We start from the raw sequence: 288,358 nt of genomic DNA on the forward strand, positions 1-288,358 counted from the left end.
AATACCGTGGAGTTGTCAACCGTGATGGAGAGTTCTGGGAGTGGGCAGGCCTTTCCTGGGAGGAAGAGTAGTTCTGTTTTGTCGAAGTTGAGTTTGAGGTGGTGGGGATTTAATCTGGAGAGAGAGGGGAGAGAGATGTCAAGGCGTAGGGTAGTTCTGTGTGACTGGGAACAGTGGACTCAGTAGGCCGAGTGAAAGAGGAGCAGATGTCTTCAACCTTTTTTTCAAAGTGGTTGACAAAGTCATCTGCAGAGAGCGAGGAGGGAGGGGATGAGGATTAAGGATGAAGAAGAAAGAGTTTCCTAGGGTTGGAGGCAGAAGCTTGACATTTAGAGTGTGATAGAAGGCAGCTTTAGCAGTGGATACAGAGGAAGAAAAGGTAGATAAGAGGGCCAAGAGACCAGAAGTGGTGGATCGTGCTCGGGTTGGGATGTAGGGTTTGAGCATAGCCTGAAGGTAAGGAGGTGCAGTTCCTCTTGCTGCTCCGTAGGCAAGTCCCTGGATTAGGACCAGCGCCGCTTCCTGTGTGAGGACAGGTTGTACGCTACCAATGTTGCAGAACATGAATCTGCAGGATGATAGGTCCTCCAGAAGTTTAGTTTTCCTCCATTTCTGCTCAGCTGCTCGTAGCCCTGTTCTGTTAGCACGCAGTGAGTGACTCAGCCATGAAGCGGGAGAGAAAAGTAGGGCCGGCTGAGAGGAAAGGGGACAGTGAGTCAAATTATGCAGAAAGGGAGGGAGAGTAGGGTCGAAGATGCAGAGTCAGGTGACAGGAGGGAGAATGATTTAGCATAAGGAAGAGATAAGATGCGGCAGCGCATGACCATCTGGGTAGGGGCTGAGTCTGTGGGGTTGGAGGAGAGATGGAGAGAAAAGGAAACAAAGTAGTGATTAGAGACATGAAGGGGGGTTGCAGTGAGATTAGTAGGCGAACAGCCTCTAGTGGAGATGAGGTCATGCAGGGTAGCCTAGTGGTTAGAGCGTTGGACTAGTAACCGGAAGGTTGCAAGTTCAAACCCCCAAGCTGACAAGGTACAAATCTGTCGTTCTGGCCCTGAACAGGCAGTTAACCCACTGTTCCTAGGCCGTCATTGAAAATAAGAATTTGTTCTTAACTGACTTGCCTAGTTAAATAAAGGTTAAAAAAAATATATATATATATATATGCATATTGCCGGCCTTGTGAGTGGGACGTGACTGAGAAAGGGCGAGGTCAAAAGAGAAAAGGAGTGGAAAGAAATGTATTGAAGCTGAAGGTTAAAGTCGCCCAGTATGATGAGGGGTGAGCCATCCTCAGGACATGTACTTATCAAGGTGTCAAGCTCATTGAGGAACTCTCCAAGGGCACCTGTTGGGTGATAGATGACATCAATGTTAAGCTTGAGTGGAGCAGTGACAGCATGGAATTCAAATGAGGAGATCAACAGGTGAGAGAGGAGAGAAGAGAAAATCTCCACTTGGGAGAAATGAGTAGTGTGCCACCACTGCGACGACCAGATGTTCTCGGACTATGAGAGAACATATAGTCAGATGAAGTAGCTGGAGTAGCAGTGGTGTCTGGGGAAATCCATGTCTCTGTCAGGGCCAAAAAGTGTAGGGACTGAAGGGGAACATACACTACGGGTCAAAAGTTTTAGAACATCTACTCATTCAATTGTTTTTCTTTATTTGGACTATTTTCTACACTGTAGAATGATAGTGAAGACATCAAAACTATGAAATAACACATATGGAATCATGTAGTAACCAAAAAAGTGTTAACCTCCCTGGGATCGTTCAGGACGATAAGCGTCCCACCTCGCCAACAGCCTGTGAAATTGCAGGGCGCCAAATTCAAAACAACAGAAATCTCATAATTAAAATTCCTCAACCATACAAGTATTTTACACCATTTTAAAGAAACACTTCTCGTTAATCCAACCACAGTGTCCGATTTCAAAAAGGCTTTTCGGCAAAAGCAGAACATATCATTATGTTAGGTCAGCAACTAGTCACAGAAAGCATTCAGCCATTTTCCAACCAAAGAGAGTGTCACAAAAAGTAGAAATCTAGATAAAATGAATCACTAACCTTCAACGATCTTCATCAGATTACACTCACAGGACTCAATGTTATACAATACATGTATGTTTTGTTCGATCAAGTTCATATTTATATCCAAAAACCTCAGTTTACATTGGTGCCATGTTCTGAAATGCCTCCAAAACATCCGGAGAAATTGCAGAGAGCCACATCAAATAAGAGAAATACTCATCATAAACTTTGATGAAAGATACATGTTTTTCATAGAATTAAAGATAAACTTGTTCTTAATGCAACTGCTGTGTCAGATTTCAAAAAAGCTTTACGGCAAAAGCACAATAATCTGAGAACAGCGTTCAGCCACAAAAGCAAGCCATACAGTTACCCGCCAAGTTGTGGAGTCAACAAAAGTCATAAATAGCATTTAAATCTTCACTTACCTTTGCTGATCTTCGTCGGAATGCACTCCCAGGACTCCCACTTCTACAATGAATGTTCGTTTTGTTCGATTACATCCATATTTATGTCCAAATACCTTTTGTTCGTGCGTTTAGTTCACTATTCCAAAGGCACAATGCGCGAATGCAAAATCCAGACGAAAAGTCAAAAAAGTTCCATTACCGTTTGTATAAACATGTCAGACGATGTATACAATCAATCCTTAGGGTATTTTTATAATAAATCTTCAATAATATTCAAACCGGACAATAGCGTATTCATTACAGAGGAAAAAGAAGGAACTGCGCGTGACCGCGCAGTAAACAACTGGTTGGCCACAGCCTAGTCCACTGGTTGAAACAGCTCTTATTCGACCCCCTTCCACAATAGAATCCTCAAACATCGTTCTAAAGACTGTTGACATCTGCTGGAAGCCTCGGGAAGTGCAATCTGGCCCCATAGACACAGCATATTGGATAGGCAATCACTTAAATGAAACTACAAACCTCAGATTTCCCACTTCCTGGTTGGATTTGTCTCAGGTTTTCGCCTGCCATATGAGTTCTGTTATACTCACAGACATCATTCAAACAGTTTTAGAAACTTCAGAGTGTTTCCTATCCAGTACTACTAATAATATGCATCTGGGACAGAGCAGCAGGCAGTTTACTCTGGGTACTTTATTCATCCAAGCTACTCAATACTGACCCCCTGTCACCAAGAAGTTAATATTCTTTATCCCCTTACACTGTGTATAAGACAGTAGTTTTGGAATTGTTAGTTAGATTACTTGTTGGTTATTACTGCATTGTCGGAACTAGAAGCACAAGCATTTCGCTACACTCGCATTAACATCTGCTAACCATGTGTATGTGACAAATAAAATTTGATTTGATTTGAATTCTGTAACGTTAAAAATAAATGTAACACAGCGGTTGCATTAAGAAGAAGTGTATCTTTCTAACTATATGTAGAACATGTATATTTAGTCAACGTGTATGATGTGTATTGCTTGTTATCTGACGTTAGCTCCGGCAGATATCATCATTTCTCCGGACATCTGAGTAGCATTTTTTTGAACATGGCGTCATTGTAAACAGAGATTTATGGATATAAATGGCATATTATTGAAAAAAACATAAATGTACTGTGTAACATGTCCTATTACTGTCATCTGATGAAGATTTTCAAAAGGTTAGTGAATTATTTTTCTTTTAATCCTGCGGTTGTTGATTGCATATTTTGTTCAACGTGGCTAATTCAAATTAGCTGTGTCTTTGGTGGTGGTTTGACATAAATATGTGCTATGTTTTCGCCGTAAAACATTTTAGAAATCTGACTTGCTGGCTAGATGAACAAGGTGTTTATCTTTCATTTAAGCTATTGGACTTGTTAATGTGTGGAGGTTAAATATTTCTAAGAATATTTTTGCGTTCCATGCGCCACGTCCCAGTTTACGTTGGTTCCCAAATGGGTACCTGAATCTGTAACAGGATTTATGTACATAAGGATATATGAATGAGTGATGGTACAGAGCAGCATAGGCAAGATACAGTAGATGGTATTGAGTACAGTATATACATATGAGATGAGTATATAAACAAAGTGGCATAGTTAAAGTGGCTAGTGATACATGTATTACAAAAGGATGCAGTCGATGATATAGAGTACAGTATATACATATACATATGAGATGAATAGTGTAGGGTAAGTAACATTATATAGGGTAGCATTGTTTAAAGTGGCTAGTGATATATTTACATCATTTCCCATCAATTCCCATTATTAAAGTGGCTGGAGTTGAGTCAGTGTCAGTGTGTTGGCAGCAGCCACTCAATGTTAGTGGTGGCTGTTTAACAGTCTGATGGCCTTGAGATAGAAGCTGTTTTTCAGTCTCTCGGTCCCAGCTTTGATGCACCTGTACTGACCTCGCCTTCTGGATGATAGCGGGGTGAACAGGCAGTGGCTCGGGTGGTTGATGTCCTTGATGATCTTTATGGCCTTCCTGTAACATCGGGTGGTGTAGGTGTCCTGGAGGGCAGGTAGTTTGCCCCCGGTGATGCATTGTGCAGACCTCACTACCCTCTGGAGAGCCTTACGGTTGAGGGCGGAGCAGTTGCCGTACCAGGCGGTGATACAGCCCGCCAGGATGCTCTCGATTGTGCATCTGTAGAAGTTTGTGAGTGCTTTTGGTGACAAGCCGAATTTCTTCAGCCTCCTGAGGTTGAAGAGGCGCTGCTGCGCCTTCTTCACGATGCTGTCTGTGTGAGTGGACCAATTCAGTTTGTCTGTGATGTGTATGCCGAGGAACTTAAAACTTGCTACCCTCTCCACTACTGTTCCATCGATGTGGATAGGGGGGTGTTCCCTCTGCTGTTTCCTGAAGTCCACAATCATCTCCTTAGTTTTGTTGACGTTGAGTGTGAGGTTATTTTCCTGACACCACACTCCGAGGGCCCTCACCTCCTCCCTGTAGGCCGACTCGTCGTTGTTGGTAATCAAGCCTACCACTGTTGTGTCGTCCGCAAACTTGATGATTGAGTTGGAGGCGTGCGTGGCCACGCAGTCGTGGGTGAACAGGGAGTACAGGAGAGGGCTCAGAACGCACCCTTGTGGGGCCCCAGTGTTGAGGATCAGCGGGGAGGTGATGTTGTTGCCTACCCTCACCACCTGGGGGCGGCCCGTCAGGAAGTCCAGTACCCAGTTGCACAGGGCGGGGTCGAGACCCAGGGTCTCGAGCTTGATGACGAGCTTGGAGGGTACTATGGTGTTGAATGCCGAGCTGTAGTCGATGAACAGCATTCTCACATAGGTATTCCTCTTGTCCAGATGGGTTAGGGCAGTGTGCAGTGTGGTTGAGATTGCATAGTCTGTGGACCTATTTGGGCGGTAAGCAAATTGGAGTGGGTCTAGGGTGTCAGGTAGGGTGGAGGTGATATGGTCCTTGACTAGTCTCTCAAAGCACTTCATGATGACGGATGTGAGTGCTACGGGCGGTAGTTGTTTAGCTCAGTTACCTTAGCTTTCTTGGGAACAGGAACAATGGTGGCCCTCTTGAAGCATGTGGGAACAGCAGACTGGTATAGGGATTGATTGAATATGTCCGTAAACACACCGGCCAGCTGGTCTGCGCATGCTCTGAGGGCGCGGCTGGGGATGCCGTCTGGGCCTGCAGCCTTGCGAGGGTTAACACGTTTAAATGTCTTACTCACCTCGGCTGCAGTGAAGGAGAGACCGCATGTTTTCATTTCAGACCGTGTCATTGGCACTGTATTGTCCTCAAAGCGGGCAAAAAAGTTATTTAGTCTGCCTGGGAGCAAGACATCCTGGTCCGTGACTGGGCTGGATTTCTTCCTGTAGTCCGTGATTGACTGTAGACCCTGCCACATGCCTCTTGTGTCTGAGCCGTTGAATTGAGATTCTACTTTGTCTCTGTACTGACGCTTAGCTTGTTTAATAGCCTTGCGGAGGGAATAGCTGCACTGTTTGTATTCAGTCATGTCACCAGACACCTTGCCCTGATTAAAAGCAGTGGTTCGCGCTTTCAGTTTCACACGAATGCTGCCATCAATCCACGGTTTCTGGTTAGGGAATGTTTTAATCGTTGCTATGGGAACGACATCTTCAACGCACGTTCTAATGAACTCGCACACCGAATCAGCGTATTCGTCAATGTTGTTGTCTGACGCAATACGAAACATCTCCCAGTCCACGTGATGGAAGCAGTCTTCGAGTGTGGAGTCAGCTTGGTCGGACCAGCGTTGGACAGACGTCAGCGTGGGAGCTTCTTGTTTTAGTTTCTGTCTGTAGGCAGGGATCAACAAAATGGAGTCGTGGTCAGCTTTTCCGAAAGGGGGGCGGGGCAGGGCCTTATATGCGTCGCGGAAGTTAGAGTAACAATGATCCAAGGTCTTTCCACCCCTGGTTGCGCAATCGATATGCTGATAAAATTATTTGTTCACTATGTAATAATATGAGACGGCGCTCAGAAATTAGCATTATGTCTCCTCTATCTCAGAATCCACATAAACCCATAATTAACACATAAATATTCCCTTACCTTTGATGTTCTTCGATCAGAAGTCGTGGAAGAAGTTATACTTACCAAAAACTGCATTTGGTTTTCAAGTCTGTGTCTTTAGGTTATCAAACACGACAAATTCCGGTCGAAATGCAGGCAAAATTCTAGTGGATGCGCATCAAAACTTCAAAATTACATATTATATGTCGACTAAACTGGTCAAACTAAGTGCAGAATCGAGCTTTAGCATGTTTTTAACATAGAAAACAATCCTTAGCGTGAACAGACATCGTTTGGTGAATCTTGGAACAAAGGGAGCTCCTGACCCGACGTGCGCATGAAAGTGCATGTATTTTCGCGTGACCCGGAGGTTTCAGCCCGCCAAAACTCGAGGGAGCGCGCGATTCTCACAATGAGAGGCCCCACTGAAAGGGGACATTGCGCTGAAGAGATAGGAACTGTTCCCAGATCTGTAGCTGGTTGGGAAGGGTGGGGGCGATGACGTCAAAGTTGGCCCAACTTTTCTGTTGTCAAGAGAGAGTTTGGGAGAATGGATGCCCTGAGAGTTCTGCTTTACATAGAGACATAATTTGAACGGTTTTAGAAGCTTTAGAGTGTTTTCTATTCAATAATAATTATTATATGCATATATTAGCAATTTGACAGATTTTTTTTCTGTTTACTATGGGCACGCAATTCCTCCAAAGGGGCCAGTAGTCAGCCCTATCCTTAACAGGTTTTAATCACTAACCTTTGATGATCTTCATCAGATGGCACTCATTGGACTTCATGTTACACAATACATGTATGTTGTGTTCGATAAAGTTCATATTTATATCCAAAAATCTCATTGCCGCATTATGTTCAGAAATGCATTGTCTCAAACAAATATCCGGTGAAAGTGCAGAGAGCCACATCAAATTACAGAAATACTCATTATAAACATTGATAAAACAAGTGTTAAACATAGAAATAAAGATACACTTCACCTTAATGCAACCGCTGTGTCAGATTTCAAAAAGGCTTTACAGCAAAAGCACACTTTGCGATTATGTTAGCCACAGAAACCCATACTGCCATTTTCCAGCCAAGGAGAGTGTCACAAAAGTCAGAAATAGCATTAAAATTAATCACTTACCTTTGATGATCTTCATCTGGTGGCACCCCCAGGTCTCCATTTTAGACAATAAATGTTTGTTTTGTTTGATAATGTCCCTCTTTGACCAAAAACCTCCTTTTTGTTTGCGCGTTTTGTCCACTAATCCGAATGCTCAAGGCGCATGCACTACGTCCAGACAAAAAGTTTTTAAAAAGTACAATAAAGGTTAGTAGAAACATGCCAAACAATGTTTAAAATCAATCCTCCGGTTGTTTTTGTCATAAATAATCAATCATATTTAAACCGGACAAAAGCTTTGTCAATAGAAAAAGAAAAACACGAAAGGCATGTTCCCGATCAGGCGCATGGCTGATGTCTGGAAATTTCCGCTGGCCACTGATTGAAAGTGCTGTATCTCCCTCATTTTTCAGAGTAAAAGCCTGAAACAATGCCTAAAGACTGGCCACATGTAGAAGAAGCCACAGAGCTCGTGAACTGGGTCCTAAGTCTTTGTATGGTGGATAGGCTTTCAATGGAAAAACAGCCTTTCAAAATAATAGTACTTCCTGGTTGGATTTTCCTCAGATTTTCATCTGCCATATCAGCACTGTTATACTCACAGACATTATTTTAACAGTTTTGGAAACTTTAGAGTTTTTCTATCCAAATCTACTAATTACATGCATATCCTATCTTCTGGGCCTGAGTAGCAGGCAGTTTAATTTGGGCACGCTTTTCATCCAAATTTCCGAATGCTGCCCCCTACCCTAGTGAAGTTAACTAGGCTACTAGGTAAAAGACAGAAAAAATGTAATTGCCCTAGCAAGACAATACTAACAGCTTCTAATTTAATCAAAAAATATACTTGCTGCTCTTGTAAGAGTTGATCCCCTTCCAAACTGTAGATGACACACAGGTTGCCATAACATGTAGGACCTTTGTTCTCACTTGGCCGTCAGTTAAGATTCCAGTCATCTGCTTTGTCTCCACTGACATCTTGTGGCAGGATCTAAGCATCTCACCTGAGAACAATGGCATTTTAAACAGATACTTCTTCTCTCCTTCTTTCAAGCCTGGCATGCAGCAATTTTCTTCAAAGAGCTAAATCCCTCTTTGTTTCAAGTGATACCTTTGGTTCGACTGAATAGTATTAGCGATAAACTGGCATCAGAGAGTTTGGATGAGACCAATACAGATGGATGAGATAATGGATAAGTCAGAGGTTTTCAGAGGTTTTCATCAACCACTCCCCTGTGTACCTCTCTCAGCCAATGAGCTTACTGTTGGGAAGGTGTATGCAGCCCTGATGATCTTTGACTACTACAAGCAGAACCGAGCCAAGAGGCTCAAGGAGCAGCAACAGCAACAACAGCAACAGAATGCTGCCGGCTCCCAGGTATCACACACACACACACACCTCCAGGAGGCATACATTTCACCCCTGGATGAAAATGTTTCAAACATCTCCTAACAAAACCAATATGACTCACATTTCCAGAATTTTGATTGACTATATTCTGGAGGCAGAGACCTGGATCAATATTGTGCATGTTCAGTATGTTGAGCATCTTGCCATCTTTCATCCACAGGGTAAGGTGGGGGCTCTGTTTAAACCAATACTGCCCCTGACTTACAAGCAGGAGAAAGAGAAGGAGAAGGCCATCAACAACATGGAGCCTCCCTGTGAACTACTTCCTCAGCCCCAGCCTCAGGCCCTACCTAGACCCAGCTCCACCCTGCTCAACAACATGGAGCCTCCCTGTGAACTACTTCCTCAGCCTCAGGCCCTACCTAGACCCAGCTCCACCCTGCTCAACAACGGAGGCACACTGTGAGTTCACTAGCATGCGGGGAGTGTCTCAAACAATCCCAATGTTTTGGGGTTTTACATTTATGACAATTGTAACTGTGTTTTGCCTTTTACAAAGACTTGTGGCAAAGCTGTGACGTTAACATCAAAGATAATACAAAACCATTTTAATTTACAATCAGTTAGTCATTGTATGACGACTAACGTCTACATTTATTTATGATTAACAATTCAGGCCAAGCCATGATGGCACCATGAAAGGATCGTCCTCCTGGGTGTCAGAGAAGTCTAGAGAGGTCCACAGACCCAGGAATAAGACACCTGTCCAAAGGGGCCAGTCTGAAGATGTCCCAAACACAACCCTTCCCCAGGTACTGTAGCCATTCCAGACTGCCCTCTGCTGTATTACAGACACATGAACATCATGGCCTTCGCACACATGAACATCATGGCCTTCGCACACATGAACATCATGGCCTTCGCACACATGAACATCATGGCCTTCGCACACATGAACATTATGGCCTGCGACCTGCATTTTCTCTCCTGATGTATCTGTTCCTAGTACTTAACTTGACTGGATATACTTATCTGTATTCAAGCACGCATCTTTCTCTCTCTGTCTCTGTATGTGCGTGTGTGTGTGTGTGTGTGTGTGTGTGTGTGTGTGTGTGTGTGTGCGCATGCGTCGTGCTTATGTGTGTGTGTTATGCCCTCCAGGAGTCAGTGGAGATGAGGAAGATGGACACCAGTGACAGCACAGTGCCTGGTCCTGGGTCTGGACTGGAGAGCCAGGGGAGGGCTGTATCCATGCCCCGCCTCAACGCAGAGCTACAGGTAAAGACACCCTAAAACATACACATCATTTGTGAAGCATAGCAGATGCGGCATGCCATGACTAAACTATATTGGAGAAAGCATGGTTGCATTTTGTTCCACATCAGTGGCTATACTGTGGGCAGATTACTATGGTCAGGTGGCTATCTTTATGAGGGGTTCAATTTCAGCCAATATTACTGCAGTATAACTGCTGAAAAATAACAAAAATGAATCCTTCAATTCGTCCCAAGAAATATAATCAGCTCCTCATTTCCTGAGTGATATTTATGTTGATCGATTGTTGCATTTAAGTGCATTCCTTTCAGAGGCCAATTAGAATAGATGTGTGTTGATCCTACTTTTAGTGCACAGAAGAAGTCCTGAATAATTTGATTAGAGCCTGGAAGACCGCCAACTATTTGTCCTGTATCGTTTTTCCTCTGCTGCCAACAGAAGGAAATACAAAAATTATAGTGGCTCAAAATGGTTGTGGGTAGAAAATGAAAGGGGTGATCCCTCATGCATTCAGGGAGGAAGAGAGTAATCATGTTACTATAAGATAGAGAATGTAAAGAGGGGGATAAATTGGATGAGAGGAGAGGGAGATTGCTTCGTGACCTGCTGTCTACTTTTTCTCACTTTTTCTAACGAGGGCAGGAAATCCTTCAACAAAGACAATTAGAGTTGGCCTTTCTGAGATGGCTTGCTATCGTTAGAGTGAAATGGGGAGGCACGTAGTCTGAACTCTACCCTGAAACAGACTGATGGATTTCACTCTCTCTCCGGCTTGGTTTTCCATCGCTTAATTACATTTTTTCCCTTTTTGGGGTAATGCCTCATTTCCCACTCCCTGGCGATGCCAGACAGGATCAGGGCGTAAAATCTCCCAGCCAGCCTGCCTCCACCTCCTCTTTGTGCAGTATTGACATGTGACACCCAGGGCCGACATGAACCCTCACCTGAATCCCAGTGAGAAGCTAAGCCCAAATCTCTTTAAACTGGAGTGCCGGATGATAAGAGGCAATAGATGTTGATTTAGTGGTTTCAGCACCTCTTAATATGGATGAAACCTTTTTGATTCCCTAGGGGCAGCTCTACCCCATAGACTTGCCCTCTGCTAGATCAGAAGCTTGACTCACGAGAACAAAAGCTAAAGAGCCAGATATGTTTTCTAGGATATCATAGTATTCATGGTCTAGGAATCTAGGCTAGAGATGGGGGGCATTGAGTATCACAAGATATGAAGACCAGTTCTGTCTGATTGGAATGGGTAATTCTGTCTTATTACCAGGTGCTGAAACACAATGAGATATAACCGGTTTACCCTTTCTATAAAAAGGCGTGCTGAACGGCAAATGCCCTCAGTGGCCCTTCAATCATAATTATGTCATATTTACAAAAGGGATCATTACTTTTTAATAAGCATGTAATAACACCACTGTTATTTTCCTGCTACTTCTCCACTATTCTTTGTCTTAACTGTGCAATGTCACCCTCTCCGTCTGCACCTCGTTTTCTCTCCTGTCTCTTTGGCTTGATGCCTTCCGATGATCCTTGTTCTCCGCTGTGTGACAGAGGAGCCAGTCACGCCACTCCCCAGGGACCCTGCTGGCCGTATGTACCCCTTTCTCCGGTCCCTCAGAAAATCCCCCCTGCACCACATCTTCTTTGTTTGTTGATCCCAATGTACTAGTATGTGTAAAACTAAATTCTATTTTGTATTAACTAGCCGTGCAGGTGTGTAAAAATGCTCGGTCCCGCAAGCATATGCTTCTGCCGTATGGTCCGTGTTTGACACTTGGTCGTACATTAAGAACCCAGTCTACATGTTTTCTGTTCTGTCGTATACAATATGGGAGATATACCGAGTGATTTTAGGATAAGAGTTAAGCTCGGTGTAAAACTTGAAATCAAAGGCCTAGCCAGGTGAAGTGCATCTCATAGAGGAGGCTTTTCCTTTCATCATTCTACGGGGACTGAACAACACTCATTAAAACACATCTGCCCACTCCAACCTGCTCTTAGATACCAAGCCTATGGAATTGGTAAGTAGTAAACTAGTGATCAGATGGAGCTGTTTTGAAGAGAGAAAGGGTCTGCTGCTACAGGTGGAAACATTGCTTCTGTTTCCCCCTTTTATGCTCTTATCCTCAAGCACCAACTAAGACTTAGGGAAATTGGTAGCCGTGTCTATGGTTTTACCAACAGCAATCTATCTAGGTGACTATTTGTTGAGGACATTGACCACGTGAGTCGTATGTTTTGCAGCGAGGCTCTGTAGGACAGATGTGTCTCCACTAGGTGGAAATGGTGTTTCACAATGGAGTCGGTGAGGTGCATACGTCTCCTTTATCCCATATGCTCAGTTCTCATTTTCCGATCAGCATTCCAGTTTGATAATCACAATGATGATTACAATTTCCCGCTGGATTACGAGTTCACTTTGAAAACCGATCAGAGAAGAGATCAACATCTGTATAACAGGTCTCGTTTCACTCAGCTTGGCAGCGATGTAAGTTTCCACACACTAGTCAGTGATCCCTCTTCCTCATTGGTTCCACACAGCCTGTTCCTGACTGCAGCCCGATGAAGCGCTCTGCGTCCACCCATGCCCCACAGCGCCCCCAAGAGGCAAACCTGCGTGACTACACCCTGGAGACGCCCAGCATCCAGGAAAGGCCTCACCACCACCACCACCACCGCTGCCACCACCGTAGAGAGAGGGACAAGAAGCAGCGGTCACTCGACAGGACGCCAAGCACCGCTGGTTAGTGCACAAACACCACACACAGACACGCATACACTCATATATCTTTATGTACATATTCTTTTTCCCCTTACACTTGTGTGTATAAGACAGTAGTTTTGGAATTGTTAGTTAGATTAATTGTTGGTTATTACTGCATTGTCGGAACTAGAAGCACAAGCATTTCGCTACACTCGCATTAACATCTGCTAACCATGTGTATGTGACAAATAAAATTTGATTTGATTTGACAATGACACACACTACAAGTACACACACACACACACACACACACACACACACACACACACACACACACACACACACACACACACATCAAAGATTGTGCTCAATCGTATTCTTGAAACACAGGGTAATATTATTTTTGCCAGCAATGCCATTCGTGTTTTAAATGTGCAATGCTAGGGATCACTTTATCGGTGAGGTTAAAGGGGGTCTTGTTGTGTATGTTATATGAGTGCCCACCACCAATACCCTGATCACGAAATGTGGGTGTTTGGAACATGAGAGTGAGAAGCAGACCATAGCCCAGCCAGCTGGGGCTCGTCTATAGAGATCCGCTCTGGGCGCCATGGAGGCATCGTTCAGGCCTGGGTGTTAGAATGGAGCTCTGCAGCTGGCCTTTATCACAAAGATAAAAGGGACTGACAGACATGCACACCCAATGACCTGCTAATAATGGGCACCTCTTGTCTTAGCAGGGCAATGCTTTAGGGGAGAAAAGCCTTTGGTGTGGTAGTAGTCTGGCCTTTGTGAGTGTTTAAGAATCTTCTCTTTCGGAGTGAGGTATAGACTGGGTGCAATCAGCGGTTGAATGGGGCTTAAGAGGTGAATTGGGGGGGGGTTACAGTAGGTTGAGGCCCGGTATGAACATAAGGCTAGGGTTAGGGTTAGCTTTATGCCAAGATTATGGTTAGGGTTATGTCCTTACCCTCAACCCCAACCCTAAACCCTGGCCATAACCCTAACCCTGGTGTGTATTCCTAAGGTACACCAGGAGACCCGGCTGCAGAGCCCTCGTCTAGAGACAGGGTGCAGGACCGCGGCCGCTCCCATGAGAGAAAGAACCACTCGACGGCGGGGGAGAAGCAGCGGTACTACTCCTGCGATCGCTACGGCAGCAGGGAACACTGCCACACCACCAAGTCTGCCACCACCAGCTGTGCCACCTCCCCCAGCGAGGTGCAGGACCCCAGCATCAACAAGAAGGTGGGAGGGCATTGGTAGGGTAGGATATGGGCAGGGCAGGGCACAGTATGGGTACGGCAGGATATGTCAGGACAAAACATGGCAGGTTATACTGTAGGCTTGGTATGATATGAGCAGAGCATGGGAAGGAATCACGCAATGAGAATCTGAACAATACACACACTACACATTATCAGTAAGTATATGTCTGTCTGGTTTAGTACAGCACCATGTATTTTGTGTGCAACCCTCTTGATGAGGATCTGTCTGCTTTCTCTTTCTGCCTCGGCTGAAACTCAACTTTCTCTTCTTTCTGCCTTTAGTACAACCACTCATGGCCTTTCAATTCTCTTTCCACTCTTCTTCCTCTTATTCACCATTTTCTGTCCATTTTGTCTGTCTTCTTCTCCTTTCTTTTGCTGCCCTGTCCTCCTTGGTTGTGTCGTCTGTCCTCTCCCACTGTCCTCTCTCTCCTCTCCATCCAATGTTGGTGTCTTTCCCTTCCTTCTGGTGACCATGACCTCATCGTTTTTATTGTTTTAAATTGCTTTGTCCAATTTTCATCTAGGGTAGTGGTTCGGTTAAATGCAGCCCAGTGATGATGACCTCAGGGGCTAGCACACCCAGCCGTGGACGCAGGCAGCTACCCCAGACCCCCCTGACCCCCCGCCCCGGGGTGGCCTACAAGACTGCCAACTCCTCCCCTGTGCACTTTGTGTCTGCCCAGTGTAGCAGTGGCCTGCCCACCCTGAGTCCTGGCCGGCTGAGCCGCGGGCTGTCTGAGCACAACGCCCTGCTGCACAGTGGCTCCTCCCACATCCCCTCCCCTGTCACCCGCATCAGCTCTGAGCCCTTCCTGGGTTACAGTCACAGGGAAGCCCAGGGCCAGGGCAGTCTGTACTGCAGCCTCCGGGATGAGCTGCTGGGCCCCTATGCTGCCAGAGCACGCTCCCCTCGGACCGCACTGCCTCAGATGGGGCCGGGGCCCCTCCACCTGCCTCCGCCACCCCAGCAGAGCCATGCGGTGCCCAATGGATACCACTTCACCTTTGGTGGTATTGGCAATGCCAGCCCGGAGTCTGGCTCTGGCGTCAGGGCACCCAGGTACTACCACGAGGCAGATGAGGATGAATGGTGCTAGCATGGCTTTGAACAGATGTTTTTATTGCATTTTTTTAGGAATCGTGATGAGTTTTATCATCTTTTTTTGAAGGGTTTAGTTTACACTGTTGCTGTATGTAAAGCTAATGGGAGCCAAGGAAGGGTTGGGATTCATTTGAATGTGAACAAAGCAGCACCGTTTTTAGGAACTGGATGAAAATGAAATTGGATGTGGATTCGGTGAATTGTTGGTAATTGAGTTTGATCCGACTTCGTCTTATGCACTGAAGACAGTGGCATGTTTAATTGAGGGCACTTTTGCTTTGATTCTTTATCAAACTGAATTACTTTGAGAACATCCAACTTAAAAAATGCTTTACCTACTTAAAAAATACTTGTCTTGATAGTGACCCAAATAGTGACATAAGAAACTCTACTACAGTTACTCACAATAGAGATGGGCGAGCAGCAGGCCTCTTTGCTAACTCTGTGATGAGCAGGGGGACACCCATGTATTGTTTAGTATCTGTAACAACACGTGATAAGGAAGTAGTCCGAGAGATTTATTCAAACTTGAAAGGCACTTGAAAGTAAAACTGCACAACAGCTATTCTACTTTGCTTTGGGACTCTTACCATTCCATGATATAAAGGGATTTACAGTAGCCTAGCCCTTTATATGACATTCTCTTTCTGTCAGAAGATACAGCCTGATCGAATAGAGGGATCGATGTTGTCATTACAGACAGTGATTGTTGATTCGTTACTGTTTACCGTTGCAAATTTCACTACTACTACTTCAGAGAAATGAGGAGAGGAAATGAAATGTGATTGGTTTTATATACAACTATGGTATATGTTATCTTTTCATTGTGTGCATATTTTGTATCTTGTAAAAACAACTTTGTTCATGTAAATTGCTTCAAGTTTGCCATCATTTCAGGTTGAATGTTTCTTACAGACGGTCTGCTTCAGATGTTTAAAACAAAGTGCCTATCCTTTTAGACATGCTGTAGTAAAGATGCAAAGTCAAACCCATTTCTGTAAAGCATCAACACTTAAGTAGTTATTTGGTAGTTCTGCAGGAGAGCAAGATGTACAGAAAGCCTTATCTGAGAAACAACAACTTTTCTTCAAGAAAAAGAAATGCTTTTTAATGTACACTATCAATTAACCTATTGATTTGCTGATCATTTTCGCGTGTGATTTTCCTTTTGGTAAATATATTTCATCAATTTGAGTGGGGATGACGAAGGTTGGGGCAAAATCATCGTATGAACACTTAACAAACATGAAAACGGCATTAGTAGCATATACATCCAGTTAGGAAGACACAGAGTAACACTGCATGTTTAAAGCATAAACCTGGTCCACAACCGTTATGAAGATGTAGTGGTGTATAGTCACTTTCCTGGCGAGGTTAGTCAACTGCGAAAGCATCGCAAGCTACCATCTGTTTCAATGCTATAACTGGAGAGTTAGTATAGAACATAAGGAATCTGATGAGAAACAAACAGGGTGCACGTTTTGGATGGATGTGCTTGAGAAGCAGAGATAGATGCAGATCCCTAATGAGTGTATACTCTGAGTCGAGCCCCTGGCACCAGCACACTGTACCCCCCTGTGTCTCCCCATTGGCTCAGACCCCTCTATGTTAAGGTTTTAACCCGTCAGATATAGCATAAATATGGTTCACACTTTCTAGCGTTCTATCTACCCAGCCATGGTAACCGATAATGTTGGTGGTTCACATCTGCTTCAGAGAATATATACGGATATTAATACAATATCATTTTTTTAAAAATGTGTTTCCCTGGGATGGATGATCTAGTGCTTGGAAGAGTTTTGATTCTTTTCTATTCTACATTGGTGGTGGAATGTGGCACGGTGTGCTGTTTAAGGAATGCTCTACTCCAGCAAAAGTGTTGCTCAATTACTGATAGTATTGGAGATACAGTAGGCGGGGCCAGGTGTTGCAATGTCTGCACACTCGTCGGGGTTCTGTACTGCATATTTCCCAGAAGCAGGGTTTTGATGACAGAGAAAGTAGGGCTATGCAACAAGAGGACACTACGGTCATATACTTCATCCATATTGTAGCTTTACATGCGGAGATCTCCAGATTCATACTACAGCATGATTGTGACCAAATCTTTATAAAAAAAAAACGTTTTCAAATGTATAAAACATGTATTTTAAAATGCGTATGGCACAACGAGTTGAAGCAGAAATGAGGAGGATATTTAGAAATACAGCAACTTTATATATTTGCATGCATACAATTTACCCATGTTGACGATGTCAAAAGGAAAAACTTGTGTCTTAAAACGTAAGTAAACAATGTCATACTAATGGTTATCTGTTCCATGTTAGGTCACCTAAGAGGGGGGATCAGTCCAGAGGAGGGTGTTCATAAACATTGAATAAACTGTAATGGTAAAAATGATCCACATTCTTGTACAGGTACCTTCAATTCTTTCCCCTTGACATGTTGCCGTAGTGGGTAAAAACTTAAACTTATGCTATCAGTCTCTTCCTTCATCTCTACGGCCTCTGTACTATTTCAAAAGAAACATATCCACGCCAAAGTCTCTCACAGTTGGTTGCCAAACATTGAACTGTTCCTATTTCTCTCTCTGCATACCAACTGCAGTGTACATGTGGCTGTTTTCTGGAGAAAATCATGTTTGCATGTTCTGATAATGTATGTGCATGTAAAAACTGTAGTACTTTTTTTGATACCATGTATTAATTTCTTGTTCATTTTTATTGATCTTTGATATATATATATACATATACGGTATATATATATATAATCTGTGGGGTTTGTTGGAAAAAAATACTTTATATAAAAATAGTATTGAACAATGATGATAGTTCCAGCCATGCAACAGAGATGGAACATTCCTTATTTGGGTCTGAGTTTTTGTTGCCTGATTTATGTTTATTGGCCAGAATTTGAATTCTACAGTTGTTTCTACATTTACATTTTGTATGAAGCCAAGTTCCTTGAATAAAAAATAAAAAATGAAACACACAGGCCTCAATATGTATAATAGCTGTAAAATGATTTGTTTATTGAATAAGAGAACAGTTGATGTCCAGTGAAAGTATAAGAGAGGTGTTTGACTTATTAGGATGGGTGAAGGTGTCTGCTGTGCAATAAGTTGTCAATGGCGCAATGTTATTGGTGGGCAGCCTACAGTAGGCGGAGACATTCCCCAAAATACACAAGGTGGAACATCCCGGTGATGCTCAAGTTGCCGGAAACAGTTGAAGCTTCTACTGTCTTGAGACTGCCTAAAGCAAGACAGCAATTTACAGACAATGGTACATTTTTAATCATGTGATTTAAAGTAATGAAAGTAATTTGACAACCTAACATAGATATTCGAATGAATTTTGTTTTGTTATTGCTGTTGTGTATAAGACGAAACAAGAGCTATGTTACCTCCCATTAAAATTATTGAATTTATCGTAGGCTATTTACTATCATGGAGCCGCTATTAAAGATATTCAAAAGGATACGGGCTCGTACATCGTTAGGAAAGGTAAGGTCGAGGTCATCAATGTATCACACACCTTTCTTCGTGGATGTCATTTCTCTATAATTTTCCATTTGTCGTGACTCGTGAGACTTCAAACTTTTTACGTGAATTGGGTCTCAGCAAATGGTCTCAGCAGGTGTCTGAAGAAAGAATCTCTCCTACAATTTTCAATGATAGAATTAAACATTCTGTGGACAGTTATAAAATGGCCCCTATCTCTGTTCACCAGTTTTGACATTGATATTCACCATGCAGTAATACCATACCCAACCACTTGGAGCAGCTGTTGGTCAGTTTTATTCAACTACATTTTCACCACAATCAAGGGAAAGGGGGATACCTAGTCAGTTGTACAACTGAATGCATTCAACTGAAATGTGTCTTCCGAATTTAACCCAACCCCTCTGACAACCGAACGAGAGGTCTGCCTTAATCAACATCCACGCCTTCGGTGCCCAGGGAACAGTGGCTTAACTGCCTTGCTCAGGGGCAGAACAACATATGTTTTTACTTTGTCACCTCTTGTCACGTAGAGTAGGCCAGATGGCCAAACTGGACAACCCAACCTCTATAAAAATAAAAAGATGGCGGAACCGCAAAAGTTCTTCTGTGCAAAGGTGTTTATTTAAAAGTGATTCTGGAACAGAAAATAACAGTACTGCCATCAACGTCTACCTTATGGGACAGCTTAACAACAATGCTGCCCCATCCACAGCTCAATCCAAAAAATCCCCTTTAGAGACTGGAGAGAGGCTCCTTTTGTAGGGCTAGCCCCTCCCCTCAGAACAATTAACCCTAATTAATTAATCAATTAACAATACAAACCTACATTTTCCATGAACTAAACATACTAAAGGATATACATTGCAACACGGTTTTAAACAATATCACAACATAACATTTACAACATTACATCATTACTGACAATATCTTTCAATATGCCCATATGCATTAATGAGCCATTTGGGACAGGCACTATAAAGCCAACCCAATTCCCTTAGCTCGGGTCCTTTTCCAGCATACCCAGAAGCTACAGATATGGAGAGAGAGGAACAGAACAAACAATGCGCTCATCCACAACATTGATAAGTATAATAATTATTGTATCTCTCAAATATGAACATTGACAAGTGTGAAATGCATGCACCAAGACAGAAGTTAAATTGTGTGTCGACCCACATTGTTAACTTATGATATAATGGCGCAGGGAGGAGTGATGAATATGTGTGTGCGTTAAAGAACCAAATGCTGCCCGCGGCCAGTGACGGACTTCTACGTCACATTACCTTCCTCCTCTCCTGAAGCGACCATGTTCGGGAGCCTTGATAGGTAGTCCGCAGTAACATTCTCTTTTCCTGCCTTGTGACGGACACAGAACCTGAAGGGCTGGAGCTCCAGATACCACCTGGTCACATGAGAATTCCGGTCCTTCATGGTCTGGATCCAGGTCAGTGCTCTGTGGTCCGTGTGCAGGTCAAATTCCCTCCCAAGAAGGTAGTAACGGAGGCTATCTAGGGCCCACTTTATAGCCAGGCACTCCTTTTCAATTGCAGAATACCTGGTTTCCCTGGGCAACAGCTTCCGACTCAGGTACAGCACAGGAAGCTCTTCTCTTGGCTCCCCTTGGGCCAGTACAGCTCCAATTCCTACAGCCGAAGCGTCCACCTGCACGAGAAATCTCTTCTTAAAATCAGGGGTCTGGAGAACAGGGAATGAGCACAGTCGTTTTTTCAGTGTCATGAAGGCTTCCTCACACTCCTCAGTCCACTTCACAGGGTTGCTGGCCCCCTTCGAAGTGAGGTTGGTCAGAGGGACAGCGATGGTCGAAAACTGTGGAATGAATCTCCGGTACCACCCTGCCAGACCTAGGAAGGACTTCACCTGTGTCTTGGTTCTGGATTGAGGCTCCAGTCTCTGAGGCGGCGTGGGTTCAAATCCCACCACTGCCACCATATGTCACGTAGAGTAGGCCAGATGGCCAAACTGGACAACCCAACCTCTATAAAAATATGGCGGACCCGCAAAAGTTCTTCTGTGCAAAGGTGTTTATTTACAAGTGATTCCGGAACAGAAAATAACAGTACTGCCATCAACGTCTACCTTATGGGACAGCTTAACAACAATGCTGCCCCATCCACAGCTCAATCCCCAAAAAAATCCCCTTTAGAGACTGGAGAGAGGCTCCTTTTGTAGGGCTAGCCCCTCCCCTCAGAACAATTAACCCTAATTAATTAATCAATTAACAATACAAACCTACATTTTCCATGAACTAAACATACTAAAGGATATACATTGCAACACGGTTTTAAACAATATCACAAATATCACAACATAACATTTACAACATTACATCATTACTGACAATATCTTTCAATATGCCCATATGCATTAATGAGCCATTTGGGACAGGCACTATAAAGCCAACCCAATTCCCTTAGCTCAGGTCCTTTTCCAGCATACCCAGAAGCTACAGAGATGGAGAGAGAGGAACAGAACAAACAAACAATGCGCTCATCCACAACATTGATAAGTATAATAATTATTGTATCTCTCAAATATGAACATCGACAAGTGTGAAATGCATGCACCAAGACAGAAGTTAAATTGTGTGTCGACCCACATTGTTAACTTATGATATAATGGCGCAGGGAGGAGTGATGAATATGTGTGTGCGTTAAAGAACCAAATGCTGCCCGCGGCCAGTGACGGACTTCTACGTCACACCTCTGCGATTCAATCCAGCAACCTTTCAGTTACTGACCTAACACTCCTACCAAAGCATGTATTAATCAACATCCACATCTTCGGTGCCCGGGGAACAGTGGCTTAACTGCCATAACCCCAAAACTAATGACTCATTAGCCAGCCCTACTCTGTTGTTTATGATTTTGTTTTCATGGGGGACTGATTGGGCTCATTGATTCGAGTTGAAAAATAAATGCTGCGCTCATGGAATAGACCTACACTTTGATACCTTGATAATATGCAGCTGTTTGAAGGGCAAATCCACAGAGGAAATAATAACAAACCGTGGCCCCGCCTCTGTTTTGGTAAAAAGCTGAGGGATGGGCCTGGAGAAATATAACCACACTCAGTGTCACACCCTGATCTGTTTCACCTCTCTTTGTGCTTGTCTCCACCCCTCCAGGTGTCGCCCATCTTCCTCATTATCCCCAGTGTATTTATACCTGTGTTCTCTGTCTGTTGCCAGTTCGTTTTGTTTCGTCAAGCCTCTCGGCTGTTTTTCCCCGTGCGCCTTTCTGTTGGTAGTTCCTGTTTTCTAGCTTTCCTGGTATTTGACCATTCTGCCTGCCCTGAGCCTGCCTGTCGAAACTTGAAGCTGTTTACAAATAACAGCTATTCTGTCTTGCCAATGCACAGAAAAAACTGCGAACTGTATATTATCCATGTTGTCGTTCAGCCACGACTCGGTGAAACATAAGACATTACAGTTAATGTCCCATTGGTAAGATAGTCTTGAATAGAGCTCATCCAGTTTATTCTTCAATGTTTGCACGTCGGCCAATAGGACGGATGGTAGAGGCGGGTTACCCACTCGTCGACGAATTCTATCAAGACAACCGGACCTATGTCCCCTGTATTGGCATATTTTCTACATGCGAATTAAAGGGACTTGGCCCTGGTCCGGTATCTGGAGTAAATTCTTCGCGTCCGAGAAAAAAATCTTCATCCAGTTCGAGGTGAGTAATCGCTGTTCTGATATCCAGAAGCACTTTTCAGTCATAAGAGATGGTGACAGAAACATTATGTATAAAATAAGTTACAATCAACGTGAAAAACAAACAAAACAGCACATTTGGCTAAAATGGCAGCCATGTCCTCCAGCGCCATTACTAATCACTAATTACTGATATGTATTTATTTGATTTTTTTTACCCCCTTTTTCTCCCCAATTGTTTGTAGTTACTATCTTGTCTCATCGCCACAGCTCCCGTATAGGCTCAGGAGAGACAAAGGTTGAAAGTCATGTGTCCTCCGAAAACACACTCATGCCACACTGCTTCTTAACACAGTGCGCATCCAACCCAGGAGCCAGACACACCAATGTGTCAGAGGAAACACAGTGCACCTGGCGACCTAGTTAGCGTGCACTGTGCCCGGCCCGCCACAGGAGTCACTAGTGCACGATGAGACAAGGATATCCCTACCGGCCAAACCCTCCCTAACCTGGACAACGCTAGGCCAATTGTGCGTCGCCTCATGGACCTCCCGGTCGCGGCCGGCTGCAACAGAGCCTGGGCTCGAACCCAGAGTCTCTGGTGGCACTGCGATGCCACCAGAGACTCCCGCCACCCGGGAGGCCCTTGATATGTATTTCTAATCTCTTCTGTTATTAAAGGTTTGATCTGTGACAGTGTAAACAAAGTAGTTCCAATGATCAACTATGTGTAGTATGGTGTGTACGTGTATTAATAGTATAATCAACTGGCCTGGACAGGAACCTGATCTGTTTGCTCTCTGTTCCCATATCGAGTCATTATGTACAGATCAAAGGCTTTGTGCTGTCTGGGTCTGAGGGGCACCGTCCAAAGCCAGACTACTGAGGCCTGAATAAAGTAATGAATGTCATCCTGGTTTGATAACCATAACTATGTGTCCAGGAGAAAATAACGTCTGCCTGCTTATTGGATGTCGGGACAACATTATATAGGCCGGGCCAGGGGCACCTGGTGGAACTATGGCTGAGATTACTATAGAAACTGTATGTTCGGTGAAAACATGAAAGAGCTCAATTCTCTGAGGGATTGTCAGATTGAGTCAGAATAAATATAGAATCCGTGTGGCAGGGCTATCTGTGTTAGACATGCTGGACAAAACAATTTGATTTTTAGGTTACTCCATTTGGAAACCAGCAGTGGTGGCTGGAGTAAAAATGTCTTCACAGTTTTAGAATTTGCTGTAGGCCAGGCCTGTGTTGATTATGACACTGTTATGCTTGGCGAAGGAGTGTAATGGGAGTTGCACGTAAAACTTGACAGTATTTGGCTTTAGCCATCCAGCTGTCCCAATGTCATCCTCCTATCATGCCTGGCTGCTTAGGTGGCCTATTTGGCGAGCTGATTACTAAGTGTTTGAGTAGACAAGATAATTACAGTTCTGCTATTGTCAGAATTCTACAAAATGTCATATACTGTGGCTAAGAATGAATAAATGCTCACTATGTCCTTGGTCACCTGTGTGAATTTTAAGCATGTGTCAGAAACTCGAGACAGTGTTTAGAGTAATTAACCTTGCTCCTGTGGAAAGAGCATAAATATTCTGAAGCATTCCACTCTATTGTTTACAGTTGACTTGACTATTTTCTTACTTTACTTTCAACTGACCTCCATAGCTAGCCCCCTCCCCAGGGACACTGGTTTGTGTGGGTGTGTTAACTTAAACCCTCCCTAACCTGAATTATATTGCTGTCTCAGGGTCTCGATCCTGACGTCAGCGACCTGGCTTTTCAGAGACTAGTCAGAGAGCTGTGAAAAGCTCTACTAAGAGCTACAGTGTCTTTTTGATGACAGATTGAATGTCCGGGCCGAGGATATCCAAAAACAACAGTTGGCTGAGCTGAGGTGCTGAATGGATTTAGCCTGGCAGAGTCAGACAGGCTGGTATGTTGGAGATTAAGGGAGATCTGTTGCAGTTAACAATATTTCCTTGGCATCATTAACTAGCTCATTGGGAAACATGAAATTCCAAATAGCCTATTTCATATTCAACCTTGAATTCAGATGCAGCAATTTATAATTTTTTACGAATCGGTTTAGGCAGAAAGCAATGACATAAATTGTACTATTGTGACCTGGCTGCCTTGTTGCTCAACCTGATCTCAGAGCATTTCCTATTATTCTGTACAAAAATCTGAGACACTCTATATAGTATGTTACAAATGAAAATTCCTATTATATATGTTATGAATTGTAGCTAGATGGCAAATGTTAGCTAGCTTGCTAATGTTAGCTAGGCTAGGGGTTAGGGTTAAGGTTAGGGTTAAGTTTAGGAGTTAGGGTAAAGGGTTAAAGTTAGGGTTAGGGTAAGTGTTAGCTAAAAGGGTTAAGGTTAGGGGAAGGGGTAGCTAACATGCTAAGTAGTTGCAAAATAGCAAAAAAGTAGTAAGTAGTTGAAAAATGGCTAATTAGTTCAAATTGTCCATGATAAGATTGGAACTTGCAACCTTTCGGTTGCTAGAAATTCGTGTTATACGCTAATCCATCAACCCAGACCAAACATTTGCCTTTTGTTTGTGCCTTAAAAGTAACCATCTGCTTCCCGGGTGGCACAGTGGGCTAGGGCACTGCATCGCAGTGCTAGCTGTGCCACCAGAGACTTTGGGTTCACGCCCAGGCTCTGTTGCAGCCGGCCGTGACCGGGAGGTCTGTGGGGCGACGAACAATTGGCCTAGCGTTGTCTGGCTTAGGGAGGGTTTGGCCGGTAGGGATATCCTTGTCTCATCACGCACTAGCGACTCCTGTGGCGGGTCAGGTGCAGTGCACGCTAACCAGGTTGCCAGGACACTGTTAAGAAGCAGTGCGGCTTGGTTGGGTTGTGTTTCGGAGGATGCATGGCTTTCGCATGGCTTTCGACCTTCGTCTCTCCTGAGCCTGTACGGGAGTTGTAGCGATGAGACAAGATAGTAACCACTAGCAATTGGATACCACGAAATTGGGGAGAAAAGGGGGTAAAAAAAAAGCAACCGTCTGTCTTTTGTAACCATGCCAAACGTAACATATCATACTAAATGAGTAATGCGAAATGCTCTGAGACCAAGTTGAGTTGCTCTGAATATACCACATGACATTTCATATTGGTGACAACATTGAAATTAACATAAAACTTCAACTTAAATACAATGACTTAACCTGACTAACAGGTTTTTACATAAAACTAATTCAACAAAATCATCAGAACTATGAATATGTTGAAATTACGTTGACATTTCTACATAGAAATATTGGGTGGTTGAAATTATGTTGAATTTCATATTTGATAAGACATATTCAAATGGTATGTCTCAATCAACGTCATGCCATCAACCTGAATAAAGAGATATATTGAAATAAAATGTGAAGCCTGTGGTGGTTAATTTCTTTACTATCAAATGAGGAGAGACAAACGTCAATAATATGCCAGGTCAATACAACACACACATATAAAGTGAATCAATTCAGTGTTCTACGATAATGATGTCTGGTCGACGAATCACCCTCAGATGATTCGTTGAAAGCCACGACACAAAGGTACAAAGCTCTTTTATAGCCACAACAGATGTATGTAATGGGACACAAGGTTAAGATTTGTATGAAAGATACTTATAATTCACAGTAGACAGTATCTGCTGTAAAAACTGTTCTCATTGTATAGAGACCAGGGTCTGGCCCCAGAGTCATCTCTCCCTGGTACCTTATAGAACAGAAACATTAACTCATGCTATGGAATGCGGTCTCTTTAGGTTTATCACCCAAAGACATCATAAATCTTCTATCAGTGTTAAATCTCCCAGAGGTCCATCCTCAGTAGAACACACACAGTATTCTAATAACCCCTTATTCTGTTGCATAAAACAACCATTTGATGCAATAACAGTATAATAACATAATCTTGTCATTTCTCCCACGGGCCAACAATGTCTGTGTGAACAGTGACTCCTACTGGTCTATATGGGTTAATGCACTTCAGTGAGAACAAGTCTACCATCCAGGTTCCTATGTACCCTGCTTAGTATTGGAAACAAGTTGTCTTTGTTTCAGCTGAGCTATCATGTCAACACATTTAAACATTGATCAGCTTCCTACTAACTTGCGTAGACTACCTAAATAGCATTGAAAATGTAAAGTAACCCCTCAACTTGTGTTACACAAGATGGATTTGAAATAAATTCGGAGTGAGCTTGGGGTAATCTGATTTGCAGAAAAGACTCCATCATTTCAATGTGAAGCTCCAGTATGTGTACTATCATTCATTCAATGGCTGATTGGATCTTTGGAAGTCTAGAAGTAGTTACAGTTAGCCCTATAAATAGGATGCACAATTCATGATATTAATATTGTCATGTGCCAGTAGGCTACATATAAAACTGCTTCAGTAGAAATAAATTGTGTTGCTGAACAGACCAGGTTTTCTAGAGAACCAAGTTGTCAGGGTGAAATGTGGGAAAATGCATCACTAATTATTCTGACTGAAGAACAATTAGAGATGCATTGTCCTGTTCAAATGCACTTACATATTTTGTCTTGCCCATTCACCCTCTGAATGGCACACATACACAATCTACGTCTCAATTGTCTCAATGCTTAAAAATCCTTCTTTAATCCGTCTCCTCCCCTTGATCTCAACTGATTTAAAGTGGATTTAACAAGTGGCATCAATAAGGGATCATAGATTTCACCTGGATTCACATGGTCAGTCTATGTCATGGAAAGAGCAGGTGTTTGGAAAAAAAATGCAGTTTTAAGACGTGCAGTGTCTTATGGAAACATCTCCAAAACTGTTGAGGACTGTGGCTAGAATGATTGGGGAACAGTGAGTTTACATTTTGATCCTAGCATATTTGGATGTTGGGTCTGAGAGAGGCCTGACATCAGCTGACATCAGCATTTTTGTTACTGTCTAAAAATACTGTGTTATATGAGCTGTTAAGTAAACCAGGTCTCAGACATCACTGATCCAGACATGATATATGGCTTTCAGACTGTCACTGTCTGTCCCCCAAGTGTGACGACGTTTATGAAAATAATATGCCAGTTTGCATTTATTAATCTCAGAGCATTTATGCACAGCATGTCTTTGCTCCGTCTATTATCTGACATAGGATATATGTCCATTCCCAGCGAGTCTCTACACTTCCGGCGCCGACAGAGATGGCCGCCTCGCTTCGCGTTCCTAGGAAACTATGCAGTTTTTTGTTTTTTTACGTGTTATTTCTTACACTAGTACCCCAGGTCATCTTAGGTTTCATTACATACAGCCGAGAAGAACTACTGAATATAAGATCAGCGTCAACTCACCATCAGTACGACCAAGAATATGTTTTTCGCGATGCGGATCCTGTGTTCTGCCTTACAACCAGTGTAACCGAGTGGATCACATGCAGCGACCAAAAAAAAAACGACTCAGAAAAAGAGGGAAACGAAGCGGTCTTCTGGTCAGACTCCGGAGAAGGGCACATCGTGCACCACTCCCTAGCATTCTTCTTGCCAATGTCCAGTCTCTTGACAACAAGGTTGATGAAATCCGAGCAAGGGTAGCATTCCAGAGGGACATCAGAGACTGTAACGTTCTCTGCTTCACGGAAACATGGCTAACTGGAGAGACGCAATCCGAAGCGGTGCAGCCAGCGGGTTTCTCCACACATCGCGCCGACAGAAACAAACATCTTTCTGGTAAGAAGACGGGCGGGGGCGTATGCCTTATGGCCAACGTGACATGGTGTGATGAAAGAAACATACAGGAACTCAAATCCTTCTGTTCACCTGATTTAGAATTCCTCACAATCAAATGTAGACCGCATTATCTACCAAGAGAATTCTCTTCGATTATAATCACAGCCGTATATATCCCCCCCCAAGCAGACACATCGATGGCTCTGAACGAACTTTATTTAACTCTCTGCAAACTGGAAACGATTTATCCGGAGGCTGCATTCATTGTAGCTGGGGATGTTAACAAGGCTAATCTGAAAACAAGACTCCCTAAATTCTATCAGCATATCGATTGCGCAACCAGGGGTGGAAAGACCCTGGATCATTGTTACTCTAACTTCCGCGACGCATATAAGGCCCTGCCCCGCCCCCCTTTCGGAAAAGCTGACCACGACTCCATTTTGTTGATCCCTGCCTACAGACAGAAACTAAAACAAGAAGCTCCCACGCTGAGGTCTGTCCAACGCTGGTCCGACCAAGCTGACTCCACACTCCAAGACTGCTTCCATCACGTGGACTGGGAGATGTTTCGTATTGCGTCAGACAACAACATTGACGAATACGCTGATACGGTGTGCGAGTTCATTAGAACGTGCGTTGAAGATGTCGTTCCCATAGCAACGATTAAAACATTCCCTAACCAGAAACCGTGGATTGATGGCAGCATTCGTGTGAAACTGAAGGCACGAACCACTGCTTTTAATCAGGGCAAGGTGTCTGGTAACATGACTGAATACAAACAGTGCAGCTATTCCCTCCGCAAGGCTATCAAACAAGCTAAGCGCCAGTACAGAGACAAAGTAGAATCTCAATTCAACGGCTCAGACACAAGAGGCATGTGGCAGGGTCTACAGTCAATCACGGACTACAGGAAGAAACCCAGCCCAGTCACGGACCAGGATGTCTTGCTCCCAGGCAGACTAAATAACTTTTTGCCCGCTTTGAGGACAATACAGTGCCACTGACACGGCCTGCAACGGAAACATGCGGTCTCTCCTTCACTGCAGCCGAAGTGAGTAAGACATTTAAACGTGTTAACCCTCGCAAGGCTGCAGGCCCAGACGGCATCCCCAGCCGCGCCCTCAGAGCATGCGCAGACCAGCTGGCCGGTGTGTTTACGGACATATTCAATCAATCCCTATACCAGTCTGCTGTTCCCACATGCTTCAAGAGGGCCACCATTGTTCCTGTTCCCAAGAAAGCTAAGGTAACTGAGCTAAACGACTACCGCCCGTAGCACTCACATCCGTCATCATGAAGTGCTTTGAGAGACTAGTCAAGGACCATATCACCTCCACCCTACCTGACACCCTTGACCCACTCCAATTTGCTTACCGCCCAAATAGGTCCACAGACGATGCAATCTCAACCACACTGCACACTGCCCTAACCCATCTGGACAAGAGGAATACCTATGTGAGAATGCTGTTCATCGACTACAGCTCGGCATTCAACACCATAGTACCCTCCAAGCTCGTCATCAAGCTCGAGACCCTGGGTCTCGACCCCGCCCTGTGCAACTGGGTACTGGACTTCCTGACGGGCCGCCCCCAGGTGGTGAGGGTAGGCAACAACATCTCCTCCCCGCTGATCCTCAACACTGGGGCCCCACAAGGGTGCGTTCTGAGCCCTCTCCTGTACTCCCTGTTCACCCACGACTGCGTGGCCATGCACGCCTCCAACTCAATCATCAAGTTTGCGGACGACACAACAGTGGTAGGCTTGATTACCAACAACGACGAGACGGCCTACAGGGAGGAGGTGAGGGCCCTCGGAGTGTGGTGTCAGGAAAATAACCTCACACTCAACGTCAACAAAACTAAGGAGATGATTGTTGACTTCAGGAAACAGCAGAGGGAACACCCCCATCCACATCGATGGAACAGTAGTGGAGAGGGTAGCAAGTTTTAAGTTCCTCGGCATACACATCACAGACAAACTGAATTGGTCCACTCACACAGACAGCATCGTGAGGAAGGCGCAGCAGCGCCTCTTCAACCTCAGGAGGCTGAAGAAATTCGGCTTGTCACCAAAAGCACTCACAAACTTCTACAGATGCACAATCGAGAGCATCCTGGCGGGCTGTATCACCGCCTGGTATGGCAACTGCACCGCCCTCAACCGTAAGGCTCTCCAGAGGGTAGTGAGGTCTGCACAACGCATCACCGGGGGCAAACTACCTGCCCTCCAGGACACCTACACCACCCGATGCTACAGGAAGGCCATAAAGATCATCAAGGACATCAACCACCCGAGCCACTGCCTGTTCACCCCGCTGTCATCCAGAAGGCGAGGTCAGTACAGGTGCATCAAAGCTGGGACCGAGAGACTGAAAAACAGCTTCTATCTCAAGGCCATCAGACTGTTAAACAGCCACCACTAACATTGAGTGGCTACTGCCAACACACTGTCAATGACACTGACTCTACTCCAGCCACTTTAATCATGGGAATTGATGGGAAATGATGTAAATATATCACTAGCCACTTTAAACAATGCTACCTTATATACTGTTACTTACCCTACATTGTTCATCTCATATGCATACGTTGATACTGTACTCTATATCATCGACTGCATCCTTATGTAATACATGTATCACTAGCCACTTTAACTATGCCACTTGGTTTACATACTTATCTCATATGTATATACTGTACTCGATATCATCTACTGTATCTTGCCTATGCTGCTCTGTACCATCACTCATTCATATATCCTTATGTACATATTCTTTATCCCCTTACACTGTGTATAAGACAGTAGTTTTTTTGGAATTGTTAGTTAGATTACTTGCTCGTTATTACTGCATTGTCGGAACTAGAAGCACAAGCATTTCGCTACACTCGCATTAACATCTGCTAACCATGTGTATGTGACAAATAAAATTTGATTTGATTTGATTTGATTTGATTTAGGATTCAGCAGGGGATTCATTCTGGCTGACATAAATGAGAACAAATTCATGTTCAAAGTGACTAAAATAGAACATCACTGGAATTCAAAACATCCCCGTAATACACTCAGTGGACAGTTTATTAGGTACACCCATCTGGTACCAGGTCGGACCCCCCTGCCTCCAGAACAGCCTGAATTCTTTGGCGCCTGGAAATGTTGCTAAATTGGAAGCAAGGGACCTAATGTGTGCCAGGAAAACATTCCACACACCATTACACCACCAGCCTGTACTGCTGACACCAGGCAGGATAGGGCCATGGACTCATGCTGCTTACGCCAAAGCCTGACTCTGCCATCAGCATGACTCAACAGGAACAGGGATTCGTCAGATCAGGTAATGCTTTTCCACTCTTCAATTGTCCTGTGTTGGTGATCAAGTGCCCACTGGAGCCGTTGCTCCCTGTTTTTAGCTGATAGGAGTGGAACACGATGTGGTCGTGAAATAACAAATCCGTGACAAGCACCGAGTTGTGCGTTCCGAGATGGCATTCTGCACACCCTTGTTGCACTGCGCCATTATTTGCCTGTTTGTGGCCCGCCTGTTAGCTTGCACGATTCTTGCCATTTTCCTTCGGCCTCTCATCAACGAGCTGCCCATAGGACTGCCGCTGACTGGATGTTTGTTGTTTGCCACACCATTCTCAGTAAACCCTAGACACTGTTGTGTGTGAAAATCCCAAGTGGCCAGCCGTTTCTGAGATACTGGAACCGGCACGCCTGGCACCGACGATCATACCACGCTCAGAGTCGCTTAGGTCATTTGCTCATTCGAACGTTCAATCGAACAGTAACTGAATGCTGCGATGTTTGTCTGCCTGCTTTATATAGCAAGCCATGGCCATGTGACTCACTATATGTAGGAGTGAACCATTTTCGGGAACTTTAGTGGACTGAGTTCTTGAAAAGATGCCCCTCTTTAACCTCTACTGATTGGTTTTGGTTACTGGGCTGTATGTGTGTGCCCTACTTTATGTGACAGACTGGTCCGAGTCAGAATCAGTGAGAAGAATTAAAAGCTGTGGGAGCCCAGAGCAGACAGACAGACAGACAGCTGATGAATGGGCTGCAGAGCAAAGCCCTCCTTTAACCCAACGTGAACCCAGATCCAGGTAGCCTTGGAGCCCTAAACCCATCACCGCATGGCCTGTTCAGGGCTCTGCTCAGGTCCTATTAGGGCAAAGCTCAGTGCTATCCTTCATTCATTCCCCATTTGTCACAGATTGGTTGTTATTGCATGCTACTGATGACTGATGTAGTCAGCTGCAAGTCTAGTGATTATGTGGATTTACTAACAGTTTAGTAATGGGTCAGTTCTGGGAAATGAACAGTTTCTTGTCATAATTACTTTTCTAAGAAACCAGGCGTGGTCATTTCTAAACAGACAATGCCCAGAAGTGTTGGTTTACCTCGTGGGTACTTGGGTCACCCTTTCGTATTTCAATATTTTTCTTCAGGATAAGGTGAAATGGGAAACTATTTGAGGGGTCTACTTCATATAGGAAGAGGATTTTGTGAATCTGAAATAAGAATGGCCCTTTGTGCTGACAATGGGTGCAAAGTTATGGTCAAATCAGAGAGACGAGAGTTCATACAGTATTCGGGCAAATGCTCATAACAGTATAGCACATGCCATTCCAACAAGACATTGAGGAATTTGAAGATCTGATCATCTGCAAGGAGGTCAAAAGTGATGGGAGCCAAATTAGGACCATTCTACCCCCGTTGGGACCTCACCCCATTGTTGATCATATAAAATGTGAAGAGATACAAAATAGGTTTAACGTTAGTGTTGCATGACCATACATTTATATCACTGTCTACCTTATAGGCTGTTTGAGTTAAATGATACCATGTAACGCTGCAATCCCATAAGAAAGTGCCCTCGTCAGTCAGTGCACTTGATCCATCTTTGACTACCTTTTAAGAGCACACTTAAGGGAAAGAAACAGAGCTGAAGAAACAGACTTTTATTCCCCTTTATTCCCCAGACAAACATGTCTCCCACAAGACTGAACTTTAGTTAACCGTCCATCTAAATGAAACACACACCAGTGCAGGGGGAGCTAATTGTCCATTATTAAATGGCAATTGCAGCCAGACATTAGACCCAATGGCTTTCCTGAACTGTAACAGCTCAATGGACTAAGATTACTATTTGGCAGTCAACATCGAGGCCCTGTCTATGTATTTCTAACAATTTACTAGTAATTCAAGCTGAACCGGCCAGAGTATACATCCCCTGTTTTTGTTTGCCAGACAGACATGACAACTGAAGCATGTTCTGTACCCGTGTTGGAACAACATAGGGCACAAGGCGTTTTTCCAATAGCTTCAATCTCTGTCTGTCTACACGAGGATTGCGGTAAGATAAACTACTTAGATAATAGATACTATCCCCTTCCTCCACTACTAATGCAGCCTGCTCGCTCTCACTCTCTCTCGCTCTCTCCACTTGGCCCTGGGCCTGCCATTGGGCCTCTCAGTCAGCACTTTGAGATCAAGCCAAACATAACTCCAATAGTGGAAGAGTGGAGACAAGAGAGGGTTTGTTTGTCCTGCAGAAGCTGACATTTTTAATTAAACACATTGTTCAGCTGAGATTATGATATATAATCCATTTAGCATACATTTCTATCTAAACAAACATAAAGTCATGCATGCATTTTAAGCACAGGTGGTCCCAGGAATCAAGCCCACTACTCTGGCATTACAAGCACAATGCTCTACCAATTGAGCTACAGTTCTCCAGTTTCCCAGCCTAGATGTTTCACTTTGTACAAAGGCACTGTAAGGGTTTTCCTGTGGTGAAAGAGAGGCGGACCAAAATGCAGCATGGTGGTTATTCATGTTTAATTTAGAAAGACGACTATACATGAACAGACTAAACAAAACAAGAAACGTGAAAACCTAAACAGTCCTATCTGGTGCAAACACAGAGACAGGAACAATCACCCACAAAACCCAACACAAAACAGGCTACCTAAATATGGTTCCCAATCAGAGACAATGACTAACACCTGCCTCTGATTGAGAACCATATCAGGCCAAACATAGAAACAGACAAACCAGACACACAACATAGAATGCCCACCCAGCTCCCAGTTCCCAATCAGAGACAATGACTAACACCTGCCTCTGATTGAGAACCATATCAGGCCAAACATAGAAATAGACAAACCAGACACACAACATAGAATGCCCACCCAGCTCACGTCCTGACCAACACTAAAACAAGGAAAACACATACGAATGATGGTCAGAACGTGACAGGCACACTCCTCTCTAGTGTGGTTTTGTTAGTTTGTCAGGTCTTTTCTGCAGTACCTAAGGTGTAAGGATGTATTGTACGGTAGTGGTAGCACTGACAAGGACCTCTAATCTCCTCTCTACTTTGTTCCTCTCCTCCTGTCTCTCCACCTCTTCATCTCATTTCCTAGCTCCTCTCTCAGCACATGGGCTCAATATACTTTTTTCCCCGCTCCCAAATCAAATTTTATTGGTCACATACACATGTTTAGCAAATATTATTGCCGGTGTAGCGAAACGCTTGTGCTTCTAGCTCTGACAGTGCAGTAATATCTAACAGTTTCACAATATATACCCAAAATACACGTAAATCTAAGTAAGGAACGGATTCAGAATACAGTGCCTTGCGAAAGTATTCGGCCCCCTTGAACTTTGCGACCTTTTGCCACATTTCAGGCTTCAAACATAAAGATATAAAACTGTATTTTTTTGTGAAGAATCAACAAGTGGGACACAATCATGAAGTGGAACGACATTTATTGGATATTTCAAACTTTTTTAACAAATCAAAAACTGAAAAATTGGGTGTGCAAAATTATTCAGCCCCTTTACTTTCAGTGCAGCAAACTCTCTCCAGAAGTTCAGTGAGGATCTCTGAATGATCCAATGTTGACCTAAATAACTAATGATGATAAATACAATCCACCTGTGTGTAATCAAGTCTCCGTATAAATGCACCTGCACTGTGATAGTCTCAGAGGTCCGTTAAAAGCGCAGAGAGCATCATGAAGAACAAGGAACACACCAGGCAGGTCCGAGATACTGTTGTGAAGAAGTTTAAAGCGGGATTTGGATACAAAAAGATTTCCCAAGCTTTAAACATCCCAAGGAGCACTGTGCAAGCGATAATATTGAAATGGAAGGAGTATCAGACCACTGCAAATCTACCAAGACCTGGCCGTCCCTCTAAACTTTCAGCTCATACAAGGAGAAGACTGATCAGAGATGCAGCCAAGAGGCCCATGATCACTCTGGATGAACTGCAGAGATCTACAGCTGAGGTGGGAGACTCTGTCCATAGGACAACAATCAGTCGTATATTGCACAAATCTGGCCTTTATGGAAGAGTGGCAAGAAGAAAGCCATTTCTTAAAGATATCCATAAAAAGTGTCGTTTAAAGTTTGCCACAAGCCACCTGGGAGACACAGCAAACATGTGGAAGAAGGTCCTCTGGTCAGATGAAACCAAAATTGAACTTTTTGGCAACAATGCAAAACGTTATGTTTGGCGTAAAAGCAACACAGCCCATCACCCTGAACACACCATCCCCACTGTCAAACATGGTGGTGGCAGCATCATGGTTTGGGCCTGCTTTTCTTCAGCAGGGACAGGGAAGATGGTTAAAATTGATGGGAAGATGGATGGAGCCAAATACAGGACCATTCTGGAAGAAAACCTGATGGAGTCTGCAAAAGACCTGAGACTGGGACGGAGATTTGTCTTCCAACAAGACAATGATCCAAAACATAAAGCAAAATCTACAATGGAATGGTTCAAAAATAAACATATCCAGGTGTTAGAATGGCCAAGTCAAAGTCCAGACCTGAATCCAATCGAGAATCTGTGGAAAGAACTGAAAACTGCTGTTCACAAATGCTCTCCATCCAACCTCACTGAGCTCGAGCTGTTTTGCAAGGAGGAATGGGAAAAAATTTCAGTCTCTCGATGTGCAAAACTAATAGAGACATACCCCAAGCGACTTACAGCTGTAATCGCAGCAAAAGGTGGCACTACAAAGTATTAACTTAAGGGGGCTGAATAATTTTGCACGCCCAATTTTTCAGTTTTTGATTTGTTAAAAAAGTTTGAAATAGCCAATAAATGTCGTTCCACTTCATGATTGTGTCCCACTTGTTGTTGATTCTTCACAAAAAAATGCAGTTTTATATCTTTATGTTTGAAGCCTGAAATGTGGCAAAAGGTCGCAAAGTTCAAGGGGGGCGAATACTTTCGCAAGGCACTGTATATACACATATGTCAAAGCGGCATTGGACTAAGATACAGTGGTATAGTATAGAGTACAGTATATACATATGAGATGGGTGATGCAATATTTACAAACAATTAAAGTGACTAAGATACTGTAGAATAGTATAGAGTACAGTTTACACATATGAGATGAGTAATGCAAGATACGGAGACATTATTAAAGTGGCCAGTGATTACTAATCTATGCCTGTAGGCAGCAGCTGCTGATGTGCTGGAGATGCCTGTTTAACAGTCAGTGGTGTAGTATAGAATGCAATAGAGTATATACATATGAAATGGTTGATGCAATATGTTAACACAATTTAAAATCAAATCAAATAAAAAAAAATGTCACAAACACATGGTTAGCAGATGTTAATGCGAGTGTAGCGAAATGCTTGTGCTTCTAGTTCCGACAATGCAGTAATAACGAACAAGTAATCTAACTAACAATTCCAAAAAACTACTGTCTTATACACAGTGTAAGGGGATAAAGAATATGTACATAAGGATATATGAATGAGTGATGGTACAGAGCAGCATAGGCAAGATACAGTAGATGTATATGAGATGAGTATGTAAACCAAGTGGCATAGTTAAAGTGGCTAGTGATACATGTATTACATAAGGATGCAGTCGATGATATAGAGTACAGTATATACGTATGCATATGAGATGAATAATGTAGGGTAAGTAACATTATATAAGGTAGCATTGTTTAAAGTGGCTAGTGATATATTTACATCATTTCCCATCAATTCCCATTATTAAAGTGGCTGGAGTTGAGTCAGTGTCATTGACAGTGTGTTGGCAGCAGCCACTCAATGTTATTGGTGGCTGTTTAACAGTCTGATGGCCTTGAGATAGAAGCTGTTTTTCAGTCTCTCGGTCCCAGCTTTGATGCACCTGTACTGACCTCGCCTTCTGGATGACAGCGGGGTGAACAGGCAGTGGCTCGGGTGGTTGATGTCCTTGATGATCTTTATGGCCTTCCTGTAGCATCGGGTGGTGTAGGTGTCCTGGAGGGCAGGTAGTTTGCCCCCGGTGATGCGTTGTGCAGACCTCACTACCCTCTGGAGAGCCTTACGGTTGAGGGCGGTGCAGTTGCCATACCAGGCGGTGATACAGCCCGCCAGGATGCTCTCGATTGTGCATCTGTAGAAGTTTGTGAGTGCTTTTGGTGACAAGCCGAATTTCTTCAGCCTCCTGAGGTTGAAGAGGCGCTGCTGCGCCTTCTTCACGATGCTGTCTGTGTGAGTGGACCAATTCAGTTTGTCTGTGATGTGTATGCCGAGGAACTTAAAACTTGCTACCCTCTCCACTACTGTTCCATCGATGTGGATGGGTGGGGTGTTCCCTCTGCTGTTTCCTGAAGTCCACAATCATCTCCTTAGTTTTGTTGACGTTGAGTGTGAGGTTATTTTCCTGACACCACACTCCGAGGGCCCTCACCTCCTCCCTGTAGGCCGTCTCGTCGTTGTTGGTAATCAAGCCTACCACTGTTGTGTCGTCCGCAAACTTGATGATTGAGTTGGAGGCGTGCGTGGCCACGCAGTCGTGGGTGAACAGGGAGTACAGGAGAGGGCTCAGAACGCACCCTTGTGGGGCCCCAGTGTTGAGGATCAGCGGGGAGGAGATGTTGTTGCCTACCCTCACCACCTGGGGGCGGCCCGTCAGGAAGTCCAGTACCCAGTTGCACAGGGCGGGGTCGAGACCCAGGGTCTCGAGCTTGATGACGAGCTTGGAGGGTACTATGGTGTTGAATGCCGAGCTGTAGTCGATGAACAGCATTCTCACATAGGTATTCCTCTTGTCCAGATGGGTTAGGGCAGTGTGCAGTGTGGTTGAGATTGCATCGTCTGTGGACCTATTTGGGCGGTAAGCAATTTGGAGTGGGTCTAGGGTGTCAGGTAGGGTGGAGGTGATATGGTCCTTGACTAGTCTCTCAAAGCACTTCATGATGACGGATGTGAGTGCTACGGGGCGGTAGTCGTTTAGCTCAGTTACCTTAGCTTACTTGGGAACAGGAACAATGGTGGCCCTCTTGAAGCATGTGGGAACAGCAGACTGGTATAGGGATTGATTGAATATGTCCGTAAACACACAGGCCAGCTGGTCTGCGCATGCTCTGAGGGCGCGGCTGGGGATTCCGTCTGGGCCTGCAGCCTTGCGAGGGTTAACACGTTTAAATGTCTTACTCACCTCGGCTGCAGTGAAGGAGAGACCGCATGTTTTCGTTGCAGGCCGTGTCAGTGGCACTGTATTGTCCTCAAAGCGGGCAAAAAAGTTACTTAGTCTGCCTGGGAGCAAGACATCCTGGTCCGTGACTGGGCTGGATTTCTTCCTGTAGTCCGTGATTGACTGTAGACCCTGCCACATGCCTCTTGTGTCTGAGCCGTTGAATTGAGATTCTACTTTGTCTCTGTACTGGCGCTTAGCTTGTTTGATAGCCTTGCGGAGGGAATAGCTGCACTGTTTGTATTCAGTCATGTTACCAGACACCTTGCCCTGATTAAAAGCAGTGGTTTGCGCTTTCAGTTTCACACGAATGCTGCCATCAATCCACGGTTTCTGGTTAGGGAATGTTTTAATCGTTGCTATGGGAACGACATCTTCAACGCACGTTCTAATGAACTCGCACACCGAATCAGCGTATTCGTCAATATTGTTATCTGACGCAATACGAAACATCTCCCAGTCCACGTGATGGAAGCAGTCTTGGAGTGTGGAGTCAGCTTGGTCGGACCAGCGTTGGACAGACCTCAGCGTGGGAGCCTCTTGTTTTAGTTTCTGTCTGTAGGCAGGGATCAACAAAATGGAGTCGTGGTCATCTTTTCCGAAAGGGGGGCGGGGCAGGGCCTTATATGCGTCGCGGAAGTTAGAGTAACAATGATCCAGGGTCTTTCCACCCCTGGTTGCGCAATCGATATGCTGATAAAATTTAGGGAGTCTTGTTTTCAGATTAGCCTTGTTAAAATCCCCAGCTACAATGAATGCAGCCTCCGGATAAATCGTTTCCAGTTTACAGAGAGTTACATAAAGTTCGTTCAGAGCCATCGATGTGTCTGCTTGGGGGGGGATATATACGGCTGTGATTATAATCGAAGAGAATTCTCTTGGTAGATAATGCGGTCTACATTTGATTGTGAGGAATTCTAAATCAGGTGAACAGAAGGATTTGAGTTCCTGTATGTTTCTTTCATCACACCATGTCACGTTGGCCATAAGGCATACGCCCCCGCCCCGCTTCTTACCAGAAAGATGTTTGTTTCTGTTGGCGCGATGCGTGGAGAAACCCGCTGGCTGCACCGCTTCGGATAGCGTCTCTCCAGTGAGCCATGTTTCCGTGAAGCAGAGAACGTTACAGTCTCTGATGTCCCTCTGGAATGCTACCCTTGCTCGGATTTCATCAACCTTGTTGTCAAGAGACTGGACATTGGCAAGAAGAATGCTAGGGAGTGGTGCACGGTGTGCCCGTCTCCGGAGTCTGACCAGAAGACCGCTTCGTTTCCCTCTCTTTCGGAGTCGTTTTTTTGGGGTCGCTGCATAGGATCCACTCCGTTGTCCTGTTTGTAAGGCAGAACACAGGATCCGCGTCGCGAAAAACATATTCTTGGTCGTACTGATGGTGAGTTGACGCTGATCTTATATTCAGTAGTTCTTCTCGACTGTATGTAATGAAACCTAAGATGACCTGGGGTACTAATGTAAGAAATAACACGTAAAAAAACAAAAAACTGCATAGTTTCCTAGGAACGCGAAGCGAGGCGGCCATCTCTGTCGGCGCCGGAAGTACATGTGACTAAGATACCGTAGCATAGTGTGGAGTGCAGTTTATACACATGAGATGAGTAATGCTGGATACGGAACATTATTAAAGTGGGTAGTGATTCATTTCTAAAAGTGGCCAGTGATTCCTAATCTATGTCTATAGGCAGCCGCCTCTGATGTGCTAGTGATGGCTGTTTAGCAGTCTGATGACTTTGGGAGAGAAGCTGTTTTTCAGTCTTTCAGTCCCAGCTTTGATGCACCTGTACGGACCTCGCCTTCTGGATGGTAGTGGGGTGAACAGGCAGTGGCTCTGGTGGTTATTGTCCTTGATTATCTGTTTGACCTTCCTGTGACATCGGGTGTTGTAGGTGTCCTGGAGGGCAGGTAGTTTGCCCCTGGTAATACATTGGGCAGACCGCACCACCCTCTGGAGAGCTTTGCGGTTGTGGGCGGTGCAGTTGCCGTACCAGGATGTGATACAGCCAGACAGGATGCTCTCAGTTGTGCATCTGAAAATGTTTGTGGGTTTTAGGTGTTAAGCCACATTTCTTCAGCCTTCTGAAGGCAGCACAGAGGCGCTGTTTTGCGCTTACTTCACCACGCTGTCTGTGTGGGTGGACCATTTCAGTTTGTCAGTGGTGTGTACTTCGAAGAACTTGAAGCGTTCCACCTTCTCCAATGCGTTCCCATCGATGTGGATAGAGGGGTGCTCCCTCTGCTGTTTATTGAAGTCCACGATCATTTCCTTTGTTTGTTGACATTGAGTGAGAGGTTATTTTCCTGGCATCACACTCCCACAGCCCTCACCTCCTCCCTGTAGGCTGTCTCACCATTGTTGGTAATCAAGCCTACTATTGTTGTGTCGTCTGCAAACTTGATGATTGAGTTGGAGGCGTACTTGGCCATGCAGTCATGGGTGAACAAGGAGTACAGGAGGGGGCTGAGCACGCACCCTTGTGGGGTCCCAGTGTTGAGGATCAGCGAAGAGGAGCTGTTGTTTCCTACCTTCACCACCTGGGGGCGACTCGTCAGGAAGTCCAGGAATCAGTTGCACGGGGCGGGATTCAGACCCAGGGCCTCGAGCTTGATGATGAGCTTGGATTGTACTAGGGTGTTAAATGCTGAGCTATAGTCAATGAACAGCATTCTTACATAGTTATGCCTCTTGTCCAGATGGAACAGGGCAGTATGCAGTGTGGTGGTGATTGCATCATCTGTGGATCTATTGGAGCGTTAAGCAAATTGAAGTGGGTTTAGGGTGGCAGATAAGGAGGAGGTGATATGATCCTTGACTACTCTCTCAAAGCACTTAATGATGACAGAGTTGAGTGCTATGGGGCGATAGTCATTTAGTAATTTAGTTCAATTGCCTTTGCTATCTTAGTTACAGGGACAATTGTGTCCATCTTGAAGCATGTGGGGACAACAGACTGGGATAGGGAGCGATTGAAGATCGCAGCTGGTCTGCGCATGCTCTGAGGACGCGGCTAGGGATACCATCTGGGCCGGCAGCCTTGCGAGGGTTAACTTCTTTGGGATAGGGGGCAGTATTTATCACGTCTGGATGAAAAGCGTGCTCAGAGTAAACTCCCTGCTACTCAGGCCCAGAAGGTAGGATATGCATAATATTGTTGCTAATATATGCATATTATTAGTATATTTGGATAGAAAACACTCTGAAGTTCTAAAACGGTTTGAATGATGTCTGTGAGTATAACAGAACAGGAAGGCAAAAACCTGAGAAAAATCACACCAGGAAGTGAGAAATCTGAATTGCCTATCCAATATACAGTGTAAATTGGGTCATATTGCACTTCCTAAGGCTTCCACTAGATGTCAACAGTCTTTAGAACGTTGTTTCAGGCCTCTACTGTGAAAGGGGAGCGAATAAGAGCTGTTTGAACCAGGGGTCTGGCTGAAAGCCATGAGTTGTTGATCGCGCGCGGCCGTGAGCACGAGCTCCGTTCCCTTTCTGTCAGGATTTGGCCAGGGTTGTTCCGGTTTTGGTCACTAGATGCCCCCATTCTGTTTTTTGACCCTTTTGTTTTCCCTTGTTCACAGTTATTATTTGCACCTGTGCCTCGTTTTCCTTGATTGTATTTAAACCCTTAGTTTTCCTCAGTTCTTTGCTCTGTGTTTGAATGTTAGCACCCAGCCCCAGTGATGCTGTGAACATTTGTTGCTCCAGTTGGACTCTACAGTTGAAGTCGGAAGTTTACATACACCTTAGCCAAATACATTTAAACTCAGTTTTTCACAATTCCTGACATTTAATCTGAGTAACAATTCCCTGTCTTAGGTCAATTAGGATCACCATTTTATTTTAAGAATGTGAAATGCCAGAATAACTGTAGAGTGATTTATTTCAGCTTTTATATCTCCCATCACATTCCCAGTGGGTCAGAAGTTTACATACACTCAATTAGTATTTGGTAGCATTGCCTTTAAATTGTTTAACTTGGGTCAAACGTTTTGGGTAGCCTTCCACAAGCTCCCCACAATAAGTTGGGTGAATTTTGTCCCATTCCTCCTGACAGAGCTGGTGTAACTCAGTCAGGTTTGTAGGCCTCCTTGCTCGCACATGCTTTCTCAGATCTGCCCACACATTTTCTATAGGATTGAGGTCAGGGCTTTGTGATGGCCACTCCAATACCTTTACTTTGTTGTCTTTAATTTTGCGCACATTTTTCGCACATTTTGCCACAACTTTGGAAGTATGCTTGGGGTCATTGTCCATTTGGAAGACCCTTTTGTGACCAAGCTTTAACTTCCTGACTGATGTCTTGAGATGTTACTTCAATATATCCACCTAATTGTCATTCTCATGATGCCATCTATTTTGTGAAGTGCACCAGTCCCTCCTGCAGCAAAGCACCCCCACAACATGATGCTGCCACTCCCGTGCTTCACAGTTGGGATGATGTTCTTCGGCTTGCAAACCTCCCCCTTTATCCTCCAAACATTACGATGGTCATTATTGCCAAACAGTTCTATTTTTGTTTCATCAGACCAGAGGACATTTCTCCAAAAAGTACGATCTTTGTCCCCATGTGCAGTTGCAAACCGTAGTCTGGCTTTTTTATGGCAGTTTTGGAGGAGTGGCTTCTTCCTTGCTGAGCGGCTTTTCAGGTTATGTTGATATGGGACTGTGGATATAGGTACTTTTATACCTGTTTCCTCCAGCATCTTCACAAGGTCCTTTGCTGTTGTTCTGGGATTGATAGCGCTTTTCGCACTGAAGTACATTAATCTCTAGGAGACAGGCCTCCCGGGTGGTGCAGTGGTCTAGGGCACTGCATCGCAGCACTAGCTGTGCCACCGGAGACTCTGGGCTCGCGCCCAGGCTCTGTCGCAGCGGGCGCGACTGGGAGGGACGTGGGGCGATGCATGTGGCGGGCCGGGCACAGTGCACGCTAACCAAGGTAGCCAAGTGTACGGTGTTTCCTCTGACACATTGGTGCAGCTGGCTTCCTGTGTTAAGAAGCAGTGCGGCTTGGTTGGGTTGTGTTTTGAAGGACGCATGGCTTTCGACCTTCGTCTCTCCTGAGCCTGTACGGGAGTTGTAGCGATGAGACAAGATAGTAATTACTAACAATTGGATATCATGAAATTGGAGAGAAAAGGGGATAAAAAATAAAAAAATCTATACACAAGGAGACAGAACACGTCTCCTTCCTGAGAGGTATGGTGGCTGCGTGGTCCCATGGTGTTTATACTTGCATACTATTGTTGGTACAGATGAACGTGGTACCTTCAGACATTTAGAAATTGCTCCCAAGGATCAACCGGAATTTTTGTTTCTGAGGTCTTGGCTGATTTCTTTTGATTTTCCCATGATGTCAAGCAAAGAGGAACTGAGTTTGACAGTAGGCCTTGAAATCCATCCACAGGTACACCTCCAAGTGACTCAAATTATGTCAATTAGCCCATCAGAAGCTTCTAAAGCCATGACATAATTTTCTGGAATTTTCCAAGCTGTTTAAAGGCACAGTCAACTTAGTATATGTAAACTTCTGAGCCACTGGAATTGTGATACAGTGAATTTTAAGTGAAATAATGTCTGTAAAAAATTGTTGGAAAAATTACTTGTGTCATGCACAAAGTAGATGTCCTAACCGACTTGCCAAAACTATAGTTTGATAACAAGAAATTTGTGGACCGGTTGAAAAACGAGTTTTAATGACTCCAACCTAAGTGTTTGTAAACCTCTGACTTCAACTGTGTATCAAATAGCTTTCATTTGAACCTTCTAGTGGGAGGGACATGTTTTCAGGTATATTGCATTTTCTTGTCATCTCAGATTCAGGATTTACCTACATACATTCATTAGATGATTTGTATAGTATAATACTTATCTATAACAAAAATACATAGGCCACATCAGAACAGTAATGGAACATAACAATATAGTTATCCGTGGATTAGGCTTAATACAGGCATGCAGGAATGTTCAGCCATGAGCACCTTGTTTTCAGCACCTTGCTCTGTTCCGTAGACTTTACGACCTGGTGAGTTATGGAATGCTGAATGTGGATCACAGCAGGCTTTTCATCACGTTATCAGATAGTAGTCATGTGTGACTGGAGTCCCCCAGGTCTGGAGGGAGATTGCTATGCTGCGGGCTGGCAGTGTGAGAGACATGGGACTGAAAGATGAATATGATCGGAAGATTTCATGTGATTGTTTTCATCACACATACACAGACACACACACACAAACACGTGCGCGTGTGCACACACACACACTTGTTTTACTATCCTTGTGGGGACCAAACAATTGATTTTCATTCAAAATCCTGTTTTACCTAACCCCAACCCTTATTGTAACCTAAACCTAACCCTAACCCCCTAACCCTAATTCAAACCCAAACCCTAACCCTAAACCTAAAATAGCCATTCACCTTGTGGGGACCAGCGAAATGTCCCCAGGACATTTATACATCACCAAGCCCCTGATTGGTGAACCACTGATCCAGTCACAGCACTTTGTCATTTGGCAACACTCGGGACGCCCACACACATTGCTTTTAACATAGTGTTTTCAACATACATGCACTACATAACCAAAAGTATGTGGATACCAGCTCATCGAACATCTCATTTCAAAATCATGGCAATTAATATGGAGTTTTCCCCCCTTTGATGCTATAACAGACTCCACTCTTCGGGGAAGACTTTCCACTAGATGTTGGATATTATATTGCTGCAGGGACTTGCTTCCATTCAGCCACAAGACCATTAGTGATGTCAATGCACTGATGTTGGCAGATTAGACCTGGCTCTCAGTTGGCATTCCAATTGGCTCTGTGCAGGCCAGTCAAATTTTTCCACACCAATCTCGACAAACAATTTCTGTATGGACCTCGCTTTGTGCACGGGGGCATTGTCATGTTGAAACAGGAAAGGGCCTTCCCCAAACTGTTGCCTAAAAAGTTGGAAGCACAGAATCGTCTAGAATGTCATTGTATGCTGTAGCGTCAAGATTTCTCTTCACTGGAACTAAGAGGCCTAGCCCAAACCATGACAAACAGCCCCAGACTATTATTCGTACACCAAAATGTACACCAAAATGTACAGCTGGCACTATGCATTGGGGCAGGGAGCGTTCTCCTGGCATCCGGCAAACAGAGATTAGTCCGTCAAACTGCCAGATGGTGAAGCGTGATTCATCACTCCAAAGAATGCGTTTCCACTGCTCCAGAGTCCAATGGCGGCAAGCTTTACACTACTCCTGCCGACGCTTGGCATTGAGCATGGGGATCTTAGGCTTGTGTGCTGCTGCTTGGCCATGGAAACCCATTTCATGAAGCTCCCAACGAACAGCTATTGTGCTGACGTTGCTTCTAGAGTCAGTTTGGAACTCGGTAGTGAGATCTAGAACCAAGAACAGATGATTTTTACGCTCTACGCGCTTCAGCAGTCCCGTTCTGTGATCTTGTGTGGCCTACCACTTCACGGCTGAGCCGTTGCTGTTCCTAGACGTTTCCACTTCACAATAACAGCACTTACCCTTGACCGAGGCAGCTCTAGCAGGGCCAAAATTTTACAAATTGGCTTGTTGGAAAGGTGGCATCCTATGACAGTACCACGTCAAAAGTCACTGAGCACTTCAGTAAGGCCATTCTACTGCCAATGTTTGTCTATGGAGATTGCATGGCTGTTTTCTCTATTATATACACCTGTCAGCAACAGGTGTGGCTGAAATAGCCAAATCCAATCATTTTCAGGGGTGTCCACATACGTTTGTATATATAGTGTATTTGACACACTGAGTATGTTTATTTATACAGTGATTTTTATTTAACATGTCCTCCCCTGGGATTTGAACTCACAACTTCTTGGTTTACAGCATTCTGATCATCCTGCTACACCACTATGTCTGTATCAATGACTGATTTCACCTGTAGGCCTATTCCTACACTTTGCACTTCAAAGCAATTTCACCTCTGTTAAAAATACACTGGAGAAAAACTAATATATTTATCTTAGTGATTCAGAAGTAACATTAAAACAGAATAATTCTGGTTCAGAGGGGTTGGGTTAAATGCGGAAGACACATTTCAGTTGAATGCATTCAGTTGTGCATTGACTAGGTATCCCTTTTCCTTTTATAGGTAATGAATGCGAATGGGACGTCAGAAATTCTACAGACTTCCTGGTGCAGCAGAAATATAAGCATACCCCAAATCCAGATTTTCTGAGGTCCACTCCCAGGTGGGATCATATTGAAAAGCCGGTACTAAGTGATCATGCCAAATGTAATCATATTGTGATTAATTAAAGATTTTCACTCTATTTTAGCTGAACAGCATCTCACTTACCTTAAAACCCCCGCACAATTGAATTATTTTACTTACAATGGTTTGGAACACCTGGGACCATCACGTGACACAAACCTCCAAGGGAACATGACACAACATCCTAATAACATCTTGTCTTGTCATGTCATGCCTACTCCTGCTCCCTCCCTCTGGTGCTCAACACCACTGGTCCACTAACCACCGGTCCACTAACCACCAGTCGTGGCAACCCACATTACGCACACCTGGCAACCATCATTGCGCACACCTGCTCCCCATCGTTATGCACACCTGCACTTTATCATCACCCTGATTACTCTCCCTTTATTTAGCCTTCAGTAGTATCAGTCATAAGTTATATTGTTTTTCTTATGTTCTGTATGCTGCTCATGTTTGTGCATCTGGATCAGTTCATTGCTATACTCACCTTCTGCACCTGCGTCCTGACTCCCGGCATATACATTACAGAACATCCTCAGGGATGTCCTCGGGACAAACCGGAAACTAGACAAAACAACCCGGGAACCATGAAGCAACAACCTAAAAACGACAAACCAGGAACTATATAAAGGTCCCCCAGAGAACATTCCCTTGGGATCATCATGCGACGGCCAGAGGACTAGTAAAATTAGGGTCCTGAGAACTTCTTAAAAAGTTCCTGACATGGTCCTCAGTGAGGTCCTGGGAACTTACAGGGAACTATAAAAAGGTCCCCCAGAGAACATTCCCTTGGGACCATCACACAACATTCTTAGAACTATATCAGAACGTTAGTGGGATAACATTGTGCCGAATCCCTTAACTCAAGGGATCTAGTGAGAATATCGCTGAATGTCCTCAGAACATCCCCTATTTGCTGGGTAGTGGTTAAGGATATTATCTGGGCGAAGAGACAGAATCCCAGAACAGTATATGCCACTTCCCAGCACCATTTTGTCTGTGATCCATTACTAGTAACTTGCCAGAGGTCCTCACTCCTCAGTGGTGATGAAGTGTCTATTTGTTCATCATAGTTCATTCAAGAATGTTGCTGTCCTGTGCTGCTGAATTAGCACCATTAGGGCATAATTTGTCACCCACTGTGTGCTCTGAGATAAAATACTCCTCTCTGTGCCCCTCTGTGGCTACATGTGGAGAAGTGCAGGCTTCAGGTGAGATGTCAATGGAGCAGAACTGAGAATGGGACCGGTTGGAAACTCTGTTCAATCTGTCATGTTAGCCAGGGGAGTACTCCGTACTGTAAGAGGTGTAGAGAGTGGCTACTGCCGTGTCCTTCCTACAGAGAAGGTGAACGTGTTACAGTACAGTACCTGTCCCAGCTGGCCGTCAACACCACTAATATATGGGGACCCTGTGGGGACTCAGAGGTGTCCAACTCTTCACATTGGCCTGTACGCCACACTGAGAATGCCCACACACCAGGCATTTGGACCAAGGTACTATTTTATATAACATACTATCATCTTATATTGACATAATTGATCATTTTGTTTGAGTTGTTTGTATTGTGTTACTTCACATACAGTCATGACCGAAATGATTGGCAGCCTTGATAAAGATGAGCAAAAAAGATTGGATAAAATAATACAAATACGGTGCCTTCGGAGAGTACTCAGACCCCTTGACTTTTTCCACATTTTGTTAGGTTATAGCCTTCCTCTAGAATTGAATAAATTGTTTTTTTCCCTCACCAATCTACACACAATACCCCATCATTTAAAAAAAGTAGGCTAATTCATAAAAAATAAAAAATGATATCACATTTACATAAGTATTCAGACCCTTTACTCAGTGCTTTGAAGCACCTTTGGCAGCGATTATAGCCTGGAGTCTTCTTGGGTATGACCCTATAAGCTTGGCACACCTGAATTTGGGGAGTTACCCCAATCTTCTCTGCAGATGCTTTCAAACTCTGTCAGATTGGATGGGGAGCTTTGCTGAACAGCTATTTTCACCTCTCTCCAGAGATGTTCGATCGGGTTCAAGTCCGGGCTCTGGCTGGGCCGCTCAATGACATTCAGAGACTTGTCCTGACTCCACTCCTGCATTGTCTTGGCTGTGTGCTTAGAGTCATTGTCCTGTTGGAAGGTGAAATGTTGCCCTAGTCTGAGTTCCTGAGCACTGGAGCAGGTTTTTTTTTATCAAGGATCTCTCTGTACTTTGCTCTGTTCATCTTTGCCTTGACCCTGACTAGTCTCCCAGTCCCTGCTGCTGAAAAACATCCCCACAGCAACATGCTGCCACCACCATGCATCACCGTAGGGATGGTGCCAAGTTTCCTCCAGACATGATGCTTGGCTTTCAGGCCAAAGAGTTCAATCTTACCAGAGAATGTTGTTTCTCATGGTCTGAGTGTCTTTAGGTGACTTTTGGCAATCTCCAAGCGTGCTGTCATGTGCGTTTTACTGAGGGGTGGCTTCCGCCTGGCCACTCTACCATAAAGGCCTGATTGGTGGAGTGCTGCAGAGATGGTTGTCCTTCTGGAAGGTTCTCCCATCTCCACAGAGGAACTCTAGAGCTCTGTCAGAGTGACCATCGGGTTCTTGGTCACCTCCCTGAGCAAGGTCCTTCTCACCCGATTACTCTAGGAAGAGTCTTGGTGGTTTCAAACTTCTTCCATTTAAGAGTGATGGGGGCCACTGTGTTCTTGGGGACCTTCAGTGCTGCAGAAATGTTTGGGTACCCTTCCTCAGATCTGTGCCTCAACACAATCCTGTCTCAGAGTTCTACGGACAATTCCTTCAACCTCATGGCTTGGTTTTTGCTCTGACATGCACTGTTAACTGGGGGACCTTATATAGACAGGTGTATGCCTTTCCAAATCATGCCAAATCAATTGAATTTACCACAGGTGAACTCTAGTGAAGTTGTAGAAACATCTCAAGGATCAATGGAAAAAGGATGCACCTGAGCTCAAGTTTGAGTCACATAGCAAAGGGTCGGAATACTTATGTAAATAAGGTATTTCTGTTATTTATTTTTAAGAAATTTGCATTAAACAAAAAACAGCTTTTGCTTTGTCGTTGTGGTGGTATTGTGTGTAGATTGCTGAGGATTCTTTTAAAGGCTGTAACGTAACAAAATGGGGAAAAAGTGAAGGGGTCTGAATACTTTCTGAAGGTACTGTATATTGAATGCAAAAAATATATATATATAATGTCATTATATACTAATCCAATTTCTCAGAGAAGATATTTTGTTGAACAATAAAACGTTTTTTCTCTCAAAAAGATAGAAGTCAAAATTATTGGCACCCCTGTTTTTAATTCTCCGGTACCCTCCCCTTGCAAGGATAACGGCACTGAGACTTTCTCTAAAATGTTTTATGAGACTGGAGAACACATTGGGAGGGATCTTTGACCATATCTCCATACAGAATCTTTCAAGATCCTTGATATCCTTTGTCTGCGCTTATGGATGGCCCTCTTCAATTCAAAACAAAAGTTTTCAAAGGGGTTCAAGTCTGGAGACTGAGATGGCCATAGCAAAATCTTTATTTTGTGCTCAATTAACCATTTCTTTGTGGAATTTAATGTGTGCTTGGGGTTATTGGCTTGCTGGAAGATCCACTTGCGGCCAAAGATTACTTGTTAGACAAGATTTATTTTTTGAGCAATTGTAATAGTGTAAAATAATATCATAAAAATTCAATTAAATAGCATACAACATATCTCAGTATTTGTATTATTTTCCACAATCTTTATCAAGGGAGCCAATCATTTTGACCGTTGCTGTTTATTGTGTTCCCTCCCAGGTTTGCCAATGAGTTCAGTGTGCTGATGGAGCTGCATAGTGTTCAGCAGGAGGAGAGTAGCCTGGTCACCGCACTCAGCCCTTACAGTCACATCCAGCTGTATTCTGTCTCGGCCCACATGCTCTCCCCTTCGTCTCCACTCACCACAGACACTATGAGTATGTTGTTTGGTCCAGGTCCTAGCTCATTTTTTTGTAGAGTATATCTTGTAAATGAAGCTGAGATCCTTTGCTCGGAGAGCTAAAAAAATAGTAAGTCACGCAATATAAGTCAACTAATAGACATTTGTGAGTCCAGTAACCACCCCTCCCCCTCGTGTCTCTCTAGGTTCGCCGTATTGTAGGTATGCTGCCTGGTGGCCAGTGGCACCATGTCTCTGTAAGTGTGTCCTCCAGCTGGCTGGCTCTTTATGTGAACTATGAGCTGGTGGAGAGGGTAAACTGGACTTTCCCTGGACAGGACATTACCACTGATGGTCTGCTGATGCTGGGAGGCATCATTGAGGGCTTTGAGACACCATTCAAATTGAGGGCTTATCGGATGCTCAAATGTTACTCTCACTTTTATCTACAGTGTTTCCTAGTACAGTCACAGTATATCAAATCATCCAAACGTTTTATCTGTTCCTCATTAGGATTTGAGAGAAGTTGTCTGCCACTCGATGGCAGTAGAGAGCAGTTAATATCCCATTTGACCAATTTCTAGGCTGTTGTCAGCTTGATTTAGGTATTGAGAAGGATTTCACCTCGTTTGTTTGCTGTTTTTCTGCAGTTGTACAGTATATGTCTACATTCTGGATTTAGCTTTAAAATTCAATCATGCAATTACTTTATCTTGAGCGACGACACAAAATGAAACAGACCACATAGTTATGGGAATCTGGTCAATCTCTCTGCCTGCTCATTAATCCTCCCAGAGGGTTAACTGATTCTTCTAAAAGAAACAGCTCCTCTTCACTTTAATTCAATCCAGAGCTGTTGCTCTTGGTGCAAATTCATCACAGGACGGACACAGGCAGGGCCTGGTTGTCATATCATATTTGCTCTAGTCAGTAATATAGGAACTATCACTGTACTGCCCAAGTAAGTATCTGGATGATCTCAGCCTACTATATTGTAAAGACTCAAGGTTAGGGTCAGAACAGCTGGGCTGGTTGGAAGGCATGGGAATGTCATGGTCAGAGTAGGAGTTTCCAAGTGTATTTACTACTTATACCTGACTGCCTCTCCAATGGCTCTGTCCTAAAGAAACCTCACATTGATCAGTGAGATAGTCCAGTATTTTAGACTCTGACTGTGGTAAGTAATGAGGCTGGGTGGAAGGTTCCTTGGTTGCCATGGCACGGTGAGGTAGCCTAGGCAGAGAACTCTGTAAATATTGTATACGTATTTATTGTTTCTAAGGGTGCGTTCGTAAATGTCCTCTGGCTGTCTACTCCGATTTCAGAGCACTCTCGTCTGAGTGTGCCAGAGCGCAGAATAACTGATGAATTTACGAACGGCCAGAGCACACTCTGAGCTCACTCTGGCACTCCTAGATTGAATTTACGAACACGATTGAATTTTTTTGTTGCATTTCTTAATTTATTATGGGGGGTTTTGACTAATCTAGGGTTTGGTTACTATATCCTGTGGTCTTGACTCTGAGTGCAAGATAGCCTTTTGACTTGATAGGTAGCTAGGTGACTGGTGAAGCTTTTTGTTTAATCAGTTTGGAAGTATTCCACCAAGGACTGCACGCTGTGTCCAGAGGTAGCAGAGGAAGTTCAGGGACTGTTCAGGTAATGCTCTTAACCACGTGGTGGCTTAGGTAGTCGTGGCATCACCCTGGTGGGTGCTACATTCCTGGCAATGGAGGACCAGTAGCAGAGGAGCGGCTCCAATGGGGTGAGTGACCATTCAGAGAAGCGTGGTGTGCTATTGAAGAGCTCCGGGCCTGTTTTTTTTTTCTGGACTGTTTTTGTTTCTCCTTGGCTGTCCAATCGATGCCCCCACGCTGAACCTACATTAAACCTCCACTGGGAGACAGATGACATTTGTGATGGGTGTGTTTGTGACCAACCGGCCCCCAAACCTCCATGCTCCCCCAGGACACCCCACACACACCAGGTACTAACTAACTACAGCACTTTGCAGTCCTCTCTGGGATATTTTCTTTTCTGATCATATTTAACAAAAAATGAAGAAAATATGTATTCATTTTATACTGGGTTAAAAACTGTTTTACATCTACTGCCTTTTTATTTTCCTCTCAAGATATTTCAGGATGTCGAGTTGTTCTCTGGTGACCTGCTAGATGACTTGAAAAACAGTACGGGGAGTTTCAGAGAGAGTTCAACAGATAAAGCTGATCCTGTCATGGTGAGTATCTATGACAAGGAGACTTTACTGTACGTTCTGTCATGTGGTTGATGTAAAGCCATGGGAGTCAGCACAATTTAGACAAAAGCCACTGATTTGTCTGGGTTTGAATTCTTTAATCTCTTTTGAATGCATTACAGGATAATGGTTCCCTCACATGTGCTTCGTACAGAATTCCAGTGTACCAGTGGTAACAGTTATAGTAATCTACGCTTTTATGGAACACAATGAAAGGCAAATAAGTGACAGATGGAATGGGTGTTGAGATGTATTGCCTAAACAATCTGGAAAGTGTATCATTGATGGAAGTGAGGTTAGGGAATTCCACAGATTTCTCATTTGTCCCCATAAAGCCCTAGTTTTATTTTCCTAACGGGGAAGGCTGTGATTCATTAGAGTCCTGGGAACAGGCCGGGTTCAGAGCCGGCCACTTCAGAGCAGTGTGTGTGCTGAAAACAGCACAGGCTTTGACAAACGCCCCATTAGGGAGGGATATGGGGCTGCCCTTGCCCTGGGTCTCACACACTGCCCTGCAGCTTCCATATACATCATCAGTACTGTTACCAGCTGGCCTGAAAACTCATTACCCACCTCGCAGGATCTACTATAGGCTTAAAAATACCAAGTGCATACTTCAGTATTAGCTGTGTATACTTGTTATTTTGAACAATTGAGTAGGAGTGTTGAAGTTGCCATTTTGTGGCTTTATTACAGGGTTCCGCAAGTTTTCTGAGCAAAAATAAATAAATCATTAAATAAAAAAACATTTCATTGTTGGACATAAAAGACCGTAAAATCACCAGGAATTCAGGTCAAAGTGATTTTAATTTAGGAAATATGTTCCGGCCACCCGACCAGCCGCTAAAGGAAAAATCGTCCCACTGCTGAATGTAATTGGGGATCCCTGCCTTATTGCAATATGGTTGTCCATGGCTGTAATGGACTTGGTGAAATTCTGTTGAAACAGTCTGTGGCTGCACTATACATAAAAAAGATGTACTGCCTTCGTTGATCTGTGTTACGTACATAGAATGTTTGAGAATCGCGTTAAGGGTTTTCACTGTTTTCTTGATCTGGCCTTGCTTGCTGAGAGTCCTCGAATGTCCCAGAACATCAGACCTTTAGTACAACAATGATAGTTCCACCAGTCCATACCTATCTAGCCTGTCTTGCTGTATAGATCATCAGTCGACCACTAAATGAGGGTAAGTCCCGATTTGTATCTTGAACTCAAGGTGTTGAGACTTGCAGATGGCTTTATGGGCTCCACTTCACTTGTTGAAAGGTCAAACTGAGTGTGACATAACATTAATCTTGTCTGACCGTCCAGATACACTCACTCTCTCCTGTTTAGATGAGAGATATGGGCCACAGAAGGTGTCGAAGAGCCTTTGGATTGTAAACACAGAAGAACTTCAACTCAGGATCAGATAAGGACTACATCTCTAATCCATTTACCCAGAACTGCTGAGTCTTGCAGTGAAAGAGAAAGCTGCTCATCTGACACAAAGTAGGTTAACCTACTAATGAACCGCAATTGGGTTCTCAAATGTCATTTTTCATGAAATGTCCTGTTGGATCACTGATATTAGGATCTGTACTGTTTTACCGCACCAGTCCAGAAAAGTTACAAACAAGAAATGCCTGAGTTAAACATAACACTGAAAATGTAAAAAGTAAATTATTATAAAATGAAATCAGACTTTTTCCCAATTAAAGCTTTTTTTGCCGTTTTGGTAATGAGAATGCGAAGGAAAGGGGTTGTTTGAGAATAAGAACCTCATTCTGAAGGCTTATAAGCAAATAAATTAACATAACTTCTATTATTCCTCTAGATGCATCATGGGTGAATAAATATTTTCTTAAAAATCGATTGGAGTTTTTGCAGCAACTTGAAAAAGTGTTAGGGTAATGACACATGTCCACAGACACTGTTGGTTCGTAATAAATATTATGGTTTAATGTTAACTTCAGCTAGTATACCATTGTCATGATTTATGGACAAGCTACAGCAAAATGATGTGTTTTATTAGAATATGTTAGGTTTTTCTAAAGTAAAATTGTCAAAAATTACCAGAGATTATTTTTGGGGCGTTAAATTTTAAGCATTTGTTTTTCACGACCGAACCCATGCTATTCTGAAATTTTAATAATAAACCATTAGATTTTTCCTTTGGGTTAATGATGGTGTATTGATTGATTTTCTTTTTAGTATACGTTTTTTCAAGATGAGTGATGAGAAGAGAATCGTCCAGCCCATTGGGTATCTCACTACACCCCCATATGACATGTCTTGAAATGTTCAGACAGACGGATTAAAAGTAAGTTTACATTGTAATGCTTCTGACAGCTTTCTAGCTCCACCCACGACTTAATTCGTTGTACTCTTAGGACTTGGCCGTTGTGCTGTAGAATTTTTGAATTTTGTCTCTTGTATAATAAATTCTATACATTAGTTATTTACTGGATTAAGTGTACATTTTTGTTGACTGTAATTTTGTTAGTTATGCTCCAACTTTCCCTCCATGTTGTGCCACCATCAGTTCTTTTTAAGTTTTGGTTCCAACAGTTTATCTTTTTTCTAAGAGATTGGCAGTTGTATAGGCTCTTTGCAAGGTTTTGTGTGTCTTCCCTATCGTATGAACATCCTTTTCTGACTCAAATAAGATTCAAATCAAATCAAATCAAATCAAATGTATTTATATAGCCCTTCGTACATCAGCTGATATCTCAAAGTGCTGTACAGAAACCCAGCCTAAACCCAGCCTATTCCCTCAAGATTGCCCTGATCTGATGCCCAAAAGATTTAAAATCGAAATGTCTTGTTATGTAACTTTTAATTTGCATGCGTTTGAAACTATCTACATTGGTTAGTCCAAAATTACCTACTTTAATTCATTTAATTAATTACTTTAATCCGGGCACATTTCGGTAATGAGAATTTCGGGTGAAAGAATTCTGGTGAAAATGTTACATGTATTTAAAGTAAGTCACTGCCAAAACCTAAACATCTTAATCCTCAGAATGATAGTTGATTTTTACAGATGCATCATGGTTTTGTAACTCAATTTGCTACAGATATGTTTAAAACTGGTTTCATGAGAATCACCCAGAAACAGCAGAGGGAGCACCCCCCTTCCACATCGAAGGGACAGTAGTGGAGAAGGGGGAACGTTTTAAGTTCCTCTGTGTACACTTCACAGACAAACTGAAATGGTTCACCCAGACAGAGTGGTGGTGAAGGCGCAACAGCGCCTCTTCAACCTCAGGAGGCTGAAGAAATTTGGTTTGTCACCTAAAACCCTGACACACTTTTACAGATGTACAATTGAGAGCATCCTGTCGGGCTGTATCAACGCCTGGTACAGCAACTGCACTGCCCTCAACCACAAGGCTCTCCAGAGGGTGGTGCGGTCTGCACAACGCATCACCGGCAAACTACCTGACCTCCAGGACACGCGATGTCACAGGAAGGCCAAAAAGATCATAGAGAACAACAACCACCCAAGCCACTGCCTGTTCACCCCGCTACCATCCAGAAGGCGAGGTCAGTACAGGTGCATCAATGCTGGGACTGAGAGACTGAAAAACAGCTTCAAACTCAAGGCCATCAGACTGCTAAACAGCCATCACTAACTCAGAGAGGCTGCTGCCTACATAGAGACTCACTAGTCACTTTAAACAATGCCACTTTAATAATGTTTGCATATCTTACATTACTCATTTCATATGTATATACTGTATCTTATACCATCTATTGCATCTTGCATATGACGCTCGGCCATCGCTCATTCATTGCACCTGTACATAGCCCATCTGTAAATAGCCCATCCAACTACCTCATCCCCATACTGGGGATGGCAGTGCTGGGGGGCGGCAGGGGCGGCAGGGGCGGCAGGGACTAGTAACCAAAAGGTTGCAAGTTCAAATCCCGAGCTGACAAAGTACAAATCTGTTGTTCTGCCCCTGAACAGGCAGTTAACCCACTGTTCCTAGGCCGTCATTGAAAATAAGAATTTGTTCTTAACTGACTTGCCTAGTTACCTCATTTGCACACACTGTATATATATATTTTTTTCTGCTGTATTACTGATTGTATGTTTGTTTATTCCAAGTGTAACTCTGTTGTTGTGTGTGTCGAAATGCTTAGCTTTAACTTGGCCAGGTCGCAGTTGTAAATGAGAACTTGTTCTCAACTAGCCTACCTGGTCAAATAAAGGTGAAATAAAAAAGTAAAATAAATAAAAATGTATATGTATGTTTAACAGTTTAGCTTCTGTCCCTCTCCTCGCCCCTACCTGGGCTGGAACCAGGGACCCTCTGCACACATTGACGACAACCACCCTCGAAGCAGAGCAAGGGGAACAACTACTTCAAGGTCTCAGAGCGAGTGACGTCACCGATTGAAACGCTTTTAGTGTGCACCCCGCTAACTAGCTAGCCATTTCACATCGGTTACATGTACATATTCTTATTCCATGCCTTTAGATTTGTGTGTATTAGGTAGTTGTTGGGGAATTGTTACTTGTTAGATATTACTGCACTATCGGAACTAGAAGCACAAGCATTTTGCAACACTCGTATTAACATCTGCTAACCATGTGTATGTGACCAATACAATTTGTTTTGATTTGATTTTTAGGGGACTTTACAAAGGGCAATAGCATAAAAGGGGTAATTTCCTTCAAGTCAATGCAAATCTAGATCAGCCCTAGAACTGTTTGACACTTGCCACCTACTTCACTCAAACCACAACCTCGTGACTCACAACCTTATGTGGTGTTTTATTATATTCTCTCCCAAGCAGCAGGTTCAAAATAACACGTATTAACTGTTCTGCCACTTATTGGCTGCAACCTAGATTTCAATTGGAGCAGGGCAAATTATTATACAGTATCCCTCGTGTGCATCCTCCTTTGGTAGCTTATAAGTGACATCATTGAAATGGCAAAGGGAAAGAACAAGAAATAAACAGTCATGGCTCATGGTTGCCAAGCTTCTGTACCTCACTAGAAAGCAGAGTAAATATGGCCCTTGCTTGTGGTAGTTCTGCTCTGCGCTTCTGTACCACACAGCTCTCTTTGTTCTCGTACATATTGGCAGTCCTTGTCTATCATCTGCGACTTTCACCTCAGACCATATTCACTGGGCTATAATTAAGCAATAAGGTCTGAGGGGGTGTGGTATATGGCCACAACCAAAAACCCTGCAGTGCCTTAATGCTATTATAAATTGGTTACCAATGTAAGTAGAGCAGTAAAAAATCAATGTTTTGTCATACCTGTGGAATACGGTTTGATATACCACAGCTGTCAGCCAATCAGCATTCAGGACTTGAACCACTCAGTTTATAACTTAGTTCAACCCACTACAGCCAAATTCAAACAGTATATGAGAAGGTGCTGAAAAAAGTGTTGCTTTTTTACTAGCCCATTGTCTCCCATCACTATTCACAGCCTTGCTAAAGTCTCCATAATGGAAACCACATTTCTAATACAGTACTATGGCCTGGCCTCAATGTTGTAAGTGTATAGAGCAACTTATTCCACGGACAGAGGTTCTGGAAGCAGTTATCTGGCCTCTGTAGATTATGTGATGGGACTGATGGAAGTTTATTTGCTAAGGGCTTTGCCTCTTAAGTTTCCAGTCTAGTGAAAATGGGGAAAACCTCAAGGGATTTTTCCCACTCTCAAGTAAAGCATATTCTGCAGTGGCTTCCCCTTGTTTGATTCTGTTTCCATGGTTTCTCATTCATCCCCATAATCCCTCCTGTTTTAATGACCTTGTGGTCACTGCTGATTTGATTCTGAATGCTTTAGGTCTCCAGCGTAATCCTTTTATTTAAATCAAATTAGCCTCTGTCAGATCATTAGCCAATCACAGCTACGGTTTTCTACCAAGTTTCATATGACATCTCTGTCTCTGTGGCCTCACTGTGCCATTTCAACGGCTCTGAAGTCCCTTTGCGATTAATAATTGGACTCCAGTTACAGTATGTGTGTGATCCTTTCTATTTTCCCACAAAGTTCTCTCATTCACCCCTTGGTATGTTAAATCATACTACAAAGGGTTTCATTACACACATTACACATTCATATCACGTAGTACTTGGACGTCCTAAGATCCACCTGTGCCCTGGGCAGCTGTGATAAAGTGAGGTGGACCTCAGCCCAGCATGTGTCTGTGTGTTCCTGCTCACAAGGAGAGCACTGGGAGACAGTGACACCATTGACACCATTGTACACAGAACGGCTTAGATATCCCAGATGTGACACCCACGGTTGTGATTGTGTTGATGTAGTGCAGTACATTTTCATCATGGTTATTAGGACATGTTTTGCTTCCCCTAAGTCTCGCAGACATTGAGATGATTTTGCCTTGTTAACATTTTCTTTGCTGTTGTTTAGTTGGCTGTTGGGGTATAATACTTTAGCCTGAAGACAGAGACTCCACTAAACAGAGACTCCACTAAACAGAGACTCCACTAATGTTTTGCTTCCCCTAAGTCTCGCAGACATTGAGATGATTTTGCCTTGTTAACATTTTCTTTGCTGTTGTTTAGTTGGCTGTTGGGGTATAATACTTTAGCCTGAAGACAGAGACTCCACTAAACAGAGACTCCACTAAACAGAGACTCCACTAAACAGAGACTCCACTAAACAGAGACTCCACTAAACAGATTCATATGACGCAATTGTTTCTTTGCCAGCACATGCGGGTACGTCATTGTCAAATAAAGGTTTTCTTATGGCCTTGTTGTAGAAAATCTGAAATTCTGCCATCTTTTGTGATCTATCCTAAAATAGAATGTGACTCCAACGCAAGATGTGGTATGGAAATTATACTTACAGAACAAAGGGAAATGTCAAATATATTATAACTAATACACATTATTCTAGGGGCCTGTGAAATATTTTGTACCGACTGTTGTGCTTCATCTCTGTATTACATCATGATTCATCCCCTTTTAACTCTTCTACAAACATCCAAATATCAATACACTTCCTCATAACATCTCTGATTATTATACAGTATATAGCTCGGGATGATGGAGTGTATTTGCCCAGCTGCATTTTCAGACACATGACCGGTGAAGAGCATCCTCATACCTGTGTCTAAGCCTTTGATAAATGGTCCTCCTCATCATTTATTGTTAGGTCAGCCCATACAGATGTATCCCCTGCCTTTTCTTCAGGAATCTCTCACATGGTGCGCCACCACACCAGAGTCTCTGGGTGAAATGGTCTTCGTTGACATATATCTTCTAGTCTGACCAGCGGAGATAACCTTGTTAGCTAAATGTCTTCCCTCTAATGAAAAGATTTCCTGGCTGCAGAATGCACCGGTCCCCATTCAAACCTCACTGCTACATGATACAGGCACAATGCACTCGTCTCATCAGTCAAGCACTGTTCCGAATGGGTGAAAATATTAGAGCTCGTTTATCCCCCTAAAGTCGATGTCCGTGCCCCCGCGGAAATCTAGTTAGCATAATAAACAAAATCCCAACATAAATACCTGTCAGTTTAAGCTAGAGATATATTTTTGTTGTTTCATTGGATGCGTCTCCATCCACCACATCCCCGATGTCGCACTGCTGCATCTGCGGTGAAAGGTGACAGAGCCAGAGCGCTGTTTGACAGACCATGAGACATCCTGAAAAGCGGTCTTCTCACAAAATTGTATGTAGCGTCCGAACGGTTTGGCCTAAAAACGATTATGACCCCTCTATGAAAAGATTCAGGAACATGGACATGTCGTTTTGCTCCAGGACACCCACAGGCCTCACAAGACTCGTCTGAAGGTCCCTTAGTACCAGTTGAAAAAATTAATTAAGTATACTATCCAGGCTGTATCACAACCGGACGTTCTTGGGAGTCCCATAGGGCGGTGCTCAATTGGCCCAGCGTCCTCCAGGTTTGGCCAGTGTAAGCCGTCATTGTAAATAAGAATTCTTTGTTCTTAACTGACTTGCCTAGTTAAATACAGGTTAAATGTAAAACTTTTTACAAATACGTATTATATAGAACAGATACTTCAGAACAAACTTCCCTTTGATTTGTTTTTGGGGACAATTTCTTGTTCCATGTAGTGAATCTGTTATTCAATGCACTTGTATGGGTTTTACATTTCAAAATCAAATAGAAAAATGATCCTTGGGAAAAGATTTCCATATAGCTTAGTAGAACACCCTCCCTCTACAGGCTTAGACAGGCCTTAGACTGTAACGGGTTATACACATACCGTGGAAGTGGGAAGTTTACATACACTTAGGTTGGAGTCATTAAACCTCGTTTTTCAACCACTCCGCAAATGTCTTGTTAACAAACTATAGTTTTGGCAAGTCGGTTAGGACATCTACTTTGTGTAATTTTTCCAACAATTGTTTACAGACAGATTATTTCATTTATAATTCACTGTATCACAATTCCAGTGGGTCAGAAGTTTACATACACTAAGTTGACTGTGCCCTAAACATCTTGGAAAATTTCAGAAAATTATGTCATGGCTTTAGAAGCTTCTAATAGGCTAATTGACATCATTTGAGTCAATTGGAGGTGTACCTGTGGATGTATTTCAAGGCCTACCTTCAAACTCAGTGCCTCTTCGCTTGACAGAAAAAAATTGTAGACCTCCACAAGTCTGGTTCATCCTTGGGAGCAATTTCCAAGCGCCTGAAGGTACCACTTTCATCTGCACAAACAATAGTACGTAAGTATAAACACAATGGGACCACGCAGCCATCATGCCACTCAGGAAGGAGACGCGTTCTGTCTCCTAGAGAGGATTGTACCTTGGTGCAAAAAGTGCAAATCAATCCCAGAACAACCGAAAAGGACATTGTGATGATACTGGAGGAAACAGGTACACAAGTATCTATATCCACAGTAAAACAAGTCCTATATCAACATAACCTGAAAGGCTGCTCAGCAAGGAAGATGCCACTGCTCCAAAACCGCCATAAAAAAAGCCAGACTACGGTTTGCAACTGCACATGGGGACAAAGATCGTACTTTTTGGAGAAATGTCCTCCGGTCTGATGAAACAAAAATAGAACTGTTTGGCCGTAATGACCATGGTTATGTTTGGAGGAAAAAGGGGGAGGCTTGCAAGCTGAAGAACACCATCCCAACCGTGAAGCACGGGGGTGGCAGCATCATGTTGTGGGAGTGCTTTGCTGCAGGAGGGACTGGTGTACTTCACAAAATAGATGGCATCATGAGGAATGACAATTAGGTGGATATTTTGAAGCAACATCTCAAGACATCAGTCAGGAAGGATCTCTCACCAGGGTTTTGTGTTTGTTTGCACTAAAAGCAAATGATCCTTTATATTTTTATAATGCTTTGTGTGTCTATCTGGCAAGGCGTGGTTAGAAATAGATGCATGATTTATTACTTCATAATCAATTTGAGTGTGTACTGTATGTCCTGTACTATGCTGAGATGAACACGACAGAGTCATTATTGATCCACTGCAGAGATCAAAGAGTCTGGAGTACTGTATTCCTTGGCCACATGCTCATCTCCAGTACACACTGTTGAGCAGAGTTCTAGCTCAAACCCCCAGACCCAGATCCCCGGATCAATTGTTCCCACAAACCACTCACTCACTCCCTCACTGCACTAGTCTGTTCTGTTCTGCTGCAGCCACTAGCAGTTGGCCGAGTATGGAGCCTCTCTGTTACAGATGCTAACAGTGTAATTCCCCTTAGTGTTTCCATACGACATCAAACCTCCTATAGTAGGTTTGTGCATAACATGTATAGCACAATGCTCTCTCCCTTGCGCTATCATTCTGTTACTGCTCTGCCTTTTCCTCTAATCCAGTGCTTCCACTCCGGGGCTCAGCCTGGGGATGAGAGGCAAAGCTATAGGGAGGTTAAGGAGCTTAGTTGGACAAATAGTTTCAGGCCCAGGGAGATCAAGTATCCGCTCATCTGAGAGAGGTCGCTGAGATAGAGATAGAGAGAGCACATTTAATACTATCTTATCACAGATAAAGGCCCATTGTCTGCTCTAGAAGAGGCCAGTGTGAGGTGGACTGAAGCTCTGCCACTCACCTGGACACAGCTATCTCTCTAATGTAATCCCAGCTTCTCTTTGAAGTTGGTCTTCAGGCCCAGACTTGTTAACCCATTTTTAAACTCATGTAAGTGATGCTGAGCATTGTCTATAGTCAAAAACGGCTAGTACCGTTTCTATGTTATGCACCTACACTGAGTATACAAACATTAAGAACACCTGCTCTTTCCATGACATAGACTGACCAGGTCAATCCAGGTGAAAGCTATGATCCCTTATTGATGTCACTTGTTAAATCCTCTTCAATCAGTGTAGATGAAAGGGAGGAGAAAGGTTAAGGTAGGATTTTTAAGCCCTAAGGCAGTTGAGACATGGATTGTGTACAGTTGAAGTCGGAAGCTTACATACACCTTAGCCAAATACATTTAAACTCAGCTTTTCACAATTCCTGACATTTAATCCGAGTAAAAATCCCCTGTCTGAGGTCAGTTAGGATCACCACTTTATTTTAAGAATGTAAAATGCCAGAATAATAGCAGAAAGAATGATTTATTTCAGCTTTTATTTCTTTCATCACATTCCCAGTGGGTCAGAAGTTTACATACACTCAATTAGTATTTGGTAGCATTGCCTTTAAATTGTTTAACTTGGGTCAAACGTTTCGGGTAGCCTTCTACAAGCTTCCCATAATTAGTTGGGTGAATTTTGTCCCATTTCTCCTGACAGAGCTGGTGTAACTGAGTCAGGTTTGTAGGCCTCCTTGCTCGCACACACTTTTTCAGTTCTGCCCACAAATTGTCTACAGTATTGAGGTCAGGGCTTTGTGATGGTCACTCCATTGTCTTTAAGCCATTTTGCCACAACTTTGGAAGTATGCTTGGGGTCATTGTCCATTTGGAAGACCCATTTGTGACCAAGCTTTAACTGATGTCTTGAGATGTTGCTTCAATATATCCACATTATTTTCCCACCTCATGATGCCATCTATTTTGTGAAGTGCACCAGTCTCTCCTGCAGCAAAGCACCCCCACAACATGATGCTGCCACCCCCGTGCTTCACGGTTGGGATGGTGTTCTTCGGCTTGCAAACCTCCCCCTTTTTCCTCCAAACATAACCATGGTCATTACGGCCAAACAGTTCTATTGTTGTTTCATCAGACCAGAGGACATTTCTCCAAAAAGTACGATCGTTGGCCCCATGTGCAGTTGTAAAATGTAGTCTGGCTTTTTTATGGCAGTTTTGGAGCAGTGGCTTCTTCCTTGCTGAGCGGCCTTTCAGGTTATGTCGATATAAGACTCATTTTACTGTGGATGTAGAATCTTTTTGTACCCGTTTCCTCCAGCATCTTCACAAGGTCCTTTGCTGTTGTTCTGGGATTGATTTGCACTTTTCGCACCAAGGTACGTTCATCTCTAGGAGTCAGAACGTGTCTCCTTCCTGAGTGGTATGAGGGCTGCATGGTCCCATGGTGTTCATACTTGCATGCTATTGTTTGTACAGATGAACATGGTACCTTCAGGCATTTGGAAATTTCCCCCAAGGATGAACCAGACTTGTGGAGGTCTACAATTGTTTTTCTGAGGTCTTGGATGATTTCTTTTGATTTTCCTATGATGTCAAGCAAAGAGACACTGTTTGAAGGTAGGCCTTGAAATACATCCATAGGTACACATCCAATTGACTCAAATGATGTCAATTAGCCTATCAGAAGCTTCTAAAGCCATGGCATAATTTTCTGGAATTTTCCAAGCTGTGTTAAAGGCACAGTCAACCTAGTGTATGTAAACCTCTGACCCACTGGAATTGTTATAAGTGAAATAATCTGTCTGTAAACAATTGTTGGAAAAATGACTTGTGTCATGCACAAAGTAGATGTCCTAACCGACTTGCCAAAACTATAGTTTGTTAACAAGACATTTGTGGAGTGGTTGAAAAATGAGTTTTAATGACTCCAACCTAAGTGTATGTAAACTTCCGACTTCAACTATGTGTCCTATTCAGACAGTAAATGGGCAAGACAAAAACCTGTAAGTACTTTTGAGCTGGGTATGGTAGTGCCAGATGCACCAGTTTGTGTCAAGAATGTCAACTCTGCCGGTTTTTTCAACGTTCAACAGCTTCCCATTTGTATCAAGAATGGTCCACAACACAAAAGACATCCAGCCAACTTGACACAAATGTGGGAAGTGTTGTCGTCAACATGGGCCAGTATCCCTGTCGAATGCTTTCGACACCTTGTGGAGTCCATGCCCCGACGAATTGAGGCTGTTCTGAGGGAAAAGGGCGGGGGTGCAACTTAATATTAAAAAGGTGTTCCTAATGTTTTGGGGGAAATTTTGATCTATTTAATGCTGTCTCAGTCATTTGTTGTTGTTCATTTGATGGAACTGTTTGATGGAAATGTATCTGTTGTGGGTGAGTGACCATTCTAGATACTGTGTATCAGGGGGATCGGGTTATGTGGCCGCAACCATTAAGCATAGTTATCTCTCTCTCTCTCTCTCTCTCTCTCTCTTCGTAGGATTCCTCCCTCCCAGAAGGCAACTCTCCTATCTCCCAGAACTCAGCCACTCTACAACAAGGGAAAGGGCTTGTGGTAGTTGATGATGCGAATCTCTCTATCCTTACCGTACACCCCACTGGTATAGGTGGCCATGACAGCAAGTACTCGTTTACAGTCACAGCCTTGGATGAGAACATCACCGCAGACACAGATGACTGGCCACAACATAGAATCATCAACCTGGACTCCCCCGACCCCTTGCCCAGTCTCCAGAGGAAACGCCCTGATCGGAAGAGCCCATCCCAGTCTGGCCACCCTGACCCCAGTGTTCTCATGGAGGAGAACATGTTGCCTCCTGCAGGGTCAGCAGTGGAGCAGGGAAGAACTAACAGTGGCTCTCTCACACAGACGGCCCAGGGGAAGAGACAGACTGGCTTTGACCATACAGGCTTGCTGACAGTGGCACCCAGTGATGATGATTATGATGCCATAATTGGATCTGACAACAAGATTTACAGGCTTCTGAGTGGCCCTCCAGGAAAAAGAGTAAGAATCTCTCAGTGAAACGCACAGTTTTAAGAGTCAGAAATGCTCATATAGATATCTGTTTTCAAAACTCAGATCCTTTAAATATCATCAGGACTTACACTCCACATAGAATCAAAGTCAATGATTTCACAAAAGCAAAGTTATGTTACCAGAACATATGATTTTATGGAGACAGGAAGCAGAAGAAACTGACATTTGAGTGGGGATCTTAGAATATGGAACAGTCATCCATTTCTTCCTCATGAGAATAACTGTATGTCTTCAGGGGTTTTATTCAGCTATGGTTTTCTTGTAAGACACTGATATCTTTGTCTCTATCGGAAAATTAACACATCAGTGGTTTATAACGGCCTCTAATTTTAATTAAAAAATGTCCCACTGCAGCTCATGTAATGCCCATAGGACATGGACATAGACTGATTCATGCACTCTACAAAATGACAGGAGAGGGAAAAAGCATTTCAAAAGATGTGGCATTAATATGGTACTGCAGACCAAAATGTACACTTGCCACTCTGTTGCATCATCTTCCAGTTCTACTGTCAAACCGTGATCTTTTCAAGTTGTTCCAGTATTATTCTAACTTCCTGTAAATATCTGTCCCTGTGTGCACCACATTGTCGTTCCTGCAGGGATGTCCAGGCAGAAAAGGTCAACTTGGGTTTAAAGGAGACAAGGTAAGTGAATAGATCTCTGATGAATAAGGATGATGAATGATGAGTAAAACCCAAATGACTTTATGGATTTTATGGTATGCATGTGAACGTGTTTTTAATCTGCGTTGTGACTCGCAGTTGGTTGAGCATCGTCACTCATTGTCATAGACTGCTCTGTTATCTGTGATTCTCTGGGGATCTCAGAGGGGATGTCAGGGCAGGAGAGGTGATACAGGCCTCCCAGGTCCTCCAGAACTCCCCACCCCTCTACCTGTGGAGGAACTCCCAGGAGGACAGGACTTTCTTCAGGGTAAGATTCTTTCTGTCTTTCCAGTGTCCACTGTCCACCCATCTCACAGCATCCTGCCTGGGAGTGTTATGAAACTTAATGTAACCATGCAGTTTTGGCGCATGTGCTGTCAAAGAATAGCTTGATCTCCCAGTTCACCAGGACATGGTGTTGGATGTGCTGTCACAGCAGAGCAGCAGCCCTGGCCCTGACACCAACCCAGCCATGGCAGTGTTCTCACTAGACTCCCCAGTCAGGCTATTTTGGACTGTAAATGTCAGCCTGCCTTAATACCACAGTCCTCAACTCCACCCAGGTTGCTGTAATTGAAGGCAGTTGTATATAATATCTTATGTTGATTAAAGTTGATTGCTGAAATTTTGTAAGTCCGTCGACGTGGCAGATAAGTTACTGAAAGTATATGTCAGCGATCAACGGGAAAATACATTTGTGACACACACAAAAAAATGATCTTATAGTCATACACAAGACTGATATGGATTTCATACACAGGAGCCGCCTGTATCTAATTTTGAAATGAATACGTTGTATTCACACGGTACTTTCTCGAGTCGTGTTTATTTCCCACATCTTAATAATGCTGGAATGTTTCCCCAACCTCATCGCGATAGAAATACATTGCAATGTGATTAGATAGGCAAATGTGAATGAGACTTAAAGCATGTCCCAGCTCCGTCAGCAACACTGATGTAGCTAGCTACAGTGATGAGACTTGATGTGTCAGTGGATAGTGCATTGTAACCGCCAGTATGGCGCCACAGTTTATCCCCTGTGCTTTGGTTTTCCCCTCTACAGGCCCAGAGCTGTGTGAATGTTCCACAGTTTTGCTGGCAGCTGGGAGCACACGGGGGCCTGTGAAAGATTTAGATTTTAACTTTAGCAAAGAGTTTATTTGTTCATTTGGATACCCATTAGCTTTTGCAGAAGCAGCAGCTACTCTTCCTAGGGTCCACAAAAAAATCACAAAACTTGACAAGTAACAAGACACTGATACACACATTTAAAATAGTACAATATACAAACAATACAAAATAAATACAAATTGTGTATCAGTGTGTGTGTCCCCTCACAGTCCCCTCTGTTCCATGAGATGTTGTTTATTCTTTTTTTTAAAGGTAATTTTACTGTTTGAGTTATTGGAGATGGAAAGGAGTTCCATGCAATCGTGCTTCTGTATCAGTGGAGGCTGCTGAGGGGAGGATGGCTCATAATAATGGCTGGAACAAAGCCAATGGAATGGCATGTACTTGATACCACTCCACTTATTCTGCTCCGGCCATTACCACAAGCCTGCCGCCCCAATTAAGGTGCCACCAAACTCCTGTGCTCTGTAAAATACTGTGTGTTGCTGTGAATTTGTTTTGGACTTGGGTCTGTGAAGAGACCCCTGGTGGCATGTCTTGTGGGGTACGTATGGGTGTCTGAGCTGAATGTTATTTAATTATGCAGATCATCCAGAATTGTTATCACAGTAATAGATCTCGTAAAAACTAGGAGAGAAGCAACTAGTCTCTTGTCAACTGTCAACCAGAAAAGACTTGCATGTATGTTGTTGATGTTAGTTCTGAATGTGCAGTGAAGGCAAGACGTGCTGTTTTGAGCCAGCTCCCTGAACAACTAGTTGATTTATGTGTACATTTTTTATAACAGACATACAGAGGTGGCGCTCCTAGTGGCCACGGACTTTAATGCAGGGAAACTTAAATCCGTTTTACCTTATTTCTAGCAGAATGTTACATGTGCAACCAGATGGGAAAAAAAACTCTGGAACAACTTTACTCCACACACAGAGACGCGTACAAAGCTCTCCCTCGCCCTCCATTTGGCAAATCTGACCATAGCTCTATCCTCCTGATTCCTGCTTACAAGCTAAAACTCAAGCAGGAAGTACCAGTGACTCGCTCAATACGAAGTGTTCAGACGACACAGATGCTAAGCTACATGACTGTTTTGCTAGCACAGACTAGAGTATGTTCCGAGATTCTTCCGATGGCATTGAGAAGTACACAACATCAGTCACTGGCTTCATCAGTACGTACATCGATGACGTCGTCCCCACAGTGACCGTACGTACTAACCCCAACCAGAAGCCATGGATTACAGGCAACATCTGCACTGAACTAAAGGGTAGAGCTGCCGCTTTCAAGGTGCGGGACTCTAACCCGGACTCCGATGAACCATCAAACAGGCAAAGCGTCAATACAGGACTAAGATTGAATCCTACTACACCGGCTCCGACGGTACCGGAGCGCCAAGTCTAGGCTCAAAAGGTTTCTTCACAGCTTCTACCACCAAGCCATAAGACTCCTGAACAGCTAACCAAATGGCTTCCCGGACTATTTGCATTGACCCCCCTCGACCTACATGTACATATTACCTCAATTACCTCGACTAACCTGTTCCACCGCACATTGACTCTGTACCGGTACTCTCTGTACTGTATATAGCCTCGTTACTGTTATTTTATTGTTGCTCTTCAATTATTATTATTATATTTTTTTATATATTTTTTTATTGTTTACTTCAGTTTATTTAGTAAATACTTAACACTTGTTTTTCTTAAAACGACATTGTTATTTAAGGGTTTGTAAGTAAGCATTTCACTGTAATACATCTGATTTGGTTAAAGATATATCAAATAGGGACGGCAATACAGTCTACTACCATTCTCAACACTTGCGTGTTTCCCTCTCAGCAGTAATGGTGAAGTTGCTGACTGTTATTCCATATACTGTGTCAGTGTAGTAGTTGAGCCTGTATGAGCCCAAATCTACTGTACCTGGGACCTCTTATAACATCTAAACAGCGTTAGTGTCTTATTCATGGTTCATACAGCAGCATGTGCATTACAGTGTAGTTTTAACACTCTGTTGTTAGTGTTATTGTCTTAATGCAGTTATCGTTCACATGATGTAACCTCTCTGTCCCATATCGTTCCAATGACGTCTGCTTGTTTTTTCCAGCGATCATCCTTATATCCTTTTGCTGCGGCCGGCTGGCCTGTAAGTATCACAGCTCAGCTATGTGCACTGTACTACAGTGAGTCAGAGATGCTGTGTGTGTCTGAGTGTGTTACTGATGGACCTCTTCCTGTTAAATCCTCAGACAGAACAAGGTCCTACTGGACCGATAGGGGAAATGGGCGAAGTGGTATATCCATTTACAGTACACTAATAACTAATGAACTATGGTCATATGCCCTTGCATGGACTTATTCATACAAAGCCTTTGAAGTACTGTAAGTGTAAATTACTGACAGATGCTGTCTTTGTGCACGGAATGCCTGGAGATCCTGGCCACAGAGGAAAAGACAGGACACATGGTAATATTAACAATGCAATTAGCAACTTGTTATACAGATGTTCTTCTAGTGGAAGATCTAGTTCTAATTCTAGTTGCGTTTTCAAGACAGTATTCTCTACCGTCTGAAATCTGATAGACTTTGTGGCCTTGTTCTAAAAGAAGTTAAATACATAAATCATGCCTGGTGTTATTTCTATGTGCCAGGGTTACCCCAGGCCGAAGGGCGTTCATTCTTAAATGGATGAAGTTTGGAACCACCAAGACACTTCCTAGAGCTGGCCGCCCGGCCAAACAAAGCAATCGGGGGGAAAGGGCCTTGACCAAGAACCCAATGGTCACTCTGACAGAGCTCTATAGTTCCTCTGTGGAGATGGGAGAACCTTCCAGAAGGACAACCATCTCTGCAGCACTCCACCAATCAGGCCTTTATAGTAGAGTGGCCAGACGGAAGCCACTCCTCAGTAAAAGGTACATGACAGCCTGCTTGGAGGATGCCAAAAGGCACCTAAAGACTCCCAGACCATGAGAAACAACATTCTCTTGTCTGACAAAACCAAGATCTAACTCTTTGGCCTGAATGCCAAGCGTCACGTCTGGAGGAAACATGGCATCATTCCTACGGTGAAGCATGGTGGTGGCAGCATCATGCTATGGGGATGTTTTTCAGTGGCAGGGACTGGTAGACTAGTCAGGATCGAGGAAACGATGAACCTCGGAGTAAAATATAGAGAGATCCTTGATGAAAACCTACCCCAGAGCACTCAGGACCTCAGACCGAGGAGAAGGTTTACTTTCCAACAGGACCACGACCCTAAAAACACAGCCAAGACAACGCAGGAGTGGTTTTGAGACAAGTCTGAATTTCTTTGAGTGGCCCAGCCAGAGCCCGGACTTGAACCTGATCGAACATCTATGAGAGACCCGAAATTAGTTGTGCAGCAATTCTCCCCATCCAACCTGACGGAGCTTGAGAGGATCTGCAGAGGGGAATGGGAGAAACTCCATAAATACAGGTGTGCCAAGCTTGTAGCGTTAATCGCAAGAAGATTCAAGGCTGTAATCGCTGCCAAAGGTGCTTCAACAAAGTACTGAGTAAAGGGTCTGAATACTTAAGCAAATGTTATATTTCATTTTTTTTTTGCAAACATTTCTAAAAACCTCTTTTTACTTTGTCATTATGGGATATTGTGAGTAGATTGATGAGGGGGGAAAAAACAATACATTTTTAGAATAAGGCTGTAATGTAACAAAATGTGGAAAAAGTTAAGGGGTCTGAATACTTTCCGAATGCACAGTATGTTACAAATTTACCCTAACATACAGTAAAATCAAAGGCATTACTGTGTTGATAACTCATATAAGACCAGATTTGATTGGATTGAAAGGAGAGAAAAAAACAAAGTATATTGCTGTAATGGTTGTGGTTTTTATTTCAGGGTCCTAGAGGCTATAAGGGAGAGAATGCTCATACAGCGGGGATAGGAGATGAGGTGAGATCACCAGTTCAATGTACACTACATGTCTGGAAGTTCTACTCAGTAGCAAAAGGTCAAATGAGTACAGGGAAGTGGCTGTCAAACAAGCACACAAAATGTGCCTACTATCAGATTTCATATGTCATGGAGTACACCCAGTCAGTGGAAACAACCAGTATGACTTTAGTGTCAGGAGTTTTTCCTGACCAGATGACCTGGAGAACCATCAGGCCCTAGTAATAATCCTTCATCATCTAGAGTCTATAACATTTTGTTTGCTACTGCATTCTATTCCCCTATCGTGATAATGATCAATTCCACGCAAAAGCTGCCTGCTTTCCAAACAGCAGGTTATGGTTTATCGTCATGAATCTTGTTCTGTAATTGTTCATCTCTCCCTACCTCTCCGTTCCTCCCCTGCCGACCCCTCGCCCCACAGTTTGGGAACCACTAGTTTATAGTAACATCACTGGCATCTCCTGTGTCTCTCCTCACTGAACTGCAGGGTTTCACTGGTGAGACAGGTCCATGGGGAGACAAAGGAAAGACTGGAGAGAAGGTAACATTTAAAATATCCAGTATCCAAGTTTGTTATACTCAAAGTGGAAGCAGGCTTATGTTGTGCTGCACGTGTACATACAAATGTTATTGCACTGCCCTCTAGTGGATGGATGCTTTGCTCGCCATCAGAGTGTATAGCCTGTTAGGAGCATGCTTATATGTTATGTGCTTTAACTTTCAAAGACATACTTAGAATAATTGTCTAAATCATATTGATTATATTGATTCACTTTTCATCTGTAGCCTATGTGTAGTACTGTAGTTTTCCCTAAATGTAGACATACAGTCGTGGCCAAACGTTTGGCTGCCACAGTGGCACAAAGAGCTACATTACCTTTAGAATGGTGTTGTGCCTGGACAGATGATCGATTTACCAAGGAAAAGTGAATGCACATAACAAACTTTATTGAAAGCGGATTCTAAGAGTTGTTTTCAAACTGGGTCATCAGAATAAAAAGGTTTATTCGCCAGATTTGTTGTTTGACTTATGGCCACACGGCAGCAATAAAGACTTCTTCACGGAGTTCTTGAAAATCCCAAATCTCCGTGTTGCTTGCATCTGAAGGCCCACTCTGGATTTTATAAAGAAACATATGAGTTGACTTCTCACCCATTTTACAACTCTGCCAGCTGGTGTTTCACTCACTCCGGGTTTTAGTTCAAGCTCCACAACAACAGAAATGGAAAACCTCTTTTGGAAATGCCAATCTATTCTACAGGAGTTTCCCTATTGGAATGAGGTCATGCCTATATTTACTCTAAACAAATTATATAGTAAAAGGGTCATCATTTTATCTCAGTAAAAATCATGGGCCTGCCATCAGATGTAGCTAGATACACCGGGATACATTGTTATGAATCTAAAGCACCTGTGTGACCTTATGAGGGAAACAAATCCACATAACATTCTCTAGCTCTACCACCTCTCCTTTCTCTGTCTGTCTGTCTGTCTGTCTGTCTGTCTGTCTGTCTGTCTGTCTGTCTGTCTGTCTGTCTGTCTGTCTGTCTGTCTGTCTGTCTGTCTGTCTGTCTGTCTGTCTGTCTGTCTGTCTGTCTGTCTGTCTGTCTGTCTGTCTGTCTGTCTGTCTGTCTGTCTGTCTGTCTGTCTGTCTGTCTGTCTCTGTCTGTCTGTCTCTGTCTGTCTCTGTCTGTCTGTCTGTCTGTCTGTCTGTCTGTCTGTCTGTCTGTCTGTCTGTCTCTGTCTGTCTGTCTGTCTGTCTGTCTGTCTGTCTGTCTGTCTGTCTGTCTGTCTGTCTGTCTGTCTTCTTTCTTTCTTTCTTTCTTTCTTTCTTTCTTTTTTGTAATTCCAGGTCTGAAGGGGGCTCCAGGTGGCACAGTAAGATGTATAGATGTATTATCTTGTTTATTAAACAGAAGTGGCATCATTAGAGAGGAGTGATATTCTATTTTATGATTCCTATCTGATCAGATCTGACTTTTCCTGTAGGGCTTCAGAGGACTAGATGGAGACAAAGGAGATGCTGGAACCAAAGGAGAAAGGGTAAGGACTTGATTATGGGTTTGGAAAGCCTTCGCTTGGAAGCAGTAGTAAATGAATCAGGACTGTCACAAGGTCATCTTCATGAAGCCCTTGTGTTTTTCTGAAAACATGAATTTGCATATCATATGGTGTTTTGATACCATTAGTGTTTCTTTCCTCAGAGTTCTGTTGGTGCGTCAGGGATCCAAGGCCATCAGGGTGAGAGGGTTCAGATTGGCCTCTCAGGGCTTCCTGGTCTCAGAGGTCAAGCTGGTCCCCAAGGCATTCAGGTAAACATCAGGATCACACCTGCAATTCACAGCCTTTATTAACATAATAACACACTGCCTATCCTCCTACTGTACCTCATTTGCTGTTACATACTGATGCAAGGGTGAAGACGGAGAGGTCGGCCTCCAGGGAGTGGTTGGAAAGGAAGGGTCAAAGGTCAGGAGAGTCTATTGCAGTTTAGTGGAGTGATTAGACTTAGAATGGCTTTTCCTCAGGGAGCTTCCTTTCCCGAGGGAGCCACTAGAGCTGTTGTTCTAGTGCTGTTAGAGCTCTCCTCTGTCCAATATTGTATGATCAGCTTCCCAAAGATTGTATTTAGTCTCATAGAGTTTGAATACAGTACAATACTGACTGAGATTTTGATGCATAACCAAGCTATGTCATGCCATGTTCATATACGTTGGCATCACGTCATATCTTACAGACTGAAAGTCTTGATTTTGAATGTCTCTCTTTGTTTGCCCCTAAGGGCCACAGGGGAGCTCCAGGCCGCTATGGGAAGTCGGGACCTAAAGGACCCAGGGTAACTGTCTCCTGTGTCATCTAATACAGGGGTTTTCAAACTTTTCTTGCCCAAGCCAAACCGGCGACCCAGGGACCCCCATCATAAGTTAGAAAAAATGTTAAATCAAGTGTTCTCTTATAATCAGGTGAATTATAATGGTAAGTAGAAGTAATCAACATTTTTAAAATGAATAGTTTTGACAGTTTCATTATTTTGACCCCCCCACAGTCCATTGACATAGTCTATAAGCTAAAAAGATATCTTGGTGGTGAGAGAAGATTTTGCCATTTTGAAGCTAATTTCCAGCAATTCTACACAGTTTGGTATGGAGCTGAGAAACCAATGGCCATGTGCCTTGAATGCCTGGTTTCAGGAATAAAAACGAAACTAATAAAATATGTTTATTTATTTTTAATTTTTCCTTTATTGTACCAGGTAGGCAAGTTGAGAACAAGTTCTCATTTACAATTGCGACCTGGCCAAGATAAAGTAAAGCAGTTCAACACATACAACGACACAGAGTTACACATGGAGTAAAACAAACATACAGTCAATAATACAGTATAAACAAGTCTATATACGATGTGAGCAAATGAGGTGAGATAAGGGAGGTAAAGGCAAAAAAAGGCCATGGTGGCAAAGTAAATACAATATAGCAAGTAAAACACTGGAATGGTAGATTTGCAATGGAAGAATGTGCAAAGTTGAAATAAAAATAATGGGGTGCAAAGGAGCAAAATAAATCAATTAAATACAGTAGGGAAAGAGGTAGTTGTTTGGACTAAATTATAGGTGGGCTATGTACAGGTGCAGTAATCTGTGAGCTGCTCTGACAGTTGGTGCTTAAAGCTAGTGAGGGAGAGAAGTGTTTCCAGTTTCAGAGATTTTTGTAGTTCGTTCCAGTCATTGGCAGCAGAGAACTGGAAGGAGAGGCGGCCAAAGAAATAATTGGTTTTGGGGGTGACTAGAGAGATATACCTGCTGGAGCGTGTGCTACAGGTGGGAGATGCTATGGTGACCAGCGAGCTGAGATAAGGGGGGACTTTACCTAGCAGGGTCTTGTAGATGACATGGAGCCAGTGGGTTTGGCGACGAGTATGAAGCGAGGGCCAGCCAACGAGAGCGTACAGGTCGCAATGGTGGGTAGTATATGGGGCTTTGGTGACAAAACGGATTGCACTATGATAGACTGCATCCAATTTGTTGAGTAGGGTATTGGAGGCTATTTTGTAAATGACATCGCCAAAGTCGAGGATTGGTAGGATGGTCAGTTTTACAAGGGTATGTTTGGCAGCATGAGTGAAGGATGCTTTGTTGCAAAATAGGAAGCCAATTCTAGATTTAACTTTGGATTGGAGATGTTTGATATGGGTCTGGAAGGAGAGTTTACAGTCTAACCAGACACCTAAGTATTTGTAGTTGTCCACGTATTCTAAGTCAGAGCCGTCCAGAGTAGTGATGTTGGACAGGCGGGTAGGTGCAGGTAGCGATCGGTTGAAGAGCATGCATTTAGTTTTACTTGTATTTAAGAGCAATTGGAGGCCACGGAAGGAGAGTTGTATGGCATTGAAGCTTGCCTGGAGGGTTGATAACACAGTGTCCAAAGAATGTAGTTCACTATCTTTTCTGCATGCTTTCTAGCCCTTTACACTTCTGCCCATATGGGTTGAACATGGCAGAAATGGGCCCTGAGAAGCACCTAAATTAGAACGCAGTAGCTATACAGAAGTATGCTATAAATGATGTCAGACGTCACTCTCTATGCATCACATTGCTATATGGGTTTTGACTGACAGCTGTTCTGAACTTGAGCACCGCACGCAACAAGTAGTTGCCTCCATCCCTCCATTCTAACGGGGCAACCTTTGCCCGTGTTTTGTTGTCTGAGTGAGGAAAATGCTGTAAATTAAAAGGACTAGATATATTTTGATAGACGTTGAGAATTATAATAAATATCACTTTGATGTTACACAAGCAAGCCAAACCCCTGTGAGTCCAAATGTGCATTTCACATTTCCACATCATAAAGCTCACGTCATATACCGTGTCGTTTATGATCACTATTTTTGATGTACAGTTACAAGATGACATGGCGTCATACCCCGAGTTGTTCAGAACAGAATGTGTTTCTGTGTTTCTCTATTGTGTAGAAAATGAGCTGTGGACCACTCATCTGAATGCACTCATGACTCCATTCTATGATTGCCAAAATGACTATCCGCTTCTCTGAACTGCCCTGTGAAAGTCTAACACTGTAAGTTCGTACTTGATCATTTAGCTAGTGATGTTGGCCATAGAACGACCTTTCAAATGACGCCCACCTGACAAAGAATATGATTTATAATGAAAGGTTTTTGGATTGCGTAAACAACAACAGTAATTGTGTGATGGCAGGGCTGTGTTCCAAACAAAACAACTTTGTAGATAAAGGACTATGCCCTCTTCTGAAGGAGGTTGTTGGGGGGATTCATCACATTTTCCCTCTGATGTCTTTTCTTTCCAGGGCTGTGGTGGACAGCCTGGTCTTTTTGGTATACCTGGAATCCCGGTAAGAGAAGAGTAGTCATTCTCATGTGAATATTACCTGACAGACAATAGCTGTACTGTAGCTATATTAACAATCATCTCTCCTCGCTGTGTGTTGTACGGTATGTATGCCAGACGTGTTTGTGTCTATGTCTGTGTGTTGTATGGTATGTATGCCAGACATGTTTGTGTCTATGTCTGTGTGTTGTACGGTATGTATGCCAGACGTGTTTGTGTCTATGTCTGTGTGTTGTACGGTATGTATGCCAGACGTGTTTGTGTCTATGTCTGTGTGTTGTATGGTATGTATGCCAGACGTGTTTGTGTCTATGTCTGTGTGTTGTATGGTAAGTATGCCAGACGTGTTTGTGTCTATGTCTGTGTGTTGTATGGTATGTATGCCAGACATGTTTGTGTCTATGTCTGTGTGTTGTACGGTATGTATGCCAGACATGTTTGTGTCTATGTCTGTGTGTTGTATGTTTGTGTCTATGTCTGTGTGTTGTATGGTATGTATGCCAGACATGTTTGTGTCTATGTCTGTGTGTTGTATGGTATGTATGCCAGACGTGTTTGTGTCTATGTCTGTGTGTTGTATGGTATGTATGCCAGACATGTTTGTGTCTATGTCTGTGTGTTGTATGCCAGACGTGTTTGTGTCTATGTCTGTGTGGTATGTATGCCAGACATGTTTGTGTCTATGTCTGTGTGTTGTATGGTATGTATGCCAGACATGTTTGTGTCTATGTCTGTGTGTTGTATGGTATGTATGCCAGACATGTTTGTGTCTATGTCTGTGTGTTGTATGGTATGTATGCCAGACGTGTTTGTGTCTATGCCTGTGTGTTGTACGGTATGTATGCCAGACGTGTTTGTGTCTATGTCTGTGTGTTGTATGGTATGTATGCCAGACATGTTTGTGTCTATGTCTGTGTGTTGTATGGTATGTATGCCAGACATGTTTGTGTCTATGTCTGTGTGTTGTATGGTATGTATGCCAGACGTGTTTGTGTCTATGTCTGTGTGTTGTATGGTATGTATGCCGTGTTTGTGTCTATGTGTTTGTGTCTACGTGTTTGTGTCTATGTCTGTGTGTTGTATGGTATGTATGCCAGACGTGTTTGTGTCTATATGTGTTGTGTGTTGTCTATGTCTGTGTGGTATGTATGCCACGTGTTTGTGTCTATGTCTGTGTGTTGTGTCTATGTCTGTGTGTTGTATGGTATGTATGCCAGACGTGTTTGTGTCTATGTCTGTGTGTTGTACGGTATGTATGCCAGACATGTTTGTGTCTATGTCTGTGTGTTGTATGGTATGTATGCCAGACGTGTTTGTGTCTATGTCTGTGTGTTGTATGGTATGTATGCCAGACATGTTTGTGTCTATGTCTGTGTGTTGTATGGTAAGTATGCCAGACATGTTTGTGTCTATGTCTGTGTGTTGTATGGTATGTATGCCAGACGTGTTTGTGTCTATGTCTGTGTGTTGTATGGTATGTATGCCAGACGTGTTTGTGTCTATGTCTGTGTGTTATGTCGCAGGGTTTTAGAGGCCACGTTGGGACTGAGGGAGCAGAAGGAAAGCCTGGTACACAGGTTCCCATTTTATAACTTTTAATATTTTAATGCCACTTATTATGATTTTCAACTGACTCCTTAATTGTCTAGTGGACATTTCCAATATAGTTCATTGAATGGGTACTAGCTCAGCTAGTTCAACCAACCATTATTGATAAATAGCCTAAAAACTCAAATAAATGTGTGTAAAAGTTTCTGTATTTTTTATACGTTCTGTGTATACAAATGACTGTATGACATGATAAAAGAGAATATGTGTAATGTGTGATTGACAGGGTGCTCCTGGCTCTGCTGGCATTCCTGCAACTAAAGGGGACAGAGTGAGTCATATTCCGGTAACCAACCAGCTCCAAACAAGAAGAGGTCAACAGTGAAAAGGATAAAAACCGAAAAGGCTCAATCATCACTGAACTCTCATAAACCTGAGCAATAAAGAGAGGAAGTGTGAGTTGCTGGTTGGTTAGAAAAGGTATCAGATGATCCTAGACACAGATGTAATCGCCCGCCTGTGGGCTTGTGGTGGCTGGTGCTGTTACAGCTCTCTTCTTTATAGGAGCACGTAAATATCAGACAAGGGGGTTCGTAGGCGGAGCCAGTCAGTGTCCTTGCAAGACACATTCAGCATTGCACAACCAAGGATGCGCTGGGGGTCATCAACACTGCTTTGTAAAGTATTCATATGTGATGCTGCTAGGGCACATTGCATTAGGGTGTTGATATGTTGCTACAGGGATGTATATTCATTCAACAGTCAATGTGTCTTTAACCTCCCTTGTCTATGTCATAAATCCAGGGATTCTCAGGCCTGGGGAGAGAGCCAGGACAAGCAGGCCCCCCAGGCACTCCTGTATGTCCAACAAAAAATATCACCCACCTACAGGATCATTGTTGAATCAGCACATTCTGTCACCACCCTCAACTCTTACTCATTCTTACCTTCTGTTTGTATCTATTTCGTGATTTTAACAGGGTCCTGCAGGAAAGTCCGGACAAGACGGCAGTCCTGGGACACCTCGTGGTAAAGTGAGTACTGTAGGCCAAAAGCCTCTGCCTCAGAAATAAATATGACCTACATTTCTCAACGTAAATGAGTCTCTCTCTGTTCTCTAGGGCTTCACAGGGAAAGTTGGCATGCAGGGTCCCCAAGGGCCAGTGGGCATGTATGTAAGTGTTACTTGTCCACCCCCAAAAGGTGTTCTAGTGGGATTAACAGCCTATGTTTCATTTACCTTAAAGTCTTTAGAAATGTATTTTCATAATACCGCTGTGAGAGTTCATGCTCTGTGCGTGTTACTGTCACCTTTTATTTTTCAAAACAACGTGTAAAAGAGATGTTCAAATCTATTATTATAATCTTAGTGTAGGGGTACCTACTGCTGCCAAAAAACAACTTTGGGTGGACCGATTGTAACTGTGGAAACCCATTCCGTGTACAGGGCTACTCAGGAGCCGTGGGCTTAACTGGGAGATCTGGTCATTTTGGAGAGAGGTTATGAACGCCGACAGTTCTACAGAATGCTTGCATTGGTATGTTAGTAATGATGGCTGTTCGTTTGCATGAATTCCACCGGTCTGTCTGTCTACCCCAAGGGAGAACCTGGTGTGAGAGGCCCCACCGGTATCCCTGGGAAGAGTGGGCCGCCGGTAAGTACACTATACTGACATTCACATTGTGGAGAGAATAGTCTAAACTGATACTGGTGTAAATTGATACATAGGGGATGATTTTGAGCTCTCTTACAGGGATTGAAGGCACCTCATGGCGAGAGAGGGCCAAATGGACCTCAGGTGAGGAAACATTAGTCCTTCAAAGCTCTTCACTCATTTGATGTTTCAGACATACTGGCTGAGTTGTCCTTCTGTGTACACCACCTGCCTTAAGTGTGAGTCAATTGTGATTGCTCTAGTTTTGTCTTCCTTAGGGCCGTCAAGGAGAGACTGGACCCAATGGCATACAGGGATCACCCGTGAGTAGCACTTTTAAATCATGTCATTGTCCTCGGCTGGTAGCCTGGCGGTTAGAGAATGTTGGGCCAGTAACTGAAAAGTCACTGGTTCGAATACCTGAGCTGATAAGGTGAAGAATCTTTCGATGTGCCCTTGAGCAAGGCACTTAACCCTAATTTGCTCCAGGGGCGCCATACTACTATGGCTGACCCTGTAAAACAACACATCTCACTGCACAGATACGGTGTAGGTGCTCTTGGATGGCACCTTGAGAACTGACGATTTGGTCATTTTAAGTGTTTACTACAGACGTTGATTGGGTGTAACTGGTTTTAGGGTCCTCCAGGCCTTCCAGGGCAGGACAGGGAAGCCAGGCCCTTCAGGAAACCAGGGGCTTGTGGGGGCACAGGGGTCAGCTGGGCTCATTGGGTTTCCAGTGAGTGGATACTTTTCAACATTCTCCTTGTTTCATCCCAATGAAAAATGTATAATTGACAGACCTTTCTGTATTCTATTCTTGCACCAAAGTAGATTTTTTTTTAAAACATTTATTATTCAATGTTGATTATATATATTTTTTAATGAACGTCACAGAGATGAAACTGTATTATCAATGTACAGTCACTTTTGAGTCGGGTAATTTATTTTATTTACTGCATGCAGGGCACTCCTGGGATGGATGCTGTGATGGGGCAGGTTGGAGAAAAAGGAGAACAGGTGAGTGCAATGCCAGCCCTAGCTTGTGTCTTTTTTTTTTGTTTTTCAATGGTAGATTGGAAGGAATAGAGCATGAATCATGACAGTCACTATTGCATTGAGTGATACACTGTTGTCTGTTTAGGGAGCAGCAGGGCCTGTTGGGGACAGTGGGCCATCTGGACTGGACGGACAGCAGGTGGGCAGCAGTGGATCTGGGTGTCTGTTCTTAGATGTACCCATCCACCTTCAATATGAATGGTGTTGTCTGATATGCCACACTTTCCATGGTGGTAAGTGTGGCATATCTTGCAATAGCAATTGTACTATTATGGCTGACATTGATGACCATGTTTAATATTCACTCCAGGGACAGTTGGTGAGGAGGGGCTGTCTGGGGAAAAGGGGGAAAGGGGGAACAAGTCAATAACTGGGTTTCATCCCTTTTTCATCCCTTTTACGGGTGAAGATTATAAGAGAACATGGCCAACATGTTCAAATGTTCATAAATGACCAGCATGGTCAAGTAATAATAATCACAGTGGTTGTCGAAGGTGCAACAAGTCAGCACCTCAGGAGTAAATGTCAGTTGGCTTTTCATAGCCGATCATTAAGAGTATCTCTACCACTCCTGCTGTCTCTAGAGAGTTGAAAACAGCAGGTCTGGGACAGGTAGCACATCCGGTGAACAGGTCAGGGTTCCATAGCCGCAGGCAGAACAGTTGAAACTGGAGCAGCAGCACGGCCAGGTGGACTGGGGACAGCAAGGAGTCATCATGCCAGGTAGTCCTGAGGCATGGTCCTAGGGCTCAGGTCCTCCGAGAGAGAGAAAGAGAGAATTAGAGAAAGCATACTTAAATTCACACAGGACACCGGATAAGACAGGATAAATACTCCAGATATAACAGACTGACCCTATCCCCCGACACATAAACTACTGCAGCATAAATACTGGAGGCTGAGACAGGAGGGGTCAGGAGACACTATGGCCCCATCCGATGACTCTCCCAGACAGGGCCAAACAGGCAGGATATAACCCCACCCACTTTTCCAAAGCACAGCCCCCACACCACTAGATGTATATCTTCAACCACCAACGTACCATCCTGAGACAAGGCCGAGTATAGCCCACAAAGATCTCCGCCACAGCACAACCCAAGGGGAGGCGCCAGGTGGGGTTGATGGGGGAAGCTGGACTGTCGGGCTTGTCTGGATTGGAAGTAGGTTTGAAGTAGACTGGGAGGCATTAAAGACAAAACCCACATTGGTTTGGAAAACTGTTATTGCTCAGTACTCGCAATGTCTGTCATGGCTTTGTAGAATACTCTGTCAACCTGTTATTGTTACAGGGTGTTCCAGGTCCTTTTGGATTGGCTGGGGCTGATGGACCACAAGGGCAGAAGGTATGATATAGGAATGATGTAACCACGTTGTTATCATGGTGATGATATCATGCTGGAGCTGGACAGTAACATGAAGTTTCCAATTTGTCTAGGGGGACAAAGGCACTTATGGTGTGGTTGGGGATTCTGGAAACGCAGGCCTTAAGGTAAGTATTGCCAGTACAGGTTTAAAATTGTAAAATGATGCTGTATTCATGTATGAATTACAGAAAGCTATTTAACACACATACTATAGATTTTATTGAGTTATTGTCTTCTAATGACAGGGCGTGTCAGGAAGAAGAGGATTGAAGGGTGACATGGGAAAATCTGGACCAACGGTAGTATATCCAAAATCCTATTGCAATTCATCTTGATAACATTACAAATCTAAACCTCATGCACAGCATCCTGTACATTTTCTGTGATAATGAGTTAGACATTACAATGTATTTGTCTCTTCAGGAGAACAGCTGTTACATGATGCTCAGTAGTAAGTCTGTCAGTAAGACTGCCTGAATGTCTATGTTGTGTCCAGGGGCCAGAGGGTCTGCTGGGCAACAGAGGGCCCCAGGCGTCCCCTGGATTGGAGGTAAGAACACAGAGACAAGAGTACTGTATCTGAATTAAACAATACTTCTTTAGCTGTTGGTAGATGTTGGTTGATGTCTTTTGTACTCATCTCTACTTTCAGGATGTGTCTGGTGAGGCTGGGCCTCAGGGAGCAGTTGGCCTACCAGGACCTCTGGTTAGTGCTACAATAATCTCATGTCAGATACAAAATACACACATTAATTTTCAGATATGGTCACCAGAAATAAATGTCTACCGCGGTTTAGGACATGTCAGCATGACCTTTTTTGTTTATCTTCATGGACCAAAAGGTCGACCAGGCCCTGAGGAGAGACAAGGCCAGAAAGGTCAAAAGGTCAGGTCAAGCTTCACCATTCATCTGTCTTTACATCTACTTCTGTAACACTATTTATCCTACTCTGACATCCTACCTGCATCAAATCCACCTCATCTACATTTACTGTAGCTATGTGATTGTCGATTGCTCGTTTTTTGATGGTCGAAGTGGGAATCCAGGAAAGACGGGACACATCGGGAGGAGGGTCAGAATGAAGCCATCCCTTTTTCACATATTACAATTTCTCATTTCAATGTATATGGGTCTTGATTCTTGATTCTAAAAGCTGTTTTTGTTACCATGTAAGGGGAAAATAGGGAAATCTGGAAGCAGAGGCTGAAGAAGAGGGAGAGGAGGAAAGGTCATCACTATTGACTGTGAGAAATTCGGGCCTGATTATGCACTAGCCATACCATACAGTATAATGTTTCTTTAACCTTTAAAACACTGCTAATGGTTTGCAGCGGTGAGATTTTGTGTAAGGTCAACAGGGTATAACATTTTTCTATAGATTTAACCTTTTCTTTGAATTACAGGGAAAGAGGGGAGATTTTAGTTCAACCAGGCCTCCAGGAAGACAAGGGCCTTACGTAAGTTATTTTTAGTAACCATATAATTTGATCTGTTTTGTAAATGCTGTGCTCTCTTTTCAATGCCAGGTGGTTAGCTGTACAACTCAATCACTGTGTCCCCGAAACACAGGACATAACTACCCTTGTTTCTATATATATGTCTTTCTCTGTTTCTCTAAGGGGACACTTGGCATACAAGGAGAGAAGGGTGAAATGGGTGAACCAGGAGTCGAGGTAAATATGAAGCATCAACAGGGTGACCATATGATTCAAGAAGTAGAGCACTTTGAACCCTACGTTCCTAGAAGCTCATTCTATGTCAGACTGATGTCTTTCCCCTGAACTTGCAGGGAGAGAAGGCAGAGATGGGACGGACAGGCCCTCCTGGAGTTCAGGGGCTGAAGGTACTCTCATTTATCCCAAGAAGCGTATTAGACATGAGTCCGATGTACTGTGCATGAATTGATCTATTTAGAGTCACTACAGATACATTTTGCCTCCATCATTCCCATGTTCATATCCCTATACATTTCCTGTATTCAATGATGGACACAGCTCCATGATGTGTCTGTGTGTCTGTTTCAGGGGACACAAGGCCCTTTGGGAGAGCCAGGGAGCGATGGCCTAAAAGGAGAACAGGTGAGATGTACTATCTAGTATCTGTCTGTCTATTTGGTCTTACTCTGAAAGCTTGACTCAGTGTTTTCTGTTAAGTACGCAACATTATTCGTGGCATTGCTATTGAGTTGTATTGACTGTGATTTGTCTTCTGTCTTTGTAGGGAGACATTGGTTCTCATGAGGGGTGGGGGACCCCAGGTCTAACGGGACTTCCTGTGACTTTCAGTGATATGCTATTGCTATTTCCTTTACTTTTCTGAAAATAAAGTAGGATTTTTATTACAGAGAATAATTCAATTCTAATGTGATTCCTTTTCTCTATCTATAGGGTTTGTTTGGAGAAACTGTATATTACTCTAAATACAAATACACGCATGTGTTCCATTTTTTTACCTTGATACCTTGATGTGTTCTGTACATTTATTATGTGGAGATTGGTGGATTGACTGAGGGCACTGACTAAATGGACTATTCACCTGAATATCAGGATCTAAAAGGATTTGCCGGAAAATCAGGTCCTGTTGGAGTGAGAGGCCTGCCTGTGAGTATGACCTTCCTCACGTCACCCCACATTACCAGCTGCGTTACCTCTATTTAATGAAATAAAAAGGATTCCTGACCCAATCTACATTTTAGTCATTTAGTAAACATGCATATCCAGAGCGACTTACAATTAGTGCATTCATCTTGAGATAGCTACATGTAGGTGGGACACACACATATCTCAGTCATAGTAAGGTTCAGAGAGGGGCAGGGACTCTGCAGAGACTCTGCTGTCCTAGGCATCAGGGTAAGCTGGCTCCACCATTGGGGTGCCAGGACAGAGAAGAACACTGACTGGGCTGACCGGGAGCTGATCTCTTGTGGCAGAACGAAGTGCTCGGATGTGTTGGGATGTAGGGTTTGAGCATAGCCTGAAGGTAGGAAGCATCCCGGGGCAGTGAGTTTAACTTTTATATTGTGCTTGTTTTTCCTTTTTTATATCAGGGTCTCCCTGGACCTCCTGCCCCCCCTGGAACCTCTCTGAACCTTACTCTGAACCTTACTCTGAACCTTACTTTACTCTGGCACAGATCAAGGCAAGTTGTTGGTAATCTGTCAAAGCAAATCCCCCCCTGACCAGGACCCCAACTACCTCCTGATCCAGACTCTGCTGGACCCTTTGCACCAGGACCTGTGCTTGTTCATAGATCCACCAGATGGCACTAAAGAACACCCGGCTACCACCTGCTTGGCGCTGTGGCTGTCCCAGCCGAACTTCACTAACGGTATGGGCTTCTTCCACAGGAAGCAAAGTTCCCTCTCAGCTGCATGCGTGCGGGGGCTCGCAGTAGCCCGAGACTGCCGCGCAGCTCCCCCAGGACTGCTGCGAGAAGAAATATCCCCAGGACTGCTGCGAGAAGAAATATCAGCCCACAGAAGAAATATCAGCCCACGGAGAGGGGCAGGAGATTGAACTTCACTCAACTTTCTAGAGTTTTACCCCTTAGTTAACACTATCAACGTTTCTCTTTACTGTGAGAATTGTGATCAAATCAATGCAATATTAGCCACTTTCAATGCAACATACCGAAAAAAACTAACCATACAAGAGATGTTGTTGTAGGCACAACACATTGGAGTAGAATTCTATTGCGCAGGAATATGCCCGTACTCTACACAGACTCGTGCGGCATTAACAGTCAGAGCTGCAGTAGGCCTATAGCAAATTGACCATTGCCATATATGGATATGTGACATTTACTTTGAACTGGACTGTGTTTTCAGCTGTGGTCGTGAGTAGAGGAGCTTGTTTTGACATGTAGCCACATGTCCACATTTTGTTCATATCCTTTGCTAGTTAGTAAATTATTAGTCCCTGTTATAGATAATTTGTAGTCAGTAATAGGGGAGTGATTGCTTCCTACAAGAGCACAAAACATGTATATTTAAAAGCAAGTCAGGTAAAGATATTTTCTTTTGTCTTAAAGGGGCAGTGTTGTATTTTGAGACAAGCTTGAATAAGCGAAAGTAGCCAATAGGCAGAGGGCGCATAATTTGTCTGATTCCCTGTAATAATGGTATGGGAATAACAATGCATTTTATTTTGTAAAGTGGTTTCTTGCATCAAACAACACAACACCAAGTTCAGTCACTTCCGTGTCTGAAGGATAAGTGGATAAACAGGTTAATGTCAGGCCCTGCATGTTTTTTCGAAAGGCTCATGGAATATAGGCCTACTGTACATTGAACACCACACATTGGTTGCTACTGTAGCCTGAATGATAGAACAGCTACAGTTGAAGTTGGAAGTTTACATACACCTTAGCCAAATACATTTAAACTCTGTTTTTCACAATTCCTGACATTTAATCCTAGACATTTAATCCTTTCCTGTTTTAGGACAGTTAGAATCACCACTTTATTTTAAGAAGGGGAAATGTCATTAATATTAGAGAATTATTTATTTCAGCTTTTATTTAGTTTACATACACTCAATTAGTATTTGGTAGCATTGCCTTTAAATTGTTTAACTTGGGTCAATCGTTTCGGGTAGCCTTCCACAAGCTTCCCACAATAGGTTGGGTGAATTTTGTCCCATTCCTCCTGACAGAGCTGGTGTAACTGAGTCCGGTTTGTAGACCTCCTTGCTCACACACACTTTTTCAGTTCTGCCCACAAATGTTCTATATAATTGAGGTCAGGGCTTTGTGATGGCCACTCCAATACCTTGACTTTGTTGTCCTTAAAACTTCTTGACGCACCCATCCCGTTAGCGGGATCATTTTCATCAACATCCGCTGAATTGCAGAGCGCCAATTTCAAATTAAATTACTAAAAATATTTCATTTTCATGAAATCACAAGTGCAATATAGTAAAACACAGCGTAGCTAGTTGTTAATCCACCTGGCGTGTCAGATTTCAAAAAAGCTTTACAGCTAAAGCAAACCAAGCGTTTATGTAAGGACATTCCTCTCAGCAGACAAAACATTACAAACAGCTAGCAGCAAAGTAGATTGGTCACGAAAGTCAGAAAAGCAATAAAATGAATCGCTTACCTTTGATGATCTTCGGATGTTTGCAATCACGAGACTCCCAGTTACACAATAAATGTTCCTTTTGTTCCAGAAAGATTATTTTTATATCCAAAATATCTCCATTTGGTTGGCGCGTTTTGATCAGAAATCCACAGGCTCAAGCGGTCACGACGGGGCAGACGAAAAAAAAAAAGTCAATAGAAGAGAAAGAGAGAAAATGTCTGCTCCAAGCTGTTGTGCATGCAAAACTCTGCTGGCACCCAGCCATCCACTGACGAGATGTGATCGTCTTTGCTCAATTTTCAGAATAAAAGGCTGAAACTATGTCTAAAGACTGTTCACACCATGTGGAAGCCAAAGGGAAAGGAATCTGGTTGATATCCATTTAAATGGAGGGAAGGCATGCAATGGAACAGGGAGCTTTCAAAATAAGAGGCACTTCCGAGTTGGATTTTCCTCAGGTTTTCACCTGCAATATCAGTTCTGTTATACTCACAGACAATATTTTGACAGTTTTGTAAACTTTAGAGTGTTTTCTATCCTAATCTGACAATTATATGCATATTCTAGCTTCTGGGCCTGAGAAATAGGCAGTTTAATTTGGATACGTTTTTCATCCAAACATCAAAATACTGCCCCCTACACTCAACAGGTTAAACCATTTTGCCACAAATTTGGAAGTATGCTTGGGGTCATTGTCCATTTGGAAGACCCATTTGCGACCAAGCTTTAACTTCCTGACTGATGTCTTGAGATGAACACGTCTCCTTCCTGAGCGGTATGACGGCTGCGTGGTCCCATGGTGTTTATACTTGCGTACTATTGTTTGTACAGATGAACGTGGTACCTTCAGGCATTTGGAAAGTGATCCCAATGATGAACCAGACTTGTGGAGGTCTATAATTTCTTTTGATCTCTTTTGATTTTCCCATGATGTCAAGCAAAGAGGCTCTGTGTTTCAAAGGTAGGCCTTGAAATACATCCACAGGTACACTTCCAATTGACTCAAATGATGTCAATTAGCCGATCAGAAGCTTCTAAAGCCATGATATAATTTTCTGGAATTTTCCAAGCTGTTTAAAGGCATAGTCAACTTAGTGTATGTATACTTCTGACCCACTGGAATTGTGATACAGTGAATTATAAGTGAAGTAATCTGTCTGTTAACAATTGTTGGAAAAATTACTTGTGTCATACACAAAGAAGATGTCCTAACCGACTTGCTAAAACTATAGTTTGCTAACAAGACATTTATGGAGTGGTTTAAAAACGAGTTTTAATTACTCCAACATAAGTGTATGTACACTTCCAACTTCAACTGTATGTCCATGTTAAAATGTTATGGAATGCATTTTATCCATTGTTTTTAATGGTAGGCCTATATTATGATCAAATAGCCACATTAGCCTACTTAGCCACTGTTCAAACTGTAACATAAAGCAGCTACAGCCTCAGTGTTCACAGTAAATGCGCCCTGAAAGTTGCACAACATTTTGACAACGTTCAAGTTTGCGTGTGTTCAGCAGACCTGAAATGTGCTTGATGTCGAAAAAAAAAACGAGAGGTAACATTGACAGGAACTATATTGATTTAATTATTTTCATCACAATGTGACACCTTCTCCATTATATTCTAACAGCATTTTAAATGTACAATATGTTTATTAGATTTGTGTGGGAGCAGTTGTACTCTACAGCAGCAGAGAGATTAAACCCTGATCAGTTTTTGACGTGAAGGTTGTTCCATGTTCCAGGGATGTGTTACATTGATCCTAACCAGGGCAGCCCAGCTGATGCCATTCTGGTCTACTGTGACTTCACTGCAGCACCAAAGAGCTGTCTGTCCCCGCTCCAGCCTCAGGTACTTCCACACACACCTCTGGCTCTGGGACCCTCTGAACTATAGATCTTTTTTTCATGTGGTAATAACATATGCTATGTGTGTTTGAAATTCGTTCAAACCTCAGGTGCCAATGAAGGCATGGCTGAAGGATTCTAGGACAAATATCTAATTTCATTGGTTGAGTTCAATGGAAAGAGGCTTTCAAGTGAGGCTCAAATCCAACTTTGATTCCGTCTTTCTCTCGTGTCCTTAGTTTGATTTGATGCTTTGAAACCACACCTTCCATTCCCTCTCCCAGTTTGAGTATCCAGGACCGGATGTAGTGCAGATGAGGTTCCTTAGGTTAAACAGCAGGCTCACCAGTCAGAACATTACCTACTCCTGCCAGCCTGAGACAGACAGGGATCAGGGGAAAGAGAGGTGAAGTTCCTGGCAGACACACAAAGACAAAGTTACCTGTGGACATTACGAGAGTGTGTGGTATGTTTTCAGACTATAATGATTACCATGTACTGTATTAGATGATGATGATGGTGATCAATCAATCAAATTGTATTGGTCACATACACATAATTAGCAGATGTTTTTGCGCGTGTAGCAAAATGATGATGAAGAGGAGGGGACTGTTGAGGGATGGTGAAGAGAGAATAACTTCAGTGCTTGTAATTTACTTTGTGTTTCCTTCTTGGCAGTCCTCTGAGGAGCTGTATTCCGGAGACCGTCGTGAGTCAGCGAGGACCTCGATTTGCTTCCACTGAGAGATCTGGCAGTGTTAGGAAGCAGTGACCTCACACAGGAGTTTGGATTCACTGTCGGGTCTGTGTGCTTCAGCTAAAGGAAAGAGAGACAGTCTCTCTAAGGACTGATAAGAGCAGAGACAACAATGAGACAATCACCAGACAACCTCCAGCTAGTGGGGAAATGACTCAGAGATACTGGAAAGAGACAGAGAAAGGCATCAGCATTTCTCCACTTCTCATGACAGAATTGTTTATTGACAAAGTAGAAGTACCAACCAACAGGACAAAGTGTCTGGTTAACCAGTTAATAAACATGAACTGGTTGGTCTGTGGCCAGGGATATTCTTGAGAGAAAGTATCTTTGTATTTTGTGTACACTGATTTCATTTGTGATATTGAAACATGCTTATTCATGTAATTGGTTTAAATGATGGCGGTTTCCTTAAATGTTTATGGTGCTATAATTCTGTTTTTTACAAACCTTCCCATACTTAATTCAGGTATGTTCTTGACCAAGAGCACTGTGGTTTACACAACCTTCACTGCCGCAACTTAACAATGTGTCCCAAATCTGTGCTCACTCTACCCTTACATCCCAAGTTAGAAACTAAGGAACATATCAATATTGATCCCTTGGTCAAAAAGTAGGAAGACTAATACAATGAGGACTATTAGGAGCTATGACAATTAATTAATTGTATTTGGTGATAACATGTTATGCATTATTGCAGCACCTGATAGATGCAGTAGCCTAACTACCATTGGTGAAATTGTAATGTTCTGATGTCTGTTGAAACAGAGGAACAATGCGGTACTATAAAACATGTTGTCAAAGTTGATGTATATAGGTCATTCAATAAGACCAACGTTGACGTTTTCTGTAGATTCTTTGTGTCTCCTGTGTTTTTACCTCACTGCACCTTATTATGATGTCCCTGCTAGAGGTTTATCTTTGTCCCTCCTCAATTTACCACATGATTTTACACCCTGACCTGGCTTTATTCTCCCATGAACCCCAACCTGAGAAGCTTTGACAAGGGAAAAATGACTCCCCAGTTCTGTGAAAAACAGTACTGATTCGAATGGAAAAACTCCAGGAGGGACTTTATGTGGTGGCTGCTGTTGATAATGTGCTTACAATTGATACTGGATTGCATGCAGCAGGCTTTGAACATGGTATGGAACTTCAATGACAGAGACAAAGGTATCTTTAAAGTTTTGCTCAGTTTCATCTTTGCTCAAAGGTGTGTGTTTGTAAATTGTGCGATTTACTTAATTTATTTGCTGGCCAGTTTTCTTCAAGTGTTTTATGTATCCAGTCATGTATATATATATAAAATCCATATGCTATCATGTTTTGTAATATGCACACGAGATACCAGTAATTGTTTGGGGTTCAACTGAAATATATGAATAAATTAAAGTATTGTACTAATTTATTCATAATTCATTGGTATTGCCCCTCCACAAAAAGCACCCAAACAAGTGGAAAATATAAGCCATTTTAATTCAAACTTAAAGCACTTCAAAAGCGATGTGATTTGACTACATTAGATTAATGAACATTAACTACCGATGAAGAAGCTATGATGTTTCATGAAAATAATCGGGCGAAGTGTTGACATGAGAGAAAGGCGATAACTACAGTGTATCGCCCTCAGACATTGTTGCCCCTGCTCTGGTCGCTCAGATGACTTTTTCCTGACACTGAGGATAGACATTTCTGCTGCTGTTGAGTAGAGGACAATTCTCTTCAAGGTAGGCAATCATTTTAAACAAACACTTGCGTTTATCCTGTAAGACATGCTCCTCGTTTATAGCGAATTGACTGTACTCGTGTAACGGCTTGTTTTTAGGCTGTAGGCCTCGTAATGCCTCGGTCTCTAGTAGTCCTGTGAATCGGTCAAGCCTCGCTCAAGACCCAGGACATTGGAATTGGGAGCTCCGAAGAGCACAAGAGACGATACATTGTAGTTTAAAATGTAAAGGTATTTCTAAATTCAACGTCTGTAGTTTTAGCCTGGGTTTTATTGGCAGACAGTAAATTATTATGTAGGTTTGGCGCTGATGTTTCACATCGTAATTAACAGCTGTTGCGCCAGGACTCCTGAGGTGAACAGCCTCCAGGCTTCCTCGTCAGATGGCATACAGTATTACACAACTAAAGTCATGTATTTCCTTTCTAAACTCATTTTACTTGTTTAGGAAAAAATGTAAGAAATATTTTCAATAGTGAGGACAAGTGGCTGACAGGCTGCAATAGGTGTGTAAAGTAAAATGACTTTAGTGACAGCAGCAAAATGTAAATGAAACTCCATTGCTTTGTTTTCAGATAGTTTTATTTCTCTATTGAAACAAAGTGATCCGTATATATATATATGCATTATATATACTATATATATATATATACTTTGTTTCAATAGAGAAATAAAACTATAATAATATATATGTATGTATGTATGTATGTATGTATGTATGTATGTATGTATGTATGTATGTATGTATGTATGCATGTGTCCTCTATTAAAAGTAGCTTAATCTGTTTTGATCTAATAAACCACATCTCTCTACAGTTGAGTTTGTATCAGAGAAGATAATGTGTCGCCTATATATTGCATCTGCTGTCATTTCTAATTGGCAGCCCACTTTCTCCCTCTAGCACTGTGCCTATGACTTCACCGTGGGGTGGGCTGGAGACATGAACCCATCATCAAGGACGGACTTTGTGTCTTTAACCCTCACTGGACAAGGAAGTGGCATCTATAATAACAGTAAACAGTGGACAAGACAGTCCTGCTGGAGGGTGAGTGATGGCTGAAAGAAGTCAACCAACTTACTTATCTCACACACTGATCTGATGACTTATTATGTGCTATTTACAGTTTATTTATATGCTGTAAGGCATATCGCACTGAATGTTTTGTACATCAAATGTAGCATGACATTTTAATGGTTTACTAACTTTAATTAAAAAATTGTCTCAAAGACATAATTGTGATCATAACCATAATTTCATGTGATAGCCACTCAGAAAGGACATGACTGGTGCTCAGACCTGTCACTGTTAGTCAGTAGAGGTATGACCGTTGTTTATCAGAAGAATATGACGCTGCAGTGCTTCTGTATAGTAGCAGCATGTTACTATAGTAACGCAGTTGATCAGACATGTAGCACTGTGTGTGACATTCAGTGATTCTTCTGTATTTCTTGTTGATCGTGTGCTTGTCCCTCCTGACGGACAAGCCAGCGCAGTCAATTTACAAATGAGGTTTTTATCTAATTCACCTTGTGCTTATGGCTTTGTCATTTTCTCTCTCACCCAAATTGCACCCATATATCCACAGAAATGGAAACTGTTATCCAGATTGCAGCGCAACCTAATCCTCTTCACCGTGGCTCTCATGTTAGTTTGTGGGATTGCTACTAACCCCAGTGTCACAGAACATTTCCGAGGTAAGTCCAGCAAAACAATGGAATTGTTATAATGTATGGTGGTGACTGTTCCCGAGGCACCAGAGACTGAGCATTCTCCCCTCTGCTTCCTCCCCAGGCTTGGCTGTTGTTGCGAAGGAGGAAGGGGACCATGCTCTGAAACCTGTCATCCATGAGGTCCAACCTGAGTTGGACAAACTGAACCGACCGTTAGTACCAGAGTCACCTTCAGAGGTTGGTACATTCCACTCCTCTGCTTTACTACTAAAGCCAACCTTTGACTATGACAAAATATGTGGATTGACACATCCAGTAAGCTGGGTTTCTGAAGTAAAGCTTTCCCTCCCTTTACCATGTTTCTTCCTTCAGAAGCAGAAGAGGGCAGCCCACAAGCGGGGGCCACCCGGCCTGCAGAACCGACTGCAAAAGAAAGGGAACGTGTCAGATACCCAGGTGGAGAAAGAGGAGGGAGAGAAGCCACTTGTTAAGTAAGACTAGCCTCTAATCAGTGGAGAGAACTGATGGACTGATTGATAACAACATACTGATATACCTTTATTGCATGGGTTAGAGAAGTGGATTGTGATGCGTAATCTGAATAAAATATACAACTCGATTCCAAGCAATTATAAACATGTTTTCTTGTCTTCTCATCTTGACTGGCCCCTATGTGTGTTTAGCTGGCGTGTGGCCATGATTGACCAAGCCACTGAAAGAAGAACTGCCAAGGAAGCAGCGAACAAGGTGGATGTCCCAGAGGTTGAGCAAGAGGGCCATTCACACAAGGAGCCAGGTCTTTGCCATGTTTATGCCTCTACTGTCTCTCTCTGTCTCTCTCTGCTCAAACCCTCCATAGCACCCCTTCATGACCATGAACAACAGCTGAGTTTATTAACCACACGTTGAGTTTGATGTGTGCATGGCCTGAAAGAGACTTAAATAGAAGTAGTGAATTCATAATTCTGGAACGGACTTGGATGGTGGCCTAATATCTTGGCACGTGTGTGTTTCAGAAGTCGATAGGCTTGAGGCAGTACGTGATGCTTTCAGACATGCATGGAAGGGCTACAAAGAGTTTGCCTGGGGGAAAGATGAGCTGAGGCCCATGTCTAAGTCCTATGGAGAGTGGTTTGGCCTAGGCTTGACCCTAATTGATGCACTGGATACAATGTGGATCCTCAACCTCAAAAAAGGTACCTACAGTACATTCATGATCCAGCTTTTCTATATACCTTCTGTATCAGAGTTTTCATGGAGTTAGACCACGAAAGTTTCTTGCCCTCTTTTGGACAGAGTTTGAGGAGGCTAAGACCTGGGTGTCCACAGAGCTGTCCTTTGATAAAGACGTGGACGTGAACCTGTTTGAGAGCACCATCCGTATCCTGGGCGGCTTGCTAAGCACTTACCATCTGACTGGAGACACTCTGTTCCTGGACAAGGCTGTGAGTCATGTACAGGGAGACCTATAGAGAGCTGGCACTTACTGTTTCTGCTGCTGGGCCTCTGGCACTTCCTCCTCCAGTCCCTCTGCCTCTCAAAGACCCTTTCATGGGCTGCTGCTAATGCTGCTGTTGGTCATATGAATTAAGTCCTGAAATTCTCTTTGGGAGATGGGGGTCTGGTTAAGGAAACCAAATTGATGGGCATTTCTGTTTTTTTTATTTTATTTTTATGACTTTGCAGAAAGATATAGGAACGAGGTTAATGCCTGCCTTCAACACCCCATCCAAGATCCCCTACTCAGATGTGAACATTGGGAAGGGTACGGCCCACCCCCCTCGATGGACGTCGGACAGCACTGTTGCGGAGGTCACCAGCATCCAGCTGGAATTTAGAGAGCTGAGTCGCCTCACTCAGGACACACGCTACCAGGTAAACCAAGCCACAACAGAGTATCAGGATCTGTTGGTAATGTTCATACCAACACTCAAAAGCAATGTTCCAATGGCAGGACTCGATTTGACGTCAGGTTTGATTTATACAGCACTCTATCAATCATCTCTGACGACATTTAACTGACTTTCTCCATCCCCTTCTTCTACAGGCTGCAGTGGATGAGGTCATGCAGAAAGTCCACAAGCTGGAGGGGAAGCAGGATGGCCTCGTCCCCATGTTCATCAACACCAACAGCGGCCAGTTCACCCATTTGGGGATGTTCACGCTGGGTGCACGGGCAGACAGCTACTACGAATACCTCCTCAAACAGTGGATCCAGGGAGGCAAGAAGGAGACGGCGTGAGTCAAACTCTTTTCTAAACACTTTCCGGTCTACTTTTCTCAAGGCTGTATATGAGGTTTAGGCTGACGCTAAGTCAGGTCTAGCCACTCAGGTCCTACTGATCTTGTCTAGGCTCCCTGCTAAGTACTGGGGGCAGGCAGCGGAGTTGTCCCTGCTCTAGCTTGCTGTCATGTTTGACAGTCTCATAGCTTGATCTCCTCAGAGCTGTCCCTCCCCTGATGTAACTGAGATGACTTAAACAGCCCAAGTCTCTCTGTTACCTGTAGTGCTGGACAAGCTGTGTGGATGTGAAAGAACAGCTGTATGTCGTATCAGGCTGTGCATAAGACTGAAAATTTCATGACTCTGTCTGGTGATATTTGCTCAACTTCATGCACAACTAGGTCTTCAGAGCTGCCTTATAAAACATTTACCCTCAGTTGGAACAGCTCTCTCGGACCCAGCACAGCTTGAGGACAGATTTGAGTTATTGTACTATGTTTTAAAAGTAGTTCCTTGTATTTAATTTTTTTCTTGGCTCAGTGCTGTATCAGTTGGTGTTGTGGATTCTATGGGACACGTATAAAATAACAGAAAACTACGCAAGTACCATTAAGCTGACTGCTTCTCAGTATTTGTGTAGTTATAGACTATATTCCTTTAAGTCAAAGCAGTGTTGTGCTTATACAGAGCAGTACAAATAAACAGACGTGCTTGGCTGTAAAGCTGTGGCTGTTTTGGGTGTTCCTTGGGTTGTGCTCCAGAGTGCTTGGCTATAAAGCTGTGACTGTGTTCCTCAGGTTGCTGGAGGATTACCTGCAGGCCCTGGAGGGAGTGAAGAAGAACCTGCTGAAGAAGTCCTCTCCGAACAGGCTGACCTTCGTTGGGGAGCTTTCCCATGGCAGGTTCAGCCCCAAAATGGTTAGGATACTGACTATGCACACTAGATGAGTGTGTGTTGAAAAAGCTGCTGTTTTCTCTAGATTGTGTAACATGGACATGGTCGTTCTCCACTGAACCCCCCTCCTCCATGTCAGGACCACCTGGTGTGTTTCCTCCCTGGGACCCTGGCTCTAGGGGCCCACCACGGCCTGCCAGCAGAACACATGGAGCTGGCCAAGCAGCTGATGGAGACCTGCTACCAGATGTATGCCCAGATGGAGACTGGCCTGAGCCCTGAGATTGTCCACTTTAACATGCACGAGGGCAGCATCGGAGATGTAGATGTGAAGGTAGGGGTGTGCTCTGAACAACACTCACAGCAGAGATATGGTTATGATCAACACCCAACTGAAGTGCTATTTGGTTCCTGACAATTTATTTCACTGTTGTGAAGTGTGTGTTTTTTGTTGATGCAATTGATATGATTGTTTCTCGTGTGTGTGTCATTACTTCAGCTTGCAGACAGACACAACCTCCTGCGCCCTGAGACGGTGGAGAGCTTGTTCTATCTGTACAGGTTCACTAAAGACAGGAAGTACAGGGACTGGGGCTGGGAGATCCTTCAGAACTTCAACAAGTATACCAAGGTGAGCGAGCACAGTCACTAACCAGCCTAGACTACTGTAAATACTGTAAGTAAATGAACCCGCCTGGTCCCAGATCTGTTTGGCATGACAATAGGAGTTATCTGGAACCAGGCTATTGAGAACTGCATTGTTAAAGTGAGTGATGAATCCTTATGTGTTAATTGAGTTAGTATTCCACAGATGGTACGCATCCTTCTTATAATAACGTGTGATAACAACATGTGACAACGTAATAACATGTGTGTCTCACCAGGTTTCTACTGGTGGCTACACGTCCATCAACAACGTCCGGGACCCAGAGTACCCCAGCCCCCGGGACAAGATGGAGAGTTTTTTCCTGGGGGAGACTCTCAAATACTTCTACCTGCTGTTCTCCGATGACCCGGAGCTGCTCAGTCTGGACAAGTATGTGTTCAACACAGAGGCTCACCCCCTGCCCATCTGGCCCACTGCACAGTGAGAGATACACAGGGCAAGTCAACATGAAGCACATATACAGTAATACATCACAGCTCAGGGCTTGGCTAACACCAATATATCTAGTTATTCCTTATTGCATATCTCAGTGACTCAAATTTGGGTTGGTTTACCCTCATCTAAATTGAAAACTCTGGAAAAAAATGCCTATTTTTAAAAGCCGGAATCCATTGTTTGTTTAAAAAGTGATTGTTACAGCCATGATGGGGAGGGGTTGCAGCAGTGCTGGGGTGAGATTGAAGTGTAGTAGCTTTGATATACAGTGGGGCAAAAAAGTATTTAGTCAGCCACCAATTGTGCAAGTTCTCCCACTTAAAAAGATGAGAGGCCTGTAATTTTCATCATAGGTACACTTAAACTATGACAGACAAAATGAGAGAGAAAAAAATCCAGAAAATCACATTGTAGGATTTTTAATTAATTAATTTGCAAATTATGGTGGAAAATAAGTATTTGGTCACCTACAAACAAGCAAGAGTTCTGGCTCTCACAGACCTGTAACTTCTTCTTTAAGAAGCTCCTCTGTCCTCCACTCGTTACCTGTATTAATGGCACCTGTTTGATCTTGTTATCAGTATAAAAGACACCTGTCCACAACCTCAAACAGTCACACTCCAAACTTCACTATGGCCAAGACCAAAGAGCTGTCAAAGGACACCAGAAACAAAATTGTAGATTGGGAGAATGTCATATGGTCAGATGAAACCAAAATATAACTTTTTGGTAAAAACTCAACTCGTCGTGTTTGGAGGACAAAGAATGCTGAGTTGCATCCAAATAACACCATACCTACTGTGAAGCATGGGGGTGGAAACATCATGCTTTGGGGCTGTTTTTCTGCAAAGGGACCAGGACGACTGATCCGTGTAAAGGAAAGAATGAATGGGGCCATGTATCGTGAGATTTTGAGTGAAAACCTCCTTCCATCAGCAAGGGCATTGAAGATGAAACGTGGCTGGGTCTTTCAGCATGACAATGATCCCAAACACACCGCCCGGGCAATGAAGGAGTGGCTTCGTAAGAAGCATTTCAAGGTCCTGGAGTGGCCTAGCCAGTCTCCAGATCTCAACGCCATAGAAAATCTTTGGAGGGAGTTGAAAGTCTGTGTTGCCCAGCAACAGCCCCAAAACATCACTGCTCTAGAGGAGATCTGCATGGGCCAAAATACCAGCAACAGTGTGTGAAAACCTTGTGAAGACTTACAGAAAACGTTTGACCTCTGTCATTGCCAACAAAGGGTGTATAACAAAGTATTAAGATAAACTTTTGTTATTGACCAAATACTTATTTTCCACCATAATTTGCAAATAAATTCATAAAAAATCCTACAATGTGATTTTCTGGATTTTTTTTCCCTCATTTTGTCTGTCATAGTTGAAATGTACCTATGATGAAAATTACAGGCCTCTCTCATCTTTTTAAGTGGGAGAACATGCACAATTGGTGGCTGACTAAATACTTTTTTGCCCCACTGTATGTTTGGTTATCTTTGTCTGTTCTCGCCACATTGCTGCTGAGAGGGCCTGTCTATCCTCTGATGACAGTTGTTTACTCTGAAGGAAGAGTGGAAAACATGACAGGCAGCCAAGCTATGTCCTTGGATCATCATGGTTATTTTGTACAACAACACTAGAGAAAGATATGAGCGTGACTGGACTCCAAGCTGTGCCTAGATTGGAGGCAGCAGCAGCCTGAGAGGAAGTGCTAGTTTGACAGAATACAGCACTCAGTGACACTCCCTATCATGGACTTCCCACATGAAGAAATTCTATAGTATACTATGGTATAAATCACTGTAGTGTATACTGTAGTATTTACAGTTAACTATATTATAAATACTGCAGTAAAGGAAAACAGTAGTAAACTGTAGTATTTATTATAGTGTTTTTGTTTTATTATCTTTAACATAGAAGGGGAGGCATTCTCCTTCCAAAAACCTACTGGAGAATCACTAATGAAGCACATTTTCCATAACCTGTAGGTAGGTAGGACTGGGGTCTGAATGGAGAGTTCAGAGCTTCTGTTCTTTTCTATAACCTGTAGGGAACACAATATATAGTCTATACTTGGCATATAGGTTTCTCACTTATGGGTGGTGCAAATTGGGATATGGGGGAGGGGAACGGGCAGGGTATATGCTAATTAAATACTGTAGTATTTACTATAGTTATAAAAGTGTAGTGTTTTTGTGGACATTACTGTAGTATTTACTAAAACATTCTATAGTAAGTTCTACACATAATTGAGGGATACTACAGTGTGTAGTATAATATACTACAGCTTACTATGGAATTCTATAGTATGTACTGTAGTATTCATTTTTTTAATGTATGTGGGTTTACAGTAAATGACCAAGTATTGTGATAAAACATTCTGTGTCCCTGGATCCTCTCACTCTCCGGTCTCTTGATCGCATTCTTAAGAAATGGTTTATACAGATTTTGAAAAGAAAATCAGTCATGTCAGGCATAGATTAGTCTGATTTTAATTGCATACTGTGAACCTTTTTGTGTATGGGGACTGCAAGCACTTATTCTTTAATTTCCTTGTGTTTTGAATTTGACTGACTCAGCTGCTATTATATTTAATGAATGTTATGTTTTCCTTATTTGTCATGCTTTCCTTTGTTGTGGGGTCAAACTAGTGTAAGTTGGAGTGGGCATTTGTCTAATTTTACTTATACAAATGTTTGAGATTTAAGCTGAATTTAGTTAGTATCATTTGAATTAATTTAGTGTATTGTGGTATACTACAGTGCCTTCATGAAGTATTCATACCACTTGACTTATTCCACAATTTGTTGTTGTAGTCTGAATTCATAATTGATTAAATAAATGTATTCTCTCACCCATCTACACACAATACCTCATAATGACAAAGTGAAAACCCTGTTTTTAGCAAATTTATAAAGAAATGTCATGCATAAGTATTTACACCCCTGAGTCAATACATGTTAGAATCACCTTTGGCAGCTTTGCTTAAAGGTGAATTTGTCTCCCAGTGTCTGTTGGAAAGCAGACTGAACCAGATTTTCCACTAGGATTTTGCCTGTGTTAGCTCTATTCTGTTTTTTTTTCTTATCATTAACTCCCTAGTTCTTGCCAATGACAAGCATACCCATAACATGATGCAACCACCACCATGCTTGAAAATATGAAGTGTATCTTTGTATTGACTGGGTGTTTTGGTACACCATTTGTAGTGTAATCACTTCACCATGCTCAAAGTGATATTCAATGTCTGCTTTTTTATTTTTTTACCCATCTATCAATAGGTGCCCTTCTTTGCGCAGCATTGGAAAACTTCTAGTCTTTGTGGTTGAATCTGTATGAAATTCACTGTTCAACTGAGGGACCTTACATATAATTGCATGTGTGGGGTACAGAGATGAGGTAATCATGTTAAACAATTATTGCACACAAAGTGAGTCCATGCAACTTATGTGACTTGTTAAGCAAATATTTACTCCTGAACTTATTCAGGCTTGCCATACCAAAGGGGTTGAATACTTGACTCGAAATTTTAAACTGCAACACAACAAAATGTGGGAAAAGTCAGTGTGTGACTACTTTCTGAAGGCACTGTATATCTGGATAGGCTGTATCATTCCTGTAAATATCTATTGGGAATGTAATATGTACATTTTTCACTCTCATGATTCTATTTGTAGTGGTATTTTATTTAAATGTTTTTGAGACTCAATTCAACATCCTAGGTGTATAGTGTGAGATTTTTCTTCCCAATTGGAATGTTCAGCGAGCTCCTCCTTCAGTGTTGCTTCACTTGTGCCTTCAACGTTGCCCTGGATAACCTTATGAAACTATTTTGACATCAGTCATAAATTGTTGTTTTGTTATGGAAATGTGGATAGTTGTGCACAGATTTTTGTTTTACATATTCATGGTGTGGAATGAGGAATGTCATTTTCCAACAGTCTTTCAACCATTTGCTGGATGTACTTCCGTAACTTTCAAACTGTGCATGCACTTATATCACGAATAAGGGCTCTCTGCTTGCTATCCCTCTTTCACATTTCTGATCAGTTATTATACTGCTGGTTGGATTTCAGATTCCTTTTTTAGAACTCTGATGTTTCTCAAAATGGATTCTAAACGTTTATAAACCAAAGATATCCTGGTTATTACAATATCTGGAATGAATCTACACTTCATTCTGTGAGGAATGACAAAATAAGCCATTTCCCTAAGCCATGTTTTATAACAATGTAACTAAGGACTATTGGAGTTTTTGATACAGCATCTGAAGTCAGCTGCAGCCTGCTGACAGCTGTTAGCTAACCAAGGTCAACAGCGTGTTAATACTGTCTTGGTTAATCACGTCTGCTGTTGTTCTGATTCCCTCAAGCTGTGGAGGACCATTTTATTTCAAACTGCTAATGCCATATACCCACCTGGGACCTCAAGGCAAAATAAGAAATATAAGTTCTTGTATTTTTCTTGCATATTGTAAACATTTGCAGTCAATGTTACACATTGGTCAGAATCTCTCCATTTCAATTCAACTATGCGTCTATGACATTTGCAACACTGTATTTTGGAACAGCCCGTGTGATGAGACTGCAACACCACTGACTCAGATGGAAAGTAGTACACCCATGTCTTGATTTAAATCTCTTTCAACTTGGGCATGAACATGCTAAACCAAGGGCTGGGAGCTAATGAGACCAGTGTTTCTGGGTCTGTGAACTGTTTTTAAGTCATGGCCTTTCAAAATGTGTTATGAATCATGTCACTTAGTTTTATTAAACCATGGATCTGCTTTAATTTTGTATAAATGTCAACATTAAAATACTTTTATTGAACATTTTACAACTCTGTCACTCAATCATTACAATCCATGTCGATGGCATTTCATCAGTATCTCTCCCTCTCCATTTTCACCCACTGGGCGATGGAATCTGACTCCATCTTACAGGCCTTTTATAACAGATGTCGGATCAGAGTCATTGGCCTCTGGGAAGTAAGATCGCATGGTATAATATTAGCATTGAATTGAAACCATGCCTGTGGTGGTACCGTAAAAGATACTAAATAATATTCTAGAGTAAATAATTGTATACTGTTTGAATTTACAGTAGTTGATTGTGGAGTGGAAGAAAGTCAAGTGCGATTTTTGAATGTGACATAAGTCCTCTCACCTCAAATCCAAATGGTGAGCCCCCTCTGAGATGCAATCAGTGATGAGCTTAAGGACTTTCTCACCTACAGAACAAAAGTCATACACATTTTATTCATATATCTTACTCTTCCATTTGCCCATGGGTCCAGGTCTCCATTGGAGAAAATGTTGCTGGCTGTGGAGAGGGCTGATAAGGCAACAAAGAACCGAAACATAAAGAACAAAACAGCACTGAGGAAACCATACTATGGAAAAATCAAGCGGACTAGGGTGACATTACAGCCAAGTGTTCTAGAAGCAAGCCATGTGTACTGCATGGGAATTTCAAATGATGTTGAAATGAGCAAGGCAGCAGGGTCATTCCGCCAAACAGTTGTGGTGGTGAGGGTAGGCAACAACATCTCCTCCCCGCTGATCCTCAACACTGGGGCCCCACAAGGGTGCGTTCTGAGCCCTCTCCTGTACTCCCTGTTCACCCACGACTGCGTGGCCATGCACGCCTCCAACTCAATCATCAAGTTTGCGGACGACACAACAGTGGTAGGCTTGATTACCAACAACGACGAGACGGCCTACAGGGAGGAGGTGAGGGCCCTCGGAGTGTGGTGTCAGGAAAATAACCTCACACTCAACGTCAACAAAACTAAGGAGATGATTGTGGACTTCAGGAAACAGCAGAGGGAACACCCCCATCCACATCGATGGAACAGTAGTGGAGAGGGTAGCAAGTTTTAAGTTCCTCGGCATACACATCACAGACAAACTGAATTGGTCCATCACACAGACAGCATCGTGAGGAAGGCGCAGCAGCGCCTCTTCAACCTCAGGAGGCGGCTTGTCACCAAAAGCACTCACAAACTTCTACAGATGCACATCGAGAGCATCCTGGCGGGCTGTATCACCGCCTGGTATGGCAACTGCACCGCCCTCAACCGTAAGGCTCTCCAGAGGGTAGTGAGGTCTGCACAACGCATCACCGGGGGCAAACTACCTGCCCTCCAGGACACCTACACCACCCGATGCTACAGGAAGGCCATAAAGATCATCAAGGACATCAACCACCCGAGCCACTGCCTGTTCACCCCGCTGCCATCCAGAAGGCGAGGTCAGTACAGGTGCATCAAAGCTGGGACCGAGAGACTTAAAAACAGCTTCTATCTCAAGGCCATCAGACTGTTAAACAGCCACCACTAACATTGAGTGGCTACTGCCAACACACTGTCAATGACACTGACTCTACTCCAGCCACTTTAATCATGGGAATTGATGGGAAATGATGTAAATATATCACTAGCCACTTTAAACAATGCTACCTTATATAATGTTACTTACCCTACATTGTTCATCTCATATGCATACGTTGATACTGTACTCTATATCATCGACTGCATCCTTATGTAATACATGTATCACTAGCCACTTTAACTATGCCACTTGGTTTACATACTTATCTCATATGTATATACTGTACTCGATATCATCTACTGTATCTTGCCTATGCTGCTCTGTACCATCACTCATTCATATATCCTTATGTACATATTCTTTATCCCCTTACACTGTGTATGACAGTAGTTTTTTTTGGAATTGTTAGTTAGATTACTTGCTCGTTATTACTGCATTGTCGGAACTAGAAGCACAAGCATTTCGCTACACTCGCATTAACATCTGCTAACCATGTGTATGTGACAAATAAAATTTGATTTGATTTGATTTGTCATCTCAAGAATGAAAAAAATACTATAGTAAGTGCCTATTAAGTACCAAATAAAGCAACAGGGTTGATGACTTAAATTAGGGTACTTTTGCCATTAAAATGCTCAGTCTGATCTTGTGGGGGTGCTGATAAAAATGTAAATAGATTTACATACACAGCCCTGGTTAGCGGATAGGATCGTCTAAACTCTATAGCTTACCCAACTTACCCATTTAATGTAGGAGGTAACATAAGCAAATAAAAGATAAGTGGTCATTGGTCAGAATAATCCGATTGTGATGTCATGCTGTGGGCCAAAAACTCCATCCCACCTGAACAGGCTGTGAACAGGGTGTTATCATTTTCACAATTTCAGAGTGTTAATTCAACCTCATAGTGTGGAAATACATATTTTTTTAAAGAACTAGCATCACATTTTTGACTGCACTGCCCCTTTAAAACGAGGGACAGGGGTTTTTGGACCTTAAATTGATTACTAATCTCATCAAATAAATAATGATCTTCAGAAATGACCTTGTCAAAGCAACTAAATAATACAGTACCAATCAAAAGTTTGGACACACCTACTCATTCCTGGATTTTTCTTTATTTTTACTATTGTCTACAATGTAGAATAATAGTGAACACATCACAACTATGAAATAACACATTGAATCTTAAAAGTGTTAAACAAATTAAAATATATCTAATATTTGAGATTCTTCAAAGTAGCCACCCGTTGCCTTGATAACAGCTTGGCACACTCTTGGCATTCTCTCAACCAGCTTCACCTGGAATGCTTTTCCAACAGTCTTGAAGGAGTTCCCACATATGCTTGAATACTTGTTGGCTCCTTTTCCTTCACTCTGCGGTTGAACTCATCCCAAACCATCTCAATTGGGCTGAGGTTGGGTGATTGTCGAGGCCAGGGGCCTCATTTATAAAAATGTTCTTAGATTTATACTTGAACTTAGTTGTGAGATAATTTCCGACGGTGTGCTTACGTTCGATTTATAAATGATACTGAGCATAAAAAACCTTGCTTGCGCAGGTTCTAAGAAGCCCATTTGTAGCTTACACACCTGTGATCTATACATCTCAAATTAAAGTGACGGCACCTGAATGTGCCTTACAGTCAGCGATTTCCCCTTACAGAATGCTAGCACAAATGAGGATTTAGTCAGGAATAGCCATGGACCAAAAGAGAACAGCAAACGTTTTGGAAGACAAGACCATGGCGATGGTAGAGGAGATTGAAGACAGGCAACATGTATTATTCAGTGAACTAAATAGTGGGTTGACAAAGAAAGCCAAAACAGGTAGCTTGGGAGTGTGTCGCCGCTGCAGTGAACCAGGTGGGGCAGCAAGACAGAACTGTAGCTGATGTGAAAAAGAAATGGTCTGACCTTAAACTGCAAGGGAAAAAAAGAATAGCCATACATAAACAGCAGGAAAATCACTCACGTCAGGTCGAGACTTGGCATAGAGATAAGATCATTTCCACGTATTTGGGCTGCAATCTGAGGTGCAGTTAACTCTAATGAACTTATCCTCTGCAGCAGAGGTAACTCTGGGTCTTCCTTTCCTGTGGCAGTCCTCATGAGAGCCAGTTTCCTCATAGCGCTTGATGGTTTTTGCAACTGCGCTTTCAAAGTTCTTGAAATGTTCCAGATTGACTGACCTTCATGTCTTACTCTGATGATGGACTGTCATTTCTCTTTCCTTATTTGAGCTGTTCTCGCCATAATATGGACTTGGTCTATGGACCATAATATGGACTCAGATGTACAAGATGGGGAGGGGGGCGAGGGTAGGTTGACCTCAGGTCTCCCCACTGGAAGCCCGAGGCAGGGCGAGCGGGGGAATCTATCAAATAGCACACCTCTAAATGTGTACAGTACTAATGCAATTAGTCAAATCAGTCACACTACGAAATACTACCAAATAAACCACAATTCATTCATAATACTGTGAATACAGTTGAAACCGGAAGTTTACATACACCTTAGCCAAATACATTTAAACTCAGTTTTGACACTTAATGCTAGTAAAAAATCCCCTGTCTTAGGTCAGTTAGGATCACCACGTTATTTTAAGAAGGGTGAAATGTCAGAATAATAGTAGAGAGAATGATTTATTTCAGCTTTACATAGACTCAATTAGTATTTGGTAGGATTGCCTTTAAATTGTTTAACTTGGGTCAAACGTTTCGGGTAGCCTTCCACAAGCTACCCACAATAAGTTGGGTGAATTTTGGCCCATTCCTCCTGACAGAGCTGCTGTAACTGAGTCAGGTTTGTAGGCCTCCTTGCTCGCACACGCTTTTTCAGTTCTGTCCACAACTTGTCTATAGGATTGAGGTCAGGGCTTTGTGATGGCCACTCCAATACCTTGACTTTGTTGTCCTTAAGCCATTTTGCCACAACTTTGGAAGTATGCTTGGGGTCATTGTCCATTTGGAAGACCCATTTGCGACCAAGCTATAACTTCCTGACTGATGTCTTGAGATGTTGCTTCAATATATCCACATAATTTTCCTCCTCATGATGCCATCTATTTTGTGAAGTGCACCAGTCCCTCCTGCAGCAAAGCACCCCCACAACATGATGCTGCCACCCCCATGCTTCACAGTTGGGATGGTGTTCTTCAGCTTGCAAGCCTCCCCCTTTTTCCTCCAAACATAACGATGGTCAATATGGTCAAACAGTTCTATTGTTGTTTCGTCAGACCAGAGGACATTTTTCCAAAAAGTATGATCTTTGTCCCCATATACAGTTGCAAACCGTAGTCTGCCTTTTTATGGCGGTTTTGAAGCAGTGGCTTCTTCCTTGCTGAGCGGCCTTTCAGGTTATGTCGATATAGGACTCGTTTTATTGTAGATATAGATACTTTTGTACCTGTTTCCTCCAGCATCTTCACAAGGTCCATTGCTGTTGTTCTGGGATTGATTTGCACTTTTCGCACCCAAGTACGTTCATCTCTAGGAGTCAGAACGTGTCCCCTTCCTGAGCGGTATGACGGCTGCGTGGTCCCATGGTGTTTATACTTGCGTACTATTGTTTGTACAGATGAATGTGGTACCGTCAGGCATTTGGAAATTGCTCCCAAGTATTAACCAGACTTGTGGAGGTCTACAATTGTTTTTCTGAGGTCTTGGCTGATTTCTTTTGATTTTCCCATGATGTCAAGCAAAGAGGCACTGAGTTTGAAGGTAGGCCTTGAAATACATCTACAGGTGCACCTCCATTTGGCTTAAATTATGTAAATTAGCCCACCAGAAGGTTCTAAAGCCATGATATCATTTTCTGGAATATTTCAAGCTGTTTAAAGGCACAGTCAACTTAGTGTATGTAAACTTCTGACCCACTGGAATTGTGATACAGTGAATATTAAGTGAAATAATCTGTCTGTAAACAATTGTTGGGAAAATTACTTTTGTCATGCACAAAGTAGATGTCCTAACCGACTTGCCAAAACTATAGTTTGTTAACAAGAAATGTATGGAGTGGTTGAAAAACGAGTTTTAATGACTCCAACGTAAGTGTCACAGACATATAGTTGCATTTTATTCTGGTTTGTGCAAAATTGTTATGAATAGTATAAAACCAGTCTGCACACCACCAAGGTGAATCGGTTTAGTCTTGACTCTTGGTTGACAGTGTTGGGGGATGGGTAATGTAGTCTTGACTCTTGGTTGACAGTGTTGGGGATGGGTAATGTAGTCTTGACTCTTGGTTGACAGTGTTGGGGGATGGGTAATGTAGTCTTGACTCTTGGTTGACAGTGTTGGGGATGGGTAATGTAGTCTTGACTCTTGGTTGACAGTGTTGGGGATGGGTAATGTAGTCTTGACTCTTGGTTGACAGTGTTCGGGGATGCATAATGTAGTCTTGACTCTTGGTTGACAGTGTTGGGGGATGGGTAATGTAGTCTTGACTCTTGGTTGACAGTGTTTGGGGGGATGGGTAATGTAGTCTTGACTCTTGGTTGACAGTGTTCGGGAATGGGTAATGTAGTCTTGACTCTTGGTTGACAGTGTTGGGGGATGGGTAATGTAGTCTTGACTCTTGGTTGACAGTGTTGGGGGATGGGTAATGTAGTCTTGACTCTTGGTTGACAGTGTTGGGGGATGGGTAATGTAGTCTTGACTCTTGGTTGACAGTGTTGGGGGATGGGTAATGTAGTCTTGACTCTTGGTTGACAGTGTTGGGGGATGGGTAATATAGTCTTGACTCCTGGTTGACAGTGTTGGGGGATGGGTAATATAGTCTTGACTCTTGGTTGACAGTGTTGGGGGGGGATGGGTAATATAGTATTGACTCTTGGTTGACAGTGTTGGGGGATGGGTAATATAGTCTTGACTCTTGGTTGACAGTGTTGGGGGATGGGTAATGTAGTCTTGACTCTTGGTTGACAGTGTTTAGGGATGGGTAATGTAGTCTTGACTCTTGGTTGACAGTGTTCGGGGATGGGTAATGTAGTCTTGACTCTTGGTTGACAGTGTTCGGGGATGGGTAATGTATTGATGCTCGAGTGCCAAATCAACATTAATTTGTTTCTATTTGTTTTCGTTACTTTTTTTTATATTGATGAGTCTTATTTTTGTATATATTTTTTATATTTATATAGTTTATTTATTTTCGTGGTTCCAAATGTCTGAATAAAAATTATAGTTAGTGCAGAATGGTCCCAAATGTCTCCCTCGTTGCCAGTGTAGTGGAAGATGTGTCCATAGCTTCTCTTGCGGTACTCATCTAGAAGGACATAGAGCATGACAATAGTCAAAAGTGGGCATGCAGGTTGGACAGAATAAGATAGGCCAGTACAAAGTGTGTGAAATGTCAATTAATGGATGCTGATTGCTCACCTGTGAGTAGGTACCGCTGCTCATAGGTGCCATTGCCCATGCTGTTGTACTGGTCCAGTATTTGGGGAAAGTATTTATCTTTAAATTGGGGTTTTGGGTCAGTGCTGTGCTGTGCTCAGGATTCTTGACCTAATAAGCATGAGATGTTCGGGGGAACAAACCCGATGTCTTACCTGAAAACGCCTGTACCTGAAAATGCCTGTTCCTGAAAACGCCTGTACGTGAAAACGCCCCTTGCGTCTTGGTGTAGAGGGAGAGCAAAACAATAATGCTAATTAAACAGAGTTGGCATCTTGAAAGGCCTGTTGGTGAAAGCCTCAGCAAATAACTGTTTTTATGAAATGTTCATTGTCTGAATCATACAACATAGAGGTCAATTAACAAACCTGAACCCAGGCAACATATTGGACCCTATGCATAGTGGGAGTTGTAGTCCTTTCAATCGACTCAGGTGTGAAGTCCTAAAAGGCACTATCACAAGAGAGACACTACTAAATATTGCCCCACTAAGGTATCCCATTATGGCAGCTACAGCATCCGCCTCATGCGGGAATAAATTACTTTTCAATACCTGACTAATTTGTCCAGACACTGTCAATAGATATCAATGAGATGTGAATGTTGGTGGGAAAAAAAGTATAGTTTCTGAAGACAATGTGAAAAAAATGAATAAAAAAACGTAATTCATTAGAGATTACTGTTGAGTGTGAAAACTCTACTAATAACATTAAGTATCAATTTGGAGAGACACATGCACTCTCGCTCACTGTCACTTTCTCTGTATCAGTATTATCAATCGAGTTTGATTGTGCTTGCATGGTTGCCGAGTCCATATCGGTAAACTACAGCAGGCTGGGTTTAGTAGACCAACGTTTCTATATTGAGATGAACTGAAAGACTTGGTATCCTTTACAAGGAGGATTTATTACCTCCAGTCAATTGATTTTCCGAACGCAAAGATCAAAGACGCAATGATGTCTTTTATCATACGATTTTTTTATATTTATTTTATTTTATTTTTTAAAGTCAGTCAGAGGAAGAAAAATACTTTTTATGCAAATTACAACTTTGCAGGAAGGTAACATTTTATTGCAGATACTACAGCCAAGGATTTGAATGAATAAAATTGAGAACGTATACCATTCAGAGTGTCTCACAAATTATCAGGGAAGGACACACAATAGAAACAGGACACTTCAGTCTTCCTTTTTACATAGAGTAAAAATTCATCCAACATTCGTCCAAATAGTCATCTGTGAATTATTTTGTATCACAGAAACAGTCAATAAATAATAATTTCATAAGTCCTCAATATTTCTGTTATTCTTTATCTGTAAGGGCTTAGAATATCTATATTTATGTTGTTTGCATACATCTTTCAGACCTCTTTTCCTCAGTGATACTGAGTAAAATATATGCTCTGTATGTATATATATTTTTTAATTACTGTGGATCATTGTGAAACCTCTTATCCGAATGGCATGCTTAAGATTTTTGAAACAAAATCCTGCTTATAAGGGAAATGCATATTCATATTTACATTGAAACACCCGGCCACAGGCTCAAACAGTTGGAAGGCGATAGGTAAGTTCATTTGCAAATGATCCCTCAGAATAACATCTGAAACATTTTGACAACCCGGCCATTTGTTGAACAACTTAAAGTAACAAGGGACATAGACTTACAGAGACTCGAGCCCAGTCTATTAACTGCCCATCTCAAAGCTTGGGTTGTGCTGTACATTACCCCACCCTACTCCCTAACCCCAACACATACACGCTCCACACACATACAAACAATCAAATCAAGAGGCTTAGCACCTAATTTAGCTGATTCTTGGTTTTGGTCAGATGACCTGTTTGAAATGTTAACATGGAAACCAGCTAATGTAGTATATATAATATTCATACATACAGCATCCCTGACCACAGATGGGAAAAATAAGCCTGACTTTTATGAATGTCGACAAATAAATGCAGTTCTTGAATTCGCTAGAGTATTTAACAAAACTCAAACACATTGAAATAACACTGGATTTAAGAATGTGCTCTATAGAATGACTTAAATCACGGTTTGTTTTTACAAGATTATACCATATTTAAAAAAAAATTCAACTATAAACAAGATTTTGACGAAAGATAATATGAAAATTAAAAAGGCAAAATTTCTACAAAAATAAATACCCAGTGTACGTCGGAATAACTTGGTATACTGCAGACATAAGCACTACATAAAGAAAATAAGCAAAGCTACAGTATGCCTATAAGTTTCACTTTCCCCTGACTATGGCCTGACACCTTGGATCCAACATTTCTGTCAGCACATGAAAACAAAAGTATAAATAAGACAATAAATAAAAACAGAATGAATAAAACATAGGCAATTCTTACTGTTAGTATAAAAGCATTTAAAAAGATCCTTCGGTCAAATCAGTTCATAGCTCTGTCTTTTTGTTCTGTTTTCTCAAGAGTGCCTTTTCATACAAAAATATCAAAATCAGTCCATCTTGTCATAACTCTCTACTTGAACTGGTCACTGATATGTCCGATCTGAGACTGCATGCTGCTGGTTGGTGGACTTGAGATGCCCTCTGACCAGTCGGACATGTTAGAATGCGGGGAAGAGCTAGACCATTGGTCGGGAGACCCGGGGGAGGGGGTTAGAAAGGGGTGGTCCGGGACCTGTAGCTGGTGGTTCGGGGTGTTGTCCATGGGGCCGGAGTAGCTGTGCTGGGAGGGAGGGGTGAGGTACTGGGTGCTGGGCAGGTTCTGGCTCATGATCTGGGTCTCCTGGGGTAGGATGGTGTGGATAGGCATGGAGCCCTGGTTCCCTGTGCCCTGCTGGAGCTCTGAGCCACTCAGCTCGCTGCTGATGAAGTTCTGGCTGATGGAATGGCCACTAGTGCCAGTGTTAGAGTTCTGGTGCTGCAGCTGGATGCTCTGTTGCTGCTGCTGGAGCTGCTGCTGCAGGTTCTGTTGGTGCTGCATCTGCTGCTGCATCTGCTGCTGGGCCTGCTGCAGAAGGTGGGGCTGCGAGGCCAGCCGGGTGTTCTGCAGGCCCTGGTAGCTCATCATCTGGGACAGGCTGGTGGTGGGGAGCCCGTTGTGGAGAGAGGTCATCATGCCTTGCTGCCCGCCCCCCTGGTGCAGACCGCCCTGCCCACCGACAGGACCAACCCTCATGGGATTGAACTGGCTGGGCTGGCCCATGTTGGCGTGCATCCTGGAGAGCCAATCACACTGGCCATTCATGCCCCCCGAGCCGTTGGAGCCTGACACAGGAAGGTGGGTGAGACGGGGCGGGAGTGGGTCGAACTGCATGTGTGCCAGCTCCTGCTTGTTGGGCATGCCCATGTGGTTGACCCCCATGTGGGGGTCGGACATCCCCTGGAGGTGGTTGAGCGACATGGACGGGGACTGCTGGAAGGGGGACGTCATCATGGGAGGAGACGCCACGTCAGAGATATAACCGTGTGGAGACTCCAGGGAGTCCACCGGGGACAGAACAGCTGAGCTATCCAGCACACTCCCTCCCTTCCCATCCTGGGAGGCTTTCTTCTTGTTCTTCATGTCCTTGCCGTCCTTGCAGCCGATGCCCTTGGCGCTGGGCTTGCGGGCCTTCTTGCCCTGGACTTTCATGCTGCCCAGGTAGCCATTGGGGGAGCAGAGGGGGGGGGACAAGGTCGTGCCCATGGAGCCTCCATGGCCATGGCTGTGCACGGGTGCACTGCGGACCAGGTTGTACTCATCCATGAGACGGACAATGTCGTGGTGCATCCTCTCTTGCGCAATGTCTCGTGGCAGCCGGTCCATGTGATCAGTTATCTCGCGGTTAGCAAAGTGCTCCAGCAGGACCTTGGCCGTCTCGTAGCTTCCTTCCCTGGCAGCAAGGAACAGCGGGGTCTCCTCCTGAGGAAGACACACAGAGAGAAACATGTTTACAGTGGGCCACAGACAGACAGCTCTCTCTTGCAAAATTGATTGTATCTCAGTAACCATGTTTATAGCCTTAGTTTTTATGCGAGTAAAGTCACCATATTTTTAAGAAATCACGACAGCTGTGATGGAAGTTTCGGTACAATTTGATAAACGCTGACAGATCATTTATTTGTTCGACATGGTGGGATGTTTTTGTGTCGTTAAAAGTAATTATGCGAGAAATGGCGGTGGAAACGCCATAATATCCATCATATAGAAGTAAACTCGGCGTCACGGGATGATATGGTTTATGGTCCTCCCACTACGACCCGGGGAAGCCTGCAGTTTATTAGGCTACAGATGAAATAAGTTCTGATGAACTTCACAGGGTGGTGAACATGCACGGTGATGAGCTTGATGCTCCTTTCCAATAAATATCGAGGATCTTATTTTAGTGACATGATTATTGATGCTTGACTGCCGTTTGACAAATACAAATATTCTCGCTCTAATCCATAATAATGTCGTCATGTAGACTAGCCTACCCACACTGTATCTGTGAGCTGTTGGCTAGAGCGCATGTGTCAAAACCAGATGAGGCACACTTGCTATTTAACGCAACAGTTTTTGTGACAGAACTTATCGGTAGAGTTGAAAATGCGATGGAAACACACTGAACTTCCGATTTTTATTCGGTCGATGAAAAAGTACTGTACATTTGTGTGCACTACGTCATCACGCAATTGGATGGGAACCTAGCTACTGAGAATAACCTGCATGAATAAAGGTTCAATAAAAAAAGCAACGTAGCTTATGGAGGCAGCTTCTTCTATGGTGTCTTATCAGGCAGGAAGAGATGCCTTACCTTGTTGTTCTGCATGTCCTTGTTGGCGCCGTTCTTCAGTAGTACGATAGCTGCTTCCACGTTGTTCACTGCTGCTGCCCAGTGCAGAGCAGATTTTCCTTTGTGAAAGAGAGCGGGAGAGACCAACTTTCAGTTCACATCAAGCCATGCCTGTCTAAACTGACCTAAAGAAACCTGACTATCATTTCTTTCCAAACCCCACATTATTTCAACATTTTGTAAAAGAAAATGTTTTTATTTTATTCTGCCCATTTCTAATAACAAATGTAACGTTTGATGGATCGAAAGTGCTCCACTATAGCTCTGGTTGAAAGAGTACGATGAGGCCAAGGAGCCGATAGAGACACAACAGTGACATAAGAGCCCTACCGAAGTCATCGATAGCGTTGACGTCAGCGTGGCAGTTGATGAGCTCCTCCACCATACCCTCCACTGCCAGGCGGGCTGCCAGGATCAGAGGGGTGGTGCCATCGTGCATGCGGGCATCCAGGTCTGTGGCACGATTCCTGATCAAAATCTACAGGAAGACACGAGCTGGTTAACCTTGCATGAGATTATCTATAGAGAAACTAAGGAAGAAAGGTCACATTGCCAATCCAATACAGTAGATCTCTTTGCTACTCAAAACCACAAATGAGTCTGCATTTGACCCTAACCTGGAAGACGCCCTGAGCGTCGGCAGCCACAGCAGCATGTAGCGGGGTCTTGCCCATGTTGTCCTGGATGTTGGCATCTGCACTGGCCTCCAGCAGACGTTTGGCAGCGTCGGAGCGGGCGTAGCGGGCAGCGAGATGGAGGGCGGTCTCCCCCGTGCGGTCCGTCTGACTGTGGAGTTTGGCACCCTGGTAGATGAAATCATTGATCACGTTGGCAGAGGCGTCTTCCTCCTCCTCGCTGTTGCCGGTTTCCAGACCTCCACCACTGCAGGAGGCGATCATCAGGGGGGTGAAGCCATCTGGGCAGAGGGAGGGAGAGACCATACTTTAGGACCAGGGGAGTTGACTATACCTCAGCATTGGCAGTCAGTGCACTAGTGCAGGGTCAGCATGGGACGGAGCCCAGTTCCTGGTACAAACGGTAAGAGTCAGTACTTCAAAGCACAAGGAAGATCAAAACAAAACAACAAACAAATCGAATGTGGATTTGATGCGTTTGCCTGTGTGTATCATCACCGCTCTTTTCGATAACGGATTCTGATCGAGCCCGACGTTGGGGAGCTTGGGGAAACGGGCCAGGCTATGTGAAACCCAGGCAGCTGGAAAACTGAACATTATCATCTCTGAGGGGAGGCTCAGCCAGTCGACCTGGATGGTTTTCTCCTCTTCAAAAGAATAGCGAGCCCCAGATCTCACAGATTCAATTCGGGCTCATTGATCGGTTAGGGAGAGAAAACGTGTGTGTGCTGTGCTTTAGTTCGAGGAGCATGTTACTGTTGATTTTCTTAAAATACTCTTCAGGGGGCTTGACACTTAATAAAAGGGTGTTCTTGTATTTTGGCCCGTTATTGGTTTTATTAATAAAGCATATGAAAAAATAGGCCTATTAGTGGTCCGATGATGAATGTAAGCAGGAAGGGAGTTTTCCCCTGGGCTCAGGGCTTCTAGCTGCATGCTTTGATCTGGATCCCCTTACCCCTGAGGACACAGGGCTTTAGCTACTCCTACACACACACACACACACACACAATCTTGCCATTGCTCACTCAGTCAGAGGTGTAAATCAATCAACTAATAACTGAGGCAGAAAAATACCTTAAAATATGATCATAAGTTTAGTTTGATGTCTATTCAAAGCAAGATGTTAAGGTAATATAATTAAATTGAATAGGAATACATATTTTGTGAGTAATACAAATTATTAGAATGATCATATTTAAATACCTTTTTTTTCAATATTTGTATCCACATTTTTCCTGACACTTCTGATGACATAATTATGAAGACCTCTCATCTCTCCTTTTCTAACTCTACACCAGTACTGACAACTGAAATGTGACCCCCAAAAAATACTTGGTACATGACCTCTGCACCGTAAATATAAAATAGCTGGGGCAAAATACAACAATTCCATTCCAACAGTATTACTGAAGTCCTACACACCTGATACACACCGAATTAAATACATACATTCTATATTCACCAAAAATAATACAATTTCATGAAATGTAATAATCAACTCAATCCTTGTCAGTAGACATTGAGGTAAAAAACAAAAAAATCTCCCCAAAATCAGTCAAATTCACAGCTAAAATCTGTCTTAATTTCCCTTAACGATGAAACGAGTGGCTGTAAACACACCTGGTCCCCGTACGTTGACGTCCATGCAGTCGTTCTCGATCTCCCCCTGAGGTGGTGTGGGGGCGATGGAGGGGATTCGGAGATCAGCCGCGTCCAGGTGCTGCTGGGTCCACTGGCGGTGGTCCGTCTGGTCGTCCAGGTCCAGCATCGCCTGCTCCTCAAACTGCTGGAACCAGACCGAGGGGTGGACGGACAATCAATTAGCTCACACCGCATCCAAAGCCTTTCATCTCAAACCTAGTTGAAAACTAAGGTTTAATTAACCGACTTGTATATATTCAAATGCTGACATTCTGGACAATAAAACCAAAAACCAACACAAAGGAGACTCTACATTTTCAATATCTTAATATTAAATTAAAGCAAATTCAATTCAATAGCCTATGTAAATGTATACATCTTGAAACTAAACTGGAATCAAGTGATATTTGAAGGCTATTATCAGTGATGAAGAAGAGAAAATCCCTGACTGAAGATATTTTCTTCATATATTTCTTTAGGTATTTCTTATGAAGTCCATGTTCTACTCTTATTCCTGTCTTTCCCTCCAACAGTAGGTCCCAATGCCAGTATGTGGTGTCCTTAGACTCCTTACCCTAAAGCGCTTGGCGTCTGAAGGCTCCTCTTCTCCCCATTCATTCTGGTTGTTGTCCATCAGTGATATGTCCAAGGAATTTTTCAGTGGCCTGTGGTCAGACAGAAATCCCATTGAAAATCCGGATGCAGCACGTGAGCTAGCCAACTATCCCAGCTGAGCCCTCTTCCTCAGTGGCAGTGCACCAACACCGAAACAAAAGCATTGATTGAGCCCCCCCATCCTGTCTCGTCCCACCACTATCGCCCAGACAAGTCAATTAATGCACCCGTTACCTAAACCTGCTGCAACATTATCATTAATGATCCGAACCGTTCCCCCCTCTTTCTAATCGCCAACTAGACCCCTCAGCCCCAAAAACTCTCGTTACCGCTCCACACCCTGCTACGACCAAATCCACGAAAAAACAAACTGTGACCCATGGTGGGAAAACAATGTGGTGCTGCATGGAAACCCGGGAAACTTACTTCAATCCCACCGAATCCTCCCCGACGGGCTCCCTCCTCTTCTTCTTGTTGGGCTCACTGGTCTTGAAGCCCTCCGGCAACCACAATTGGCCGTGCTCGCGACGTCGCTTCCGTGAGGCGACCATCCCCACGCCTGCGAAGGCCAGGAGAGCCAGTCCGGCTAGGACCACGTAGATAGGATAGAGCTCCGACGGAAGCTGGGGGTCAACCTCACCTGGAGGGGAAAGGGACAACATGGTAAGGCGGACAGCAGCGGAGCCTGAGAACCCAGATAGGCAGGCAGGCACGCGTTGGGTTGGTCGCAGGACTGCTAGTCCAGCTCCTCTAGTCTAGTGAAACCCCCTCCTGGAGCCTGGTCCTAGTTGTCCATGGCCAGAGCTATAACGGGAAGGAGGAGCGCCGTTTGTAAAACAAGGCTGGTCCTATTCTGTAATCATCAGAATTGCTAACCACTTCTCATCAAATAGAGCTAGAGATAAAATAAAATATACAAAAAAAAAACACCTCCTCTCCCCTCTCAGCCCAGGGTGCCAGGAGACAACTCTACCATTTCTTCTTTAAGGGGAAAAAAAGGGAGGGATTAATGAACTTCAAATTACTGCACGCGCTTTAAGCTGTAAAGACGAAGGATTTATTAGGATTTTCAAGATAACAAAGACTCCCAACTTCTAGCACACTCCCGATCAATTTTTCCCCTTCGCTTTTTTCCACTAACGATTTTGAAATGATAAACTCTCCCAACCCAAACCCTTAGAGATGCATTAAGTCCTGGTATTACATTCAGCGAGGTGAAGGTTGCAGCAGCCTCACACTGTGGGATGAAGTGTGTGTGTGTGTGTGTGTGTGTGTCTGTGTGTCTGTGCGCTAGAATGGTATGTGGATGGGGTAGGGGGGTGGATGAGTTGATTTACGGCAATTAACCATTTTGGAGCCTGAAGCCATTGGATTTAAACACAGACTGCTGCATTGATTGTTTAGTACATGTGATTCAAAAGTACATTTGTTTCATTGTTGAATATCAAATACACAATCAAAGAACACCCCATCTTCACAGTGTGGTGTTGGAGGGTTAAGACCTAGGGGAGAAAACCTTCACCGTGTGTGTGTGTGGTGTCTGTCTGTCTGTCTGTCTGTGTGTGTGTGTGTGTGGGGGGGGGGGGTGTATGAGTATTTCAGTGTTTCAGCAGTACTCTTGGCCTGGTGACTGTTAGAATGGAAGGAGATAGAAACTCACTGTGAACCGCCTCTATGATGTAGGGAACGTTGAGGTTCCCACTGGAGGCCAGGGCCCCTAGGAAGGCTGCTACGTCAGTGGCACTCTGGAAGCACTCCGTGGACTGCTGGACGCACTGGCGGTTGTCAATCTCCAGGTACACTATGGAGCTGTGGAGGACAGAGTCATGTGACACACGTTAGACCTGATCTAAAAACCTCAGAGAGACGAAAGGACAGCTCAGTGGTTCCTGTTCAGGGAACTAGCAGCAGTTCTTCAAAAGACAGACACCAGTTTTCCAATGGATGATTATGCAACACATCGCTACCAAATACGTGGAAGGGCAGTTCACACAGAAACTAGCTTGGCTTCCACGTAAATGGGAGGTTCGCATGAAAATTCCATTAAAATCCAGATTCCAAATGACGATTGTTCCCGAACATTTGTCTCACCCTTTGATCTGCATGGGGTCCAGCTCCCTGCGTCTGCGGCTGCTTCCATTGGCTATAGTATACATGCTGTTCTTCATGGAGCTGAGAACGGTGTCAGGGATCTCTGTCCAGCCCACCGAGCGCTTCGTGTTGTGTTTCTTCAGCTCCTGCTCACTGCCGTAGTATGGGTAGATCATCGTCTGTCCCTTAGCGTCCTGCTGGAACACCACATTGGTGTGGATCACGCGGCTCAGCTCGCGCAGGAAGCCAAGCGAGTTGTTCCGGAGCTGGTCGGGCATGATGTGGACCACGATGACCAGGCGGCCCACCGCCAGCTTCTCTGGCATGTTGTTGGCACAGTCCAGACCGTCCCACTCACACTCTGCATTGTTGCAGCCCTGGTCACAGTGGCCGTCCGCATAGTGGTCTTTGCAGTACTGGTCGTACAGAGGGCTGGAGAGACAAGAGGAAATAGTATTATTCAGTATGGCTTTTAATGGGATGCGTATTATTTCAAAAGAAAGCTCAGACTGTTGTTCAGGCCTTGAACTGCTACTCAGACTTGATGCATTATCTACAGCATTAGCTGAATCAGGTGAGTTATAGTAGGTCTGGAGCAGAACCCTGCATAGCCAGTAGGTCTCAAGGTGGATTGGCCTCCCCCTTATCGAGTATTGTATTCAGCCCCGGGTGGCAAGTGTCTCACTCACTTGCACTGGCCCTCCAGGTTCTGACAGTCAAAGCCGTCGTAGAGACACCCGGCGTTGTTGCACTGCTCGTCACACTTCCCGTCGTTGAAGTAGCGCCAGCACTGCAGGGACGACGTGCAGTTCTTCCACGGGTCGTTGAAGTTGAGCGAGCAGTCGCCCCCGTCCCAGCCACACGCGTGGTTGTTACACAACATATCACAGAACTTGTTCCCCTTCGTTTCCTCACACTGGGGGATCTCACAGCTCACCTCCACCTCCGGCGGGGGGGTGATGTCACGGCCGAACCCGCCCAGGAAGCTGTAGTCCAGGATGTGACATAGCAGGCCGTTGAAGTTGGTGGGGCAGACGCAGTGGTAGTACGGAGCCTCTGAGCTGTACTCACAGGTTCCCCCGTTGTAGCAAAGGTTGGTGTTACAAGGGTTGTCTGTGGGGTATTCACACTCTGGCCCCGTGAACGAGGAGGTACAGAGACACTTTGGGTTCTTGTGTCCGGAGACGCAGGTGCCACCGTTACGACAGTGAAGATTGCCACAGGAGTGGGCATCGTACTCACAGGTGGAGCCAGTGTAGCCCTGTAGAGGGGAAGGAGAGGAAACGTGTCAATGTACTAATACTATTTATTAAATGCATTACAGCATGTTGAATGGATGAAAACGGTGCAACACATCTGCTGGATGTCTCTTATACGGTGTCTTTGGCAGAACTATGGCAGCACCCGTGGTTGTGCGGGAACTTACAGGTGGACACTTGCAGATGAAGCCGTGAGGAGTGTTGCTGGCTACGGCACATGTCCCTCCGTTACGACAGGGTTTGCCCTTGCAGCCGTCAAACACCGTGTCACAATGCTCTCCTGTAGGGTCACAGAGAGAGATGGTTACATCAAGGACATGAAACGTTCCTTTGTCAATAAGCCAATCACAGGTTAACGTTTAATGCCGTGGAGCAGGAGCCTCCAACCCTGTTCCTGGAGAGTTACCCTCCTGTAGGTTTTCACTCCAACCCTGTTCCTGGAGAGTTACCCTCCTGTAGGTTTTCACTCCAACCCTGTTCCTGGAGAGTTACCCTCCTGTAGGTTTTCACTCCAACCCTGTTCCTGGAGAGTTACCCTCCTGTAGGTTTTCACTCCAACCCTGTTCCTGGAGAGTTACCCTCCTGTAGGTTTTCACTCCAACCCCAGGTGTAACTAAGGCAGTTCAGCTTATCAACCAGTTAATTATTGGAATCAGGTCTGCTAGAGTAGGGTTGGAGCGAAAACCTACAGGAAGGTAGCTCTCCAGGAACAGCGTTAGAGAGTCCTGCCATATGGGGTAAATACATATCATTTGGGACTATATACCACAGAAAAAATGATAAGGTCATTTTTTTGTTGTTGACATTTCTCATGCAAGTCCAAGGTGATTCGTCTCGAAAAAGACTAGTCTTTGCTTTCCCATACTCAACCCCATGAAATAACTGTAATTAACATGACACTAAACCCAACCCTGCGCTGCAGTCACTCTCCAGCCTGGTCCATCACATCACCCTCCTGCACGTTAAATATTACCTGTGTATCCAGTACGGCAATCGCAGCGGTAGTTGTTGGTGAGCTGGACGCAGTTGTGTGTCCCGCGGGGGTCACATGGGTTGGACAGGCACTCGTTGACGTCCCCCTCACAGCGCTCCCCTACGTAGCCGGCGGGACAGATACAGTGGTAACCTCCCACCCTGTCCACACACTTCCCCTTGTTGAAGCACTTGGGCTCGTTGGTGACTTGGTCTGTGAAGGGGTTGCAGTCGTCTATGTTGATCTCACAGTGAACGCCTGAGAGGTCAGGAGGGAGGGAGGGAGGTCAGGAGGGAGGGAGGGAGGGAGGGAGGGAGGGAGGGAGGGAGGGAGGGAGGGAGGAGGGAGGGAGGGAGGAGGGAGGGAGAGGGGAGGAACAGTCAGCCTAAACACAACCTAAATCCTACGACCTGCAATGGTTTAATACACATTTTAATGTACCGTTTTGTGGTGTTTTCTCTTGTTTGCTCCCTATGTAACCACACTTTTTGGGGGGCAACATCAATTTCAACAGTACTTCAACCGACCAACAAGAAACACACCCTTTATGTCCAGGAGATAAATCAATCCTGCATTTGACGGGGAGGAGAGTTTCAGACATGTGCTGGACACTGTTAAGCCCTAATTAATGAAGTGTGGTGGATTGAGAGAGGTAGGTAGAGAGAGAGAGAGAGAGAGAGAGAGAGAGAGAGAGAGAGACAAAGAGTGGGAGTACGGAGAGGAACAGAGGAGACCAGAGGAGTGAGGGATAGAGAGTAAGAGACAGTGGGAGGGTGGAGAAAAGCAGAGGAGAGGAGAGGGATAGAGAAAGAGGGAGAAGAGACCAGAGGAGAGGATGGAGGGAAGGAGGGAGATGGTGTGTGTGGAGGTGGGTGGCGGGGCTCTGACCTTGGGTTCCCCTGGGACAGGAGCATTTGTAGGTATTGATCAGGTCAATGCAGGTGCCCCCGTTCTGGCACGGCTGGGAGAAACACTCATTGATCTCGTTGGAGCAATTCGTCCCGACGTATCCTGCCACGCACTGAGAGAGGAGAGAAAAAGCCAAACCAAACGACTGACATGAAACAAGGCCGTTTCTGTTTACCTGGCTGTTTTTTGCCAGTTTTCCACACAGGTCAGCAAATTCTCCTTCCTCAGAGATCCCCACAAATGAGCAGTGTGTTGGTCTGTTAATAAACAGCCTTCACCAGTCTAGGTTTAATAGGGAGAATCACTTAGAAAGGACACCAACACACTTATTTACACGACCCAAAAACGTGACGATCATTTCAAAAAGTGAGAATGTCTGGCAATGTTTCAGACCAGGAAACACTTTAAAATAAACATTTCTGGAGGCGTAGAATCCCTGTTCAGCCTAGGTATCAGTACACCATTAGGTCACATTTGTCATGCGTTTCACCCAGGGCCTGAGAAATAAGTGGAGAGTGCTGTGTTCCTCGTGAGCAGCCTACCTTGCAGGAGTACCCTCCTAGGAAGTCAGTGCAGGTGGCTCCGTTCTGACAGGGGTTGGGGGTGCACTCATCCACCTGCTCCTCACAGTAGCTGCCTGTGTAACCCGCCTGGCAGTGGCAGTAGTGGGTGTTCCCCGCGTCCAGACACTGGCCTGAGTTACGACACAGAGCAACTACCTCCACACCTGGAGGCGGGAGGGCAAGAGAGAGGGAGAACATGTAGCCAAGTGTTTATGTTACAGGTGTGAGATTGATACGAACACAACAACAATAAAAACACATCCAACCTCATACATGCAGGCGTTCACGCACACACACACACACACACACACACACACACACACACACACACACACACACACACACACACACACACACACACGCACACACACACACACAACACACACACCCTCCTTCACCGTCCCAGTGTTACCTCTTTGTTTGGCAGCCACCTCGCAGGAGACGCTTGGCACATCGCAGTAGAGCCCTGTCCAGCCGGTCTGGCACTCACAGCTGTAAGTGGTGCCAGTCTGCCAACAGGTGCCCCCGTTCTTACAGGGAGACGAGTCACACCAGCGTACCAGATTCTGCGGAGAAACAGACACACCATAGACACAGATAGTCACTAGGTGAGTAGACAGGTGGAAATGTACACGGTTGTTTCACAGCTACAAACATCATTATAGCTGACGTTTGTAGTGCGCGTTAACTTAAACGTATTCATACCACCTTTGTTCAGCCAAGTATTTGATTTCTAAAAGCACATTTTATTTAACAATAGCAAAATGGTATATTGCCTACAGACAGTATAAAGTCACATTTTTACTGGGCCTACACTGTACCTGGCAGTTGAGTCCAATGTAGCCCTGGGGACAAGTACACTTGTAGGTGCCATAGCTGTCCTGGCAGGTGCCTCCGTTCAGGCAGGGCCTGGAGTCACACTCGTTGATGTCGTGTTGGCAGTAGCTGCCAGTGAAGCCAGGTGGGCACAGGCAGGTGTAGGTGTTGATGCCGTCCAGACACGTCCCACCGTTGAAACAAGAGCTGGGGATAAAAGACCGTCAAAACATCAATAAAGCAATACCAGGCGTATCACATGAAAGACGGATTGAATGTTTTTATTCGGCCAAATTAGTAAAGTGACTTAGTAAGTGTGAACTTCTTGGGCTATAACAGGATAGTCATTTACTGTTATTAAACTTTCCGCCACAGGGGGCAGAAGTGGACAGGAGAAAAAAAAGAGATAGGTCAAAGCGATATTCATCGTTTGTGACAGAGACGCAACAGGCCATGTGACGAAGATAAGACAGAAAGAAATAGGAGTCCGAGCTCTCTTCACCTCTCAGTGCAGTCAGGTGTGTTGTTCTCACAATGTATCCCACTGAAGCCAGAAGGACAGGTGCAGGTGTAGCTGTTGACACAGTCTGTACAGTTGGCTCCATTCTTACATGGGTTACTGTCGCACTCATTGATGTCCTCCTCACACTTAGTGCCACGGAAACCAGGCAGGCAGGTGCACACAAAGTTGTCCACTTCGTCCCGGCAGAAACCTCCATTGCTGCAGGGGTCTAAGGACGAGAGCAAGGAGGGAGAAAAGTTAGCCGATAGCTTAGCACACTGGCTGCGGCTCAATAGTCTCCATTAGCTTCCTTTCTTGTATTTTTTTTCTCTCTCACTGATCACAAGGCAGATGTTATAGAGATATTTTAGAGGCCTATCTAGTTTTTAACTTATCAGTCATAAATAAAAGAGCCAAGGAGAGGGAACAACTTTTCGAGTATTGAGACATGGCCACTGTCTCATATCCACCTGTTTTCATGAGGAAGTCATGAAGATGAGAGGAAAGGAGACTTACTGGGCTTGCAGTCGTCAATGTTGGTCTCGCAGTTGCGGCCAGCGTAGCCGGCCTTGCAGCCACAGCGGTAGTTGCCTTTGGTGTTCTCGCAGGTGGCCCCATTGAGACAGGGGTTCTTCACACACTCGTTAATGTCCACCTCACAGGTCTGGCCTATAGAGGGTAGGGAAGAGGAGGGAGGGGTGAGCCTTACTACACATACATCACTGAGATCCTTTGTCCATTTTTTTAAAAGATATTTTGTATATTTTCATATATAAGAATGACACCATCTACTATTAAGATATTGCTCCCACACCTTGCCAGCCCTCTGGACACACACAGGAGAAGTTCTCGTAGTCCTCAGACTCCTGACACACACCTGCGTTCTTGCAGGGTTTGGTGCTGCAGGGTGCCAGCAGGGTCTCACAGTTCTCACCTCACACACACACACACACACACACACACACACACACACACACACACACACACACACACACACACACACACACACACACACACACACACACACACACACACACACACACACACACACACACACACACACACACACACAAACTTTTAGATAGTGGACATTAACTATGCTCAATATTAAAATTCTCATATTATTATCATGTCTAATACTATTGTTTGTCGGAACCAGAGTATCATGACAAGAAGTAGTGGGTGTCTGGATAGACCGCCCTGCGTAGATAATGCTTTCATTGGACATTTAAACACTTCATTCAGGAGGATATCAGGAGGCTTCTTGCCCACAGTGTAAAGCTCTGTGAGTGTTCGAGAGCAGAGCTGTTTGGGCCTGCGGAGACAATTCCCTTTCTGTTTTCACGGTACCCGGCGCGGACAGGAAGCAGGCTGACGTTTCCTGCTATTGTCAAGGCATTTGCTGTTCTGTGAGACAGGAAGTCTGCAAACAGGAAATGTGTCAAGCAGCCGGGTCGTTCGTTCCCAACCCCTATTATTTCAGGTCCCAACGCTGTGTGAATTTTTCCAAAAAGACGGGGAATAAATAACAAATGTGCCCAAAGGCAGTCCATCATTATCTGTTTTTTTTTCAAATAATACAACAAGGGAGGAAAGGAAAGGACGTGAGGACTGCTGAAAAATATTGTGTTGTTATCAGGGACACTTGCGAAGTTGTCATGGCGGGCCAACGTCAACACACCAGACGCTGGAGTCTTTTAGCCAAGAGGAAGGATTGCTGCTGAACTTTCATCGACAGCTTGGTCTTCCAGAGCATGTTTTTCCTGTATGTCCAATGCCGTAGAGAAGCAACAACGTAGCGCCCCACAGCAAGGGAAAAGCATAGAGAACAGCACACTTAGACAGACAGACACTCAGACAAATATTTCACAATAGACAAATATGTTCATACCGGTATATGGAAGTAGGCAGTTGCACTTGTAGCCAGCGACATCATCGATGCAGGTCCCTTGGTTCAGACAGGGATTGGAGGCACATTCGTTGATGTTCGTCTGACAACTTGGACCTGGAATCAAAAGGTCAAGAAGATATGTAGCACATGAGTTGGAGTTTGAGTCAGGGTCAAATAGATAAAAACAGTACAATGTATTGATGGTGGGAGTGCGATCTAGACGACCACACACACAAAGACACACACACACACACTAACTCACCCGTGAAGCCCACTCTACAGGAGCAGACGTATCCGCTGGTCATATCCTTGCAGGTGCCTCCGTTCATGCAGGGGTTGGACTCGCACTCGTTGTTGTTGATGTCACAGTTCTTGCCACTCCAGCCATTGTCACACAGACAGTTGTAACTAAGGATAAGATGGAAAAGCTCAGTATTAGAGAAACATACATTCTTTCACTTTGATACTGTATATTCATAGTTCCATACCATACATGTAGGGAAGATTTCTAGATGTAAATTAAACACAACTATGTCATTTCCTTCGGAGGAGAAGCCATGGAGACAGATGAAAGAGGCAGACTCACCCGTTGACCTTGTCTTGACAGTGGCCATGGATACAGGGGTTGCTAAGGCACTCGTTGACCTGGTAGAAGCAGGTGGTGTCATGGTAACCCTCCGGGCACAAACAGGTGAAGCTGTTGATGCCATCGATGCAGGTGCCACCATTGTGACACGGGTTGAGGTCACACTCATCAATGTTGATGTTGCACATGGTCCCTGTGAAGCAGAACCCACAAACGTTTACTTCTCCGACCCCTCGAATGGTAGCGTCTCAACTTTATACCACTAGGAACATTTATGGTTTACAAGCACATGAAATTGGTTTAACAAAAATGATACAAATGAATAATGCTTTATGGTTAGACCTAACATAATGTTATTTTGTAGTCTTTGGAGTTTGGACTTTGGTTTGATTTTTATGAAGATATAATTTTGAAGTAAAACACAAGGCACAACCCATACTACACCAGACAATGGACCACACAATGGGCTCTATGTCCCCAAAGTAAATGCATCCATCTCGAGAAACATGGGGTTTTTAAGTCTGCTTTTGTCGGCCAATTGAAGCACCGCAGCCATTCAGCATAGACCAACTTCTCCCCCTTTTAAAAGATCAACTTTCAGGAATCTTTCAGGGGATCTTTTCTCCTGTGAAATCCCCGGTGGGTGTTGGTCCTTTCGGGGCCTGGCGAGAGAGGCCAGCTTGTGTGTCTAGGCAGCAGGTTGGGGACAGGGAGGGGCTGGAAAGTGACACCGCCACGGAAGGCCTCAAAAGGAGTGCGTTCGATCACCATCTGTTACCCCTCCCTCTCTTCCATCCCTTCATGCTGCCCCCTACGCCCTTGTTGTCCTCCCCTCGCCTGAGGTCTGAATAGGAGACTAAAACACGCACGGCGGTAGGAGTACCCCCTTCAAGTCTCCACCTGGGTTGCCACAGTCGGACAAACTGGTCCCCTACAGTATCTACTCACCACTGTAGCCGGGCTCACAGGCACACTCGTAGCCGTTGATCTTGTCGAGGCATGTCCCGTAGTCACATGGCTTGCTCTTGCAGTCGTCCAGGTTGACTTCACAGTTTATACCTAAGGGGCAAAGAAATTAGCATCAAAGTTTCTATAATTAAATTTTCACAGATGAAAGTACATCTGGATGATTTTCTTGTGAAGGTCAATTTTGAGTTAAGAGGAGAAGTATTTTAGTGTGTGTGTGTGTGTGTGTGTGTGTGTGTGTGTGTGTGTGTGTGTGTGTGTGTGTGTGTGTGTGTGTGTGTGTGTGTGTGTGTGTGTCTGACCTGTGGTGCCCTTGGGGCAGGTGCAGATATAAGAGTTCTCGCGGTCCTGGCAGATGCCTCCGTTCCGACAGGGCTGACTCAGACACTCATTAATGTTGGTCTCGCACAACCGGCCCATGTAACCAGGGCGACAGTAACAGGTGAAGGAGGCCAGGCCGTCTTTACAGGTACCATAGTGACAGGGGGCTGAGAAACACTCATTGATGTCAGTCTCACAGTGTTGCCCCGTGTAACCTGGTGGAAAGAGAAGAAGTTGGTCACTGTCTCATTTCTCCCCATTTTATTCAGGATGCATCAAATATTCTATCAGTGTTGGTACATTTTTAAAAATCTTTATTGTTGCTTAGTTGCTGCTTTGTATACCTTCAGTGCAATCACAGGTGTACTTGTTGGGGCCGTCCGTGCACTTGGCGCCATTCTTGCAAGGCGTGCTGGCACACTCGTCAATGTCTATCTGGCAGAGATTCCCAGCAAAGCCTAGAAAAACAAGAAGGGGTGGGGGTGAGTTTGTGTGCACGTACATGTGTGTGTGGGGGGGGTTGGAGTGATCTCACCAAGCCCAAACTATTCCCACTCTTGCCCTGGAACATACATTATGAGAGCCTGCAATGACAGAGGCGGCTGCATATTAATCAACATCTCCACCGTACTACAAGCTTTCTGTTTTCTTTTATTTCTACTCCTTTTCACCACTTCTCCCCCCAAAAAACTGCATCTGAGAAAGGGGGGTATAAAAAGAAGGGGCGAAAAACTTCCAAGGCCTCATGACCAGGGGTGAGAGACAAAGGGGGGACTGTCTGCTCAATGCAACGCGAAGCCGAGCCGGTTGCCTCTTTTGTCCCCCAAAACTTATCCATCACAATGTGCATTCTCCCGTCTTGCCCCTCTCCCCGCCCCCAAAAGGGCCAGCTTGACCTCTGAACTCAGCTATTCAAATCCATCGTCATTCAAAAAAATCAACCAGCAGGCTCCCATTTTTCTCTAGTTATTCTAATCTGTTTTAGTTTGTTTCTTCTTACAACTTCTCTTGCTGGAGCACATTTACATTCTAAGCGGAAAGAAGATGGATTCTGTTTGATAAAGAGATTAAGAGACCCCCCCCCTATTGGAACACAGGGGGGTCTAAGCCAAGCAGCCAGCCAGACATCCCAGTGGTCACTATCCCAGATAGGAAGTGGCTACATGTCTAGCTGTTTGCTCTGCTCCCAGTGGATTTTCCCATTCACAACACAGAGTCCCTTTTGCTTTAGACTGTCCATGCTAACGTTACCTCACACACATCCCAGAGAGGAGATTTAGCCCAGGCTCCTGGAATCAGACATTTCAAACCGCCCCAGTGGGGTTTCCATGGAGATGGTGTGTACAGAAATGAAAGGAGAGGACCCTACCCTACCCCAGCCTGGGCTTACACAGGAACAAATTTACATCTCAAGAAGGCAATTCCCCTCTCTCCCCCCCTTAGAGCATAACCGTCTATGTGTCTCAGTCCCCTCCAGTACCCCAACACCGCCTCCTACCCCTTCCACTTTCACCACTGTCTCATTCAGGCCTCTCTCCTGCCCTGTCCCATATACATGGGGGGGCTTTTCAGAAGCTAAGCTCTTGTGTTCTCTGCTGTACCTCCCTACAATTAATTCCTCAGCATCCTAACTGCACTTTCTCAACACAAGGAGCCTCCTGCCTTTCTCTCTGAACGGTCTTTGATCCGAACCGACTGAGAACTGCACTATTTTGTTCCAGAAATACTTCCAGCCCAGTAGCTCTGGTGAAAGAATGAAAACAAAAACGCATTTTAGAGGGTGAGAAACCTTCCTCTGTGTCGGTTGGCCTCGCGTTTATCCATCCGAGCATTCCTCTGCTCACAAAACCCTCAATGTCTCTTGTCACATAGTCTAACCCCACTGGAACCCCTGGAGAAATACCTCATAAAATTATCTAAATTCAAAACTTTACTACACACAAAACTGAAAGCTCACAACAGCTTCTCCAACTATACAGAAATTCAATACGTGGAAACACAACACTATTTCAGCTGCTATTCTTAGTCCTTCTTTCCTTAGTTCTCAATTAATGTTCTTGTAGCTAGCTACATCCAAACCAAGTTGAACTGCACACTCATCAGAGTTGAGAGTAAAAACTTGTTCAAAGTGTCAACTTCCTCATGGATTTTCCTCCTCGTCGGGAGCTGGCCTGGTAAAGCCTGCCTGAGGCAAGGATTAGAGTCTGCCTCCCGCGCCCGTCCTGTCCGGGGGAGGGGGGGTGATCGACCCCCCTCCTCCCGCTACGATGCACCGGGGCTCACCTGTGGGGCACTGGCAGTGGAAGGTGTTGATCTTGTCGATACACTTCCCATTGTTTAGGCAGGGGTTGTTGGCGCACTCGTCCGTATTGATCTGGCAGAACAGTCCCTCGTAGCCTTTAACCAATTAGCAAGGGAAACAAGGCCTGGTTAGTTAGTAAGTGTACAGTAACATTGCCAAATTTCCTGACTTTACAGCTATTATGTTTAGAGTGTGGTCACCCTTTTGATTAAAATGGTGTCTTTAAACTTGCTAGCAAGAAGAACTTATACTGATGTTGGTAATTAACTGTGTGTGTGTGTGTGTGTGTGTGTGTGTGTGTGTGTGTGTGTGTGTGTGTGTGTGTGTGTGTGTGTGTGTGTGTGTGTGTGTGTGTGTGTGTGTGTGTGTGTGTTACCTGGCATACAGATGCAGTGGAAGCCTCCTATCTGGTCGAGGCAGGTGGCTTCATTCTGGCAGGGGTTGGAGAGGCACTCGTTGATGTCGTGTTCACAGCGAGCCCCAGAGAAGCCAGGCTGACACTTACACTGGAACGATCCCTTGGTGTTCAGGCACTTCCCTCCGTGCTCACAGGGGTTACCACCTAGACACAGAGCGAGAGAGAGAGACATGGAGTGTACCTTAACAAACACATTGCAGGGCGTGCTCCTTCGTGCTGCTCTGTGGTGGTTGCTACCTGTCTGTGTCTCTGCCCTCTCTGGTGTTGAGCGATTCACATTTCCAGTTCAAACTAACCAAACCTATTCCTGTAGTGATCTAATGTGTGTTCAGATCAAATCACATTTTATTGGTCACCTACACATGGCTAGCAGATGTTAATGCGAGTGTAGCGAAATGCTTGTGCTTCTAGTTCCGACCATTCATCAATATCTAACAAGTAATCTAACAGTTTCACAACAACTACCTAATACACACAAATGTAAATAGATGGTATAAGATACAGTATATACATATGAGATGAGTGATGTAAGATATACGTAAACATTATTAAAGTAGCATTTTTTTAAAAGTGACTACAGATCCATGCATTAACATGGCCAATGATTTGAGTCTGTGTGTAGGCAGCAGCCTCTCTGCGTTACTGATGGCTATTTAACAGTCTGATGGCCTTGAGATAGAAGCTGTTTATGAAAAGCACCCGTCACTGGTCTGAGTCTACTTACCCAGCGAGCACTCGTCGACATCCTGGTCACAGGCGGCGCCAAAGTAGCCCAGGGGACAGGTGCAGATGGCCTTGCCGTTGACGGGGTTGGTGTCACAGTTGGAGCCTTTCTGACAGGGGTTACTGATACAGGCGTCATCCAGATGACACAGCAGACCTGGCACGGCACAAGAACAACAGGAGACGCTGATTGGTTTTGTCCTTGCAGTTATTTACTCCGTTAAAAGTTATTTATGTAGCTGTTGCTTTTCAACCATGTAGTAAGTATCTGTGCTGTCGGCACTGGACGAGAAAACGCTACCTATTTAGTATCACTGGTGACCACAAGAGATTTTGCATTAAGTAGTAGATATACAAGTGTGCAAAGCTCAGGGTCAGATAAATGGAAAATCTATGAGAAATGAAGAAGACCAAAGTCCATCGGCTCACCTGTGCGACCATGGGGACACTCGCAAAAGAAGGACGCCACACGGTCGTGGCAGACGGCCCCCTGATAGCAGGCCGCATTGGCGCAGTCGTCAATATTCTCTCCACAGTCATCGCCCGTCCACCCGTTGACACACACACACTGGTAGGCACCGTAGATGTTGTGGCACGTTCCACCGTTCTGGCACGCGTTGGGCATCAGTTGGCACTCGTCAACGTCCTCTGTACAGAACTGGCCTACAGGGGAGAACATGGGGTAAGTGCACTTATCAACAAGCCACAGTGCACACACACAAGTCAAAAGAGTCAAAGAGAGACAAAGATGAGTACTAATCATAAGAGTCAAAAGAAAGGAGGCTTCCATTATAGAGATCGGAGTAGGGTAAAAGTTACACCATAATCACTGATGCAAGGTCAGATATGTTTTTATTAGCCCAATGGTCTTGGTTAGGATTGAGGGTTAGTAATCTGATCCTAGATCTGTATTTATGACAAACTCCTACCGTGAGTGTAGAAATTAGGGAGGGGGGTCTGTATAGTTACCTGTGAATTCAGGTTTGCATTGGCAGTTATAGGTGTTAACTCCGTCCACACAGGTTCCTCCATTCTGACACTCGTGTCTTGGACAGTCATCAATGTTGGTGTCACAGTTCTGACCTGAGAAGCCTAGAGAGCACAGGACATTATGTTAAGTACACACTTATTACACACTGTAGTTTTTAAATAAGTCCCATCTCAACAGGAGGGGTCATGTTACATTTCCTTGGCTTCAAGTTCCTTGATGTCCTCATCACTAAGGACCTATCATGGTCCAAACACACCAACACAGTCACGAAGAGGACACAACAACTCCTCTCATGAGGGTGAAAAGACTTGGCATGGGCCCTCAGATCCTCAAAAAGTTCTATAGGTGCACCATTGAGAGCATCTTGACTGATTGCATCACCGCTCGGTACGGAAACTGCTCGGCATCCGACCGCAAGGCACTACAGAGGGTAGTATGTGCAGCCCAGAACATCACTGGGGCCAGGAAAGCCCTAAAAATGGTCAAATACTCCAGCTACCCAAGTCATAGACCGTTCTCCCTGCTACTGCACGGCAAGCGGTACCGGAGCACCAAGTCTAGGACCAAAGGGTTCTTTAACAGCTTATACCCCCCAAGCCATAAGACTGCTGAACAGTTAATCAAATGGCTACCCGGACTATTTAAATTGACCCCCTTATTTTATTCTTATTTATTGCTCGATGTAGACTCACTGGACTCTTACCACACACACACACACAAAGACACACACACACACACACGGACACACACACACACACGGACACACGCATATTGACTCCACACACACACACACACATTCCTTTGGAATTGCCTGGATTTCCGCATAAATTGGTCATAAAATTTGATGTGATCTTCATCTAAGTCACAACAATAGACAAACACAGTGTGCTTAAACTAATGACACACAAATTATTGTATTTTTCATGTGTATATTGAATACATAATTTAAACATTCACAGTGTAGGTTGGGGAAAGTATGTGAACCCCTAGGCTAATGGCTTCTCCAAAACCTAATTGGAGTCAGGAGTCAGCTAACCTGGAGTTCAATCAATGAGACGAGATTGGAGATGTTGGTTAGAGCTGCCCTGCCCCATAAAAAACACTCACAAAATGTGAGTTTGCTATTCACAAGAAGCATTGCCTGATGTGAACCATGCCTCGACCAAAAGAGATCTCAGAAGACTTAAGATTAAGAATGGTTGACTTGCATAAAGCTGGAAAGGGTTACAAAAGTATCTCTAAAAGCTTTGATGTTCATCAGTCCACGGTAAGACAAACTGTCTATAAATGGAGAAAGTTCAGCACTGTTGCTACTCTCCCTAGGAGTGGCCGTCCTGCAAAGATGACTGCAAGAGCACAGAGCAGAATGCTCAATGAGGTTAAGAAGAATCCTAGAGTGTCAGCTGAAGACTTACAGAAATCTCTGGAACATGCTAACATCTCTGTTGACGAGTCTACAAGACATAAAACACTAAACCAGAATGGTGATGTCACGCCCTGGTCTAGGTATTTTGTGTTTTCTTTATTATTTTGGTCAGGCCAGGGTGTGACATGGGTTTATTATGTGGTGTGTTTTGTCTTGGGGTTTTAGCAGGTATTGGGATTGTGGTATAGTGGGGTTTTCTAGGAAAGTCTATGATTGCCTGAAGTGGTTCTCAATCAGAGGCAGGTGTTTATCGTTGTCTCTGATTGGGAGCCATATTTAGGCAGCCATATTCTTTGAGTGTTTCGTGGGTGATTGTTCCTGTCTCTGTGTTAGTTTGCGCCAGATAGGCTGTTTCGTTTTTTTCACGTTACGTTTGTTGTTTTGTATTGTTCGTCTTTATTCGTTTTATTAAACATGTATCAAAATTACCACGCTGCATTTTGGTCCGATCCTTGCTAGGAGGAGATAGAAGAAAACCGTGACGGGTGTTCATGGGAGGAACCACGGAAGAAGCCACTGCTGTCCCAAAAAAATATTGCTGCACATCTGAAGTTTGCAAAAGTGCACCTGGATGTTACACAGCGCTACTGGCAAAATATTCTGTAGACAGATGAAACTACAGTTGAGTTGTTTGGAAGGAACTCACAATACTATGTGTGGAGAAAAAAAGGCACAGCACACCAACATCAAAACCTCATCCCAACTGTAAACTATGGTGGAGGGAGCCTCATGGTTTGTGGCTGCTTTGCTGCCTCAGGGCCTGGACAGCTTGCTATCATCAACGTAAAAATAAATTCCCAAGTTTATCAAGACATTTTGCAGGAGAATGTTAGGCTGTCTGTCCGCCAACTGAAGCTCAACAGAAATTGGGTGATGCAACAGGACAATGACCCAAAACACAGAAGTAAATCAACAACAGAATGGCTTCAACAGAAGAAAATACACCTTCTGGAGTGGCCTGACCTCAACCCGAATGAGATGCTGTGGCCTGACCTCAACCCGAATGAGATGCTGTGGCATGACCTCAACCCGAATGAGATGCTGTGGCCTGACCTCAACCCGAATGAGATGCTGTGGCCTGACCTCAACCCGAATGAGATGCTGTGGCCTGACCTCAACCCGAATGAGATGCTGTGGCATGACCTCAATCCAAATGAGATGCTGTGGCCTGACCTCAACCCGAATGAGATGCTGTGGCATGACCTCAATCCAAATGAGATGCTGTGGCATGACCTCAACCCGAATGAGATGCTGTGGCATGACCTCAACCCGAATGAGATGCTGTGGCATGACCTCAACCCGAATGAGATGCTGTGGCCTGACCTCAACCCGAATGAGATGCTGTGGCCTGACCTCAATCCAAAAGAGATGCTGTGGCCTGACCTCAACCCGAATGAGATGCTGTGGCCTGACCTCAATCCGAATGAGATGCTGTGGCCTGACCTCAATCCGAATGAGATGCTGTGGCCTGACCTCAATCCGAATGAGATGCTGTGCTGTGGCCTGACCTCAACCCGAATGAGATGCTGTGGCCTGACCTCAATCCGAATGAGATGCTGTGGCCTGACCTCAATCCGAATGAGATGCTGTGGCATGACCTCAACCCGAATGAGATGCTGTGGCATGACCTCAACCCGAATGAGATGCTGTGGCCTGACCTCAATCCGAATGAGATGCTGTGGCCTGACCTCAATGAATGAGATGCTGTGGCATGACCTCAATCCAAATGAGATGCTGTGGCCTGACCTCAATCCGAATGAGATGCTGTGGCCTGACCTCAATCCGAATGAGATGCTGTGGCCTGACCTCAATCCGAATGAGATGCTGTGGCCTGACCTCAATCCGAATGAGATGCTGTGGCATGACCTCAATCCGAATGAGATGCTGTGGCATGACCTCAATCCAAATGAGATGTTGTGGCCTGACCTCAACCCGAATGAGATGCTGTGGCATGACCTCAATCCAAATGAGATGCTGTGGCATGACCTCAATCCGATTGGGATGCTGTGGCATGACCTCAATCCAAATGAGATGCTGTGGCATGACCTCAATCCGAATGAGATGCTGTGGCATGACCTCAATCCGAATGAGATGCTGTGGCCTGACCTCAATCCGAATGAGATGCTGTGGCCTGACCTCAATCCGAATGAGATGCTGTGGCATGACCTCAATCCAAATGAGATGTTGTGGCCTGACCTCAACCCGAATGAGATGCTGTGGCATGACCTCAATCCAAATGAGATGCTGTGGCATGACCTCAATCCGATTGGGATGCTGTGGCATGATCTCAAGAGAGCAGTTCACACCAGACATCCCAAGAATATTGCTGAACTGAAACAGTTTTGTAAAGAGGAATGGTCCAAAATTCCTCCTGACCGTTGTGCAGGTCTGATCCGCAACTACAGAAAACATTTGGTTGAGGTTATTGCTGCCAAAGGAGGGTCAACCTGTTATTAAATCCAAGGGTTCACATACTTTTTCCACTCTGCACTGTGAATGTTTACACATTGTGTCAATAAAGATATGAAAATGTAGAATTGTCTGTGTGTTATTAGTTTAAGCAGACTGTGTTTGTCTGTTGTTGTGACCTAGATGAAGATCAGATCAAATGTGATGACCAATTTATGCAGAAATCCATGTCATTCCAAAGGGTTCACATACATTCTCTTGCCACTGTATCTCAATTACCTCGACTAACCCATACCCCTGCACATTGACTCGGTACCGGTACCCCTGCACATTGACTCGGTACCGGTACCCCTTGTATATAGCCTCGTTATTGCTATTATATTGTATTATTATTTTTCCTTTAGTTCGTTTTTTTTCGAACATAAAATTAAAAAAATTTCGAGCTTAAAAAAAAAACACTGCATTGTTGGTTAAGGGCTCGTTAGTAAGTATTTCATGGTAAGGTACCTGTTGTATTCGGTGCATGTGACAAATACAATAATGATTTGATATCAAGGAAGCGTATTGTATATCTGAGTATATTTGTCCCTTTGCATCCCTCTCTCACACAGCCCCGCCAAAATTGCCTGGTTGGTTCCTTTCAAAACAAGGGGAAACTCTTTTACAGTTGCAGCAGTCAACGGCCTCCTTTTTCAGAGGGGAATGAATGGCAGCGGTGGCAGCCCTCCGTTGGTCTGTGTCAGTCAGAACAAACAGCCAGCCAGACCACAGCTTCCCTTCATATAACACAAACCATCGTGCTCTGGCATTACACAACACACCACCACAGTATTGTCTGGCACCCTGGCTCCATAAGAAAAGAAGAGGGACATTTAGGAGGTTATGCTGCCAATTTCACGTAGGTAGAATCTGAGCAACATTGGATTGTTGACAATTCTAGTACTTCTCTTGATTCACAATTATTTCTCTTTGGCAGTGGCGTTTCGGTGAGAGCCATGTTTCACGGCCAAAACAGTGTTAGAGGCACAAGGAAAGTGCCGTGGTGCTTACTGGGAGCTCAGTGGAAGTCTAGCTCAGCCTGGCTTAGGAGCAGGGCAGGGTGGAAGTGGTGACCTGTGGGGAGTAGGGAGAGGACGCCCAGTCGCGGTAACCCTGTCTACAGGACTAGCAGGCTCTGTTCTGAGGGTGTTATCATTCAGCCATTTCCTCACGATAAGGCCCAATGCTATCCTGCTCCCCTCTGTTCACACAACACACACATAATGCACTGTGGAGCCACTACACACAGCTCGCTAGGGCTGGGCGATATAACAAATCAATTTGAATATTTTTTTTGCGCGATATTCCGAATGCCTGTATCGCAACAAAATATGTTTTATGGGTGTTTATGTCCACTTGCTCTCCTGTTGTCTTTTTGGTCTTGTCCTCTTCGCTCCTTCTGTACCGTGTGCAATCACTGTAGGTTGTGTGCGCCTTCCTATTTACACACGCACACCAAGCCCCTACGCCTGCCACTCTACACAACAAAGATGATCCCTTCTTCCTCTCTGGCAAGCAGGTTCAACTCGCTATTTGCATTTGAGGTTTGGTTCAACAGAATGGGACATATGGACCGAAACACATCGAGACATGATTTTACTGTCATAAAGGAGACGTTAACCCTTCTAACGACACCTTTTTGTGTTTCAACTCTTGAAATTGCGCGCAGAGCAGACACTACTAAAACAGGATAATCAATGAACGTTGATTCTGGAAAATGGATCCTCAGTTTATTGCGTGTGGCATTGCGGTACCACATACCGCTAACAGTATTTTAGCCAAGGACGGTTACACTAGCTGTCTAGTCTGTGTTTTATAAATGTGCAATAAGCCTAAAACACAATTACATAAGGAATTTGCAACCCATTCCTGTTCTGAGAAATAAGGTAGGCCACTTGATTTCAGCAACAAAGTGGACAGGCGAGCATGCTGTTCAAACAGCTGGAGATGGACAGAAGGGTGTGTTCCTAACAATTCAACTGTTCTACCTTTGCCAATAGATCCAAGTTGGCTAAACTTGAAATATAAAGATTAGCTGGCTAGTCACTAGCATGTGGGCTTGTACTTGAGAGAGACCTGTGTTCATCTTCTATAATACCCATTATAAGAAGTTGGTCATTATTAGTGAATGTGCATTAAGCTTCTGGTTAAATTTGTAACAAAAAGGGCATTTTCATAGACAGACATGAAAGCCAGATCGGTGATTATAGCAAAAAAGACGGTTAAACTATTTTGATAAAATAATACTGGACCTTTAATTGTACAACAAAGCTTATTGAGAGAAAACATATATCGTGAATTGATGGTAAGTTTAAAAAGAAAATAAAGATATGATTTTTAGGCCATATCGCCCTACAGCTCTCTCACTCACTCACTCACTCACTCACTCACTCACTCACTCACTCACTCACTCACTCACACACTCACTCACTCACACTCACACACACACACACACACACACACACACACACACACACACACACACACACACACACACACACACACACACACACACACACACACACACACACACACACACACACACACACACACACAGAGCACTGTGGAGCCACTACGCACAGCTTCCTCCACAAGTCATCCTGACCAGCCACTAGACAACAATACCGCAAGTTCATTTCCCAGCTGTTTTAGATGTTTGACTTAAGAGGATAGACTGGTGGACAAAACACTTAAGCAGCCCCTAAGTGGAAATGGATTCTACAACTTGAAAGTTCATCCTGGGTCAAATCCTAACTTAAAATATAAAATATCACACATGGCCTGATGGTTAATCATTCTGGACACAATCTTCAGCTTAATGACTAAAACTTAATGTACAGGTGCCTTCAGAAAGTATCCTTGACTTATTCCAAATGTTGTTGTGTTACAACCTGAATTCAAAATGTATTAAATATATGTGTTTTCTCACCCATCTACACACAATACCCCATCATGACTATGTGAAAACATGTTGACAATTAAATACAGAAATATCTCATTTGCACAAGTATTCACACCCCTGAGTCAATACTTTGTAGAAGCACCTTAGGCAGCGATTACAGCTGTGAGTCTTTCTGGGTAAGTCTTTCCACATCTGGATTGTGCAACATTTGCCCATTATTCTTTTCATCATCCTCAAGCTGTTGTTGATCATCTGTCAAATTGGTTGTTGATCATCGCTAGACAACTAGTTTCAGGTCTTTGCCATAGATTTTCAAGTAGATTTAAGTCGAGAAAAAAGAAGAAACCCACACGCTGCTCTTGCTACTATGACTGTTCTTTAATTATCTTTACGTATCGGCCTCAAGGCCTTCCTCAAGCTCTGACGAAGGCCTTGAGGTCGATACGTAAAGCTAATTAAAGAACAGTGATACTAGCAAGAGCAGCGTGTGGGTTTCTTCTTTTTTCTCATCTTATTTAACTGTTACCATGCACCTGCAACAAAGATAGCTCAGATGTGCGAGTGCCTTTTGAATTTTGAAGTCAATTTAAGTCAAAACTGTAACTCGGCCACTCAGGAACATTCACTGTCTTCTTGGTAAGCAACTCCAGTGTAGATTTGGTCTTGTGTTTTAGGTTATTGTCCTGCTGAAAGGTGAATTCATCTCCCAGGATCTGGTGGAAAGCAGACAACCAGGTTTTCCTCTCAGATTTTGCCTGTACTTAGTTCCATTCCGTTTCTTTTTTATCCTGAAAAACTCCCCAGTCCTTAACGATTACAAGCAAACTCATAATATGATGCAGCCACCACTATGCTTGCTGATATGAAGAGTGGTACTCAGTAATGTGTTGTATTGTATTTGCCCCAAACATAACACTGTATTCAGGACATAAAGTACATTGTATTGCCACATGTTTTGCAGCATTACTTTAGTGCCTTGTTGCAAACAGGGTGCTTGTTTTGGAATATTTTTGATTCTGTACAGGCTTCCTTCTTTTAACTCTGTCATTTAGGTTAGTACTGTGGAGTAACTACAATGTTGTCAATCCATCCTTAGTTTTCTCCTATCACAGTCTTCAAACTGTAACTGTTTTGAAGTCACCATTGGTGAAATCCCTAGGAGGTTTCCTTCCTCTCCGGCAACTGTGTTAGGAGGGACAACTTCATCTTTGTAGTGACTGGGTATATTGATACACCATCCAAAGTGTAATTAATAACTTCACCATGCTCAAAGTGATATTCAATGTCTGTTTTTTTATTTGTACCCATCTACCAATAAGTGCCCTTCTTTGTGAGGCATTGGAAAACCTCCCTGGTCTTTGTGGTTCAATCTATGTATGTGTGGGGTAGCCATTCAAAAATCATGTTAAATACTATTATTGCACACAGAGTGAGTCCATACAACTTATTATGTGACTTGAACGTATTTAGGCTTGCCATAACAAAGGGATTGAATACTTATTGACTCAAAAAAACGTCAGCTTTTCATTTTTAATTCAACGTAAATCCACTTTGACAGTGACCAAAAATCTCAATTTAATCCATAATTTAATTAAATTCAGGCTGTAAAATAACATTTTGAAAAGGGGTATAAATACTTTCTGAAGTAAATGTAGGCTTGGGCCCATAGGGGATCAGATGGGACAACATTAACAGAGCAGTACCTGGCACACAGGAGCATTCGTAGGTGGTGTCTCCCTTCTGGACGCAGGTGGCCCCGTTGTGGCAGGGGGAGGGGTTGCACGGTAGGTAGCGGGTATCGCAGTGCTTGCCCGTATACTCCTGGGGACACTGGCAGCGGTAGGTGCCTACCTCGTTCACACACACGCCTCCATTCTTGCAGGGTGAGGGGTTTTGGGCACACTCATTGACGTCCTGCTTGCAGGTCTGGCCGTAGAAGAAGGGGGTGCAGGAGCAGATGTAGTGGGACTCGAAGGGGGTGCACTGCCCGCCGTTGGCACAGGGGTTAGAGGCACAGGGGTCTGCCTGCTGGCACTGCTTACCTGAAAGAGACAGACACACATCTTGTAAATGAAATCAGGATTTTGATCTTTATTTACATACGTAGCAGCACCTTGTTTCTTTTCATGTGCTACAATTAGTTGTAACCATGGTCAGTTTGAATATTTGAAAGAACATAAGACCGGTTAGTAATGTTATTTATTACTACTAGACTGTGCAGCTTTTCCCTCCAGTATTCTGACTATAGTGTGAGTAGTAAATATGACCGTGTTTACCAGACCAGCCAGGAGGACATCTACACTTGTACTCTTTGAGGTTGACAAGGTCGCAAGTGCCACCGTTCCGGCAGGGTAAACTGAGGCAGGCGTTGTCGATGGGCGTCAGACATAGGCGGTCCGTGAAGCCTGGCCGGCAGAAACACGTGAATTCCACTGAATTCCCACGGGGCACCATGCGACACGAGCCGCCATTTTTACATGAAGAGTAGGTGCAGGGGTCCTGATGCTGACACCTGTTCCCCACGTATCCATCCCGACATCTGGAAAGAGAGAGAGAGAGAGAGAGGCGGGTTGAGTCAGAAAGATAATAATAAGCACTAAGGGTTAAGGAAAAGTTGTATTCAACAGGTCGGGACTGGCAACAAAAGCCACTGCACTAGATGTGTTTGTTTTTTAAGTTAATATGGGAACACAGCAAGAGTGAAAGCAAACACCTACTAGTTGTCATCCACTTTCTTACTTTCACCTCTGATGTTTTCAGAGGTCAGTGCAAACAAGGAGAGGAAGCCACTGAGATGTTCCTATTGTGTGCTCATCAATATAGACCTTCAGCAGCCTGGGAAACAAGCTCAGCCTGACACTAACTAGGTAACTAACTAGTCCCTGCTCTCAGTGAAAGACGCTCTGAGGGCTCAGCCAGGATGTTCTCTCTGTCCTGCCCACTGTTTTTACTACACGGCAACACAGCCATGAGAAACTATGCAGCCAAACAGCACATTTTCCTTGTCACTGTTGTCCTTTCAGACAGCATGTTTTAGGCCATAAAACCCTGACTGCAGGATATGGGGGGCAAGGGGGTGGGACAGGGGGCATCATCCACCCCTGTGATGTTTCTCACAGGTCCTCTTAGAGTCATAAAGTGGCCCCCAGCAAACGGTTCCCAGAGATAATGAGAGATGTGAAATTCCACAGTGTGCCATCACAGCAGCAAGATTTGTGACCTGTTGCCACAAGAAAACAGGCAACCAGTGAAGAACAAACACCATTGTAAACACAACCCATATTTATGTTTATTTATTTCCCCTTTTGTACTATTTGCACACTGGTTACAACACTGTACATAACCATAATATAACACTTGAAATGTCTATTCTTTTCAGACTTTTGTGAGTGTAATGTTTACTGTTCCTTTCTGATTGTTAATTTCACTTTTGTTTCTTATCCATTTAACTTGCTTTGGGAATGTAAACATACGTTTCCTACGCCAATGAAGCCCCTTCGAATCGAAATTGAATTGAGAGGGAACGAGAGAAAGAGAGAGGAAGAGAGAGGAAGAGAGAGGAAGAGAGAGGAAGAGAGAGGAAGAGAGAGGAAGAGAGAGGAAGAGAGCGGAAGAGAGAGAAAGAGAGAGGAAGAGAGAGGAAGAGAGCGGAAGAGAGCGGAAGAGAGCGGGAAGAGAGAGAGGAAGAGAGAGGAAGAGAGAGGAAGAGAGAGGAAGAGAGCGGAAGAGAGAGAAGAGAGGAAGAGAGGAAGAGAGCGGAAGAGAGAGGAAGAGAGAGGAAGAGAGAGGAAGAGAGCGGAAGAGAGAGGAAGAGAGCGGAAGAGAGAGGAAGAGAGAGGAAGAGAGAGGAAGAGAGAGGAAGAGAGAGGAAGAGAGAGGAAGAGAGCGGAAGAGAGAGGAAGAGAGCGGAAGAGAGAGGAAGAGAGCGGGGGTCGGCGGGGATGGATTCGCACATTTACTATTACAATGACAGGGCTTGGAGAGTCCCCGAGGCAACACAAGGTCAACTCCCAACAAAGAGCCACACACACACACACACACACACACACACACACACACACACACACACACACACACACACACACACACACACACACACACACACAGAGAGAGAGAGAGAGGTGGTCAGGGTCCGTGGAAAGAGATAACCCACCACTCTATCTAGGACCTCACTGCTACCAAATGCTCCCATTTGTCATCCAGGGGGGTTCTGTACTATTTTCCACATGTTTGGATGGTGAGGGTTGTTGGTCATTGTGGATAGACTGACTCCATTCATCAACACTACACGACAACATTGAGCTGAACTCTGATGAGCTGACTGAATTCTTGTACATAATCCGGTCTCATTTTTGACAAAGGTAGCCCCATGGCCCACATCAACAGCTCTTAGCAAGAAATATGCTCCACTCCACTCCTTTTTTTCCCAGCGCTCATTCATTCAAAGGACAAGGCCGTGTCTATGCCCGTCTTTGAACTCAGAGCTAACATTATGGAGAGTTCAAAGCAGTGTTCCTCCACCTCAATGCCCTGTATTCTTCTACTGTATAGAGTCTTTCTCTCTCTCGCTCTCTGACAGCCAGAGACAAGGGATATAGAGAGATAGCAAACTCTAGAGCCACACAGACACTGTTGGTATCAGTTATCCTCCTAGTGAAACGTTCGCTAATTCATTGTCAATTCCCCCAGGGCAAAACATAAAGAAACATTTAACACAAAAAAACAACGTTTTCAGTGAGAAGTCGGGATTGGTCTGAAGCCGAAAAATGAAGGAAATTCACATGAAAGACAATACAGAGCCCCCAAAAAGCTGATTCCTTTCCATTGGAGGCTGATGTTGTTTTCGTTCTCCAGTTGCAACTAGTATTGTATTCATTTACATCGTTAATAGTTGTTGATTATAGCTACTGTGTCTCATTCTGGGGGATTCCATAATGTAACAATGTCTCAGCAACCTTTAAATACCGTTAAAAGTTCTGTCACTCCAAAATACTATCACATAGTTGTCTATAGGTCTATTACTATTGGCCCTAAGGGGGCTAACTAAATCACCTCCCCAAACATTCCCAGGGGGCCGTTGGTTGTGTGAGCAGGGCTGGGGGCCCGGGGCCAAGCAGAGGCCCCCTGTGGGGACAGACGTGTGTTTAGACAGGGTCTCTCTCTCACGGGATTAGGGTGGCCAGGGAAAGAAAACATCACATGCTAGGCTGGGCACTAGCTACACAAACATGAAGGGCCTGATGGCATGTCACGCTGCTTTAATGCTAGGCTAGGCTACCTCTGGTTTCCAATCACTGGGAAATACTAGAGAATCATCCATCTTGGGTTACAGGGAGCATGCTTGTCAGGATGTTTTATTCTAGAGAGATATAGAGTGCGAAGGAGGAGAAAAGGCCATCTACCAAAATCCCAACATTGCCATATGCTATTTGAGGACTATTCTAAATCTAAACATGATCAAATGTATTTTCCTGTGGTGAGAAGAACACATGCTCAGTTCATCCTTGTTCTCCAGAGTTTCACTACAAGCCCTTCAATTGTTCAGATAATTCGCTATCTTTTTTAATTATGACAGAGATGTAGAAGCATTCTGCCAGCTAGCATTCATAGCAATGCAGTTCTGAAATAGTGGGGGTCTATAAGCCAACCCAGGTCTCCCAGAGAGGGACACAGAGCAGACATAGCGGGAGCCTGGTGCTGGGGTCGTGAGGCGGGGCATGCGTCACACTCTGAGCCATCGTTCCCAAAAGGCTGCAGCGTCGGAGCAGGTGCGCATGTAAATGAGGGGACGGCAGCTGCTGCCTGGCCTTCAGCAGTGGAGGGGGTAGGATGAGTGGCTCCATTGTTTCTCCTACCCATTCAGATCTAACCACAGGCAGGCCAGGCCGGGAGCCTCCAAGCTGAGAGTGTGCATTCAGCTGGTAAACCTTCTCCTCTCTGTTCCTTCTCTGTCCACAAACAAGTTTTTCCTCTCTCTCCATCGGGCTCATCCCTGGCCTCTCTCTCTCTCTCTCCATCAGGCTCATCCCTGGCCTCTCTCTCTCTCTCTCCATCAGGCTCATCCCTGGCCTCTCTATCTCTCTCTCCATCGGGCTCATCCCTGGCCTCTCTCTCTCTCTCCATCGGGCTCATCCCTGGCCTCTCTCTCTCTCTCTCCATCAGGCTCATCCCTGGCCTCTCTCTCTCTCTCTCCATCAGGCTCATCCCTGGCCTCTCTATCTCTCTCTCCATCGGGCTCATCCCTGGCCTCTCTCTCTCCATCAGACTCATCCCTGGCCTCTCTCTCTCTCCATCGGGCTCATCCCTGGCCTCTCTCTCTCTCCATCGGGCTCATCCCTGGCCTCTCTCTCTCTCCATCAGACTCATCCCTGGCCTCTCTCTCTCTCTCTCCATTGGACTCATCCCTGGCCTCTCTCTCTCTCCATCAGACTCATCCCTGGCCTCTCTCTCTCTCCATCGGGCTCATCCCTGGCCTCTCTCTCTCCATCAGACTCATCCCTGGCCTCTCTCTCTCTCTCCATCGGGCTCATCCCTGGCCTCTCTCTCTCTTTCCATCGGGCTCATCCCTGGCCTCTCTCTCTCTTTCCATCGGGCTCATCCCTGGCTCTCTCTCTCTCTCCATCAGGCTCATCCCTGGCCTCTCTCTCTCTCTCTCCATCAGGCTCATCCCTGGCCTCTCTCTCTCTCTCTCTCCCTCCATCGGGCTCATCCCTGGCCTCTCTCTCCATCGGGCTCATCCCTGGCCTCTCTCTCTCTCCATCGGGCTCATCCCTGGCTTCTCTCTCTCTTTCCATCGGGCTCATCCCTGGCCTCTCTCTCCATCGGGCTCATCCCTGGCCTCTCTCTCTCTCTCTCTCCATTGGGCTCATCCCTGGCCTCTCTCTCTCCATCGGGCTCATCCCTGGCCTCTCTCTCTCCATCGGGCTCATCCCTGGCCTCTCCCTCTCCATCGGGCTCATCCCTGGCCTCTCTCTCTCTCCATCAGACTCATCCCTGGCCTCTCTCTCTCTCCATCAGACTCATCCCTGGCCTCTCTCTCTCTCCCCATCGGGCTCATCCCTGGCCTCTCTCTCTCTCTCTTTTTGGTCCTTAATTCGGTCTTCTTTTCACTTCCTCCTTATGGAGCCTTCGTACGGCTGACCGTCCTTTTACTCCCCCCTCCTCAATATACCTTCTTTCGCTCTAGTTCCCGGTAATTGTTTTCCCCCGCTCTCTCTTTTCATGGCGTCCATAGGGTTGTCTGCTTTTGTAAGCTACCATATTAGGATTTATAACTCTCTCTTGACTGGGCCATGGCTCCAAAAACCTCAAAGTCTGGGCCTGGGTGTTACTTTTCACTGGTCAACCCAAGCATACTTAAACGATGCAGAGAGAGACAAACAAAAGCTGTCTGAAAGCAAGGAAATTGAACTGGTTTTGGAGGAGGGGGTGGGATGGAGAGTTAGTGGGAAGCCAGTGAACAGAGGAGGTTGCTGGTTTGGAAGGAATGTTGGTGTTTACTCTAAACCCCCCCTCTCCTGTCCCTATCCCTGAACCACAGTCCTCAATGGAGGCTCTTGGCAGCCTCACTTTACAGGGCTATGCAAAAACTCACACCAGCTTTTTAAACCAGGCCCAGACCTGCCTGTTCATCACAAACAGCCCAATGTCTCACACTGGGGCCTCAAAGACAAATACATAAAGCACCCACTCCTCTGCCTCGGTCCACGTGGCCCCGCTGCTCAAACACACTCTGGCCCTGGCGTTTGAACAGAGTCAACCTCAGCACGCGCTAGCCAAGAATGCTAACCGTTTGCTCTTTAACTTGGCGAGAGGTCGACGAATAGGCCGTCAGCACAAAATCCGTTTTACAGGACACACACGGCTAACCGTCTTAAATGGCTCACACAGACTATAAAAGGGAAAAACAAAAAGACACCAACTACTATTGTAAATTGAACCGTTCAAAACAAACAGTGAAAGGCAGCTGCTACAACAGACTCCTGGACACGTCATCCAGAGAACGCTAATCTTGGCAGCAGGTAAACTATCTGCTAGAAAAGTTCAATAAAGAACAGCTGAAAAGAGGAGAAGAATCAGAAGCTGTTCAAATATCAGGTGTGCAGCAGGCCCGGAGTGATGTTGTATAACAGAGGAACCTCTGTAATCAGGCTGATACTGTTGTTGTTATCCTGTGACTGTCGTCCCTCCCTGCCTGCCCCAGTAGCCTCCACTGTCCTGCTGAGATTGCTTTTCTTCCTGGCCACCAGTAGCCCGTGGCAAAGGGTCTGTGTGTGTGTGCTCATGTGTGTGTTTGTGTGCGTCTGTGCTGCAGTGTGCAGCGGGCGGCTGAGGATCAGCCCAGGCGGAGAGCAGATGTTGTCATGACACCTGACCTCGGGAGCAGACACCACTCTGGGGGGTTTCTCCACTGTTGGGCCAATCTGCCATCTGTCACTCTCGGAGGTCACCATGCACAGAAAGGCACTGTGCTTTGAAGACACACCGGCACGCAGGCGTACACATGAACACACACACGCATATATAGACACACACACACACACACGCACAGAGACGTACAGGCTCCACTCTTCAATACCAGCCTACGACAGCCATGCAGCCTACCTATGTTCACCATTTAACCAACAGTATTGTAGTGTAGTTTCTCTAAAAGGGTCAAACACACAGTGCTGACTAACTGCAATTAGCACAGTGGCCGTCCTATCGCATCTGACCACTGAACATCAGCCCTCATTTTCTACTCATTTCCTGACGATTCAGGGAATGTTGAATCGCAAAACTCAGCAGATGATTAACTGCAGACGGGGGATGTTTAGGTTGGTCTGTCTGCGCTATAAGACAAAAAGAACACTTGACTGTTCCAATGAAACGTTCACCACGACACCATGAACATTTTGAGAATTGAACCTCAACACAGAATGGAGAAAGTGACAAACCTGACCATTTTGGGCCTGGAGCGAATTCAGTTTTTGTTTTTTTCACAGTCCATCTCTCTTTCACATGCCTCCTACCACCTCTCTCTAAACTGCCTCCAGCCTGGAGTCAAACTCTTCTAGGAACACTTTTTTCCCCCTGCCTTGTGTTTCTCCACTCTCATTTCCTGGCTGTTTGGTGTCTGTGTCTCTGCTAAGTATCTTTTAGTCTGGTCTGATCTGTCTGAAAGCACTCCCCCGGGGCTGTGGTGCTGTGCCTCAGCCCCCCTCTCTCTCTCTAATCGTAGCTTCCCAGCCCACATCTGGTAGTGTTCATTAGAGACCTGTTTATTTGGCCCTATTACTGACAGAGCCCATGGGAAAGGAACCGCTCCCCCAGGGACACAACACAGAACAAGGGGCAGGAGGAGAGGCAGGGGATGCAGGCAGAGGCAGAAGGGAGATAGGAGGTGCAGGGGAGATATGGCGAGACAGGAACAGGGACAGGGAAGGAGGCTGCCTGGGGGATTTCTGACTCAAGCTGCCTTCTCCTAATGACTGGTGGTGGTGTTGCTACTGCCTAGCCTGCTGCTTTACGAGACTGGGAACCTCTTAAGTGATTAAATGTGGCTGAAGGTGTGTGACACGGAAGCAGACCCTGACGGAGTAGTTACTGTACAGAGCTCAGTGTTGTGTTTGGTTGAGGTCTACCTATGAGAACATTTTATGAAGTTCAGGTGATTCAAACAGATGATATTGGCTTTAGTTTAGACCTCATTTCAGACCAATTTAAAAACGTTTTTTAAAGGACCTCCTTATCACTCCATCCAGAAGAAAGCCATTAACTTATGTTTTGTGTTGTCTTTGTGAGGAGTATCCTGTGTGTATTTGTGTGTGTGTGAAAGTTCATAGAACACCTGCCGCTGTGATGCAGCCTTCTGTTTGGAGTTGAATGCGAAAACCACAAGTAATCATGGGTATTATGGAGTGTGCTGCCTTGTGGGTAATGCAAGCCCCTTTTAGTTGTTCAGTTATGATCCACAGACAGACAGGTGGTCGGGCACAAATTCATCAAATGAGGAAATGCTCCTCTATTGTTGTTTTCTCTCCTGCCTCGCTGCACACACACAGATGGCCTCGCTGCACACACACAGATGGCCTCGCTGCACACACACAGATGGCCTCGCTGCACACACACAGATGGCCTCGCTGCACACACGCAGATGGCCTCGCTGCACACACACAGATGGCCTCGCTGCACACACACAGATGGCCTCGCTGCACACACACAGATGGCCTCGCTGCACACACACAGATGGCCTCGCTGCACACACACAGATGGCCTCGCTGCACACACACAGATGGCCTCGCTGCACACACGCAGATGGCCTCGCTGCACACACACAGATGGCCTCGCTGTCGGTCATATTAGCCGGTGATCAAAATGTATGTGATTTTTCTTTGATACGTGTCACCCCTCAGACTCAAATATCTCTAATCCACAGCGTTGAAGTTCCCCAACGTCAAGTCGCTTCAATCCGTCAGAACAGAACAGTCAGCGGCTCAGTTCAGCCCCCCCTTTGCTCCACTGAGGTTTGTGCCAAAGGGAAGCCGACCCGGGCCCGGCGGCCCATGAAAGCCCAGGGCCCTGTGTGATGATATGATCACATACAATACAGCACCTTTTCTTCCCCCGGTCCTTCGAGGCTGTTTCCTGCGTCTGAATGAAAGGATGGGAGTGGGGGGGGGGCGGAGTGGTGGACTAAAATGCAGGGATTCATCTGCCTCGTAGCAAACAGAGGTTGCATTGAAGCATCACTGGCCAGGACAAGGGCTGGCTTTCATTCATGAGTTTCAAGTTCTTGTGGTGTCCACATCACCAACGAACTATCATGGTCCAAACACACCAAGACAGTTGTGAAGAGGGCACGACAACACCTTTTCCCCCTTAGGAGACTGAAAAGATTTTGCATGGATCCCCTGATCCCCAAAAAGTTCTACAGCTGCCCCCATCAAAAGCATTCTGACCGGTTGCATCACCGCCTGGTATAGAAACTGCTCGGCATCTGACCATAAGGCGCTACAGAGAGTAGTGTGTGCGGCCCAGTACACCACTGGGGCCAAGCTTCCTGCCATCCAGGACCTCTATAGTAAACGGTGTCAAAGGAAGGCCCAAAAAACTGTCAAAGACTCCAGACTGTCACTCTCACTGTCACCCTCACTCTCTCTGTGACTGCACGGCAAGCGGTATCGTAGCGCCAAGTCTAGGACCAAAAGGCTCCTTAACAGCTTCTACCCCCAAGCCATAAGACTGCTGAACAATGAATCAAATGGCCAGCCGGACTACCGACTACCGGTCACTACCACACCACACATGCCAGGGAATGAATGGGCCTTATTTCACTTCAGTCAGAGAGTTTTAACACACACGTAGCCATCTAGCTAGCTATCCAAAGGGGAATTTGTTAAAGCCTGGACAAACACTTGAGAGAATGATTATCCAAGGTTATATCAGTTCCAGCTCTTTGAATACAGTGCCTGCAGATTAGAACCTGTCATGGAAACCTTCGTCTCAGGTGCTAACTGGGCTATTTATGTCTTTCTGAAGGAGGGGAGACTGGCTGTTACTGCAGAAGACTTATTTCTCCAGGCAAGCAGGCTCGCAGACAGGCAGCACAGGGGACATCTATGCTAAGGTGTGACTCCCCAAATACTGAGGCCTCAACTCAGCATGCATCATCACATCAAAGACTTCTCATCAGGCAAAATGTATGCACTACATAGGGAATAGGGCCCCATTTTGGACACAACCTGAGTACAGGACAGGTTGATGAGTGACAGACAGACAGCAATATTGCTCAAAATACCCTGGCTCAGTCTCATCCATACCACATCACTTCCAAATCTCCCTTCTCCAGTGGGGGACTAAGCCCTCCTCTGAAGCACAAGAGGTCACGTGACTCACTGTATCAATTGCCGGTCCAAATAAATACAGATATTTTGAGGAGGCTCTTCTGTTTTCCTGCCGACTGAGGCACAGTATGTGAAGCCCTCTCCAGACAGTGCATCTCTCATCTCCCTGGCTGAGGATCTGAAGCTAAGCCCCTTGATTCTAGCCATCCTAGAGTGTGGATCATATCTCTCTCTCTTGGGTTCTTATTGGCCCTACACTGCACTGCTTTCTGTTACTGTCATGTCAGCTTACTAGATGAGAGGCCTCCTTCAGATAAACTACCCTGGCCTGCCCTGATCCCAGTAGCTCTCATTCACCAGTCCAGATATGAGGGAGGACCTCAGTATTCATGGCTTGGAATGTAAAGTAGGCAACCTACAGTACTACACTGGACAAAAATATAACCGCAACATGCAACCATTTCAACGATTTTACTGAGTTACAGTTCATATAAGAAAATCTGTCAATTGAAATAAATGAATTAGGCCCTAATCTATGGATTTCACATGACTGGGAATACTGATATGCATCTGTTGGTCACAGATACCTTTAAAAAAAGGTAGGGGCGTGGATCAGAAAACCAGTCAGTATCTGTTGTGACCCCCATTTGCTTCATGCAACGCGACACATGTCCTTCACATAGAGTTGATCAGGCTGTTCATTGTGGCCTGTAGAATGTTGTCCCACACCTGTGTAATGATCATGTTGGTCAATCAGCTTCTTGATATGCCACAACTGTCAGGTAGATGGATGATCTTGGCAAATGAGAAATGCTCACTAACAGAGTTGTGTATGTGCACAAAAGTTCCAGAGAAATACTCTTGTTAAGCTTGTTTTTATTTCAGCTCATGAAACATGGGACCAACACTTCACATGTTGTGTTTATATTTTTGTTCAGTGGAAATAAAACTGAAGCATTGGATGGCACTGTACCTGGGACTACCACTTGTCTTGACTTCAGAGCGGTATTGTTTTAATTGAGGTGAAGGAAGGCCGTGATCCTGTCAGGAATGGGAACATGGCCGTGGAAATACACTTCCTGTATGCTCAGGGAAGGAATTTCATGGAGACCATGAAAACATATAACGTAGCCTATATTATTCAGACAGGCTGCCACACAGACCGACGCCACCAGACCTCACCAACCTGCTCTCTCTCTCTCTCTCTCTCTCTCTCTCTCTCTCTCAATCTAAAGGGATTTATCGGCAAGGGAAACATATTTTTACATTGCCAAAGCAAGTTAAATAGATATTAAACAAAAGTGAAATAAACAATCCAAAACTAAACTGAAAACATTACACTCACAAAAGTTCCAAAGGAATAGAGACATTTCAAATGTCTTAATATGGCTATATACAGTGCTGTAACAATGTGCAAATACTTCAAGTACAAAAGGGAAAATCAACATAAATATGGGCTGTATTTACAGTGTTGTTTGTTCTTCACTGGTTGCCCTTTTCTTGTTGCAACAGGTCACAAATCTTGCTGCTGTGATGGCACACTGTGTTATTTCACCCAATAGATATGGGAGTTTATCAAAATTGGATGTGTTCTAGAATATTTTGTGGGTCTGTGTAATCTAAAGTAAATATGTGTCTCTAATATGGTCATACACTTGGTAGGAGGTTAGGAAGTGCAGCTCAGTTTCCACTAGAGGTCGACCGATTAATCGGAATGGCCGATTAATTAGGGCCAATTTGCCTATTACGCGAAGGCAGTAAGAAGCCAAGGTAAGTTGCTAGTTAGCATTAAACGTATCTTATAAAAAAACAAATCAATCAATCAATCATAATCACTAGTTAACTACACATGGTTGCATATAATCGACGCGGTGCGCATTCGCGAAAGAGGACTGTCGTTGCTCCAACGTGTACCTAACCATAAACATGAATGCCTTTCTTAAAATCAATACATAAGTATATATTTTTAAACCTGCATATTTAGCTAAAAGAAATCCAGGTTAGCAGGCAATATTAACCAGGTGAAATTGTGTCACTTCTCTTGCGTTCATTGCAAGCAGAGTCAGGGTATATGCAACAGTTTGGGCCGCCTGGCTCGTTCGAACTCGAACTAATTTGCCAGAATTGTACGTAATTATGACATAACATTGAAGGTTGTGCAATGTAACATGAATATTTAGACTTAGGGATGCCACCCGTTAGATAAAATATAGAACGGTTCCGTATTTCACTGAAAGAATAAACGTTTTGTTTTCGAGATGATAGTTTCCGGATTCGACCATATTAATGACCTAAGGCTCGTATTTCTGTGTGTTATTATGTTCTAATTAAGTCTATGATTTGATAGAGCAGTCTGACTGAGCGATGGTAGGCACCAGCAGGCTCGTAAGCATTCATTCAAACAGCACTTTCGTGCGTTTTGCCAGCAGCTCTTTGCAATGCTTCAAGCATTGTGCTGTTTATGACTTCAAGCCTATCAACTCTCAAGTTTAGGCTGGTGTAACCGATTTGAAATGGCTAGCTAGTTAGTGGGGTGCGCGCTAATAGCGTTTCAAATGTCACTCGCTCTGAGACTTGGAGTAGTTGTTCCCCTTGCTCTGCATGGGTAACGCTGCTTCGAGGGTGGCTGTTGTCGATGTGTTCCTGGTTCGAGCCCAGGTAGGAGCGAGGAGAGGGACGGAAGCTATACTGTTACACTGGCAATACTAAGATGCCTATAAGAACATCCAATAGTCAAACGTATATGAAATACAAATCGTATAGAGAGAAATAGTCTTAGAATTCCTATTCCTATTCCTAACTACAACCTACAACTTCTTACCTGGGAATATTGAAGACTCATGTTAAAAGGAACCACCAACTTTCATAAGTTCTCATGTTCTGAGCAAGGAACTTAAACGTTAGCTTTCTTACATGGCACACATTGCACTTCTCCAACACTTCTCCGACACTTTGTTTTTGCATTATTTAAACCAAATTGAACATGTTTCATTATTTATTTGAGGCTAAATTCATTTTATTGATGCATTATATTAAGTTAAAATAAGTGTTCATTCAGTATTGTTGTAATAGTCAATATTACAAATAAATAAATTAAATAAATCAGCCGATTAATCGGTATCGGCGTTGAAAAATCATAATCGGTCGACATCTAGTTTCCACCTCATTTTGTGGCGGTGTGCACATAGCCTGTCTTCTCTTGAGAGTTAGGTCTGCCTCTCTCAGTAGCAATGCTCACTGAGTCTGTATCTTTCTCATCAAACCTCCAATATGAGGCCTTGGGTCTACTGTATCTTATGGGTTCATGGGTCTTCATTAGACCTAACTTATAACCTGAAAAGACTGAAGGGATCATGCCAATTAACCCACCTGGATGTGGTTAGTCCTCCAGGCATTAACTTATGTTGTCAACAATTCAGTAGGACCTGCCACACAATTCTTTGATTTTGAAAAGACAAAGCAAGCCAGTTTAGCCTACATGGTGAGAAACGCTTGAACATTCAGTGGAAGATTGTGAAACTAGCAGTGTTGTTGACATTAAGCCACGGTATTCGAATTGGATTAATCTGATAGGGTGCACTTAGCTTGCTCTGCAATGTTCCCATTTTAGTCATCATTTTTCACATCACAGCACTGTTTAAAGTTTGTCCAAACATACTGTATACCCATAAACAAACATTTCCAGCATTGAGCACTAGAGAAGACACAACACAACCTCTGACCTCTGCCTGTACATTCCAGACACATTGTGGGATTGTTAACTCTCGTTACCGTGGGATAATACAAAAAATGAAGGCATAGTAAAAGACACACAAAAGGAAGGCGTAGTAAAAAATAAAAAAAATATCAGCTCTCTCCAAAAAATGTGGTGCTCCAGTCTAGCAGGCCACTAATCACAATCTCCATGTTTAATTAGGAGAGTCTGAGGACAGTGGCAGGCACAATGATGGCTTTGTGGCCCAACAAGGGGGGCGAAACACTGCCAGACACAATTAAGATGTGGCCCAGAGCCAAAATGGCTGCCTGGGCCTGCAGGAGCCAAGAGCCCGACCTGCCCTGATTGAACCTCTGCGCTAGTCCAGTTTCATCCCACTCCACTACAGCTCAGTAAGGCAACACTGGCACTCAAATAACAGGCTGGAAACAGAGCCAATGTTCAGGTAGCCTTTGTGCAACAGGGGTAAGAGGGGTCAGGGGACAATAGACGTTCTACATGTCGTTGATGTAGAAGAGCTACTGAACGCTTTGTATTGACCTGCTCATTTCACTTTAAAAATGGAGAACAACAACAACCTCAGATATGCATTACAACTTGTTTACTAATTTACAGTCTCTTTATGTATCTGTTCACAATTATGAAACCATCCAGTCTAATTACCCTCTACTTCCATCTGTCCTTCAGATGAAAATCTCTCAAGAGAGAGAAAGCCCATTCAACTATCAACAGGGGGACAAAACCCTTGAGCAGGGGGAGCGGGGGGAAGGACAGGGGCTGCAGCCAGAACTCACTGGGAAGCATCACCCAGATTAGTCACACAGAATTCATCTGACTGGAGAACAATGGCCGCCGAGCTTCTGGCAAAGCCCAGCTGTCGCTCCGTGAAAGAAAAGAGAAACAAGATTTAGGACTAAGAGTGAGTGTCTCCAACAGAGACTTCTGCTGGAGAGAGTGGAGAGGGAGCCTGCATTCAGTAGCAGTGGGCTGGGCTGAGCAGGCTGTGAGACACACAGACACAGCGACCCCCCCGGTGCAGTCCTCTTCAAAACCCACACATCTCATTCATTCGCTGGCCCAGGCCTAGGTTGTAATTGTCTTCCAAGAATAGGCATGTGCTACTCTCTTAGACGACTGAAAATGCCTTCAGAGGCCCAAGCTAGGCCTCAACTCAACACGATCAAATGAAACAACTTCATTTTCTTGGATATGTCATTTACTAAATGCTCTCTGGAATGTATAATATGTATTTGATGCAGGAGTTTGCTGTGCATATTTACCTCACGTAAAGGGATTTGAAACTTACTTGCACTCTCCATTTCCGTCAGCCGTGGCCTCACACCTCCCCAGGTTCAAACACGACTCGGTGGACATAGAGCATCTTAGGCCTGCAAACAGAACGAGTCAATACAACACACACACACAACCTCTTAATTCTTTTCACAGTTGAAGAGATGATTTTGATAATCAGTCATCAATGGATGGTTTTTGGAAAAGCAACAAGACGGGAACAAAATAACATCCAAATGCTTGGGTATTAAACAACAGAAATATCCTTCATGATGACGATTGTAAGGACTAGGTGTGACTACTGCCACCTTCAAGTGCAGTTTGTGGTGAATGGGACTTGGCACACTGGTAGGCGCATTCTTCCTTTTGCAGCTGTCCCAAAGAATGTACAATATTTGGGGAGTAACATAGCGCTGCAAAATGATTCTGTGTAACTCGACTCAAACCTGCCTCAATGGTTAAGGCTTGAATTGTCATATTCCTAGACTGAACAGTGAACTTCGCTCTTGCAAACGCAGAGCGAATAGCGCAAGCCGCATCTGTAAGCCGAGAGCACAACGGTTAGTGTTATCCAGGATCCTATGATGACAATACAATGTCCTGCCTGGCTATCTGTAAATACAAAATACATGTAAAGGTGCAATATGCAGAAATCGCTCCACCATTTCCTGGTAGCAAAAATTCTAATTGTTTGCCTAATTTCAGTTTATGTGACAAGACAAGAATTTATAGTGTAGAAAATCATTGTACCATCTAAAGCGCTGTGAAATATATTTTCAATAACCAAAAATATTTTATTTTCAGCTGTTTGAAGCTGGTGTACAAAACCGAAAGTAAAACACAAAAACGGAACTTAAGAACTGTAAGCATAGAATAGATCTACTGCTTCTTAGACTTGATTTCAATGAGAATGACAGATCTATAACCACAAAGTCACATATCCTCCTGAGATCCATAATTTGTGTCCTCCAGTGGATATCAGATCTTGGTCCGTACCTGAGGCCATACAAGCCACTTTATTGAGTCATGTTTTCCCCTTGAGAGGACGTCCTTGCCAACTTTATCTTCCTGGTTCTAAAAAATAATGTCTGCTTCACATTTTATGGAAATGTAAAAAGTGTGTGTAATTATAAATTATAATTTTTGTGAGTTTGATATTTAAATTGTTTCTAGTAAGTGAACATCTCAGGAATAATTCAGTGAGTAGTCAGGACTGTGTCACGTTAAATAATAGTCAAATAAGAGCAGGACATGTCCTCTGTAGTGGACACCTGGATACCGCAACTATGTTTTTCACCCACTGTACCCATTGACTGTAATGTAAATGTTATCATATTTACGTCCTAATGACCACGAAAGAGGACAATTTTGCACTTCAAATAACTGATAAACAACATTTAAAAATAATAATAATCTTGGTAACATGTTTTCGTTCTTCACCCCAAACACTTATTTTATGTAAAACATATTTACATGTATATACAGTACCAGTCAAAATTTTGGACACACCTACTTATTCATGGGTTTTTCTTTATTAAGACATCAAAACCATGAAATAACACATAGGGAATCATGTTGTATCTCAAAATATATTTTAGATTCTTCAAAGTTGCCGCCCATTGCCTTGATGACAGCTTTGCACGCTCTTGGTATTCTCTCAACCAGCTTCATGAGGAATGCTTTTCCAACTGTCTTGAATGAGTTCCCACATATGCTGAACACTTCTTGGCTGCTTTTCCTTCACTCCGCGGTCAAACTCATCCCTAATCATCTCAATTGGGTTGAAGTTGGGTGATTGTGGAGGCCAGGTCATCTGATGCAGCACTCCATCACTCCTTCTTGGTCAAATAGCTCTTACACAACCTGGAGGTGTGTTGGGTCATTGTCCTGTTGAAAAACAAATTATAGTCCCACTAAGCACAAACCAGATGGGTTGGCGAATCAATGCAAAATGCTGTGGTAGCCATGCTGGTTAAGTGTGCCTTGAATTATAAATAAATCACTGACAGTGTCACCAGCAAAAGCACCCTCACACCTCCTCCTCCATGCTTCACTGTGGGAACCACAATTGCGGAGATCATCCGTTCACCTACTCTGCGTTCACAAAGACACGGTGGTTGGAACCAAAAATCTTACATTTGGACTCATCAGACCAAAGGACAGATTTCCACCGGTCTAATGTCCATTGCTCGTGTTTCTTAGCCCAAGCAAGTCTCTTCTTATTATTGGTGTCCTTTAGTAGTGTTTTTTTTTAAACCAATTAAACCATGAAGGTCTGATTCATGCAGTCTCTGAACAGCTGATGTTGAGATGTGTCTATTATTTATTTGGGCTGCAATCTGAGGTGCAGTTAACTCTAATGAACATATTCCCTGCAGCAGAGGTAACTCTGGGTCTTCCTTTCCTGTGGCGGTCCTCATGAGAGCCAGTTTCATCATAGCACTTGATGGTTTTTGCGAATGCATTTGAAGAAACTTCAAAGTTCTCAAAATGTTCAGGATTGACTGACCTTCATGTCTTAAAGTAATGACGGACTGTCATTTCTCTTTGCTTATTTGAGCTGTTCTTGCCATAATATGACCACCCCTACCTTGTCACAACACAACTGATTGGCTCAAACGCATTACGAAGGAAAGAAATTCCACAAATGAACTTATAACAAGGCACAATTGTCAATTGAAACGCATTCCAGGTGACTACCTCATGAAGCTGGTTGAGAGAAGGCCAAGAGTGTGAGTACCATACAGTTGAAGTCGGAAGTTTACATACACTTAGGTTGGAGTCATTAAAACTCGTTTTTCAACCAATCCACAAATTTCTTGTTAACAAACTATAGATTTTGCAAGTCGGTTGAGACATCTACTTTGTGCATGACACAAGTCATTTTTCCAACAATTGTTTACAGACAGATTATTTCACTTATAATTCACTGTATCACAATTCCAGTGGGTCAGAAGTTTACATACACTAAGTTGACTGTGCAGAGATTAAGGTATTTGGTGCAGAGATTAATGTATTTGGTGCAGAGATGAATTAATTTGGTGCGAAACGTGCAGATTAATCTCAGAACAACAGCAAAGGACCTTGCGAAGATGCTGGAGGAAATAGGTAGAAAAGTATCTATATCCACAGTAAAACGAGTTCTATATCAACATAACCTGAAAGGCTGCTCAGCAAGGAAGAAGCCACTGCTCCAAAAACGCCATAAAAAAGACAGACTACGGTTTGCAACTGCACATGGGGACAAATATCGTACTTTTTGGAGAAATGTCCTCTGGTCTGATGAAAAAAAATAGAACTGTTTGGCCATAATGAACATTGTTATGTTTGGAGGAAAAAGGGGGAAGTTTGCAAGCCGTTGAACACCATCCCAACTGTGAAGCACGGGAGTGGCAGCATCATGTTGTGGGGGTGCTTTGCTGCAGGAGGGACTGGTTCACTTCACAAAATAGATGGCTTCGTGAGGCAGGAAAATTGTGTGGATATATTGAAGCAACATCTCAAGATGTTAAAGCTTGGTCACAAAGGGGTCTTCCAAATGGACAATGACCCCAAGCATACTTCCAAAGTTGTGGCAAAATGGCTTAAGGACAACAAAGTCAAGGTATTGGAGTGGCCATCACAAAGCCCTGACCTCAATCCTATAGAAAATGTGTGGGCAGAAGGCTACCCGAAACGTTTGACCCAAGTTAAACAATTTAAAGTCAATGCTACCAAATACGAATTGAGTGTATGTAATCATTTTCTCTACTATTATTCTGACATTTCACATTCCTAAAATGAAGTGGTGATCCTAACTGACCTAAAACAGGGATTTATTACTAGGATTAAATGTCAGGAATTGTGAAAAACTGAGTTTAAATGTTTTTGGCTAAGGTGTATGTAAACTTCCGACTTCAGCTGTGATATATATATATATATATATATATATAAATTAGTGCACAGTAAATGCTGATATATATATAAATAATCGGGTCTCATGAGCATATTGCAAAGAAAGAAAACTGATGCTGGAATATATTCTTAACTGTCACATTTTAAAACGCAATTTTAAGTAATGCCCTCAAAAATAAGATGCCTTTGAAGTTCGAATGCAACAAGTGCAACATTCTGACATCGTTCTACAATCAGTCACTTCTTCCCATTTGTTCTTCCCTGTAATCAGTATTTACTGTGCACTAATACGATTTTATGAGTGAACTCATGGAAAACATCTACGTAATAAATGTACAATTTCACTTATTTTATGAATTTTTATCCACTGTGTATCGAACAAAACACGGTTGACTATTGTTATTGCACTTACCTCGTGTTAGAGCAATAAGCGACAACAGGAAAGTTAGTTTCACAAAGAAATGATGCATTCCTTCTTTTCTGATTTAAAATTGATGTATAATTCCAATTGGAGTTATCATAGATCCTGTTAATTTTCCTCTTCGACAGTTTAAAAAAACGTCCAATTCATCATTTCATAGATCCAAAAAAGTAAACGTTTGCGGCGTGTCTCTAAACTTCGTACATGCGATGTTTTCACTCCAGCTTCGGAGTTGTAAATGACTCAATTCCCGTAACCACATATAGGGGCGTTATGGTTCCGCGCCACTAGGTCTACTTCGCCCACGACAGCTATTCATTATTTTATTTAATCTATAAATGTTCTGAGGAGCACTGGGAAAATACGCACACCCTGTAAAGCTATAAAAGTAGCACCTTTAAAATATATATATATATATCCCAGGCGTTTCCTGTTGGTAGATTTAGCAATCACTGACAAAACAGATACTTTAATGCGACAGTATGTAGAATTTCCAGTAAATCTAGGCTAATTTCTATTAATAAAAACATAAATATAACAGAATGAATCCTCAATTAAACCAGGTTAAACAGTTAACCCTTAGTTTGGAAGAATATGTAGTTTGTGTTATGTAATGTCTTATGTCATAACCAATTTATAACCAAATTGAGGACATATTCCTACATTGTTTATATTTTTGTTGGTGGCCCACACTTTGATTGTATGCTCATTTTACAGTGTGGCTTTCACATCACTAAAATACAAATGTAGAAGCGATCTTATCTTTCAGCAGCCCAAGTGAAGGTGTTCTCTGGTTACTATCATGTTCACATACTCAACATACAGACAAAATCATTCTGTTTTGCTCTCAAAGTTGTGGGGAAAATGTTTGTTTTTCACAGAGGTATGCATGATTCAAATATGTTATCTAGCATGTGAGCCATGATAACAGATCTAATCCTCCATAGCTGGTAAGTAAATGCTGACAGTAGGCCTGAAACAGATAAATACATTCTGGTTGTGCTTAATCAGCAAACACAGAGCAGGTCAGATTTCAAATTTATTCCATCCAATGGCACGTTGACGCAAAGTATTATAGATATTTTTAAATCCTTTGTTACGGATATGGGCTTTGCAATGCCTAAATATCACAGGTACAAATAAAAAAGGCCCTTAATGAGAATGTTTTAGTCTTTTTATGGTGACTTTGGTTTCATAGGCTTGTATGTGTATCCTAAATGGGTCGGATCACAATCAGATCGTCAGTACAAATGTCAACTTCCATTCCCAAACAACATTCATTCATTTAAAAATGTTGCATTAATTCATTTGGAACTAATCATAACCAAAAAGAAGGGGAAATATTTGCAACTGGTGTTTTTTTATGCCTGCAGGGCTTAATTTGTTCAGTGGGGAATCCATATTTCTGTATGACATTTAAAGGAGCTGCATACGCAACAGGACCTCCAGGTAGAACATCAACCTGGAGTGTTGCATGAGAAAGACTGAAGCCAACTTTGCGGCCCTGGGGCCTGAGAATGGAGAGAAGGGTTGGAAGAGGAGAGAATGGAGAGAATGGTAAAGGAGTGAAGGGTTGTGGGAGAATATGATGGAGAGAAGGTAAAGTGGTTGAGGAGGTGGCGATGGTGACAAAAAAACAGCAATAACAACCTGTTTTTCTAACTTTTACAGGAAAACATAGATAAAAGCAATGGAAATGATATAATCGGTTATGGCTTTATCTCCAATGTGTCACATTCCACGGCTGAGTTTTAACAGAATTTGTGTTGCCTTCCTTCTCATTGTGTTGGCCTCCAGTCCAGTGGCTATTACAGATGCAGGACCATAATATTCCACTTCGAAAATGGTTTTATCCAAAGCAATTTACAGTTCAGCGAGTACACATATTTTTTTGTTTAAAGTTGAAATAAGTAAATGGGGAAACAGTGCCACGGTTTGTTTTGTTGATGAAACCGAGGAGAGGAGTGACCGGCAGCATAAAAAAAAAAAAAAAATCTCAGTGCATATTCTGCTTTTCTATGGCATGTGTCATGATATCCGAGGGGGGAACGAAACACTGTTTGTTGTTTGAAGTAGCTTCTTTGTTGTTATAACATCCCAAACAGACACGGCATTTACACCAAGTATGGATTCCATCTTGAAGTATATGTGATCCTTACGGGGATTGAAACCACTACCTTGAGCTTTCTAGAGCCACTCTCTTGCCAACTATCAACTCAAGCCACTGAAAACAGGCTACTGTACAGTACAGTGTAGAATCTCACTATTTTGATCACTCCCTGGAAATGACTTGTGTTTTTCTACCTGTTTGTGCCTGTCCTGTCTTGACTTGCCTAGTTAAATAAAGGTTCAATAAAAAAAATATATAAAAGTTGGCTTTGTTAGCACTCCAAGTTGAGTTTATCACTGTTGGGAGAGGCACTAGTTTCAGTTTGTTTTAGGTTGAGATTGACTATTTCTGAGTTAATCTCAGAGCAATCACTGCTTGACTAAACATTGACATGGTTTATCTAAACATATCTAAACAACGTGGTCTCAGGGCAAATAGTTTATTCTGTAATTAAATCTGTGGCACTAGGTTACATTATGAATGGAAGCGGTCATACATAGAATATTATCCAAACTATAGAATGTATAGTATCATACGTTTTACCCGGTCGTACAATAGCATATGAATTGGATGACGAAATGTATCATACGTCTTGGTAGCCAGCAGAAACAACACTTTAGGCTTAGTGTCTTGCATAGCAGTCGTTCAATCTTCTCAGTGTAACAGTTGGGATAATGGGACAATTCGGAGTACAAAGCACTTCTCATCCCTGGATTGAGGTATGTTTTCAGAGCCTTATCTCGCGGCGGCTCTGTGGTGACTTACTTTAAGCAAACATCCTCTCCGACCCAGTAGTACAGCTTTAAGCAAGCCTAAGGTGTCGGATCTGCTGGGTAACATCTTGGAGGATGTATATTATTCTACAAATTTCTCTGAGACCAGATTGCTTGTTGCACCATAACAACAAAGGAGAATTATGGGGAGAATTTACGTTGGCGGATAATTGACATAGAAAGTTAGAAGAAGTAAAACGACAAAGGGCAGGTGAATTCATGTAGCAGGTTAGGTGAATTGGGTTATGTTTAGAATAAGGGGAAGGGTTAGCTAAAATGTTATAGTTGTCACCCGACCTGACTCGAACATGCAAATTTTGGATTGCCAGACAATCATGGATTAAACCCACCATCCGTATTACACCCACCCATCCTCACCGACCAATCTCCTTACTCTTGTTTCTGTCAAAAGAAACTAGATCATTAGTAGGTATCATACATCCTGGAGGTGCTGAGAAATACACTACATGACCAAAGATGGACACCATCTTGTCGAACATCTCATTCCAAAATCATGGGCATTAATTTGGGGTTGGTTCCCCCTTTGCTATTTTAACAGCCTCCGATCTCAACAAACCATTTCTGTATGGACCTCGCTTTGTGCTTTGGGATCATGAGTGGTGCAGCGGTCTAAAGCACTGCATCGCAGTGCTAGAGGCATCACTAAAGACTCAGGTTCAATCCTGGGCTGTATCACAAAAAACAGGGTTGGTAGTCCCATAGGGCAATGCACAATTGGCCTAGCGTCGTTAGGGGAGGGTTTGGCCGGGGTAGGCCGACAATACTGACTTACCTGGTTAAATTAAAAATAAATGTGCACAGGGGCATTGTCATTCCCCAAACTGTTGCCACAAAGCACAGAATTGTTTAGAATGTCATTGTACGCTGTAGCGTTAAGATTTCCCTTCAATGGAATTAAGGAATGGGACCACCGAGTGCTGAAGCACGTAACGTGTAAAAATGGTCTGTCTGAGGTTGCAACACTAACTATCGAGTTCCAAACTGCAATTTGAAGCAACATCAGCACAAGAACTCTTCGTCGGGAGCTTCATGGAATGGGTTTCCATGGCCGAGCAGCCGCACACAAGCCTAATATCACCATACACAGTGCCAAGTGACGGCAGGAGTGGTGTAAAGCTCACTGCCATTGGAATGAGATGTTCGACGAGCAGGTATCCACATACTTTTAGACATGTAGTGTATGTACGATGTACAATACCAGTCAAAAGTTTGGACACACCTACTCCTTCAAGGGTTTTTCTATATTTTTACTATATTCTACATTGTAGAATAATAGTGAAGGCATCAAAACTATGAAATAACACATTCATTCATTTATTTTTGAAATGGAACGTTTAAAGAGGAGCTGGTTTGGAGAGACGTTGCCATCTACTGTAGTAACAACAGATCCTGATAAATAAGAATACACCATTTTCCCATTTATCTCAGCACATGGACCAAGAAGGCCATTTTCGAATGTTGAATTGTACTGTAACTTACATGGTGAAAAATACACATTGATTCCATTGTATATCCCACCAGGGTTGTTTTTAGATTGACTTCAAGCTTTATGAGCTCAAATCCAGATAGGAGCCATTATTTTACAAAAAGATGTTCATATGATAGCGAAGATATTCAAAACCTTGCAGAGTGCCTATCCAACTGACAATCTCTTAGAAAAAATAAACTGTTGGAACCAAGACTTAAAAGAACTCAAATGTACGCTTACTCCAGTATACTGTAAACAAATGTTTAGAATTTATTGTACAAGAGACAAAATTCACAAAGTCTACAGCACAATTGCAGTCTTGTCTTAAGTGTAAAACTAATAATGACTCAATAATCCATGCTTTCTTTTTTATAAAAAATCAAATAAATGTTTGTATTTTTGATTATTTGTTTCCCTCCATTATAAAAGCTTCAAGTCTTTCTCTCTCTCTCTCATTACGTGTTACTTAGATGAATGCGTCTTTTCCTAAAACCAGAGTGCCATCCATCCCAATTCAACAATCCTAAACTGGTCCAATATGATCCATGTCTCTAGATCTACTGTCGTTGAGATGAAGTGTGCAGTACGTCCAACCCACCCAGACCATACAGCACTTTGAGCTGCAGAGAAACATACAGTGATTGTTTCTGCCTATTGAAAACCAAAACCATCTCTCCTCACCCCTCCACATGCCCATGGAAGAAGTGGTCAGAAGTGAGTTTTTGGGCCTGAATGCCAAAACATTCAGGAGATGAAGGTGCTTAAAGTTGACCCTTTTTGCATACACCACCATACCATGAGACACCCATGTCTTCAACCCTGGGAAATATAAACGGTTGAGTTTGATATCATCTAAAAGCTTTTACAAAGTGTTTTCAAACTATTTGATTATTTATTGAAAAAAAATCTAAAAACGTCGATGATCGAAAAACTCGTAAACTCGAAAAAAATGTCATATTCACATATGTTGTGTCAATTTCACACGTCATTTTGTATTGTGCCCACGATCTGTTGAGACACAACATGCTCTGGAATTTCAATCATAAAAATAGAATTCATAGAATGGACCTACCCCAGCTGGCACATTTGGTTCCTTGGAAGTACAGTACCTGTATTTGGTTCTGTGAATGAAGCCATTTTCCTGACTTTAAACATTCTGAGAATGGAAGTGAAAATTTTGCCTTGTACAATTTTTGGTTGCAGTGAGGTTCTGAGAACGTTTTAATATGGTTCCCTGAATGCTCTCCTGGGAGGTTATATATTGACGTTCCGAGAACGGAAAATGTAGGTTATTTGAAGGTTTTTTAATGACTCCCCTAAAACTTTCACAGAAAGTTTAAATAAGATTTTTCATAACACTTCTAGCTTATTTAAATGTAATTCCCATTTTAGAACATTTATCAGCCAGAACATGACACCCACCCTGTATTCAAGAACGTGTTGTGTCTTATCCGACGGCGGGCACAATACTAAAACCTTAGAGGACGTAAAATACAATCTATGCTATAGCATATACGAATATGAAACAAATTGGAGTTTTAAGATAATTGACGATAAAAAGTTTTTTTTTTAAAACTTTATCCCCATGAATGATCAAATAGTTTGACAACCCTGTTTGTAAGCTTTTAAATGATAAATCTCAACCCATTATATTTTCCAGTGATGAAGACATGGACGTCTCATGTCTTCATTTCTTGTTATTTTTTTAAATGTCGGTTAATGTGTATATTGTTGTTGTATTGCTAGATATTGCTGCACCGTTGGAGCTAGAAACATGAGCATTTCGCTGCACCTGTGATAACATCTATATAACTGTGTACATGACCAATAAACAAAACAAAAAAAAATATTATTGTATAGTGGGGTATGCAATATGGGTCAACTTTGAGAACCTGTATCTCTTGAATGTTTTGGCATGCAGGTCCAAAAAGTAATTTTCTGAGAATTTCTACAATTAAACAAAGGTTTTGTTCAAATCAATAGGGTTGCTGTCAAAATGTGATTGAAATCAAATGCATTTACCCATATGATTTACTGTACATGTCATTGGTTCCAGTGTTGACTCATGGCACTCCACTGGATTATATAGCAATGTGGTGAAGTGTGAACAACAGAGCAACTAACAAAGTTTGCCGAAGTGTGAAAAACAAACAACTTTCTCTCCTGCTCTCTCCTCTCCTCATCTTCGTCCATCACACACACACACACACACACACACACACACACACACACACACACACACACACACACACACACACACGCACGCACGCACACACACACACACACACACACACACACACACACACACACACACACACACGCACACGCGCACACACACACACGCGCACACACACACACACGCGCACACACACACACACACAGGTGTGAGTATTAATTTTACACTATTTGTTGAAACACCTTCTGTGTAGCAATGCTTGTGCAAGGAACACAAGCATTTTGCTACACCCGCAATAAGATCTTCTAAATATGTTCATACAACCAACACAGTTTGATTTGATGTGATGTGTCACATTTCCCATTGACAGTAAAATGACTCTAAAAGGCAACTGATTTATCGAATCCTTTGAACGGTCAACTGATCAGTTTCCTCTTGGGACCATGTGCTGCGCTGATATCCACACCAGTCGTGTTGTGTCAACTTCTCTCACCTGTTTGTCTCTGAGCTGCCCTGTCACACCAAGAGGAAATGTTTAGGCTGTGGGAGCAGGGAGGGCCAGGAGACTCTGTCACCTCGGTTACACCACACAAAGTGCAAAACCTTCCAACCCAAACACCCAACTCCCCACAGAACACCTCAAAGGGCTCCAATGGATCCAATGAGACTGTTTCAGGAGTTGTTTGGTTTGGCGGTTCCCACCTAATGACAGCCCTACCAACTTTTTGTCCTGCTTCTTGTCTTGGGGACAAGCCTGGCAATTACCATGTTGAGTGCACACCAACCTCCTGTAAAAGGCTATAGGATCTAATCAAATCAAATCAAACTTTATTTATCACATGCTCCGAATACATCAAGTGTAGACTTTACCTGTGAAACAAGTGTAGACTTTACCTGTGAAATGCTTACTTACAAGCCCTTAACCAACAGCACAGTTCAAGAAGAAGAAAATATTTACCAAGTAGGCTAAAATAAAAAGTAGTAATAAGAAGTAACACAACAAGAATAACAATAACGAGGCTATATACAGGAGGCACTGGTACCGAGTCAGTGTGCAGGGTTACAGGTTAGTTGTGGTAATTTGTGTATGTGGGTGGGGGTGAAATGACTATGCATAGATGATAAACGGTGAATGTAAATTGTCCGGTGGCGATTTTATTAATTGTTCAGCAGTATTAAGGCTTGGGGGTAGAAGCTGTTGAGGAGCCTTTTAATCCTAGACTTGGCGCTCCGGTACCGCTTGCTGTGCGGTAGCAGAGAAAACTGTCCATAACTTGGGTGACTGCAGTCTTTGACAATTTTATGGGCTTTGCTCTGACACCGCCTATTGTATAGGTCCTGGATGGCAGGAAGCTTGACCCCAGTGATGTACTGGGCTGTTCGCACTACCCTCTGTAGCGTCTCATGGTCAGATGCCGAGTAGTTACTATACCAGGCGGTGATGCTCTCGATGGTGTAGCTGTAGAACCTTTTGAGGATCTGGGGACCCATGCCAAATCTTTTCAGCCTCCTGAGGGGGAAAAGGTTTTGTCGTGCATCTTCACGACTGTCTTGATATGTTTGGAACATGATAGTTTGTTGGTGATGTGGACACCAAGGAACTTGAAACTCTCAACCCGCTTCTCTGCAGCCCCGTCAATGTTAATGGGGGCCTGTTCGGCCCTCCTTTTCCTGTAGTCCACGATCAGCTCCTTTGTCTCACATTGAGGTAGAGGTTGTTGTCCTGGCACCATACTGCCAGTTCTCTGACCTCCTCCCTATAGGCCGCCTCATCTTTGTCAGTGATCAGGCCTACCACTGTCGTGTCGTCAGCAAACTTAATGATGGTGTTGGAGTCGTGGGTGAACAGGGAATACAGGAGGGGAGTAAGTTCACACCCCTGAGGGGCCCCAGTGTTAAGGAGCAGCGTGGCAGATGTGTTGATGCCTAGGGCAGTGTGGATTGCGATTGAGATTGCGTCATCTGTGGATCCTAATCAATGTAACATATGACATGACTTTTATACCACCTCCAGGGACCTGAGCTTCTAAATCATCCAACCTGAGAAAATCTGATCATCTTGCTTATAATAAAACAGGGAGTTACAGGCTATGTACAGTGAAATCAGAATAAAACAGGGAGTTACAGGCCATGGACAGTGAAATGAGAATAAGGGAGATAATCAACATGATTACTATCACATTGATTTATTTGGGAGTTATACAGTATCAGCACATATAGGATAGTGGACCCTACGTGGTCTTGTCAAGGGGTGTGAAGCATCAAAAGTCACATGGAATCAGGTGATAAATTGTGGTATTTACAGGTGCAGAAGGTAAGCTGAAACTTTGGAATATGGAACTACCGAATATAAGAAGTGGACGAACACGAACATGAACATTCAAAATAATAAACAATAATCTAAGTGGCCAATTCGCTGAACCTAGCTGCTTCTAAGGCTGATTGCCTTCAAAATAGGCAGAGCGCCAATAACTTTGACAGTGTCAATAATTCATCACACAGCTGAGGTTAAGAGAGCCCTGGGACAATATGCCACTCCTGCCTAAGCTCTCCTGGAATGAACAACCTGAATAGGTTAAATGCCCAACCCCTAACACTGGGATAATCCAAAATGCACCTTCCCAGTAAACAATTCTTGGGAGAGAAAACGTTTTTGTAATTTTACCCTTAATGTTCCCTTGATGTTTGAGTGTCCAGTTTTCCTTTAGTTATAGGAACAAAAACCTTCTGAGAACCTATTTAGCATGTTTTGGCGTTCGAGTCAGGAGAACATTCCTTCAATGTCAAACAGAACGAACCCAGAACGTGGTTACCATGTTCTCAGAATAGCCCATATTAATGTTCTAGACACGTTTCATGTGGCATTGCAAGAACATGAACGTATCGAATGACGTTTAAAACACAGGAAGATGTGTCATGGTCCCCTGGAGGTTTTTTCAATTAGCGAAGGTACAAAAAAAGGGTGTCCTCCATGTGGATAAAACAAATGCCTTGTTTGCTAAGTTATATAACTGTATTGTACATTGCTCTTTGTTACTTTAAAAAAAAATTATATCTCCATTAGCACAGTATACATTATCCCAACTGTGTACAACAAATCCCATTGTTAGGGCAGAGACATTCTTTTTATAATTTTTTTAATAATTATATATTTTTTCTATTGTGTTATTGACTGTACGATTGTTTATTCCATGTGTAACTCTGTGTTGTTGTTTGTGTCGCACTGCTTTGCTTTATCTTGGCCAGGTCACAGTTGTAAATGAGAACTTGTTCTCAACTAGCTTACCTGGTTAAATAAAGGTGAAATAAAATATATAGATATTTTTTAAAGTGTCCATCCCATCTAATACCTCCCACACCGAGACAATACTACAAGCAGTCTTCAACTGGGGATATTTAGCCTACCCGGAAACAGGAAAAAATACACCATTGTATTGCAGTCTCATTATTTGTGTATCAACCATAGATTAATGTATCCTACCCCTCTAGTATTGTTCTTATGAATGGCTGCAGGATATGGTTTACAAACAGTATTGTTGGATTACAGGTTATACTGTCAAATGGGAGGAAATGCTGGCCTGGGTCCTTGGCTGCTGTTCTCCTGAGGAGATTGCGTTGGGAGGGGGTGACAATAAGAAGTGTGATTTTGGGTTGAATATACCAACTGATTGAGTGCTGATATTAGGCAATGGTTCACAAATGTGTTTGGCACCATGATCCATCTAAAGCCTTTTGAGCTGTCTGGTGACTAGCCAGTATTTCTAAACAATTTATATTTAGCCAACCCAGTCCGGATCGACTGCCAGCCACTGAACAAGATACTTAAAGTGGTTAAAGTGGTGGCTAAAATCTCCAACACCTAATCACAACTAATTAGGTTAAAATCGGGTTAACATGTCATGAGATGCGTAAACACACATTTATCACTTTTATGTTGGCCACTGCAGCCACTTCCCAGTATTGTGTCCTTGGCGCTCCAGCTACTGTACGGGGGACACAATGTATGAACAGGCTCACCAAGGGTTAATAGTAGTACCTACCTCAGTGCTGTGGAACCGTGGGAGTTCAGACTCCTATAGCTGCTCTGGTTCAGTTTTGGGCTGTGCAATCACATAAAGGAAGTTAGTGGGAGCCAGTCACATGGGACAGCTTCCTTCTTTTGTTTACTGGAAGATTGTATCAACCTTTGTGGCTCCTGGATGCTGTCCTGTCACACCATGCCTGCTGCCCCATATTATGCCCCTGCATTTCTCTGTCCATCGTCACCCTCTGTCCTGCTCCCTAAGCTCTCATAAGACTCCTCTCCCTTCACACTGCATTCTTGGTCCCAGCACTTCTCCATGTCAACGCTAATGAATTTATATTTTCAGTTGCTCATGTCTGAAATACAAGCTTGGTTGAGGTTGAGGTTAATGTTGCTATATGGTTGTTTCATCATGAACAATATGAACATGTAGAGTGTGGTATCCAAAGGGAGTCACTGCTAAGTGAGAAAGCTGATTTCTCTTTCATCCGAGAAATGTGTCATAGAGTAAGGACACTAATAAGCAGAAGAGTGCCTCTCCCACTGACCATGGTTCCCAGGAAGTGAGAACACCATTCCCTTTGTTACCTCAATTAAGTGATAATGCTCGAGAAGCCGGTGTTTGGAGGATATATTGGCACGGGTGTTGTTAGGTCCGAGACGAAGTCGAAGGCCAGCAAACTGTGCCAATATATCATCCAAACACCGGCTTCGAGGATATTATCACTTTTATACAATGGGTTACCAATAAAATAGAATGGGTTACCAACATATTCAAATAATTGTCATTAAAAACGTTATTTTGATTAATTTATTCACACTATTTCATCCTTCCACAAGATATAGTCCCGGCACAAGTCTAGGGTTGCTTCCCAAGCCGGCTGGTCGTTCTATCCGTTCGGTTGCCAGAGACGCGACCCAGACGTTCAGTCTTTTTGTGCTGAATCTGTGGACACGACCCAGTTGTTCGTTCTAAATGTTCCATTTCCGTATTGGCTGGCAATGTTTTTATCCCTTGGTTGCTAGTTAGCCAACTACGGCTAATTTACAGTCACATCAAACAGTGCAGCCAGAATAACAACAGTAGTGGCATTTGCATTTGTTTAAGCTGTTTTCTAGTGACATAAATCTGGTTAGATCCGTAACAATGAACTAATGAGGCACGATTTCGCCTTGCATAGAAAATGTGCTCTCTCATTAGGACACTGTTCTTCAGAGGAGCTAGCCAACAACAGAGCTAACACAATCACTTCAAACTGAAGCAGGAAAGACTGCATTCAAGCTGCACTTCGTTTAGTTTTACATTTTTTCAATTGACATTTCTTTGTATATATCCATAAAAATGATGCCAGTTGATAATCACTACCTCCCTGTCTGTTTCATCCCGACTCCCGACATGTTCATTACTATGGGACAGCTGGAGATCGAATTTGAATATTGAAACAATGTTGCAAATGTCGGAGAGACAGACAGCAGGGTTTATACAAATCCCCACTGTTGAAAACGAAATGTTAGTCAAAAAGAAATCTGAGATAATGTCCAGATACTTTTTATTGTGGAGATCAACTTTATAAATTGCCTGGCTGGGCTGATGAGACAGTGGATTGCACAGTCAGATGGAACAGAGTAAAAAGGCATTTTAAAGTCATATATTTAGCCGGTGGTAACTTGTGGTATAAACACGGGTTGGAAAGCAGATTTAACCAATCAGCATTCAGGATTAGAAGCATCCGTTGTATAACAGTCAATAATTACTGGGATTTTATTCTCACAGTTCTCACCTCACGATACCAGCGTTTTACCTGTGTGTTCTTTCAACTGCCGGGGTGGCAGGGTAGCCTAGTGGTTAATATCACAAACTAGTGGTTAGTGTGTAGGACTAGTAACCAAAAGGTTGCAAGTTCAAATCCCTGAGCTGACAAGGTACAAATCTGTCATTCTGCCCCTGAACAGGCAGTTAACCCACTGCTCCTAGGCCATCATTGAAAATAAGAATTTGTTCTTGCCTAGTTAAATAAAGGTAAAAAAATAAAAAAATGTAAATTACAGCATCAAAATATGACAAGTTAAAACAACAAAAATGTGTTCAAGTCATTTTGCCGACTGTCTCTATGAAATCAGATTACATCAAATGTTTTTCAGATTCAGGTTTATTTAATTTTCATTGCACATACTGTATAAAATAAATCTGCTGAGGAAGGATTCTGTATTTGCTGAAGAAGTGTTCTCAAGGTTTTGACTTTCCCTGTGTTGGTCGGATGCGCTCTGTCCGAGACTCTAAATCCCCTCCCTTGAGCCCTAGATAACAGATATATTTCATAGGGTAAATGTTGGCTTCCCAACATCCCATTAAAGCCACTGTGTGAGGTGCAGCCAGGAAAAATTGGCGAATTTATTGAGTTTGGGAAATATGTGGCCTTTTCTTCACAAGGATATCCCCTAGGACATGGTTTCTCCCCAGTACTTTATCCATGTTTCCTTTTCTATCTAGTTCTCTCTTTCACTCCCTCTCTCACCATCTCTCTTTCTCTCACTTATCCTTTACTTCCCTGCTTGCTGAGCCTTGCTCCCCCAGTCTCTATCTAGCATATATATATATATATATATATATACAGTTGAAATCGGAAGTTTACATACACATTGGCCAATTCCTAACATTGAATCCTAGTAAAAAGTCCCTGTCTTAGGTCAGTTAGGATCACCACTTTATTTTAAGAATGTGAAATGCCAGAATAATAGTAGAGAGAATTAGTTATTTCAGCTTTTATTTCTTTCATCATATTCCCAGTGGGTCAGAAGGTTACATACACTCAATTAGTACTTGCTAGCATTGCATTTAAATTGTTTAACTTGGGTCAAACGTTTCGGGAATCCTTCCACAAGCTTCTCACAATAAGTTGGGTGAATTTTGGCCCATTCCTCCTGACAGAGCTGATGTAACTGAGTCATGTTTGTAGGCCTCCTTGCTCGCACACACTTTACCAGTTCTGCCCACACATTTTATATAGGATTGAGGTCAGGGCTTTGTGATGGCCACTCCAATACCTTGACTTTGTTATCCTTAAGCCATTTTGCCACAACATTGGAAGTATGCTTGGGGTCATTGTCCATTTAGAAGACCCATTTGCGACTAAGCTTTAACTTTCTGACTGATGTCTTGAGATGTTGCTTCAATATATCCACAGAATTTTCCTCCCTCATCGTGCCATCTATTTTGTAAATTGCACCAGTCCCTCCTGCAGCAAAGCACCCCTACAACAGGATGCTGCCACCACCGTGCTTCACGGTTGGATGGTGTTCTTCGGCTTGCAAGCCTCCCCCTTTTTCCTCCAGAAATATAACGATGGTCATTATGGCCGAACCGTTCTATTTTTGTTTCATCAGACCAGAGGACATTTCTCCAAAAAGTTTGATGTTTGTCCCCATGTGCGGTTGCAAACCGTAGTTTGGCTTTTTTTATGGCGGTTTTGGAGCAGTGGCTTCTTCCTTGCTGAGCTGCTTTTCAGGTTATGTCGATATAGGACTCATTTTACTATGGATATAAATACTTTTGTACCAGTTTCCTCCAGCATCTTCACAAGGTCCTTTGCTGTTGTTCTGGGATTGATTTGCAATTTTCTCACCAAAATATGTTCATCTCTAGGAGACAGAACGCGTCTCCTTCCTGAGTGGTATGACGGCGGCGTGGTCCCATGGTGTTTATAGTTGCGTACTATTGTTTGTACAAACAAACGTGGTACCTTCAGGTGTTTGAAAATTGTTCCCAAGGATGAACCAGACTTGTGGAGGTCTACATTTGTTTTCTGAGGTCTTGGCTGATTTCCCTATGATGTCAAGCAAAGAGGCACTGCACTTGAAGGTAGGCCTTGAAATACATCCACTGGTACACCTCCAATTGACTCAAATGATGTCAGTTAACCTATCAGAAGCTTTGACATCATTTTCTGGAATTTTCAAGCTGTTTAAAGGCACAGTCAACTTAGTGTATGTAAACTTCTGACCCACTGAAATTACAGTGAATTTTAAGTGAAATAATGTGTCTGTAAACAACACTACACACACTAAGTTGACTGTGCCTTTAAAAAGCTTGGAAAAATCCAGATCATGATGTCATGTTTGGCCAAATGCACCAAAAGCGTTGTCTTGGCTGTTTGCTTAGGGCCGTTTTACTGTTGGAAGGGGAAACTCCGCCCCAGTCTGAGGTCCTGAGTGCTCTGAAGCAGGTGTTCATCAAGGATCTTGCTGTACTTGGCTTCATTCATCTTTCCCTTGATCCTGACTAGTCTCCCAGTCCCTGCCGCTGAAAAACATCCCCACATCATGATGCTGCCACCACCATGCCTCACCGTAGGGATGCTGCCAGGTTTCCTCCAGACAAGACCCTTGGCATTCAGGCCAAAGAGTTCAATATTGGTTTCATTAGACGAGAGAATCTTGTTTTTTTCATGGTCTGAGAGTCCTTTAGGTGCCTTTTGCAAACTCCAAGTGCTGTCCTCCCTTTTACTGAGGAGTGGCTTCCGTCTGTCCACTCTACCATAAAGGCCTGATTGGTTGAGTGCTGCAGAGATGGTTGTCCTTCTGAAAGGTTCTCCCATATCCACAGAGGAACTCTGGAGCTCTGTCAGAGTGACCATTGGGTCCTTGGTCACCTCCCTGACCAATGTCCTTCTCCCCCGATTGCTCATTTTGGCCGGTCGGCCAGCTATAGGAAGAGTCTTGGTGGTTCCAAACTTCTTCCATTTTAGAAGGATGGAGGCCACTGTGTTCTTGGGGACCTTCAACGCTGCAGAAGTGCTTTGGTACCCTTCCCCGATCTGTTACTCGACACGATCCTGTCTCGGAGCTCTACGGATTATTCCTTCGACCTCATGGCTTGGTTTTTGCTCTGACATGCACTGTCAACTGTGGGACCTTATATAGACAAGTGTGTGCCTTTCCAAATCATGTCCAATCATTTGAATTTACCACAGGTGGACTCCAATCCAGTTGTAGAAACATCTCAAGGATGATAAATGGAAACAGAATGCACCTGAGTCTCAGAGCAAAGGATCTGAATACTTATGTAAATAAGGTATTTCTAAAAACCTGTTTTCGCCTTGTCGTTATGGGGTGTTGTGTGTAAATTGCTGAGGACATTTTTGTATTTAATTCATTTTAGAATAAGGCTGTAACATAACAGAATGTGGAAAAAGTCAAGGGGTCTGAATACTTTTAAAAGGCACTGCATATTATCGCCTGTCCTCTGCTGTAGGTCTACAGTATCAGGCAGAAATGTTATGCTCCACACCCATTTCTTGGGCCATGAGTCAAGAGGTCCTCCCAGATTTTTTTTTTACTACTTTACTTCCCATAAAATGTAAAAATAGATTGAGCTCACATCCATCTCAAAATGTGTACTTTCTCAACACTAAATGATACTTTGCACTGGTGACACTAGAGGAACTTTCTCTCAAACATAACTCATCTCCCTGAAGATTATCCAAAGATCTCCCATAAGGCTACCCAAATTGGAAAACGAGTGCACCATTTTCACATTATGGTCCCTGAGGTGTTGTTTACCAGCCAATGAGCCAAGAGAACTGGTGGTCCAGGAAACGGCTCAACAAAAGGCTTCCAGTGGTATGGGAGTATCTGTCTGCCCATGCAGCTCAGTATTCTGTGTCATGATGAGGTAATTCACCAAATTCACAATATTCTGACTTATTGCATCACCTCCTCCAGGCCAATCGGAATTCCAGTTAGGAGAGTCACCTTTTCCTAGAAACACTCCTCTTTTCATTCTTTTCACTTTAGTGGCTTACTAATATCCTCCCTTTATGGGTATATGGCCGTGCATAGTGCAATCAAACATTTATCTTATCATTACTTCAGGATAAAATCCGGCATATATTTTCAACATCAACTTCTGCAATTTTTATACTAGAAGATGAGAGATCCTGAGTTTGATATTCCTTCATAGGGTATGCTGATGTAGTCACGATTAGAGTGTTGTGAGAGGCTAAGGATCACTGATCAGCAGGACAGACTGGCTCCATGCCCCATGGAATTCTGGGTAAATATCTGCGGACCAGTCATGGGAATGAAATACATGTCAAGTCTCAGAGCGGGGACAGTAGCACTGGCACCAACACAGCAAGTCCACAACTGTGCCTCTGTGTGTGAGTGAGGGACTTTCCTTCTTTCTCTCTTTCTTTCATTCTTCCTTTTCCTTCTCTCTCAATATTTGCAGCAAAACAATCTACTTAAGACTGATGGACTCTGGTTGTTTAAGCAAAATATAGTGTTACATCAAGTGTTTTTTTTTACAAGACTGAATAGTCGTGTATGCCTCAATTGTGTGTGTGTGTGTGTGTGTGTGTGTGTGTGTGTGTGTGTGTGTGTGGGTGTGTGTGTGTGTGTGTGTGTGTGTGTGTGTGTGTGTGTGTGTGTGTGTGTGTGTGTGTGTGTGTGTGTGTGTGTGTGTGTGTGTGATCTAATGTTTGTTTGGGGAGAGGGAAGGAAGGGTGAGGAAGATTAGTACTCTCCTATGAGCGCTGTGTAATGTCGGTATGTGAGCACTGAGTACTATGGTAGTAGACTGTGACACTCTGGTTTAGAAAGAGACTTGGAGATCAGTGTTGTGCTAGCTGGACAATGGACCACCAGGGGGTTTTTACTACACATTGAAGACAGCATGTACATATCTTCCTTTCTTCCATAGCCAGGTTCCTTCACTTCTTGTGGTAAAAGTCCCTGTTATCATGTGGTCCTATTCTGCAGCTCACATAGAGAGCCTGCCCAGATCAACAATATCCATATTCGACCTTACAAATGTTTTTCTTTACTGTCCTCTCTCTCTCTCCTTCCCCTCTCTCTCTCTCTCCTTCCCCTCTCTCTCTCTCCTTCCCTCTCTCTCTCTCCTTCCCCTCTCTCTCTCTCCTTCCCCTCTCTCTCTCTCCTTCCCCTCTCTCTCTCCTTCCCCTCTCTCTCTCCTTCCCCTCTCTCTCTCCTTCCCCCCTCTCTCTCTCCTTCCCCTCTCTCTCTCTCCTTCCCCTCTCTCTCTCTCCTTCCCCTCTCTCTCTCTCCTTCCCCCTCTCTCTCCTTCCCCTCTCTCTCTCCTTCCCCTCTCTCTCTAAACTTCCGTTAGGCAAAATGTTCCATATAATATGGTACCATCAACACTAAATCACCTTCAACTTCCTCCTCTCACTAACTTCAGAATTTCTTTGATGTGTCCTGAATGCCTAACATGTGAAAACCAAAACAGTTGTTTAAGGCAAGTTTCAGCTCAAGCCCTCATGCTTTTCACAGGGTTTTCAGATGTCCACCCCCTACTCTCTCCAAACGATGCCACATTTAAGAGTCAACGCATTTCAGACCTATTTTGTTTGTGTCTGGCACAAACTATTGTCCTATTCATGATATGACTACTTCTACATAGTGGGAAACACACAGAGTAACAGGGAGGAAATAATTCTGCAACGACATCTGTGAGAAAGAAGGAGAAACAAAAGGTTGATTACACCTTGGGCGTTATACCGTGATCACACACAAATGGGACGATTGTAAAATATAATCAACAGCCTGATAAAGTGCACATCGGACAAGTGAAGTCTAAAGAGGCAATCAGCAGTTGAAACGATAACAAAGCTTCTCTCCGCCATGGTTTCGCAAAGAAGCTGAGGGATGGGGCTGGAGAAATGTAACCACTCTCAAATCATAGACAGAGGTAAGGACTGACCATGCATGATATCAAAATTACAGTTTCAACCATGTTTTGAGGCTATGTAATGTTTTGAGGCTATGTTTATATTTGGGGTTATTATGACAGTTGAACTCAGCTCATGAGGCATTTATATGTTATATTGTATTCCAGAATCAATGGGTGCATATCATTAATTTATTAATTTAAAGTCCAAAAATACATAGTAGCTACTGTATTTCCCCTTTAAGTGCAGTGCAGTTCTTCAGTACTTTATTTCAACTTGCTTTGGATGATAAAAAGTCCCTGTTATCATGAGGTCCTATTCTGCAGCTCACATAGAGAGACCGTCCGGGATCAACAATATCTCTGATTTATTGCATGCATTCGCAACAGCCTTGCATAAGTTTACTAGTTCTTTATGTTGCCTATGAATGCATAATAAAAGCAGTATTCTAAGGATTTTGATTGATGTGCGATGAACACTTTTTTTACGATATCTGACGAAGATCTCAAATATGTCTCCCTGGTGTATGGGGGTTCTTTCGTCTCTTCCTCAAAACTCAAACCTGGCACATTGCCATTTTAAAGGTCCAATGCAGCTATTTTATCTCAATGTCAAATCATTTCTGGGGAACAATTAAGTACCTTACTGTGATAAATGAACAAAAATAGCTTCTTAACAAAGAGCAATTTCTCAAGCAAGAATTTTGCTATAACTGTCTGGGAGTGGTCTGATTGGGGAGAGGGAAACTGAAAACTAGCTGTTATTGGCAGAGAGGTTTGGAACTCTTTCTTATTGCTCTTGAACTAATTTACCCCATCGTGATGTCACCATGGAAGGCCAAAACTTCCATGATGCACCCCGACCCAAAAGGCAGTGAGATTCTAAGGACATATGGCTTTCTTTAACCAACTTCAGCAGTGCTCTGAGGATGCTCCACCCTTTCTGATCTTTTGGTGTGTTCAATGGTACTGTACTGTGAGTATTTAACTTATGCACTATGTAGCAGCCTCCCTGGGGTGGAGATGATCTTTGACTGTACATTATCGTCACAGTAATAATGCAGTGTATGTGTCCTCAAGAGGTTTATTAGAATAACATTGAAAATATCTATTTGTACAAATGTTATTTTGGGAAAGTAGAGCTTTTGCATATGCACAATTGATGCTTTGTATCATGGCATCTGTGTCCAGTGTCTTCTATAGTCTTTTGTGTATCTGTCATTTCTGGGCAACAGAATATCTAATTTGGTACTGCTGTTTTATTCTGTCAACATTGACCATTTTAAAGCCCTACTGTTTATGGAACTTAAACAATTAGAATTGTTTCACAATGTGTTGGTTTGTTAGACCCAAATGAACTGACTTATTCTAACTTGACATACCTCTGGTCAGAACATGGCATGTTCATAGACACAAACAGTGTCTCCTTCCTGTCGTGTTCCATTCATACCAGTGTCCCATCAGGTCAGAGGTAGAAATCACTTCTCCCAGCGTTCTGTGCAACAGGAAATGGCCTCCTATTCCCAGGCCGGGCGTGGGGCGGAGAATCAGTGTTGCCACAGGATGATGTTACACAGTAGGGGAGAACCAGGATGAACGTAACACTTTTAGTTTTTTTCCTAATTACTCAGCGATCAATAGCGATAGAGACACCATATTTTATTAGTTGTGATTTCATTTCAGGGGAAATAAGTTGAAATTAAATAGACCGAGAACAGAACTACCACAACCTTACTTTTGTACTTGCCAGCAGGACAGGAGTAACAGCCTTGGGACGGAAGTAACGGCTAGTGAGAAGCGCACAATATCTGTCTTATCTTCTTGTTTCTGGTTTGTAATGCTCGTTACTTTCAACAAATGTACTATCAGCCATCATTTCATGTATTAGAGTTAAATAATTGATGCTTTTGGTTCATACATAAATGTATGAAAATGAGCCATGAGTCAACAGCGCAATGTTGCACAACCACAATATTTAGCCTTATGAATATTAATCAGACTAAAATGGATGGCATAATAGCTGTATTAACCATCATTTTCTCATCTCACTTTAATGGGAATGTAGTAGGAGATGTTTTTCACCATTTCCATTGACTATTCATGCCTAATTCGATCAGGTGCGCTCCAGCTGCCCTTGTCAAGCGCACTCTTGGTGTCTTGATAGAATAAACATCTTTATTCACTTCACAAACAACAAACTCATCATGTCTCTCACATTTCCATGACTTGACATAAGGTAATAAGGACCCCCAGAATTATAAAGATATTTTATGATGACGTAATTCAACCACTTAACTGCCGATGAAAGCTCATGTGAGAAGCTGATCCATCAAGTGAATTGATTAAGTCATAATTCGAATGATGTCATATATCATTTTCAAACATTCAGTCACTTGTTGATATTTTGCTAGCATTATAAAAGCAATGTGAACTAGAGGAGACAACGGCCTGTGCTGAAACATTCATTTCCATTATATTCCAGGTCATCAGTTTACATTGTGTTACTTTCCCCCCAACCGTCTCTCCTGTAACTTCTCCCAGACTAAAACCCAGAGCTAGCATGACACTTGAAGCCTGTGCTGTCATTTAGTCACTAGATGGGATAAGAAAATGACATATGTTTGGAACCTTATTAAAGAACAACTGCGAAACATGGCCGGACTGGGCTGTTTTTTTTTTTTTTTTGCAGGTAGGTCATCCTCCGCATTATGAACATGCTGACTTCACTACGTCATTCCAGCTTCTGTGATATCTGAGAAAATGGGCTTGTATAGTACTTTCGTCGCGGCTTTCCCCTTCCCCTTTCAGTAGAGGGATATCAGTAAGACTTGCAAGCTTTGGTTCTGAGGGTGGAAATGGGCTATAATGGGGAGAGTGATGACTAGTCTTTCCTAAAGCACGGTGTTCATTTGGTTCATAGTTAAATGACAATAAAAACGTAATACTATACCTCACGCTCTCTGACTATACTGTATGTACTTAAAGCTGAGCAGAAAAGAGGTGCACTACTCTCACTCGTGAAGAGAATGACAGAATCTCCCATATGTGTTCAATTGGGTTGAGATCTGATGAGTGAGACGACCATGGCATATGGTTTACATCATTTTCATCAAACCATTCAGTAACCACTCGTGCCCTGTGGATAGGTGCATTGTCATCCTATGGGGGCATAGCCATGGTAGCCAAAATTATGGCCTGTCCAGCATTTTTACACATAAGCATGGTGGAATGCTCATTGCTTAATTAACTCAGGAACCACACCTGCTTTCAAAACACTACAGTATGTGTCCCTCATTTACTCAAGTGTTTCCATTTTTTTGGCAGTTACCTGACCTTGTTGATAGATATACCTGTCCCTGAGATCTGGATGTTCTCCTCTCACCCAGGACAGGTAACTGCTGCCTTGATCTTTCTATCTTTGAGAAATCTCAGCCGGACACCTGACGTCTGCCATCCTGTGTCGTCTCAGCAAACGGTTTACAGACCCAACACAAAGGGAAAGAGCTGGAGAGCATTAGGACTTTGTTTACCATTTAACCCGATATCTCTTCTTCTTTCTCGATCAGCACAATTCTGCGGGTTCTGTAACATCGCCACATTCCACATACAGTCAGAAGCCTGGGAAACAGTTCCAGAGTGGAGAAAATAATATTTACATTTCTATTTACAGTTTTATTTCCCCACAAATGTCCGCTGTGACCTCGCACAAAGAGTTTTGGGTTACTCTCTTTTATGAGGCTCTGCCATAATGTGTGTTTGTTTGTTTAAGTGCTGGGTGTGCCATGTTGCAGTAGACCAGATTGAAGCCTTCACACTGTTTTGAGTTACTTTCATTTGGCTGGTATATTGGTAGAAGAGAGTGAACATATGTTCTAGTTTGGGTGAAGAAAGATAAGTCATGCTAGTTTTGTCAACCTGCGCTGTGATTGCCTCAGGTCTCAACATTTTGTATGGAATCTTCTATACTGAAAACTATAAACACTGAACTAGGACACATTTTGCATAACAGAAATTCAAGAAAATAGTGTCAGTTATTCTTTGACTCATTGAGTCCACTTTGGGAGTGGAGTAAGTCTGCAAATTCAAAGTCCCCTCGACAGTTACTTGACTATATTTAACAGTAAAGATAGGCCTATACATGTACTGTACCTGCTTTCCCTTTAGAAGACACTTATTTGCTGACCATATGATCAGACCGTCCTTACCTCCTCCATTGCGGCTCCTAATAATTTCAGTTTCAGGGAGCCATACTGCTAGGCCTGCCAGCCGGCCATTCAGAGCCGCTGAGTTATACAGTACTGGCTGGCAGGGCAGGTCAGGGTCGCCATGTGTTTGTCCCCCAGGCACCCTCCCAGTGTCCCCAGACAGGCACCAGTGCTCCAGTGTTTGACCGGCCATCCATGTGGACATGTGCTGGACAAGCGCTCCCGACAGTGAGACCGCAACACTGGGAAGAACTCACCCGTGCGTCTGCCTATCTAGTCCCTGGGAAACAAAGACCCGTTTGTACTTTTGGACTCATGGACTACTCATTACCCCAGCGCAATGCTCCTCCAAAGCCAACCTCCACCCTTTGCCGGCCTGTTTGGTTGTGTCCTTTCATTCATTGCCACCACATTCAGCTCCTCTCCTAATTTGTGATTTGTGCTTTGAATGGATGGAGGGTCAGGGGTGCAGAGAGAGGCAGAGACAGGCCAGGGAGATGGTCCCTCATTTGGGACTGAACGGCTGCCAATCTCCCAGCTGCCTTTGCTCAACTGGAGGATTACAAAAGAGATACTGACTCCCACCTTCTTCTGGTGCTCTTCCTGTAAGTCCCCCTGTTTAAGATCTGTGTCAATTAGCCTCCCTGGTAGTGTGTGTGTGTGACAATAGCAAGTCCATCAGCCTTGCTCACCTGCTCCTCATACATGAGAGGGTAACAACTGGTTACTGATTCCCCAGCCTTTCTCCCTCCCAAATGCCCCCCTCTGTCTGTCAAAGCTTCTGCTCTGGGGATCTGTGGTGTAATTTAGCTCACCACACTCTGTGTAACACACCCCTTCATTTGTCACGGAGCTTATGGAATGGCCTGCTATTAAATTCTAGTACTTTCCTGTGGTTTCCATGTGTGTAGAATTGAGCTGTACAATAATGCTTGATGATTCATCAAATTCTACATTGAAGCTCAATATGAAAAAAAAAACCCATGAGAAAGCGACAAAAGCATTCTTACTTAATTTGTCAATCATCCAATAAATAGTTTGCATAGTCAATTTACACACAGCTCTGACACGCACACTTACCCCAACAGACATGCCACCAGGGGTCTTTTCAAAGTCCCCAAATCCAGAACAAATTCAAGAAAGCATACAGTATTATATAGAGCCCTTATTTCATGAAACATCCTTCCATCTCATATTGATCAAATAAACAGCAAACCTGGTCTCAAAAAACAGATAAAGCAACATCTCGCGGCACAACGCCTCTCTCCTATTTGACCTAGATAGTTTGTGTGTATGCATTGATACTGTATGTAGTTCTGTCCTTGAGCTGTTCTTGTCTATTGATGTTCTCTATTATGTCATGTTTACATGTGTGGACCACAGGAAGAGTAGCTGCTGCTTTTGCAACAGCTAATGGGGATCCTAATAAAATACCAAAATACCAAATACTAAGTATCATCCTCCACGAGTGAATCTCACTATATCTTTATATTCCCATCATGGACACTTTCCCATCAGTCTCTATCAGTTGATCAGTGGATCTCGTGAGCATTCTTGTCCTTGAGTAGCATCTGAATGAACACATTGTTCTCTGTGTGATCAAGTGTAAATGTTCAATTGACTCTTGGCCATGAACGATAGAATCTACGGAAATATTCATGTTTTCCCCTGATTGAGTTTGCCTCGCCAAGTGGAAGTCGCATGCTGATGTCATTACATGTAGTTGGACAATAAGGAAACAGGGCAACAAAACATACACTCCGAGGTCAACAAGATTGCCGTCTCCAATACTACAATCATAGCTATTTGCAGGAAATTATATTCTAGGTTCCATTAAAAATGGATCGCTTTCCTAGTCTATTATAATGTATTAGATAACTCAGATGATCAAATTGTATTTGTCCAGCTCAACCCATTATGTAAACGTTAATGTGCTTGTTATACTTCACACGGTTTTCTTTATTCAGTGCAAACAACATATGTAGACCCAGACCTGTCCAAAATACATACCCCAAATCTCTCTCACTCTCGTCATCTGTCCAACACATCAGAATGACATGAATGAGTGGCATGTAAACCAAGCAGGAGAAAAGTCGCCACATGTTACCAGTCATGTAATTCCACCGATTACACTCTCCACTGTCCTCTCCACTCTGTGACTGCTCTGTACATTCCAGAGGATACATTTCACTGATTTAGAATCAGTTCATGGGGTTGACTGGTGCAGTCCAGAGACCACGTGCCTCCCTCACAGCACTGACAGGCCATGTTGAGGCATCTCAGGTATTTCCTTGATTATTCTCTTCTCTGTTGTTTGGGCGCATGCTATATTTGTGAAATCTGAGTTATGTGGAGTATTTCGTCATGTGTCTGTCTGTTCATTTGATTTGGGCTGATATGTTATCTTATATTGTTATAGTGTGTCAACTGTGTTATCTTATATCCTTATAGTGTGTCAACTGTACCATATAACTTGTTTTAGAGACACAAATTATATGGATCAACTTCAAAAGTGGACTTCGCTTGTTCATGCCCCTCAAAAACAAAGCCTGCTTTTCAGAATTGACCCCAATGAGCACAATGGGGTTTGGGACTTCAGCAGTTCAGTCAGACCAGAACCAAGCTGATTTAGGCTACACATTTATTTCATTGAAATGATCCTGACCTTTCACAAAAAAACAAAGCTAAATCTTGACCCATAGACATGACTTTTTTTTGTGTCGTATTTTTTTGAATAGCCTTTATTTGACCATTTTGTTCTAACATACTGTATACATATAATTCCTCTCTGAAAAGACAGGCGCACATAGCTGCTGGAACCAACAGCATGTAATGCAACGCAGTAAATAAGACAGAGACTGGACTGGAAGTAGTGGAATATGGAGTAGCTGCCTGGCTGTGAGAGTGTGAAGGAAGGCCTGCTGTGAAGTTGTGAACTTTAGGAGCAGCGGGCCGGCTTTGCCCAGTGGCTGGCAGACACACACATGCTGCAGACAGCTGCAACTCACACGTACAGATCTGTGCCAGTGACATCTCTGCTGCCTTTTTGTGGTAAATAGCATTGCCAACAGCTGCAACATGCTGAACTGATGTATTGAAGCAATATGTGACAGTCAATGATACAGTAACCAACAGTGTGTGGTGCATGTACAGTACCAGTCAAACATTTGGACACACCTAATCATTCAAGGGTTTTTATTTATTTGTACTATTTTCCACATTGTAGAATAATAGTGAAGACATCAAAACTATGAAATAACACATATGGAATCACGTAGTAACCAAAAAAAGTGTTTAACAAAATTAGATTCTTCAAAGTAGCCACCCTTTGCATTGATGACAGCTTTGCACACTCTTGGCATTGTCTCAACCAGCTTCATGAGGTAGTCACCTGGAATGCATTTCAATTAACAGATGTGCCTTGTTAAAAGTTCATTTGTGGAATTTCTTTCCTTCTTAATGCGTTTTAGCCAGCCAAACCTGTTAATTGAAATTCATTCCAGGTAACCACCTCATGAAGATGGTTGAGAGAATGCCAAGGCAAAGGGTTGCTACTTTGAAGAATCTCATATTTTTGTTTAACCCTTTTTGGTGACTACATGATTCCATATGTGTTATTTCATAGTTGTGATGTTTGCAGTATTATTCTACAATGAAGAAAATAGTACAAATTTTTAAAAAGAACTTGAATGAGTAGATGTGTCCAAACTTTTGACTGGTACTGTATGTGTGTGTAAACTTGAGTGGATCAAATCAGTGTGTAACAATGTCACACAGAAGATATTTTTTGTGTGTCTTTTCCTACCAGCACTGACTAGCAATGGAAAAATGTACTTGCTACGACTGTGATATGTGATTGTCTCACCCAGCTACTTTGGGCTCCTGAGTGGCACAGGTAGGTATATATATCTTAAGATGAATTTGCAAGTTGCTCTGGATAAGATTGTGTGCTCGGCTAAATGACTAATACTGTTTGTAAATGTAAAATGTAAGAATGTTTTCCTGCAACATATCCAGACAGAATGGCTTTTACAGCTAGAGAGAAGGGGAGAATGTAAACTAGTGTATATGGGTTAAAAATGGCAGATTTGGTCACTGATAAAAGTCTAACTATTGTGTCCTCACCTTTGGTCTATCCAAACGGTTCCCTTTCAATTGCTACCATGATCATGCATCTGCTTTTCAAATGTCATCTGTAAGAAACATTTCAATTTAGCCCTATCCACGTAGGCCAATTCCGACGAGTGTAAATGGTTAAGTAGCATGGCTGTGTTAAAAGCTCCCCCAGTACTTGATCCCTAGAGGAATGAATGAGTCAGTGGGAAACAGCCATCTGTCCCACCAGGTGTTCTGCTGAGATCAATGGGAGATGAAAGGGCTCTATAACTTGACAATTATCACCTACGACCACTGGGGACTATCAGGAGAAATGACCCATATGCTCCTCTCAGCCTCTCACAGGCCGCTATCAGGCGTCGGGTCCTCCTCCGCGACATCACTTTCCAATGATATCCTCACATGGCGATTACATAGAAGTCATCAGGTTGATGGGAAATGGGTAAGAAGACAAGAGGGTGAGATGGACCACAGAGAGGAGAGAGAGAGATGGGGACAGGGAAGGGGGTGGGGGAGGCAGCAAGGTTCCCATGCCCCAGGGGCCCCAGGGGAGTAGTGATGGCAGATGTGTCGTCTGGGGTCCAGCTCAGGCCTCCTGCTCTGGGGATGGAAGTCTGCAATCTGGGCTGAGACCAGAGGATGACAAGAGACTGTCATCCATCACCCTCAGAAGACCTTGCTCTATAAATACATAAACAGAAGATCCAGAACAGCGTTTTATAGAACACCACTCACTCGGGACTCGTCCAATCACAGTTGGGCATCAGAGTTTTTTTTTTTTTTTTACTAGGTCACCACAAATCCCAGGTCAAGATGTCATCTAGTTTGTTGATGTATCATTCTATTTCGGGTAGCTTAAGAAAAAGAGAGAAATATCTCAGTCTTGACCAAAAACTCTAGTGTCTCACCATGAAAATAACTTATGAAGTAAAATCAGCTCAATGGACAGGCCAGGAGTCAGAGCTGAGGGATGGAAGGGAGAGAGGGAGAGAGATACAGGGGAGGAAGGATCCTTCCAGAGCCTCACAGAGCCAGTTTTCCAGGAGGCTGTCAGCATGAGACAGCTGTGAGGAGAGGCATTTATCTCCTAATGCACTGTATTATAGAGTCCTTGGAAAAAGCCTCGTCTCTGTGAGGGTGGATGAAAAAGATCTGGAGCGGATCCCTACTTTAAATAGATTAGGACTGCCAGCAGTCACACATCTGCAGCCCTCATTATCTCCCTTTGAAGCCCCATGAGTGGCTGTCGACACCGATCAAATATGGCAAGTGGTGCAGCCAGGCCAGGCTGCTGCTGTGCCAGGGAAATAATACAGGGTTTGAAGATCTGCAGGTGACCGTCTTTGAGGCATCCTTTCTTCTCAAGCCCCTGATGATTTGTAAATAAACATCTGAAAGCGCTGATAAGTAGATCGCTTGGTTTCTCCCTTGGGAATGACAAAAAAGGAGGTGGGGAAAACAACACAAATTAAGCAAGGACTTCCTGTGGATGATTAACAACCGTGGATTATTCAATGACAATAGGATCAGGAATAGCACCACAGGAAATTACCTCAGAGGCCTAGAATAATGGGAGAATCTAAACTGCATTTCCTTGACTCCTCGCGTCCCATCTCCTCACCCTCTTCTTAAAACCCATTGGATGAGAAGGTCAGATGGGAGGGATCTTGGACCTTCTCATCCAATGGGTTTTTAGGAGGTGAGGAGAGAGGATATGAGGAATCTCCCAATGTCTGGAGAATTCACTTGAACTCACTTCAGAATATATTTTTCACGTGGTTAATGTAATCGGAAGAAATCTAGATATGTCTACAAGGGACAGAGTTTTTCCAGATCATGTGATCTGACCAGACCAAACTTCGGACCCTAGGGTCAGGTCACAGCCTATTGATATATAATGTGTATTATTACAACTTCACCATTTGCCCAATTGACTCTGAACTTTATTAACCGAATCACGTTTTGACACCTGAAATTGAAAGAGTAAGGTTTTACCTATTGGCCCCTCTTCTTGGAGACTGCTCCTCGTTCGGCCTACTAGGATCTCGGTTAATGTGTATCTCTGAGGGAGGTCAACAAACCTATTGGGAATGAATGACTAACCATGAGGTAGATCAATCAGGCTGGATAAGTCGTTCTTTTTCCACGCCACTGGTCTTCTCAATGAGCTGTGAAATAGACAGATACAGTACATGAGAGGAGGTGGATTGCATTGTTAACACTATGACACTTAGAGTAGCACATACACTCACTTGGCTGTAAATAACCCAATTCGTAAGCTCATCACGATCATTTGTACAAGTGTCTTGAGACAAAACCAATTCGTCAGGAGACATTTCAAAAGTCTGAGGATTCTCTATGTGTGTTGATAAGTCATCTATTGTGTTCCCAGAAAGCTGTATTTTCTTTGTTGCTATTTAGAGGCAAGACATTAAACCCTACCCCCTTCAGCAGGACTTCCATCCCTATGGCTCCTTGGGGAGTACACATCCCTAAAGCACCTGTGACACCACAGCGAGAGAGCGAGAGAGCGCGAGAGAGAGCGAGAGAGAGCGAGAGAGAGAGAGAGAGAACATCCTTCCTCTAACTAACCAACCCCCCACCATTCACATAATATAATAACACAATACGGACACAAATAACTCTGAAACAAAACACAACAGGTCAAAGTATTAACAAGCTGTTATCTCCCAGTAGACCGACCAACCTGATACCATTGTTGTTAGTTTGGGACCACACCCTCGCCCACACGAAGCCATGCAAGCGAGATCTCCAGGCATAGCTGGAGGACAGGGCACTGACTGAGAGACAAAGGGCAGCTTTCCACCACTGTTTGGCCTCCTCTCATTGTGCTGCCTCCTGGTCAATAGTGTAGGAAAGGCATCCTCATTAAGAGCACCACTGCCCCCTAATGGGGAGAATAGCACATACACTGCCTTCAGAAAATATTCACACAACTACTTTTCCCACATTTTGTTTATGTTTACAGCCTGAATAAAACATGCATTAAATTTAGATTTTGTGTTACTGATTTAGATACTATACCCCATAATGTCAAAGTGGAATTTTGTTTGAAGAACATTTTAGAAATTAATACAAATGTAAAAGCAGAAATGTCTTCAGTCATTATAGGTAAGTATTCTTTGCCTTTGTTATGGCAAGCCTAAATAAATTCAGAAGCAAAAATGTACTTAACAAATCACATAATACATTTCACAGACTCATTCCTTGTTTAATAACAGTGGTTAACAGGATTATTTAATGACTCATCTCTGTACCCCATAAAATGATCTCTAAGGTCCCTCAATCGAGTAGTGAATTTCAAGCATAGATTCAACCACAACGACCAGGGAGGTTTTTCAATGCCTTTGAGCATGGTGAAGTTATTAATTACATGTTGGATGGTGTATCAATACACCCAGTCACTACAAAGATACAGGCATCCTTCCTAACTCAGTTGCCGGAGAGGAAGGAAAATGCTCAGGGATTTCACCAATCACCCTCTACAGGGCGATCCTGTAGAGGGTGGTTGTAATGTGAGAAAACTGAGGATGGATCAACAACATTCAATTACTCCACTATACGAACCTAAATGACAGAGTGAAAAGGAAGCTTGCACAGAATAAAAAATATTCCAAAACATGCATCCTGTTTGCAACATGGCACTTAATCTAACACAACACATCACTGAGTACCACTCTTCATATTTTCAGCCACGGTGGTGGCTGCATCAGGTTATGGGTATGCTTGTCATTGGCAAGGACTAGGAAGTTTTTTTAGAATGAAAATAAACGAAATACAGCTAAGCACAGGCTAAATTTAGCAGGACAATAACCTAAAACACAAGGCCAAATCCACACTGGAGTTGCTTACCAAGACTACATTGAATGTTCCTGAGTGGCCGAGTTACAGTTGACTTAAATCGACTTGAACATTTATGGCAAGAGTGGAAAATGACTGTTTAGCAATGATCAACTTGACAGAGCTTGAAGAATTTTTAAAAGAATAATAGGCAAATATTGTTCAACCCAGGTGTGGAAAGCTCTTAGAGGCTTACCCAGAAAGACTCACTGCTGTAATCAACACCAGGGGTGCTTCTACAAAGTATTGTAAATTAGATACTATTTCTGTATTTCATTCTCAATAGATTTGCAGAAATTCTAAAACCATGTTTTCACTTTGTCATTATGGGGTATTGTGTGTAGATGAGTGAAAAATAATCATATTTAAAACATTTTGAATTCAGGCTGTAACACAACAAAATGTGAAATAAGTCAAGGGGTATGAATACTTTCTGAAGGCACTGTATCAGGGCTGACTCAAGCAGGTCAACTAGGACAGTACATCAGCATAGGGGCAAGGGGTTGCAGGGCACAAGGTGAATGTGTCATGTTGGTATGAATGATTTGGGAGACAGGCGCAGGAATGCGTAATAGTTTTTTTTTATTCAGCCCAAATTACGGCGTGCCGTCTAAAGGGATGGGGACGAAGACCAAACAAACACATAACAAAACACAGGGTTGAAACCCAAACAGAAGATCGAGGAGTACCTTGAATAAATAACACAAGCGCACAATGATTATCACAAGGGACGAGACCCGTAATCATCCGCACAATCCACAAGGGCACGAAAGCCCAAAACACACAGCACAGGCACTCACACGCACCAACAGGGACACTTATACAAGTACTAATCAGTGGGAATAGGGGACAGGTGTGCGTAATGAAAGTTCCGGGGGATCCGTGACAGTACCCCCCCTGACCAGCAGCCCAGCGGCACCGGCCTTGCCTCGAGGACGATCACATGAACGCAGTGTGGGTGATCAGAAGTTGCTTCGTAGTCAGACGGGCCAGTTGCCACTGCCGAAGTAGCGGCGTCGTCGGACAGGCCGTTCCCACTGTCTCCCTTAAGTCGTTTATTCTGTCACGTTGGCATGAAGAGAATCGGGAGACAGGCGCAGGAATGCGTAATGCGTTTTTTATTGCACCAAATTTACGGCGTGCCGTGTAAAGGCATGGGGACGAAGACCAAACAAACATTAAACAAAACACAGGTTAGAAATTCAAAACAAAAGAGCGAGGAGTACCTCGAATAATGATTATCACACGGGACGAGACCCGTAATCATCTGCGCAATCCACAAGGGCACGAAAGCCCAAAACACACAGCACAGGTACTCACACTGTAATGCCCGGGGTGTAGTGGAGGAAGGAGTCAGACGCAGGAGACAGAGAGTTCATAGTAGCACTACTTCTTTATTCACCAACCAGGTGAAAACAGACACCACTCAAAACAAATGCCCCAAAAACACAGGGGAACTAAACAGTCCCAAAAACAACTCACATACACGAACAACCGTGACTTACAGGCGTGTATAATGAGTACACATAAAACAATCCCGCACACCCAGCAGGCGGGCCGGCTGGCTAATAAAGCCCAACTAATAAACCTAATTAACAACAGGTGTAACTAATAAACAGACAATGAGGGGGAGGAAAAGATCAGTGGCAGCTAGTAGGCCGGTGATGAAGCCACCCGAACGGGAAGGGGAGCCACCTTTGGTAGGAGTCGTGACACACACGCACCAACAGACATTGGAACAATAATCAACAGCCCACAGGAAACAAAAGGGCACACTTATACAAGTACTAATCAGTGGGAATAAGGGACAGATGTGGGTAATGAAAGTTCCGGTGGGGTCTGTGACAGAATGTAACAAAAAGGTCACAGCACAGCATTCGTATTGGTTCAATGTTCATGTGACAACATTTTAACTACAAGAATTGATCATCCAAACTGTCATGTTTTCATCCCAACTATAGTAACAAATTTAAAGATGGATGCACTATGCATAAATCGCTCCGCCATTTCCTGGTTGCAAAAATTCTAATAGTTTGCATATTTTCAGTTTATGTGACACAACAAGCAAGTATAGCGTAGAGCAGGTATTGCCAAACTGGGGTACGCGCAGCGCAATGTCATCCGGGGGTATGCCAAATAAAAATGTGATTCACATTTTAAAAAATAAACTAAAATAAAAATGATATATTTTCCAATGAGGCTATGCATTTAGGTGAGGTTTTTTTCTCGCCTGAGTAGCCTCGTTTCACTGCCAAAAATAAAATTAAACCATCTAGTGTTCAGCGAAATAACAACACAATGTCAAATACAGTTAGGCTAGTCAAATAATTAACATCCAATCACATTAACAGTTACTCTCTCATGGGAAACCTTCACTCTTGTGCAGAAATTTAGAAACGAAACATGACAATTTGAAAAATAAGCCACGGGCAATTTTTGAGCGAGAATAAATAGGACTTTTGAGTAGTAAGACGTATAAAAGCAACAGATACCATTAATAAGAAGGGGCTAGAAGGGTCTGATATGGTGAGCTACCGAATGGCTAGGACAGGCACGCCCCATACTATTGTGGAGGACTTCATTCTTCCTGCTGCCTTGGATATGGCTGGGACAATGCTGGGGGGAAAGGCCCAAAAAACTATATGTATACAATGCCTTCATCAAACAACACTGTTTCACGATGCATCAGTGACATGGCAGGAGATGTTTTCAAACAATTACTGCTTCGCATACAAGCCAGTGAATTATATGCGTTACAGCTGGATGAGTCAACAGATGTTACGTTTATGGGGGGGGTCAATTAAGGAAGACATCCTCTTCTGCAAACCACTAGAAACCAGAACAACAGGAGAGGATATTTTTTAAGTATTGGACAGCTTTGTGACATCAAATGGACTTAGGTGGTCAAGATGTGTTGGTATCTGTACTGATGGCGCAAAAGCCATGACAGTGGAGCGGTAATGCAGTTGCTCTCTACCCCGCTTGGGTACACTGCAGCATCCACCGAGAGGCTCTTGCTGCCAAGAGAATGCCTGACAGCTTGAAAGACGTTTTGGACACTACAGTGAAAATGGTTAACTTTGCTAAAGCAAGGCCCCTGAACTCGTGTATTGTCTGCATTATGCAATGATATGGGCAGCGACCATGTAACGCTTTTACAACATACAGAAGTATGCTGGTTATCAAGGGGCAAAGTATTGACACGTTGTTTTTAATTGAGAGACGAGCTTAAAGTTTTCTTTGCTGACCATCATGTTCACTTGTCTGACCGCTTGCATGATGATAAGTTTCTCACATGACTGGCCTATCTGGGTGATGTTTTTTCTCACCTGAATGATCTGAATCTCAGATTACAGGGGGGGGTAGCCTAGTGGTTAGAGCATTGGACTAGTAACCGAAAGGTTGCAAGTTCAAATCCATGAGCTGACAAGGTACAAAATCTGTCATTCTGCCCTTGAACAGGCAGTTAACCCACTGTTCCTAGGCCGTCATTGAAAATAAGAATTTGTTCTTAACTGACTTGCCTAGTAAAATAAAGGAAAAATTAAATGTAAAAAAATCTCCGCAACTATATTCAATGTGCGGAACATAATTGAGGCTATGATTAAGAAGTTGGAGCTCGTTTCTGTCAATACAACCCAACATTGCAGAGTTATGCGCATCCTTTCAAGCACACCTTTCTCTGAGTCATTCACAATTTTTGATGAACAACTAACATTTTTTTAATGTAAGATGGCTAAATAAAGAGCAAAATGATTGATTATTATTATATTATTATTTGTGCCCTGGTCTTATAAGAGCTCTTTGTCACTTCTCACGAGCCAAACTCACACTCATTCTTACGTTTAATAAATGTATTGTATAGTGTGTGTGTGGTAGGCTTACAATGATGGTGCGCTGACCCTGGTGCTAGACGGGGGTACGCAGTTGGAGGTTGAATGTTTGAAGGGGTACGGGACTATAAAAAGTTTGGGAACCACTGTTGTAGAGAATCATTGAACCATCTAAACACCTGTGAAATATATTTTCCATAACAAAAAATGATGTACTTTCAGCTATTTGAAGCTAGTGTACAAAACCGAAAGTAAAAGACGCAAAAACAAAACTTAAAACAGATCTACCACATCAATTTGCTTTCAATGAGAATGACAGATCTGTAAAACACATTTCTATGTGACTTCTGTAAGGTCTCCCAAAAAGTTACATAATGCAGCTATATCAATATTTTCTTAGTATGGATGATCAGTTATTGTAGAGTGGAGCCGCTGGTTGTTTAGTTTTGTAAGGGTGCTGGCTACAATTATTCATCAGTACCTGATAAGATAAGACTAATAACAAAAGGGAATTTGAAAAATGTTTTTGTGTAAGAACAAGCTTCAGAAATAAAAGAGGGGCGTGTCCAAGAGGGTTGTTTGCTTCCAGTGCCCTGGCCTACAAATGACTCTAGCTTTCTCTCAAGTCTAACAGCTAACAATCAAAATATCCTCACCTTTCAATTGTTCTCACAGTGAGTGTTTAGCCCTGTGAGGTGGGCTGGCAAGCACATGATGCATCCTGGTTTCTGGGTAGGCTACACACTCACTCCGCCTGCTTGCAGCTGTGTCAACAACACAGTAAGCTGGGAGACTCCCTAACTGCAGACAGACATCTTCTATTAATCTGCAAATGGAGTCTCAGAGAAGCAACAATGATTACAAACATAGCTGTAGAAATGTGCATAACATATTATCTCATATATCATAACATGAAATACCTGATTTGATTGACCCTTATGAATTGTGAGTATGTACTGCATGGAAATCCAATAATAACACGTTATGAATTGTGCCTTTGTAGCTCATGATTATGTTGTTACAACGTTTGAGTTTTTCTACAACTTGTTTTGAAAAATGCAATCATATCACTAGGCCCTGAATAAAACTTCAACATGTTTAACTTAATGTCATTAGAATATACAGAATAAAGTGCTTTGTGTTAAACCATTAGCCATCTATTATCACTTCTTCATTCCTGGTGATCTCAGCTCCTTGGCTCCAGTGATCAAAGAGTGGAGACTTTTAATTGTGAAACATCCTGCCGGTGCGCTCCACTAAGTCCTCCACTGTAAGTCACCACGTGGAACTAATCTCTGTAGCCCTTACTAAAGCGTTTGGCCACAGTTGAACAGGGGTTAAAGATGACCAGAGGTTGGCAGGGTCCCACCCATAGAGATATAACCAAAGATGGTGGATACAGGCATTGCTACCAAATACTTATTGAGTGTATGTAAACTTCTGACCCACTGGGAATGTGAGGAAAGAAATCAAATCTGAAATCAATCATTCTCTCTACTACATTTCACATTCTTAAAATAAAGTGGTGATCCTAACTGACCTAAGACAGGGAATTTTACTAGGATTACATGTCAGGAATTGTTTAAAAAAACTGAGTTTAAATGTATTTGGCTAAGGTGTATGTAAACTTCCGACTTCAACTGTACATCCACAGGGACACCTCCAATTGACTCAAATGATGTCAATTAGCCTATCAGAAGCTTCTAAAGCCAGGACATAATTTTCTGGAATTTTCCAAGCTATTTAAAGACACAGTCAACTTAGTGTATGTAAACTTCTGACCCACTGGAATTTCAATTCAGTGAATTATAAGTGAAATAATCTGTCTGTAAACAATTGTTGGGAAAATGACTGTGTCATGCACAAAGTAGATGTCCTAAATGACTTGCCAAAACTACAGTTTGTGAACAAGAAATGTGTGGAGTGGTTGAAAAATGAGTTTTAATGACTCCAACGTAAGTGTATGTAAACTTTCGACTTCAATTGTACTTTAAATGTGTTCAAAACCATGTGATTTGAAAAATAACTATTCTTATATTAACACAAAACCATTTGTTTTGTCAGTAGAAAGCATCGCACACACACTGTGCAATCTGTAGATCTAATCTTGTTCCCCTCACTCTCCAATAACAAATAACAGACACAGACACCTTAAAGGCAGCAGTGTGTGTGTGTGTGTGTGTGTGTGTGTGTGTGTGTGTGTGTGTGTGTGTGTGTGTGTGTGTGTGTGTGTGTGTGTGTGTGTGTGTGTGTGTGTGTGCATGCGTGTGTGTGTGAGAGAGAGAGAGAGAGAGAGAGAGAGAGAGAGAGAGACAGAGTGAGAGTGAGAGTGTGTTTATGTGTCTGAGTGAGAGTGCTGTCACCATGGCTGGTTATGGCAGTTTGGCCAGCCCAGTGCCCGAGGCTCTAACGTGCGCCTGTTGTCTTTCTGCTGGAGATGCTATCATGTGTGATTAGTGTACAGGGTCTTTGCTGGCACATGCTCTCTCTGAGAGCACACACACACGCACGCACGCACGCACGCACGCACACACACACACACACACATAAACACACGCACATACACACACACACAAACACATGCACACACACACACAATACCCCTGAGGCCTGCACCTGCTCCTCTCTTTGCCAAGTGTAAACAGAGCAGGGGCAGAGCCAGAGGGAGGAGGGGAGTGGGGGGATGGATAATGGGATGAAGCAATACAGGCAAGTTCAAGTTGAGGTTCACTGGGGGCCCCTTTAATTTAAATAATATCTGAACAGTAAATGCTAATTAAATACTACACCCTCGAATTTGAGGTAGGAGTAATTTAATTTAAGAAGCCAAGTTTAGGTGTTGATGAGTTTGAGAGTTGGTGATTTTGGGTGGAGCAGTGTTAATGCCAGGTGACCCGTAGACCTGCCTGGATCATTCCGACGCAAATTGGGAATGGGAACATGGAATGAAGCAAGCAGGGAATCTGAGTGGATTACACAAAGCATGTTTGAGCAAAAACATCCCCTCTGAGGGAGATCTGCCACAGTGATTGAGTAATAGGGATCTCTAACCTGTGCCTCCACAGCTCACAAACCCTATACGTTCCTAAAGACACCATCATATACTACACATTGCCTGACGGTTTGTTTCCAACAAACTTCCAATAAGCAACAATGTTGTTTTTCTTCCTGTTTTGACCCCCTTTTGGTGATATAAATGATAATGTTCCTTGCCCACTCGATGTGCGTGCACAGACATGGCCCAACCTACCCTCATAAAAACCTACCCTCATGAAAATAAGGTGGATATTGGATATGGATATAATCAAAATCAGCAGGCTGTGTTTTGGTTTTGATTGGCTGGTAAGGCAGTGTTAAGTGACACAGAGCTCTAAATTAGACCTGCAGAGTTCTCACTGTTTTGAAAGGAATACCTTCGGAAGGGAACACAACTTTGTTGTGACAAAGTCAACTGTATATCAACTGTCCCTTTGGGTTCAACAAAACAAAACGTAAATGCGTTTCTATTCAAAACAAAGTGCAGATCAAATATGACTTATGACGTATATTTGACATAAAATATTAACTTAATTGTTGACTGCAAAAATATTGCCAGTGCTGGTCCCCATTGTAGAGATAATTCTGAATTACACCTCTTCAGTCTTTTAAAAACTGTTTTTTTTTCACCTCTTATATGCTGCCATTAGCTGGAGAAGAAATTGGGAATCTGGCCCCCCCAAAAATAAAGCAGGGCTCTTGATGCTGATATTCCTCCTCAGGTCAAAAGACACATGCCTTTGATCTTCTTTCAGACACACACAGATACAACTGTACCGATGTCTCCCTATGGCCTCACCTCATCATGTCTGTGCTGCTGCATTACTGCTTTTAGCAACTCTTACTCTTAATGAGATTAATTTATCATCATATGTTTTCTCCCCCGGCTCCCTCGTCGTCAAGCAATAGGGCGAGGTATTTATGATGGCTGAGCTAGAGCGACGTCATCGCCAAACAAAATGGTCCTCTCACCCCAACAGTGGATCATTGCAACGCCTCTCTCTCTCTCTCTCTCTCTCTCTCTCTCTCTCTCTCTCTCTCTCCATATCATTCAACATTAACCTCCTTCATTAGTGTAAATTGGGACGCGTGCATTGGCCCGACAGGAATAGACGCCCTTGGTGTTGATAAGCTGGTTTTCACAAGGTTCGGCTGCTATTCTCATCCTCAGAGCTCAACAAAATGGTTCTAACGTTGTAGTGTAATAGAGCACAGAGTTTTTTCCTGACCATGTGAGCTGACCTGACTTTTCCTGGGAAAACTCTCAGCCCTATAGCTGGAGCCCGTAACTAGGGCCTTCATGTTCAGGACTATTGTAGGAAGTAGAGATCACCAATACACACACCTCCATTCAGACACCCAACACCTCATTCCACTGCGATATTTGAACTGGTCACAAGGTAAATATCATCCAACAACATTCCCTCTGGATATTTTAACATGCTCCATTCACAAGGGTCTACCTTGCAAAGGTATTTGCAAAGCAATGTGGTTGGACAGGTTGGATTTCATGGGTTTGATTGATTTCAGTGGTCCTGTCAGAAGTGTGTAGTCCTATACATGTATGGTGTCACATTATAGGGGTCATATCTGTTTTGAACACAATTCATGTAGGATACTCTCAAGATGAGGTTTCTTTTGTAAAAGCCTATATGTCTGACTACTAATGTCACACTGTCCAAGTTCATGCACATACAGTAAGTATTACATGATTCAGAAGTGTGTCTCTTTACTTCTGGTCAAAGCCCAGCCAGTCTCACCACTCAAACTCCATTATAACATTTAATTTGATAAAATGATTAAACAATACTGGGCCCCAGTCCCACACTGGTCTAGAGTTATTAAGCATATGTCTCATTTTCCATTTCAGTCCACTAATACTATAAGAAGTGCATACAAAAGCACTATTTTCAGCCCTGGAGCGCTTCTCTTCTTAAAGTCTAATGAGGGGATCAAATATAACTGACACCGAGAGAAGACAAAGAGAGCGTGGCCCTATGTGAAGGATGGGGAGAGGGAGAACAATAACGAGGGCAATGTGCCGTGACTGCAGAGGTAGGAGCACTGAATACAGATTGGCCTGTAATGAGGGATTCAACCGGGATTACGGGCCTTCATTAAGATGTTTCTGATCCTCATTAGACTGACTATCATATCAGCGCATCGATTCCCGCTCGCTCGGCCCTCTCAAGAGAGAGAGTGAGAGAGAGAGAGAGAAAGAGATCGAGAGAGAGAGAGAGAGAGGGAGAGAGAGAGAGCGACCATTACACTGCTGTACAATAGAGAAGTTTAATGAACAACTTTGTCCTTTTCTCACCCTTAAACGGATGGAATGGAGTGGGTGTGTTTGTGTGTCTGTATGACCACTGATGTATTTACTGCACTGCTCTGTTATTGTTTTTTTATAATGAGAAACGGGTAAAAAGGAACTGTACAGTCTGGCCAAGATAGAAACCGACATCAAGTGGCCAAAGTCAATGTTTACACCGCATGGCAACTTTGAATAGGAGTCAAGCAAATGCTGCTAATGCTAACATTACCAAAGAATCCAAAATATTCTGCCCAGGTTTACTACATGGCACTACAGACACAATGTTTGAAATTCCAATTAGTATCGTCACAGTCTAAACTATGGTTCCAGACAAAAATATTTTGATTCCAAAATCTATACAAGATCTACAATATGATTAAAAGAGTGGATCCACAGTTCCAATGTTTTATCAGGGAAGGTCGATCAGTTGTCTCTTGGTGAGGCGCGACACAGTATATGCTCACGTACCAGTGCATACAATGACAAGAAAAGTATGTGAACCTTTTGGAATTAACTGGATTTCTGCATAAATTGATCATCAAATTTGATCTGATCTCCATCTAAGTCACAACAATAGACAAACAGTCTGCTTAATCTAATAACACAAATGATTGTAATTTAAACATTTAAACATTCAGGGTGTAGGTTGGAAAAAGTGTGAAACCCTAGGCTAATGACTTCTCCAAAAGCTAATTGGGGTCAGGAGTCAGCTAACCTGGAGTCCAATCAATGAGACGAGATTGGAGATGTTGGTTAGCGCTGCCTTGCCCTATAAAAAACACTCACAACACTCACTATTCACAAGAAGCATTGCCTGATGTGAACCATGCCTCAAACAAAAGAGATCCCAGAAGACCTAAGATTAAGAATTGTTGACTTGCATAATGCTGGAAAGGGTTACAAAAGTATCTCTAAAAGTTTTAATGTTCATCAGTCCACGGTAAGACAAACTGTCTATAAATGGAGAAAGTTCAGCGCTGTTGCTACTCTCCCTAGGAGTGGCCGTCCTGCAAAGATGACTGCAAGAGCACAGAGCAGAATGCTCAATGAGGTTAAGAAGAATCCTAGAGTGTCAGCTGAAGACTTACAGAAATCTCTGGAACATGCTAACATCTCTGTTGACGAGTCTACAATACGTAAAACACTAAACAAGAATGGTGTTCATGGGAGGACACCACGGAAGAAGACACTGCTGTCCAAAAAAACAGTGCAAAAGTGCACCTGGATGTTCCACAGCGCAACTGGCAAAATATTCTGTAGACAGATGAAACTACAGTTGAGTCGTTTGGAAGGAACACACAATACTATGTGTGGAGAAAAAAAGGCACAGCACACCAACATCAAAACCTCATCCCAACTGTAAACTATGGTGGAGGGAGGGAGCATCATTGTTTGGGGCTGCTTTGCTGCCTCAGGGCCTGGACAGCTTGTTATCATCAACGGAAAAATGAATTCCCAAGTTTATCAAGACATTTTGCAGGAGAATGTTAGGCTATCTGTCCACCAATTGAAGCTCAACATAAGTTGGTTGATGCAACAGAACAACGACCCAAAACACAGAAGTAAATCAACAACAGAATGGCTTCAACAGACGAAAATACGCCTTCTGGAGTGGCCCAGTCAGACTCCTGACCTCAACCCGATTGAGATGCTGTGGCATGACCTCAACCCGATTGAGATGCTGTGGCATGACCTCAACCCGATTGAGATGCTGTGGCATGACCTCGAGAGAACAGTTCACACCAGACATCCCAAGAATATTACTGAACTGAAACAGTTTGGTAAAGAGGAATAGTCCAAAATTCCTCCTGACCGTTGTGCACGTCTGATCCGCAACTACAGAAAACGTTTGGTTGAGGTTATTGCTGCCAAAGGAGCGTCAACCAGTTATTAAATCCAGGGGTTTAATACATACTTTTCCCACCCTGCACTGTGAGTGTTAACACTGTGTGTTCAATAAAGACATGAACACGTATAGTTGTTTGTGTGTTATTAGTTTAAGCAGACTGTGTTTGTCTGTTGTTGTGACCTAGATGAAGATCAGATCAAATTTTATGACCAACTTATTCAGAAATCCAGGTATTTCCAAAGGGTTCACCTACTTTTTCTTGCCACTGTACATATACAGCATACAGAAGATTCAGACATTGTGGAAAACCTTTTCCGTGAGCAGACCCTGATTACTTTTTCATGGTTAAACTGCATACGTGTCCCTTGAGCTTCCAGATCATTTTTTATTCCCACGCCTAACCAAGAGTCTTGTTGCAACATGCAGCTGCCAGTTTCACCAGGGCTCTCTATATAGCAGCTCTGTAAAATGGGTCGGAAACACTGGGAGAGAGAGGCATGTCTGAACACAGTCCTATTTGGGAGACCTTTGGGTCCACACCAACAGGCTATGTGTAAGTGGTATTCTCAAACATGTTTGAACTGTGCAAGGATCATTCTCAGTAGGGGAGATGAGGTAGCCTGGTCCCCAGATCTTTAGTGTATATATAATAAGCTCTGGTACAGATGATCCAGAAGTTAGTAATCATGGAGTGACATCATTGGGAGGCTTTTTAGTCTTACAGTCATGAAAGAACATTGTTTACAGAGAACAGATGCCCTGGATTATGGAACCCTCTCTAGTCAAGATTCCCAGGTCCTCTCTAACCTAGCCATCTCGCTTTCAACTGTAGGAGGGAGCCATAAAAGGTGACGATATCAAACACGAGCTGAGTTGCATGAAGCCAGCTGCAGCATCCATCTGCTCTCTAGCAGGGTGAGACTCAATGTCAGAGCGCTCGCTGGGATTTCAGATAAAGCACCGTGATTCAATCACAGGAGAACACTTCTGTGCTGCAGGATCATTGAGCCAATAAACATTTTAAACATGAGTAAACACAGGAACTTAGCAGTTCTCAAACAGCTCAGAAAATGGCCTTTGTATTTACTCTGGGTAAATAGCCTCGTCGACCGTATGCTGAATAATCATGGCCTCAACAGTCTGCAAACCTGCTCTCTTCACTCTACCCACTATTTCATTGTAAATGGGATATGTGAATGTGTGTAGATGACGTACAAGTCAATAATTGAGCTAAATCAGATGTATTTCATATGTTATTGTGAATCAAGTAGCCACACTTGCTGCACTTACAGTACACATCCCTATAATGACACCTTCTGGTTAAAAGTGCAATTGCAAAGGTTGTCTCTGGCTGCAACAAATTTTACTTAATTAATAATGCATTCAACTTTCTATCACGCTTTTCATTACAGAATCTCAAAGCGCTTACTGGGAAAAATAAACCACAATAAGTCATTTAAAAATAAATATAGGCTACAGTAGCTATGTGTGAATACATTGAACAAACAGACAAGTCCATTTTGATTTCTTTTATTGTAAATAATATATATATATATAATCTATATTTTATGAGGGGGTTGACTGAGACCAAGGTCTCTTTTACAGATGAGCCCTGAATTAAATAATTAACAGAAAATACACACGTCAAAATATACATACAAAATGCAAGCAGAAAGAAAAATATGGTCATAAAAAACAACAACACATTCATCAGTAATAAGGTCTTTAATCAGCTTTCTGAATTCCCCTAGAGGCACCATAACATCACATTTAAGAACATTTTGAAGATTGTTCCACAGATAAGGTTCAAGAAAACTAAAAGCTGACGTACCAAACAGTAGAGACCAAAGGAGTTTCCAGAGTCGACCATCCCTGAGACCGGGTGTGGTAACTCAAACGTATTTGACTAAGGTGTATGTAAACTTCCGACTTCCCAACTGTAGGTTGATACACTGCTATGCTTCCATTTATAAAGACCTTTTACAAAAAAGTTCCACTGTACCGAACATCTTTACTGAACTTTAGACATATGAGTTACCACACCCAGTCAAGTGTACATAAACCTTATCCAAATACATTTAAACACAGTTTTTCACAATTCCTGACATTTAATCCAAATCCAAATTCCTTATCTTAGGTCAGTTAGGATCACAACTTTATTTTAAGAATGTGAAATGTAGTAGAGGGAATGATTTATTTCAGCTTTTATTTCTTTCCTCACATTCCCAGTGGGTCAGAAGTTTACATACACTCAATTAGTATTTGCTAGCGTTGCCTTGAAATTGTTTAACTTGGGTCAAACATTTCAGGTAGCCTTCCACAAGCTTCCCACAATAAGTTGGGTGAATCTTATCCCATTCCTCCTGACACAGCTGGTGTAACTGAGTCAGGTTTGTAAGGCCTCCTTGCTTTCACATGCTTTTTTCAGTTCTGCCCACAAATTTTCTATGGGATTGAGGTCAGGGTTTTGTGATGGCCACTCCAATACCTTGACTTTGTTGTCCTTAAGCTTTGGAAGTATGCTTAGGGTCATTGTCCATTTGGAAGACCCATTTGCGACCAAGCTTTAACTTCCTGACTGATGTCTTGAGATGTTGCTTCAATATATCCACAGAATTTTCCTCCTTATGATGCAATCTATTTTGTGAAGGGCACCAGTCCCTCCTGCAGCAAATCACCCCCACAACATGATGTTGCCACCCCCGTGCTTCACGGTTGGGATGGTGTTCTTCGGCTTGGAAGCCTCCCCCTTTTTCCTCCAAACACAACGATGGTCATTATGGCCCAACAGTTCTATTTTTGTTTCATCAGACCAGAGGACATTTCTCCAAAAAGTACGATCTTTGTCCCCATGCTCAGTTGCAAACCATAGTCTGGCTTTTTTATTGCGGTTTTGGAGCAGTGGCTTCCTCCTTGCTGAGCGGCCTTTCAGGTTATGTCGGTACCTTCAGGCATTTGGAAATTGCTCCCAATGATGAACCAGACTTGTGGAGGTCTACAATTGTTTTTCTTGAGGTCTTGACTTATTTTTTTTGTTGATTTTCCCATGATGTCAAGCAAAGAGGCACTGAGTTTGAAGGTAGGCCTTGAAATACATCCACAGGTACACCTCCAATTGACTCAAATGAGGTCAATTAGCCTATCAGAAGCTTATAAAGCCATGACATAATTTTCTGGAATTTTCCAAGCTGTTTAAAGGCACAGTCAACTTAGTGTATGTAAACTTCTGACCCACTGGAATTGTGATACAGTGAATTATAAGTGAAATAATCTGTCTGTAAACAATTGGCTGAACAAAATGGCTGACCTTTTATACTTTCATAGAACTACACTGCTCAACCAGCGAGCTGTGGACTGCCATTTCTGTTTTACCCTTAGCTCTGATGGTTTTCCAAAATATATATATTTTAAAGTTGTAGTTAATATTGTGTTGATTGTTTTCTTGTATGTGAATTGTGTAAAATAATTCAGCATCGGCTGCCATTGATACTTTGTAATCTCGAATTAATGTGAAATAAACCATTTTTAGAGTATTCATGTCCATTTTAATATTCTACATCCTAATTGTATGAGCGAACTATTTGTGTACAGTAAACTCATGACATGAGATCAGGGTGGCTCGCGTAGTTGTACGACTACTATTACTAGTTACCAGTAGGTGGCGCTACAATGCAAGCAACGTGTGTTTTGTTTTCTTGTTTGCGGTCTCGAAGATGATGAACGACGAATTGGGTTGAGTGGAATCGGTCAGAGTGTCAATGAGCGGTATGACGTTGATATCGTGAGTGTCGAAAGCGCAAAAGGAGAAAGCTCTGTGGCTCTACAAGATGTTGACGTATGATGTGGAAAGCTGTGATTTTCAGAGTAGGGCTCTGGATAAAGGTGTCATCTCGTGTCTCGTTTGACATAGAGGCTGTGGGGTTAAGGGATAACGTCCCAGGAGTGGTAGACGCACGTCGCTTGAATTAAATGATGGATGGAAAGAAGGAGCAAAGCCTATCGGTTTGATTAAGTGGTTCACCCGATTTATGTCAAACGTGGAAATGTGAGGTATGCGGTGACAACATATGTACAGTACAGAAGCCGCTGCAGTGTTACAATTCTAACAAGTTTGGACACGTGGCAAGTGTTTGTCGAAGTAATAAATACTGTATGTAGTAGTTGAAGAGTCCGATGAAGCATGTTGTTATTGTGATGGGAATCACGTTCCCGGTGTGCCCTGTAAGGATGAATGAGATTGCAGTAACTAGGATCAGGGCTATCCAGCATGTCGCCTATGTGGAGGCGGTGAAAATAGCTGAAGGAGTGAGTAGAGATGAGATGGTAGTGGATGGCCCACAGTCTGCAGTGAATGCCATGCAGGAGACGGATCCCGACACACTAACAGTGAAGAAGGTGGACTTAGTTGCGTTTTATAGCGCAAGTGATAAATTGCACTAGTCAAATGAATACACAAATCTAAGTTAGACATCATTGTGAAGGCGGAAAATATATTTCTGGATCTCCAGGACTATACAGCCGAAATGTTACAGGTACTACTGAATGAAGAGGTTCAATGAGCCTGTGTAGGGATCTGAAATCCGACCGAAGGAGTAGTATCTTTTATTTTATACAGGATAGTAGCGTGAATTTGGTTAGTGTTTTTGGTCATTAGTTATGAATTTGTTTTGGGGGTATTTTTTTTACTACCCCTTACAGTAGGTGGCGGCAATACACATTATGAATGTAGTCTGCCAATAAACATCAACGAAGAAGAAAAACCATGTCAAGTGATCATAGAGAAGTGGAAAGTTTGGTTTAGCGCTGGGAGCTAAACTAAAAATAGCTAGCTAGTTAACGTTACCTCTAACGACATATTCTTACAATGTTGTAATGGACGAAACTTGATTTCGCTTTCCCCCAGGTATCTAACGTTGATTAAATGTAGTGTCATGTCTAATGCATTTGTCTTTCCCAGACTGCCATATTCCTAGCGTTCTGTCATAGGTTAGAATATTAGCTAGCACAGCTAGCGGCTACAACGTTTCACCAGTGCGTTTCTGCTAGCTATCTAGCGAATGTTATTTGAATGCTATATAGCTAATGTTAGCGGCTTACTATGCGCCCTATCTTTTCTAGCAGCACATTTTTACGATGATGTAGCTAACTAGCTAGCATTATCGTAAACGTGCTAGCTAGTTAGCTTTACATGTCATCACAGTAGTTAGCAATTTTAGCATCCAGTTAACATTACTGCCAACTGAGCTGTTAAATATACAGGTAACTAAGGTTTATTCTTTTGTCTGTGGAGTTCTCTCTTCCAGTAATTTAGCTGGATAACATAAACCAACCATATGTGCAGCTAACTTAGTCGGGCTAATCAATTCGTTACCTACCTAGCGTCATTGCTTGTGTAAGATAAGTAACATAGCAAGTGTCTAGCTAGCTAGTGTAACAATTATGCATATAATTAGAAATATTGTCAATCCATTCTCATTAATAGTACAGTAGCTATAATTGTTTTCTAGATGACCTTCCATGCCATGGTACTGACAGACGTCTGACAGAAGGTGCAGCCTGGCATGAGGATGACTGAGAATGGGGAGGACAGCAGCCCCTCTCAGCCTGATGGAGTGTTACCTCGTGGAGCTTCTGGTGGGAAGGATCCAGGAGTTAGCAGTGACAAGAGGCCAGTGAACCCCTCTACAGAGGACAACAAACCCACCAAGCTCATCGACACCCTGCAATTCCCTCAGGATGTACAAGACCAAAGCAGCAAGACCAGTCTCTACCAGCCGCGACCGCCCCTGCTGCCCAAGCCCCCTGCACTGTCGAAGGGAGGGAAGAGTGGTTCGATGGAGGAGGTGAGAAGCAGAAGACTTAAGCACAGCCAGGAGAGTCTGACTGACCCAGCTGAGACTGGTTCCTCCACAGACTCTCTTAAGGAGGACTCGACAGTTACAGGTGTGTTCACCTTGAGCGGTGCTGCCACCTTAAGGAACGGACAGGGCTCCATCGTTGGACCCCTCTTAACTCCTACAGGGTCCCCTGTCTTCAGAGCCAGGGGCCAGAGCCTCTCCGAGTATGAGAGGAGGCCCCACGACCACCACGGTGACCCAGCGGAGCAGCGGGGGAGGCCCTTCAAGGTACGCCTCTCTCCCTTACAGCCATCGGGTCCACTTCCTGCTCTGGAGCAGACCTTGGCGTCGGAGTCCTTAAGGACGGCTAATCGGATTGACAGGGATTGCGTGGATTATGGCATTGTGCCGGGGAGAGCTGGGCCTGAGAGGCTGCACCTGCACAGGAACCTGAGCGACAGCCGGCTTCTGGATAACATGGTGTTGGACAACACCTCTGTCAACTCCATGAAGTCCACCTTCAGTGTGTTGAACCCCATCAGACCCAGGGACGTCAGGAACAGGTAGGACTACACGCCTCTCACTCATGATATCCTCTCCAGATTACTGACCAGATACGTCCTGCAGAAGCCTTCTCTACCTGTATTGGATACCATACCGGTATCAGAGTGCTATAAGTCTTGATAGCTTTCTAAAGGCATTGAAACTGTAATAGATGATCTAAATACAGTGTATAAAGTATCCGTTGAATGTTTGATGCAGCTCTAAAATGAAGATGGGCTTAAGTGATGCTCCATCTCATTGATAAAATCATGTACTTCCTGCGATGTGGAACATGACATCTCATGGTAAGACTTGAGGTGGGCCTTGAGTTAAATATATTCTGCATGAACTACAGATGGGCATTTGAGCTATTGTAACTTATTGTGAGCAGTCACGTTCACCATCAGTGAATTGTAACCAAGAAGACTGTGCTGTAATTATTACCGTGCCACATCTGCAGCTAGGGCATTAGCATTGGTGTGTGCTCTAGCAACACTGGCTGCTTTAATGAAGGCCTCAGAGGCTTATGGTACGTAAGTGCTCACTCTGACAGAGGTAATTGTCAGGTGGGAGTGTGTGAATCAGCATAGCTTTTGCCACCATTTGGGGTGCAAAGATGGGTCTCAATACACATGTTGTGCCTCAGCAAGGAGCTGTTCAAGGAATCGGGGGATTTATCTGAAATGTTTCAGACAACTATCAGCTATGGAAGAAGCCTATGTTTTGAAATGTGCCTCAGCGCCAATAATATCCAGCGTTCTTTGAATTGTGTGTGTATTCTACTTAAGTTGTATAATGGAGCCTACCAGACATTTGAAATGGGTTTGGTTCAAAGTAGCCAAGAATACGAACTGTTTGTTAGAGCAAGCAGGGAAAACCGTGCTGCTATACCTCCGGTTATGAAGTGTTCATTTCCCCATTGTGTTCCAGGAGTTTTCTGGAGGGCAGCGTGCTGGGCAGTGGTGCCCTTCTGGGTGCTGAGGAGCTGGACCGCTATTTCCCAGAGAGGAGAGTTGGCATCTACATAGCCACATGGAACATGCATGGAGAGAAGGTGGGACCACTCCTACTGTTCAACATTAGGCCTAGAGCCTGAATATCTGTACGCAAGTTCTACACTCACTCTTTGATAAAAATAAATAAAAAATGACCGCTTCCGTATCATTTTCAGGGACTTCCAAACAACCTAGATGATCTGTTGCTCCCGACAGACTCTGAATTTGCACAAGACTTTTACATCATCGGAGTCCAGGAGGGATGTCCAGACCGGTATAGGACGACTGTGTATGAGAGCATTTAGCATTATATCAATTGTGTCTTCAGCACTATGCTGATATTGTGTGTGTGTCACAGGAGGGAATGGGAGATCCGTCTTCAGGAGACTCTGGGGCCGTACTACGTCATGCTCTACGCAGCCTCCCACGGGGTTCTCTACCTCACTGTGTTCGTCAGGAGGGACCTCATTTGGTTCTGCTCAGGTCCGTCCCAAATGGCACTACTACAAGTTGTCGTTTTTTTTTTTCAGATGAGAGTGAATCAGTCCTTTCCCATCAACAAATCTCAGAAGGTTGTCTCTAATTAAAATGTTGTAAGAGAGGTAACATTGTAAGGTGATCTCTCTGGCTACTCACTGCACATTTTATGTGTACAGTACGTGATCTGATTTGGCCCCTGTAACCATCGCATCTCCTCCTAACAGAAGTGGAGCATGCCACGGTCACAACACGCATCATGTCTCAGATTAAAACCAAAGGAGCCGTGGGGATCGGCTTCACCTTCTTTGGCACTTCCTTCCTCTTCATCACCTCCCATTTTACCTGTGAGTGACACCTCTGTTGTTCAGGAGGTGATGCTATTACATGTGAATGTAAACAGGAAGTGGAAAGCCTTTTGGATACAGTCGCACTGCTAACTAGGTGATTTAATAAATATCCTTATGTTCCAGCTGGAGATTCCAGAGTGTACGAGAGGATTCTGGACTACAACAAGATCGTTGAAGCACTTGCTCTGCCTAAAGTTCTTCCAGACACCAACCCTTACCGCTCCACATCCTGTAAGTATTCTTAAAGACCAGAGCTGTTTATTGCAGTACTACTACTATATTGAAGTACTGTTGTCACATCTAGAAGAGCATCCTAATTATGTGAGGAGAAATGCTGTAGCTTCCCTCATGCAACAAGTGCTCAATAAGTACATTGTTAATGTTACTGATAATGACTGTCTTTCAGCGGATGTGACAACACGGTTTGATGAGGTTTTTTGGTTTGGGGACTTTAACTTCCGCCTGAGTAAAGACCGTGTGGAGGTAGAGGCCCTTCTAAACCAGAACCAGGGTGTGGACATGGGTCCTCTTCTCCACCATGACCAACTCTCCAAGGAAATGAAGGATGGTACGTCTACATGGAACAACACCATTCTAACACTAGAGGTTTAGGCAAATATTACATGTATTAGATTGTGGATGATATCTCAATGTATTGTTACCACGCTCACTGTGACAGATACTTGACAATAGAGTACAAATGTGTTATGCTCTGTTCTAGGTTCCATCTTTAAAGGCTTCCAGGAAGCACTGATTCAGTTCCTCCCCACCTACAAATTTGACGTTGGCTGTGACGTGTATGACACCACCTCTAAGCAGAGAACTCCCTCATACACAGTACGTGTCACCGTCAGCGATACCCTGTGTCATTCATACAAGCAGGCCTCTTTGCTTTATTTTATAGGCTTGTTTTAAACACACACACACACACAAAAAAAGGAATGTTTTATTTGACTGTTCCTCTGTGTGCTCTAGGACAGAATACTGTTCAGGAACAGGCAGGTGGGTGACATCAAAGTGATAAAGTACACCAGCTGTTCAATGATCAAGACGTCAGACCACCGGCCTGTCATCGGCATGTTCCAGGTCAAACTCCGTCCTGGAAGAGACAAGTGAGTCCCACCCCTGCCTCTCTTAGCTGTTTACAGCAGCAAGCTATTTGCAGCTTTCAGCTCCAACACTAGTAACCTTTCTCGTTGTAATAGGTGTCCAAAAGTGCGGTCAACGAAAAGCTCAAGATTTAGAACAGTTGGTTAACCCTCTATTTGTTGTTCACTGTCTGGCGTGTTTCTCAGTATTCCTCTGGGAGCGGGCCAGTTTGACAGGAGTCTGTACCTGGAGGGCATCAGGAGGAGGATCACCAGAGAGCTGAAGAAGAGAGAAGCCACGAAGGACCAGGGCAGCAGCACCATCTGCTCCATCTCCTGAACCTGGACCAGAATCAATCTGACCCAGCCATGAGGGACCAAAGGGAACCAGTCTTGTGTTTCCACTTCCAGCCCAGTCTGTGGGAGAATCTGTTGGTTTTGTCCGAGGCCTTGCATCCTCGCCTGCTTTTGAAAAAAGGTCAAAGGTAATCGAGGAGAGGAAACGTAGAAACAAATGTGCTTGTATGAAATGACTTTCGTTCTCCACTTGTGTGTCATCAGGCAAATTGCGTTGACGGGTAGAATCCCCAAATAAATGTGTAAATAGATACAAATTTAGCTAGTTGTGCGAGACATTTTCAAGATAAAAGTAGCATATAGTTTTTAAATGTGTGCATACTTTTCTCCTTTGAGAAAACAACAGCTGATTCAAAAGTGGTGTGGTGGATATTAAAACACTAGCCCAGGATACTATTGTGCAACTTCTGCTGAAGTAAGTAATGAGCAGAGTCCTCCGTTCGCCTACTAACAAATTGACACTCTCCTCGACCACTTATCGCTTTCCGGGTCAGGGAGGAGAGGACGGACTTTTGCCCAAATGAGAATCTCCCTGTGAGTCATGGAAGTCACGTAGGCTGATCCATGAGCGCCCCCTACTGAGAGCTGTTGGAACTGTCACTCATGTGGTTGGGGGGGGCTAACGGGCTGTTCTCGAAGGCAGGGACCTTGAGTTCAGACAGACTCCAGTCTGCAGACTCGGCAGTAAACTGGTCTATTTATACAGACCTTCTATAAACAAGACTGAACTGGGGAACCTGACATTGAAAATTGAAAGGTAATCAGTCATCCGTGTGTGCTGGTTGGCTAATGTTGCTCCGAGTATACTGTACTTAATACGTTATTTTTTTGTTTTATTTTGTACATTTATTTAACAAGCCAGGTTGATATGGTCCATATGTAATGTCACTTTTTACTTGGTGAACCTGTATTCAAAGGCCTTGTCAATGCATTTTCATCAAACAGCTCTTAAGCAGTTAAAGCACTTTCTTTGATATACCAAACGTTTGGGGTGTTCTTGGATTTCCTCCAGTAAAGAAACAACTGACCCATGATTTCACAGAAATGGACTTCAAATTTAAGGGGAATTTCAGTTATTTTGATGTTGCTTGATGAACATACATTTCCTGCAAGTATGGTGCTTATTGAATTAAGGCATGGTGGCTTTTCTGGCATTGTATAAAAAACATGTGTGATTGATATTTGTGAAATATCTTGCTTATTAACATTGTTTAATATCTCGCATAATGGATACAGAACCATCCTTTGCAATGGTGATGTGGATCGTGTTGGAGCGGTTGAACTCTGGTTCATTGCCTTAATGTCATCTGTCGTGACTAAACTAAATACACTCATGTAACTTAATCAAAAAATAATACTTTCCATGTACTGTATTGTGCTAACGAGGGGAAGAGGATTCATTGCATGGAGATCAATGGTTCTGGTGTAATGGTGAATCATGAGTTCTCATTCACTTTAACGCTCAGGGCAAGTGCCTGTGATCTTGTTTGTGATTTTTCTCAGGACTCCATATCTGTGGGTCTTTTATAACATGATTTGTGATGTAACATCACATAAGCTCTTTGGAATGTTATTTCTGTTTTATTTTTGAGATTGTGAAACAAATGTTTTCTTCTGTCATCTGAAGTGGACATTAAATATCCCTCAAAGAAGGGCAGTATAATTGCTTTATAAATGCTAATTCATGGCAATAATTCTTAATTTACCAGAAACAAATCTCCAATTGGGCAGAATACAGATACACATGGGTCATCACATTCATTATTTTCACTTTCAAGGACGCAGAGAAACCTTGGTTTGAAATTAAATTTAAGATAGTGGCAGCTTTTTCACTTTGTTTCAGAATACTAAATACATGATTACAATGTAGAGAAGACACATACCACAATATAGAGAGATAGTTTTGGAAATGAGAAATAAATGTAAAGATTTCTCTGGCACCTGAAAAGATATCAGCTCACACACACACACAGTACAATATACATTGAGTGTACAACACATGAGGAACACCTCTTTCCATGACATACTGCCCAGGTGAAAGCTACTGTCACCTGTTAAATCTGCTTCAATCAGTCTGGAGATGAAGGGGACAGGTTGAAGTATTTTTAAGCCTTGAGGCAATTGAGACATGGATTGAGTATGTGTTCCATTCAGAGGGCGAATGGGCAAGACAAAATATTTAAGTGCCTTTGAACGGGATATGGTAGTAGGTGCCAGGTGTACCGGTTTGAGTGTGTCAAAAACTGGCATGCTGCTTAGTTTTCCAAGCTCAACAGTTTCCCGTGTATCAAGAATGGTTCACCACTCAAAAGACATCCAGCCAAGTTGACAATTTTGGAGAGCATTGGAGTCAACATGGGGCCAGCATCCCTGTGGAACACTTTCAACACCTTGCAGGGGGGTGAAACTCAATTAGGATGGTGTTCTTAATATTTTGTATGTCAAAACAGTGATATAGTGGGTTGAATGAAAGAATATAGCTTAGAATACTGACAATACTATAACTACACAGCATCATACAGTAGGTCTAATTTCAGTCTGGATAAGTGGAAATCAATGTGTACCTATCTTCAAGAAACAGCCTCAATGTTGGTGACACTAATCCAAACATCTCATTATCTCTGCTGTACACAGATGACCAACTCAGCCATATGTGTAAGGGACATTTTGACAGAAGTGCTTGCAGTTAGTCAGATACGTCTCTCTTAGTATTGTCACTGTCTGCTGAAGATGACAAGGCTTTGGGTGAGACTCCAGCCTCTGAAATGTCATTAAAAAGTGTCTGTCAAATTTAAGGAAGTATCTGTGTTAAATGTGCAAACATCAGTGTCGTAGGACATTGCTAGGACATTCACACACAGTGTAGTCCAGGGCCCGGTTTTCCAAAAGTATCTTAAGGCTAAGTTCATCTTTAGAGCCTTTGTAGGAGCATTGTTAAATCTCTGAGCAGTTTCCCAAATCCCTTGTTACTTGAAGTTGTATTTGAAAACGGCCATTATTTACCGACTGCCTCGGACCACTCGAACTACTAAGTGCGTCATTAGATGCTTTTTCTTTGCCCTCCACGTCACTTCATGAACAGAATCAAGATGTTCATCTGTCTGCGACCACCGATAACCTCAGCAGCGCAGCCTTTCTATTGATCCTATCACTGTATCGACCTGCTCCAACGATGGACTTCGCGAACGTTCTCTCGGTGTGGTGTTTTGGGAAACGCATGTTACATCTTTGGCTGTTACAGGAACGACGCATCGTTGACAACACTCATACGCCGAAGGTCCATCGCTGTCGGGCAACCGGGGCCAGGCCTGTTTGCTATCCAACAGAAGGCCGGGAAACAGAATCACAACCCTTTATTTTCCTTTTTACCATGAAGGTCATTTGTAGGTCTCCCTCTACAGATCCAGCAATGTAACTCTCGAGCCATATTCATTCACACATACTTGGAATTAAACCCAAAAGCATGCAAACCATCCCAGCCAACGTGGGTCAGGTGGGATAGTGAACAGGAAATGAAAACTTCCCTCTGGCAAGAAAGTGTAGACGCTCCAGGTAAGCAAAAAAAAAAAAAAAAGTTACATTTTGTTTTTTTAAAAATCACCTCACTCAAAAATGTTCTTTTACAGTTGGAGATCCAAACATTAATCCTCTCCCAGTGCTTAGCACAACTCCATTGAGAGAACATTAGTGTACCATACCGGTCAAAAGTTTTAGAACACCTCATTCAAGGGTTTTTCTTTTCACTATTTTCTACAATGTAGAATTATAGTGAAGACATCAAACTATGAAATAACACATATGGAATCATGTAGTAACCAAAAAAATATAGCCACCCTTTGCCTTGACAGCTTTGCACATTCTCTCAACCAACTTCATGAAGTAGTCACCTGAAATGCATTTCAATTAACAGGTGTGCCTTAAAAAGTACATTTGTGGAATCTTTTCCTTCTTAATGCATTTTAGCTAATCAGTTGTGTTGTGACAAGGTAGGGGGGTATAGAGAAGACAGCCCTATTTGGTAAAAGACCAAGTCCATATTATGGCACAAACAGTTCAATTAAGCAAAGAGAAACAACAGTCCATTACTTTAAGACATGAAGTTCAGTCAATGCAGAACATTTGAAGAACTTCAAAAAGTTTATTCAAGTGCAGTAGCAAAAACCTTCAAGCTTCAAGCGTTATGATGAAACTGGCTCTCATGAGGACCGCCACAGGAAAGGAAGACCCAGAGTTATCCTCTGCAGCAGAGGTAAGTTCATTAGTTACCAGCCTCAGAAATTGCAGCCCAAATAAATGCTTCAGAGTTCAAGTAACAGACATCAACTGCTCAGAGAAGACTGGGTGAATCAGGCCTTCATGGTCAAATTGCTTCAAATAAACCACTACTAAAGGACACCAATAAGAAGAAGAGACTTGCTTGGGCCAAGAAACTCAAGCAATGGACATTAGACCGGTGTAAATTTGTCTTTTGGTCTGGAGTCCAAATTTGAGATTTTTGGTTCCTACTGCCGTGTCTTTGTGACACACCGTGTGGGTGAACGGATGATCTCCGCATGTGTGGTTCCCATCTTGAAACATGGAGGAGGAGGTGTGATTGTGTGGGGGTGCTTTGCTGGTGACACGGTCTATGATTTATTTAGAATTCAAGGCACACTTAACCAGCACGGCTACCACAGTACTTTGCAGCAATACACCATCCCATCTGATTTGGGCTTACTGGGACTATCATTTGTTTTTAAACAGGACAATGACCCAACACACACAGCCTGGAGGTAAGGGCTATTTTACCAAGGAGAGTGATGAGTGCTGCACCTGGCCTCCACAATCCCCCGACCTCAACCAAATTGAGATGGTTTGGGATTAGTCGGACCACAGAGTGAAGGAAAAGCAGCCAACAAGTGCTCAGCATATGTGGGAACTCCCTCCAGACTGTTGGAAAAGCATTCCATGTGAAGCTGGTTGAGAGAATGCCAAGAGTGTGCAAAGCCGTCTTCCAGGCAGAGGGTGGCTATTTTTTTAAAACACTTTTTGGGTTATTACATGATTCCATATGTTTACTTCATAGTTTGTCTTCACTATTATTCTGCAATGTAGAAAACATTTTAAATAAATAAAAACCCTTGAATGAGTAGGTGTTCTAAAACTTTTGACCGGTAGTGTAGGTCAGTGTCCAGTATATATATACATTGATGTCAGGGTAAACACAGGGAGGTCTATCGGAAGAGGCGGTACATGCGAGGCAGGCGTCCGTCCTTGCTGGACAGGGCAGCTTGGATGTGCTCATAGGAGGGCATCTCAGTCAAGTCTCCTAGCGCTGCTACTGCTGGCTTGCTGCGCAGCATCTTGGTTGTGACCCTCTTGATATCACTTGCTGTAATGTTACCTGGAAAGAGAAGTGAGTGAAAAGTCAGCATAAAGAACTACGGATCTGCCATGACAGTCATGATTTGTCATTTCCCTGCAGATTGTCGGACACCAATGTTTCATTCTGGGCTTGAGGATATCAATATCCACTATTATGACCCAGGGCACTACTACTCACTGATGAGGTCACACAGCTCGTGTGGCAGCTTCCTCTTCCCTGTGGCTAGAACCTGTCGGCCGACATCTTCAAAGATAACCGGCCGCGACTCCAGGTTCATCATCAGCATGGACTTGAGCTGCGTCTTCGCCCTCGCCAACTCCATCTGAGCACAGAAAGAGAGATGCAACGTTTGGAAGTTCAAAGAGAGAGTTCCAAGTTCAGAAATCTTTGTCATTTTAAAATGGCTTTTGTGACAAGCCTTACCTCTCCTGCTGTCCCAGCCATCTGAATAAACTCTCTGGTTATAATCTCCACCATTTCCCGAACCTTGACAAAGCAAGATGTTGTAATCAACAACTTTGAAATGGCAGCACTTTCACAACGTCAAGAGAACACACATCATACAAAAGTCAAATCCAGGGGCGCCAGATATCCTAAAGGTTATTGGGCCAGTAACATAAGGATTCTAACTAGCAATCTGAGCCGACAAGTTGCAAAATCTGTCAATGTGCCCTTGCGAAAGGCACTTAACCCTAATTGCGCCAGGGTCGTCATTGATAAATGACAGACCCTGGCCCCACTCTCCGAGGGTGTTTCAGAGAGTTGGGATGTGCAAAAAAAGAAAAAACACTTCCAATTCTCACACCCTCAATGGCCAGTTTATTAGGTACACCACCCCATTCACAAAAATGGGTCGCTCCTACAAACAGTCACGTGGCCATGGGTTGCTATATAAAGCAGTCAGAGCCCAGCATTGAGGCATTCAGTTACTGTTCAATTGAATGCTAGACGGGCAGAACGAGTGACCTAAGACACTGAGTGTGGTATGATTGTCAGTGCCAGCCGCGCCAGTTCAAGCATCTCAAAAACGGCCAGCCTCCTGGGCTTTTCATGCACGACACTGTCTAGGGTTTACAGAGAATGGTAAGACAAAACAAACACCCAGTCAGCGGAAATCCTGTCGGCGAAAACAGCTTGTTGAGAGGTCAAATGAGAATGGCGGGCCACCAACAGGCAAATAACGCCGCAGTTCAACATTGGTGTACAGAACGGTATCTCGGAACGCACAACTCGTCAGTCCTTGTCTATTGCAGCAGACAACCACACCAGGTTCCACTCCTAAAGAAGCAGCTCCAGTGGGCACACAATCACCAACACTGGACAATTGAGTGGAAAAATATTGCCTAGGCCAACAAGTTCCAGTTGCTTGCTGTTGAGTCATGCTGATGGCAGTCAGGATTTGGCGTAAGCAGTACATGGCCCCAGTCTGGTGGCGGTGGTGTAATGTGGGGAATGTTTTCCTGGCACACGTTAGGTCCCTTGATACCAATTGAGCTACTTGTCCATGCCCAGAAGAATTCCGGCTGTTCTGGAGGCAAAGGGGGGTCCGACACAAAACTAGATGGGTATACATCATAAACTGGCCACTGAGTGCATGTAAATGTGTGAAATTTGACAAATATAAGCCACCACCAAATTATTATTTTAAAAGACATAACAAAAATGTTTTATTTTTAACAGATATTATATTCCGAGCATATGGCAGCTTAGTATTAGCCCTTTAAACTACAGTGTAAAGTCCTGCCCCTCCTGAATCTCCTCTCCCTACCTGTCTGGGGTCTGCACTGGCATGGATACACAGCAGGCCGCTGTCCTCGTAACTGTGATGGTATGAGGTGGCATTGTACATCCAATGATGCCTGTAGATTTTTTTAAAATAAATTTTAAAAATATACAAACGTAATTACTTTCATTAGAATTGAGAAGGATGTATCCTGCTTACCTGTTGAGCACGTTCAGGTAAAGCCGAGTGAACATGCCTTTCCCAGGACCCCCCGCTGAGAAGGACCCGCCTCCACCCATCATCATGTTGAGGACAGCAAATGGGATGAAGTCCTCCTCCTGTATCACAAAATATGTATAATAACATCCAGATACAGGATAGCCTAGATAGAGCCCGAGACAGTTCAAGCAAGTGGGCGGGAGAGCCTCCACACCAACCAATCACAGTGAGCACCAACCAGGAACGAGCAGCTCTCCAGGCCAATCATGATGTGGGTGAGCTCAGGGATGGGAGTGGGGCCAAGGCTCACATCTGACATATCCTTATCCATCTGAGAGGATCAAAACAGAGATTTACATTCTGATTTAGTAAAATAAACAAGGAAAAAGAAAGGAAGGAAAGGGAAAAAAAATCTTCCTGCTCTTACCCTTACGATTCCACCAGTGTACTGTGCCACAGACAGGTCGACATTGGTAGGTGTACTGGCTCCCCATACTGGCTTCACATCCAGCAGATATTTCCTGGCGCAGGCCACCAGTTGTTCATGTTCGATGCCCACACCGGCTAGCACCATACGCTCTGGGCAGTAGTAGCTCCGCAGGTACGTATGTAGCAGCTTCTTGTCAATCTTCTCCACGTTGTCTACTGGACAGAAGCGAGGCAACCCAACAGTGTTCCCCCGATATGCTGCCTAGTTCACAGAGTAAGTGTTGTGAAACGTTATGCATCATCATACAAAAATGGTGCAATTGATCTAGGCTCACTGCAGAGGTGGGGCCAAAGTAAATTAGTAACGGTGCAACAAGAGACGTCGTGCAGCTCAAGAATAATTTCTGAGTATCAATCAATAGCACGACTCACTGCGTGGATCATCTCTGTCAGTAAAGGTTCAGGGTCAGGCCTCATGTTCAGATCCTCCAGCTCAAAGCGCACTGCCATCCTAGTCATCTCAATCTCTTCATCTAGTAACCAGAAGCAGAGCCATCCCTGAAGAAAATATACTCCCACAAAAAACATTTACTAGTCTTACTTTCGTAGACAATTCAATTAAGTCAACATTTTCCCCAAATCATTGAAGGAGATGTCAAACATGATGACAGACAGACCTGTCACTCAGAGTGTTGACTCACCTAGCAGGCGTGGCTGCAATACAGCATCAGAGAGCAGGCTGACTATCGTGTCCAGTCCCTTCACCTCGGCAGAGACGGCATACATGGTGGTGTCTCTGTGAATAAAACCTTAGGCGTCACACAAACTGACTGAAAAGCTTCATCCCCTTCCAAAGCAGTACAACACTGAAAGGGATAAAGAGTACCATGACTATAGTTCGTATACCTTTCCGTCAGGCAGAGAGAAAACATACTGTGCCTGGACATTGAAGCAAAAAGGAAATTATTCATACCTGGACGTTTGGCAGTCACAGATCCCTCCATGTTTTTCAAGTGTGAGAAGAATTTCGTCTTTACTGCCATACTGGGCTGTGGACTGAAGACGCACATACACGTACATTCATCGTTTCCCATAAACAAAAACATGGCCATCAATTTGCTTATGCTACAACAGTGACAAGACTGAGGCAAAACGGTGGAACATCTCTTGCACAAGCCGTCTCAAAGCAGATGACACTTACAGAAAAGGCCAGTTTCTCCAAAAAGTGTGCAATTCCACTGGGATATTTTGTCTCATGTCTGGATCCTGAATTCACCAAAACTGGAAGGAGAGAAGAAGCAAATCATTCGTTCATACTTTATTGATTATGCAGCAATGGAGACTTTCTGAAATAGAATAAGAAAAGATCAATTATATTCAACTTACTTCCAACAGTGCAGAATTGACCAAACTTGTTTTGAGATGCTACTTTAAGGCCATTTTCCAAAGTAGTGATTTTAGTCTCGCATTGCTCTTGCCCGTCAACGGACGCAAACACTGGTTTAGGGATCCCTGGTAACGGTGCAGAGAGTGAGATATTTGGATATCTGCTGCCACTGCTGTACTTTCTATATACTGCAATTCCAAACCTGTAAATGCAAAGATGTAAGGTTTAAATGTGCCTAAATAAATCAGACTGTAATCTCAGACTTCTGCAATCCAGTCTGAATTAAAGAACTGCAAAAACATACATTTCTTTACAAGCCAAAATGATGAACAACATTACATTTGAACTTACTCTTGTAGTCGTTTTATTCAGGCAGAAATGTAAGAAAAATATCCACAGGAAAGTATAATGTACCCGATTTTTTTAGAACGTCAGTACTGCCGTTGAGATTACGATAACCTGACACATGCGCAAAACCATGTAAACACCTGCAAAACTTCAGTTTGTGCCTTTAACTAGGCATACATTACACGAAAAACAAAAATCTTCAAATCTTGGGAGCACCAACATTATGCGAATTGTCAGCATAATCTTGTCATCCTGAAGACTGGTGTGCTCATATTATACAAATTTGCTCACATTGCCTCCTGTCTAGACCCATCCCAGTTTTATACATTTCCAGATGAGTCGTGGTGCCTGTGGCTTTAAGTGTCATCATTACCCCTCTTTGTGGTTGTAGCCAAGCAACAGAGGACAAATTGTACAAATCACATTGTAGAAAAGACACGACGCAAAAAATCTAGCATGTCAGAATTATGTTTATCTGGACCTAAAATGCGGATCGGGAGAGCGAAAGACCCATAATCGCACGTCTTTCTCCCGCTCCCATTCTGCGACCTAAGACGTTTTAGTTGTTGCCTACAATTATACAATTCACCTGCAATCCCAGAAATGTGTTGTGGATCCCAAGTAGTTTAAAATCATGTAATGTCCAGCTTTAGTTGATAAGCGGACAAATCGGTATAGACACACAGAGTTCCTCGTTTTAGGTCAGTTAATATTACTTTCCTGTGGATATTTTGTCTCCCATTTCCAACCGAATAAGGACGAAATGGTCAGACAACAGAGTAAATTCAAATTAGATGTATTCAACATTCTGACTTGTAGAGACCGTTTGGCGTTTTAGACCATATATATTAGAGATGAGTGAGGAAACAAATGTCACACCAGGATTAGAAAGAGGCCAAGTTTAGGTTAGTTTATGGATTGCGGCAATCAACAACAGCATGTCTTGACAGTCAGGGGAACTGAAGTCACACCTAAGTACCAGATTCACCTTCCCACATGTTCTAGGTAGCACCTAGCCCAATATATACTCTTAAGGAGCCTAACGTTACCGTTAGTCCATTAGGTCCAAGGACCTTATGCTATTTTCAGAGGTAGACCGGCTCTGGTAGCCAAAACAGCCAAATACTCAATCAATTCTCAATTGCGGTACAGTTGTAGAAAGATACAGCCCTTTAATTTCATCACATCAAAACAATATCAAATGTAAAATATACACTTACTGTATACTGTTCTAACAGGTTTTAGTACTGTTGTAGCCGGCAGGACAATGTTATGTGTAAATGCTAGGGATGTGCATCATTCCCTTTAAAGACCACTCAAAACGAATATATGTGATTCAGTTTGATTAGAGAACATTTGATTAATGAAAACATTCTTGGCAAATGCTTTCGCTTTCGTCCGTCTTGCGCCGGTCCAAGAATTTCACCTCTAGCGGCACAATACGATTTGGTCCAATGATCTAACATTTGTTACATTAAGGCTGTGAAAGGAAGGAAATTCATTACAAACTCCAGCCACTCAAGCCACAGACTACTCTCAGTTTCTGCATGGCAAGCGGTACATCAAGTCTGACACCAACAGGCTCCTGAATAGCTTCTATCACCAAGCCATAAGTCTGCTAAATAGCTAACACGTGACATTAAAGCTTGAAACTTAAACCATTTTTTCCATTCTAAATTAGAATCTGCTGCTCATGAGCTGGGCCTCTGATTTGGATCTGTCTGCGCTGACTGTGCAAGTGTAAATGATAATATATACAGTTGAAGTCGGAAGTTTACATACTCCTAGGTTGGAGTCAATAAAACTAGTTTTTCAACCACTCCACAAATGTCTTGAAAACAAACTATAGTTTTGGCAAGTTGGTTAGGACATCTACTTTCTGCATGACAAGTCATTTTTACAACAATTGTTTACAGACAGATTATTTCACTGCATCACAATTCCAGTGGGTCAGAAGTTTACATACACTAAATTGACTGTGCCTTTAAACAGCTTGGAAAATACCAGAAAATGATGTCATGGCTTTAGAAGCTTTTGATACAAACAATAGTACGCAAGTATAAACACCATGGGACCACGCAGTCGGTATACCGCTCAGGAAGGAGACGCGTTCTGTCTCCTAGAAATGAACGCACTTTGGTGCGAAAAGTGCAAACCAATCCCAGAACAACAGCAAAGGACCTTGTGAAGATGCTGGAGGAAACAGGTACAAAAGTAACTATATCCACAGTAAAATGAGTCCTATATCAACATAACCTGAAAGACCACTCAGCAAGGCAGAAGCCACTGCTCCAAAACTGCCATAAAAAAGCCAGACTACGGTTTGCAACTGCACATGGGGACAAAGATCGTACATTTTGGAGAAATGTCTTCTGGTCTGATGAAACAAAAACATAACTGTTTCGCAATAATGACCATCGTTATGTTTGGAGGAAAAAGGGGGCGGCTTGTAAGTTGAAGAACACCATCCCAACCGTGAAGCACGGGGGTGGCAGCATCATGTTGTGGGGGTGCTTTGCTGCAGGAGGGACTGGTGCACTTCACAAAATAGACGGCATCATGTGGATATATTGAAGCAACATCTCAAGACATCAGTCAGGAAGTTAAAGCTTGGTCACAAATAGGTCTTCCAAATGGACAATGACCCCAAGCATAATTCCAAAGTTGTGGCAAAATGGCTTAAGGACAACAAAGTCAAGGTATTGGAGTGGCCATCACAAAGCCCTGACCTCAATCCTATGGAAAATTTGTGGGCAGAACTGAAAAAGCGTGTATCGAGCAAGGAGGCCTACAAACCTGACTCAGTTACACCAGCTCTGTCTGGAGGAATGGGCCAAAATTCACCCAACTTATTGTGGGAAATTTGTGGAAGGCTACCCAAAACGTGTGACCAAAGTTAAACAATTTAAAGGTAATGCTAGCTAATACTAATTGAGTGTATGTAAACTTCTGACCCACTGGGAATGTGATGAAAGAAATAAAAGCTGAAATAAATAATTCTCTCCACTATTATTCTGACATTTCACATTCTTAAAATAAAGTGGTGATCCTAACTGACCTCAGACAGGGAATTTGTACTAGATTAAATATCAGGAATTGTGAAAAGCTGAGTTTAAATGTATTTGGCTAAGGTGTATGTAAACTTCTGACTTCAACTGTATATATGGTGTATGTATGTGTGTGTGTGAATGTTGCATGTTTATTGTGTATGTACAATGTAGGCACATGGGCCATGAGGGAGACTTGGCATCTACCACCCAACTACCAATATCAGATTTGGGGAGGGGGGCGCAATGTAGCCTGTTTTTTGTCACCCCACTTCAGAAATAACCATCGGCCACTAATTAACGTATCATTTTTGCAGATTAACTGTTTGGGCTAGTAACACATCAATTTTTTAGTTTACAAATTAGCTATGACATCTCCAACGAATATAAAGCACAACTTCAGATTTCACCCCACCTCAAAATCGAATGGTTTTGACCGTTTGGAAGTTTAGGGAGCTCCTTTTCTCCTGCTTTGGCCATGCATTCTGCCTTGCAAAGTGATTGCTGGCGTCGTTATGAAATGATCATCTTTACCCTGTATATCTTTACACTGATTGTTTAAATCAGTGCGCAGTTTGACTAGGATAGTAATATTGCCTGGAGTTGTTCTTGTTCAGCATGCAAAACTAATGTCAACAGTTACATGCTTAGTTCTACACTGGAGGTGTCACAAAATATGAGGTATTTTTGAAAGGTAGAAAGAAAGTAATGAGCTAAATGTTTTAGTAGATCTGCTATTCATAAAGTTCGAAACGATTATCTGACCGATGCATGCTACATTTGGATCGGTTGGGGTCCGTGGACCAGTTGTATCTTAAAGACGCTGCATGGTCAATCCGTTGTCTGCATTGGCCGTACAGTGATGTGGCCTCTGCAGAAGTCAGGGCATTCATACTTGTTGTGTTTTGCAGTCTTGCGCTTTGCAGAGCAGCACAGAGCTGTTGTGAAGGAATTTGTCAAGGGAGTTAAGGTTTATACAGGACCTCCCGCCCTCACCTACCGTCAACCAATCAAGTCAATGCAGACCTATACGGAGCTCTCTACATTGTTACTAAAAAAATTGAGAGGCCCACTGCGATGCGGTACGGAGTTCAATTTGGCCTCTGAGGGCCTCCGAAGGCTCCCCAATTGCATCACACCATCCATACGGTGGGCTATTCCTTGGGTGCTGAAATCCATCGTTTTTGATAACTTCCTTTTATGTGATATCAGAGCTCCAGTCAGCCCACACTAGTCTCCCCTCAACTCCATCGTAGAGTTGTGTTGAGATATTTGGAGACTATATGTATGCCCCTTTTTCCATAAACATAGAGATGGAATTCTCGGCCTACCGAGTGGCACAGAGGTCTAAGGCACTGCATCACAGTGCTTGAGGTGTCACTACAGACCCGGGTTCGTTCCCAGGCTGTCTCACAACCGGCCGTGACCGAGAGTCCCATAGGGCGGCGCACAATTGGCCCAGCATCATCCGGGTTCGGGGAGGTTTTGACCATCGCACACTTCATATATCACAAAACTGGGGGTAAAATACAAAAATTTATAATAATAAACTTAAAAATAAAATGTAATTCTCATCAAAAGTAACTCTAAGAAGCTGTATATGTTTTGTGTGTGCGATTTCTATGCTTCCTGTTCTTACTTTCGTTTATGCATCTTTTACTATTGGTTTTGTACACCAGCTTCAAACACCTGAAAATACAATATTTTTGGTTATGGAAAATATTTCAGTGGTTAAGATGGTCCAATGATTCTCTACACTATACTTGATTGTTTTGTTAGATTAACTGAACATAGGCGAACTATTAGAATTTTGCAATCAGGAAATAACCCGAGCAATTATAGTGGACCTTTAAAACTTCCCGACCAGAAGATACTATTGTCAATAGACTCTAAAGGTAGTAGTTAGCTTATAAAAAAGAGCTAGGTAGCACCATATGCTAACTATTGATGATGCCAAATTGTGTTTGTCCAGAAATCCAAGTTGCCAGTGACAGTGTACGTCAGCTACCTAGTTTGCTAGCTAAAGAGCATATCACGACTGTACTCGCATGCATAACGCCACTGTCAATAATGCTATTCGTTCGCAGCCGACTGCAGATTTAAAAAAATTCCACAACATTGTTTTGTTTGACTTAATCTATCAGTTACACGGCTTGCTTGTGCGCTAGCTGATCACGAAAATACATATTTCAGTAAAGTCAATTCAAATACTTTAGGATACACGTGAATATAAAATATGACGGTATTTTATATTGGAAGTACTAAACTGTGAATATTACCTCTGAACACGGCCCCAACTTCTACAATGCGACATGTGCGCCGCCATCTTGAATTCTCTGTGACCACTAATTCAACCGGAAGCTATTTCAAAACACTTTATTTTCCTTCTTATTCTTCTTCCTCCTTGTCTTTTTCTTCGATGAGGTTTAACGGCTGTTGGCATCCAATAAATGTTGCTTTACCGCCATCTACTAGACTGGAGTACAAATCCCTTATACTTTGCTTGGAAAAAAATAATACAGAAAATCATCAAACACAAAACATCAAACACAAAAAATAACACCACCATTCTTAATTGTTCTTAATTGACTTACCTTGTTAATATAAAACATTTAGTCCTACCTCAGGCCAACAACCTGAAAGGAAGGGACACCACCACACCCTATAACTCACACACCCAAATACCTCTCCCCAAATACCTCTCTGCAGGTGCCACCACAACCTCAATTATCCCTGCAGTACAGTTGATAACCATTGTTATAAATGCTACAAATCCCAACTTACTGAAACATATATCACTAGGATTTTTAGTAGATCTGTACCAGTATGGTGAAACCTTGGATTTAATAACTGGTTGACCCTCCTTTGACAGCAATAACTTCAAACAAATGTGTTCTGTAGTTGCGGATTAGACCTGCACAACAGTCAGGAGGAATTTTGAACCATTCCTCTTTACAAAATTGTTTCAGTTCAGCAATATTCTTGGGATGTCTGGTGTGAACTGTTCTCTTGAGGTCATGCCATGGCATCTCAATCGGTTTGAGGTCAGGAGTCTGACTGGGCCACTCTAGAAGGCATATTTTCTTCTGTTGAAGCCATTCTGTTGTTGATTTACTTCTGTGTTTTGTGTCGTTGTCCTGTTGCATCACCCAACTTCTGTTGACCTTCAATTGGCAGACAGAGAGCCTAACATTCTCTTGCAAAATGTCTTGATAGACTGGGGAATTCATTTTTCCGTCGATGATAGCAAGCTGACCCTGAGGCAGCAAAGCAGCCCCAAACCATGATGCTCCACCATACTTTACAGTTGAGATGAGGTTTTGATGTTGGTCTGCTGTGCCTTTTTTTTCTACACATAGTGTTGTGTGTTCCTTCCAAACAACTCAACTGTAGTTTAATCTGTCCACATAATATTTTTCCAGTCGCTCTGTGGAACATCCAGGTGCACTTTTGCAAACTTCAGACGTGCAGCAAAGTTTTTTTTAGACATCAGTGACTTCTTCTGTGGTGTCCTCCCATGAACACCATTCTTGTTTAGTGTTTTACGTATTGTAGACTCGTCAACAGAGATGTCAGCATCTTCCAGAGATTTCTGTAAGTCTTTAGCTGACTCTAGGATCCTTCTTAACCTCATTGAGCATTCTGCGCTGTGCTCTTGCAGTCATCTTTGCAGGAAGGCCACTCCTAGGGAGAGTAGCAACAGTGCTGAAATTTCTCCATTTATAGACAGTTTGTCTTACCGTGGACTGATGAACATCAAAGCTTTTAGAGATACTTTTGTAACCCTTTCCAGCTTTATGCAAGTCAACTATTCTTAATCTTAGGTCTTCTGAGATCTCTTTTGTTCAAGGCATGGTTCACATCAGGCAATGCTTCTTGTGAATAGCAAACTCACATTTTGTGAGTGTGAGTGTGAGTGTTTTTTATAGGGCAAGGCAGCGCTAACCAACATCTCCAATCTCGTCTCATTGATTGGACTCCAGGTTAGCTGACTCCTGACCCCAATTAGCTTTTGGAGAAATTCATTAGCCTAGGGTTTCACACTTTTTCCAACCTACACCCTGAATGTTTAAATTATGTATTCAATATAGACAAGAAAAATACAATACTTTGTGTGTTATTAGTTTAAGCACACTATGTGCAACTCTATTTGCAAATATGTGCAACATAGCTCAGGCAGTAGGAAGCTTTCTCATCCATTTATATGCAGATTATACAGTCTTATAAATTCTCTACAATAAAGCTTTCTTCGTGTCCAACAAGCTTTCTCTACCCTTATCCTTGTTCTGAACACCTCCAAAACAAAGGTCATGTGGTTTGGTAGGAAGAATGCCCCTCTAGATACTTCAGTCCCCTCCAGGTTCTGTGGTAAATCTCGCCAAGTTTAGTTTAGTGGAATTGCTCCTCATCACAAAAATATGTCTCTGGTTAGATCTACCCACATGAAAAAATAGTATAGTGTATACAATGGTAGGAATGTTTTTTCATCGGACTATACCGTAGTATTCACTGTAGTATACTGTAGAATTTACAGTTAACTACAGTATAAATACTGTAGTAAAAAAATAGTACTATATATTACAGTAATTACTGTAGTGTTTTTGCGGACTGTAGTACGTTATACTGTAGTTTTTACTGTAGGGTTTTTGCAGACTCTAGTACACTGTAGAATTTACTGTAGTGTTTTGGGGGACATTACTGTAGTATTTACTAAAGGGTTTTTGTTTTATTATCTTTGACATAGAAGTGGGGGGCTTTCTCCTTGAGGAAACCTACTGGAGAAATACTAAATGAGCACATTTTCCTTAACCTGTAGGCAGGTAGGTAGGTATTGTAGGTAGGTAGGACTGGGGTCTGAACGGAGAGTTCAGAGCTTCTGCTCTTTTCTTCTAACCTGTAGGAAACAAACTATATGGTCTATACTTGGCATGTTCTCACTTATGGGTGGCGCAAATTGGGATGTAGTGGAGGGGAATGGGCAGGATATATCCAAATTAAATACTGTAGTATTTACTATATTTAAAAGAAATTGAGGACTATTGTTGTTGTGGGCTATATTAATAATGTAGTATTTACTATAGTATTCTACAGTATACTACAAAATTCTTTACAAAGTACTACACACTATCAAGGGATACTACAGTGTGTAGCATAGTACAGTATACAACAGTTTACTCCAGAATTATATAGTATTTTATAGTAAACTAGTATTTGTTATATGTGGGTAACTACTGTCCCAGGCATTGCAGACTTGGGCTGAATCCATCTGGGTTTCTCTGGTTTCCTGGAATGTGTAGGTTCACTGTTCACAGCCGATTGGTTCACCTTTGTGGTGGACTTTATGAAGTCAATGTCATTAGGGAACAGAAAAGCATCTCCCTAGCCTAGATTAGTGATGCAGAACGGTACAATTGATCTCTGAGAGTTGCCAATGGCTGCCCACCACTGCTGGACCCCAAATAATGGTTTGACCTAGAAATAGGCTATTCTGCCATTTACACATGGTTTTATCACATGTTGGAGCAGCTGAGCCGTTTATCAGAACAGTTGCTGCAGTAAGGGTATTCAGACATTCTTGACAAAGCAATGAAACATTGAGCTGATTTTGCCAGACAGAATTGCTATTAGCCTATCTTTCGCTATTATGGCCTTGAGGGAGACAACACTGCTCACTGTGCAGGTGGCTGTGATGTTCTGGGTGGTCTGTACGTTTCCAAGCATTGGCTCTGGCTATGAGCTCCAGGATACCATCCACGCTCTGAAAGAGGAGAATGTCCACCTTCACCACCGTCTGGAGAATCTCACCCGCGCTCTCCGCGAACTGAAGCATCTGCTCTTGGATCACTCAAGAGGTGAGCACTTTAACTTAACAAATGACATGATTGTACAGTAGGTGTGTTGTTCCCACATTTAATATTATGTTCCAATTCAATTCCATTCCACACAGACACTGGAGGACAGCATAAAAGTGATTCAATGCATACCTGGAAGGAATGGACACAACATGGTAAGATCATATTTACAGGATACAAAAATAATTCTATGTATTCACTACTACATCTGTACCAATCTCCTCAATCTTCCTGGTTTTCCAGGTATCAGTCCTGAGACACGTCACACGTTGGAGCAGGCTTTCTGCTGGCCTGATCTCCACGGAGCTGCCAGTCCTATCTTCAAAGTACCTGCTCTCTTCCTTTTTACTCCAATCATTGTCTGGCTGAGCCCTCTGCTTTTCTGACTTCTGAACTCGAGAATACAGAAATCACTATTGTTTAAGCCTGGTCCCAGATCTGTTTGTGCTGTCTCACCAACTCGGCCAACTCCTATGGTCCTTTTCACACACATGACAATGACCAAAGGAGTATGCAAGACAGCACAAATAGATCTGGGACCAGGCTAACATTGTGTCTTCTAAAATGATAGCTAGGCATAATTGCACGTCCTGTGCATCACAATTCTTGCACCTGACCTGTAGCCTGTTTCTTTTGAATGTCATGCTTTTAACAAGGATCTGTTCCATATTACAGTTTATTGTGATTTTCAGTACAAACACTGAATTTAACTGTGGCTGTAAAACTTACCATTACAATAATAATAGCAACAACTGAAGACATTCATCCCTTGGTACTTAAATAAACCATTAAAAACCTGTCAAATCAAAACATCTAGCTAGTTTGCAGATCTGGCCCCGAGAGACACGGCAGTGAGTAGGTATACTTTGAATTAATTTATTGTTAGACATATTTGAATAAAAAGTAATTTAAAGCTGATGGTTTGTGTACCAATCAATATATTTATGTAGTAATAGTACTGCACGTTTTTGTAGGGTAAATTATTGCTCAGTAGTGTCTGCCTGCTGGTCCACATGGCTTGATTTAGAGAGCCGAGAGCTGAGGGTTTGAATGACACCACTCGACACACCCACACCCTGTCAATGTCGAGGAAAGTCCCTTCATCGCTCACATTATCATTATCTCACAACAAGCCCTCTCACTGGGAAGGTACATCAATGCATTAAAAAAACAAGACAAACAAAGTTCTTATAATATTTGTTTTACTGTGGTTGTTGGTAAATGCATTTACATTACCGTGCAAGAGCTGCAAAAGTTAATTCACAGAATACATATTCCTAGCTCTGGAGACAATTTGGTCTCAGTAAATCAATGACTCATCTTAGTACATTGCATTTCAATTACATTATTATTGCATTATTGAGGCTTCTGAGTAGAGTTATATTTACAATTAACCAATGACCACATTCCCGCCCCCCATTTACATTTTATATAGTACTTTTTATTCAACTTTATCACATCAGCAACAAATGTAAATGCTTAGCGTCTAGGCAGGTATCGAGTTGCACACCTCCTTTGGTGAATTTCTGTGTTTGATGTCCAGACCTGACAATATCACGTGCCAACTAAATGAGTCTTTGTCCGGTTAATTAAAATCACCCTCCTTGCATAGATTATAAATCGGGCCTATTTGTACTTTAATTTCCATTTTATTGCGCTGAATTGATTGGGGAAAATAAGTCCATTTACATTTGCAAAGACTTACTACAGGTCGACTGAGGTGAGGCTATGTGCGGATAATAGCCATGCCTTTGGATGTGCTAAACAGTGCTACTATGGCCTCAATTCCATGAAGATGAGACCATAATGTTTAGCCTATCTGCTTTTCTCCCTAACATGGGAAGAAGAAAACTGCTTCTCCGTTTATGCTTACATTGATGCGTCCTCAACCTTAATTGACAACCAGATTTAATTGGTTCAGTCAAGGCAATCACAATCACCTTATTTTCTATGAACATAGGATATGTGTCTCATCAACATCTTACATGACACAATGGTGTTGTTATCAATTGTTTGATAAAGTGTTCATTTCTGTTTCTCCTTATCTACAACAGCACATTATTTCCAATGACAAAAACTGGCACAATACTGGTTTAGTGTTGCCTTGCAGTCATTCTCATTAGCCTCATTTAAGGCAGAAAAGTCCAGACAGCAATTTCCATGATGCACAGTCCATTAACAGATCCACTTCTATAGATTGAAAGCTATCATAGAACTGCTGGTTTTAGTCACTCAGGCACAGGCAACTCTTTTGAGTTGTTACAGGACATTTACAATTCTGTCTTCATACTGTGTGTCCCATATTGTTCATTGATAGTACTTTCAAATTGTGCATTTTGGTATATTAACTAACTCAAACACGTACATCATTCGTAGTGTTGAAAAGCTACCAGTAGTTTACCAAACTTACCCGAATCTTCAGTAATTTAGGTAATTAACAGAAAATCTAGGGCAATCTATCGTAACTTTGGTCATTTATCTTTGAATAACTGTACAAAATTGTCCATGAGTTTCTAGTAGAATGAAAAAGCATCTAATCAACAATGGCATTATTTTTTAATTAACTCTACAACTCTTCCAACTATTGACTTTTTTCATAACTGCCACCAGTTTGATGCCGAAACAATAACAATAAAGGATATTTCATTCTGAAACCCTCCTATTAAACACCAATGGTATTCACTAAGTTGATGGTTTGTATTTAAGATCATGTTTTACAGCTTTGTCATTCATTATTTTATTTTTTAAATCATCTTATTTAATGATTTCATATATCGTACATGTGATAAGGCCACATAGAGGGCCAGATATAATTACAGACGCCTGTGGTCATCTGAAGTACCCAAAAGGTCCACTAGATGTCTTGTGATAGGTTACATAAAATCCTTGAGATATTCCTAAATTCTGATCGTTTACTGGAAAATGTCAACAATTGTCAGTAATATACCCTCACTTTGCAACCCTAACCATTAGTGATATTTAATATGAATTTTCATTATCTGTACATACCTTTTTTCACAACGCAGTGCTCCTTCACCTGGAAAAACAATAGAAACATAATACTTTGTATTGTATTAGGATAATAAGCTTGTTATAGTACTGTTGGAAGTGGCTATGAATGGATTATGCTCTGCTCTGCTCCACTGTGTGTGTGTGTGTATTTGTGTGTGTGCGTGTGGGTGTGTGCGTGTGTGTGCGCGTATCTGATGCGTACTTGTGAGCGTGGCTTGTCCTTTCCACCTGAAACCTAAGCATATGCAGCGGACGAACGGAGGGTCTGCATGGACCAGAGAGAGCTGCAGAGATCTACTGGCTGAAGGTACAGTGTCTTACTTTATACACCATGATACTGTGTTTCATCATTCTATAACTTGCAAATAAAGAGCCTAAGCAAAGGTTGTCTTGTAATTTTAGCAATTTTGCTACAATAGGAAACATTTACATGCATTCTGCATTTCATGCCGTCATTTGTTTGAATAGTAGTTTTTAGCAATAGTGTTAGTTCCAGTTACAATAGTGCCCCGATAGTTCTAGTTCCAGTTACAATAGTGCCCCGATAGTTCTAGTTCCAGTTACAATAGTGCTCCAATAGTTCTAGTTTGAGTAACAATAGTGCTCCAATAGTGCTAGTTCCAGTTACAATAGTGCTCCAATAGTGCTAGTTCCAGTTACAATAGTGCTCCAATAGTGCTAGTTCCAGTTACAATAGTGCTCCAATAGTGCTAGTTCCAGTTACAATAGTGCTCCAATAGTGCTAGTTCCAGTTACAATAGTGCTCCAGTAGTGCAAGAATAGTGCTCCAATAGTGCTAGTTCCAGTTACAATAGTGCTCCAATAGTGTTAGTTACAGTTACAATAGTGCTCCAGTAGTGCTAGTTCCAGTTACAATAGTGCTCCAATAGTGCTAGTTCCAGTTACAATAGTGCTCCAATAGTGCTAGTTCCAGTTACAATAGTGCTCCCATAGTGCTAGTTCCAGTTACAATAGTGCTCCCATAGTGCTAGTTCCAGTTACAATAGTGCTCCAATTTTTTTATTTATTTTATTTTACCTTTATTTAACTAGGCAAGTCAGTTAAGAACAAATTCCTATTTTCAATGACGGCCTAGGAACAGTGGGTTAACTGCCTGTTCAGGGGCAGAACGACAGATTTGTACCTTGTCAGCTCGGGAATTTGAACTTGCAACCTTTCGGTTACTAGTTCAACGCTCTAACCACTAGGCTACCCTGCAGCCCTGGCAGTTCCAATAGTGCTCCAATAGTGCTAGCTCCAGTTCCAATAGTGCTCCAATAGTGCTAGAATAGTGCTAGTTCCAGTTACAATAGTGCTCCAATAGTGCTAGTTCCAGTTCCAATAGTGCTCCAATCGTGCTAGTTCCAGTTCCAATAATGCTCCAACAGTGCTAGTTCCAGTTCCAATAGTGCTCCAATAGTGCCAGTTCCAGTTCCAATAGTGCTCCAATAGTGCTAGTTCCAGTTCCAATAGTGCTCCAATAGTGCTAGTTCCAGTTCCAACAGTGCTAGTTCCAGTTCCAATAGTGTTCCAATAGTGCTAGTTCCAGTTCCAATAGTGCTCCAATAGTACTAGTTCCAGTTACAATAGTGCTCCAATAGTGCTAGAATAGTGCTAGTTCCAGTTATAATAGTGCTCCAATAGTGCTCCAATAGTGCTCCAATAGTGCTAGTTCCAGTTACAATAGTGCTCCAATAGTGCTCCAATAGTGCTAGTTCCAGTTACAATAGTGCTCCAATAGTGTTAGTTTCACTTACAACAGTGCTCCAATAGTGATAGAATAGTGCTAGTTCCAGTTCCAATAGTGCTCCAATAGTAAATCAAATCAAATCAAATCAAATCAAATTTATTTATATAGCCCTTCGTACATCAGCTGATATCTCAAAGTGCTGTACAGAAACCCAGCCTAAAACCCCAAACAGCAAGCAATGCAGGTGTAGAAGCACGGTGGCTAGGAAAAACTCCCTAGAAAGGCCAAAACCTAGGAAGAAACCTATAGCGGAACCTCTTCTGGCTGTGCCGGGTGGAGATTATAACAGAACATGGCCAACATGTTCAAATGTTCATAAATGACCAGCATGGTCGTATAATAATAAGGCAGAACAGTTGAAACTGGAGCAGCAGCACGGTCAGGTGGACTGGGGACAGCAAGGAGTCATCATGTCAGGTAGTCCTGGGGCATGGTCCTAGGGCTCAGGTCAGTTGAAACTGGAGCAGCAGCACGGCCAGGTGGACTGGGGACAGCAAGGAGTCATCATGTCAGGTAGTCCTGGGGCATGGTCCTAGGGTTCAGGTCCTCCGAGAGAGAGAGAGAGAGAGAAAGAGAGAATTAGAGAAAGCACACTTAGATTCACACAGGACACCGAATAGGACAGGAGAAGTACTCCAGATATAACAAACTGACCCTAGGCCCCCGACACATTAACTACTGCAGCATAAATACTGGAGGCTGAGACAGGAGGGGTCAGGAGACACTGTGGCCCCATCCGAGGACACCCCCAGACAGGGCCAAACAGGAAGGATATAACCCCACCCACTTTTCCAAAGCACAGCCCCCACACCACTAGAGGGATATCTTCAACCACCAACTTACCATCCTGAGACAAGGCTGAGTATAGCCCACAAAGATCTCCGCCATGGCACAACCCAAGGGGGGGGCGCCAACCCAGACAGGATGACCACATCAGTGAATCAACCCACTCAGGTGACGCACGCCTTCCAGGGACGGCATGAGAGAGCCCCAGTAAGCCAGTGACTCAGCCCCTGTAATAGGGTTAGAGGCAGAGAATCCCAGTGGGAAGAGGGGAACCAGCCAGGCAGAGACAGCAAGGGTGGTCCGTTGCTCCAGAGCCTTTCCGTTCACCTTCCCACTCCTGGGCCAGAATACACTCAATCATATGACCCACTGAAGAGATAAGTCTTCAGTAAGGACATAAAGGTTGAGACCGAGTTTGCGTCTCTGACATGGGTAGGCAGACCGTTCCATAAAAATGGAGCTCTATAGGAGAAAGCCCTGCCTCCAGCTGTTTGCTTAGAAATTCTAGGGACAATTAGGAGGCCTGCGTCTTGTGACCGTAGCGTACGTGTAGGTATGTACGGCAGGACCAAATCAGAGAGATAGGTAGGAGCAAGCCCATGTAATGCTTTGTAGGTTAGCAGTAAAACCTTGAAATCAGCCCTTGCTTTGACAGGAAGCCAGTGTAGAGAGGCTAGCACTGGAGTAATATGATCAAATTTTTTGGTTCTAGTCAGGATTCTAGCAGCCGTATTTAGCACCAACTGAAGTTTATTTAGTGCTTTATCCGGGTAGCCTGAAAGTAGAGCATTGCAGTAGTCTAACCTAGAAGTGACAAAAGCATGGATTAATTTTTCTGCATCATTTTTGGACAGAAAGTTTCTGATTTTTGCAATGTTACGTAGATGGAAAAAAGCTGTCCTTGAAATGGTCTTGATATGTTCTTCAAAAGAGAGATCAGGGTCCAGAGTAACGCCGAGGTCCTTCACAGTTTTATTTGAGACGACTGTACAACCATTAAGATTAATTGTCAGATTCAACAGAAGATCTCTTTGTTTCTTGGGACCTAGAACAAGCATCTCTGTTTTGTCTGAGTTTAAAAGTAGAAAGTTTGCAGCCATCCACTTCCTTATGTCTGAAACACATGCTTCTAGCAAGGGCAATTTTGGGGCTTCACCATGTTTCATTGAAATGTACAGCTGTGTGTCATCCGCATAGCAGTGAAAGTTAACATTATGTTTTCGAATAACATCCCCAAGAGGTAAAATATATAGTGAAAACAATAGTGGTCCCAAAACGGAACCTTGAGGAACACTGAAATTTACAGTTGATTTGTCAGAGGACAAACCATTCACAGAGACAAACTGATATCTTTCCGACAGATAAGATCTAAACCAGGCCAGAACTTGTCCGTGTAGACCAATTTGGGTTTCCAATCTCTCCAAAAGAATGTGGTGATCGATGGTATCAAAAGCAGCACTAAGGTCTAGGAGCACGAGGACAGATGCAGAGCCTCGGTCCGATGCCATTAAAATGTCACTTACCACCTTCACAAGTGCCGTCTCAGTGCTATGATGGGGTCTAAAACCAGACTGAAGCATTTCGTATACATTGTTTGTCTTCAGGAAGGCGGTAAGTTGCTGCCCAAGAGCCATTTCTAAAATTTTTGAGAGGAATGGAAGATTCGATATAGGCCGATAGTTTTTTATATTTTCTGGGTCAAGGTTTGGCTTTTTCAAGAGAGGCTTTATTACTGCCACTTTTAGTGAGTTTGGTACACATCCGGTGGATAGAGAGCCGTTTATTATGTTCAACATAGGAGGGCCAAGCACAGGAAGCAGCTCTTTTAGTAGTTTAGTTGGAATAGGGTCCAGTATGCAGCTTGAAGGTTTAGAGGCCATGATTATCTTCATCATTGTGTCAGTAGATATAGTACTAAAACACTTGAGCGTCTCTCTTGATCCTAGGTCCTGGGAGAGTTGTGCAGACTCAGGACAACTGAGCTTTGAAGGAATACGCAGATTTAAAGAGGAGTCTGTAATTTGCTTTCTAATAATCATAATCTTTTCCTCAAAGAAGTTCATGAATTTATCACTGCTAAAGTGAAAGTCATCCTCTCTTGGGGAATGCTGCTTTTTAGTTAGCTTTGCGACAGTATCAAAAAGGAATTTCGGATTGTTCTTATTTTCCTCAATTAAGTTAGAAAAATAGGATGATCGAGCAGCAGTAAGGTCTCTACGGTACTGCACGGTACTGTCTTTCCAAGCTAGTCGGAAGACTTCCAGTTTGGTGTGGCGCCATTTCCGTTCCAATTAGTACTAGTACTAGTTCCAGTTCCAATAGTGCTCCAATAGTGCTAGTTCCAGTTCCAATAGTGCTAGTTCCAGTTCCAATAGTGTTCCAATAGTGCTAGTTCCAGTTCCAATAGTGCTCCAATAGTACTAGTTCCAGTTACAATAGTGCTGCAATAGTGCTCCAATAGTGCTAGTTCTAGTTACAATAGTGCTCCAATAGTGTTAGTTTCACTTACAATAGTGCTCCAATCGTGATAGAATAGTGCTAGTTCCAGTTACAATAGTGCTCCAATAGTGGTAGTTTCACTTACAATAGTGCTCCAATAGTGTTAGTTCCAGTTACAATAGTGCTCCAATAGTGTTAGTTTCACTTACAAGAGTGCTCCAATAGTGCTAGAATAGTGCTAGTTCCAGTTACAATAGTGCTCCAATAGTGTTAGTTCCAGTTACAATAGTGCTCCAATAGCGTTAGTTTCACTTACAAGAGTGCTCCAATAGCGTTAGTTTCACTTACAAGAGTGCTCCAATAGTGCTAGAATAGTGCTAGTTCCAGTTACAATAGTGCTCCAATAGTGTTAGTTCCAGTTACAATAGTGCTCCAATAGCGTTAGTTTAACTTACAATAGTGTTCCAATAGTGTTAGTTTCACTTACAATAGTGCTCCAATAGTGCTAGTTGCAGTAACCTTCAAATATATTGTAATATTACAGTGGGTGTGCGCTTCTGGTAATTAAGTTTCATATCAATTTGTAAATGTTGCAGTGGCCTTTTACAATAACCAACATTGATTTCATGTATCTTTGTATGTTTACATCATTACACATAAATAATGTAATTTCAGAAACAAATTGATAGCATTTTGATACTTTAGGAGCCTGTCTCATTGGAGTATTATTATTTATTTTTTGTACAAAAGCTGCTGACAAATAACACATGTCTGTAAAGGCAAAATATCTGAAAACAAAAAAAACAAAGAAACAGACAGAGAATACACAGATGTAGGATATTATTTTGATCACCCTGTTACAGGGGGGAACATTTAAAACTAGTGGTGTAGTTGAGGTTTAAAAAGTCTTCTGAAGTTTGTAATTTCCACTTTGGAATAAAAAATATCCATGAACCACATTTTCTGTTGCTGCTGAGGCAAACTGGCTCAATTTAAGATCCTACATCTGTAAGTGCTTGAGTGAGAGATGAAGTAAAATCTTAATGACTTGCTAAACTGCTTGCTAGGTAAATGGCCTGTTGTTAGGTTAAAGAAAACACACACCCCCAGGCTCTCAGCAGATAGCTGTTAGTGTGCCCACCTGCTGGCTTGCTACCCACGCCAGATGAGTCCAGGCCCTAAAGTACCCATTCACATGACCACTAGTAGGTACTTCCACTGCCAGTTGGAGGCCATGGCCATGGGACCACTTTCACTATCACAGTTCTTAAGTAATCTGTGTTCTTTCTGCCTGCAGTTTTACACTGACATTTGTGTCAAATTTTCAGCTGTTTACTTCAAATATTTACGTTTAATGGAAATTAAAGTGTATGCTTTCAGTTGTCTGAGGTGACTTTTTTACGTTAATTTAGTTGTTTCGTGTTATACAGATATTCCGTGAAGGAGTAGATGACCATTGATACAATCTGAGGTGAATTTATCATTCAATTATTGTGATTTGAACTATTTCCACATAGTTTCACTGTAGCTGCTCACGCCACTGAGAAAAACATACTTCAGACATCTCCTTACCCCATGCAATATGAACCTATACCCTAACCCTGCATCACAGCAGAGTAAATGCAGTGTCTTTTTTGTTGTTGTCAATTTATCATTATCACATGTAACTAATCTACTTTTATATGCATGTCCAGCATGAGGATTTTAAAGATTCTTGAGATAAAATACACTACATTCCCCCTCTTCAATCCTGTAATGTTTACAAGCGTGAAACACACACCTCTATGAGCACAATCTGTGTCGCATTACATAGTGATTCTATCCTTACATGGCCAAGTTGAGCTTAGCATGAGCATGAGCATGAAAGCCCATATGATCAGACAGGCAGCTTTCTTACAGGGGGGCTGATGATAACTGATCTTCACAGTACAAAGCTCTGCAGGCCTTTTCATGTCACCTACATTGAGTGGAGGGGCTGCTGCTGCTGAGCTGGAGGATAAAGTGGCTGGCCCATTGAAGAGAGTAAAGAGGCCAGTAGCAGACAATGCTCCACTGCCATTGCGGTGCCACTGAAATACACAACCAAAATAGGAATTAGAGAGAGAGAGAGAGAGAGAGAGAGAGAGCACAAGAGAGAGAGAGAGATCTAGTGAGAGAGTGCTAGAGAGAGAGAGATCTAGTGAGAGAGTGAGCTAGAGAAAGAGAGAGATAGAGAGAGAGAGAGAGAGAGAGAGAGAGAGAGAGAGAGAAAAGCGAGAGAGAGAGAGAGAGAAAGAGAGAGAGAGAAAGAGAGATGGGGGAGAGAGATGGGGGAGTGGTGCTAAGTGAGCTCTTTCATATATTGCATGGAGCATTTAGAAAATGCATGCACACATGCACATGCACAAGAGAACTGCAGCAGTGCAACAAGATTGGCAACCCCTTTGGATGCAAAATAATACTAGGAATGTTATTAGTTACACACTATAATAAATCCACAATCAGACAAATAATTGCAAACAACATAGGGAAAATGTGAAATAATCCCCGCTAGGCCCCTGATTAAACTGGTCAAACAATCAAGCTACCTTTTTCAAGTCTACTCATATAATCTCTGATTCACCGCATAAAATGAATATGATATGTGATTGTCGCACTGTTTTTCAGGACACACGCACTGCTGTTCCCATGGACAAGCCTCTCTGGACTTCAGCGTCAGGTGGAGCCCTGCAGTAGGATGCTGGGGTCTATGTCTGTCTGTGGTCCCCCTGCTGTGGCCTCTCACCTTTGGCTGCTCATTTTCTCCTGCTCTCTTCACAGTCAACCAGCCCTGTCTGACCTTGGTGAGTGAGAGGCAAACTGAATACAGAATACAGTGCTTTCGCCTTTGTTGCTGTTATTGCAGTTTGATGTCAAAGAGTGGAGCCAAATTTGGTCATGCAAATGCTGTTGCCAAATTATTGGTTGCTGCACAATGATTGCATAATACTGGTGATTTTTTATTTTTTTTGGTCATATCATTAATCACATTTACAGAACAGACTATACATTTTCATGAGCGATATAGGACCACACTTTATGACCTGCAACACTAATACTACGAGTTATTTGTGTATCAATGAAATGCTGATTACTGTCATGATTTCTGCTATGATCGAGACTAGTTTTCTAAATAGTCCCCATGCTAATTTCCAGACCTCATGTATACATGTGACAAAAGGCCTGAAAAAAAAACCCTGCTCCAGCTTCATCTGTCTCCTAGCAACACGCAGCTTCACAAACACTGTTATCTGATTATCAAGGTTCTCAGATAAATTGACAGTTTGGGAACCTTCAATCATTAGATCTTTTGTAAATTCATATATGAATGTGAATCATCTTCTGTTGTTTTATTCTGTAGGGTAATAACTCAAAACAATACTCACTTTTACTGGTTACTTCACTGTCAATGATTGCAGCTAATGTTTTGAAGTAAAGTATTCTTATTACATACAGTATCTAGCCATTTGGGTGCCTAACTGGTGCATTAATCAGCTCTGTGTCCTTTCACACGACAAGTTACTGACAAGCAGAGACTGACTGGGTGTCATGTGTTACTTAACCTACAGTATAGGATCTTAGCTTTTAGCCGGTTGGTATCTTGAGGAATAGACACTGCCTGGAACGCAGTTTTACCAATCAGCATTCAGGATTAGACTCTGATTAGTGAAGCCTCAGAATTAGTATGTCAATTTGCTGCCTGTTTGCTCTCTCTCTCTCTCTCTCTCTCTCTCTCTCTCTGGTTTGTGTCTCACACTTCTGTCTGTGGTCAGTGTTCTCCACCTGTCCAGAGGATAGTGCTGGTGTGCTGGGTGCTCCCCTCACACTACATTGTGCAGTGTCTGACTCCAGCCGCCAGGGGGCACTGCCTGTTCGATGGGAAAGGGCCAGCGGAGAGGCAGCAGCACTGAGTCCTGGTCCTGACAAAGGGATCCACCAAGTGGCCAACGGATCTCTGTTCTTCCTCCAGCTGAGAGAGGGGGACCTGGGGAGATATGTCTGTAGTGCAGGCATTGGAGACAAACACATCAGGACTGTTGTCCAAGTGATGGAAGCTGGTTTGTTGGCCTTCTCACCTCTTGTGCATGCCTCTGCTGAATGCATTTACATTAGCTTTAGTACACAGAACATATTTGGCTTGTATGTGATGTCTGTTTCAGAAATGAGCAAAGCATAGATACATTTGATCCTTTGTTTGACACTGTGTGTGTAGAGCTGGAGGCAGTGTTCTTTAGTCCTCAGTCTCAGACGGTCAGTGAGGGTCAGGCAGTGTTCCTCCAGTGTGTCTCAGGGAACAGCTCACCCCCTGCACACATCACCTGGCTCAAAGACAACACACTCTTCACCAAAGGCACTCAGATGCAGGTATTGAATGCATTAGTCTGTGCATGGATTTGATTGCATGTATTTTTTGTGTCCTTGTATATGTGGATATTTGATTGTGTGTGGCTGTGTGTATGTCTAAATGCACACTATGTTACTCCAGGGCCAATATGGAGGGGGTAATCAGAGGAAGACCTCAGGCACTCTCCACCTCTCTAATGTCTTAATAGAGGACGAAGGGGAATACGTCTGTGTCACACACAACGCCTTAGTGAACAGCAGCCTGGAGAGCAAAGCAGCTACACTCACTGTACAAGGTGAGACAATGCACAGCCTCTTCCCTACTCCCTGCTTACCCCCTCTCTCTGCCCTGTCTTCTTAGAACAGCATGAATGACGGAACTAGAGTTGTTGCCAGTCTTTTTCTGTTTTAGCCAGCTCCTGTATCAATCTACACTGCCTTCAGAAAGTATTCATACCCCTTGACTCATTCCACATTTGATTGTGTTACAGCCTGAATTAAAAATAGATGAAATAGATTTTGTTCTCACCCATCTACACTCAATACCCCATAACGACAAAGTGAAAACATGTTTTAATATCTAGTCTACTAAACTATATGGAAATGTTTTAAGAAGGTCATACCTAGGACCATTTAACTATTTGATTCTGAATTCTGAAGTTTAAAAAAAATATTTTTGGGGAGGGATAAACAATTGTTTTTGGCCTTACTGCTATTAGCCCATACAAAAGCAAGGAACAACAGAAAAAACAATAATTTTGCACGCCCAATTTTTCAGTTTTTGACTTGTTAAAAAAGTTTGAAATATCCAATAAATGTCGTTCCACTTCATAATTGTGTCCCACTTGTTGTTGATTCTTCACAAAAAAATACAGTTTTATATCTCTATGTTTGAAGCCTGAAATGTGGCAAAAGGTCGAAAAGTTCAAGGGGGCCGAATACTTTCGCAAGGCACTGTATCTCCTATTCAACTAAACTGTATGAATTGTCATGATTTCCACTGAAGTCGGTCCCTCTCCTTGTTCGGGCGATGTCCGGCGGTCAAAGTCACCAACCTTCTAGCCATCACTGATTCATTTTTCATTTTGGGTTTTGTCTTGTCTTCCTTCACACCTGGTTCCAATCCCATCAGATGTTGTGTATTTAACCCCCTGTTTTCCCCTCATGTCCTTGTCGGAGATTGTTTTATTGTATGTTACGCGCAAGTCATGTGTCGGTGTGCGACAGGTTTTGTACCCACTTATATTATTTTTTGTATATTTTGGTTTTTGGAGTTTTATGACCCCGTTTATACCATGTTCGTTTTCCTGCGCCTGACTTCCCTGCCACCGACACGCACCCATTACAGAATCTCCGACCATAACTATGGAGTCAGCAGGAGAGGGTATTGAGGTGGAGGAGCGCGTCCAGGAGCATGCAGTTATGCTCTACCATCTTGGCGCCGCCATGGATCGCGTTGTCCAGAAAATGGACCGCTGGGAGAGACAGGGAGTTCTTCCAGCGCCTCCACCAGCACAATTGGGGTCTCCCCTGAGCGCCCCTTTCCCGCCTGAACCCAGTGGGATCCGTCTCTCCTTGCCACAGGAGTACGACGGGAGGGCTACGAACTGCCAGGGTTTCTTGTTGCAGTTAGACCTCTATCTGGCCACCGTCCACCCGGCTCCATCGGACCATGAGAGGGTGTCTGCCCTCGTCTCGTGCCTCACCGGGAGAGCCCTGGAGTGGGCCAACGCCGTGTGGAGAGAGGGAGATGCGGCGTTGGACCAGTTTGAGGAGTTCACCCGCCGTTTCTGGGCAGTCTTCGACCACCCGCCAGAGGGTAGAGCGGTGGATGAGCTCATCTACCATCTGAGGCAGGAGACGAGGAGCACCCAGGAGTTCGCCCTGGAGTTTAGGACCCTGGCTGCAGCCGCAGGATGGAACAACAGGGCCCTGATCAACCATTACAGCTGCAGTCTGCGCGAGGACATCCGTCGGGAGCTGGCCTGCAGAGACACCACTCTCAAGTTTGACCAGCTGGTGGACCTGTCCATCTGACTGGACAACCTTCTGGCTACTCGTGGACGTTCAGATCGGGGTCTGGTGGTTCCATCCTCCCGCACTCCCTCTCAGATAACCATGGAGCTGGGAGGGGTGGTGTGCAGGAGGAGGGGGTTCACGCTCGTGTACCATCTGTGGCAGCAGAGGTCACACTGTCGGTCGGTGCCGGGTTGGTTCCTCTGGGAAGCAAGGCAGCAGGCAGGGCGCTCTGGCGTCACCCCAGGTAAGCCGGCACCACTCTCACCCAGAGCCCACTGTTGTTCATATGTTTGTGTCTGTCACGTTCCCTGAGTTTTCCCCGCATTCCCAGCATAAGGCGCTCGTCGATTCAGGCACAGCTGGGAATTTTATTGATAGAGCTTTAGCCTATAGTTTAGGGATCCCCATATTTCCCGTGGATGTGCCCCTCCTCGTTCATGCCTTAGATAGTCGACCATTAGGGTCAGGGTTGATTAGGGAGGTCACCGCACCTTTGGGCATGGTGATGCAGGGGGGGTCATACGGAGAGAATTAGTCTCTTCCTCATTGACTCTCCTGCGATTCCCGTGGTGCTGGGTCTACCCTGGTTAGCTTGTCATAACCCCGGTTTCTTGGCCACAGAGGGCTCTCACGGGTGGTCGCGAGAGTGCTCAGGTAGGTGTTTAGGGGTTTCCGTTGGTGCTACAACGGTGGAGAGTCAAGACCAGGTTTCCACCGTGCGCATCCCCCTTGAATATGCCGTTTTGGCTCTCGCCTTCTCCAAAAAGAAGGCGACTCAATTACCACCTCATCGACGGGGCGATTGTGTGATTGACCTCCTGGTAGACGCTGCACTACCCAGGAGTCACGTGTATCCCCTCTCACAGGCGAAGACGGAGGCTATGGAAACATATGTCTCCAAATCCCTCCATCAGGGGTACATTCGGTCCTCCACTTCACCCGCCTCCTTGAGTTTCTTTTTTGTGAAGAACAAGGAGGGGGGTCTGCGCCATTGTATTGACTATCAGCGTCTGAATCAGATCACTGTGAGGTATAGTTACCCGCTACCTCTCATAGCCACAGCGATTGAGTCAATGCACGGGGCGCACTTCTTCACCAAACTAGATCTCAGGAGAGCTTACAACCTGGTGCGTAACCGAAAGAGAGACGATTGGAAGACGGCTTTCAGTACCACCTCTGAGCACTATGAGTACCTCGTCATGCCATACGGGTTGATGAATGCGCCATCAGTCTTCCAAGCCTTTGTAGACAAGATTTTTAGGGACCTGCACTGGCAGGATGTAGTGGTGTATATTGATGACATTTTGATATACTCCGCTACACGCGCTGAGCATGTGTCCCTGGTGAGCAGAGTGCTTGGATGCCTGTTGGTGCATGACCTGTACACCAAGGCTGAGAAATGCCTGTTTTTCTAACAGTCCGTCTCCTTCCTAGGGTATCGCAATTCCACTTCAGGGGTGGAGATGGAGAGTGACCGCATTGCAGCCGTGTGTAATTGGCCGACTCCCACCACGGTAAAGGAGGTGCAGCGGTTCTTAGGGTTTGCCAACTACTACCAGAGGTTTATCCGGGATTTTGGTCAGGTGGCGGCTCCCATTACCTCACTGCTGAAGGGGTGCCCGGTGCGCTTGCAGTGGTCAGCTGTGGCGGACAGGGCATTTAGTCACCTGAGGGCTCTGTTTACCTCGGCTCTCGTGTTGGCCTATCCGGATCCCTCTTTGGCGTTCATAGTGGAGGTGGATGCATCCGAGGCTGGGATAGGAGCGGTGCTCTCTCAGCGCTCGGGTACACCACTGAAGCTCCGCCCATGTGACTTCTTCTCGAAGAAGCTCAGCCCAGCGGAGCGAAACTATGATGTTGGGGCCCGGGAGCTATTGGCTGTAGTCAAGGTCTTGAAGGCGTGGAGAAATTGGCTTGAGGGGGCTAAACACCATTTCTCATCTGGACTGACAACCGCAATCTGGAGTACATCCGGGCGGCAAGGAGACTGAACCCTCGCCAGGCAAGGTGGGCCATGTTTTCCACCCGTTTTGTATTTACCCTTTCCTACAGACCAGGCTCTCATAATGTTAAGCCAGACGCATTGTCCCGGCTGTATGAGAGGAGCGGCCCATGGATCCCACTCCCATACTCTTGCCTGGTGGCACCGGTAGTGTGGAAGCTGGACGCAGACATTGAGCAGGCGTTGTGTACAGAGCCCGCTCCCCGTCAGTGTCTGGCTGAGCATCTGTATGTTCCGTCTGCTGTCCGCGACCGGCTAATCTATTGGGCCCATACGTCACCCTCCTCTGGTCATCCTGGTATCGGATAAGGATGGTGCGCTGTATTAGTGGGAAGTACTGGTGGCCCACTTTAGCTAAGGACGTGAGGGTTTATGTTACCTGTGCGCCCAACGCAAGGCTCCTAGACACCTGTCCAGAGGTAAGTTACAACCCTTACCCGTTCCACAACGGCCATGGTGGCACCTGTCGGTGGATTTCCTGTCTGATCTTCCTCCTTCGCAGGGTAACACCACGATCCTGGTCGTTGTGGATCATTTTTCTAGTGTCTGATCGGGGTCTCCACTTCACGTCGAGGGTTTGGAGGGCGTTCATGGAACGTCTGGGGGTCTCGGGCAGCCTTACCTCAGGTTTTCACCCAGAGAGTAACGGCAGGTGGAGAGAGTTAACCAGGATGTGGGTAGGTTTCTGAGGTCTTATTGCCAGGACCGGCCAGGGGAGTAGGCAGCGTTCGTGCCCTGGGCAGAGATGGCCCAGAACTCGCTCCGCCACTCCTCCACTAACCTTTCTCCCGTCCAGTGTGTATTGGGGTATCAGCCGGTTCTGTCACGGCTTCCGCCGAAGTCGGTCCCTCTCCTTGTTCGGGCGGTGTTCGGCGGTCGACGTCATCGACCTTCTAGCCATCACTGATCCATTTTTAATTTTCCATTGGTTTTGTCTTGTCTTCCTTCACACCTGGTTCCAATCCCATCAATTACATGTTGCGTATTTAACCCTCTGTTTCCCCTCATGTCCTCATTGGAGATTGTTTTATTGTATGTTATGTGCAAGTCATGTGTCGGTGTGCGACAGGTTTTGTACCCACTTATATTATTTTTTGTATATTTTGGTTTTTGGAATGTTATGACTACTTATTAAACGACTCCATTTATACCAAGTTAGTTTTCCTGCGCCTGACTTCCCTGCCACCGACACGCACCCATTACATGAATAAGGCTTGAAATGACTTATATGCTTTCTAAATATAGCATAATCAAATTATTAAATGACTGACACTAAGATTTCACCTTCCTTATAACTGTATAATGCCTATTTGTATGTTTAGTGTTTGAGAAAATGTGCATATTTTCTAAAGGTCTCTCTTGATCAACGTCTCACAGAGCTCTAGCTTGGCTTGCTGAACTCGTTAGGAACTCGTTGTTTTTGTTTAATATTAACAGATTAATGGCTAATAAATCAATTTCTGAATGTGCTTCTGTGATGAAACCACTCTCTCCTGCTGAGCTACGATGTAATGATTGCAGGCATGTGCTTTGTCCGTGGCTGTGATGTGAGGTTTAGCCAGGAGTTGATGGACATTCAGAAGTGCAAATGAAATGGTAGGAGGGACATCCCAGCTTCAGGTCACACAGGCTCAGAAAAAGTACTCCTGGAACTACACACTACTGCCTAATTCTCACTTGAAACATTGTGTTTGTGTTTAATTGGCTAAATTATACATTCTGTTAACATTATGACACCAAAGTGATCTGTTCATGAATTTTGTAGTCTATGACATTTACATATGATCATTTTTCACTAAGTAGTTGGGTGTAGTGAACTACTTTTTCAAAGTAACTTTAGTTAAGTAAGCTAGATTTTTCTTAAGGGTCGTTTTAGTGTAGCTTAACTTCGTTCAGTGTGGAATAATTGGTAGCTTGGTAAACTATATTTTCAGAGTAGCTTCCCCAACACTGACAGGAAGCCACTGTAGAGTGTTGAGACACACCCCCATGTTTATCTGTTGAACATTACACAGGAAGTGCCCCCCCCACACACACACATGTACTGTATCTATTGCTCTGCAGGAGTCCCTACAGGGCTGCAGATCACTCAGGGCCCTGACAACCTCACCATCGCCATGCAGACAGAGGTCTCCATGTGCTGTGTTGCCCGAGGCTTCCCAGCTCCCACAGTGGAATGGTTCAAAGACAGCCATCTCCTGGCGAACAGCTCCTGCTTGAGTTTGCAGAACAAGGGACAGCTGCTTGTGTTCAAGTGAGGCAATCTTGAGGACACTATGACATTATCATTGTTTTAAAAAAATCTTTAAATCCAATGTAAAAAGCATCTGTGCTCCTCATTCCCAGGAATGTGTCTGAGGAAGATGAGGGTTCCTACCACTGTGAGGCCAGGAATGAGAGGGAGATTGTCAGATCTCAGCCTGCCTATCTCCTCCCAGCAGGTACTGTATACCATGCTCTGGTTGTTATTATTCCAACCTAAATATCAATACTATCACCTTAATTGACATACAGTACCTCAGTATTGACATACCTCTCTCCCTCTCAAATCAAATCAAATCAAATCAAATCAAATTTTATTTGTCACATACACATGGTTAGCAGATGTTAATGCGAGTGTAGCGAAATGCTTGTGCTTCTAGTTCCGACAATGCAGTAATAACGAGCAAGTAATCTAACTAACAATTCCAAAAAAAAACTACTGTCATACACAGTGTAAGGGGATAAAGAATATGTACATAAGGATATATGAATGAGTGATGGTACAGAGCAGCATAGGCAAGATACAGTAGATGATATCGAGTACAGTATATACATATGAGATAAGTATGTAAACCAAGTGGCATAGTTAAAGTGGCTAGTGATACATGTATTACATAAGGATGCAGTCGATGATATAGAGTACAGTATCAACGTATGCATATGAGATGAACAATGTAGGGTAAGTAACATTATATAAGGTAGCATTGTTTAAAGTGGCTAGTGATATATTTACATCATTTCCCATCGATTCCCATGATTAAAGTGGCTGGAGTAGAGTCAGTGTCATTGACAGTGTGTTGGCAGTAGCCACTCAATGTTAGTGGTGGCTGTTTAACAGTCTGATGGCCTTGAGATAGAAGCTGTTTTTCAGTCTCTCGGTCCCAGCTTTGATGCACCTGTACTGACCTCGCCTTCTGGATGGCAGCGGGGTGAACAGGCAGTGGCTCGGGTGGTTGATGTCCTTGATGATCTTTATGGCCTTCCTGTAGCATCGGGTGGTGTAGGTGTCCTGGAGGGCAGGTAGTTTGCCCCCGGTGATGCGTTGTGCAGACCTCACTACCCTCTGGAGAGCCTTACGGTTGAGGGCGGTGCAGTTGCCATACCAGGCGGTGATACAGCCCGCCAGGATGCTCTCGATTGTGCATCTGTAGAAGTTTGTGAGTGCTTTTGGTGACAAGCCGAATTTCTTCAGCCTCCTGAGGTTGAAGAGGCGCTGCTGCGCCTTCCTCACGATGCTGTCTGTGTGAGTGGACCAATTCAGTTTGTCTGTGATGTGTATGCCGAGGAACTTAAAACTTGCTACCCTCTCCACTACTGTTCCATCGATGTGGATGGGGGTGTTCCCTCTGCTGTTTCCTGAAGTCCACAATCATCTCCTTAGTTTTGTTGACGTTGAGTGTGAGGTTATTTTCCTGACACCACACTCCGAGGGCCCTCACCTCCTCCCTGTAGGCCGTCTCGTCGTTGTTGGTAATCAAGCCTACCACTGTTGTGTCGTCCGCAAACTTGATGATTGAGTTGGAGGCGTGCATGGCCACGCAGTCGTGGGTGAACAGGGAGTACAGGAGAGGGCTCAGAACGCACCCTTGTGGGGCCCCAGTGTTGAGGATCAGCGGGGAGGAGATGTTGTTGCCTACCCTCACCACCTGGGGGCGGCCCGTCAGGAAGTCCAGTACCCAGTTGCACAGGGCGGGGTCGAGACCCAGGGTCTCGAGCTTGATGACGAGCTTGGAGGGTACTATGGTGTTGAATGCCGAGCTGTAGTCGATGAACAGCATTCTCACATAGGTATTCCTCTTGTCCAGATGGGTTAGGGCAGTGTGCAGTGTGGTTGAGATTGCATCGTCTGTGGACCTATTTGGGCGGTAAGCAAATTGGAGTGGGTCAAGGGTGTCAGGTAGGGTGGAGGTGATATGGTCCTTGACTAGTCTCTCAAAGCACTTCATGATGACGGATGTGAGTGCATCTCTCCGCAGAGATGGAATGGAACTTTGTCCTGCAGCCCACTAACCAGACAGTGAGGATGGGAGACTCTGTTACTCTGGTCTGCAGACCCCCCTACAGCAGGCCTCCAGCCACAGTGTCCTGGTTCAAGAACAACCGCCTCCTCACTCCCAAGGCACACTTCACTGTTGGGCCTAATGGAGACCTCATCTTCCACAGGTATGTGTGTGTGTGTGTGTGTGTGTGTGTGTGTGTGTGTGTGTGTGTGTGTGTGTGTGTGTGTGTGTGTGTGTGTGTGTGTGTGTGTGTGTGTGTGTGTGTATAATGTGCATGCATACTTGCATGTGTATGTGTGTGTGTATGACTATGTTAATGTATCAGATGAGGGTAGCCATCCAGTAACAGACAGTGTAAGCCATTTTTAACTGCTTGTTTCTCCAGTGCCTATGACACAGACAGGGGAGTGTACTTCTGCAGAGCATCCAACATCCACCTGTACAGATCTGTGACCTCTAGAACAGCCAGACTGACCGTTCTCGGTAAGACATCACACATGACGTAGGTTTATTATTCACTAGCCTTGCGTCTGTATAGGAGATATTATATTCTGTGTCTGTATAGGAGATATTATATTCTGTGTCTGTATAGGAGATATTATATTCTGTGTCTTTATTGGAGATATTATATTCTGTGTCTGTATAGGAGATATTATATTATGTGTCTGTATAGGAGATATTATATTCTGTGCCTGTATAGGAGATATTATATTTTGTGTCTGTATAGGAGATATTGATAAAGCATGTTTACATTCAGTACGCATATACAATTGCAATCATCATCTGAGACACAGTCCATTGTCTGAGATATATTGATACAGAAGTAAGAAGTTCAGCCTACTCTTCCTCCTCCCCCTGATCCCCTATTGTCCTGCCAGCCCCTCCCTCGGTGAGGCTGTGGCCCCCAGTGGTGATGGTCCCTGTGGGGGCCCAGGTGGTGTTCCACTGCCAGGTTTGGGGACATCCCCTTCCCTCCATCGTCTGGTCCAAACAGGGACGCTCTATGCAGACTGGTGGAAAGATCTCTGTGGGGTATGTTCAGTGTAACAGAAGTGGTTCTGTGAGGTTTTAGCTCAGTGGGCCAACACAGTCTTGTGTTACTGTACACTAGAAAACATTTTTGATGTCATCAACCAATATTTTGTCAGGAACCTTTAGCTTGACAAGGCCAGGAGACCACTTCCCTTTCTGTGATAATGACCGACCAACTTCTCTGTTCTCAGGGTGAGAAACGCTACCCTCTACATCCTGTCTGTCAGGAGCTATGACGAGGGGACTTACACCTGTGCAGCCTCTAACACTGTGGGGCATGACCGGAGCACAGCTACTTTACGTGTTGCTGGTAACTTCCCTCACCCAGTACAGTACACACATTCTGTTTGATGTTAAACTATAGTACTGCATGGCTCATGCATTTCTGGATGCCAAATAGAGCAGACTAATGTAGAGACACAGGAGAGGAGTTCTTCTTTGGTTGATAGTTAATCCATGAGGTGCTCTTTGATCATGGTATTAAATACTATAGAACAAAAAGAAGTTGATGCTGGGTAGTGAACGATGCCTGAAAAGCCTTTGTGCAAAACAAACTTCCAGAAGTAATCAAGGCACTCTAATGTAGTGGAAAAATGTAAAAGCCTTTATTGTTTTAATTTAAAAAACACTAACGTGTTTTGGCTACAACAGCCTTCATCAGGGTGGCAAAGAATAGTGGTGGACAAATGTGTGTATCCCAACTCTAACAGGAAGTGACTACATTTATTACCATATGTACACTGAATAAAAATGTAAACGCAACATGTAAAGTGTTGATCCCATGTTTCATGAGCTGAAATCAAAGATCCCAGAAATGTTCCATACGCACTAAAAACTTATTTCTCTCAAATTTTGTGCACAAATTTGTTTACATCTCTGTTGGTGACCATTTTTCTTTTGCCAAGATAATCCATCCACCTGACAGGTGTGGCATATCAAGAATCTGATTAAACAGCATGATCATTACACAGGTGCACCTTATGCTGGGGACAATAAAAGGCCACTCTTAAATGTGCAGTTTTGTCACACAACACAATGCCACAGATGTATCAAGTTTTGAGGGAGTGTGCAATTAGCATGTTGACTGAAAGAATGTCCACCAGAGCTGTTCCCAGAGAATTGAATGTTAATTTCTCTACCATAAGCCGCCTCCAACGTCGTTTTAGAGAATTTAGCAGTACGTCCCACCGGCCTCACAACCACAGACCACGTGTATGGGCGAGCGATTTGCTGATGTCAATGCTGTGAACAGAGTGCCCCATGGTGGTGGTGGGGTTATGGTATAGGCATGCACAAGTTACGGGCAATGTTCACAGTTGCGTTTTATCAATGACAATTTGAATGCACAAAAATACCGTAATGACCCATTGTGAGGCCCATTTAATTTAAGGTACTGTATCTGTGACCAACAGATGCATATCTGTATTCCCAGTCATGTGAAATCCATAGATTAGGGCCTAATGAATTTATTTAAATTGACCGATTTCCTCATATGAACTGTAACTCAGTAATATCAATAAAATTGTTGCATGTTGCGTTTATATTTTTATTCAGTATAATTGATGAAGTAAAAAAAACTTGAAAATTGGCCTATATCCGAGGTATGGACAACAAAGTTAACTTGATCAACATTACCTGGAAGTGAAGCTCAGGCATGTGATTAAGGTGTTTATTACCTGAATTAATGTACTGAGACGATGATAAGGATTGTCTGATGTGGTGCTCCCTCCCCCTTCCTAGCCCTCTCTGGCTCAGTGAGCCCCATCATAGTGTCCTTCGTTGGGGCCGTGAGCAGCTCAGAAGGGTCCTCTGTGGTCCTGCCATGCAGAGCAGTGGGGGACCTCCCCATCAGGTACACCTGGACCAGAGGACACTCTCAGACCTCTATCACCCCAACCCTGAAGAGGCATGTAGATGGTGAGCCAGTCACATTTAAAACGTACACCTGCTAAGAAAGAAAAACAAGCACATTCCGCTATAGAGTAAAAGCCCTTTCTACTTTTATAGAGGCAAAGCCCTTTCTACTTTTATAGAGGCAAAGCCCTTTCTACTTTTATAGAGGCAAAGCCCTTTCTACTTCTATGGCGGCAAAGCCCTTTCTACTTCTATGGCGGCAAAGCCCTTTCTACTTCTATGGCGGCAAAGCCCTTTCTACTTCTATGGCGGCAAAGCCCTTTCTACTTCTATGGCGGCAAAGCCCTTTCTACTTCTATGGCGGCAAAGCCCTTTCTACTTTTATAGAGGCAAAGCCCTTTCTACTTCTATGGCGGCAAAGCCCTTTCTACTTCTATGGCGGCAAAGCCCTTTCTACTTTTATAGAGGCAAAGCCCTTTCTACTTTTATAGAGTAAAAGCCCTTTCTACTTTTATAGAGGCAAAGCCCTTTCTACTTTTATAGAGGCAAAGCCCTTTATACTTTTATAGAGGCAAAGCCCTTTCTACTTCTATGGCGGCAAAGCCCTTTCTACTTCTATGGCGGCAAAGCCCTTTCTACTTCTATGGCGGCAAAGCCCTTTCTACTTCTATGGCGGCAAAGCCCTTTCTACTTCTATGGCGGCAAAGCCCTTTCTACTTCTATAGAGGCAAAGCCCTTTCTACTTTTATAGAGGCAAAGCCCTTTCTACTTCTATGGCGGCAAAGCCCTTTCTACTTTTATAGAGGCAAAGTCCTTTCTACTTCTATAGAGGCAAAGCCCTTTCTACTTCTATAGAGGCAAGGCCATTTCTACTTCTATTGAGGCAAAGCCCTTTCTACTTCTATAGAGGCAAGGCCATTTCTACTTAATTAGAAGAGGTCAGATTAGTGAAAGCAACATGTTGAAGCTCTCCTTAGCTTTTCAGTGGTCTGAACAGCTTCTGCAATATTGGTTAGGGGAATGTGCTTTAGGCTAGGGGTTATTTTTGTACCTGGCTATAAAGGCTGTTGTTGCAATGTTCATTAAGTGTTTGGTGAATGTGTGACTTTGTGCTTTCATGTGTGTGCAGATGAGGGGGCTCTGCATATCTCCAGGGTTCAGTTGTCTGATGCAGGAGACTACCACTGTGCAGCTGAGAACAGAGCGGGACAACAGCAAAGAAGAACCACCCTCACCATCTCTGGTATTATCCATGTCTTCATGATATCTACAGTGGAATACACACACACACACAAACACACACACACACTGTCAACCTATCTATCATCATCATTATCTCCTCTATCTAAAGCTGAAGATGACCCGGCTGACAGAGACAAGCAGCATAGACAGATTGCGTCTGCAGTGAGTAATAATTGAGGTTGATGTGAAAGTCTAACGCTTGTTTGCTGATTTGTTTACCATTGTTGAACATCGTGAGTCACAGCTTTGTTGCGATCTCCAGTTGTGTGTTTATTTCTAACGGCTTTCAGTGGTTCAGTTGGTATGCCTTTCTGACAATGTCATATTTCATGAATCTGACAAACATCTTCCCACAAATGGCAGGTTCCAAACACTGAAGCAGAGCAGAGAATTCCTCTGTCCAGTAACGTCCTGAGTCTAGCTCAGCGTTCTGAGATGACCCAATTACAGGCAGGAAGCACAGGTGTGTATAGCCCAAAACTTAAATCATAGTATGCTATGCATGCGAATCCTTGTACGAACTACCTTTTTCAGTATTTACAAGGCTGAGGCAATATTGTAATGTGTTATGTTATGTAAAATGCATGTGTTGGGGTTCGTTTCCTTGTTCATCATTGACTCATTGGTGAAATTAGCATTATGACAATATCTTTAATTAAATAATTCAAAACCCTTTATTAATGCAATTGCAGACAAAAGTTGACAAGAGAAACATAACGCATGTTTCCGAGTGAGTTCTGCATCGAAGAAAAGGTCCCAAGTTATTTGATTAAACCTGAAGTCCAGCCCTAGTGATGTCACTGCCTACGTCATTATCTTCTACTCCTGAGACCAAAACCATGCCTACTCAACACTAAACACAAAACCTCTTGTTTATATAGCTATCTAAAATCTTAGAAGTAAATGTCCAAGTTGATTTATAGTGGAATGTCTGACTAATCTCTTATCTCTTACACTCCCCTGCAGAGTTCTGTCTTCACAGTCACACATTTCTCAGACAGTTTCTTCATAAGAGGCAGTGAGCCTAGAAAAGTACTGTGAAACAATATTAAACCTCCTAATGTATATATATATATTGTTAATCTGTCACGTTCTGACCTTAGTTCCTTTTTTATGTCTCTATTTTAGTTTGGTCAGGGCGTGAGTTGGGGTGGGAATTTTATGTTTTTGTTCTGTTTTGTTTTGTATTTCTGCTTTTGGCCTAGTATGGTTCCCAATCAGAGGCAGCTGTCAATCGTTGTCTCTGATTGAGAACCATACTTAGTCAGCCTGTTTTCCCACTATGATTTGTGGGTAGTTGTTTTCTGTCTCTGTGTCTGCACCAGACAGAACTGTTTTGTTTTCGTTCGTTCTCTTGTTATTTTGTTTTTGTGTTCAGTTTAAATAAATATTAACATGGACACGTACCACGCTGCATATTGGTCCGATCCTTCCTACTCCTCCTCAGAAGAGGAGGAAAACCGTTACAGAACTACCCACCACAACCGGACCAAGCAGCGTGGTAACCAGGAGCAGAGGTTTCTGGGCTCCTGGACTTGGGAGGAGATACTGGAAGGCAGGGGACCCTGGGCACAGGCTGGGGAATATCGCCGCCCCAAGGAAGAGCTGGAGGCAGCGAAAGCTGAGCGGCGGCGATATAAGGTAAGGCAGCGCAACAGGCATGAGAGGCAGCCCCAATTTTTTGGGGGGTTGGCACACGGGGAGATTGGCGGAGTCAGGTGATAGACCTGAGCCAACTCCCCGTGCTTACCGGAAGAAGCGCAGTACTGGTCTGGCACCGTGTTATGCGGTTAAGCGCACGGTGTCACCAGTACGCGCTCATAGCTTTGTGAGCTATAGGCCAGCCCCCCGCAAGTGCCATGTGAGAGTGGGCATCCAGCCAGGGCGTATTGTGCCGGCCCAGCGTGTTTGGTCTCCGGTACGCCGTTTCGGCCCAGGGTATCCTGCGCCAGCTCTGCGTGCTGTGTCTCCGGGGCGCTGGGAGGGTGCAGTGCGTCCTATGCCTGCGCTCCGCCTGTGCCGGGCGAATGTGGGTATTGAGCCTAAGGGAGAGGTGCGAGTGGTATGCACCAGATCTCCGGTGCTCACCCACAGCTCAGTCCATCCGGTGCCTCCACGCACCAGGCCTCCTGTAAGTCTCCCCAGCCTGGTGGGTCCTGTAGCAGCCCCACGCACCAGGCTGTCTCTCCATCTCCTCCCTCCAGGTTCTCCCATCTGTCCAGAGCTGCCAGAGCCGCCCGTCTGTCCGGAGCCGCTGGGGCCGTCCATCTGTCCGGAGCCACCGGAGCCGCCCGTCTGTCAGGAGCCGCCGGAGCCGCCCGTCTGTCAGGAGCCGCCGGAGCCGCCCGTCTGTCAGGAGCCGCCGTAGCCACCCGTCTGTCAGGTGCCGCCGGAGCCTCACGTCAGTCAGGAGCCGCCGGAGCCGCCCGTCAGTCAGGAGTCGCCCGGAGTCGCCCTTCACTCAGGAGCCCCCGGAGCCACCCGTCAGTCAGGAGCCTCCGGAGCCGCCCGTCAGTCAGGAGCTGCCGGAGCTGCCCATCACTCCGGCACTGCCGGAGTCTCCCGTCTATTCGGGGCCCGTTGCAAGGGTCCCCAGTCCGAGGTCGGCGGCGAGGGTCGCCGCTCCAAAGGCGCCACTTAAGTGGGCCAAGACTATGGTGGAGTAGGGTCCACGTCCCGCGCCAGAGCCGCCACCACGGACAGATACCCACCCAGACCCTCCCCTATGGGTTTAGGTTTTGCGGTCAGAGTCCGCACCTTTGGGGGGGGGGGGTACTGTCACGTCCTGACCTTAGTTCCTTTTTTATGTCTCTATTTTAGTTTGGTCAGGGCGTGAGTTGGGGTGGCATTCTATGTTTTTGTTCTATGTTTTGTATTTCTGCTTTTGGCCTGGTATGGTTCCCAATCAGAGGCAGCTGACAATCGTTGTCTCTGATTGAGAACCATACTTAGGCAGCCTGATTTCCCACTATGATTTGTGGGTAGTTGTTTTCTGTCTCTGTGTCTGCACCAGACAGAACACTACAATGAATACAATTGTATTCCTACCATAGTATACAGTATAGTATTTTTCATGTGGGCTTTGGTGCAATTTTCACAAGTATGTGGTACATTGTCACAACACTAAGCACAAAAATCAAAACAGATCATCAAAATGGCTTGTGTGAATTATAAGTGAAATAATCTGTCTGTAAACAATTGTTGGAAAAATTACTTGTGTCATGCACAAAGTAGATGTCCTAACCGACTTGCCAAAACTATAGTTTGTTTACAAGAAATCTGTGGAGTGATTGAAAAACTAGTTTTAATGACTCCATTCTTAGTGTATGTAAACTTCCGACTATATTTAAGCAATATAGACAATATACCACGGCTAAGAGCTGTTCTTAGGCACGAAGCAACCAGATTGCCAGGATACAACCCTTAGCCGTCGTATATTGGCCATATACCACAAACCCGGAGGTGCCTTATTGCTATTATAAACTGGTTACCAACAAAACATGTTTTGTTATACCTGTGGTACAGTATAGGCCCTATTGTACCATTGCTTTCAGACAATCAGCATTCAGGGATTGAACCACCCGGTTTATAAAAACAATATCTTCCCTCATTATCTGAATTTCATTGATATATTGTAAGCTGATGAATCTCAAGCAGAGAGACCGGCGATATTGTATAAGTTGACAAGTCATGAAGAAAAGGTGGTCTTGTACAATGTTGCATGAGGCATAAATTGCATACAGCACTGTATTATATTTTTACAGTGGCCAACTGCTTTACAATACCCCATACTGTGTTGGATCTTGTCTAGCCATCTTGTCTGAAGAGGACCACAATGGAAATAAGTCCCAGACTTTATTGTGTGTTATCCTCAATGATTTTATTCATGTGCATGTATGGCTTTTAAGTTTTATGTGTGCTTGTTTTTTTTTGAATGGTCAAATTAATAAACTAAACTAAACTGATCCACAAGATCTCACGGTTTGACTAATTTGACTTCAGATTCTGACGTTTGTCAACGTTTCTCCGAACGGCAAATTTCGAAGTTGCTCCAAACGTTTCGAGGTGTTTTGTACACCCTGGGTTTTCTCGTCCTGCTGCAGCTGCACCCCACATTGTTTAGGCATTCATTCCAAATGGTTCATTTAACAGTTAAGGTTTGGGACATTACAAGTGTTATCATTTTAGAGCTTTGTACTAAGAGAATATACCACTGACAAATATGATAAAGTGATTGACTATTGTGCCTAGAAACCCACAGGAAGCAGTGGTATTCTTGTTTTTTAGACTAGCATGCATTGTTTTGTTTGACACCACTCTTTTCATTCTTTTCTAGTTTCATTCCAAGCATCTCAAAGAGACTTGAGCAACGACATCACCCACGTGTCTGCCCCTGACACTTTACGACTGCTCTCGTCTCTCAAGAAGACAGCTTTAGGACTAGCAGGTCTCAGCGGAGGACAGACAGGATTGCTGGTACTACCGGACCAGGCCTCGGCCAAACCAACCCAGTCCACAATCACACAGATCCAGCTTCCAGTGCAACAACCCCCACATCCACCTCTATATCAACCCTTAGACCTACTAAGCCAGCCTTCAGTAACTCATAGAGTCGCCTCACTTACCCAGCTTCCAATAATACATACCCAGCCAACATTAGCACATAATCCACCCACAGAGACACAACGGCAGGTTTTAGTCCCACATAGCCAATCTCAATTAACACAGTCCGTATCCCAAAGCATCCACAACCAGCCATCAGTCATGCATATCCAGCATCAAGTCACTGACCAACCAATTAAACCACTAAAGCCCATCACCAGTATTACCCAGTCTCTGGTCCCACGCCCGCAACCTTCTCCAGACTCTCCCACTCACCTTTCAAACCCCTCTACCCAGAGTACGGAATGTCTTACCCAGCCCAGAGAACCTGTGACTCAGTCTCTACTCATGCAAACCCTGCATCCTTCTGACTCAATCACTCAAATTCACCATCCTGTAACGCAAAGTTATCCTTCATATTCACATATACAGCATCCTAGCCCTGTCACCCTGTTTTCAGTCACACAAATCCAGCCTGAACCTACACAAACTCAGTCTGAACCTACACAAACCCAGCCTGAACCTACACAAACTCAGCCTGAACCTACACAAACTCAGCCTGAACCTACACAAAATCAGCCTGAACCTACACAAAATCAGCCTGAACCTACACAAACCCAGCCTGAACCTACGCAAACCCAGCCTGAACCTACACAAACTCAGCCTGAACCTACACAAACTCAGCCTGAACCTACACAAACCCAGCCTGAACCTACACAAACCAAGCCTGAACCTACACAAGCCCAACCTGAACCTACACAAACCCAACCCCAACCTACACAAACCCAGCCTGAACCTACACAAACCCATCCTCTACCAAAAACGCAGCCTGAAACTACACAAACCAAGCCTGAACCTACACAAGCCCAACCTGAACCTACACAAACCCAACCCCAACCTACACAAACCCAGCCTGAACCTACACAAACCCATCCTCTACCAAAAACGCAGCCTGAAACTACACAAACCCAGCCTAAACCTACACAAACCCAGCCTGAACCTACACAAACCCAACCTGAACCTACACAAACCCAACCTGAACCTACACAAGCCCAACCTGAACCTACACAAACTCAGCCTGAACCTACAGAAGCCCAACATGAACCTACACAAACCCAGCCTGAAATTACACAAACCCAGCCTAAACCTCAACGAACCCAGCCTACACATCTCCTGTCCCAGCCTTCAGTCTCAATCACACATGCTCCTGACCTGAGCACCATACCACCCACCCCTGACCCCAAAGGCCCTAGTGCCCCATGGACCTCCACACCAGACCTCCTGCTGCAGAACATGAGTCAGCCCGCTAAGCCAGTTCATCCAGCCAAACCAACCAGGCACAATGACACAGAGCCCACAGAGTGGCTGAAGAGGAACACTTCTCTGTCCCCCATCAGGACCAGTGAGGACCCCAGGTAGGGCACCATGTGGTACAGTGGCAAGATGTGGGAGACGGAGTTGACCTTTATTTTGAAATCATTATCTACTTACAGCATAGATAGTTTTTGCTGTATCCGCCAGTGATGGAAAAAGTACCCCATTGCCATACTTGAGTACAAGTAAAGATACCTTAATAGAAAAGGGAGTCACCCAGTAAAATAATACTTGAATAAAAGTCTAAAAGTATTTGGTTTTAAATATACCTAAGTATCAAAAGTAATGTAATTGCTAAAATATACTTATGTATCAAAATTAAAAGTATAAATCTTTTCAAATTCCTTATATAAAGGACATAATTTACAGGCAAAGCATGTGTTTAAGTGAGTCCGCCAAATCAGAGACAGTAGGGATGAATTAGGCCATTTATCTGTCCTGCTAACCATTAAAAATGTAACGAGTACTTTTGGGTGTCAGGAAAATAATTTTGTAGTGAAGAATGTAGTGAAGAAAAAGAAAAAGTAGTCAAAAATATAAATAGTAAAAAAAACTACTTAAGTAGTACTTACCAGTATTTTTACTTAAGTACTTTATACCACTGGTATCTGCTTACAGTTTGCATGCATTCTTTGCAAAGCAAAATATACATTAATACTCAATGTTTTGAGTTATTATGTGCTATGTGGACAATGGTGAATAGGGGGAATGCAACAGTAAGGCTTAATCAAGAAATAGCTTTCTGTGAATCTGAGGGGTTGTATCAGGATCTACGAGATCATTTACCACTTCATATATGGGGCTCACAGGCTTAAACTGCTGACATGACTCCAGATAAAACTCTGCAACCACCACAGCTGCTATCACACTTGGGGATCTATTCAATTTGCATCGCGGGAGTTCAGCTTTACGGCGTGACTGAAATTTACAGGCAATTTTCCTGTTTTAGCAGAGACTGCATTCACGGTACATGCTGCATATCTAGGCTCAATCGGAAATTACCTTTACATTCCTGTTGCGGAATCTGTAACTCTTCAGTAATACAGACTGAATAGAACCTTTGATCTTGCTTAAATATTTCCACAGTTCAGACATACATGTGGGTGTATTATTATGTTGGCTGTAATGACTAATGTTTTTACACAATGAGGCCATGAGTTTGTTTTACTCCTAATTCTTTTGATTGGATAATGTTGAAAGAGAAATGTACATCACAACTGAACGTCCTAATATCCAAAGTCTGTCTTTTACCTATTGTATTTGGAGGTACTTCGACTAAATGCTACATTTGGACATAATTATGATCACCATTAAGAGTGACAACAATGGAACAATCTTTCTCTTGCTCTCTGTCTCACTCCCTCTCTCCCCCAGAGTAAAGCCTCCTCCTCCATGGCTCCCAGTGCTGGAGAAACATGACATCCCCATCGTGGTGGGAGTGGGTGTGTCTCTGGCCTTCATCTTCATCACCATGGCCTTCTACTCCCTGGTCCAGAAGAAAGAGCCTGCCCCCGCTATTAGAGGTCAGTGGACTGACCAGCTCAATCTCTGCTGGATCTCAACCCTAATGCCTATCTTTTATCATACTGTTTTCATGGTTCAAATTACTCATGGTCAGGACACTTGTAAAAAACCAGGGCACCGCCTATTAAATGTGAGCACCCCTGCAATCATAAAAAATCTTAACAACCAGAAATTGCAAGATTCTGACAGTTATGTGAACCCTGGGCATTGGGTTAGAAAAGGGGAAGTATACTGAGCAAAACCTTAAACGCAACATGCAAACTGTTGTTCCAATGTTTCATGAGCTGAAATAAAAGATCTCAGAAATTTTCCATACTCACAAAAAGCTTATTTCTCTCAAATTTTGTGTGCAAATTTGTTTACATCCATGTTAGTGAGCATTTCTCCTTTTCCAAGATAATGCATCCACCTGACAGGTGTGGCATATCAAGAAGCTGATTAAACAGCATGATCATTACACAGGTTCAATTGGCATGCTGACTGCAGGAATATCTACTAGAGCTGTTGCCAGAGAATTAATGTTCATTTCTCTACCATAAGCCGACTCCAACGTCATTTTAGAGAATTTGGCAGTATGCCCAATCGGCCTCACAACCGCAGATCACATGTAACCAGGACCTCCACATCCAACTTCTTCACTTGCGGAATTGTCTGAGACCAGCCACCTGGACAGCTGATGAAACTGAGGAGTATTTCTGTCTGTAATAAAGCCCTTTTAAGGTGAAAAACTCATTCTGATTGGGCTGGGCCTGGCTCCCCTTAGGGTGAGCCTGGCTCCCAAGTGGGTGGGTCAATGCCCTCATGGTTAGTCAAGGTAATTGAGGTCATATGTAGGTAGAGTTAAGACATGTAGGTAGAGTTATTAAAGTGACTATGCATAGATAATTACAGAGAGTAGCAGCAGTGTAAAGAGGAGGGGGGCAATAGTCTGGGTAGCCATTTGATTAGATGTTCAGTAGTCTTATGGCTTGTGGGTAGAAGCTGTTTAGAAGCCTCTTGGACCTAGACTTGGCACTCCGGTACAGCTTGCCATGCGGTAGCAGAGAGAACAATCTATGACTAGGGTGGCTGGAGTCTTTGACAATTTTTTGGGCCTTCCTCTGACACCAGCCTGTATAGAGTTCCTGGATGGCAGGAAGCTTGGCCCCAGTAATGTACCCTCTGTAGTGCCTTGCGGTCGGAGGCCAAGCAGTTGCAATACCAGGCAGTGATGCAACCAGTCAGGATGCTCTCGATAGTGCAGCTGTAGAACCTTTAGAGGATCTGAGGACCCATGCCAAATCTTTTCAGTCTCCTGAGGGGGAATATATTTTATCGTGCCCTCTTCACGACTGTCTTGGTGTGCTTGGACCATGTTAGTTTGTTGGTGATGTGGACACCAAGGAACTTGAAGCTCTCAACCTGCTCCACTACAGCACTGTCGGTGAGAATGCGGGTGTGCTCGGTCCTCCTTTTCCTGTAGTCCACAATCATCTCCTTTGTCTTGATCACATTGAGGGAGAGGTTGTTGTCCTGGCACCACACGACCAGGTCTCTGACCTCCTCCCTATAGGCTGTCTCATCGTTGTTGGTGATCAGGCCTAACACTGTTGTGTCATCGGCAAACTTAATGATGGTGTTGGAGTCGTGCCTGGCTCTGCAGTCATGAGTGAACAGGGAGTACAGGAGGGGACAGAGCACTCACCCCTGGGTGGCCCCTGTGTTGAGTATCAGCGTGGCCGATGTGTTGTTACCTACCCTTACCACCTGGGGGCGGCCCGTCAGGAAGTCCAGGATCCATTTGCAGAGGAAGGTGTTTAGTCTCAGGGTCCTTAGCTTAGTGATGAGATTTGAGGGCACTATGGTGTTGAATGCTGAGCTGTAGTCAATGAATATCATTCTCACACAGGTGTTCCTTTTGTCCAGGTGGGAAAGGGCAGTGTGGAGTGCATTAGAGATTGCACCATTTGTGGATCTCGCTGGGGCGGTATGCAAATTGAGTGGGCCTAGTGTTTCTGGGATGATGTTATTGATGTGAGCCATGACAAGCCTTTCAAAGCACTTCATGGCTACAGACATGCCTGCTACGGGTAGTCATTTAGGAGGTTACCTTAGTGTTCTTGGGCACAGGGACTATGGTGGTCTGCTTGAAACATGTTGGTATTACAGACTCAAACAGGGAGAGGATGAAAATGTCAGTGAGGACACTTGCCAGTTGGTCAGCGCATGATCGGAGTACACGTCCTGGTAATCCGTCTCGGCCCTGCGGCCTTGTGAATGTTGACCCGTCGAAAGGTCTCACTCCCATCGGCTGCAGAGAGCGTGATCCCACAGTCGTCCGGAACAGCTGATGCTCTCATGCATGTTTCAGTGTTACTTGCCTCGAAGCGAGCATGGAAGTAATTTAGCTTGTCTGGTAGGTTCGTGTCTCTAGGCAACTCTCTGCTGTGCTTTCCTTTGTAGTCTGTAATAGTTTGCAAGCCCAGCCACATCCGACGAGCGTGGGAGCCGTTGTAGTACGATTCGATCTTAGTCCTGTATTGACGCTTTGCCTGATTTATGGTTTGGTTACATTTAACTGTAACTCAGTAAAGATGTGGAAATTGTTGCATGTTGCGTTTATATCTTTGTTCAGTATATTAATTTATCTTATTGAATCCCATTAGCCTTGTCTTCCACAGTTCCCAGGAACCTGGGAGTCCCCTTCAGACATGCTGAACGTCTGGCCACTGGGAGGACTTATGAGAACAGGTGATTGTTGTTGGCACTATTATTATGTTTGTTGTTCTTCTTGTTGTTGAGGATATCTCTATGAAAATAGGAATGTACTTCCCCTAATGGCTAATGTACAGTATATGTATCCTCGGTCCTGGAAGGGCGTTTGAGGATGATGATTTGGTGGCTGTGATTGAACAAAGCCCCGACACGTCAGATACACGTACCAGGCCCCCTGCCCCCCGCCCAGTCACTGTGATGATAGACCCTGCCTTTGATGAGACTCAGGAGACACAGCCTCGCCCCCCGTCCTCTCCAGAACACTCAGTCATAGCAGAGACCTACCCTGAGGCAATCGAAGACACACAGGTCAGTATATATGTGTGTGTGTGGTGTGTGCGTATGTATGCATATGTTCTCGCGTGTGTGTGTGTGTGTGTATGTAAAATCATGTCCAACATTTCCCACACATTGCCATGCCAAGATATTACAAATTCGGGAGTAGCAGCTGTCTGGATCCTTTCCACCTCAGGTTGACCCCTTCCTGGATGAAGAGAAAGACTGCAGCCTGTCTCACCCCAGCATCCAGCTGCAGTGTGTGGAGGACTGGGGGGGTGGAGGAGTATACGGACAATATCAGGGCCAGGACTTTCTCCCTGAGCCCCCCTCTCTCACTCCTTCACCTTTCCGCTCCCTGTCTCCCTCCCCTCCTCCTGTGCGTGAGGAAAGCCTGTGCTCCTCCCTGACACTCCAGACCACTGAGCCCTGTGCCACGCCCATCCACCACAGCGTCAGCATCTCCCACGGTAACGCCCCCCTCCTCCTCTCCCACTGCGTCTCCCTAGGCCTCACCACCGTCGCCGTTGATGTTCACTTCTACCCAGCAGCTCTTGCGTCAGCCACCGCTGCCATGGCGACCGTGACAGCCGCCACACAGGTTAATGCTACCGCCGCTGCTGCTCCAGGGCCCCAGCTCAGCTCTCGATTGGCACAAGGTCAGGAGCATGACCAATCGGCTCCCAGCATGTGCCAGAGTAAGTAACTACATAGAGGGAATGCCGGATGGAGAATTGGTTCCAACACAGATGTTGCCATTAGTCTCCACTTTGGACAGCTTGGCTGGATTCTTGGTTGTCTTCACGTGTCTCTCTGTGTTTATCAGCCTGTTTCCTCTGCCTTGATCTGACACTAGTGTGGAGAATGTGTTTGTGTTGGAACCATACACTGAAGACTATAGGACAACATCCTAAATGGTCTACACATACTGTACCACAGTCAGCTATAAACACGTCAACTACATAATGTCAATGTATTCTGTTTCTGTCCTTCATAAAGAAAAGTCATATGAGATTTTCATTATTGATCATGTATATTATGGCTTCATTGTGTATTAGAAATGTCAGTTACACAATGATGCTTGAGGCCTAAAATAATGCATTTATAGGAAGCAAAAACTAGAATATGTATAACTGCTTTCATAATCTTCTTTTACATGCCAATGTTTCTCTGCCTTGACTGAATATATAGCTCATTATATTTATATATACACTTTATAAACTCATGTGTCAAATACATTTTCTCAGTTGAATATTCTACAATGAAAAAGCCAAGGAGAAAACAGCTGTGTACAAAATATTGCAATCTTTGTTACTTTACACTTCCTAATCAGGTAATACACAACCTCTCTCTGTTGCACCATAAACAGACTGTTACTTCTGTGCTGAAACCAAAGGAAGGTGACGACAGGGCTTAATTTACTGTAAGTCCCAATTGAGACCCAGCTGACCTGAAATTTCATTTATCTGGATCAGTTCACTTTATGATCAGTGAAATGTCTATAACTTTCATGAATTTCCCTTTCCTTTGCTACTGCCATGAATTCATTACTCTTAAATGAATGTGTTAAACTGAAAATTATATTTTTCCCCCTGTATTTCTCATCTTATTTGTTTCAATAACATGTCCAGTATCAATTGTTGCTAACAAAAGTTAATGTCATTTTTTAAATTTTTTTATCTTACATATTTATATTTGAGTGTATTAAATCAGTGAACTTATTACCTTTGTATGGGTGATAAAATGCCAACAAAAAAATATTAAAAAGTTATGACACAGATCTAACATTCACATACTGTGATAATTATTTGAAGTACTGTATCAAATGGATTTTTATTTACTCAACAATGGCCAAAAATAAACAGGGAAATAATACTGCTGTATTTGTTTTTGTTTGGTAGCTTCTGCAAAAATACAGTTAAATCAATTATCTTAGCTAAATCACTATAGATGTACTATAATGTAGACCTAAATCAATGTCAAATAAACCTTATTACAGAGTGGATGGTTCCGGATGGATCCCACTTTCTCATACATAGGGCAGTTACTGAGCTAAGCAAGACCACCTTTTCCTATTGTGCACCGGAGGCATGGAACCAGTGGAGGCTCCTCAGAGGAGGAAAGGGAGGACCATCCTCCTCAGTGAATTTCATAAAAATTGAAATGGATAACTTTTTTAAAATGTTGCACTTTAGATAAAACTATACTAAATATATTCACATCACTAAATAATTGATTAAAATGTTTTGCAATGAAGGTTTACAGTAGCCTCAACAGCACCCTGTAGGGTAGCACCATGGTGTAGCCGAAGGACAATTCGTTTGGTTGACTTCAATACAAAACTTAGAAGACGCATGGTTCTTACCCCCTTCCATAGTCTTACACAGTAATTATGAGAACTTCCGGAGGACTACCTCCAACCTATCAGCGATCTTGCAGCATGAACTGACATTAATCTAGTACTGAAATCATAAGCTACAGCTGGCTAGCACTGCAGTGCATAAAATGTGGTGAGTAGTTGATTCAAAGAGAGAAAGACAATAGTTGAACAGTTTGGAACAAATTCATTTCTTTAAAAATGGAGACACGAGAGAGAGAAATATATATATTTTTTAAATCACATTCACTTAGCCAGCTCTAGCTATGGCTATCCAACACGGGAGCGCTTCCAAGCCAAGGTAAGCTTTTGGTTTTATTAATTTATTGCCACCGGGGCCCGCTGGTGTAACTGCTTGATTATTGTACAATGTACTTCATGATTGTAGCGGGTTAACTGAGTTATTTCTGGTAGCTAGTTTGACTATGGCATTAGCTAATATGGTGACAATGATGTAGGCTGTGTGTAGCATTTAGCGGTTATGATTCAAAGGTTTTTTTCACCTGGTCACAGGCAGATGATGGGTTGTGCAAACAAGTCCACAAGCAAAGGGAAAAGGTGAGAGGAGGAGAGTGCGTAGAGGCAAGAAGGAATTATACAATGAGCAAAATGATCATGCTGTTTGTTGGTGGCTGCCATGAAAGTGAACTGTGAACGGCAAACAGACCGAAACTGGGATAAACATAACTTGTTTGCTTTTGTTGCACTAATGATTACACCCTAGATCAGCGAGATGCAAGCAAGAGTGTGCAAGGCAGTATTGAACGTGTCACTGTCTGTCACCATGATCCCTCAAATTTCTCTACGTTGTAAACCTTAAAAAAAAAAAAAACTTTATTTAACTAGGAAAATTCTTATTTTCAATGATGGCCTAGGAACAGTGGGTTAACTGCCTGTTCAGGGGCAGAACGACAGATTTGTACCTTGTCAGCTCAGGGATTTGAACTTGAAACCTTCCGGTTGCTAGTCCAACGCTCTTACCACTAGGCTCGCCTGCCGCCCAGGTGGGTTGATATACAGAAAAGACCAAGTCCATGTTATGGCAAGAACAGCGCAAGCCTAAAGCTATCGATGTTACATTGAGCTTGGTGAATGGATATGAATGACAGTCTTCCAGCATACTGTAATAGAAATAAGACCACGCTCATGAAAAAAATGATTGTCCTCCCTCCTCTTAAACGTCACCGACCACCACTGCATGGAACAGTCTGAAAAATACCCTTCACCTAGATGTAAACTCAGCAAAAAAAAAAAACGTCCCTTTTTCAGGACCCTGTCTTTCAAAGATAATTTGTAAAAATCCAAATAACTTCACAGATCTTCATTGGAAAGGGTTTAAACACCGTTTCCCATGCTTGTTCAATGAACCATAAACAATTAATGAACATGCACCTGTGGAACGGTCGTTAAGACACTAAAAGCTTACAGACGGTAGGCAATTAAGGTCACAGTTAGGACACTAGAGGCCTTTCTACTGACTCTGAAAAACACCAAAAGAAAGATGCCCAGGATCCCTGCTCATCTGTGTGAACGTGCCTTAGGCATGCTGAAAGGAGGCATGAGGACTGCAGATGTGACCAGGGTAATAAATTGCAATGTCCGTACTGTGAGAAGCTTAAGACAGCACTACAGGGAGACAGGACGGACAGCTGATCGTCTTCGCAGTGGCAGACCACGTGTAACAACACCTGCACAGGATCGGTACATCCGAACATCACACCTGCTGGAAAGGTACACGATGGCAACAACAACTGCCCGAGTTACACCAGGAACACACAATCCCATCATCAGTGCTCAGACTGTCCGCAATAGGCTGAGAAAGGCTGGACTGAGGGCTTGTAGGCCTGTTGTAAGGCAGGTCCTCACCAGACATCACTGGCAACAATGTTGACTATGGGCACAAACCCACCGTCACTGGACCAGACAGTACTGGAAAAAAAGTGCTCTTCACTGACGAGTCGCGGTTTTGTCTCACCAGGGGTGATGGTCGGATTCGCGTTTATCGTCGAAGTAATGAGCGTTACACCGAGACCTGTACTCTGGAGCGGGATCGATTTGGAGGTAGAGGGTATGTCATGGTCATCAGACTGAGCTTGTTGTCATTGCAGGAAATCTCAACGCTGTGCGTTACAGGGAAGACATCCTCCTCCCTCATGTGGTACCCTTCCTGCAGGCTCATCCTGACATGACCATCCAGCATGACAATGCCACCAGCCATACTGCTCATTCTGTGCGTGATTTCCAGCAAGACAGGAATGTCAGTGTTCTGCCATGGCCAGCAAAGAGCCCGAATCTCAATCCCATTGAGCACGTCTAGAACCTGTTGGATCGGAGGGTGAGGGCTAGGGCCATTCCCCCAGAAATGTCTGGGAACTTGCAGGTGCCTTGGTGGAAGAGTGTGGCAACATCTCACAGCAAGAACTGTCAAATCTGGTGCAGTCCCTGAGGTAGAGATGCACTGCAGTACTTAATGTAGCTGGTGGCCACACCAGATACTGACTGTTACTTTTGATTTGATTTTGACCCCCCCTTTGTTCAGGGACACATTATTCCATTTCTGTTAGTCACGTCTGTGAAACTTGTTCAGTTTATGTCTCAGTTGTTTAATCTTATGTTCATACAAATATTTACATATGTTAAGTTTGCCGAAAATAAACACAGTTGACAGTGAGAGGATGTTTCTTTTTTTGCCGAGTTTACTAGTGCCCCTTAGCGAGTTTAAAACTCTGGCCCAAAACTCTGTAGAGGAAGAGGGAAAATGTTTTCTGGAGGCCGGATGTGCGCTTACTGACATGTTGTAGTTTTTGTATTGTAAATTGTGTAATGTATTGACTACTGCTGCTTTCTTGGCCTGTGTCTCAACGGGTTTTTGTTCTCTCGTGTAATTGCATAGCCTATAACAATGTTGCGCAACACGAGCTCATGGGATCTCATTGTTTGATTAGATTTGCCATTACCTTTGCATTGATGTTAGCGTGATTAGACAGACAAGAGTACTGAGTACCAGGCAGTTAGCAAGTTTGGTAGGCTAATAATGACCATCAGCAGGATCAAAGCTTGGAGAAGCCTAATTACCGTGACTAATGTGGAATTTGACTGCCTTCATGACTCGTGACCGCGCTGTGACAATAATACAGTCACCGCACAGCACAACATGCAATTACCTATCTTCCATGAGAAATTCCATCATTTGATGTTTTGCTGATGGTGGGACTTGATCCAGCAGAAACCTTTCAGTTACTATCCCAACGCTCTAACCACTAGGCTACCTGCCACCCAGGTGGGTTGATATACAGAAAGACCAAGTCCATGTTATGGCAAGAACAGCGCAAATAAGCAAAGAGAAACATCAGTCCATCATTACTTTAAGACATGAAGGTCAGTCAATCCGGAACATATCAAAAAAACTTTGAACATTTCCTCAAGTGCAGTCGCAAAAACCATCAAGCGCTATGATGAAACTGGCTCTCATGAGGACCGCCACAGGAAAGAAAGACCCAGAGTTACCGCTGCAGCAGAGGATAAGTTCATTAGAGTTAACAGCACCTCAGATTGCAGCCCAAATAAATGCTTCAGAAATCAAGTAACAGACATCTCAACATCAACTGTTCAGAGGAGACTGCGTGAATAAGGCCTTTATGGTCAAATTGCTGCAAAGAAACCACTACTAAAGGACACCAATAAGAAGAAGAGACTTGCTTGGGCCAAGAAACACAAGCAATGGACATTAGACGGTGGAAATCTGTCCTTTGGTCTGATGAGTCCAAATGTAAGATTTTTGGTTCCAACCGCCGTGGCTTTCTGAGGCAGAGTAGGTGAACGGATGATCTTCGCATGTGTGGTTCCCACCGTGAAGCATGGAGGAGGTATGATGGTGTGGGGGTGCTTTGCTGGTGACAGTGTTAGTGATTTATTTAGAATTCTAGGCACACTTAACCAGCATGGCTACCATGGCATTCTGCAGCGATACACCATCCCATCTGGTTGGCACTTAAAACTTGTTAGGGCTAGGCAGAATACTGCCCCCTTTGGATGAATTGCGTGCCCATAGTAAACTGAAAAAAAGTCTGTCCAAAATTGCTAATATATGCATATAATAATAATTATTGGATAGAAAACACTCTAACGCTTCTAAAACCGTTTGAATTATGTCTGTAAGTATAGCAGAACTCACAGGGCAGGTAATCTCCCAAACTATTTTTGGGAGCCTGAAACTTGGGGCAACTTTGACGTCATCGCCCCCACCATTCCCAACCAGCTATGGTTCTGGAGACACTTTCTATGTCTTCCACTAGATGTCCTCATTCAGTACAGCGTTTAATTCTGCAAATCCCGCGAGTTTTGACCCTTTGGTAGGCAAAAGAGTGAGTGTCGTGAGAAAATACATGGTGACGAGAGCGCGCTTTTTGGACAGACCTTCCTTTGTTCCAGAATGCCTGAGAAGAAGCATGAATGTCCGATAGATTTGAGAATTGTTTTGTACGTTTAGAACATCCTAAAGCTTGATTCTGCACTTAGTTTGACCAGTTTAGTCGACATATATGTAATTTTGAAGTTTTGATGCGCAACTGTTCGGGACCAGAAGTAATTTTGGATGCATTTCAGCTGGAACTCATAGCATATGCTACTATAAAGGCACACGAACTGAAACCAAACGTTACATTAGGTAAGTATGACTCCTTCCACTACATTCTGATCGAAGACCATCAAAGGTAAGGGAATAATTATGTTGTAATTTTGTATTTCTGTTCACTCCAACATAGAGGAGAAATATTGCTTACATCTGAGCGCCGTCTCAGATTATTACATAGTAAACTATTTCTGTAACGTTAAAAATAAATGTGGCACAGCGGTTGCATTAAGAAGCAGTGTATCTTTCTAACTATATGTAGAACATGTATATTTAGTCAAAGTTTATGTCTATTTATGTTATCTGGCGGAGCTATCTATAATTTCTCCAGACATTTTTGAGTCAATGTAAACGGAGATTTATGGATATAAATGGCATATTATTGAAAAAAACCCATAAATGTACTGTGTAACATGTCCTATTACTGTCATCTGATGAAGATTTTCAAAAGGTTAGTGAATGATTTATTTTTTAATCCTGCTTTTATAATTTTATATTTTCTGGGCCAAAATGGCTGCCTCGTCTTTGTTTCGGTGTTGGTCTAATATAAATATGTGGTGTGTTTTCGCCGTAAAACATTTAAAAAATCTGACATGCTGGGTAGATGAACAAGGTGTTTATCTTTCATTTGAGGTATTGGACTTGTTAATGTGTGGAGGTTAAATATTTCTAAGAATATTTTTGCATTGCCTGCGCCACGGTTTCAGCTGAACGGGGGGGGGGGGTGGCGGACACTGAGAGGGACGCCTCGCTTTAACTGTTAATGGGACAATCATTTGTTTTTCAACAGGACAATGAGCCAAAACACACCTCCAGGTTGTGTTAGGGCTATTTGACCAAGGAGTGATGAGTGCTGCATCAGATAACCTGGCCTCCACAATCACCAGACCTCAACCCAATTGAGATGTATTTTTGTAATTTAACCTTTATTTAACCAGGGAAAGCCAATTTGGGATGAGTTGGACTGCAGAGTGAAGGGAAAGCAGCCATCAAGTGCTCAGCATGTGGGAACTCCTTCAAGACTGTTGGAAAAGCATTCCAGGCGAAGCTGGTTGAGAGAATGCCAAGAGTGTGCAAAGCTGTCATCAAGGCCATGTCATGTGTCATGTGGACCCCAGGAAGAGTAGTTGCTTCTTTTGCAACAGAATGGGGATCCTAATAAAATACCAATACCAAGGCAAAGGGTGGCTACTTTGAAGAATCTCAAATATAATATACATTTTGAGTTGTAGTAACCAAAATAAGTTTTAAACATGATTCCATATGTGTTATTTCATAGTTTTGAGGTCTTCACTATTATTCTACAATGTAGAAAATAGTAAAAATAATGCAAAAGAGTGGGTGAGCCAAACTTTTGGTACTATATACAAATCTTTATTAAAAATAAAAAAGTTTGGCCTTATTGCTATTCGCCAATACAAAAACGCATTGAATAACAAATTCCCTACATGGGGAGGACTCTGTTGTTCCAAGAAATAAAGGGAAAGGGGAGTTTGTTCAGAAGTGTTTGTCCTATATCTGAGAGATAAGAAAGATCAGGAAACATTTGTAAAAAATATTTTACAATTATTCAACCTCTTATTTTTGGCACTATACAGTCTCCATATATACACTTCCGTTAATTTTGTCAACTGGTACCGGGGGACCTTCAGACGAGTCCTGAGGCCTGTGGTCGTCCTAAAGCAAAACGTGAGTCTCTCACCTTTGCATAGAGGGGTCATAATAGTTTGTACAGTAGGTCAAACCCTTTAGACACTACAGAGGACTTTGTGAGAAGACTGATCATGGTTTGACCAACACCGCTCTAGCTCTGTCACAGATGCAGTGGATTGAGACTCATCCAATACAACAACAAAAAGATATCGGTAGCTTAAATTGACTGATTTTCTGGGAATTATTTTATTATGGGGATTATATTTCCACTGGGGTGCGGACATTGACCTTAGGGGGTTCATTAACTCCGAAACCACACTGCTTTCAACATACTTGTATTCCTCATTTATTCAAGCGTTTCCTTTATTTTGTCAGTCACCTGTACATAGGACATAAGCAACATGGGAATGATTCATAAATGCAGCCTATGCATTGTAAATGTAGTATACAGTATAGGCATCGTAGGTGGCACTACAGTAAGACCATAAAAAAACAACTAATGTAACCATGGATACAGTAATCACAATGGCTTACAGTTCAGTGGACTGTTTCCTTGGCGGCTCCTCCTGCCCGGCTGGAGGGACATTGAAGGCTACGTATGGACACCAATTAGTGTTCAGACACACCAGTCTCTCCAGCGAGGCCGAGTTGACTATATCAAAGCCTGTCTGGCCTCCAAATGTGCTGGGCTTCCAGTACTCAGGGGAACAGATGGGGTTACCCAGAAGGCCTTTCAGGGAGAACGGAGCCCCCATCTCCACCATGCTCTCACCAAATATGGCATTGGGGCGTGTCTTCTCCAGCATGATGGCGGGGTAGAACTCCAGCGCATCGATGTCACCATAGAGCTCCTCCAGCTCCCTGGCTATTTCCTCCTCACCTGGAGGACAATATAAAATATCATTATTGTCCCAGAAGGGCAATTCGGTTGCAGCAAACTACACAGATAGGGCACATTTAAAGTAAATGAATACAAATACAATACAGAAGAGAAGAGTAAAAGAGTTCATTAGAAACACATGAACAAGTTACAGAGGAGACTGGTTTGAGATGAAAGGACAACAAAGACTGCAGTTGGCTTCTTAAGAGGCTGACCCACATCAGGATGATGCTGAATGACAGCTGCTTTGAGAGAATGTTATTTCCCATATTTTCAATTTGCATAAGGGGCAAATACACGGTGACAGAGTGATGCTGAGACTGATTTGTTACTTTAAAATGTATGTCAAGCAAAACTAATCGTTGCAAAGTTAAACAAGCCATACAACTCGATGCACAAGGATGACTTAATTTCCACTGAACATTTTATAAGAAGACATTTACTTGCAGAACAGTGCAGATACAAAGTTTGGTAACAGAATGAGTACACAATTCGTCATTCTGGTTTGTTTAACTTTGCAAACCATATAACTCAATGCACAAGAAGAGCACAGATGCTAAGTTTGGTTACAGAATGACTCAGTCATTCGGTTACCAAACTTAGCATCTGCACGGTTCTTCAAGTAAATGTGTTTTTATAAAATGTTCAGTGGAAATGGTTAAGTCATCCTTGTGCATCGAGTTCTATGGCTTGTTCAACTTTGCAACGATTAGTTTTGCTTGGTATACATTTTAAAGTAACAAATCAGTCTCAGCATCACTCTGTCACCGTGTAATTTCCCATGAGCATATATAGAAATATGTGGTCTTAAATATTTTTTTTTTTAAAGTGATGTGTAACAGACGTTAAGCTGCTTTGCATAGACAGTACCTCTTTCCATAGAAGCCTTTTGTGGTGCCGGCATTTCCAATCTCTAAAATATATGTGGTCTTACCAGTGAAGTCAGAGAAAGATGTGTAGGGCTTCAGGTTGAACCTCTTCCTGTACTCGTTGAAGGGTTGGAGACGCAGAGTCCTGGACTCTTCAATAACCCCCTCGGCCACATTGGTCACCACTGGGTGGATGTTCCGACCTCCTCCTATCTGAGAAACAGGATTAAAATCAGACAGACCCCATTGTAGGCAATGGTGTACACTACACTAAGGGCTCGATTCAATCTGCTTCGTGGAAATTCAGCTTTACATTGTGATTGTAATTTTAAAAAGGCAATATTCCCGCTTTATCAGAGACTGCATTCCGGGAAATGCTCCTTATGTCGGCTCAATCAGAAATTACCTTTACGTTTCTATCGCGGAATCTGTAACGATTCAGCTTTCCGGATTGAATAGAGCCCTACATTTGAAAGGATCAAACAGGCACCCCCCTGTATAAATATAGGATGCATGAGAACAAAATGGAAAAAAAGTAATTCAAATAAATGAATGACCCACCTATGAAGGGCCCAAAATGTGTTACTCCATATACACCTAGGCACCTGTTACCATACCACGTTCAAAGGCACTTGAATATTTTGTCTTGCCTATTCACCCTCAATGGCACACATACACAGATAGCATGTTTGTACTCGCTAATACTGCATAGATAGCTGCTGCTCTGCTGACAAAGATTGATATCAATAAGCCACAGAGAAAAATATTTACAGACGACAGATAGCATCTTGTTTAAGCCTTCTGTCATGATCTATCACAGCTTCTAATCAACAGAAAACCGCTCTGTAGTTGATTCTGTAGATACAGAATGCAGAGCACTAACAAGTTTGCAGGGCTGTGGTGACAGTTACAACATGTGCTATTTTACTGCACACGATTATGGACTTTACACCAAGTAGTGTCAAATTTACAATCAGGCTACTCAATCTTGCCTCATTTGCCCTGTCCCAACCTCACCCTCCCTTTCTCCTACCTCCATCTCTCTTACACAACGTCTGCCTTGCTCAAAATAAGAAGTACCAGAACACACAAATCAGTCCAATGTGTCCATTTGAATTCAAGTCACTCACCAGGTGACGTGGAGAGGATCTGTGTCTGCACCACGTACTCCCACTACTGGTGTCCCCCAGGGCTCGGTTCTAGGCCCTCTTCTCGCTATACACCAAGTCACTCGGCTGCGTCATATCCTCACATGGTCTCGCTTATCATTGCTATGCGGATGACACTCAACTACTTTTCTCCTTTTCCCCCTTCTGACACTCAGGTGGCGACACGCATCTCCGCGTGCCTGGCAGAGACCTCAGCTTCGATGACAGCTTACCAACTCAAGCTCAACCGCAACAAGACGGAGCTACTCTTCCTCCCGGGAAAGGCCTGTCCGCTCCAAGACCTCGCCATCACGGTTGACAACTCCACGGTGTCCCCCTACCAGTGTGTAAACTACCTTGGCATGACCCTTGACAACCCCCTGTCGTTCGCTGCAAATATCAAAGCACTGACTCGCTCCTGCAGGTTCATGCTCTACAACATCCATAGAATTCTCCCAAGTCACCCCGCTCCTCCACACACTCCACTGGCTCACTACAAGACCATGGTAATTACCTATGGAGCAGTAAGAGGAACTGACTCTCCCAACATTCAGGCTCTGCTTAATCCCTACACCCCGACCTGAGTTCTCCCTTCTGCCAGGTCTGGGCTCTTGGCCCTCCCACCCCTATGGCAGAGCAGCTCCCGGTGGAACCAGCTTCCTTCCCTCTGAAGCTAGGACACCAGAGTCCCTTGCCCATCTTCTGAAAACATCTGAAACCCTACATCTTCAAAGAGAATCTTAAATAATCCCACAGCAACACCACCACCTCCTCACCCCCCCAAAAAAGACTTGTGTGAACTAACACTCGCACTTGACTCCTTTCCCCCTTACTAGCTCTGACTTTGCTGATAGCTACTTTATTGAGGAAAAATGTACTTACTATGACTGTGATATGCGTTTGTCCCACCTACCTATCTTAAGACTTAAGTTTGTCATTTTTGCAGACAAAGATTTTAAATTCAGGAAGTGATTTCAAATAAATAGCTTCTCCTTGTCAGTTTATTGAGAACTCTTAGAAAATAAGTGCCATATTGGCATTGACACCAACCGACTTATGTATGGTATGACAACATTATGGAGACCAGGGTTTACCATTACAACACTGCATATGAAATCCCGTCATCACCACACACACCATACCTGTCCAGCACACTGGCGGGAGAAAGCGTCCACCAGTTTCTCCACCCCGTAGTGTGTGACGATGGAGGTGTTGAAGATGAACTGGGAGTAGGGCACCACGTCTCCGTCTATGTGGAAGCTGTCTGGCATCAGGGGGTGCCAGTGGTACAGCTGTTTGAACTCCACAGCGATGCGGTTCCTGTACTGGAACGTGGACTTGAAGAGCAGGACTGGGTCAAACTTCAGATCCAACAGGTAGCCACTCAGGTGCTGCACGTACTCCTCGATCACTATCCGGATGGTCTCACCTGGAATATAAACTAAAGATGGATCTACACCCAAGAAAATACATTTTGGGGAGAATCTACTGGAGAAGTGTGTTGATTCTTATTGTCCCCAACTACTCACACAACCAAGCAGGAACAGCTCTAATCTTTTGGGGGCCCTAAGCGAGATTTGGTTGGGGACCTCCTGAAGGTCAGGGGCCCGGGACGCTTATCCTGCGTGACAGGTCGGTATTCGGCCATGATAACTACAAGTTTAGATAGCTGGGAATAATAACATAACAATCTAAAAATTGTTAGCTGACATGGCTAATTGAGTGACTGTCAATGACTGACAAAACAAGAGAAATTGCTGATGCACAAGCAAATGTCGAACTTGCACCTACTATTCTAACTCGCAACAGTAAGTTGAGACCCCGCTAGGGGGCCCTAAGCAACCCAGCACATGAAAATATTTCCTAGAAATGTATATTCTGCCTAAAGCACTTGAGTGTCTAAAATGGGCAATCTCTGGTGGTATGAAAGGCTAGAGAGAGATCCCTGTCCAGTCAAGTATGTACTTACCTATTACGATGAGCCTGGCGGTCTGGAAGAGCTGCTCGTCCCCCCAGGTGGGGTGCTCTGCCTTCAGGATGTCACAGACGCGGTTGTGTTCTCTCAGCCACAGGGTGGCGTACATGGTGAGGCCTGGCAACAGCCCAAACACCTCCTGCCCGATGGCCATACGCTGCCCCACGGGAGTCTCTTGAGGGTATCTCATATTCACCGCCGCCTCAGCCACCGTAGGAGGGTACACCTCACCTTTAACCACCTGGAAGAGAAGATAGTATTAGCCCTTAAGAGCGTTACTGATCCATTAGCACAATGTAGTAACTTGTGAGCATAATGGAATAATGGAAAAACCTGTGGGGTCCCCTTTGGGTTTTTATGGAAAAGCGATGTAAAAAGGTCTTGAGCAGTGGGAAAAAGGGTCATGACCACAACATTTTGGAAACACTACTGTAAATAATGATTATCTGAACTCCGCCCATACAGTGCCTTCAGAAAGAATTCAGAACACTAGACTTTTTCCATATTTTGTTACAGCATAAAATGGATTAAATAAAAAATCCTCAATTTTCACACAATACCCCATAATGACAAAGCGAAAATAGGTTTAGAGAGGTTTGCAAATGTATTAAACATATCTTTTTACATAAGTATTCAGACCCTTTGCTATGAGACTCGAAATTGAGCTCAAGTGCATCCTGTTTCCAGTGATCATCCTTGAGATGTTTCTGTAACTTGGAGTCCACCTGTGGTAAATTCTACTGATTGGACATAATTTGGAAAGACACACACCTTTCTATATAAGCTCCCACAATTGACAGTGCATGTAGGAGCAAAAACCAAGCCATGAGGTCGTAGGAATGGTCTGTAGAGTTCCGAGACAGGATTGCACCGAGGTAGAGATCTGGGGAAGGGTACCAAAACATTTCTGCAGCGTTGAAGGACACCAAGAACACAGGGGCCTCCTCTATTCTTAAATGGAAGAAGTTTGGAACAAACCAAGACTCTGTCCAGGCAGCCAGCTCTAGGAAAACTGAGCAATCAGGGGAGAAGGGTCTTGGTCAGGGAGGTGACCAAGAACCTGATGGTCACTGACAGAGCTCCTCTATAGTAGAGTTGCCAGGCGGAAGCCACTCCTCAGAAAAAGGCACATGACAGCCCGCTTGAGAGTTTGCCAAAAGGCACCTGAAGACTATCAGACCATGAGAAACAAGTTTCTCTTGTCTGATGAAACCAAGATTGAACTCTTTGGCCTGACTGCCAAGCGTCACATCTGGAGGAAACCTGGCACCATCCCTACAGTGAAGCGTGGTGGTGGTGGCAGCATCATGCTTTAGGGATGTTTTTCAGCTGCAGGGACTGGGAGACTAGTCAGGATTGAAGAAAAGATGAATGGAGCAATGTACAGAGAGATCCTTGATGAAAACCTGCTCCAGAGCACTCGTGACAGCAGACTTGGGCGAAGGTTCACCTTCCAACAGGACAACGACCTCAGGCACACAGCCAAGACAACGCAGGAGTGGCTTCGGGACAAGTCTCTGAATGTCTTTGAGTGGCCCAGCCAGAGCTCGGACTTGAACCCGATCAAACATCACTGGAACGACCTGAAAATAGATTTGCAGCAACGCTTTCCATCCAACCTGACAGAGCTTGAGAGGATCTGCAGAGAAGAATGGGAGAAACTCCCCAAATACAGGTGTGCCAAGCTTGTAGCATCATACCAAAAAAGACTCAAGGCTGTAATTACTGCCAAAGGTGCTTCAACAAAGTACTTAGTTATTAAGGGTCTGAATACTTATGTAAATGTGATATTTCCGATTTTATTATTTTAAAAAATTATTTTAAAAAATAGCAAACAATAGCAAATATAGCACATTTCTAAAAGAAAAACTTTGATTTGTCATTATGGGGTATTGTGTGTAGAGTGATGAGGAAAAAACTATTTCAATCCATTTTAGAATAAGGCTGTAAACTGGAAAAAGTCAAGGGTGTCTGAATACTTTAAGGCACTGTAAATAACCAACAGTTGCTCAGTCATCTCATCCTGAGTTTCACATGCATACCACTGCCAAAAGAGACAATCAATGGGGTTCTTACAACACAACCTCTCCTTGACTCTGAACCAACACCTTTGCCAAAAACAGATACCATTCCCTAATGTCCTTCTTTGGAGTCGAATTCAGCTTATTCAACAGATAAATAAAATGGGCCTCATGGGTGTACTTCTTTATCCTGACACGAGTCAGGATTTCTGGTCACTCAAATGATCCACTAACTGGCACCTGGTCGCTGAACAATGACTATGCTGTTACCTGCTATCTCTGTGCGGTGGTGGGAGAAGTACTCAATTGTCATACTTGTGTAAAAGTAAAGATACTTTTAGACTTCCTTACTTGCAGACTTTCACTTTTACCTTAATAGAAAATGACTAAAGTATCTGGTTTTATATATACTTAAGTATTGAAAGCAAATGTAATTGCAAACAATATACTGAGTATAAAAATTAAAAAGTATAAACCATTTCACAGTCCTTACATTAAGCAAACCAGAGGACACAATTGTCTGGATATTTTAAGTTATGGATAGTCTCCAATACTCAGACTTAATTTACAAACTAAGCATTTGTGTTTAGTGAGTCCACCAGATCAGCAACCTGGATGTAACATAGTAAATCCGTGACACCAAAATTAGTATAATATGTTATATTTGGTATGGTTACATATGACAGATGGTTACTTAATGCAACGTGAACGTCTAGCAAACCAAAGTTTGCGAGTTCGAATCTCAGACAACTTTAGCATTTTTGCAACTTTCAACTACTTTGCTACTCTGCAATTACTTAGCGTGTTAGCTATCCCTTCCACTAACCCTTTAAACTAACACCTAAACCTTAACCCCTACACTATCTCATTTGTAACATACTGTACATTTAGAAAATTGGTAACATAATACGAATTGCAATTCGTAACCTATCATACGAAATGGGTGATAGACATTAATGATTTGGAAATGTGAAGTTCACATTTCCAAATCTTGGCTTGCTTGTATGACATCATAGCAGTATTTATTATAATCCTCAACTTCAAATTTTTCAAAACACATTGAGTCCTCAATTTACAGAACCTCTCTCCCCCAGAGAACAAAAAAACATGCAAAAGCTGCCCAATTAGCGGGAGGGAAAGAGGCATATTCTTGTCGCACGAGGTGCTCAAGTTCAGAATGGCAGTCAGTCAAAATCCATACAGAGCTGTGAAGCGCAGAGCCAGACCTCTGACGTCATGTAACTGTACAGCCACTGCGTTCCTATGTAGGTGTTTATCCTAATCCTAATTAGCCCAAATCTGCCATTTTAAACCTGTATATAGAAGAGCAAATCCGTTTTGAGATTTTTCTTTAAATGCAATTTAATGTTGGTTCCACCTTTTTTTTTGGATATATTTAACCACATTAGTATGAAAAGGGTTGGAAAGGGTTAAAAGTGTAAAGGGTTGAAAGCACATGTACCACAGAGTGGACCTCAGAGTGGACCACAGTGGTACCGTGTCTACAGTAACATTCCAGTGGAGATGTGTCCATGCTTTCTCATAGCTGGAGTGGAGTTATGCATTCCTCCACATACCTGATATTTCATCTTTCCGTCTTTAAGAAGCCGGAGGTTCAGTTGACGCACCAGATTATCTCCGTAGACATTGCCGGCATCCACCTGGTTAGAGATTAATGACATGAGATTAACATGAAATATGAGATAAAAAATTTAAAAAAGATTCACATTCGTGAGACAAGATGCATGTAAGAGACATAGACGAATATGACTCCCATGTATCTCGTAGAGCGTGCAAGATTTGGTTCCAGCAAAAGAACAAGATTATATTGCGGCTGTTGGAATAGTATGGAGAGAAAAAAAGTATGGAAAAAGTACTGTAAAATCGCTCTGGATAAGAACATCTGCTAAAATGACTAAAAAGGTAAAGGAAAAAGTGCTCTAAGGATTGGAGTTGTCCACCTCTTCCTAACACCTAAATACATCACTTACCGGTCATCCTCCCCTAAACATAATAGAATAAATACAATCATTCTATCAAATTGAATAATATAACATACAGTGCATTCGGAAAGTATTCAGACGCCTTGACTTTTTCTACATTGTGTTACAGCCTTATTCGAAAATGGATTTAAAAATATATAGAAATTCTTTCTGGATTTCTTTTTCTCATTTTGTCTGTCATAGTTTAAGTGTACCTATGATGAAAATTAAAGGCCTCTCATCTTTTTAAGTGGGAGAACTTGCAAAATTGGTGGCTGACTAAATACTTTTTGCCCCAGTAAGTATTCAGACCCTTCACTCAGTACTTTGTTGAAGCCCCTTTGGCAGCAATTACAGCCTCAAGTCTTCTTGGGTATGACGCTACAAGTTTGGCACACTTGTATTTGGGGAATTTCTCCCATTCTTCTCTGCAGATCCTCTCAAACTCTGTCCGGATGGATGGCGAGCTTCGCTGCACAGCTATTTAAGTCCGAGCTCTGGCTGACCCACTCACGGACATTCAGAGAATTGTCCTGAAGTCACCCCTGTGTTGTCTTGGCTGTCTGCTTAGGGTTGTTGTCCTGTTGGAAGGTGAACAGTCACCCCAGTCTGAGGTCCTGAGTGCTCTGGAGCAGGTTATCATCAAGGATCTCTCTGCACTTTGCTCCGTTCATCTTTCGCTCAATCATGACTAGTCTCCCAGTCCCTGCTGCCGAAAAACATCCCCACAGCATGATGCTGCCACCACGCTTCACCGTAGGGATGGTGCCAGGTTTCCTCCAGTTGTGACGCTTGGCACTAATCTTGTTTCTCATGGACTGAGTCCTTTAGGTGCCTTTTGGCAATCTCCAAGCAGGCTGTCATGTGCCTTTTACTGAGGAGTGGCTTCCGTCTGGCCACTCTACCATAAATGCCTGATTGGTGGAGTGCTGCAGAGATGGTTGTCCTGGAAGGTTCTCTCATCTCCACAGAAGAACTCTGGAGCCCTGTCAGAGTGACCATTGGGTTCTTGGTCACCTCCCTGACCAAGGCCCTTCTCCCCCGATTGCTCAGTTTGGCCAGCTCTAGGAAGCGTCTTGGTGGTTCCAAACTTCTTCCATTTAAGAATGGAGGCCACTGGGACCTTCAATACTGCAAAACAAAATGTGGTAGCCTTCCCCAGATCTGTGCCTTGACACAATCCTGTCTCGGGGGCTCTACGGACAAACCTTCGACCTCATGGCTTGGTTTTTGCACTGACATGTACTGTCAACTGTGGGAATTTATATAGACAGGTGTGTGCCTTTCCAAGTCCAATCAATTGAATTTACCACAGGTGGACTCCAATCAAGTTGAAGAAACATCTCAAGGATGATCAATGGAAACAGGATGCACCTGAGCTCAATTTCAAGTCTCATAGCAAAGGTTCTGAATACTTATGTGAATAAGGTGTTGGAATCGGCTAAATTTTGAATATTGAGATATTAAATAAATGATAAGAGACGAAGCCTTGAATAGAAAGAATCTGTAGCAACTCAGAAGGCTTTGGAATGTGTTTGATGGAGGAGAGGAGAGCGATGTGTTGATATAGGGAAGACAGAAGGATATCTGTGGATTAGGTGAAGGAGGGGTTGAGGTCAGGAGGTGAGGGGTGAGGTCAGTTCCCCTTAAGGGAGTAATCAGGGTTTGCCATCCTGTTACCCTCTTTATTAGATTCCTGTGGAGCCATAAACTGTAAGGAGGACGAGTGTCTTAAGTAGGATGTATATAACTGATGGAAAGAAATGGTTTGCTGTCCGATTACAGCTGTACAGAACCTTTGGGAATGATTAAACTTGGTTTACTCTGAAAAATAAGAATGTAGCAGACAGTGCTGCGAGCAGCGTTCACCACGACTTAGAGTCGAGCCATGGAGTCCAGATTAGAGGAGCAGAGCTGGAAACAAACAAAAAGGTAGGCCAAGTTCCTATATCTGTTTCCAATCATTTTGACATCTTGGGGAGATGAGAATCGTTGGCTGAACTAATTATGGGATATGGACCTGGAGAGCCTAAGTTTAATTCTATAGGCCTATTGTGTGACGACCGGTCATAGCTTTGTGGTATATGCTAGTACCATATAAGTTCAAGAGTAAGTCCCGAGCAGAATAGATCTGTGAGGGTAAGTCTCATGAGTCCCGAGCAGGATAGTTCCTGTGGAGGGTAGAATCTCATAGATAAAGTCCCGAGCATAAGCCTGTGGAGGGTAAAATCTAATAGAGAGAGGGGAAGTCCTGAAAAGGGTAATCCTGTGGAAGGTAAAACCGTGTAACGGTATATAGGCCCGTAAGAAGGGTAAAAGGCCGAGTGGCAGTGGCTGTGAGCGTGCAGGGTGTGAGTGAGTGTGTGAAAAAGGTTGGTTTATGCCCTATGGGGAGAGGGCGCGATGAGAGATGTGGGTTATCAATAATAGTGATATTTGAGGAAGTACTGGAATATGACATAAGATCCTGTCCGTATTCTCCAGTAATAAATTCGCAGACGCTATGGTATTGGTACTAATAGAAGGTATTAAGTGCCGTGACAAATTAATTATTATCTGGGGAAAGTGTGTAGTGCTATCTTAGAAAATAGAAGGTGTGTATTGTAGACTGGAGTGAAGAATGCTAAAATACCCTGAACACCGACGGGAGTGTTTAGGAATAATAACTATTGACATGGCGACAAACGGACCCGTTTCTCCCTGTAATATAGAGATAGCAGAATTTAATAAAGCCATGGAGGAGCTAAAAGAAGAATACGAGCATTCTGCCAATTCGCCTGGAATATGGGAAAAATTTAGCAAATTAGATCCAAATTGGACAACATTTTTCGTGCTGACGGAGAATTCAAATCAAATAAAGAATTCAGGGAGGCAATTATGACTTGGCACAAGGACATAAAACCAGAATCAAAAGCGCAAGATACCAGCGTTTTGATGTCAGCATTCTAGCAACCGAAAATGCATAACGATAAACCCATAAAGTGTAACACCAGTACTTTTACTACAGAAGGCCTGGGAGTGTGTTGAAAAAAAAAATGCGCTTTTGCTTTGATGACGGGGTTGAACGCTGTGATCAAAACGGTAATTACGGGGTAGATTTGATTTGAGACGATGTTGAGAGTGGAATATGACTCTGCTCACCACGCAGACGTGCGAGAGGTTAATAAGGCCATAGAGAAAATCACTAACCATGGTTTCAATGGCCAGGATTAAACTAAGAACCGTAGCGAGAAAAAAAAAACGTAAGGAGATAGTCCCACATCTAAAACAGGGAGCTTTCGGGTATTGGAAGAATGAGTGTAAGGTGATACTGGAACCTAGTGCATTAGCAGGAAATGCAGCTATACAAGAGTTTGCATCTTTTTCAAAAGAGCAACAACTACTCGTTTTGAAGTTAGCAAGAATGTAAATTACACATAGCGGTGTATAATTCCGTTCGATCAATAGTGGTTCATAGATATGACTTTTTTTATGTGAAAGGAGATGTAGGAGGTCTCGTCTCATACAACTTTCTAATAGATACAGGCGCTCAAATAGCACTAATTCAATACGATGAAAAATGTGCTAAATTTGCGACATGGAAAAGTATCACGTTCAGCGGGGTAACATCAAATCAAATTTTATTTGTCACATACACATGGTTAGCAGATGTTAATGCGAGTGTAGCGAAATGCTTGTGCTTCTAGTTCCGACAATGCAGTAATAACCAACAAGTAATCTAACTAACATGGGCACAATCTAAGGCGATACAACAATACCCATGTCATTACATGGCTACGGGTATAGAAACGATTTTGGGGTTGGATAAGGTTTGAAAGATGCCGGGGGAATGGATTCTGAAGGGTAACAAATTAAAATTGGCAGTAAGAACGGAGAAAGTCAAGCAATTGTTGTTTCAGGACCATCCATTATGGGCAAAAGACGCAATAGCTTGTGGTCTAATCAAAGATTGCAAGACCCTATTAAACCAGAGGCTGAGAAATCAGTGGCGGAGGACTTTCCAATATTACTTGAACATGGCATAGTGATTCGCGGACCAGCTAGATGCAAGAGCCCTTTATACCCGGTAGAAAAATGGACTAAAATGGCATATTACTGTGGATTTTCGTGGCATAAACAAACATGCAGTGAAAATCACACCAGTGGTAGCAGATTTGGAGACCTATTGGCATATCCATCAGACTCAGAATGGCACAGTGTGCTAGACATGAAATACAGATTTTGGTCTGTGCCGGTGGCTGAGGAGTCACGACACTGGTTCGGGTTCTGTAGCCAGGGGGAGCAATTTACGTGGGCTAGAGTACCGATGGGATTTGTAAATAGTCCCACTTGGTATCATTCTGCATTGAAACAATTGTTAAAGGGGTGTACCTTTGAATATTCTAGGCGAAATGCCAACGGAATGGATTCTAAAGGTAACACATTTAAATTATAATGACCGAACACTCATTGCAAATGCAAAAGGCCTTAGGATTTGTCTAAATCATTAGACAGTTTGTGGTTTTATTTTTAAATACATTTAATGTCGTCTTATTCTGAAATGGGATTCTAGAATGGACGAAAGGGTGGAGGGATCACGAGGAATTAGCATTGGGGTACCAAACCTAAAATTAACTTTATTTTTATATGGTATGATGGTTATGGAGAATCATGGGGAAAAGGAGACCCGTGAATCGTTAGACTCGGTGGAGAGATACTATTGCCGTGTTGCGGGATTTATTGGAAGGAGTCTTTTCAATTCAGTTAAAATGGGTATGAAGGAGAATAAAATGTATAATAAAAGAGGTATTTAAATGGTGTCTGGAGGACAGGGAAAGAAAGTGAGAGGAAACATTTTAATGGTGTCGAAAGCCTTGAATAATAAAAATCCCTAATGAAGAATGATCAACTTCATTAGGAATTAAATAGAAGGGGGGGTTTCAGCATAAAATTCATGAGAAACACCGTTCTCTGTCCAAATTGTACCATTACTTTAGGAAATTATTATTATTTCTGTAGGGAGTTATAAAGAGTTGTAATTCTAAATAGTTCATTTTTGATTTAACAAGTTTTTTTTTATTTAAATCATGTGTTTGAAAGGGGTAAATGAGCAGTT

General features: G+C 43.4%; 8 protein-coding genes, 1 long non-coding RNA gene and 1 other non-coding gene across 20 annotated transcripts in view; 6 read left to right on the forward strand and 4 right to left on the reverse strand.

Annotated features, from left to right (window-relative positions):
* LOC112263104 (voltage-dependent N-type calcium channel subunit alpha-1B-like) overlaps positions 1-18,301 on the forward strand; it is a 146,432-nt gene extending 128,131 nt beyond the window's left edge. Inside the window, exons 42-49 of one of the 2 annotated variants that reach the window (XM_042294885.1) lie at positions 8,849-8,976; positions 9,170-9,411; positions 9,626-9,761; positions 10,111-10,227; positions 11,785-11,823; positions 12,775-12,976; positions 13,965-14,185; positions 14,733-18,301. In XM_042294885.1, coding sequence (XP_042150819.1) covers positions 8,849-8,976; positions 9,170-9,411; positions 9,626-9,761; positions 10,111-10,227; positions 11,785-11,823; positions 12,775-12,976; positions 13,965-14,185; positions 14,733-15,305 — 1,658 coding nt within the window. In that variant the 3' untranslated portion in view covers positions 15,306-18,301. The remainder of the gene's footprint in view (positions 1-8,848; positions 8,977-9,169; positions 9,412-9,625; positions 9,762-10,110; positions 10,228-11,784; positions 11,824-12,774; positions 12,977-13,964; positions 14,186-14,732) is intronic. The other variant, XM_042294884.1, reaches the window with a different exon arrangement.
* Positions 18,302-50,811: 32,510 nt separating this feature from the next.
* Positions 50,812-55,781, forward strand: LOC112263107. The gene is made up of 4 exons (XR_002955447.2): positions 50,812-50,955; positions 51,125-52,905; positions 53,053-53,157; positions 54,512-55,781. It is a non-coding gene; the product is annotated as an uncharacterized LOC112263107 (long non-coding RNA).
* A 24,462-nt stretch (positions 55,782-80,243) lies between these two features.
* On the forward strand, positions 80,244-81,952 carry LOC112263101 (pulmonary surfactant-associated protein D-like). Its single transcript, XM_024439096.2, has 6 exons — positions 80,244-80,563; positions 80,663-80,707; positions 80,842-80,886; positions 81,203-81,302; positions 81,530-81,583; positions 81,708-81,952. Exons 2-6 carry the CDS (start codon positions 80,679-80,681, stop codon positions 81,918-81,920), a joined length of 441 nt encoding a protein of 146 aa, XP_024294864.1. The 5' UTR covers positions 80,244-80,563; positions 80,663-80,678; the 3' UTR covers positions 81,921-81,952.
* Positions 81,953-82,683: 731 nt separating this feature from the next.
* On the forward strand, positions 82,684-98,626 carry LOC112263106 (endoplasmic reticulum mannosyl-oligosaccharide 1,2-alpha-mannosidase-like). 3 transcript variants are annotated; one of them, XM_042294887.1, is made up of 29 exons: positions 82,684-82,965; positions 83,058-83,111; positions 83,232-83,285; positions 83,483-83,536; positions 83,639-83,692; positions 83,829-84,231; positions 84,391-84,444; positions 84,607-84,660; positions 84,777-84,830; positions 85,012-85,065; positions 85,208-85,271; positions 85,480-85,587; positions 86,034-86,314; positions 89,818-89,924; positions 90,205-90,386; positions 90,599-91,850; positions 93,306-93,449; positions 93,991-94,099; positions 94,197-94,312; positions 94,448-94,566; positions 94,759-94,871; positions 95,092-95,271; positions 95,372-95,520; positions 95,762-95,950; positions 96,123-96,313; positions 97,097-97,217; positions 97,334-97,528; positions 97,694-97,825; positions 98,079-98,626. In XM_042294887.1, the coding sequence occupies exons 16-29, from the start codon at positions 91,836-91,838 to the stop codon at positions 98,283-98,285; spliced, it is 1,980 nt and encodes a 659-aa protein (XP_042150821.1). In that variant the 5' UTR covers positions 82,684-82,965; positions 83,058-83,111; positions 83,232-83,285; positions 83,483-83,536; positions 83,639-83,692; positions 83,829-84,231; positions 84,391-84,444; positions 84,607-84,660; positions 84,777-84,830; positions 85,012-85,065; positions 85,208-85,271; positions 85,480-85,587; positions 86,034-86,314; positions 89,818-89,924; positions 90,205-90,386; positions 90,599-91,835; the 3' UTR covers positions 98,286-98,626. The 3 variants fall into 3 exon arrangements, with proteins under 3 accessions (XP_042150821.1, XP_042150822.1, XP_024294849.1); XM_042294888.1 differs by lacking the exons at positions 82,684-82,965; positions 83,058-83,111; positions 83,232-83,285; ... (8 more) ...; positions 85,480-85,587; positions 86,034-86,314 and having other exon boundaries at positions 89,773-89,924; XM_024439081.2 differs by lacking the exons at positions 82,684-82,965; positions 83,058-83,111; positions 83,232-83,285; ... (11 more) ...; positions 90,205-90,386; positions 90,599-91,850 and adding an exon at positions 92,127-92,404.
* A 12,442-nt stretch (positions 98,627-111,068) lies between these two features.
* Positions 111,069-161,196, reverse strand: LOC112263102 (neurogenic locus notch homolog protein 1-like). 2 transcript variants are annotated; one of them, XM_042294883.1, is made up of 34 exons: positions 160,943-161,196; positions 156,653-156,734; positions 142,083-142,345; positions 141,510-141,848; positions 133,009-133,131; positions 132,469-132,702; positions 132,041-132,196; positions 131,275-131,460; positions 130,880-130,993; positions 128,941-129,054; positions 128,578-128,811; positions 128,258-128,368; positions 127,310-127,502; positions 126,986-127,131; positions 126,724-126,837; positions 125,647-125,766; positions 125,349-125,501; positions 124,833-125,061; positions 124,336-124,537; positions 123,927-124,080; positions 123,494-123,678; positions 122,931-123,063; positions 122,043-122,300; positions 121,237-121,349; positions 120,500-121,071; positions 119,811-120,242; positions 119,380-119,528; positions 118,146-118,359; positions 117,679-117,769; positions 117,084-117,246; positions 115,443-115,741; positions 115,156-115,303; positions 114,787-114,884; positions 111,069-113,912 (listed from the first exon to the last, which is right to left on the reverse strand). In XM_042294883.1, the coding sequence occupies exons 1-34, from the start codon at positions 160,998-161,000 to the stop codon at positions 112,524-112,526; spliced, it is 7,569 nt and encodes a 2,522-aa protein (XP_042150817.1). In that variant the 5' UTR covers positions 161,001-161,196; the 3' UTR covers positions 111,069-112,523. The 2 variants fall into 2 exon arrangements, with proteins under 2 accessions (XP_042150817.1, XP_042150816.1); XM_042294882.1 differs by having other exon boundaries at positions 117,084-117,249.
* Positions 161,197-206,149: 44,953 nt separating this feature from the next.
* Positions 206,150-212,253, forward strand: LOC112263110 (phosphatidylinositol polyphosphate 5-phosphatase type IV). 6 transcript variants are annotated; one of them, XM_024439101.2, is made up of 11 exons: positions 206,150-206,471; positions 207,929-208,821; positions 209,732-209,855; positions 209,973-210,085; positions 210,155-210,279; positions 210,501-210,620; positions 210,747-210,854; positions 211,030-211,191; positions 211,345-211,460; positions 211,599-211,735; positions 211,919-212,253. In XM_024439101.2, the coding sequence occupies exons 2-11, from the start codon at positions 207,983-207,985 to the stop codon at positions 212,049-212,051; spliced, it is 1,977 nt and encodes a 658-aa protein (XP_024294869.1). In that variant the 5' UTR covers positions 206,150-206,471; positions 207,929-207,982; the 3' UTR covers positions 212,052-212,253. The 6 variants fall into 6 exon arrangements, with proteins under 6 accessions (XP_024294869.1, XP_024294870.1, XP_024294868.1 ...); XM_024439102.2 differs by lacking the exon at positions 206,150-206,471 and adding an exon at positions 206,514-206,953; XM_024439100.2 differs by lacking the exon at positions 206,150-206,471 and adding an exon at positions 207,161-207,324 and having other exon boundaries at positions 207,912-208,821.
* A 4,971-nt stretch (positions 212,254-217,224) lies between these two features.
* On the reverse strand, positions 217,225-226,935 carry LOC112263111 (mitochondrial-processing peptidase subunit alpha). Its single transcript, XM_024439105.1, has 13 exons — positions 226,866-226,935; positions 221,191-221,393; positions 221,006-221,085; positions 220,778-220,860; positions 220,506-220,600; positions 220,237-220,337; positions 219,803-220,066; positions 219,614-219,706; positions 219,376-219,494; positions 219,202-219,292; positions 217,857-217,919; positions 217,611-217,755; positions 217,225-217,451 (listed from the first exon to the last, which is right to left on the reverse strand). The coding sequence occupies exons 1-13, from the start codon at positions 226,910-226,912 to the stop codon at positions 217,282-217,284; spliced, it is 1,554 nt and encodes a 517-aa protein (XP_024294873.1). The 5' UTR covers positions 226,913-226,935; the 3' UTR covers positions 217,225-217,281.
* Positions 226,936-229,335: 2,400 nt separating this feature from the next.
* LOC112264265 lies at positions 229,336-229,388 on the reverse strand. Its single transcript, XR_002955609.1, has one exon. It is a non-coding gene; the product is annotated as a U7 small nuclear RNA (small nuclear RNA).
* Positions 229,389-233,683: 4,295 nt separating this feature from the next.
* Positions 233,684-267,581, forward strand: LOC112263112. 2 transcript variants are annotated; one of them, XM_042294889.1, is made up of 20 exons: positions 233,684-233,757; positions 241,072-241,247; positions 242,217-242,501; positions 242,657-242,808; positions 242,930-243,083; positions 248,873-249,062; positions 249,155-249,249; positions 251,047-251,233; positions 251,456-251,553; positions 251,949-252,102; positions 252,294-252,412; positions 253,843-254,019; positions 255,086-255,199; positions 255,308-255,360; positions 255,562-255,661; positions 259,535-261,215; positions 262,549-262,697; positions 265,344-265,428; positions 265,554-265,761; positions 265,925-267,581. In XM_042294889.1, the coding sequence occupies exons 2-20, from the start codon at positions 241,142-241,144 to the stop codon at positions 266,432-266,434; spliced, it is 4,617 nt and encodes a 1,538-aa protein (XP_042150823.1). In that variant the 5' UTR covers positions 233,684-233,757; positions 241,072-241,141; the 3' UTR covers positions 266,435-267,581. The 2 variants fall into 2 exon arrangements, with proteins under 2 accessions (XP_042150823.1, XP_042150824.1); XM_042294890.1 differs by having other exon boundaries at positions 265,359-265,428.
* A 7,029-nt stretch (positions 267,582-274,610) lies between these two features.
* Positions 274,611-288,358, reverse strand: part of LOC112263114 (prostaglandin G/H synthase 1) — a 25,014-nt gene continuing 11,266 nt past the window's right edge. Inside the window, exons 7-11 of the mRNA XM_024439108.2 lie at positions 282,859-282,942; positions 279,255-279,501; positions 278,428-278,714; positions 276,203-276,350; positions 274,611-275,268 (exon numbers count right to left, since the gene is read on the reverse strand). Coding sequence (XP_024294876.1) covers positions 274,919-275,268; positions 276,203-276,350; positions 278,428-278,714; positions 279,255-279,501; positions 282,859-282,942 — 1,116 coding nt within the window. The 3' untranslated portion in view covers positions 274,611-274,918. The remainder of the gene's footprint in view (positions 275,269-276,202; positions 276,351-278,427; positions 278,715-279,254; positions 279,502-282,858; positions 282,943-288,358) is intronic.

This window comes from Oncorhynchus tshawytscha, linkage group LG12, assembly GCF_018296145.1.
Source record: "Oncorhynchus tshawytscha isolate Ot180627B linkage group LG12, Otsh_v2.0, whole genome shotgun sequence".
Lineage (NCBI taxonomy): Eukaryota > Metazoa > Chordata > Actinopteri > Salmoniformes > Salmonidae > Oncorhynchus > Oncorhynchus tshawytscha.

What these genes read in the sequence shown, in the direction of transcription:
- LOC112263102 (XM_042294882.1), bottom strand. Translation starts at nt 161,000, where the DNA reads ATGCATCATTTCTTTGTGAAACTAACTTTCCTGTTGTCGCTTATTGCT. An exon ending in CCACTGCATCTGTATGCCAG is followed by an intron (nt 130,994 to 131,274) that starts GTAACACACACA and finishes AATTGGTTAAAG; the next exon opens with GCTACGAGGGACTGTTCTGC. An exon ending in GACCCCATGCAGATCAAAGG is followed by an intron (nt 119,529 to 119,810) that starts GTGAGACAAATG and finishes TGTCCTCCACAG; the next exon opens with CTCCATAGTGTACCTGGAGA.
- LOC112263106 (XM_042294887.1), top strand. An exon ending in GATCCTCAACCTCAAAAAAG is followed by an intron (nt 95,272 to 95,371) that starts GTACCTACAGTA and finishes TCTTTTGGACAG; the next exon opens with AGTTTGAGGAGGCTAAGACC. An exon ending in GCAGGTTCAGCCCCAAAATG is followed by an intron (nt 97,218 to 97,333) that starts GTTAGGATACTG and finishes CCTCCATGTCAG; the next exon opens with GACCACCTGGTGTGTTTCCT.
- LOC112263101 (XM_024439096.2), top strand. Translation starts at nt 80,679, where the DNA reads ATGGCGAGAGAGGGCCAAATGGACCTCAG. An exon ending in GAGGGCCAAATGGACCTCAG is followed by an intron (nt 80,708 to 80,841) that starts GTGAGGAAACAT and finishes TGTCTTCCTTAG; the next exon opens with GGCCGTCAAGGAGAGACTGG. An exon ending in ATGGCATACAGGGATCACCC is followed by an intron (nt 80,887 to 81,202) that starts GTGAGTAGCACT and finishes AACTGGTTTTAG; the next exon opens with GGTCCTCCAGGCCTTCCAGG.
- LOC112263111 (XM_024439105.1), bottom strand. Translation starts at nt 226,912, where the DNA reads ATGGCGGCGCACATGTCGCATTGTAGAAGTTGGGGCCGTGTTCAGAG. An exon ending in TGACAGAGATGATCCACGCA is followed by an intron (nt 220,067 to 220,236) that starts GTGAGTCGTGCT and finishes TCTGTGAACTAG; the next exon opens with GCAGCATATCGGGGGAACAC. An exon ending in CGAGCTGTGTGACCTCATCA is followed by an intron (nt 217,452 to 217,610) that starts GTGAGTAGTAGT and finishes TTCTCTTTCCAG; the next exon opens with GTAACATTACAGCAAGTGAT.
- LOC112263112 (XM_042294889.1), top strand. Translation starts at nt 241,142, where the DNA reads ATGCTGGGGTCTATGTCTGTCTGTGGTCCCCCTGCTGTGGCCTCTCAC. An exon ending in AGCCAGACTGACCGTTCTCG is followed by an intron (nt 251,554 to 251,948) that starts GTAAGACATCAC and finishes TTGTCCTGCCAG; the next exon opens with CCCCTCCCTCGGTGAGGCTG. An exon ending in AGGCAATCGAAGACACACAG is followed by an intron (nt 265,762 to 265,924) that starts GTCAGTATATAT and finishes TTTCCACCTCAG; the next exon opens with GTTGACCCCTTCCTGGATGA.
- LOC112263110 (XM_024439101.2), top strand. Translation starts at nt 207,983, where the DNA reads ATGAGGATGACTGAGAATGGGGAGGACAGCAGCCCCTCTCAGCCTGAT. An exon ending in CCTCATTTGGTTCTGCTCAG is followed by an intron (nt 210,280 to 210,500) that starts GTCCGTCCCAAA and finishes TCCTCCTAACAG; the next exon opens with AAGTGGAGCATGCCACGGTC. An exon ending in CATCACCTCCCATTTTACCT is followed by an intron (nt 210,621 to 210,746) that starts GTGAGTGACACC and finishes CTTATGTTCCAG; the next exon opens with CTGGAGATTCCAGAGTGTAC.